Here is a 288358-nt window from a genome sequence, read left to right as displayed (position 1 = left end):
TCATGCCTTTTCTGCCACAACTCAGCGTAGGCTGTTAGAAATAACCATGCAACATCCTTAATGCTTTGCTGCTTGGAAATTTCTTCTGCCAGGTACTCTGGTTCACAACTCTTAAGTCCCACCTTCCACAAAGTCCAAGGGCATGGACACAATGCAGCCAAATTCCTTGCTATGGTGTAGCAAGGGTGATCTTTGCCCCAATTCCCGATAAGTTCCTAATTTCTATCTGAGACCTCTTCATCTGCATGGTCTTTACTGTCCACATTTCTATCAGCATTCTGCTCGCCACCACATAAGTCTCTAAGACATTCCAAACTTTCCCTCGTCTTTTTCTCTTCTTCTCAGTCCTCCAAACTCCTCCAACCTTTGCCCATTACCCAGCTCCAAAGATGCATCCACATTTTCAGGTGTCTGTATGGCAATACCCCACTCCTCGGTACCTACTTTCTGTTTTAGTCCGTTTTGTGTTGCTGTAACAGAAATACCTGAGACTGGGTAATTTATAAAGGAAAGAGGTTTATTTGGCTTACGATTCTGGGAAAACTGCATCTGGCGTGGGTCTCAGGCTACTCACGGCAGAAAACTGGCAGGCAGCTGGCAAGTACAAGCAGATCACATGGCGAGAGAGGAAGCAAGAGAGAGAGAGAGAGAGAGAGGGTGCCAGGGTCTTTTTAAGCAACGAGCTCTCGCAGGAACTAATAGAGCGAGAACTCACTCATTACTCCCCCAGGGAGAGCATTAATCCATTCCTGAGGGATCTGCCCCCATGACTCAATCAGTTTCCAACACTGCCACATTGGAGATCAAATTTCCACGAGTTTTGGAGGGGACAACACATCCAAACTCCATCAAGCCCTGATTCAGAGCATTCAGAAACCAAGACCTGGGTGCTAGGTGTGCTTACTGTGTGACTGGGGTGTTCCTGCTCCCAGGTTCTCTCAGCAGACAGAGCTAGGAAATTGTGTATAATTTTGTAAAGTTTATTCCTAAGTATTTTCTTCCTTTTAAAATCAAGATATAATTCACATACTATAAAATTCACCTTTAGTGTACAAATAATTGGCTTTTAGTACATTTGCAAGGTTGTGGAATCATCACCACTATCTACATATATCTCAATATCTGATTCCAGAATATTTTCTCCACCCTATAAAGAAACCACTAGTGGAAACCACTAATCTACTTTATATCTACATGGATTTTCTTATTCTGGGTATTTCATACAAATCGTTTCCTTTTTTGGTGTATCATAAATGGAATTGTTTTCTTAATTTTATTTTCGTATTGTTTATTGCAAGTCTATGAAAGTACAGTTGATTGTTGTATATTGATCTTGCATCCTGCAACCTTGCCTAACTTGTTTATTAGGTCTAATAGTGGTTTTTGTGAATTCCTTATGATTTTTTTTTTCAGGTTTCAGAGTGATGTTCAATGCTATGTGCATGAAAACACAATGCAGTTTCCAGAAATGAACAAAAAAGTCTTAGGTTGCACTGTGGAATTCCTTGGCGTCCATCTTGAGGGCTTGGGTTGTTTCAGCTGCAGCAGATGCTGAGATGAAAGGAGCCAGCACCACTAGACACCACAGGGATCCACAGACAGTCCAGTTTAATTAACTGTCCTTCTTAAATTTGCCATTGATGTATAACACCCAGTCTAGAATCAGCCACCAGCTCCATGGTGCCCACATCACCCCACATGCCCGCTGTGGGGACCCAGTTGTTGGCCAGCTCTGGGTAGTGCAGGCCCAGGAACCTGCTTAGCATCGTGGCGCCACTGGCACCTTCAGGGTTATCCTGTCCTGCCAGCCTGGACATGTTGCTGATTCCTTACGATTTTATATATAGATGATCATAACATCTGAAAATAGAGATAGTTTACTTCTTCATTCTGATTGGGATGCTTTTTATTATTATTTAGTTAGTTTAATTGACTGGGCTAGAACCTCCAGTATAATGTTGAATAGAAGTGGCAAGAGCAGACATCCTGGTCTTATTCCAGATCTTGGGGGAAAAGCTTTCAGTCTTTCACTATTAAGTATGATGTTAGCTGTAAGTTTTTTGTCGATGCTCTAATCAGGTTGAGGGAGTTTCCTTCTGTTCCTAGTGTGTTGAATGTTGTCAAATGCATTTATGCATCTATTTGAGATGAACATACAGTTTTTGTCCCTTATTCTCTTAATATTGTGTGTTACAGTAATTGATTTTTGTATGTTGAACCAATGTTGCATTCCTGGGATAAATCCTACTTGGTCATGGTGTATAAACTTGTTCATATGTTGCTGCATTTGGTTTGCTAGGATTTTGTTGAGGATATTTGTTTCTATATTTATAAGAGATGTTGGTGTGTTGTTTTCTTTCTTGTGATATTTTTGTCTGGTTTTGGTATCAGGATAACACTGGTCTCATAGAATAAGTTGGGAAGGCATTCCCTCTTTTTCTATATTTTAGAAATGTTTGTAAAGTATTAGAATTAATTTTTCTTTAAACGTTTGAAGGAATTCACCAGTAAAGTCACTTAAGCCTGGGCTTTTTTTGTGGGAAGGTTTTTGATTACTGATTGAATTTCTTTAGCATTCTTTTAGAGCAAGTCTGCTGGCAATGAATTGTCTTAATATTTCTTCATCTGAGAATATCTTTGTTTCACTTTTATTCCTGAAGTATATTTTCACTGGCTGTAAAATTTTGGGATGTCAGTTCTTTTCTTTTAGCACTTGAAAAAATATGCTGGCCTCCATGGTTTCTGATGAGAAATCCACAGTTATTTGAATCATGCTCCCCTATAAGTAATGTGTCATTTTTCTCTGGTTGGTTTCAAGAATTTTTTCTTTATCTTTTTTTCTCAGCAGTTTGATTATGATGGGGATGGGCATGGATTTCTTTGAGTTTATCCTGTTTGGGCTTCACTAAACTTCTTGGTTCTTATAGGTTTGTCTTTTCTCAGATTTGGGAAATATTCATATATTATTTCTTCAAATACTTCTTTTTTCTCTTCTTCTGGAATTCTGATGACATGAATTGATGTTGTCCTTAGGCCCTGTTCATTTTTTAATAAAAATATTTTTCTCTCATTCAGATTAGATAATTTCTATGAATCTATTTTCAAGTTCACTGATGTTTTCTTCTATCATCTCTATTATGCTATTGAGTCCATCAGTGAGGTTTTTATTTGGTTATTATACTTTCAGTACTAACATTTCCATTTGGTTCCTCTTTACATCTTCTGTTTCTCTGTTGATATTTTCTACCTTTCCATTCATTTCAAGAGTGTTCACCTTTACTTCTTGGGGCATTTTATCACACCTAGCTTAATCTTCAACAATTTCAACATTTATGTCCTTTCATTGACGTTTATTATCTTTTCTCATGCTACTTGAGATTTTCCTGGTTCTTTGTATGCTGAATAATTTTGGATTAAATACTAGACATTTTGAATATTATAAGTGTGTAGATCTTATTGAAATCTTACAGAGAATATTAATATTTTTGTTTTAGCATACAATTGACTCATTGGATTCAGGCCACAAATCCTGACTTGCCTTTGTGGCTGTCAGGTTCCAATGTCATTTCAGTTTTCAAAATCTTTGCAGTGCTATTGAGACCTATACTAGTTGTAGACACCCCAGTGGCCAGTCTTGGATCTGGACAGTGGTCTACCTCATACCTCAAAACTCAAATCTATGGTATGCTGTTTAGCATCAGATCCATGCATGCACAGCTCAGAGCTGAGCCCAGGAATCACGGTGTTGCTCTCTTGAGTCCCTCTCTCTCTGTGATCTCTCCCATTTTTGGTCCTCTGGCCAGAAACTTGGGGCTTCAGTTATCCCACTCTGCTATGTACTTTTCATGATTGTGTGCATCTGGGGCCAAGTAGCAGGGGGACAGAATCCTCAAATGTCTGCTCCATGCATTCTGTCCTGGTTTTATAACTGCGTTCAGTGGGCAAGACAGGGTAGAATGTGTCTGTTTCATCGTTTCATTTCCCCAATACCAGAACTTCCCACACTATATTTTATTTTATTTCTGCCTCAGAGAAGAATTTTTGAAGTCACTCTAAGTAATAGTAGGATTCCAAGTTTAACTAAAACCAAACTAAAATTTAACTAAATTATGCTGCAAGTTCAGATAATTATGTGACATTAGAATAAATATTTTCCAAGAACAGCTAAGCTTGAGAGGGCTCAACTTATATTCCTGTTTGTTTTTTTTTTTTTTAAAAACCCTGTATTATTAAACCATCCGTATATCTGAATGTCTAAAAAGTGAAAAATGTATATTAGCTTTGAGTAAATGTTACCATAATTGGGATTTTTAGTGCAAAAATGGAAAGAAAATTGAGGTAGAAATAAAAGGGTTGAGGAAAAGATCAAGATGAAGGCAGGAAAAGAGCTTCTCCAGAAATAACAACTATCCTCAGCTTCCGCCTGTGCCACTCTCCCCTGCCCACCCCACTCCAGCCATGCTGGCCTCTGGCCTTTTCATTTTTCGCTCTTGCCAAGCTCTTTCCTGATTCATGCATAATTTCTGACTGACTAACTCCTACTCATCCTTTGAGTCATTTCCTCAGAGACATTTTATTTGTCTGAAGACAAGGTTTAAGTACCCATATTATTCAAAACACACCCTATATTTTCCCTTGGTGGCATTTGTTACAATTATAATTTCTTATTTGCATAATAATTAATGGCTATTGGTGCCACTAGATGGACAGCTTCATGTAGGCAGCACTGCGCCTAACAGAGTGCCTACCAATGGCAGGTACTTGTTTAAAAGAATAGAAGAAATGAAGTAGAAAGAGCATTTAAAACAATCTCCTCAATCAATCTCTTTATTTTTTTTTAAAGAAAATGTATTTTATTTTTTTACATTCTAGGATGTTGTTGCAGAGCAGTTGGAGGGGGAGAGGGGACAGGGGAAGGAAATGGGATGGAAGAAGGAGGAAGGAGGAGGGGCAGGATGAGGCCTGTGGCACCCCCCTCATTCCTACAGGGGAGACTGGGGGGCTTCCAGCATTGGCTTGGTCATTGCCAGGATGGGTGCAGATGTCAGGGGGTGTGGCAAAAGCCATTGCCCTTCATTGTTGCAGCTCAGGAACCCAGGGACCTTCTTGCTGTGACTCGGTGGTCATTGCTGGGCTGGTTGCATGTGTCAGGGGGGCATGGCCGAGACCTCAGGTCCCCCACCGCCCCAACTTGGGAGGCCCAGGGTACTTCCTGTGGTGGCTCAGTGATTGTTGCTGGGCTGGCTGTGGGTGGCCGGGGCCCTTGGCTCCCCACAGCCTTGGCTTGAGAGAGCCTGGGGCACTTCTTGCAGCAGCTCAGTGTTCACTGCTGGGCTGGCTGTGGGTGTTGGGGCAGTGTAGCCGAGGCCCTCAGTCCCCCACTGGCCCGGGTCAAGAGAGCCTGGGGCGCTTCCTGCAGCAACTCAATAGTCACTGCTGGGCTGGTTGTGCTTATTGGGGGTGTGTGGCTGAGGCCCTTGTCCCCAACCCTTGGGATGGATTGTGGGTATTGGGGGGCATTGCTGTGGACCCCAGCCCTGCCCCCTTTCTGGCTTGGTAGCCCAGGGGACTTCTGGTCCTTCTAGGTGTTGTAGGTGTTCTTTGGTGAAATGAGACCTTTTCTAGTTAATATCAAACTTTGTCTCTGGTTATGGGTACTCTTTTTCTTTCATTTCTGTGTTGGATTATTTGCTGTTCCCACCACTTACACTGTGCTGGAACTAATTTGTTGTCCTTTCCTTACTTCTAAAATGGGGGATCTTCCTGTGGGGACCACAGAGTACTTGAGCTCTGTGGTCGAGATAAATTGCTGCTTTGCTGCTGATTCCCTAGGGAAGGCTTTTTGTGCAGCTCAGGTTTTAATGGTTGATTTTATAGGTACTTCTGGCACCTGGGTTGTGTAGAAACTCTGGTCTGGCCTGAGCCTTTTCATCAAACTTCATCTCATGCAATTCTATATTCCTGACCAGTCTCCTCTGAGGGTCCTTCACTGATTGGGGTGCAGATCAGCTGTCCTTGCTGTGCCCCAGTGTTCCCCCAGTGGGCCTGTCTTCCCCACCGTCTCTGCTCCAAACACTTCCCATGGGATGGGCCATGTGCTGGTCCCTTGCGATGACTCAACAGCCACTGAGTGGCTCCTTTTTTTCAGTTGTTGTGGCTCCTTGCTCCTATATGGGTCCACGTGAACCCTATTAGTGGTCTTGCTGGACTGGGGGCAACCATGGTCCTCTTCTCCCCTGCTGCCTCCAAGCAACTTCACAGGAAGGGCACAGCTGCAGCCTTTGCCATCTCCTGCTCTGTGTGCTCTGCAGCCCCAGTCTGGATGCAGCCAGGGCTCGAAATGGTCAGAGCAGTTTTTTCTTTTTCTCATCGTGGCTTCTCCCACCTTCATGCACTCTGTAGGTCTCTCCTCCTCTTCCCCTGAGCCTTAACGGCCCCAGCTTGGTTGTTGTTGATTTGTGGGAGAGGGTGACGCTGGGGACCATCTATTCTGCCATCTTGACTGGAAGCCTCAATCTTTTTATCAAGGGTCCTCTATGTGCCAGTCCTCTGCTAAATCTTTTATATTTATCTCCTTTTCTCCTCTTGATAAGCCTATGAGGTGAATATTGTCCTTCTGCATTTCACTCTTGAGAAAACTGAGATTAGGTGACTCAGCTGCAAGATGGGAAAGCCCGTGATTGAACCCAGGGTCCCGGGCTCCTTGAGTGCTCTTTCCTTCAGGCTGCTCATTGTCAGCTGGCTCAGCCTCCCTTCTACATCCAAAGAGAGTTTCTGGGGGACTCACTTCTGCTCACGTCTCCTCGGTTTTCTACTCTATCTTATGGAGGGATTAAACCAATGGATCAGTTTCTCAGCGTGGTCCACATCCTACTTGCATCAGAACCATGCGTGGAAAGGTGGATGGTTTTATGAAAAGTTCCAGGGCCCCACCCAGATTCCTTGAATCAGAATGTAAGAAGGCAAAACCCAGGAATTTGCATCTTTAACAGGCTCTTGATGTGATTGAGAACAGTTCATTAGGTGATTTTCAAAGTTTCCTTCCAGCTTTGACAGTCTTTGCTCCTAAGACATTAAATTTGGAGGGTGTGTCTTTGTATCCCAATCATCTTTTACAGAGCTTGGAACTCAATTTTTAATGAACAAATACCTTTGGATTTGGAAGACACAGATTCAAGTCCCTGCTTAGGTATTTACCAGTTGTGATTCCTTGAGAAAATTACTTAACTTCCTTTACCCTTAGAATGATCATTCTTTAAGATGGAAATAATAATAATCCCTATCGTGGCTTCCAAAGGTTGATGTGGAAGATAAATTAAATCTTGCTTATGAAAGCACTCATGATGATTCCAACTTGAAGAACCACTATGTGCATAAAGTGGACACCAACAGAGGTTACTCGGTCCTTCAGACTGATGGGCAGTTCAGATACAGCTGTCTCCAGCGGACTGAATAGGGGGCTTATTAAAACAAAACAAAACCACCACCACCATCTTTGAAAATCACATTTTTATCCAGAGTACGTAGGGTTTTTCCAAGGAAATAAGGGGATAGTTTAGGAGAATGTGAAACAGTCCCATAGTGCCCCCTGGTGGAACTTATTTTTTTTATTTTATTTTTTTTTTTGTCTTTTTCGTGACCGGCACTCAGCCAGTGAGTGCACCGGCCATTCCTATATAGGATCCGAACCCGCGGCGGGAGCGTCGCCGCGCTGCCAGCGCAGCACGCTACCGAGTGCGCCACGGGCTCGGCCCACCTGGTGGAACTTATAAGCCAGCTCAAATCTCCCATCCTTGTCACCCATTTGCTGTTGGCTTAGCAATGAGATTTGTTAATGTACATATCTGTTCTTCACCTAGAGTAGGAACTTTTTATGGAGCTTCTCTTTTTCCCCAGAGCCTAGCATTCATTTATTTATGTATTTATTCAACCATTACTGAGTATCTGTGTGGCAGTGCTGTGTTTGGCACCCAGGGATACAGCAGAGGAGTCAGATGGAGTCCCCGCCCTCAGAGCCCTTACAGGCAAGTAGTGAAGACAGACAAGTAAACAGCCAATAGCAAGAAAGATACATGATATGATGGAAGAAGTGCAGGGAACTATGGGAGCCACTTTCTTTGGCTAAAATGCAATGATCTGTTTTGAGGAAAAGTAAGGCACATGGAGGGATGGATGGCAAAAAAATGAGGCATGAAGTATAAACAGGAGCCGAACAGCAAAGGGCCTACTCTGTTAATAAATTGGCATTTTATCCTAAGGACAATGGGAAAAAACTGGACAGTTTTAAGAGAGGAATTATGTGATTGGATTTTTGTTTTTACAGGTCATGCGGGGTACTGTGGGTAGAGTCAATTGGAGGAGGCAAGACAGAAGGCCAGTCAGGAAGTGGCTGTGTAGTCCAGATAAGAAATGAATATTAGTTTAGGAGGGGCACAGGGGGACTTTAAAATATATTTGGAAAATTCCATTTCTTTCCCTGGGTGGTAGAGACAAAGTGTTTTATTCTTTATACCTTACATCTATCTATACTACACAAATTCCTTGGTACATGTGAAATAGTTCATTTAAAAATATATATATCTCACACAAAAAAATAGTATATATTTTGTATATATGTCACATAAATATAAAAATTTGGAAAGGAAGGATGGCTACCAGGTTCGTGATGAGGGTGGCCTCTGAGGAGATATGGTAGGTTGTAAAAACAGCCATGGTCCTCATTCCTCTCCGTATTCACATCCTTTGCTGTATGACTTTCTCTCTCTCCCAGCTGAGAAGTGGAGTCTATTTCCCTTCCCCTCAAATCTAGGAAGGCCTTAATGCTTTCTTTGTTCAATGAATGGCTACAGAAGGGACAGTGTGCCACTTCTGAGCCCAGGCCTCAAGAGGCCCTGCGTGCTTTGGCTTTCTCTTTTGGAACCCTGCCCAGGAACCCATGTGAATAGGCCTGAGCATGCTGGAATATGAGACCACTGCGGGCGGAGCTCAGCCGGCCCAGCTGAGGCCATCCTAAACTAACCAGCACCAGTCAACTAGGCCGTTGACTGCCAACAGATAAATGAACTCAGCCAAGACCAGAAGAAACACCCAGCTGACTTCAGTCAAAACTCCCAATCTGTACAACTGTGAGATATATAAATAGTTGCTATTTATAAGCCACTAAGTTTTGGGGTGGTTTTTGTAGCAAAAGGTGACTGAGACAGAAACTGGTCTCTGAAAGTGAAATGCTACCTTTACCAAAAACCCTAAAATTTGTGGCATTGGCTTTGAGATCAGGTGGTGGGTGGAAATTGGAAAAATGGCAAGCCAACATAGTGAAGTCTAGGGAAATGGTGAGGAAATTATTAGTTCAGGCTGGAAAAATAGTAATCTTTGTTTTATAGTGGCAAACAAGTGACAAAACTTTCATATGGTAATCTGGGAGGAGGGGAAAACAAACTTCAAAAACTTTTGGTTTGGCTAAGACAATCTCTAGGCAGAATGTAGAAAGTATAAGTTAGGTGTTCTCAGCTGTGTGTGATAACTTTATAACAGAAAGAGAGGTATGAGCTAAAGAAAGAACTGGCCTGTTTGCAAAAAGAATTTAGAGAGAGTGGAGAGGGGCCGGATTTACTAGGTTAAAAAATAAAACTCTTTTTCATCTTGAGCCTCTCTAGCCAGCAAAGGAATCTTACAGTAAAATACAGCCTGGAGATGTAGATCACATCAAAGGTGTGGCTGTAAACACTTTATAAAGACCTCTGAAAGAATTAAAGTGATATCTAGTGGACTCTTAGAGAAAAGGGCTTTTTGCAATTTGAGTGAGATCCCACAAATGCCCAATTCCAAAATAGCAGTCATAAAATTAAGAAAGACATCTCGAAAACAATTGTGGCTGTGTCATTTGGAATATGGACTAAACTAACTATAATCAGACACATAGAAAGCCCACAAAATTGTTTAATGAGTTGTACACGTGAAAGTACCACCAGCCTGGACTGAAAGGGATGGCAATTATTCAAATTGCTACTTGGCTACCAACAAGGGCCACTTCCTCAGAAGTTGCCAAAGAAGGTGACAGGCAGCGAAGGATGTTTCAGAGGATGTAGGCAAGAGCCACAGAGACCAATGGAGGAGGGAGCTACTAAGGGAGCGGAACTTAGGCCCGAGCAAGGAATATCCCCTCTCCCAGGATAGGGGGACTTGTAAACCTTTGCCAGCTGGAGTCCAGAATTGCTATGTGTGAGGATCACTATGTGATTCTCATTCTTCCTGTTTCTGAATGGAAGTGTCTATTAAGGTTATCCTGCTTCTGTCTCATTGAAATCTAGGTGGGAGGCAAATAATTTGTCTTTTTAATTCACAAGTGTCAAGATCAGGAAGAACAAGATCCATGAAGTCACATAAAACCTGATGCAGGTCATAAGCTCCTAGACCTTAAGCCTGATGACATAATTGCACGAGACTTTTGGGGATACTGGAATAGTGGTAACATATTTTTCCTTTGGGAGAGATGTGAATAGTTACAGTCAGAGATTACATTGTGTAATGTCAAATATACTAATTATCCTGATTTGAGCATCACATATTGCACACAGGTATTGATATTCAACACTGTGCCCCACAAATATGTACAATCAATTACATTTTGATACATTGAAAAGAGAAGAAAAGAAAAAAAAATAAGTTTATATCTCCAGTTTAGACCTCTCTTCTTAGCTCCAGACACATTGCCAATTGCCTTCTTGACAGCTGCACTTGGATGTCTCTCAGGTGTCTAAAATACAACATGTTTAAAATTGTTTAAAATTCACCATTTCATTTTTCTCTCTGTGGCTGGTCTCCAAGATGATCCCCAGGGACTCCCACCTCCTGATTTTCACACCCTATGTAGTCCCTTCCACATTGTACCAGGATTGTTCTGTGTGACCACAGAATTTTGCAAAAATGACAGTGCGTTACTTCCAAGGCTAGGTCATAAAAGACACTGTGGCTTGTGACTTGCTCTTTCTTTGGATCATTCTGGAGGAAGCCAGCTGCCCTATCATGAGGACACTCAATCAACCCTATGGAGAGGCCCATGTGGGGAGGAACCGAGGCCTCTTGCCAATAGCCATGTCAGTAAGCCATCTGGGAAGCTGGTCCTCCAGCCCCAGGTGATATCTTGAATGCAATCTCATAAGAGACCCTGAGCCAGAGCCACCAGCTAAGCTGCATTCACACTCATAATTCACAGAATCATCTGGGGCTTCCAAGTTCATACACATGGCTGTTGGCAAGAGACCTCAGTTTCTTAACACATGAGACTCTCCATGGGGCTGCTCATGCCAAGACAGTGTGTGATCCGAGCCAGAGCAATCAAGATGGATACCACAGTGTCTTTTATAACCTAATCTTGGAAGTGGCATGCCATCACTTCCAGCAGGCAGGAATCTTCGGGGGCACTCTTGGAGGCTGGCTATCACACTTCATGAGGTCTCATAGCTAGTAACTGGAGATGTAGGATTTGAAAGTAGGCATGCTGACATCAGAACCGGTTGTGTGCCTGTATGTCTGTGTTTGTGTGTATTTAACAGTGTAAAGGGTTTTAAAAAAATTATTATGCGTAACATAGGCAAAATTATTTAAAGTCAATATATTTTGGTTCAAGGAATTTCACATGTTGGTGATTCCTCCCACTGCCCACCAAGTTCACCTCCAAAGCTTCAGTCAAGATTTATCTTCAAGATAGCCCTTTTTAAAAGAGCTGATGCTTTACCCACAGTTGTCCTTTCAGCCCATGATTCTTTTATTTTGGCTTTTATTTCCACTTGAATATGGGCATACTAATGAAAACTTCAAAAATTCCCCACAGTCTTTGGGATCTCATTTCTTCAAGCAGTTTACTTTAGTGCCATTTTTAGAGTGGATGGATCTACCTGGCTCTCAATCTCTGATACCCTCGCTAATCATGAAGCAGAACCTGTGTTCTTAACTACGACAGAGTATAGAAGGAAAAGGGAATGAGTTTCATACACCATGCAGTGAAACTCCCTGATCACTGGACTCAGTTGACAACTACAGCCGGACTTCAAATCCTGGCTGGGCTAAAGTTATTCGAGGGGCAGCAAGGCATAGGTGGGTAAATCAGAGACAACTCCAACTCTGGAAACAGGAGGATGAGTTCCCAGTGTCCCAGTTTTCTCCTGAGCTGTTTAGTGAACCACCACTAACTGTGTGTCAACTAACCAAGCAAGTCCCAGAATACTTGTTGCCATCCCAAAGTCCCAGCCAGACTCAGAACCAGGAATTGTTTCCAGGTGGTGCCAAGCCACAGTAAGAGCTGTACAGATCTGGATGGCATAACCAATCCCCCCAAAGTCAAGTCTGGCTCTATTACCCTAGTAATCATATGACTCAATTTTTGTTGTTTTAATTAAAAAAAAAAAATCCTCACCTCCATTCTGTTTCTTCAAGGGGTTTTCACATATTTGAGAAGCAAATGTGGCAGCACCAAGGTGCTAAACTCTTGTGGGCAGGAGAGAGAAGAAATAATGAATGATGCCTCACTGTGACAGCCCATACAGCAGAAGGAGCAAGCTTGGTGGCATGCACGGGGAAGAAATGAAGCTTAGGTCTGGACAGCTTAGGTTCGAAGTGCCTGTGGGATACCCAGGTAGGGACAACTCAAAAGCTGTTGGATGTGTGGCTCTGATGCTTGGAAAGAAAGTCTAGCCGAAAAACATAGATCTGGAGGTCATCAGCTTCAGACTGATAGTTGAAACTTTGGGCATTTCACCCAGAAAGGGTGTGTAGAATTAGAAATGCCATTGGCTGAGATCCAAAACCTATTCTCCAGCCTCCCCAAAATGCTGCTTCCCGCTTTCTTCTTGCTGACTCCTGGGTCTGCAATGCTTTTTCTTTTTTCTCTGCCTGACAAGCACCTGCTCATCCTTCATGGCTTAGCTCCGACACCAGCTTTTCTTACCTTCCCTCCCAGACCCGGCACGGTTTCCCTTCCTCTGTACTTCTGCGCCACTTCGTACTTGCCTGTCTTATAGCACTTCTGTTGCACTGGAAGAAGTGTTGTCTTCTTACAGTGTGGATCACAACTCAACTTTTTGTTCACTGTCCTACTTCTAGTAGGTTAGTAAATATTTATGCAGAGGAAGGAGAAAGGGTGTACCAATCAGGAGACCTGAGTATCAGCCCCAGGTTTGCCACTGGCTTCCTCTGTGACCTCTGGGAAATTTCTTCTCCTCCCTGGGCCATAGGTTCTTCTGTATGGAAGTAAGGAGTGCTCTATCTGACTTGAAGACTTAGATTCATCGAATGAATTTTAAATAGCCATCCTCAGGTGGTTGGGGAGAAGGCCGCAGAATGGAAAGATGACTTGGGTTAGTAGAAATCCACTCTGTGGACTCAAGTGGATCCCTGAGTCTTCCCTAATTGTAAAAAGAAATGTTGGGACTGAATTTGGGTTCCTCCCAGGCACAGATTCTTGTCCATCAGGGGAAGCACATACAAGTGGGAATGGTGAGCAACTGGAAAAAGCGCCTGAATCCTCTTGCTCTTTCTACCCCTGCCCCCACTACAGCTTTCTTTGTTTAGCCTCAGGTTATTCACAATCTACCTCGAAGCTTCTGGCAAGTCTCAGGTACTCCTGCTTCCATCTTCACTCAGTTTTCTCCATGCTTGAAGTTGAATTTATTCGGATACCATGTGCCCCTTCTCCCCTTCGTTTATTCACAGCTTAGTTGCCTTTAAAAACTCACCTCAAATTCCACTTCAGGCCTTTTGTTCTTTTCTTTCTTTTTCTTTTTTTTGCTGAGGGCTCACTGCACCAAGTCAGCCAATTCAGCCCTCGAGTCCGACACACAGATCATTTTGATATGATGTGGGAAGTGCTAGAACAGAGGTGGCAAAGGGAGATAGAATTAGAGGCAGGACCCTGCCCAGCTTGGTTGAGACGACAGGCAGGAAAGGCTTTTGGAAGGTATGATGCTTGAGTTGAGGGTAGAAATGAAGAGGAGTCAAGCTTTGTGTCGTAGGCTGAGTCCCCTCCGTTTACGTCTGTTGTGTTGCTGTTACTAAACCAAACCTGGATCCATTTACCTGGACATGCAGCCAAGCCAAAACACTGAAACGGGGTTGCAGTGATGGAAAATAGACTTTTTTTTTTTTTTTTTTTGTCTTATTCGTGACCGGCACTCAGCCAGTGAGTGCACCGGCCATTCCCATATAGGATCCGAACCCGCGGCGGGAGAGTCGCCGCGCTCCCAGCGCTGCACTCTCCCGAGTGCGCCACGGGCTCGGCCTGGAAAATAGACTTTTATTGCAAAGCGCCAGCAATGGAGGACTGGCAGCTAATGCTGAAAAGACCTGAACTCCCCGATAGCTTAAAAGCAAGGATTTTTAAAGGCAAAATGCATGGATTGAGGTTGGGGCTGTATGAGTGGCCCATAGATGTTTCTGATTGGTTGAATCTCAGGAGACAAATCTCAGGAGACAGCTTGTGGTCATTGAACATCAATCTTCTGGCTCCAATTAGCCTGGAGTCCTTCAGTCAGCATTTGCTCAATTATTGACCATCTGGCAAAGTCTCAGTTCCTGTAAAACTCAAGGATACATGTCAAGATGTTGTCTTTGGTTCTTCAATATGGTGACTCAGATTTATTTGCTCCACTGCTTCTTTGTACTCACTTGCTTAATTGCTAGTTGTTAAGCTCAGTTCCTTAATTGCTAGTTGTTGAACTCAGTTACCTAATTCTCAATCACTTCACATATGAGGGATCAAGGCCACAGCTTCCTTTCATTTAAAGTCTGAGGGGCTTTATTGAGGAGGGGTACCTGCTCAGTTTCACTGCCCCCATGTCAGGTAGAAATCCCCCCTTTCTCTACTCTGGGCTGGTACCACCATTTCTAGGGTAATATATTAATTTCTGGACCCAGCTTTTTGAAAACAAACTGTCCAGAGGGTGGAAGTGAAGGAGTCCCCAAACTGGTCATACAAGCAACAGCAGCCGAATTATGTATATTTAGATTGGGGGCGGGGAGACTGAGTGAAAAGGAAATAGATTTTTAGGTAACATTGAGTTTTCAAGTGCAACCAAAGTGTAGAAGGTCCAGGAGGCAGACTTCAGCTGAACACAAGAACTCTCTACTGGCCTTTCTTTGGAGGTGGAGATAGGGAGAGGTTGGTTAATAAATACAAAATTACAGCTAGATAGGAAAAATAAGTTCTAGTGGTCTACAGTACTGCTAGGTATCTATCATTAAAAATAATTTATTGTATGTTTTCAAATGGCTAGAAGAGAGGAGCTCAAATGCTCTAAGAAGTGGTAAATTTTTGTGATGATGGATGTGCTAGTTACCTTGATTTGATCATTACACATTGTATACATTTATTGAAATATCAGTGGGGTTTTTTTTGGCAGCTGGCCAGTATGGGGATCTGAACCCTTAACCTTAGTGTTATCAGCACCACACTCTACCAAATGAGCTAACTGGCCAGCCCTGAAATATCACTTTGTACCACAAATATGTACAATTATGACGTATCAATTAAAAAAATAGTGAAAAATAAACATTAAATCTGTGTGGGGAAAAAAAGAACAAATTTGTCTTGGTAAGCTGTCAGTGGTGAGGTTCAAACATATGAAGGTACTTCAAAAAGTCCATGGAAAACTAAAATTAGAGTTCTGGTCAAGATGGTGGAAGAGGCAGTCCCCAGCATCACTCTCTCCCATAAATCAACCAATTTACAACTATATAAAAAAGCAACAACAGCTAAGCTGGGGCCATTAGAGCTCAGGGAAAGAGGAGGAGAGACCTATGGCGTGCATGAAGGCAGGAGAAGTCATGATGAGAGAAAGAAAAAACTGCTTTGACCATTTCATGCCACAGCCACTTTAAGGATGGAGCTGCTGAGCACACGGAGCAGGAGCCAGCAAAAGCCACAGCTGTGCGCTTTGGATGGAGTTGCTTGGAGGCAGCAGGCGAAAAGAGGGCCATGGTGGCCCCCAGGCCAGCAAGACCACTAATAAGGTTTCCATGGACCCACACAGGAGCAAGGAGCCACAACAACTGAAAAAATGGAGCCACTCAGAGGCCAGTGAGTCATCACAAGGGACTGGTGCATGGTCTGTCCCACAGAAAGTGTTTGCAGCGTGGGCAGTGGGAGAGATGGGCCCACCAGGGGAACACTGGGCACAGCAAGGACAGCTGATCTGCACCCCAATCAGTGCAGGACCATTCAGAGGAGACTGGTCAGGAATATAGAATTGCAGGGGGTGCAGTTTGATGAAAAGACTCAGGCCCAGATCAGAGTTACTACACAAACCAGGGGCACCGAGTCTCTGGAGAGCCAGAAGTACCTATAAAGTCAACCGTTATAACCTGTGCTCCACAAAAAGCCTTTCCTAGGGAATCAATAGCAAAGCAGCATTTAGCTAAACCACAGAGCTCAAGTACCGGTCCCCATAGGAAGTTCCCCCACTTTAGAAGTAAGCAAAGGACAAAAAAATTAGTTCTGGCTCAGACACACTACCAGCGCCTTGGGTCCGCCCAGGGATGTGAGGCTCGGAGCCGGGGACTGGAGCCCCCTCCCACAACCAGTCACGCCACCAGCACCTTGGGGGCTGCCAGGGGACCTGAGGCATGGAGCCTGGAACCAGACCCCCCCCTCACAACCAGGCACACTGCCAGCGCCAAGGAGCATGCCAAAAACATCACCTCCATGTGGGTGGCCCACCACAGCCACCACAATAACCATGGCTGCTGCCAAAGCAGCTAGATGCCACAACCACCGTGCAGATGATCCACCAGCCACTGGAGTGCATTGACACAAGGAAAGTCACCAGCAGAGATAAAAGAAGAGGATGTCTCTCTCCACAAAGCCCATTCCAGAGTGACAGAAGAAGCATCTGCTCTATGATAACATTGGGGGACCTGATCACACCTCTCCGCATTGGACAGATCATCTAGGCAACAAATCAACAGAGTATCCATTACTCTTTCAGAAGGAGAGAAGAAATCTAGGGTATTTAGATGGGGGAGGGTGAGGGTGAGGGGATGGAGTGCGTTTGGACAAGGGGCATAAGGAATAAGTATGATTTGTAACAATATATATGCTAGCAAAATTGATTTGATCAACATATCTCAATGTTAAACCCCCAAAATATGTATAATCAATTTTGATTCAATTAAAAAAACCAAAAACTAAAATTAAAGATGATATGAATCTTTCCATGAACTCTTTGAAGTACCCTCATATATCAATTCTCATCATTTTCTGTGATATGACTACCCAGTTGGTAGTCATATCACAGAAAATGATGAGAATTGCATAAGATGATTTTCCAGTGTGGATTCTCTCACCCTCAACCCCCACCCCCACCCCCCACACCACCACCCCTTAGTGACTTCTCATCACTTGCTGATTGAAGTCCAAGCTCCACGCACAGCACAGAGGTGGCCCTCCCCCACCTCTCCACTCACACCCCTACCCACAATCAGGCTCAAACTCTAGGAGCAATACCCAACCTCTTCTTCTCTGCACACTCATGCTGTGTGATCTGTGCTTACAACGCCCTCCCATCTCCCTTTGCCTAGCACTTTCCCCAACACTCTGCTCTGGCACTGTAGTGGCTCTGTTTGCCACTTTTTGTCTGCACCATACTTTCTGATTTGGTAAATTAACTCCCCCACTGTGTCTGGATGGAAGGGTAACTAGTGACCTGCCTCCCACCACCATTCAGAAGGAGGCTGAGGGGGTCAGATCCTTTCCTTATCAGACTCCAGTTACAGCTAGGAGGCAGGGATGTCAAAAAAACCCAGCCACCTGGGCCTTCTCTAAGTGGCTCTGAGTCCAGAGATGTAAGGAATAAAGGTGATTTTTCTGTCAGTGTGAGGGCAGTGGGAATGGTGTCCTGAACAGGCTGTTCAGGCAATAACATGGTTGCTGTGTCTTTTTTCCTACTTTTTAGTCTTCTGAAGTGTTCTTGGTTTCCACCCATTTCCAGGTTAATAAATATTTATAAAATGAATGAAGCAGAGGGATAAAGGTCAAAGACTTAATTTAAAGCAAATTATGTGCAAGTTTAAAACACACAATGATTAGAACCAGAGGTAAAGAGAGGGAAATGAAGATAAACAGGAGAACAGCTGCATCATGAACAGAACAAGGAAGTTTAGGGAGGACAAGGAGGAAGGATGGTGAATAACAAATTTTTATTATAATCCCCCCTCTAAGACTTTTCCATTTATATGTGTACTATTCTTCTCCTTTGGGGGTGATAATGGTCTTATTATTTTAGGCTGTTAGCTTCTTGATCTCTTTAGGTGGGCCTTAGGTCAATGGCCTTGCCCTTACCTTCGGAGAATGTTAAATTTAATGAACTCATCAAATAGCACATATCCAGTGGCAGGACACATCAAAGATGATTTGGAAGTTTCAAATCAGGAAGATACAGGGCCAGTAAGGAAAAGAAGGAAGAAAATGTCGAGCTTGAGATTTCAGCAGGACACGTGTTGTGGGTAGAGATAACCCGGTGGCAGCAAGAAGTCTCTAAAGCCAGCAGTGTCGCTACTGCATATTTCTCATCATGTGCAACTCTGTGCATGCGCAGAGTCAAGGATTTAGTGTTTTTTTTCCTGTAAGGAGAAACATGAGATGGGTTCATTTATTTGATAAATATTTATTAGACACCTACTATGTGTCATGCACTGTTCTAGACAGTGGTAAAGTAGTGAAAAAGCTACACTTATGAAGACAGATGATACTACTTAAATTTATTCGTTCATTTGTTTATGGGCTATGAAGAAAAATAACATGGGGGAAGGGGTTGACAATACGACCAGCATGGTTTTCAGAATATTCCATTTAGAAGGCAATAAAAGGACCTTGTAGAACACTGCTCTCACTCATCTTCCCTTTGAGCCTGGTCAGGGGAGAGGCAGGAAATGGACACCAGGACTACGGAGTCCTAACAATCCTTGGAAACTCACCCCACCTCCATGACTGCATCACAAATCTATATTTATTAACTCTTCTATCTTAGTATGGTAGCCAGTGCTAACATGGGTGAAAAAGTTAGGTTAACTGAAGGAAAGAAAAAGAAAAATAAGATGGAAAGAACATTAATATTAGCTGGGATTTCTGATAAATCAATTGAGAGATATTTACCAAGTGCTGAGCCAGAATATTCATTTAGATTCAAAGTAGATTCTAGGGTATGTCATGTATTTATTTCAAGAACATTTTTAGTTTGTATAGCAAACTTTATAAAATATACAGAATCTAAGATAATAAAAATTACACGAACTCATGCTTATGAAGAGACCTGTTTATTACTGATAACACTTCATTTGGCTAAAACCGCAAGAAATCCACACACAAATACATAAAGTGCAAATTCTCACAGGCAATACTCATAATACACCCTGATATTTTGTAGGGAAAAATAAGAGGATGTTGACAGAAACTGTTAAAACAAGGGCACAGTTTTGAACTACTGCTACACACTTAGTCAGAAAAATAATTCATCCTTAACTGCATGTATTTTATCTGGCATATTCAATGGTGTATACAAAGAGTTTATTCTAACCCATAACAAGAAGTCCTCACTATCTATAGATGCAGACTCTTGTTTGAGTGGCTCTTGTAAGACACATGATGAATCATTATATTGGACAAAATGTACCAAATAATATCAAATTAGTGGTGAATCATTTGGAAGGTAGTGATAGTAGGCTCAAATGGCACTGAGACTAGTGATATTAAGTGTACATAGACACTGTTTCTTACCATCCTAGCCAACACCTTGCTTTGAGTGTAAAACACTAGGACGTTATATACAATTTCCATGTAGAAACACTGCTCTCTCCAAAGAAACTGAGTATTTAAGGGTGTGTGTGCTTAACAAACATCACATTATAAATTTCAATAACAGGAGTCATTAAAAAAACCGAACTAGAAAATTAGATTAATTTTTGATAGTTCCTTAAACTTCGAAAACCTGCTTTAAAATAAAATCCCTTAATTCCTATGATCACCAATGAAGCACTCTATACAACAGGTACTGAACTAGGTGGTACAGAGGTGAAAAATAATAAACCATGATCCCTGCTCTCAGGGAGCTGACTGGCAGGTGCTGCTCCTTAGTCACAGAATGCCACTGAATTAAGAGAACCAACTGCCAACACCTCCGGCTATATTATGAGGTTCAACGGTAAGAGAACTGTTTCAGTCAGTTTAATTTGGCATTCATACTTTAGAAGGTCAGATGCTAAAGCACAGGGAATAACTTAGATAATGTTTCACGTTTATATTTCTCACACTACAGTCAGTGTGTGACCCCCGCAGGGACATGCAGCAATTGGGGGTGGGGGCACTGGGGAAGAAAACTGTGAGGGCATGTGATAATCATGGTGTTCCTTTCTGGCAGTGTCAGTTTCAGTGAAGACTGAAGATGTCATTTTTATATGAAAACAGTTTTATTTTGGAGAATGCAAAATTCACTTACATTATGAAGACAGAACACAAAGTTTCATGTCAGTAGTGGGCTGCTTCTGATTTTGCTCTCAGACCCCATTTCCCCTTCCTCATGCTCCTCTGCTTTAAGATTATGCTGGTGGAAAAATTTGAGAAGCAAACTCTAGATATGTCACTTTGCCCCTTTCTTGATCACTTGACTCATTCTTGTAGGTTGTCTTTTTAAAGTACATAGCCTTGAATTAACAAAGAGGAAAGATGGCTTGATGAATGTAACAGTATGGTGAATGTTTCAAAGTAAACAATAGTCAACACTACCTCTGTTTCCAACTAGAACTAAAGTCATGCTGTATAGAGTCAGATAACCAGCAACTCTCCTCTCTAGACTTCTTATGGTTTGAGGTAAGATGCTTTGAGGAACAAATGTGAACAAGATTTCCTTAAATCTTATGCTTTGGCTACCCCAAATACAAGGAAACCTGAAATAAAATGCTAGATCTATTGACCATTCATTTTGGTTGGTATGACTCTTTCCTCATCAGTTTCTAGAGCCATCTCAGAAACAAATGAATTGTAAAAGGCCATAATAAATTAACATATAATAGTATCCAGACAGACCAAAACAGATTATGAAATAGATTTAAAATTATTACTTCTTACAGTAAATCTTAAATATTCAGACAATAATAATAAAATAACCAAAAGTCCACAAACAAATGTAGTTTATGAATAAGTCTAAAGCATTCTGAATGAGCACAGTTAAGATTTCTTATCTGTGAGGTAACAGGACAATAGCTTTTCACAGTAACAAAAAGTGGAAGGATGCCTGGGTAAAGAGGGAGGTAGAGAGAAAAAGGCATTAAATTTTTCCAAGCAGAATTTGGATTTTTCAAGCATTACAAACATCTACGGTGGGCCGGCCCGTGGCTCACTCGGGAGAGTGTGGTGCTGGGAACACCAAGGCCCCGGGTTCGGATCCCATATACGGATGGCCGGTTCGCTCACTGGCTGAGCGTGGTGCTCACCACACAAACATCTACGGAAAACATCTGAAAGATACCAATAGCAGCAGTACAAAGAACAATTTATTCATTAAACTCTAGCTAACAACTTTGTTGCATCAATTCCAGAAGCAACCTGCTTACAAAATGGGAAGTCTATTTCCTATATGAAGATATTCTAAGGTATCCAATCTCTCAGAGCCTCTCTGTCTGCTGAAGTTACTACATCCAAATAATAATACTTTATATTTAAAACAAAAACTTCAAATATCTTATAATGCTATATATTCTTTAAGATGAATGAAATTGTGTTAAAGTCTCACTTAATATGCCAGGTTACATTAAAAATAACATCCAAGCAGGTCTTTATTCATTTCACTAATACACCTACTACTCAAAATATATAAAAATAATTTTGTGGGCTAAATTCTTCTAGATATGGAGTGAAACCCTAATGTTACTTTTAGTGCTCTTTATGATATCATTTTTGTTCCAAGCTGAGTTTTAAAAAAAAATGTGTTGCAAGGAAGGAAACTTTAAAAAGCCATTTATATCCCTTAATGTTTAAAATTTTTATAAAAAAGATTTCAAATAGGAGAATTTATGATGATTCCTGCCCAAGAAGTTCTTAAATCTTAACTTAAACTTTTCATGCTGTCTTTTTTTATTTTTAAATCCTTATTCCCTCTGGTTCTGTCCTCACTGGAGATGGAGAACAGTATGGAACAGTACTTCCTACTTTGAGTCCTTCAATAAAAGCCTCGATAACTTGGGCTGGCCTGTGGCTCACTTGGGAGAGTGCGGTGCTGATAACACTAAGGCCATGGGTTCAGATCCTGTATAGGGATGGCTGGTTTGCTCACTGGGTGAGCGTGGTGCTGACAACACCATGTCAGGGGTTAAGATACCCTTACTGGTCATCTTAAAAAAAAAAAAAAAAAAAAAGCCTCAATAACTTAAGACTTAGCAACTATCTCAACAACTTTCTCCACTCCAGAGTTAAATGATCTTAATTCTTTGAACATTTTTTCAGAGGTCTTATTTTCCAATCTGTATTTTATTCCTTTTTTTCTGCTCTGTCTTCTTCAGAGTTCTCACATGATTCTGACATGACATCCTAGCAGGAACTTAATTGTAGGAGGGATACTCTTCCTCTCATCTTAAAAGCTGGCCTCTTTTTAGTGATCGCCAGTGAGGGAAAACAATAGGCTCACTATGGGCTCATCATAATAACAAATAACCACATGTAAACAACTCTCACACAGTTTATTCCCTGCTTTTATGGTGTTAGATTTGCCCTTCACAAGAAGCATTTTCTGTGCTGCCTTATTGACCTTTATATTGTTTGTTTCTGCCATTTACTTTCAATTTATTCTTTGATCTTGTCCCACTAATTCTTTCCTTTTCCCCCAAACTCAAGATAATCCTAGTTTTGATTTACATGCTCAATGAGAATGCATTTGTTTCCATAATTTTGTTCAAGAAAAAAAGATAACGCAGTGCCCAAGGCTGAGACCCACTGGCCATCACTTCCGTCTCTCCTGGCAGGCTTGGGTCGTGGCTGAATTTAGCCTGTTAAGCAAGTGGGCATCCACTATGTCAAGTTCATGCTGAATATCTGCCCAGACAGACTTAGAGTTCAGCTAGAATCAAATCATTTCCTTATCTATACACTTTGGGAATATTTGTAAAATTTTGTTCATTTTAACTTTGGACTTAAAAATTTTTGATTTAATAATAGAAACTTCAATAACTTTTCACCTTGATTAAGATGACTTAAATGTATTATATTAAAGACTCAAATAAAATTGTTCTCTTCATAACAGAACGACAGTCATGACATGGCTTTAATAATTATGAATGGGCTGTTGTATCACTTCAGCTTCCTTTTGTTCTTCAGTCACTGAAATATATACACTAAAACCAAATATACATGTTTTTTATATATATGTAACATTGTTCATACCACTTTGTAGTATATACGTCACTTCCTAAATTACAATCTACATTCCTAAAAGCAAATAAATCAAAAAATGTTTTACACATTTTTAAAATAAAACAAAACATTCTACACATTTTTTCTCTAGTGCAAAGCTTCTAAAAACAACTCACTCAGAAAAATGGTGTTCTACATTTAGCTAGTTATCATCTACAGTCATACAAGACTGAGCTATAAGAAAGTAAGAAAGGAACAAATTAACAATAGTGGCAACACAATAATTTGAAAATTATGTTTGGATTATATGAGCCCAACCAAATGTTAGCTGACAGCTGCAACAAACCAAACCAGGATTTATGAACATTCTGAACAGTTTAAACTTTATATTATTATTATTTATTTTTTAGGAAACAAGTTCTCTAATACCAGTGCTATCTCCTATAGGCAATTTGTTTAGTATGATTACACCCAAGGCCTTGTTATTGTTACCTCCTAACTATATCACATGTGTATTCTGCGATTATATATGAGACAACATACACTTTAAAAAGTTTAAACAGCACTTCTCTATTAAGTCTTTTCAGAAAACTGTAGAATCAACCCAAAGTAACTTTCTGAAAATTTTTTTCCCCACATTAAAAAAGATAAATAGCACTCACGTAATCAGAAAGTTTACAGGATCTAGCAAGATCACAGAATAAACTATCTTTATTTTATAACATATAGTTTTGGTGTTTCATGATCCTTAAAATCTGGATGTTTTGTTTCTTAGCATTACTTCATCAGATAAAGGAATAAATCTACCTACAAAAATGTAATTCAAAAGTTAAACTGCCAAATAAATTCAGAGCTCCTTTCTCAGTTCAGATTTTTTTCTTTAGAGGTTATGATAACCGACACAATTCTAACAAGAAGATCCTTAACATGAAGTAAATTCTTATGTTAAGACTGCTTTTATAAAGATCTTTATTTAAATTCACAAGATTTGAAAATCCACAAACTCATCTGATATAGAGGAAGCACCTATATAGTTTGGAAGATTTTCCTTAACTATCTGACAATTAACTGATTAAAGTATATTCAATTCAGGAACGCTGTTTCAGTTCATACCAGACCCTGAGAAGGCACTGAGAAATTTGACAGGAACAAAGCCACTACTGGAGTGTTGCCACTACTGTTTTATGTTCAGTAAACGTCAGAATTTTAAATACATACAGTAAATTTACACTGCACCAAGGGCACCTGAAGTAGAGGTGCTGAAACCTCACACTGTAACATCTGTTCTACACCACAAATGCTAAATACCCTATTTCAAATATCCTAATTTGTAAATTAATACATATGATGCAACAATGATACTTTTCTATCATCTAGGAGCAGTACCATTTCCTTGCCAATTTTATAGAGTAATTTCATTAACTAACCCTATAATTATATAACATTTATCTGCCTTTTTTTTAAGCCATGCTATACACAATCACAAGATATGGAACTAAGCTCAATCACACTGTAACAAGAAAACTCACTTTTGTATTGTTATGTTTCTGTTAAAGGAAGAATGATGTGTTACTATAATACTTTTAATGTAATGACTTTTGTTCAAGATTATGAAAAAATTCGAATCATTTCCCTCCAGACCATTTCACTTCAAAATTTATATAGTTTGCTTAGTCAGCTGACTAAAAAGAAAGAAAATAAAAGGAAAAAGATACTTGGCCAGATGAGATAGAGAATGCTAACAGGAGGTTCAATGAGTGGAATTCTTGGTTGCTCTGTTCCATATGCCAGTGCAGAGTCATGACGTCCTGGTGTAACCCTAAACAGAACGCCAGATCAGTCCATTCTTACTGGGCTCAAGAAAATTCTCAATCAGAGCTTCAATGAGTTTCTCCAATTCTTCTTCCAGTAAGGCAGTGTCACTGAGGAAGAATTAAGAGTTTTGAAGTCCTTTATTTTCACAGCCTTAAAATTTGTTTAAATTTTTTTTTAAATTTTTTAACAGAGCATATACCTAATAGAATGATTAAACAATTGGTAAACAAAAGATAAATTCACTCAGTTAAAACAAAACAAAAACAAAAAAACCCACACACAAAACAGCTATCACAAACCGAATTTGAACTGCATTAACAGGAGTTCCTTGGCACATAAATGGATGAGTCAGAGTGTATCTACAGAATTCTCCTAGGTCAGGAAATTTAATGCCTTTGAACACCAATACCAGGTACTAAGATAAAATGGCTTCCTGAAATACTTTGAAGGATACTCAGTACTGATGTTATGGGATGATCCAACATATCTTTCAGGTAGCAGAGGGAGGTGTGACTAAAGAATGAGATGTTTAAAAAATAAATATACACTTACAAGTAAGCCCTTCAAAGTCATCACTGAGGAGCTGCTGCTGTTGCCCAAAACATTTCTAGGAAAGACTCTTTTAAACCTTCACAGTCATTTTACGAGTTACAGATATACATAGAAATCAGTTTTTATTACTTTAATAATCATCCTTCATTTTTCACCGAATATAACATTACTAAATTTGGTTTACTTTAAATTCTGCTCTGAATGACTTTAGGAGGTCTTCTTTTTCCCCCCAGAGGACATAAAAACTACCCTTAAATGCAAAAATTTGGGGAAATACAAAATAATGTACCTTGGTTGGGCTCTAAAGGCAATTCCAAAAAGTCTCCTTCCTAAAAATATATTGGTCAACATTATAGTGGGTACCACTTTTAATAAGTTGAAATAGCCTCTGAATATGTTTATTAAAGTCAAATTAATTTGGTCACAATTCATACTCTTCAGAGGAAATGAACTAGCAGATTATGTCAAATCATATTAGATGTAGAAAACAAATATTTGGCAATAAACACAAATTATTTGGTCATTTCTTTATGTTTATCATATAATGGTTAAAACTCAGAGAGTCTTCCCAAGAATAGAAATTCAATATAATTTTAAAATGCAGTTCCCAAATGATACAGCTGCTTTGGAAAGAAGTCTGGCAGTTCCTCAAAAGGTTATGCATAGAGTTACTATATGACCCAGCAATTCCACTCCTAGACATATTCGCAAGAAAAATGAAAACATATGTCTACACAAAAACTTGTACACAAATGTTCGTAACAGTATTATGCATATTAGCCAAAAAGCATAAATAACCTGAATGTCCACTGACTGATGAATTGATTGAAAAATGTAGTATAGCCATACAATGGAATCTTATTAGGCCATAAAAACAAATTTCTAAAAAAAGGAATAAAGTATTGATTCATGCTACAACATGGATGAACCTAGAAAACATTATGCTAAGTGAAAGAAGCCAGTCACAAAGGAACACATTTTGTAGGATTCCATTTATATGAAATGCCCAGAATAAGCAAATCTATAGAGTTTAGTGGTTTGCTTAGTGTTGTGAGGGAGGAAAATGGAAAGTAATTTCTAATGGATATGGGGCTTCTTTCTGGCATGATAAAAATGTTCTAAAGTTAATTGTGACGGTTGCACAACTCTCTGAATACACTAAAAACCAATGAATTGTACATTTAAATGGGTGAACTGTAAGGTATGTGAATTATATCTCAATAAGGCTTTTATACACACACACACACACACACACACACACACACACACACACACACACAATCAGTTCTTACCTCTGGTCAGGTGACGCACACATCTCTGCATAATACTTTATCTTTGGTTCTGTCCCACTTGTCCGAAGAGTGGCAACACAGCCATTTTGAAAAGTAAATGTAATCATTTGGCTGTTTTTACTCACAGGCAGCACCTATGCAAAATTGCAACAACAGCTTAATTACAATCTGGAATCTTTTTTATTTTCAAGAATTATAAGATATATTTCACTATATGAGGTATTTAAAGTAGTCAAATTCATAGAAACAGAAAGTAGAATGATAGTTGCCAGGGTCTCGGGGGATAGGGATGGGAAGCTGTTTAATGAGTATAGAGTTTTAGTTCAGCAAGATGAAAAAGTTCTAGAGTTTTGTTGCATGACGATATGAATATACTTAACATTACTGAACTATACACTTAAAAATGATTAAGACGATGAATTTTATGTTATGTCCTTTTTACCACAATTAAAATATATTTAAAATAGAATTATAAAATACAAAAGAAGATGACCTACATAATAATTCATAAAAATACCATTTACCGAAACCTTACAATAGTCTAGGCATTGGGTTATATATCCTACATACATAATATGCAGGCCTCCTCAACAATAAGTATTACAAAGTATTACTGCCATTTTACAGACAAGGCTCAAAGAGAGTAAATGACCTGCTCAAGACAATCAGCTAAGCGATAAAACAAGAAGTGGAAGTCAAGTCTATGTGTCCCAAAGTCCAAACTGCCTCTATATTTGCAAAGCACTTTCACAAACATTTTATCAGTGGTCTCCAAAAGGGAGTGTGCATATCCTAGACGATATGCAAAATAATGCACTGGGGTGCAAAAAAACCCAAAAAACAAAAAACAAAACTTACTTTTTTAAAATAGAAATTTAAAAAAGAAATGAAACTTTACTGACATTAAATAGATGGACTAACACTGGTATTCTTCCAAGGTCATACATCAGTATGTCAGGATATCTTGAGGGGACTGTAGGGTTGTACTATGACAGAGGGGTTGACAGTGGTACTTTCCTCCCTCAGGTGTCCCGAGCCCTGGTTCTGTCCTTGAAACCCCTCTCTCAGTTAGTGTATTATCATACACCAGTTACTTAAGATACAGACCTTCCTCCCCTCTTTTTTAGTCACAGACCATCGACTAGCAAATCCTGTCTATTCTATCCTTTGTTTAACTGAACTTCTACTATATGAAATTCAGGCTGCCATCATCTCTCACCTAGACTGCTGAAACAGTGCACTAACTGATCATCCTGCCTGGAGGTTCGCCCCTGGTGACCCACTTGTCATACAGGCCATTCTTCCTCTCACCTGCTAGGGGCAGACAGCTTCTCTGAAGGACAGCATGACTTCTCATCTCCAGACTTTGCACTTACTGCTCCCTTTACCTGAAACACCCTCTGTTCCTCCTGCATCTGGGTATCTCCTAATCAGACTTGAGAACTCAGCTCAGAACAGTCCTCTAGAAAGTCTTCTATAAGCCTCCAAAATTGGGTTAAGGAACCCTATGTATTCCCTAGTAGCACTTATTTTGTAAAGTAATTGCTGTTTACTTGTCCATTCCCCCCCTGGACTTTATTGAGTGCAGAAACAGTGCCTCTGTCATTGCTGTATCACTGGTGTACCTGTGCCTGTAGCACAGAAGGGTTTTGATAAATGAACATGCAGATGAACATCAATCGGAAATGTGGAAAAGAGGGAACTCAGACAACCTTTGACACTTACTATGTAACCTCGGGGAAAACAACATCTATGCTACCTGCCTTACAAAATTGTTGTAAGCACCAGAGGAACAGAGATGAACAAGTACACTGAATAATGAATACCATCAACTTTAAAGAGATTTAAGTTAAGAATGAATATCATCAACTTTAAAGAGAGTTAAGAGGAAAAACATCACAAAATTCTACTCTAAGCACAGCAACATTAAAGAAATAAAAAGAAGCAAAAGATTTGATTCTTCTCTTCAAGTAATTTACAAAGACAGAAAAATATACACATGCACGCACAGAGACAGAATCCCAAAAACTGGGAATGGATATTTGTTGATTGGATGCAAAAAATAGAATATGGGGAGTATTCTACACAAGAAGCTGCAGATTTCTCAAAGTACATAATGTCCCGATAATCTTGAGACAACATCAGAACATTAAAAAAGGAAATTTAGGCTAATAATAATCATTATAACAACAACAAAATAACATGATCAGCAATCTATGGCATTTAAATATTTGTTGAGCCCCAACCACATAGGCAAGAGCTTTCAGAGACATACAGGTACATCAGAAACAGATCTGCCATGTACAACACAATGATAAAACAAAATAGAAGGAAACAAATGACAAGAGGAAGGCATACTATGTAATGAAACTTCAGGAGGAAGATAGCTAATAATGGGACCTGGAGGTCATGAGGAGGAGATGACACTTGCCTTAAGTCGTAAGTAATGGCTGAGGTATGGACCTATAGCAGTAGGAAGAAAGGGTACACTGAAGAAATAGCTTGGCTAAAAATACAGAAATTTTAAAAATGTATGAATGTAAGGAACTATAGCTTGTTCTATTTGGTTGGAGGTAAAGGGAATAAGGTTGGAAAGGGAAGTTAAAATTAGAAAGATGTATGGCTTTGAAATGATAGGCTTTTAGACTTTATTTTTAACATTATCTAGCATCACTGCTCTTTTCTCTCTCTTCCCCAACTCCTCGCTCCACCCAGGGGTAGTACAGATGATCATTTAAGGTGGATAAGGATAGGATCAGAGTCCGAGACCAGTTAATGGACTTAAAACTGCTGTGGAGAAAAACAATGGGTCCTAGTCTAAGAAACTCACAGGCCTGAAGTTCTACTGTTTTACCATAGTATGTGTTATTACAAATTGTTAAAAAACTTAAAAAAAAAAAAAAAGACAACAGGTACTTACAGGAGTTTCCAGGTTGGTGAAAACATGAACTTGCCGGCGGGGAGGAACTTCCACGCCCTACCCCCCATGCCCAGGACCTTGCTCTATGCATCTCTTCCATCTGGCTGTTTCTAAATTGTAACCTTTATGATAAACTGACAAGCATGAGGAAACTGGATTGAGCATCATGTGAAACCTGTCCTATCTTTGGACATTTTGGTGACACAAGCCATTAAATTTTCCTCATTGTTTTTAAAAAAAAAATAGGTACTTACTGATTTCATATTAGGCTGGCTGCTGTCATATCCAGTGGTTATGTCCCGTATATGCAATACAGCAAATGTCCCACAAAATTTTGGATATTCTTTTGGACAATCAAAATTACGTAGCCTTTCAAATATACTTTTGATGGTAGGTGGATCATAACACAAGAAATATGAGGTTTTTGAAATATGATAACCATATCTGCATGAAGATTTAAAATGCTAAAATCAGATTTCAGATAACTCTTTAGAAAAGTATATACTAAAGATAGCCTATTATAGTATTTTGTAGAAAGTGGCAGAACTTAATTCAGACACAATTTTAGTACTTTTTTAAAAAGGATTATGGAGGGGATGGGGTTTAAGGAGAAATTGGTTAGTGGACACAAGGAATGATTACGTTTTGTAATGATGAACATGCTAATTATCCTGATTTGATCATCATATATCGTACATAGGTATATATATTCAACTCCATACTCCACAAATATGTATAATAAATTATGTTTCAATTAAAAAAAAAAAGGATTGACTATTCCCTCAAAAACAAATTTAGAAAACTAAGGGTAGGACCAAAAAAAAAAAAAAAAAAAACGAGTGAGAGAGAGAGGGTTAAAGAAAGAAAGAAAGATCTAGCATGTGAAATTCATGATAGTAGAACTTACTTCTCATAAACCTTAATCAACTGCTGTTTCAATGTTATATTCATGGTTTCCAGGTAAGATGCCATCTCAGCAACAACAACGGCTGCACTCACCCCATCTTTATCCAAAACCGAAGTTCCGCACAGAAAACCTAAGGATTATAAAACATCTTTATAGAAATGCAAAATCTTGGGCAAAAAAAAAGGAAAAATAAGTTGACAAAAAAAAGCCCCAAAACATTTCAGAAAAGAGGAAAACTTAGGCCTATAATTTCAATAGTTTTACATTTCTCCAGGAGGACCAGTGAATTTAAAAGCCAAGTAAGAGATGAAACCTACCAATACTGAAATGTACTAAGGGGACCCTTAGGTTCTTCTTTTTGCCTGATAATAAATGCATCTACACATTTCTGAGTTCTCTGTAGTTTATACAACTCAAAATATAAAACCAGAAGACAAAAATTCTTCTCTACAGAATTACCACATTTAAAAAATTCTCTCAAATTTCAAAGATTTTAATATTTACTACATACCAATAGACTCTTCAAATGCAAAAAGGACTTCTTTCCCATTCTCTAGGAGGTCTTTTATCCTACTCCCAATCCATTTAAAACCTGGTAATGTTTCCTGAAATGCAGAGGAGGCCACTCCAGTTAAGTGACTTAGAAACACATATTAGAGAAAAAACCTGTCAATATATGCACATAACAGTTGTATGCTGATCTTCTGTTATGGTCTTTGGTCCACAAAGATTTACATGGTGGTAGACATAAAGTCATAAAGTGCCATAAATACACTGCCATGCCAGTGCTGATGACCACACAGTAACATTATACCAAATATTATACCAAATATAATCCCATATTTATAAGTGATGATGCACATAGTCACAAGGTAACATAAACAAACACACACATGATGATCATCTACTATTTATTAAGTACTGTAATAGGTTCTTTACATTATTATGTTTTTTAATGCTCTCATACACTGTTGCTGAAACACAGGCTCAGAGGTTAAGTAAATCTGCCCAACATTATGCTGCATATAAGAGATGGAGGCAGATTCAATTACACTGCTTCTCAGTAACTGTCTTATAACCACTAATATAAAGTGCCTATGAAGGTTGTGATTTAGTCTCCTTGAGTAGTCAAAGGCCATGAAGTTTTTTAGTGATGCACTTTCAACATTATCACAACATATTCTTGAATCAAGTGTACCTTTCCATAACATGGTGGCCTAAATAAAACCAAGACGGTTACTAAGTTCTTCTTTAGTAATTAGATTTGAGGATTTTCCATCTGATGAGTAACTGTTTGCTTTAAAGATATGACTTGATTTAGTCAACAAAAAAAGCATGTGATACACACTAATTCTAGAGCTCACCATTACTAACTTAAGATTTTTAATTCACCTCTCTACCTCCTCACCCAAAATATAAATAAATAAATAAATAAAGCCAAAAACCTTCCCCTAACAATAAAAACAAGCAAACAAATTTATAATATTGGGTTTTAGAGTCATGTTCTTTTTTCTTTTGTGCTTCTATATTTTTCTTGTCATAGACATAAACAAGGAAAACATTATTGTAATTCAGAATCTGAGGCTTGAATAAACTTTCAATATCTTCTATTTTGCTATGTGTTTTAGAAAGCCTAAGACTGAAAACTCTATTTCATAAAGACAGGTATAATTTTCTTTTACACAGACAATTAATAAGATGTGAAGCTTGACTATGGCTCCAAAAAATGCACAGAGGTGACATTTTAACTGATATTTGCCAAAGATGGCAGAGGAAAAGCAACTTAATTGACATTAGTTTGAGCAGCTAGAAAAATGGTCAGCTTAACTGCCTGAGGTTCACAAAGATTAATGATCTGGGCTGAGAGAGAGCCATCACTTGTTTTTTGGTTGTAGAATCATTGGGTCTTAATTTGCAATTCAGAAAACTATTTCAAGTTTCCTAAGACTGCTTGAAGAGCCAAACCAAGTGCCACAATGACACCTACAATTTTTTGGAGCAGAGTCTGTGTTACTGATGAGGTTACCAGGAGCCAGATATTCTCGGTCTAAAAATCAGATATTGTTATACAGAACAATATGATAGTACTTCCAAAAGTCCGTGGAAAAAGAGAGTTAAAAGATAATATGAATCTTGCCCTGAGCTTTTTGAAGTACCCTTGTAGTAGGTGTTAATGTAATTTTTAAAAAGAATATCTATCTCATTTTAGTCCCAGAGATTCAACTACTTGATAAATTTGGCTCAAGATGTTTAAACTATCAGAAAGATTAAATACGTGTTAATAGAATTAGAAAAAATGGGTCATTATAAACGAAATCAATGAAAGTCAGCTTTGGTGGAGAGATGTCTAAATACATGGAAATAGGTTTAGAAAAGTAGCACACAGATATTATCTATTCTTACTTCAAAATGAAATCCTTCTTTAAGTGCAATTGCCTTCAAAATTTTAGAAGAGACCGTGGTGGCTAACATATAAACATTCTTCACATCAGTATTTCTTGATTTGTTTTTCTTCCAGCAATCAAACATCCACCACCCAAATAAAGCTGCCAACTCATTCCCTGTGAAAACTTTCCAATGACCACTGTAGAGAGAATGAAAATTCAGTCAAGACATACCTAATTTCTCATTAAAACTTCTTGACTCTAAGTCTTACAAATTACCATCCTTCAGATAGGAAAAACCAAAATGTATTATATGAGATTTCTGAGAAAACATTTACTACTACTTTTCTAACTGACCAGAGGTGACCTTAGGGTAGGAGTATTTGCAATGTCTTTTGGAAAATGATTACATTGTTACTTTTATTCTCCTACTTAGTGAGAAAAAAATTATGATAAATGTTTAAGCCTTTTTATGTAAGGACATTTGTCACATTATAATGGCAAAAATACATAGCAACCCAGAGGACCAAGATTAGGAAATTATTATATTGATAAATCAATCTGTCAGGATATTATGCTGTTTTTAAAATTAATATCTTCAAACAATATATAAAGACAGGGAAAAATGCTCACAGTACAATAGAAGTGGGAAATAATCAAGATATAAAACTATAGTATGATATAATATGATCACAATATTATAAAAACAAATATATCTTTAAATATTTGAGAAGAAAAAAGAAATGTCAAAGTATCAACTTAGGTGATTATCTCTACATGGTCATCTTACAAGAATTTTATGTTCTTTTCTTATTTTTTTCATTATTTTCAAAGAGCCTGTAAGACTTAAAATCAAAAATTGCTTTTTAAAGTTCAAACTTGTAATCAAATAACAGATTGTACTTACTTCTCCTGAAGTTCTGCCACTGCCAGTCGGTCTGCATCAGGATCTGTGGCTAGCACTATCCGGGCATTTTCTTTCTCTGCCAGTCTCAGAGAAAGTTCCTGAAACAGTGACCCACAAAGCTGGATTATACTGAAGAACCTAAATTAAATGTTAATACTCCTAAATGTAGGCATTTTGTTAGTGATATGAATTTTAGAAGGCATACATTTAAATTTATATTTGGCTAAATTTAAAATAAGAAGCCTAGAAATAGGGATACTCACATAGAGATTTCAAACAAAATACAACCTATGACTCCAATACAAGTTTGTAAACTACAGTGGTTTCTGATTTTGTAAGTAATCTTCGAATTGTCAATTAGTTCTATCTATTTTGATGCTTTAATAAACTAATAATAATTTAAATATAAAAAAAGAATACCAGCACAGACTCTCCTTCTTCAGGATTTGGGCATTTAACAGTAGAAAATTCTGGATCAGGATCTTTTTGTTCTGGTACTGGAATTGGAGGCTTAAAACCAAATACTTGAAAAGCCAACTGCACATAGTCATGTCCAACCCCATGAAAGGATGTATGCACAAATTTCAAGTTCGTCTTTGAGTTTAATTCCCTGTAAAAGAAAATCACCATTCAATCAATATCATAAAACTTGTTGCCTATAATTAAAAACAGTCAAATTCAGAAGAAAAAGTGATTGAAGCCTCAGCAGAGATCTAAGATATTTAAAAAAAAAAAAAAAAAAAAAAAAAAAACTACGTGGCATTAACTTAAAGATCAAAAGATTTTTATTTCTACTGTATTGTCCCTTTCTGGTTCAACTTTCTGACCTGGATAGCTTCTCTCCATATGCTGTATCATTACCCTAAATCAACTGCCATTGTACCATCTCCTACTAGAACCATCACAAAAACTTCCTAACTGGTCTTTCCCACTTTCCAGCAGACCCCTTCTTTCTTCATTTCCTTTCCCATCTAGCTCAGATTCCAACGTACCTAATTTCAGTCACCTTCTTATATGTCTCTTTGGTTACCTTGACCCTCCAATACCCCAAACCTTGTTGAATCCAACTATACCTTTTCCAGGCTTGCACCAAAATAGTGGATATTGCTGGAGCAAATCTCACAAAAGGATTGAATAGCTTCACTTTCAATGGGCATTCAGCACTATCAGGTAATCCTACTTTGTTATACAAACAGCTTACTTTTTTATTCTCCAAGATGGTGATTTAATTAATATCTTCTCTTCTCTCCTTATTCCTTTCCTCAGCCTTCACCTCATACATCATTGAGACACAGAAGCCATCTGATGAAAACTTCCTAATCTTCCCACACCAAATCTACAACTCCACTAGCATTCATGCATATCTTCTCCTTCTTCCATCTGACGAGGAAGTATTCTTCCTCCTATCAAAGGTCAGTTCCTCCACTTTGCTCTCATCCCTGTCTCCGTCTCCTCTCACTCAAGAATGTCTGTACCCTCTCTCTCCTGCATCACTCCCAGTAGTATCCAGTCCCTGATTGCTTGGTCTCTTCCAGAGCAAAACTTTCTACATCCTTGTCTACTATTTACTAACCACTCCCCCATAATAAATAAAATTTATTATAAAATAAATAATAAAAAGAAAAACACATTATGACAATTTTCAAATATACACATAAGAGAGAATACGTAACATCCATATACACCCATCACCTTGCTCTGACATTTATCAACATTCTGCCAATCTACTTTCATTTATTTAAGACATATCATTTAACATGAAAATGCTTTAGTATTTAAAAACATAACTATAATACCACTATTACAACTAACAAAATTAACAATAATTTCTTAATGTCATCTAACACCCTCTTTGTGTTCAAATTCTCCCCAAGTGTCTCAAAGATACTTTCAACAGTCGTTTACTTGAATCATGACCTGAACAAGGTCCACAACATTTGCTCGCTATGTCTTTTAAGTCTCTTTTAATCTATAAATGTTCCTCCTTTCCTTCCCCAACCCCCACGTCATTTATTGAAGAAATTGAATCATTTGTCCTGTGGAATTTCCCATATCTTAGGTATGCAGACTGCATTCTTTTAGTATTAACATGTTCCTCTATTCTTTTTTTTTTTTTTTGTAAATAGGTAGTTTAATCTAAAGGCAATATTAGATTTAGTTTCAATTCTTTAGGCAAGAATAGATGCTGTGTATTTTCTACTAAATCATAAGGGGAGGCACATAATATCTATCTTACTTTTAATGATGTTAAATTAAGATTCATCAATGTCTTGTCAGCCTGATTCATCCATCACAAAATTTCCCATCAGTCTTTCACCTATAGTTTTTAACAACCCTTGATCATTGCTCAGATGCATTATTTATTAGAGATCACAAAATAGTGATTTTCTAATTCTATTATTCCTTCTGCACTTACTAGTTGGATTTTTCTTTAAAAAGTAATTATCCTTCATCAACTATTTGATTAACCCTGAAATTCAGTTCATACAGGAAAGGCAGGACAAATTAAAAGAAAAATTCAAGCACTTACCAATTTTCAGAATAAAAATTCAGAAAAAAAACTTCAGAATTTATCAAATTTCAGAATGAGCAACTCCCAAAGGTGATCAATGAAATATTTTTTTTAGTATTACTACCATCACAGGCTTTTTATGTTTAATGGTTTAGTTCATTACAGTGATTATTCTTTTTGATGCCCAACTGTCCAATCTTTGTTAGGTGAAAGTCCCTTCAAGTTGGCTCCTATATTCTTTTATTATATTATTATGATTATGATTTTTTGGCAGCTGGCCAGTATGGGAATCCCAACACTTAACGTTGGTGTTATAACATAACACTGTAACCAACTGAGCTAGCCAGGTAGTTCTCCTATATCCTTTTGATATGGCTCCAATATCTTTGATAGTTCCTTGCTTTATGGCAAAAACAAAAGCAACAATAAAAACAAAAGCAACAACTAAAACCAACCAACCAACCAAGAAAAAAACAATCCAGGCTCATTTAGTCTATTTTCTGCCCCAGTATTTGAAGATAATCATCAATTTCTTCAAGGAGCCCTGGTTCCTATTAGTGGGAAATGGTATTTAGAAACCACAGTCTGGGCATTAGAGTTACTCATAGGCCTTTTTAGTAACAGAACTAGTATTTTAGAAAGAGATAAATGAATCATGCATACACACTAATACTTCAAATTCAAATTCAAACTTAAAATTATAATTTTAAAGTTATTTTCTTGGATTTTATGTTTACTTCTCTTATACTAAAATCTTAGTTCTTAGTGACATTAATGTAATTGTTCATTTGTTTTATATGTATATGTGTATGTATATCTAGGTACCTGTATTTGTCTATATAAAACCATCGATATTACTGCTAACAACAGAGCTACAAATATAATTTGAGTTTTCTTTGTGGTTCTTTATTCTTAGAATGTGTCCCACTAGAAAAGAATAGTAAAATTACTATATTTTAAGGTCACATGAAATAATTCTTCTGTGTGTGATTATGCCTTCAGTTTGGTATGTAGTTAGGGTCATTTGTTAATTTGCTTTTGCACATATACTCTTTAAAAAACAAAAATGCAAATGAGTAAAGATAGAAAAGACAACCAAAGCATCCAATTCTTTTTAGAGTAACTACAACTAACAGCATTTAGTTAGTCTTACTGCCCACTTCTCATTTTGGAAGAGAAAGCAAACAATTGATAGCTTGATGGGTGTACTTTTGAAAATAAAATAAAATGGAGAAAAAGCTAAAATCTATTTTGTAGGATAGGGAAAATATATTCAACAAGCCAGGATTCTTTCTAGCAATAGTGTTAGCTATTTATGGAATAGTTACAGAAATAGTTATGGAAATATGAATATAGTTAAGCAAAAATAAAATCTTAAAGGAAATTTCCTGTTCTTACATAGAGGAAATACATATATTTAAGTATAATTTGTTTAACAGCTTTATCGAGATATAATTCACATACCATACAATTTACCCATTTGAAGTATACAATTCAATGGCTTTCACTATATTCATAGAGTTGCTAAACCATTTCCACAATCCAATTTAGAACATTCTCATTACTCCCCAAAGAAACTATACACCCCATAGCTACCACCCCCAACCCTCCCATTCCTCCCAGCCATAGGCAACCACTAATCTATTTTCTGTCTATTTCTGTCTCTATAGATTTTTCCCATTCTGGACATTTCACATAGATGGAGTCATACAATATATGGTTCTTTGTGATGGCTCCTTTCACTTAGCCATAATGTTTTCAAGGTTTATCCATGTTGTAGTACATATAGGTACTTATTTTTTTATTGCTAAATAATATTTCATTTATGGATATAGCAGATTATTTATCCATTTATCAGTTGATGAATATTTGTGTTATTCTCACTTTTTGGCTATTGTGAACAGTACTATTTAGCTATAATTTTAATATAATAAATAGACAATGCATTTTTTATCTCTTTTTCTAAGGTAATACTGTCCTATATTCCAACTTGGATACCTGTAAAAACAGATCTTTTTCAGATCTTCCATGTATCTCCTGCAAACGTCCTGCAGAGGATCTCTCTTCAGAGGGCTGGTATCCACTAAATTATCATTCCAAGAACCATTCCATGGTTCCACACATTCTTCTATACATTTCAGGATTTCTTTATCATGAGGAGATGTGATCTGAGCACCAGTTTCCCAATAAACCTGGATGATAGGTAAATGTACCTATAATTACTTGAAATGCTTGCCAGGTCTTTTCTTAGCTACAATAGAGATCTTTGGATTGATTAAGAAGCATATCAAATTCATCAAGTAAAAAATGTCAAACTGGGACTAATTTCATAAATACCAAAAGATACTGATGGTAATGATTCCACAGGAACTCTTCAATAAAATGATCATGTATTATCTTCTCTTTTAGAAGTGTACTTTAATAACAACACAAGTAAAATACAAACAGGGTATCATTATGTCGACACTATAATATGCATATACTATAGTGTCTAATCATATTCTTAGATCTATAACAATATACTAAAGATAAACTAAGAAACCATGGAATACCCCATAAAAGTTGATACTATTAAACTTATTATAAAGTAGTTCAATTATGTGATATAGAAGAAATCATTTTTCCATTATAAATTAAAGTAGAATTTATGTCACACCAAATAAAGTCTATATCAGGAAAGACAATCAACATGTTAATTACCCACATACTCAGACATTCAATAAAATTTCAATCTGTCAAGTAGCTTGATCAACAAGATATTAAAAAGTTACCAAAAAAGCAAGAAAATGTAATTCTAATAGTTTATAAGATCTCAAAGTTAGAAGAGACTCCATTTAGAGAATATCTGTGCTGACTTCTACCATCTATACGACATGAATCTTCTTTATTGCATCCTGATGAAGGAAAGAAGAATACATTTGAATATATACTATGTACTAAGCTCTGTACCAAGCAAAATGGTAAACTAGATGAAAAAAATTCTTGCTCTATAAACATATCAAAATGCTAGATAAAATATAAAGAACATTGTCTTAAATGCATAGTTAAATTCACAAGAGAAAACTCCAGGCAAGTGTGAAAAATAGAAAGAATTTAAAACCAGAGTGATAAGCCTGTGGGGCTGATATTGTGGTTGCCTAAGATTTGGGAATGGTCTATTTATCTGGTTCATGGGTTGTGATGCCCATGTGCAAAGTAGAAAGTTAAAAATGAGAACCTCTAATAAAAACAGAATTCTTGAAGTGTTTCACTCTCAGTGAAAACACAGAATAGAACAAGTTCTGCCCACTATTACAGAGAGATGATGAGGAAGCATATCTGTTTCTTCTTAGGTTCTGAGTAATAAAAAAACAATTCAAATACCAGGTCTGCACTTCAAGTATTTTAGGATGAGATCTGATAAATTTGAACAGAAATTGCTCCCAGTTAGTGAAACCCTTGAGGTTCCAGCTGAAATTAAACAAACAAACAAAACTACCCTGAAGGGATGTTCTCACATTCCAACCCACAAAAAAGCTTCTCTTCATAAGCCCTGAAAGCTCACAGTGGAAATTTATAAAACATAAGAAAAAAAATCCTGTCCCTTTTCCCCACTCCTTTCTTGCTTTGTATGTGGATGTGATGCCTAGAGGTACAGCAACCATCACATGACGGCCATGCTTGAGGGAAAGACCAAAATAACTGCAGAGATGCCAGGTCCAATATCACTGAGTTATAGTACCATGCCTGCAGCCACCTACATCTGGACTTTTTGTTATGTGAGAAAAATAAACTCCTATCAGCTTCAGCCACTTTTGTTGGTTTTTCTGAACCTGTAACAGAAAGCATCTCCATCTGATACAGTAACTGAAAAATTCATACAAAATGCACCCAGGAATAAACTTTAAAAGAGATGTGGAAAATCTAGTTTAAAAAAAGCCTTTAAAATGCTACTAAAAAGATAGCATTTTAGTTACTAAAATGCTATCTAAAAGAAGTCTTGAAAGAACAGAAAGACACATACTGTTCTTGAATAGGGAGACTCGATAATATTATAAAAATATCAAAGTTCTCTAAATTAATGTACAAATAAAATACAATACCAATAAAAATGCCCAAATAACTTTGCTTCCAAATGGAAAAAAAACACCATAATACCACGTATGGAAAAATATCATTACTAAAGCCAAAATAATTGGGAGAAAATATCCGCAAAACAGATGACCAAGAGCTACTTTTTACATTATCAACAGTTCCCACAAATCAATAAGAAAAAGAGCAATAGAACAATGGGTGACTCTCTTAACAGATGCAAAACTATAAAACTCCTAGAAGATTAGATGGGAGGAAATATAGATGACCTTGGGTTTGGTGATGACTTTTAAGATAAAACACCAAAGGAACAATCCATGAACAATAACTGATAAACTAGCCTTCATTAAAATTAAAAATTTCTGCTCTGCAAAAGACAACATCCAGAGAATAAGATGACAAACCACAGACTTGGAGAAAATATTTGCAAAGACATATCTGATAAAAGATTGTTATCTAAAATATACAAAGAACTTGTAAAACTAAACAATAAGGAAAAATATAACCCTATTAAATGATACAGCCACTTTGGAGACGGCAGTTTCTTACAAAACAACATACTCTTACCATACAGTTCAGCACTCACACTCTGGTATTCACTCAAAGAAGCTGAAAACTTATGTCCGCACAAAAACCTGCACATGGATTTTTATAGCATCTTCATTCATAATTGCCAAAACTTGGAAGCAACCAATATGTCCTTCAGTAGATGAATGGAGAAATGAACTGTGGTACATTCAGACAATGGAATATTATTCTGCATTAAAAGAAAATGATCTATCTAGCCACAAAAAGATATGAAGAAACCCTAAATGCATATTATTAAGTGAAAGAAACCAATGTGAAAAGGCTACATACTGTATGATTCCAACTATATGATGTTCTGGAAAAGGCAAAACTACAGAGACAGTGAAAAAATCAGTGGCTGCCAGGGGTTAACGTGGAGGCAGAGATGAACAAGCTGAGCACAGATGCTTGGGGAGCAGTGAAAATACTCTATATAATACTATAATGGCAGATACACATCATTATACATTTGTCCAAACCTATAGAATGTACTACACCAAGAGTGAACCCTAATGTAAAATATGGACTTTGGGTGATAATGATGTGTATAGCTTCATCAGTGGTAATGAATATACCACTTTGCTGGGCAATGTTGTTAATGCAGGAGGCTGTGCATGTGTGGGGACAGAGGGAATACAGAAAATCACTGTACTTTCTGCTCAATTTTGCTGTGAAACTAAAAGTGCTCTAAAAAGTAAAGTCTGTTTTTAAAAAAAATCCTTGAACAGAGTTCTCAGGAAGGGAAATGTAAATACTTTATAAATACATGAAAAGATGCTCTATCTCACGCATAAGACAGATACAGATTAAACATTATAACATTTCCACCCATCTGACTGGCAAAGATCAAACATTTAATGATACAATAATGGAAGATGTGAGATAAAGGCACTCATATACTGTTGGTGAGAGTATCAATTGGTTCAACCACCTTGAATAGAGAATGCCAAACTTTCTTTGCATATTCCCTTTGATCCAGAAGTTTCACCTCTAAAAACTCATCGTATAGGTCAGGAGTGCCCAACAGAAATATAATATGAGCCACAAATGCAAACCACACATGTAACTTAAAATTGTCTAGTAGCCAAATTCCAAAAGATAAAAAGAAACAGATGAAATTAATTTCAATAAACCATCTATGATATGATCTCTCCAAAATATTATCATTTTAACATGTAATTGATATAAAATTGAGATATTTTACATTATTTTTTCATACTAAGTCTTTGAAATCCAGTGAATATTTTATACTTACAGAACACCTCAATTCAGACTAGCCATACTTTAAGTGCTCAATAGCCATAGGTAGCTAGTAGCTACCATATTGAACAGTGCAATTATAGATAATAAGAATAAAAACAACAGCTTAACATTTATTGTGTACTTATCAGAGCCAGACACTGTGCTTGGCATTCTGCATGCATTATTCCCTATGATGTTGGTTCTATTATTATCCTCAGTTTTTGGACCGTGAAACTGTAGCACAGAGAAATTAAGTAACTTGCCTGAGGTGGCAAAGCTTCTGAGTGGCAGAAGTAGGTTTCAAACCAAACCCATACTCTTAACCACTACTCCATACTGACTCTTTAGATCTACCTTTACATATGAACAAAGACAAGTGTAGAGGAACATTTATTGTAGCACCGTTTATAAGTAGCAGAAGATCAGAAACAAATTAAATGTTCTTCAATAGAGGACTGGTCACATAAATTAGGATTCATCTATATAGATTTTTTAAGATGAATGAAGCAGATATACATATGCACAAATATATAAGTATATGTAAATATTCTCTCTCTCTATACACACACACATATATATAGAAGGGGAGCTGGAGGGAGAGGATAAGAATGATCTGTAAGACATATTGTGTGTGAAATAAGAAAGGCACAGAACACTATACATAGTGCCCTACGCTCCATGGGGGAAAAAGTAGGGGAGTGACAAACATAAATATGATTATATATGCATAGACTGTCTATAAAAATACCTAGGGCCGAGCCGTGGTGCACTCGGGAGAGTGCAGCGCTAGGAGCGCAGCGATGCTCCCGCCGCGGGTTCGGATCCTATATAGGACTGGCCGGTTCACTCACTGGCTGAATGCCGGTCACGAAAAAAGAAAAAAAAAAAAAAAAAAAAAAAATTACCTAAAAGTGGAAACAGTATTTGCCTCTGAGAAGAGGTACTAGGAAAGAAAGATGAGAGAGATACTTTTTATTGTTTACATTTTACACTATTTAGCTTTTTAACCTTGTGCTTATATTTTAAGAAAAAAAAATCTTTGAGGGTCCACTACATGCTTTTCTGTTCAACAGCAATGAATATCAAAACAATCTAAGTCCCTCCATCCCTGAGCTTATATTTGAGGAATGGGGATGAGGGTCAAACAAACAAGTCAATAAACAAACAAGATAATTCATCCTAAAGAAACCAGATAATTACAGATAGGGATAAGCCCTGTGAAGGAAATAAACAAGATGATAAGAAAGAGTCACTGATAGAAGCCACTTTAGATAAGGTGGCCAGGGAAGGTCTCTTCAAGGAAGCAACATTTGAGCAGAAACCTGAAGGATGTAAATAAGCAAGTTGGCAAGATTTAGGGAAGATCAACCCAAACAGAAGACAGAACAATTACAAAGACTGACAAAAAAAAAAAGGTGACAAAGGGCTGGAATATTGAAGGAACTAGAGAAATAGAAAGGAACAGCAGTGTGACTGGAATGTACTGAGCACAGAAAAAAAGAAGAAATGAAGAAGTACGGAGGAGACAGATCATGCAGCCTGCTGTAAGCCCCAAGGTAAGGAGTTTGGGTTTTATTCAAAGAAGGAGAAGCCACTGAAGAACTTTAAGCAGGAATGTGCTATGACCTGTTTATGTTTTAAAAGATCATTTGGCTGATCAGAGGGAGGGGAGAGTGAGGTCAAGAAGAGGTCTGGCTCTCTTCCAGAAAACTCCCATCATTCTTTGAGCTCTTGGAACAATGTAACTTTTTTTCTGAAATGGTAGAGAGGATGGATTTGGGATCAATAGAGAAATCAAGGAAATTAGAAGTAAAAAGACGAAGTGAGAGACTTCTGTAATTGTACATGTTGAGAAGTAATTAGGGTTGTTATGGATACACGTTCTTTGAGGACTGGCCTCCATGTTTTTCTCTTTTTGTTCCCAATGTCTAGCCCTGCTCCCTAGTGTAGAAAATATACTCAGAACATATTATTGGAATTAAAAAAACAACTGTAAAATAAGCAAAGGTCAGGAGTCCAGGGTTTACCTTGTATCCGTTGTCTTCCTTGCGATTGTGAGATGCAGTAATCATTACACCTGCAACTGCTTTGAGCTCCTGGACTGCATATGGCTGAAAAAATAACAACAACATAACTCCATTTTGCTTCCTAGCTACTCATACATTTGACATGAGAATAGCTTTGATTAAATAACAGGAAAAGACATTATGGTATAAATGACCTCACTGACTCCAGGTTCATTGGGTGGGCTCCATTCCCAAAACACAGGATTCAATAACCATCTAACTGTTAGACTGAATGGCTTTCTGCCCCTACTCTCCTTTAATTTAGTCCTGTAAACATTTCTTATTCTTTTGTTCATTTAACAAATATTTAATGAACATGTACTATATGCCAGACACTCCACCTAACCCTGGAGACATGAATGGTGAATACAATCAGAATCCTACAGAAATGGTCTAGATTTCCGAATCCTCCCTGGTTTCTGCTATTCATTAGAACTAACTGTTTAGTAATTCCTTCATTTCTTTGAGCCACTAAATATATTTCCAATAAATCACCAGAACAGTTTATAGAGACCTTATCTATTCCTCAAATATTTGGTAAAACTTGCATATAAAATCATCTGGACCTGGTACTTTTAATGAGAAGATTTTAAAAACATAATAATTCAATTTATTTAATAGTTACAGGTCTATTCAGGTTATCTATTTATTATCAATTTTGATGCATCAATTGTTATTCTTGGAAACTGGCTAATTCATTTAAGCTCTCACATTTATTTGCATTATGTTGTTCAGAATATTGTGATTTTCTTCATCTCTATTGTATTTATTGTGCACTCTTTTTTATTTCTTTATTTGTGCTTTCTTTGTTTCCTTGGCACCCTTTCCAGAGTTTTGTGTTAGTCTCTTCAGAGATCTAGCATTTGCTTTTGTTGATATCTTCTTTCTTTATTTTCTATTTACTTGATTTATCCTCATACCTTTATTTTACTTTACTTTATTTGGATTTATTCTGTTTTGCACAAACATATTAAGTTAAAGGCTTATTTCATAATTTTTAAACATTTTTTTCCTAATATATTCATTAAGGCTATCAATTTCCCTTTAAGTAGTGCCTTAGTTATTGAAAGGACGAGTCGACACCAGTTGACGATCCACTGGAGAGAGCTCGTTTATTAGGCAGCACACACACATATGTATAGGGCTTTAAGGGAAGGCTGATTGGCTTAAAATACAGTCCCTACTTAGCATACCGCATGGGGCTTGGGGTGGGTGTGGCCGAGAAGGATCAGGGTGTGATCCCTTGGGGCATCTGGGTTCTTACATTCCTCGGTGTGATCCCTTGGGGCATTTGGGTTCTTACAGTTATATTCCATAATTTTTGCTAGTTATTGTTTCCATTATTGCTCAGTTTTAAATACAGGCAGTCCTTGCTTTGTACAGTTCCAATATACACAAATTTCTGATACCATGTTTTCATTAAATAGCACCGATCTCCCAACAGCACATTCAACTTTCAGTTACCATCGTGTATTAATTGTGAGTAACTGCATCAAGTTCAAACTTGGCTGTTAGCTCTTCAGTCCACAAATCACAATGTATACAACAGATCCTCCATGAACCATGACCAATCATGTCACTCTTTTAAAGTCTATCAGTGATTGGTCACTGTGCATCTGTTATTCAGCTCTCACGCAGACAGCAAATCATGTAGCTGTGTTGCCTCCCTGTCTCCCAGTGATAAACCAACATGAGAGTTTACAAAAACGGGTAATTGAAAGTGGGACTTGGCCAACAAAGATAAAAGTGCAGCAAAGAAACAAAAAGTGATAATGGTGGAAGGGAATTTGAACTGAACATAAATGGAGATATAGAAAAAATAGCTGGAAATGTTGACACTGCTATTATTCAAGAGACTAGATATGCAACCAGGGGAGTTTAGGGAAGATGAACATAAGGACTAAATGAGAAATGGGCTGTGATGAAAAGGATGAAAATGTCACAGAGGAAGTGACACCAGCAAATAAACTTTACATTAAAGAACTCTTAAAGATATTTCACAACACTGAAAGTAACAAAGGATGAAATGTTGGAATCTGATCCAAACTTAGAAATGTGTGTAACAATTTGCTAAGGCATAGAAAAGATTATTGCTTGTTATATATATGACAAGAAGGAAGCACTACTCATGCTTTTTTAAAATTCAAACTCTTAATAAGTTTTTTTTTTTTACAAAGAAACAAAACACTTTAGATCTCAATGTTTCTAATGTATACAATGTGCTAAAAAATATTCATTTTACAATTTTTTCTCTTTCTCTACATATTTTTAACCAAGAGTAAGGATGTTTTTAATGTTTTGGAGAAAAAAAATTTAATGATCATGGAACAATCATTATTTTTTCCATGATTATTAAGATCACTTTGCATGGTTTTAGCTTGCACAGCTGTCTTTACATCCCTGCACTTCTGTGTCAAGCAAGAACTGCCTGTAGTTTCTAATCTTCATTATGATATCTTCTTTAGTCCTTGAATTATTATGAATGTGTTTTTAAAATTCCAAATGGATTTTATGGGCTTTTTTAAATTTCAAATTTTATTGCATTGGGGTCCAGGTACATGGCTTGATAAGCAATTCCCTGGCATTTTTTGAGAATTCATTTATGACTGCTTAATAATAATGTATATTCTACCATCACCAAATATAGGGTTTTTATACATATACACACACATGCACACACCCACACCCACACCAGATCAAGCCTACCAGTTCAAATCTATCCTTAATAATTTTTGTCTTCTTGATAAATCAGTTTCTGAAAGTGTTGCTTTGCTTCCAGATTTGTCACCCCTTTTCCCCTGGGTGATGGAGCTGCCAAAGATTACTCAAAGCCCATTTCTTCTGATTAACCCCGAAAAGGGGTTAATCTCCCAGAACCCTCAAGATAGAGGCATTCCTTCCATTTGGGAAATTAACAATGAATTGGGGTTCTCTTCCTGCATTTATTCCCCAGACCAGGAAGTTACAGGAAGAGGACATAGGTGGGGTTTTTGCTAAGTATAGTTTAATAAATTTAACAATAGAAGCTGGTAACATTCAGTAAAACAAGCAAGGTGACATTCCATAATGCAATTTTCAAGAAGTTAAGTTGATCTGCCAACAAAAGCTTGATCTTAGTGAACATTCTCTTCTTACAGCAATTTCCAGTATCTCTACATATCAATCAGTAACCTGTCTATCTTTGAGCCAGCAACCTTGCTGAGTTACAGTTCTTTATCTTACAACAGAGACCATAGCCTGGGGAAAATTTCCTGTCTTTTGCAAGGTTAATATTTGAAACTGCAGGGCTTTGGAAAACCAGGCCCTGTGAAATACATTTGCTTTATGTATACTCCAAAGAAAGAAGAGTATTAAAATATCCCACCATGACTGTGGACTAGTCAACTTTTACAGATCAAGTTCTTAGGTGGTTTGACAAATGATTACTGAATGAAAATAAACTGAAAGCAAAATTTGTTTTCCTTCCTTTCGTCTGTCATATCACTCAATACAGAACTATATGCATGACAAAGATTTGAATCCTAGTTGATTTAAGAAATCTTTTCGACAGCAACAAACTGTAGCATCACTAACACAACACACTTACTACAAAAGGTGTAGGAACATATCTTGAAAAAAGGTACACAGGAACATCTTTAGCCAACAAGACTGCAGCAGTGAGTTTAGCAAGCCTAAAAAAAAAGGAGAGAGATTTCACTTAGCTTACCATAATTGTAATTTTTAAAACCAACCTTCCACATAATAAATATTCCATGTTACAATTATTATGAATATAAAGTAGCCTAACACAACCAGTTCTTATAATCGTTGATTATTTAAGCTTCATGCTCCAACATAAAAATGTTAAATAAGATTTTTTGAAAAAAGGAGCTAAACAATAAACAGAATTGACATTTCTTTTTTTTTTTTTTTTTTTTTTTTTTTAAAGATGACCGGTAAGGGGATCTTAACCCTTGACTTGGTGTTGTCAGCACCAAGCTCACCCAGTGAGCAAACCGGCCATCCCTATATGGGATCCGAACCCGTGGCCTTGGTGTTATCAGCACCACACTCTCCCGAGTGAGCCACAGGCCAGCCCCAGAATTGACATTTCAATCTCCTCTTTTTTCCTCATTCATCTTTTGATGGCTCTTTTAATAAGAAATAAAATCTGCAAAAGGCAAAAAGAATGGAGCAAAGTGAAATAAGAGACTGGTTAAACCAATATTTATAATTACTCCCTGAAAAAATGGGTCACTACATCATGATTATCTATTCATGAAAAACTCTAAAATTAATCAAATAGGACTATAAAGAGAGAATACAAGCTATATAATTACTCCTACCCAGTCCCTTTACCAAAATATTAAAATTATAACGTAAGATATGATGTCATTCTAAATATGAACTTTAAATATCTTAAGATTTTACTCCTTTCTATAAAATCTAAAGCTTATCTTTCTTTTATTTCAGCTCTAAAATAAACATTAGTATGTGATCACACTTCTATTTAACAGTCCCTGTTTCAGAAATCCTACTATTGGGCAAAAAAAATTTTTTTAATGTTTTATTCCACTCCAACTTAATCTTTGATACCATTAATGTTATACCTCTGGCTGCTGCAGCTGCTAGTTACTTGACCCCGAGTGTCATACCCAACAACGAAGCCTCTCTCTTTGAAGTCTGAGAAACATCTCTCAAGGTATTTGTACATCCCCTGAAGTAAATAAACACAAAAGATTACTTCCTGATGAATGTTTGCATTTTACATGACTTAGAATCTCTTATTTTTATGTTTGATGAGCAACTTACTGGCCCCTAGGGAATTGACTTCTGTCTTCATGCCCATGTTTACTATTGGATTTTCAGACACATTTAATACCACAGAAACATTGATTTAGTAATCATTAAATCCAATGTGACCTTGAAGATACACAAATGATTTCTAAGATAAATCTTGGGCAAAAGCAAAGGTCAGAATTTAGTCTGTAGTTTTTACTTACATGAAAGTATCTTCCTGTAAATAAAGCTTTTTTAAAAGAAAGACACTTCCTAATTTATAACGCAAAAAATTGAGTGAGGAGGGAGTTTCAAGATGGCGGCGGCTGCGGCGGCTGCGGCGGCTGGCGCGGAGTAGCTGAGGTGGAAAAGGTGGCCACTGGGCCTCAGGCAGCCGGGAAACTTGTGGACCTTCCTCTGGCCATCTCTTAAGGGAGGACTGCTGCTGCTGGCCGGTCGTGGGGGCTCAACGCCACTTTGCCCCCGGCAGGAGAGGCTGCCTCATTTACAGGCAACAGCTTTGAAGTGTGGAGCAGGAAAAGAACTGATTCTTAGCTGCAAAAGTGAGTCTTGAAACAGGGAACACGGCGCCAGGGCTGCTGTGGATGCAGCCAGGATCCCGGAGGCCGGGGCCGCGCTGAAGGCGGCCAGCTGCCCTATCCAGGATTCGAGGTTTCAGGCCGGCATTAAAGAAGACTCCTGGGAGCGCCCGAGCGGCGCCGCGACTGAACAGCCCGAGGCGGCAGCGCCGAGAACATGGAAGGCAACAAACCAGAGACAGAGCGAGCGCCCGACCTGGCACAGCACTGTGAGTGATCCCTGGCACAGCTCTGTTCGGGGGGTGGATGCCCACGAGGCTCCCCGCCTGCACCACCAGGCCACTCACTGCCCCGGTGCTGCCTCCATTTTCCCAGGTGCGGGCAGCTCCGCCCTGCTCGGCCATCACTGAGCCCATTTGCTTGGCCTGGCACGGGGCTTTCCGGACCCTGCGGGCCGACCTCCTCTCCCACTCCCTCCACGGTTCTCTGGCAGGGCTGGGGGTGTGGGGCGTCCCGACCAGTTTTGGGAGGGCTAGGAAGTACGGGCGGGCCGACTGTCACTCCACCACACCCTGGACTCCGGCCCCGGTAAACTTCCTGTTACTGGGAGGCAGATACCATCTCTGCGACCACCAGTTTGGAAAAAAGCCTAACGAATTTCTGGTTGGGAATAGTGTGGTAGGAGAGTTCCCAGGTCCGCTTGAACCTGCCGGAGAGCAGGCTGCAGGCGGGCACTAGACTCGGTTTATACCGGGGGGATACAAAGGTGAACAAGACCCGAGAAAGATCTACACAGTGCTACAAAGGCACCCAGAGAGACCGGTCGTCTGTGCCTAGCAGAAACCTGGTAGACTTCCTGGGCGAGGCGGTGCTGAGCAGGGTCTTGAAGGCCCAGCTGATAGACGAGGGGTGCAGAAGACACGCCCCAACCCAGCACAGTGTGCACAGAGGGGGGAGACGTGCGGCCAGGGAGGCGGAGACTCGACAGAAACCACACACCCGGTGGGGTCGCCACTGCACGATCTAACAGCCTGGGCCAGAGCACACGGAACGGGGAGAAGTCCTGTACAGAAAGTGAAAGCTCAACAGAGATCACACACCCTGTGGTACGTGATCCACCAGCCCAGCAGAGTACAAGCTGACCAGAAAGGTGGATCCCCGGAGAAGCCCAAGACCCGAGGCAACCACACACACAAGACACTAGAGGCCAACTGAGCAGTCACGGCGGGAGCCATACCAAATTGGCAACCACAGCAACATCCTAGTTAGTCATTAGTCTTAAACCGGTGGACTGTGAAACCCCCTGCCACAATGAATAAACACCAAAAAAAAGACACCAGAAATACAAAAAATCAAGAAAGTACACCACCAAAAGTTAATAAATCTCATACTCTAGATCCTATAGAACAAGAAGCCCTTGAAATAACTGACAAGGAATTTCGAGTGATAATTCTAAGGAAACTGAATGAGATACAAGAAAACTCAGCTAGACATCATGATGAAATGAGGAAAAGTATACAGGATCTGAAAGAGGAAATATACAAGGAAATCAATGTCCTGAAAAAAAATGTAGCAGAACTTGCTGAACTGAAGAAGTTATTCAGCGAAATAAAAGACACAACGGAGAGTTTAACCAACAGGCTTGTCGAAGTTGAAGAGAGAACCTCTGAACTTGAAGATGGGCTGTTTGAAATAACACAAGCAGACAAAAAGAAAGAAAAAAGAATCAAGGACATGGAAGAAAATCTGAGAGAGATATCAGACAACCTCAAGCGCTCAAATATCCGAGTCATGGGTATTCCAGAAGGGGAGGAAAATGGAGATTCCATTGAAAACATATTCAACAAAATAGTTGCAGAAAACTTCCCAGGTATAGGAAAAATCACAGATCTTCAGATCCAGGAAGCTCAACGATCTCCAAACGTATTCAACCCAAAAAGGCCTTCTCCAAGACATGTCATAGTCAAATTGGCAAAACTCAGAGACAAAGAGAGAATCTTAAAAGCTGCAAGAGAGAAGCGTCAAATCACCTATAAGGGAGCCCCAATCAGGTTAACATCAGACTTTTCATCACAAACCCTAAAAGCTAGAAAGGAATGGGATGATATTTTCAAAATACTAAAAGACAAAGATTGCCAGCCAAGAATACTCTACCCTGCAAGGCTATCCTTCCGAAATGAGGGGCAAATAGTATATTTCTCAGACAAACAAAAACTGCGGGAGTTCACTACCACAAGACCACCCTTACAAGAAACCCTCAAGGGAGTACTGGGTTTGGTTCCTGAAAAATAACTACCACTGCCATAAAAACCTAAGAAAAATCTAAACCCGCTAGTACAATAAAAATGGCATTCATGAAGAGAAAACAAGCTAACAAAAACACTATCTACAACCTAAGGAACCAACAAACAAAGAAACCAAACAGTAAATCAGAAAGCAAGGAACAAAAGACACCTAAGACAACCAAACAACCAATAAAATGCTAGGAATAAATCAACACCTTTCAATAACAACTCTTAATGTTAAAGGCTTAAATTCCCCAATTAAAAGACACAGACTGGCTGACTGGATCAAAAAGCAGGACCCAACTATATGCTGCCTACAAGAGACCCACCTCACCCATAAAGATTCACACAGACTAAGAGTGAAAGGATGGAAAAAGATTTACCATGCAAACAGAAAAGAAAAACGAGCTGGAGTGGCTATTCTTATATCTGACAAAATAGACTTTAAACTAAAAACCATAAAAAGAGACAATGAGGGACACTACTCAATGATAAAAGGACTGATCCATCAAGAAGACATAACAATCATAAATATGTACGCACCCAATGTTGGAGCAGCCAGATTTATAAAACAAACTCTATTAGACCTAAAGAAGGAAATAGACACTAATACCATAATAGCAGGGGACCTGAACACTCCACTGTCAATATTAGACAGATCATCTAGGCAAAGAATCAGTAGAGAAACACAAGATCTAAACAAGACTCTAGACCAATTGGAATTGGCAGATATCTACAGAACATTCCACCCAACAACCTCAGAATATTCATTCTTCTCATCAGCACATGGATCATTCTCCAAGATAGATCACATATTAGGTCACAAATCAAGTCTCAATAAATTCAAAAAAATTGGAATTATCCCATGTATCTTCTCAGACCACAATGGATTAAAACTAGAAATTAATAACAAACAAAACTCTGGAAACTATACAAACACATGGAAATTAAACAGCATTCTACTTAATGACATATGGGTCCAAGAAGAAATCAAGCAGGAAATCAAAAAGTTTATTGAAACTAATGAAAACAATGATACATCATACCAAAACCTGTGGGATACTGCAAAAGCAGTATTGAGGGGAAAATTTATTGCATTAAACGCTCACTTCAGAAGAATGGAAAGATGGCAAGTGAACAACCTAACACTTCACCTTAAAGAACTAGAAAAACAAGAACAATCCAATCCTAAAGTTAGCAGACGGAAAGAAATCATTAAGATCAGAGCAGAACTGAATGAAATTGAAAACCAAAAAACAATTCAAAAGATCAACGAATCAAAAAGTTGGTTTTTTGAAAAGATAAATAAAATTGACAAACCATTAGCATGGCTAACAAAAAAAAGAAGAGAGAAGACTCAAATAACAAAAATTAGAAATGAAAAAGGCGATATTACAACTGATTCATCTGAAATACAAGGAATCATTCGAGACTACTATAAACAACTATACGCCAACAAATTTGAAAATCTGGAGGAAATGGATAAATTTCTGGACACACACAAGCTCCCAAAACTGAACCGTGAAGACGTAGAAAATTTGAACAGACCAATAACAATAAAGGAGATTGAAGCTGTTATCAGAAGGCTCCCAACAAAGAAAAGCCCAGGACCAGATGGATTCACAGCAGAATTTTACCAAACATTCAAAGAGGAATTGACACCGATTCTTTACAAACTATTCCAAAAGATTGAAACGGACGCAAATCTCCCAAACTCATTCTATGAAGCAAACATCATCCTGATACCAAAACCAGGTAAAGATATAACCAAAAAAGAAAACTACAGGCCGATATCCTTGATGAATATAGATGCAAAAATCCTCACTAAAATACTAGCAAACAGAATACAGCAACACATACGAAAAATTATTCATCACGATCAAGTGGGATTCATCCCAGGGATGCAAGGTTGGTTCAACATACGCAAATCAATAAATGTGATACACCATATTAATAAACTCAAACACAAGGACCATATGATCATCTCTATAGATGTTGAAAAAGCATTTGATAAAGTTCAGCACTCATTCATGACAAAGACCCTCTATAAGTTAGGTATAGAGGGAAAGTATCTCAACATAATTAAAGCCATATATGCCAAACCCACTGCCAATATCATCCTGAATGGGGAAAAGCTGAAAGCTTTTCCTTTAAGAACAGGCACTAGACAAGGATGCCCACTCTCACCACTCCTATTCAACATAGTGTTGGAAGTACTAGCCAGAGCAATCAGAGAAGAGAAGGAAATAAAGGGCATCCAGATTGGAAAAGATGAAGTCAAACTGTCCCTGTTTGCAGATGACATGATCCTATACATCGAACAGCCTAAAACCTCTACAAAAAAACTGTTGGAATTGATAAATGATTTCAGCACAGTAGCAGGATACAAAATCAACACACAAAAATCAGTAGCATTTCTTTTCTCCAATAGTGAACATGCAGAAGGAGAAATCAAGAAAGCCTGCCCATTTACAATAGCCACCAAAAAAATAAAATACTTAGGAATTGAGTTAACCAAGGAGGTGAAAAATCTCTATAATGAGAACTACAAACCACTGCTGAGAGAAATTAGAGAGGATACAAGAAGATGGAAAGATATTCCATGCTCTTGGATTGGAAGAATCAACATAGTGAAAATGTCCATACTACCCAAAGTGATATACAAATTCAATGCAATCCCCATCAAAATTCCAAAGACATTTTTCTCAGAAATGGAAAAAACTATTCAGACATTTATATGGAACAATAAAAGACCACGAATAGCCAAAGCAATGCTCAGCAAAAAAAATAAAGCTGGAGGCATAACACTACCTGACTTTAAGCTATACTACAAAGCTATAATAACCAAAACAGTATGGTACTGGCATAAAAACAGACACACTGACCAATGGAATAGAATAGAGAATCCAGAAATCAACCCTCACACTTACTGCCATCTGATCTTTGACAAAGGCACCAAGCCTATTCACTGGGGAAGGGACTGCCTCTTCAGCAAGTGGTGCTGGGATAACTGGATATCGATATGCAGGAGAATGAAACTAGATCCATACCTCTCACCGTATACTAAAATCAACTCAAAATGGATTAAGGATTTAAATATACATCCTGAGACAATAAAACTTCTTAAAGAAAATATAGGGGAAACACTTCAGGAAATAGGACTGGGCACAGACTTCATGAATACGACCCCAAAAGCACGGGCAACCAAAGGAAAAATAAACAAATGGGATTATATCAAACTAAAAAGCTTCTGCACAGCAAAAGAAACAATTAAAAGAGTTAAAAGACAACCAACAGAGTGGGAGAAAATATTTGCAAAATATACATCTGACAAAGGATTAATATCCAGAATATATAAGGAACTCAAACAACTTTACAAGAAGAAAACAAGCAACCCAATTAAAAAATGGGCAAAAGAGCTAAGTAGGCATTTCTCTAAGGAAGATATCCAAATGGCCAACAGACATATGAAAAAATGCTCAACATCACTCAGCATCCGGGAAATGCAAATCAAAACCACATTGAGATACCATCTAACCCCAGTTAGGATGGCTAAAATCCAAAAGACTATGAACGATAAATGCTGGCGAGGCTGCGGAGAAAAAGGAACTCTCATACATTGTTGGTGGGACTGCAAAATGGTGCAGCCTCTATGGAAAATGGTATGGAGGTTCCTTAAACAATTGCAAATAGATCTACCATACGACCCAGCCATCCCACTGTTGGGAATATACCCAGAGGAATGGAAATCATCAAGTCGAAGGTATACCTGTTCCCCAATGTTCATCGCAGCACTCTTTACAATAGCCAAGAGTTGGAACCAGCCCAAATGCCCATCATCAGATGAGTGGATACGGAAAATGTGGTACATCTACACAATGGAATACTACTCAGCTATAAAAACGAATGAAATACTGCCATTTGCAACAACATGGATGGACCTCGAGAGAATTATATTAAGTGAAACAAGTCAGGCACAGAAAGAGAAATACCACATGTTCTCACTTATTGGTGGGAGCTAAAAATTAATATATAAATTCACACACACACATACACACATACACACACAAACCGGGGGGGGGGGGGAAGAAGATATAACAACCACAATTATTTGAAGTTGATACAACAAACAAACAGAAAGGACATGGTTCGGGGGGAGGGGGGGAGGGAGAAGGGAGGGAGGTTTTGGTGATGGGGAGCATTAATCAGCTACAATGTATATCGACAAAATAAAATTTAAAAAAAAAAAAAAAAAGAAAAAAAAAAAATTGAGTGAGGAAAAAGTACACATATAGTACTTTATAATACTTACTTGTGTTGATTGTATTACTGTAAGGTCATTAATATAGCAAAACCCTGCCCCCATGGCAGAACGAAGTCCTGCAGTCCCGAAAGTCATTCGGCAACAAAGACGATCTCGCAGCTCCTTGTTCATCCCATTCCGTAACAGATTTTCAATCTGCTCTTTTGTTTTGGGATTCTATAAAAAAAAAGTATTAAAATTTAATGAGAATCACAAGTAGAGTCCTAATATTGAATCCTTCTAAAGGGCCAGTATGCATATATTACAAGGTTCTATATTCACTATAAATTCCACAACGTTACTTTTTAATATTATTATGTATAAAAACAATACCTGCCATTTACTGAGTCCTCAAAGGAGCCAAGGTCTATTGAGGGTGATTTACATGTCTCTAATTGTTATAGCATTTTAATAACATATTCAAGAATGTTCTTTTTTTAAACAATTTATTAAATTTAAGAGCTATGGATCCAAAATAAACCTCTTAGTCAAAAATGACATCAATTATTGTAACACAAGGTCAAGGGTTTGGATCCCTGTATTGGCCAGCCACAAAAAGAAAGACATCAATTAAAATTAGAATCTATATTAAGACTTCAAAGAAATATGGAAAATATTGGATTAATGCCTTCAAAACATGTCTACCAGTTACCTACCTAAACCTCTGCAGTTCAAAATGACCAGATAAGCCTCACTACTCTTTAAAATCATAGAAAGCCATTAACTTATCTATAGCACAAGTTGTCTGTAAAAAGGTTGTAGGTGTCAATTGTAGACTTAGTTAAGAACACGAATGAAAATTCAATCCAAACATGATTTGGGAGGTAGGGCATGCCAACACCTATAGTTTAGGATTCTATATTTCATTGGCATGTACTTTAACTTATTTTCATAAATCTCAAGGATACCTATGACTGAAAACAGTGCTTCAAAAAAGAGTAGCAGGTTTCAAATAGAAATATAATTATAATAAAAATAAAACTTAAGTGAAATTTTCCAGCATTTTCCTTTTAGGAGAGTCAAATATTAAGAAAATAAAGTGAAACACAACTTCTCTCTTGAAGGTTAGTATGGATTTAGTCCGTACTAACTATTTACATCTTCTGCATCTATAGACTATGTAATGATAATAAATACTCAGAATGATAAACCAAGGCACCTAAAAGTACTAAATATTAGAGTACATTTGTACTTGTAAAGACATAAATATATACTACGATATAATTTAAACAAAAGGGTTTTCTAGTTATAGTGGAAAAGAGAGTAACCACAGTACATGGCCAAACTAATGAGAAGGTGAATGAGATTAACTGAAATTTTAATCTGCTTAATCCTAGACTCAAGGACTTTTCTGTTTTACAAATTGTAGACACTAACAAATACACAGCCTACATAAACATACGAATAGCTACGAAAAGAAAAATCTACATGATAACAATAGCTGGGGTACTATCATATTATTCCAATGCCTAAGATTTGATAGAGAGGTCAAAGAGACTTGGAGATGGTTAGCATTTAAAGGTAGGCATAAGAATGGCAAAAATTGAATGTACTTTTCATGCGTAGAGGGTACACAGCACTGTCATACACTGTTAGTGGGATTGCAAGTTGGGATAGTCTTTCTAGAGTGTCAAATTTTACAGCAAGTATCAAATTTTAAACTGCACATGTCTTTTAGTCCATAGATTTCTCTGTCCACAGCAATAACTTCATATGAACAAATAGATTTATTGATACAAGAATGTTCAATGCACCATCTTTACTGGTAGTATTACTATTATTACAATTGTATAGATGAAAAAACTAAGCTACAGAGAGGGACCCCAGTATCACTGAACTAGTACCAGAGATTTAGACAGGATTTGAACCCAGGTTGGTCTGGCTCTAAAGCCCATATACCATCTCAACACAAACAAACAAAATAATTGTGTTGGGCAAGCTAATAATGCTCCCAATAACAATTTAACTCCAGTTGTAAAGCAAAACAATATTCCTATTTATTTCAGCTATATAAATATAAAAATGATTCACCAGACATGAATGCTATTATTAGGTTACTGAGTGAGTATACTTTCTAATATTTAACTTCCCAACTACTAGAGTAGGGCCTAAAACTTCCATTCCTTATTACAGACATCATAACCATTACTAACCTAATTCCTCGTTCTTAAAAAGCTTGTAAGTTAGAGAAAAAAAAAATGGATAAAGAATCATGACACATTAGATATAATAAGTAAATCTGTATCGTAAAAAGAGCTAAACGATAATGACAGGCATTTGAAATCTACTTTAAACCCAGATTTCTCCACTATGTAGTAGCTAGACATAACATTAGATGTTGATGTTACAAACTTTAAAAAATATAACTTAAAAAGGTATCTATGTAGCCATAATTATCGTATATATTCCATTCAAATGCAATGTATATTTCCATACATTTGTACTTTGTTGTTAAAATCTTTCAATCGCCTTGATTTTTATAAACTATGATATATGAAGATTCTAAAGAAGTATAAGAAAATTATTTTTAAAATGCATTTTCCATGTAGAACACAGCTATATTAAATGAAAAGGAAAGCAGAATATATAAAGTGTTTTAATTTGTATAAAGAGAGTTATGAGTATATTTATATATCATCCAAAAATATTCCATCCAAATATAAAAGACTAAAGAGAGTGATTACCTCTGAAGTGGGTATCAGGGATGGGGTTGAGATAGAAAAGTGACTTATTATATAACCATGGTACTGTTTAATATTTTATATATATAACTTTTTTTATGGTGAAAACTAGTTAGGTATTCATGATGGCTAAGAAAAATCACTACTTGTGTATCTAGGTGATACTTTTTACCTTATAAACTGCTCACCTTTTCCCACCCACAGAAAGCTGTTAATAAAATCTGAATCTATAAAACATATACTGGAACTTTCTCAAAAACAAATTATTGTTTGCTTTCTAAATGTGCTCTCATTTAAAATTCATTCACTGCTTGAGGGTAGAAGTCCATTCAGCACACACACACAAAAAGTAAAATAAAGAGGAAGAAAACTGTTCAACTAATATTAACTGTAAAAAAAAACCTTTAAAATTACAATGTCAGTACAAAAGTTATTTGATTTACACACTTTTCAGAAATATACTTACTGATCTATTATATAAAATAAAAATTAATTATTTAGAAAGTAAATGCATTCAATTTGAACTAAATTTGCTCTTAACTACATATCTTAGAATTCTAATGAATTCAATATCCCTAAAAAGTAATCCTACAGAAAATCTAAAAAGATTTTAGTGACTACTAGCACTTTCCATACTTCATCAGGAATAAAGCTAATTGTTTAGTATGAAATCAGTAAGCTGAAGAATACAGAATTAAAGCCATGCATTATTTTCAAATTTTACCTGTATACCAAAAATTTTCGTTTAGGTTCTAATCCTATGGATTGCTGCAACTTTACATCGCTGAAATGAAGAAAAGAAAGTGTCTTCTTACATAATACTCAGAGTTTTATTTTTTCCATATTGTAGAATGATAAGGCCCAAATTCAAAGAAAACATGAAATAATTGATTTAAAAAATACTTTAAGTATATGAAAGTGCTTCTTTTAACAAACTTAATTGCTTACAAACTTTCATACATGTGAAGAAAGCTGAACACCAGACCAAAATCACACCAACTCTGCCTGCCATCAAATGAAAGGGTTAGCACTCACCTGCAATGGATTATTTTGGACTCACTCAAGCTTTTCTGAACCTATTCTGTTCCTAGTCACGTGCTTCTGTATTATTTATGTGTAATAAATATGAATATGCATAAAAGTACATTAAAAAAAAGTAATCAAGTTTGCCAGTGAGGAGGTTACCTATAAATCTATAGATATATGCCTCCTATTTATAGGAGGTTACCTATAAATACTAATTTTTTTATAATTGTTATACAACTTGAATCTACTCTATTAATATTCTAGTACTAAACCTAACAGCTTAAAAATAATCTAAAACATGAATCTCATTATTTAGAAGATTAGAACATAATATATACTAACAATCCCAAATCCTAATATTGTTATACATCTAAGAGCTAATAAACAAAATTGACTCTTTAGTAACTCAAATACCTAAAACTGCAAAATTGTAAATAACATTTAAAAATGTTACTGACAGATACTTGTGTCTAAACAATAAATACCAGTTTTAGGTAACTATAGAGAAAAAATTTTCAAAGTTTCTTTCTTTCTTTCTTTTTTTTTTTGTCTTTTTGTGACCGGCCGCACCATGCTCAGCCAGTGAGCGCACCAGCCATCCTTATATAGGATCCGAACCCGTGGTGGGAGCACTGCTGCGCTCCCAGCCCCGCACCCTCCTGAGTGCGCCACGGGGTCAGCCCTCAAAGTTTATTTCTGAACAGAAGTTAAAACAGGAAACTGCAATCTGAAAATCTGAAGGGTGAACACAGCTGACATTTACTTTTGAGGGTCAGCCAGCTTGCAGATCCAAGTCTAGAGGCCTGGAGCAGAACAGGTTTTCCAAATCAGATGCTTCTTTACTAAGTCCAAAATATAGTCATAATAAACCAGTCATTTTTTCCGCACTTAAAGGATCTTCTTGTAATTTAATTTCTCTATCTATCTTTTAAAAACGGATAAAATTAGCATAAATTAAATTGGTTTAGATAAAAAACTTGATAACTATTTGTCATATAAAATGAGATGTACTTGAATAATAATCGCTTAATGAATACAAAACCATATCCAGAAAATGAAGATAACTACCCCAAAAGTAGAAAATAAGCTTCGAAATGTAACATACTGTTATCAGTTAATCATAATATTGGGTATGACAAGTTTAGTGTAAAAGATAGAAATAAAAATGTTAATTATTTCATTTCAAAACTTAACACTACATAGACAGTCTTTTTTTAAAAAAACTAGTTTTTTCTAACAAAGCACATACATTGAGTCAAATTTTACTATTCAATGACATAGTCAAACTCGTTTCTGTTAAGCTTTAAATAAAAAATATTTTTCAAATAAGGTAGTCAACATAAAATATTTCAAGTGTTCATTATTTTTCTCTAGATATTCTGACACATCATACTTTTCTTGACAAGCAAAGGATCCAATTATTGGCCAACTAGCTCAGCAGATCACTGTAGGGTAATAGAAAGATTACTGAACTATGATTCTAGAAGGCTTAGCTCTGATCTTAAGTCTGCTTTTAAGATCCTAACAAGTCACTTAACCTCCTCTTAGACTCTGGATTCCAAGCAGGTGTGGTGACTTTTGAGATTATCTTTTCAAATTCTACAGGTTTTGTCATTAAGTGATCATGTGAGGTACTAAGTATACTAAGTTCAAGGGCTCCAGTCAGTAGCACATATTACTAGCTTTATGACCATGAACAGGTAATTTTGCTCTAGTATCCTCACCTGTAAAAACAGAAATAATGTTTTCTTCTTCCTGGGCACATGGTGGCTAGAATATATTTGCCAGCCTCCCTCGTTGCTAAATGAGGCCATGTGACAGAGTTCTGGTCAATGGATAAGAGAGGAAGAGTTGTGCACCACTTCTGAGCCCAGCCCATAAAACCTTCCCCCCAAATCCTCTTTCCCCATCTACCCTCTAAACAGAAAGGATTCCAAGGATCTAGAGGAGTGTGTAGCAACAAGATGGAGTAAATAATTTCATGAAGCAAAATCCTTCCTCCTTTTCCCTCCTACCTCAAGGTGATACCGGAGGAGAGGGTCTGGGGAGGCCCAATAGCTGGCCTCAACCCACCCTGTCCTCTTACCAGGTTCTTGACTCTACCACAGAAAAGAATTCAAGAGCAGAGTCACAGTAGAAAGTGAGAACAGGTTTAATGTAACAGATAAGAAATACAGATGCCATAGAGAAAGCACAGCCTAGCTCCATAGCCTGAGCAGGGCCCACACCACGTTTAACACAAAGGTAAGAAATACATATTTACACCCAAAGTGCAGGCAGCTCTATAGTGAACTGCAGCCTGCTAAAGGTAAGTTCGATACAAAAAGTAAGAAATACACACTTCAGGTGAAGTGTGGGCTGGCTCTAGGAGAGTAAGCAGCAAGTCCTGGCTTTTACTGGGATTCCACTTTTATAGTTTTGCTATCTAATACATATTCATGCCATTAATAAATATTCAACTTCAGGGGGTGGTTCATATGTAACACAGTCTTGCACATGCTTCAGTTATGTAACATAGTCTTGCACATGTTCAGTTGGCCTCTTTTTAGAGCCTGTTCATTGGTCAAATCCTATCACATGCACCGAACATATTCAAGAATATTCTGTGCTCTTTAGCACCTCTGACCTCACAAAGCTCTAGATCTAATAAGGTATACTCATAAGTGAAAGGGCAACTACCACACAATATGATAATAGAAGAGTAAGTTCTGGGTGCTATAGGAACACATGGTGTAAGTCTCAGAATGGATTGAAGGGTAGAGAGCACAGTCATGGAAAGCTATCTGGAGGAAGTAATATCAGAACTGAAAAGTGAAAAGTAAGGAAGTAGGAATTGGATTGCAGAGGAAGAAGCGTGAGAAACAAGTTGAGAGCAGAGACATAATGAGTTCAACAATAGACTTACTGAGTGTGAAATGATATCTACACCTAGCATGTTAACCATTGCTTCCCTACCTAATACCCTCTTCTTAGTAACCAAGGAAATGAAAATGAAAACAAAAGACCATTTTTGACAGAAAAATTTATTAAGAGTTTTTAAGGGCCGAGCCCGTGGCGCACTCAGGAGAGTGCGGCGCTGGGAGCGCGGTGACGCTCCCGCCGCCGGTTCGGATCCTATATAGGCCGGTGCACTCACTGGCTGAGTGCCAGTCACGAAAAAGACCAAAAAAAAAAAAAAAGAGTTTTTAAAATGAGGAAGCCCAGTGATGGGAAGGGAGGGTGTATTAATTACTATGGGTGGGTAACAAACCTCTCCAAACTTAGTGGCTTAAATCAACAATCGCTTATTATCTTTCACAGGTTCTATAGGTTAGGAATTCAGAAAGGGCACAGCTGGGATGGCTTGTCTCTGTTTCATGATGTTTGGTGCCTCAGCTGAAAGACTCGAAGACTGGGTGCTAGACTCATCTGAAGGCTTATTTACTAATATATCTGGCAGTGATGCTGGCTGCTGTCTGGAGCCTAGCTGGTGCTGTCAAATGGAACACCTATTAAGGTCACTCCTTGTGGCCTGGACTTCCTCACAATGTTGGGTTCTAATGTTCACTGCAGCACTTCAAATTTTGGATTAGGAATGCTCAACCTATAAGTATAATGCAAATATTCCGAAATCCAAAACACTTCTGGTTCCAAGCATTTCAGATACCCCACCTGTAACTCCTTCCAGGGAAGATTTTTAAAATCTTTTCTCAGGCACCTGAGAGCACAGGCAATCCAGGTTCACCTTAATACAATTTTCATGCCAAAATGACTCAGAGCTGGGATGCAGTATGCATGAGGAGTGTTTACTTTGAGTTCACCAGTATTCACAGGGCAGCCCTTTGGAGTTCCAACCTAAAAAGGGAGTGTTTTCAGGGTCCCCACCCATGGTACGCTCTATATTCCAATTTTCGCCCCTCTCTACCGGCAAGAGTAACAAAAAGACTGCTAAACGTCTTAGCTGCCTATCCTGAATCAGCAAATATGCCCACGGCAAAAGTGGCCTTAAATGCTAAACTGAGCTCTCTGAATTTCTTTTTTCTTCCAGATTGTAGCCTGGAATTTCCTTCTTCTTCCAGATTTTGACCTGGAAATTCTTGTAACATGTTGAATATTCAACACCTTCAAACAGATTTTTAAATCTATATTTTGTCTATTTTTCCTAGGTGCTGAAGAAAAGGTGTCCAAATTACCTCATCTATCGTTACTAGAAACAGAAGTGTTTCTACTATAGAATACTGCACCAAATAGTAGTTTTATTATACTTAATTTACACGTACTCAACTACATGTATTTGGTCCTACCTTCCAAGTCAATACTAAAAATTATATTTTGTGCATGTGCTCCATTATATATGGTACATTACTATATACAGTATTTATTCTCATTTATCACTATATGAGGTTAGATAGTTGAAATCATGTACCTCATAGTTCATGAGCAATTTAAGGGTTTTCAAGTGTAATTTTTTATTTTATGTGATTTTTCATTATTTATTTACTTTGGACTCAAACTTCCAAGACTCCAGTATACCAGTGATGTTCTGACACTGAATTACCTATTAGGGATACTATAAAACATGTTTTTATTCTGAGTAGGAGCTTAAACATGATAATATCTAAGTTGCTAATAAGTGGAATTCTATAGTTCTGTGCTTGAGCCAAAGATTCATGGCCTGATGTTTAATACATATTTTGGAATAGTAAAAATACTGCTAGTCGGGTAAACTCTGCCCATAAGCATGAGAACTACCAACAAAGGAAACAATACCATTTTTTTTCTCTTTTAATAAAGCCCAATTTTCATATTCTTCTGAAATCAAGCTATAATTATGGTCTGACTGCATTTATCAGAAATTAAATATGTCTATATCAGGTATATGTCATCATTACATATGTTACAGAAATAATCCAAAAGAAAAAAAGCTACATGCAAAATGAAGCTCTCAGCATTATTCAAAATAGTTTTTAAAAATCAGAAACACTTAAGATGTCCAACAAAAAGGAAATGGTTAAGTATGATATATTTACCAGGTGAAATTATAATTATGTTCTGCATGATAAAAATTACACAAATAAATTCAACAAACTGAGAGAAAACATTTGTAATACGTTGTAAATCAACCAAAGGCTTATTTCTTTAACATTGAAATAAAAAAGAGAAAAGATCAATGATTCAATAGAAAAATTAGCAGAAGATATGAAGGCAGTTAACAGAAAAGGAAACACAGATGTCTTTTAAGTACATGACTCAGTACTTTTAAGTAATATACTCAGCCTCATTTATAAGAGAAATAGAAATTTAAAATAAAATATAGGTTTTGTTTTTCACACTGGCAAAGAAAAATATTTGATACTGCATTGTGGAGTCAAGAATTTGGGAAAGCAGGCACTTTTATATATTGTTGGCAGAAGAATAAATCAGTGCATCCTCCCCTCCAGGCAACTTGGTAATATCTATCAAAATTTTAAATGCACAAAACTTTACTCAATAATTCCATTTCTAGGAATTGATCCCATAGAGATACTTACACATGTCTGAAGATAGTGCACTAGAAACATTACCCTGATTGTAATAGCAAGAAAAAAAAAAAAGAAACATAAATGAGCATCAATAAGACTGGTTAATTAGTCTGGCATATCAATTCAGTGAAATACTATTCAGCTCTTACAAAGAATAGAGTAGCGGCTGGCCAGTTAGCTCAGCTGGTTAGAGCGTGGTGTTGTAACACCAAGGTTAAGTTTTTGGTATCCTATAACAGCCAACCCCCCAAAAACAAAGAATGGAGCAGTTCTATACATACACTGATAAAAATATTTTTATTTTTATAAATGGGGTAAAAAAGTAAAGGGCAGAACACTGATAAAATAGTATACCACTATGAGGGGTCTTCAAAAAGTTCATGGTAAGATTCATATTATCTTTTAATTCTATTTTTCCATGAACTTTTTGATGTACCCTCAATATTAAGGGACATGTTAAGTATCTATGGAAATATATACAAAAACTAATAATAGTGTCTCTGGGTAGGGAAGCCAGATCATTATGGGAAAACAATTGAGAGGGTATCTAGTATAGTATTTTTTGAATTTGTGTATGTATGGCCTATTTTTTAAGTAACTAAAAATTATATGGAATAAAAAATGCTATAATCACAGAAATGTGCTAAATAGGAAAAAAAAAAAAAAAAACCCACCAAAAAACCCCCAAATTTAAGTGCACTGTGCTAATATGCAAAGAAAAACTACATATACTTACAGATTAACAACAAAATAGAAAAAAAAAAAGATTTATAAGGATGTCAAATTATAGTTTATTTTTTTGCTTTAATTTATGTTAATATATTAAGGTTATTTATACAAAGGAAAAAGATCTAGAGGTGTGATCTTTCACATCTGTGAGTGTCTTAGTGACCACACATGTGAATGTACTTACATCTAGAAAAGCTCTACCTAGCACTTGCCTGATCCTTGGTGCCAAATACGAGTATTATCACTCCCTTCTTCTCACTCTTCACAGCTACTCTAAAGGGTACAGGTCAAGATCATAGTTTGTTTCAGCCTTCTAGAGAGGGAACTCTGGGAGCAAATGTAACAGCCCGAACAGAAGTGACTACATTTTGACTTTAAAAACTTGTTCTCTCCTGTAACCGAAACCACATAGCCTACAGCTAATTGCCAGAACATAATGACTCTTGCTCTCACATTGTACACAAATAATTAGAGTAAAATTATTAACACAGATGGCCATTCTTTACTAGCTTACTAACCTGATCTTATTTGAGAATAACAGGAACTGAACCCATGGAGAATGAAGTATGACGATGGTCAACTCCTACCCAGGAAGTTCCTTGATAATTATTTGAAACACTCAAGCATGTCTGTACGTACCTGCTTGGTCACCATTAATCAACTTTCCACCACAGATCCCTATAAGAGCCTTAGGCAAACCTAGGAGAGATGGTCTCTGAGACTAAAGTCCATTTCCCCAGGCTGCTGGCTTCCTGATTAAAGGCTACTCTGTTCCTTACACCAACACTGGTCTCTCAATTATTGGCTACTGAGCAACAAGCAAACGGACCTTTGGGGTCTTGGTAACAAATTTCAGATAATCATCAAGGAACTTCCTGGGTAGAGTTGACCGGCGTCATACTTCATTCTCCATGGGTTCAGTTCCTGTTATTCTCAAATAAGATCAGGTTAGTAAGCTACTAAAGAATGGCCATCTGCTTTAATAATTTTTCTCTAACTATTTGTGTGCAATGTGAGAGCAAGTGTCATTGTGTTCTGGCAGTTAGCTGCAGGCTATGTGGTTTGGGTTACAGGAGACAAGTTTTTAAATTCAAAGGTTTAACAAAATGGAGTCACTTCTGTTCAGGCTGTTACATAAATTCTGGGAGCCACTCCAGAAAATCTGTTTCTAGCTAAGCATATTCTAGACAGATCTATATTTGAAGAGTACTCAATATTGGATATTGTGCCAGGCTTACCACTAAAATAATTTTTCTCTTTTTAGTTTTTGAGAATAATGCTGGCAGCTATAGGTTTAGACTGTATGTAGAAGACAAAAATAAACGCTTATCACATGGTAATTAAGGCTCTTAAGACACCTAAACGAGCACCACTAACATGGACCTTATTGGTACAAAAATTCCTTCTGTAGAAGCAGACTAGCCCTGACACTAAAAAATAAAATATTTCCTAAGCTCTATCACATGTATATGTATCATGAAATGAAACTGTACAGTTTGAAGTGGCCAATTTTGAAGTTTTCTTACTCAGAGGCAAGACCTCTCAAAGAATCTCAATTCTGACCATACTTTGTTTAAAAAAAAGAAAACAAGACACAACTTTAACATTCATTTTAATCTTAAATACAAAGGGCAAAATTTAGATGTAGTCAAATGTTTACTAAGTATTCAAATTTATTAAATATTGGTTTTATGCATGACATGAAGTCATTATAAAAGTTATATACCAAATTGCTCCAATTCCATTACATAACTCATGCAAAAATTAAAAGAAATAAGATTTAATGAGCTCAAGGGCAGAATAAAATCATTCACTTACTTAATATTCATTGATCATTTAATGTGTGCCAGGTACTTTAAGACGTACCTGTGAGGTTCTAAACATATGGTATCTTTTCAGTATCAAACAATTCTCCAATTCTCCAACCACTAACAGAGTGTCTAACATCCAATTTAATTGTGACACTATCTAACTGGAGTTAGCATCAGATTTCATATGTTAAAGGGCTCAGTCCCACAAGGCTGCCCCTACTTCAGATGCCACTTGCAAGTCCCAGGCCACCCATAGTTCTGACCAACTGGCTAATTCTCACAACCACCTCCTCAGGTCTGGTAATTTGCTAGAATGGCTCACAGAACTCAGGAAAACATTTTACTTATGAAAACACTTTACTTATGTTTACCAGTTTATTATAAAGGATACAACTCAGGAACAGCCACATGAAAGAGATGAATAGGGCAAGGCATATGGGGGTGGGGGGTGTGGAGCTTCCATGCTCTCTCTTGGCATGCCCCTCTCCCAGTACTCTGATGTGTTCACCAACCTGAAAGTTCTCTTAATCTCATTGTTCAAGAGATTTTATAGAGCTCAATTTCTAGCCCCCTGGTCTCCCCTCCCCAAGGCTGGTGGGTGGGCTGATGGATCTAACCCACTAATCACTTGGTCTTTCTGGTGACCAGCACCATTCTAAGGCTACCTAGAGGTCCCACCCTAAGTCACCTCATTAACATAAACTCAGGTGTGATCAAAAGGGGGTCATTATGAATAATAAAAGACACTCCTATCACTCAGGAAACTCCAAGGGCTTTTTAGGAGCTCTGTGACAAGAACCAAAGACAAAAACCAAATATATTTCTTATTATAACAAAGTACCAGATCAGTGTAAACCCCCAAACGAATGAAATATAAACTGTATATTTAGTTGTAAAATACATATACATACAATGTGTATATATACACATATGGCCAACTCCTTAATTATTTGTAGGAGGACTATTCATGTAAAAAAATCTATCTGAGGCATTTCCTCTCATGTAGTGCTTGAGAATATAGGCTTTATATTCAGAGTGCTTGGGTTCACACGTTTCCACTCGTTAATGTGTTACCATCGAGAAGTTAATTAAACTCTGTGTTCCTACAAATTGAGGATGATAATTTCAGTACTTACCTCACAGGATGAATTTTTGAATTAAATGAGATAATCCACGTAAAGTGCTTAGAACAGTGTCCGGCAAAGAGTTAGTGCTCAAATGTCAGCTTTTACTTTCATTATCACTTCCACACCTACCTTTCACCTACCATTTTAAAATTAGCTTTAAGCAAAACATGGATAGGATGATAAACAGTATTTCCAAAAATTAAAATGCAAAACCTCAAGTGGGCATTGGGTGAACACAGGAGATGATGGATATGTTAATTTGCTTCACTATAGTAACCTTTTTACTATCTGTATGCATCCCATAACATCATATTATATACGTTAAGTATACACAATAAAATTTATTTTTTAAAAAATGAATTAACTAGATCACGATGCTTTGCTGAAAAATGAAATTTGCTAGAAGTTTCCATCACAAAGAGTGTATGTATGACTTATTACAGGATCATTTCATGAGCATTAAAATCACATTACAACAAATATAAGTTTGAAGCACTGGCACTGAGACTCCTGTTTCAGGTAATGCTGGATTAGATTTTTATGGTCAACCCTCCTGGTGAAAACAATTTAAAGAGCTGGAATGAACATAAAAAGAAAAGAAAAGAAAAGGGATGATAAAATGGCTGAAAATTACTATGCTAAAACTCAAGATAAAGAACTAACCTGGAGAGATAGACAATGAAATTTTTTTGACCTGAGTAATTTGCACATTCCAGAAAATATGAATTTTCAGATTGATAGCCTCAAGACAAAAGGAATTGAAATCAAAGCCCAAGGCCTGCAGAAGCTGGGAAGTTTAACAGGGAGACTGCTGCCACAGTAAACTAGAAGACGAAGAGCTTCATCCTCAGGGTGAAAGTAAATAAAAATTAGATCAATGCTAACTTAGAGTTCAGGCCTAAATAATCTGGGTCAGCCAGAGAACCACAAGCTTTGAACTTGGTTTAAACTGCCTCTTGTGCCTGGAAGAAGCAAATGAAAACTCTCACTGGAAGAAGTCACCTTTACCCTTGGCATCAAAAAGGATCCTATAGATCCTTTAAGTACAATAATAATTATTAGTTATAATAATTAGTTATAATCCAAAATAACTGGATACATATTTAAACTAGGTACTACAAGTGAGAACTAATAGAAACTAGAGACCTGCAAAAACATCAAGATATTCAAATAATCAGATGCAGACCATGAAATAACTATGTTGATTATGTTTAATGAAACAAATAAATAAACAACTTGAATCTGCTGGAAACTAGAAACTATACAGTTTACCTAGGAAAAAAAATTTTAAATTCAAATAGAATTTATATAAATAAGATATGCAGTAATTGAAAGCTCAATGGATAAGTTATATAGCATATTAGACACAACTACACAGAGTATTAGGGAACTGGAAAACACGCCAGAAGAAAACACTCAAGAGTAAAGCATGGAAGACAAAAGGATAGAAAATACAGAAGACTGAATGAAAAACACAGAAGATACAGTGTGAAGGTATAGCATACCTTTAAGAAGATTCCCAGAAGGAGAATGCAGTGGAAAAAATATTCAATGATAACGGCTGACAACTTTTCAAACTTGATGAAAGGCACTAATTCAAAGATTTAAAGAAGTCTGATAATTTCTAGGTAGGATTAAACAAAAACACCTAGAAACACCATAGTTACTCTTTGGGAAGCCAAGACAAAGAAAAATTTGTAAAAGAAGGGAGAAGAGAAAGAAAAAAATTACCTTCAAAGGAATGACAGTTATACTAAGTTGACTTTGCAAACACTTTTGAAAGGCAACAATGTAAATGGAATTATATCTTTATTGCACTGAAAGAAAATAACTGCCAACATAGATTTTTATACTCAGCAAAAATATCTTGTAAGAAATACAGTAATATAAAGACATTTTCAGATAAAACCTAAGAGTCAACACTAGAAGAATCTAAAAGGGAATTCTAAAGGACAAATTTATTTCAGGCAGAAATAAAACAATCCCAGATCAAAGGTCTGAGAAGCAAACACAAGAAGAAATAAAGAACAAAGGATATATAGATTATTCCACATAAATACTGACTATAAAATGAATATATTGTAGTTAGTGTTTTAAAACCCTTTTATTATCTGAGCATCCAAATAACACAAGGGTCAAATAAAAAATAATGGCAATTAGCAAATATTTTGAACCAAAAGATAATAAAAATACTACATATGAAAATATAATCGGTACACCTAGAAGTATTTAAGGAAGAAAAGTGCACATATTAGAAAAGGCTTAACATTAGTGACATAAACTACCATTTTAAGAATAAAATGAACAATAAAAATTGAAAATCAACAATTAAACCCCCCCAATAGTAGAAGCAAACAAAAAGCAGAAATTAATGGACAAGAAAATGAATAACAGAAAGTATCTATAAAGCCAAAAATTTATTTTTAGACTAAGAAAAAAGAAAAGGCACAAATAACATCATGAAAGAAAAATAGTGCTACAGATCCCACAGATATAAAAAGATAAAAGAATATTAGGAACAATTTTGTACCAATAAAATAGACAATTTAGACAAAATGGATAATTTTGCTCAAGAAAAATATAAAGCCTGATTAGAATTATAAACATTAATTAAATTAAATCATAAAACTTTCCTACAAAGAAAGCTTCAGCCCCAATTGGCTTTAATGGCAAGTTCCCAACTATATTTAAGAAAGAAATAATTCAAAGTTTACATGAACTCTTCTAGAGAAGATAAAAGAGGGTATATTAGTCAACTCTTTTTGCATGTCTAGTGTAACCTTGATATAACGACCAATCAAAGACATAGTTACATGAAAATTCATAGTCCAAGCTCACTAATGACCACAGGAGCAAAAATCCTAAATAAAATGTTATTAAGCCAAATCCAGCAATATATAAACAGAGTAATATATCAGGACAAAGTTGAATTTATACCAGAATACAATGTTGGTGTAATATTAAAAAAATCAATCAAGGTTATCCATAACAGTAACAGGTTAAAAAATAAAAATCATATGACAATCTCAAGAGATGCAGACAAAGTACCTGAGAAAGTTAAGCATTTATTACTTATGATAAAATCCCAGCAAACTAAGAATATATGTAAACTCAGTGTGTATATGCTAAGATCCTGCAGAGATCCTTTTTACTGGCTGGCTGTGTCCATCTCTAGCTTCTATAGGTACTACTGCTATGAGTTCACACATGGAACCATCTCTTGAGAACTTACATTGGATGACTGGAGACTTCCTATGCACAGTATCAGAGAGTTATACACGCTCTTCTGCTGTGGCCTATTGACAATGACTGCCTGGTGCAGGAGTATAACTCTGAAGTGCAATTAACATTCCAGAGTGCCACAGAATCAATTAAACTTTCCCTGACACTACATCCTTGTTTAGTTCTTTCCTTTCCCTATCCTAATTCCTTTACTGCCTTACAACTCCCTTACAGTTTCTCCTGACATCACTCCTTTTATAAATCACTTGCACAAGAATCCCCATCTCTGCTTCTAGGGAATTTAACCTAAGATACATATATGTTAAACTACACACACACACACACACACACACACACACACACACACACACACACACACACACACACACACACACACACACACACACACACACACACACACACACACACACAATATATCTCTCTCTATATATAGATATATATAGTGTGTATATAAATCTCTCTCTCTCTTAGAACACAAGGAATAGAAAAGAACTTCCTGATTCTGATAATAGGTGACTGTATAAAAAAAGAAAAGAAAAAGAAAAAGAAGAAAAAAGAAACACAGTCCTAGCCAAAGCTGTAAAACAAGAGAGACAAAAAAGTACAACCATTAAAAAAATAAGTAAAAAAGCTCATGTATTTTTCAGATGAAGTAATTTGACACATTAAAAAAAATCCAAAATAGCAATTTTTAGAGTTAATGTTAGAATATAGTAGGGCTGCTGGATATGAGGTCAATATATGAAAATCAGTTATATTTCTGTACATCAGCAAACAGAAAAAGAAAATTTTAAATGGCATAAAAAATATCATGTACCATTTCTTTTTGTATATCCAAGCATATCTGACCTTCCCACAACAACTATAAACTCTAGATAAAAAACAAAAGCAAACAAAATCAAAACCCACAAAGAACTGAAGGTAATAGTGAGTCAACAAAAGCAAGCTTGATTCTAAAAGGGAATTAACACTTGAGAGATGGGACTGGCACAGGATGAGTTTCCCATTTTTATGGCTGTTTTGAGGGCAGGCAGTAGTCAGGGCCATGAGCAGTGGCTAAAACACCAATAAGAATCTCACAGTCCTTACAGCTTGAAGAACCAGAGCACAGTGTTCAAGGCAACCAGTCACTGGAGGATCTGTCCAGAAAGGAAAGAGTTAGAATAGGAGAATCCCACATTCTGTATGTAAACTCTGCCCAAATCTCTGGCTGATCCCTGTACTAATATGTGTGGGACAGACTCCAGCTGAGGATAAAAGAACAAATTGAGACTTGAGCAGCCGCATAAGTGACAGAGTCTGCAGTTTACACTTAACTTGCTAAAACAAACAAACAAAAAAATCAAATACTCTGCTAAGGAACAGAAGAATCCAGGGCCTCCACAATATATTTACAATGTCCTTGATACAACCCATAATTACCAGACAAATGTGACCCATTCTTAAAAGCAAAGATAATCAGTGATGACCAACTCCTAAATATCCAAATGTGAGCATTAGCAGACAAGAATTTTAATGCAGCTATCATCTATGCTAAGTGACATAAAGGAAAATATGCTTACAATGAAGGGAAAGATGAGATATCTCAGAAAAGAAAAGAAACTATATAAAAAAAACCAAATGGAAATTTTAGAACTGAAAAATACAATGTATAAAATTAAAAATTCACTGGTAGTCTTAATAGCAGAATGAGATAAAAGAGGAAAGGTCCATGAACTAGAAGACAGATAAATAGAAATTACCCAGTGTGAAGCAGAGAGAAACAGATTAAAAATAAATTTAATAGAGCCTCAGAGACTTATAGCCTCAGTACCAAGAGAGCTAACATATGTATAAATAAAACTAAGAAAATTTATTGCCAGCAGATTGCATTACAGTAAATGCTAAAGGACATTCTTCAGATTGGAGGGAGGTAGTACCATTTAGAAATTCAAATTTTTAGGAAGAAAAGAAGAGCATTAGAAAGAATAGATAGCTGGATAAATATAAAAATACTACTTTTCCTCCTTAATTTCTTTAAAATACATATGACCGATTAAAGCAAAAATTATAACATTGTCTTATAGATGTGATACAAATGATAAAAGGTGGAAGTGACAGTGGTGTTAAAACGGACCCACATTGTTGCTAGAATTTACAAGAAGTAGTATTATAATTTACAAGAAATGATACAATATTAACTCTAAATAGACTGTGAAAAGTTAATTTTCCAAAACTGAAATTACTGAAACAAAATCTGTTTCAGATGTTAGATTCAAACATTAGATTTGTTCTCAAAAAGCTTTCCATGAAAAAAACTCCTGGTCTAGACAGTTTTGGTGGCAAATTCTATCAAACATTTAAAGAAGAAATAATACCAATCATATAAAAATTCTTTCAGAAAACAGAGCATGGAACACTTCAACTTATTTTACAAGGCCAGCATAATCCTAATGCAAAAACCCAAAAGATATTTTTAGAAAATACTTAGCAAAATGCATAAAAATAAAACACTATAACCAAGTGGTGTTTAACTGAGGAACATAAGTTGGATGAACATTCAAAAATTAATGTAATTCATCATATCAAAAACTAAAAGTAAAAACAACAACATATGATCATCTCAGTAAATACAGGAAAAGCATTTGTCAAAATTCAACACCCAGTAATTATTTTAAAAAATTCTCATCATGTTATGATTAGTAATTCCACCCAAGAAAAAACGAAACGTTCACATGAATTTTAATGGCAGATTTATTCATAATAGTCAAAACCAGATGTCCATCAACTAGTATAAGAACAAATTGCTGCTGGGCTGGCCCCATGGCGCACTCGGGAGAGTGCGGTACTTGGAGCGCAGCAGTGCTCCCGCCACGGGTTTGGATCCTATATAAGGATGGCCGGTGCGCTCACTGGCTGAGCGTGGTGCAGCTGGTCACAAAAAAGACAAAAAAAAAAAAAAAAAAAGAACAAATTGCTGTACATCCATACAGTGGAATACTACTCAGTAATAAAAAAGGAACTAATTACCGATACAGGCAACAAAATGAACAAGCATAATGTTAAGTGAAGGAAGCTAGACACGTAAAGTCTACATAGGCAAACTACCGGAAAAATAAAGAACAATTACAACTCCAGAATAAAAAGACAACCCAATTAAAAAACAGGCAAAGGATCTGAAGAGACACTTCTTTAAAGGAAATATATAAATAGACAACAATCACATGTTCAACATCATTACTCATTAGGGAAATGCCAACCAAAACCACTTTACACCCTCTAGTACAATATACCACTGGACATGCAATAGGATGGCTATAATTGAAAAGATGGACAATAACAAGTGTTGACAAGAATCTGGAAAAATCAGAATTCTCACACATTGTTGGTGAGAATGTAAAATCTGGAAAACAGTTTGACAGTTCCTCAAAAAGGTAAACATAGAGCTATTATATAATCCAGCAATTCAACCTGTAGGTACATCCCCAAGAGAACTGAAAACATATATCCATACAAAAACTAGTACATGAATGTTCAAAGAAGCATTATACATAATGGCTGAAAAATGGAAACGATCCAGATGTTTATCAACTGATGAAAGGATAAAAAAAAGTGATATACCCATACAATGGAATAATATTAGGCAATAAAAAGGAATTTGAGGAATACTGATTTATGCTACAACATGGGAGAACATTGAAAATATGATAAGTGAAAGAAGCCAAACTCAAAAAGCTACATATTGATTGTATCATTTCATTTACATGAAATGTCCAAAATAGGCACTATATAAATATAGCTAGAAAGCAGATTAGTGGTTGCTGGGTTCTGGGAAGGAGGAATGGGGAATGACTACTAATGAGAATAGGGTTTCTTTTTGGGGTGATTAAAATATTTTGCAACTGGACAGTGATGATGATTGCATAACTTTTTGAATATACTAAACCCAGTGAATCATACACTTTAAAATGATGAATTTTATAATTCTATGTTATGTGAATCATATCTCAATTAAAAACAACAACTACAGGGACTGGAGGGCGGGGATTCACAATAAAAGGAAAGGGAACTTTTTGCAGTGAAAGAAATGTTGTATATCTTGATTGTGGTGTTAGTTATGCAACTGTATACATTTGTCAAAATTCATTAAGTCGAACACTTAAAAGGGTAAAATTTACTGTCAATTATGTAAATGTAAATTATACCTCAATAAGCCTGACTTACCAAAAAAGTATATAGAAAAGCTCTGTGTAAAACTGACATTGGAATAGAGAAGAAACATGGACAAATCCAGATGGAAAGTGTTTTGCCTTATAATGTATGAATTAGTGGCAAATAATACCTGATGGTGTTTTCATTTTCTCTTTATAAAACATTTGGAAAATATAACTTAATGTTAAAATTCAAATACTTGCAAGATGCCTGAATTCTCAGTGCCTTTATGAAGCAGAGTATTTTTTTTAAGACATGCATAATTACAAAAACAGATTCATGTTTGTTTGAATTACAGTATAATATCAACTCTCTTACTTCTAAGTTTTTTCTTATAATTATATAAACGTTCTTTAATATTTGGGGGAGAGAAGGTTAAGCATTTATTTTGTATAAGCATAAATCTAATTTTATAGAAACCACAAATACAACTTACATCTTTGTAATATATGAGATTGCTACTTAGACAACACGTTAGGCTGTATTTGCTGTGTTTATTGTTTTTTTTTTTTTTTTGTCTTTTTAGTGACCGGCCACGGTGCGCTCACTCCATCCCTATAGAGGATCTGAACCCGAAGCGGGAGCGCTGCTGTGCTCCCAGAGCCGCACTCTCCCGAGCGCGCCACGGGGTAGGCCCTGCTGTGTTTATTGTTGACTCACATTTTGTTAAAGAACTACAGCTTCTGAAAATCTTACAGTGTACTATTTGGGGATAAGTTAATAGCATCCACATTTTCAAAAGTTATATATAAGTTTTTTATATAAAAAATGAAATAAATCCTTTTAGAGTGTTTTCCTTTTGAAATAGTTTTAAGTAATTATTTATTTATTTATGAATATTCATGAGATACCATGCTGATCATGACCACTATTTTTTTAAAGGCAATTTTAAATTTATTTTATTATTATTTATTTATTTATTTTTATTTTAACTTCTCAACATGCAGTGTAGTTGATTTTTGTGACCCTTTACCCGTTCCTCTTTCCCCCTTCTCTCCCCTCCCCCTGCACATCATATCTGTTCACTTGCCTTAACAAGTTCAAGGAATTGTGATTGTTGTGTCTTCTTTCTGCCCCCTAACCCATTGTTTGCGTGTTTATTTATTTATTTTTAGCTCCTACAAATAAGTGAGAACATGTAGTATTTCTCTTTCTGTGCCTGACTTGTTCCACTTAATATAATTTTCTCTAAGTCCATCCATGTAGTTGTGAATGGTAGTATTTCATTCTTTTTTATAGCAGAGTAGAATTCCATTATGGAGATATACCGCAGTTTCCTTCCCCACTCATCTGATGATGGACATCTGGGCTGGTTCCAACTCTTGGCTATTGTAAATAGTGCTGCAATAAACATTGGAGTACAGGTATCCCTTTGGCAGATGATTTCCATTCCTCTGGATATATTCCCAGCAGTGGAATAGCTGGGTCATATGGTAGTTTTATCTGTAATTGTTTGAGGAACCTCCATACCATTTTCCATAAAGGATGCACCATTTTGCAGTCCCACCAACAGTGTAGGAGAGTTCCTTTTTCTCTGCAACCTCTCCAGCACTTATCATTCTCAGTCTTTTGGATATTAGCCATACTGACTGGAGTGAGATTGTATCTTAACGTTGTCTTGATTTGCATTTCCCGGATGCTGAGTGATGTTGAGCATTTTTTCATGTGTCTGTTAACCATTTGTATATCTTCCTTTGAGAAATGCTTAATCAGCTCCTTTGCCCATTTTTTAATTGCATTATTTGCTTTTTTGCTGTAAAGTTGTTTGAGTTCCTTGTATATTCTGGATATTAATCCTTTGTCAGATGTATATTTTGCAAATATATTCTCCCATTCTGTTGGTTGTCTTTTCACTCTGTTGACTGTTTCTTTTGCTGTGCAGAAACTTTTTAGTTTGATATAATCCCATTCATTTATTTTTCCTTTAGCTGCATGTGCTTTTTGGGTCATAATCAATCTGTACCCAATCCTACTTCCTGGAGTGTTTCCCCTATGTTTTCCTAAAGGAGTTTTATTATTTCAGGATGTATATTTAATTCTTTAATCCATTTTGAGTTGATTTAGGTATATGATGAGAGGTATGGGTCTAGTTTCATTCTCCTACATATGAATATCCAGTTTTCCCAGCACCATTTGTTGAAGAGGCAGTCTCTTCACTAGTGCGTAGACTTGCTACCTTTGTCAAAGATCAGATGGTTGTAGGTGTATGGGTTGATTTCTGGGTTCTCTATTCTATTCCATTGATCCGTGTGTCTGTTTTTATGCCAGTACCATGCTGTTTTGGGTATTACAGCTTTGTAATATAGTTTAAAGTCTGGTAGTGTTATGCCTCCAGCTTTATTATTTTGCTCAGGATTGCTTTGGCTATGCATAGTCTTTTGTTATTCCATATAAATGTCTGGATAGTTTTTCCAATTCAGAGAAAAATGTCATCAGAATTCTGATGGGGATTGCACTGAATCTGTAGATAACTTTGAGTAATATGGACATTTTCACAACGTTAATTCTTCTGATGCAAGAGCATGGAATATCTTTCTATCTTCCTGTGTCCTCTTTAATTGCTCTCAACAGTGTTTTGGAGTTCTCTTCACAAAGATTATTCACATCCTTGGTTAATTTTATTCCTAGGTATTTCATTTTTTTAGTACCTATTGTAAATGGGCTAGCTTTCTTGATTTCTTTTTCTGCACGGTCGCTGCTGGAGTATACAAATGCTACTGATTTTTGTGTGTTGATTTTGTATCCTGAAACTTTGCTGAAATCATTTATCAACTCTAAGAGCTTTTTCGTAGCGGCTTTAGGCTGTTCAATATATAGGATCATATCATCCGCAAACATGGACAGTTTGACTTCATCTTTTCCAATCCAGATTTCCTTTATTTCCTTCTCTTCTCTGATTGTTCTGGCTATTACTTCCAACACTATGTTGATTAGGAGTGGTAAGAGTGGGCATCCTTGTCTAGTTACTGTTCTTAAGGGTCAAGCTTTCAACCTTCTTTATCTCCTTTTATGGTATTTGCTTTAAAGTCTATTTTATCTGATATAAGAACAGCTACTCCAGCTCGCTTTTCATTTCTATTTGCATGGTATACCTTTTCCTATCCTTTCCCTCTTAGTTTATGTGTGTCTTTACAGGTGACGTGAGTCTCCTGAAGGCAACATATTGTTGGGTCCCTCTTTTTAATTCAGTCAGTCAGTCTGTGTCTTTTGAGTGGGGAATTTAATCCTTTTACATTTAGAGTTATTATTGAAAGGTGTTGATTTACTCCTAGCATTTTACTGATTTTTGTTTAGATGTCTTAAGTACCTTTTATTCCTTTCTTTCTAATTTTCTATTTGTCTTCTGTATTTGTTGGTTTCCTGGGGTGGTAGATAAACTATTTTTTTCTTTATTGTTAGCATTTTTATTTTACTGGTAGGTTTTGTTCTTTCTTGAGTATTCATGGCAATGATGGTTGTTTTTCAGGTATCAAACCCAGTACTTCCTTGAGAATTTCTTGTAAGGCCAGTTGTGTGGTAGTGAACTCCTGCAGTTTTTGTTTGTCTGACAAATACACTATTTGTCCTTCATTTCGGAAGGATAGCCTTGCTGGGTAAAGTGTTCTTGGCTGGCAATCTTTATCTTTTAGTATTTTGAATATATCATTCCATTCTTTTTTGGCTTTTAGGGTTTCAAATGAAAAGTCTGATGTTTTTCTGATTGGGGCTCCCTTGTAGGTGACTTGCTGCTTCTCTCTTCCAACTTTTAAGATTCTCTCTTTGTCTCTGAGTTTTGCCAGTTTGACTATAACATGTCTTGGAGAGGACTTTTTTGGGTTGAATATGTTTGGGGATCTTTGGGCCTCCTGAATCTGATGATCTGTGACTTTCCCTAAACCTGGGAAGCTTTCTGCTTATTATTTCATTGAATATGTTTTCAATGCCATTTCCTTTTTCCTCTCCTTCTGGAATAACCATGATTCAGATATTTGAGTGCTTAAGATTGTGTTATCTCTTTCAGATTTTCTTCAATTTTTAAAATTTTCTTCTTTTTTCTGGTCTGCCTATGTTAATTCAAACAGCCTGTCTTCAAGATCATAAATTCTCTTTTCTGCTTGTGCTAGCCTGCTGGTTAGACTCTCTGTTGTGTTTTTTACTTCATTGAATGAACCCTTCAGGCTCCACAAACTCTGATACATTCTTTTTCAGGGCATTGATATCTTTGTACATTTCTTCTTTCAGGTCCTGTATACTTTTTCTCATTATATTGTGTTATCTAACTGAGTTTTCTTGTATCTCATTTAGTTTCCTTAGAATTGTTGCTCTAAATTCCTTGTCAGTCATTTCACAGACTTCCTGTTCTATAGGATCTAGAGCTTGAAAGTTATTATTACCCTTTGGTGGTGATGTACTTTTTTGATTTTTCATATATCTGGTATCTTTCCTTTGGTGTGTAGTCATTGTGGCAGGGGGTATCACAGTCCACTCATTCCACCTTGATGTCTGGCCTGGATCCTGAAGGGACTGCCAATTCTGGGCAGCGAGAACTAGCCTGGGCTGGAGGTCCTGCGGCACCTACCTGTTCTGGCACAGCTGACTCGGGGCCTGTGGGTCTGGTGGCTCTCAGTCCGCTCTGGGCAGCAGGGACTGACCTGAGCTGGGGGTCCTATAGTGCCTCCCTGTTCTGACACAGTTGACTTGGGGCATGTGTGCCTGGTGGCTCTCAGGCCTCTCTGGCGGGGAGCACGGGCCTGGGCTGGGGGTACCATGGCGCCTGCCTCTTCTGGTGCGATTGACTCAGGGCATGTGGGCCTGGTGGCTCTCAGGCCTCTCTACGTGGTGGGGGCAGACCTGCGATGGAGGTCTCATGGCCTGCCTTTAACGGCGTGACTGACTCGGGGTGTGTAGGCCTGGCAGCTCTCAGGCCTCTCTAAGTGGCAGGGACTGACCTGGGCTGGAGGTCCCACAACGCCTGCCTTTTCTGGCGCAGCTGACTTGGGGCGCGTGGGCCCCGTGGCTTTCAGGCCTCTCTGGATGGCAGGCGCTGGCCTGGACTGGGGTTCCGTGGTATGTGGCTCCTGCCTGTTCTGGCACAGATCTTGGGCCTCCTGTTGTTGCTTTTTAATAGTCACAAATTGGTTGATTTGTGGGAGAGAGTGACAGTAGGAACTGTCTACTCTACCATCTTGACTGGAAGCCTATTTAAGTAATTTTTTTAAAAGGAACTGTTTAACCTCCAGGATTATCTTTACTTGAGTGAAAAACAGAACAATTTGTTAACTTAATGAGAAATTCAGACAAAATCCTAGTATTCCTAAAGATGCCTTGTTTACTTTGGAGAAAGGAAGAGGGAGGAGAATGGGACCAGGAAGTAGACATGGAAATTTAAACTGTATCTGTAATTTGTTTCTTATTTTTAAAAGATCTAGTTCAAATTTAGCAAAATATTATGATTTAACCAAATGGTAACTGTTTACCATTCTGTCTTTTTAAAAAGAAGGGAGAAATCAATTTGTTAATAAGTCTCATTGCTTCTTTCTTAATTTTCTTAAAAGGCTCTATAAGCATCCTAATGTAAAACTTTGATATCCACATTTGTATAAAAATATCCAGGCTGCCCTCCACAACTCTAATCCACCTCTTCCTACTTACATACTGCAGCCAGATTCATCAGCCAAAAATCAACAATAGTGCTAATTTCTGTTACAGCAAATGTAAAGGTTAGAAAGGGTTAGATCTGATTGCAAAGGTCTGAGAGTTCAAAACCTTTTTGGATTCAAATACTTTCTCCACTTCTCTGAGCCTGTGTATATAGGTTTAAAAAAATGGGAATAACTACCTCAAACAGTCCTTGGGATTGTTAAGAGAGAATTTTTACATGAAAACATCTAGTACCATGTCTGGCACATGATCACTCAATAAACGCTAATTTTCTTTACCTGTTCTTACTCACCACAGTATACAATACATATGCTACACTTGAATTAAGAAAGAAGTCTCTTCATTGTTGCTCTGTGGCTCCTCCTCAGTTTCATTTCCCTGATCAGTGTCATTTTCCATTTTATTATTCTCTCTCCCCCACTTAAAATTTTTTGCCCTCATATCTGCTATCTATTCCTATCCTACTTATCCTTCAAGGTCCAACTCAAATTCTACTTCTTACATAAAGTCTTCCTGACTTTTAACTCCTATTGCCCTTAAAAGCCAGTGTCAGAGTTGACTACTTATTTTTTTTATATTTTAAATTTCATTTTAAATGATTAATTATGAACTACACTGATACTGCATGATTCCACTTACATGAGGTATCTAAAATAGTCAATTTCATAGGATCAAAGAGTGGAATGGTGATTGCCAGGGGCTTGGGGAGGAGGGAGAAATAGGTAGTTGCTAATCAATGGGCATAAAGTTGCAATTAAGCAAGATGAGTAAGTTCTAAATATCTGCTATACAACATTGTACCTATAGTTAACAATACTGCATTGCACACTTGAAAATTAAAGGCAGATCTCATGTTAAGTGTTCTTACCACAATAAAATAAAAATTGAAAAATACAGCTTTATATACCTATGCATCTATATATCTATCTATATGTATATATCTTGGAGATCCTTTTAATACATATATATCTATGCTATTCTCTTCACTGCAGAGTGTACCAGTTTTTTTAATCATTCCCCTATCAGTAGGCATTTAGGTTTTTTCTAATTTTCACTTGCATAAATAATAAAATAATTCAGAGGAAAATAACATGAGAAAATTCTGAAGCAGAACCACAAAATACAACCACTACTTACATTAGAGATTTTCTAACAAGGTAGGTTCTGATTAGCTGAAAGCTAAGATGCCTTTGTATCTGAGAGATGTAGTATTTTTCATCTATAATATTATAGTCTTCATAATTTTGGGGGCTTTAAGCATGACCATTTCCATAGTTTTGTTTGGTAAGATACAGTGCTCATTAAATTATTTTGTGTAAAAGAGCCTATGCAGGATTGCCAACACTATCCTACTCAGTGTCTCTGTTCTTCACCAACTTAAATCATTTTCTCCATTAACTCTCAACACCAGAGGGCAGCAGCCTCAGTACTTATCAGCAGTAATGCAGAGAGCAACTGGCTAACAAAAAATAATCCTGGAGTAAAATACGCACTAAATTACTAAACGACCTTTTATTTGGGGGAAAAATACTTCTAAAAACCAGAACATGTATATAAATTAGATAAAAACAATGAAACAAGCCAATCATGTTTTCTCTCCAAAACAATAGATAAAAGAAATCTAATCTAGATTATCCAGGGAGGGACCATGAAAATCTGACTAATGAAATATAAAAATATTTACATTATTTTGTTAATTCAATGTATCTCAAAAGTAAAATCTGGAAGAACCAAATGATGATAAATTCCTTTATATTAGATTCTCTACATTCTGTCTGATTTTCTGAATAAGAGGAGGAACAGATAGGGAAAATAATTCTAGGTCAAAATATATCCAAAGAAGCTTTCTCATGGCCTTCTAGAAAACTTCAAGGAACTAAACAAAAATCCTTTATTATAGAAAAAATAGGGCAAAGGAAGCCCCAAAATAACAAGCAGAAGTAGGCTTTCATATATGAATGCCTTCTCTTTCAATTATATATGTATATATGTTTAAAATAATAGACTTTATTTTTTAGAGTTGTAGGTTTTAGAGTTGTAGGTTTACAGAAAATTGAGTAGATAGCACAGGGAGTTTTTGTACATACACCTTTCACAGTTTCCCTTATTATTAACATTTTGTATTAGTGTGATACATTTGTTACAACTGGTCCAATATTGATAAATTATTATTAAGTAAAGCCCATAGTTTACATTAGGGTTCACTCTTTGTGTTGTAAAGTTCTATGGGTTTTGATGAATGTATAATAACCCATATCCACCATTCTGTATCATACAGAAGAGCTTCACTGACCCCCAGATCCCTTGCGCTCCACATATTCATCCCTTCCCCCTAACTCCTTGGTAACCACTGATATTTTTACTGTCTCTGTAGTTCTGCCTTTTTCAGAACGACTTTTAGTTGGAATCACACATTACGTAGCTTGTTTCCCACCAGCTTCTTTTAGTTAGCAATCTGCATTTAAGGTTTCTCCATGTCTTTCCATGGCTTGATAGCTCATTTCCTTGAATTTTTGAATAATATTCCACTATATGGATATACCACAGTTTATCCATTCACCTACTGAAGGGCATCTTCGCTGGTTCTAGTTTCAAATACATTTCTCATTTGAAAAATTAAAAGAAGAAACAGAGAGTTCTAGTTCAAGATGAAAGACTTAAACACTTATCTCCTCTCCCTCCTGAGAACTTACTACAATGACAGTAAAGGAATAAAAGAAGGACTAAACCCTCAATGAAAAAAGAACTGGGGAAAGGGGTCAGTGGATACTGAGGAGTAGATGTGATTTCAACAAATTTCTGAAAGACAAAAAGCATGGAACAAAGCACAATAAGCCAAAACCTAAAATATGTTGATAAATGTCTACATTTTGTTTGATAATCAAAATTAAATCTTGTCTACCACATGAACGAACCATGAGGGCATTGTGCTAAGTGAAATAAGCCAGACACAAAAAAGAAAATACCGTATGATTCTACTTACACGAAGTACCTAGAGTAGTCAAGTTTATAGAAACAGAAAGTAGAAGGGTGGTTGCCAGAGGCTGGGGGTAGGAGGAAATGGGGAGTGGTTTAATGGGTATAGAATTTCAGTTTAGCAAAATGAAAAAGTTATGGAGATCTTTTGCACAACAACATAAAGTACTTAAAAACATTAATGAACTGTGCACAAAAATGGTCAAGATAGTAACTTTTACGTTATTCTTTTTGCCACAATTTAAAAAAAACTTAAATCTCGTGTTTTGTCTTCTGGTGTCTGCTCAAAGTTGAAAGTAATGTAGACACCAGGTGAAGACCATCTAAACATTGTTCACTATAGAGCCCAGTAGTGGATTCAGATTAAATTTCCTTCTCTTCAGATATACCTTGTGTCACCTGAAGGTGCTGAGATGAAATGGACTTTTTTCCCATTAAATAATTTCCATGAATTTTTTTTTTCAAAATCATGTCCCATTTTAGTTTGCTACATTTTGGGGCCATAGCTTACTTATGCAGGTCTGTCCTTCCTTCCTTCCTTGCTTATTCAGATCTTTCGTTCTTTCTCTCCCTCCCTCCTTCCTTCCCTACTTTCTTCTTACCTTCCTTCACTGGGTAATTGCTTGTGTATTTTTGATGTTGTTGTTGACAGAAATAACATGCAATCTTCACCATATCACTTAACACCTTCCAGCTTTTTACTGCTTATGGCATAGATGCTGAATTCTTTTTCAAGACATAGTTCTTGAAGCCCAATGTGGATCTAGTACACTGTTGTCATCTAGGATTTCTTTACACTGGATTTCTAGGATGTTACTCCATGTTAACTTTCCTCATATTTCCTAGTTCCTTTTGCTATATGTTTCCTCAACTTTAACTTTTATATTTTCTACTGCATTTGACAAGATGGCTGTAATCACTTTTTTTTCTTAATTTCTAAAAGCACATTCTTGTTTCCTGTTCTTTTTTCATAGCATCATTCCTTATTTGATGGAATAATTGTCTTTTATAATTTAATTTAAAAATTTTAATGTTCTCTGATTTAATTCCATTTTTTGCTGGATCCACTGCTTTGTTTATCTTATTTTTCATGCAGCTTGTTTTCTTCACACAGCTTAATCCTTAGTTATTCATATCCTGGATTTTTCTGAGAAGCTGGTATGGGTTTTTTCTGTTTTTCTGTATAGAGTATGTTTTCTGCCAGTCTCCTCTTAAATAGAATAGCCAACCGAAGGGCTGGCTGGTTAGCTCAGTTGGTTACAGCATGGTGCTGCTAACACCAAGGTTCAGGGTTTTGATCCCTGTACCAGCTAGCTGCCAAAAAAAAAAAAAAAAAAAGAATGGCCATTTGGGAACTCTCTGTATTTGTCAGTTGGGCTGATTGTGATTAGCACTTATTACATTATTTAAACTTTCCAAAGAATAACTAAAACTAATAGCATAACTATCAAAATTTATGAGGCACAGAAAAGCTCTCCCATCTTTCATAGCACAGGCATACATTTGACAGATAATAACTAAATCTTTAAAATAAACCAAGAAATAGTGGTACCAGCACATTATTTAGTCTTTTTATGGTAACCATGAAAATAACTAAAAACAATCTATTTGAATTAACACAGTTAACAAAAAACCCCACAAAACCCCCAAACTATTAAGAATGGCTTCTAAGGAGCAAACTGAAGAAAAGAAGAGGCAATTAGGAGCAATGCTTTCCATCATAATCCCTTCTGTACTATCTTTTTAAAAATCATAAGCATGTATTTCTTCCAAATAAATAAAAAGAAACTGAAAATAAAATGATGAAAACTGAGGAGAAAATGTAAGAAAACTGGAAATAAAAAGAATAAATGAATTTTTTATAAAGAAAGAAGTTTTCAAACACTCATTTATATGTACTAAATTTCTTGGACAGAGGGAGAATATTGTTGCCAAGGAGACCAAAGCAACCATTGAGCAGCAAATTCAGCTCTTTAAAGAAAATCCACAACAATTTATTGTACAGAATGTTTCATCCTACAACAGCTTTTCAAAAGCCAATAGAATGGTTTTAATGAGGTCCTTGAAACCTGGTTTACAATGTCACTAACGTTTACTAAATATTTGGTTTATGGTCTTCTGCAGTGATAAGACTAGAGTTAAAGTCAGACAACTTAGGTTCAATTCCCATTTATACCACTTAAAAGCCATATGTCCTTGAGCAAGACATTTTCCTTTTCTGAGCCTAAATTTCTTTACTTGTAGAAATGGGGATTAGCTACTACCTGCCTACCACACAGGACTGATGTGACTATCAAATCAGACTTAGAACATTTTTAAAAGATTGAAACACTACACAAATAAATTCAAAGAATAAGTACTAACATGTCCCCAAAGTAATAAAGCCATATGTACTTTCTACTCTTCATTGATTAAATCTCAAATTAAGTAAAGTATTAGAAAAATGTGAACAAAAAAATGTTATATAAACTAGTATCATAAAAATTAGATTGAACGAGGTGGCAGATCCCAGTTCCAGTCAAAGCTCTACAGATGGAAAATTTGCACAACTTCTTTGGGTCTCTACACTATGAAATTGGACTAGACCACTTTTGTAGTGGTGCTTCATGGGTGTGCCTTCCATCAACAATGACTTAAAAGGGAATCTGTTCACCACCTTTTTTATCTGGGCTATATTTTGCTTGAGAAAACTTTTACTATTAGATGTTTGTAAATCACTGGCTTAAAATTAAGTCTTTTATTTCCATTTTGAGGCTTTTCATAAACGTACAATATCTTTACCTCTACATTCTACTTTTTCTCAACATAGACCTACATTCTGAGACCAGAGTGCTCTACTTATTATTTCTTATAATGCCACAGCCAATTCTTGCCTCTGCATTATTGTCAATATATAGGAAGTTCAACACCTTTGCTGCTGCTGCTACAGCTGGCTGAGCAGCTCTGCCCTGTGCCCCACTTGCACTCCCTACACACCCACCCACCCAAACTTTTCCAGCACTTAATATCTTGGACATAGAACTGCTCTCGAAAAGTTAAAATTCCCAGTGGATCAGAAATAGGACATAGTTTTCATGTTAAAGAGAACCTGGCTTCTAGGCCAGCACAACTTGTCTGTAATTTTACAAAATGTATGAGAACATCAAAAGAAAACAAGGAAGGAGGTAGAAGCCTTGGTCAGCCCTAGAGCATAGAAAGAGAGAGCACTGTTAGTAGAGTCATCTGTGCACTGCCTGGAGGAGGAATGCCTTGATTCACTGACTTGTTGGGTTCTAATAGTAGGACAGTCCATCGTGGAGATGAATGGATTTACTTGTTACAGGCTGATGCTGTTAAATGTTTAAGTCATATGTGTGACTCCCTGTGATCTGATTTCATGACCACCAAATATCTTCTGATTCTCTGACTTCTCTTATAGTGTATCTAGAAAATGCTGACTAGAAACAAGTCCACTTAGCTATTACATCTGTACCATACATTAATAAAATAGCATTCTGAATTCAGATATCGGTTTCTGTGACCTTGAGTAGAGTGAGTCCACCCTGAGACAAGGTAGGCTAGCTAATTCGACTGAAGGCCTAAAAACTAGAAGGCCAGATCCTGGACTGGTAAATTTACCAATAGAAAACCACCCCATGAAAACTATGTGGGGTACTACAGACTGCCCAATAAACTCACTGTCTTGTTACACTATTTTCTTAACACTTACACACACCATTCTTTATTCAAGGTCTCCAAATACATTATATAGCCCTTCTATGACCTGGTCTTTACACACCTTTCCAAAAATTTCTATGTACCCTAAGCTACATACAGCAGAAACAAATGTTCTAAGTACACACATTAAAGTTTCCATCTCTCTGCTTGTCCTACTCCTCCTCTTCATGTTAGCAAGTCTAAATTTTAACTAATTCTGAAAATTCTGTACAAATAACACCACTTTTTTCATGAAGACTTTTCAAAGTACACCAACCCACCAAAGCTAAAATTAGTAATTTTGGTGACCAAGGCAAGTAGCAAATTCCCATCAGATCAATTTATAACTTATTATGATCATATGCCTCATCAGAGTCATGACGAATCAGTGGCATTTTTAATTGAATAGGTATTAATCAAGAGTTAAACTCAATTTCTCTGTTAAAAGACTACATGTGCTGTCAACATGTAATGTAATAAATGCTATAAGTCTGATCTATTATTTTGTATTTCTGCACTGTGCTTGAAATTTCAGTGCCTATCTTGCCTAGTATCAATCTACAGTAGATACACCTTTGTTTCCCAATTTAATGTATTCTCTCCCATTAAAAGAGGGATCAAAGAAGAAATATTGTTTTTCTTAAATTATAAATAAAATTATTTAAATCTATTCCTCTCTTAAGGACACTTATTACTTGCTCCCTGTATTGTATTTGTGTTTTATCTTCCCTTCCATATTCTTTGAAGATATGACCCATATCTATTTCATCTTTCTCAGCCAGGGCCTTGTATGTAGAGGGCACTTTAAATGTAAATTCAGAGGTTCTCTTCCACTTTCACTGAAGGCTCTCCTCATACTTTTTATATGTATTCCACCTTCTCATGGAGTCTTCCTTGACCATCCCAGCCTATAGTTCATTCCCACTTTTTAACATAAGAACTGACTGCCTATAAGCCAATTAATTGCCACCAAAACTACTCTAGTGTTATCTTTTTATGTGCATTTTATACTTTAAAAAAATATTTCAGTATATCCCAACATGGACAATTAATAAATATTAATTCATTCAACCAATCTTTTAAAAATCAATCAGGAGACTCATTAGGAAAAGTATAGTCAAAACCGGCACCTAAAGAAAACAAAAAGAATCTTACTATTCCAAGTGTGGTCCACAGACCAGCAGAATGTCCAAGATGCAAATGACCAAGTACCATCAAATACCTCATTGTAATTGTTTATTTGTTGGCCTTCCTTATCCGCTAACTCAAGGCTTGTTGAGGGCAGGAACCCTTTCTATCTTCCTCACCATTAACATTTCTTCCTGGGCTTAATAGGGCCTAGAACATTACCCAGTGCTCAGTATTGCTTTGCTCAATGCAAGAATGACTGAACGAAGTAAACATAAAACTTTTCAGAAAGCTAATCCTTTAGGAAATCCTTTTGTACAACATGATTTCACATACTATTATACAAATTCCCTAATTCAGCATCACTATTTCCATTTTTAATGTGCTGCCTTCTCTACGTCAACAAATGTATTTTATGCACTTGACAAAGCAAAAGCTTATATTATCTTCCTCTGTCGGAGCCACCAGGAGCCTCTTTTACAAGTGAGATAGCTGTATTTTAATCCTGGCATTCACAAATCCATTTCATATGCCAGCACGAAATTTATTCACCGCAACAATTTGGGGGTGGGGAGCAGAGGAGAAACGGTTAAGGCAAAACGATTCTGTATTAGGAGCATCATATGAAACCTGGAAAACACAATTCTTTGAACAGGATACTTCCAGAAAATAACTGACGGCAAGGGAAAGAAATAAGAGGTAAGAGAACCTTTGCCTTTCTCAAGAGCAAAAGGTGATACAGGGAACACCGCGGAGTGATAAAAGACAAGCGGCTACCTAGCGACAGAAGGTGGAAACACACCAGACCAGAACTAAAGCGGATAGCGGTCAAAAACGACCAAGAAGGGTGCCAGAAACCAGGTTTTTGAGAAGGAAGTCAAGAGAGAAAAGGGAAAAGAAATAGTTCTGTGAAGGGTATAACTTACGATGATTAATTTTTTTTTGAGAAAAGATGACACGCACTTGAAGGGAGGGGGGTGAGGGAGAAGGGAAGATGCAATTTAGCGCACCGCAAAAGGAAGCGACTGCAGACGTCCCTGCCGGGCTCAGACTGCCCGAGGCAGGCAGCCCTAGCACAGGTGGGTGGCAACGCCCGGCTCCGCTGCTCACCCCCGTGGCCCGAGCCATCGCCTCCGAAGCCTGCGGAGCCCAGGATGGGGATAGGGAAGGGCGGACTGTGTGTGAGAGGGCGTGAGGGAGGAGGCGGCGGATGCCGGGTTGACCAGGTACCCACCTTATCCCAACGAAGCCACTGCTCGATGGCCGTGTCTAGCTGAGGGTCCCCGGTGTGGTAGGGGGTGTGCAGCAGGTTGGAGTTCAGGTCCCCCTCTGCGTTTTCAGCCATGGCAGCCAGACTGGTGTGAGCGGGCCTGGGGGACCGGCGAAGACACCAATTTGGGGCGGCTGCGGTGCGCTCACCAGGGTCTGGACGTCCCCTCCTCACTGAAGGGCATCAGAGACCAACCGCAGGATGTTTGCGCAAGCTCTTGCCGCAGCTTTCGGGAACCGGCAGAGAGGGGGGATATGGCCGCCCGCTCCCCAGAGGACCAGGTCCGGGTCTCTGGGAGAACTGACTGAGGGAGTCGCGCCGGGAGAGAACAACAACAGTCCCAGATGTCTGGGTCTCAGCTGCCGCCGCCGCCCTCGCCGCCTCAGGCCCCGCCCCCTGCGCAGTCGGCCCCGCCCCTTCCCTCCTCTGCTGATTTAAGAGCCCGAGGCATGAAGCTCGAGCGCGCTCCTGACGCCCTCCGTGCAGCGCGAGTTTACAGTCCGCCGGGGTGGTGAGGAAATGGTGCAGGGCTCTTTTTATTTTCTAATTTGCCTTTCGCCGGGCGTCTTATCCTTGTCACCATCCCCACACACTCCCATGCGTCTCCTTTCCTCGCCCTTCCCTTATGACCACCACGAGCAACCCGACTCAGCGATCTCCCTCCGGCGGCCAAAGCGGGCGTGCAGACACCCGGCTTCGTCTTGGGGCACGCGCCTGGGGTGGGGGGGATGTGCGCGTGCTCTCCACGCACGGCCTCACGGGAGTAGTAGTTCTTTCCTTTCCCCAAGCTCAGTGGAGACCGCCGCAAAGACTACGATTCCCAGCAGCCCTGCGCCCTCCCTTTCTCGAAGGAGAAAGATCTACCTCGAGGCTGTTCCCTACGGACACGCCCTGTCCCCGTTGGTTATGCTGCATATGGCTCTGGCATTAAATTAAATTAAACAAGGAATGACATAATAAGGGAACAACTGGTGTCCATTTAGTGATTTACAGTTTACGAATCGCGTTCTATGGCTTCAAGCATCCCGTGAAGTAGGTGGACGTGATCCATTCCTATTTTACACACAAAGGGGAAACTGACTCACTGAGAGGTGAACCGACTTTCTACGAGGCAGAGTTCGTGAGTGATAAAACTAGGGTTCCAACCTCGTTTCAGATTTCCGCAGCTAGCAGTTATTTTAGCTCTGCTGCTGCAGTGGACTAGGAGGTAGGGAGAACAAGATGACTAGAAAATAGACAAGGAAGTCGGTAAAGAGGGAAGATGGCATTTAACCTTAACATAAGAATGTATAAACGTCGTAAGATACAAAGAGCAAATGGGAGTACAGAGGAAGAAAAAATGGTTGTTCCAAGTTGAAATAATGTTTAGTTTCTTCTTTTGTTAGCCGCCTCTCTTCTATGGAATGCTCGCCTTTCTTTTCATTTTTTTGGCAGTGGCCGGTAAGGGGATCCGAACCCTTGACCTTAGAAAATGCTCACCTTTCAAGTCCCATAACTTGTAGTCTGGGAGATGCTGAAAAGTGCTTACTTGTAAGCCACCCAGCTGCTCCTGAGCTTGTAGGTTTGGCACCTATCTTACAACTCTTGCCCGAGTCAGCTTTTTTGTAAGGAGGGTATAGTAATATTTACACCATAGCTGTACAGTAACTTAATACATGGCTTTAGAGCGCTTTGAGGTTCACAGATAAAAGACGTAATAAATTCAAAGTATTACTTTCTTTCCTTTAAAGTGTCATTTACCGTAATAAAATCCAAACCACCAAGGTACAAAAGGATTGTGGTGCCAATTCCTGAAAAATAACATGCCATGGTTGAGAGTTGCAGTTTTTGCTAAGCAATTGAGTGTTTCTTTTATGGAGTCAGCAGGTTCTTTTAATTACACAAGGCCTGGGAAACAACCATGTGTCCTGAAAAGAAATTCATCTTCCACTATCATCATGATTATTGTTCATGACAAATATTAATTAAACATTTACTCTATGCTAAACATTATGTTAGGAGCTGAGGCTACAAGAATGCATGGAATCGCTCATTTCAAGAAATAAAAGATGTAATCGCAATTTGTGGTAATGGGTATGCTGCCCGTATTGATATGGCCATCACATCTTGGGAACAAGGGAAGTGGTGTTAGTCAGCATTGTATCCCATGAATATTCATAACCAATAAAAAATAAAATGTAAAAAAAAGTCTTTATGATTGTAATTTATTTTAACTACAAACACTATGTTGATTTTGGTAATAGGGAACTTTTTAAGGTAAAAGTAAATGAATAAAAGATGTCATAGCCTCAAAAAAAAAAAAAAAGGAAATAAAATCTGTCTGGGGAGACAGGATATATGCAAGAAAAGATAGCCCATGACAAATAGCAAATGCTTTCTGCAAACCACTGTTAGTGAATTTAAGTCTGAGGTGGTCAATAAAAGCATCTAGCGGAAGGAGAAACCTGCACTGGGCTCCGAGGAACAGAAAATAAACAAATTGAGAAAAAGGGAGTGGGCACTTCAAACCCATAGACCAGTGGTTCTCAAATCTCCCTAGGAATTTATTTTAATGTATATTTCTGGACACTACCCCAAGAGATTCTGATTCAGTACATTAGGATAGGGCCTAGGTACCTGCATATTTAAAATACATATTGACTGTGATGTAGGTGACCATAATCTTGCAATTCAAAGTGAGATAGGAGTACCAATGTGTTGACATTCTCTGGAAGCTTATTAAGAAATACAAAGCTTCAGACCCCACTCCAGTTCTACCAGATGAGAATCTACATTTTAACAAGATCCAATGATGATTTATATTTAAATTTGATAAGCAGTGGTTTTTGTAAGACAATTCGTATTCAATTCAATTCAGAGAAACACTACAAAATCAACAGAACTTTCGAGAGATAGAATTATATAAGGCAAATGAAGAAAACAAGAAATACAAGCTTTAATTGAATACCAGAGTTAACCAATCTTCACTTTTATCAGCAAGATTATAAAAGACATTAATTGATTACCAGAAATCTAGTCCAGTGGTTTAGGCTTATTGTTTAGGCATTGAAGGGTAACAAAGGAGACCCAGAACTCATCAAATCCAATACCAATGTCTAAATGTGTCCAGAAGAGGGAGTATAGTAGTTTCCCTAGTCAGGGAAAGCTCAGAAGCTTTTATTTTGGTTGGAATTTGCCCGGGGCAACTCTGGCAACCCTAACTGTGGTTATGAAAGAGAATATCCTTCTTGGTCTTTGTATATATACATACAGACACACATAAACACACACACACATATACACATTATAAGTTGTGTATAATATGTAGTATATAATTATAATATATAGTACATTCATATAATATATATAATTGATCTAATATTTTAGGATCATTATATATATAACTTACCCTCAAATGGTTCAGAAAAATACTATGTATATGTATGTACAAATATTTACAAACATATGAGAGTACTTCAAAAAGTTTGTGGAATAATAGAATTAAAAGATAATACAAATCCTTCTATGAATTTTTTGAAATACCCTAATATATACTGTATAGTTAGATAAATAGCAAATGATAAAGCAAATGGGGGAAATGTTAACAGTAGGTGAATCTGGGTAAAGGATATATGGGTATTCTTTGTATTATTTTTACTTTTGAAAATTTGTTTGAAATTATTTCCAAATAAAAAGGTTTAAAAGAAAAACCTCAAGTGTATAAGAAATATCCATCTCTTTATTGTTTCTAGAAATCTAATTAAAAGATTCAAAGCTCTCATTCTGTTAGTGTAGCAAGAAATTAAACTTTCATCAGTATCAGGGGTTTCCCTCCCTACCAAGGTTTCTTGGTGGTACTGGGTGAAACAAGAGGAGTCTATAACTGTAGTTCATCAAGGTTTCTGCTAACATCTGCTTTGTCCAGGTCCATAGTGGTCACTAACACTGGATGTCTGACAGCTTTCTCCTTATATACCATTCATGAGCAATCACCAGGAAACTTGGCTGAGGCTAAGAACCCTGAAGCCTCTGTCTAGGTTTACCACATAGCCATGCCCTCTAAAATTTTGCCCATTCCTTGAAATGCTGCCACTAAGCAGAGCTCAGGGGCTCTCTGTAGTATTACCTTCCTATTTTAAGACCTTAAATTTTGAGGAAATCATTCTGCTCTGTGATTGCTCTGAAAAGAGGAGTATTTCACTTTTTGTTCATGAAGATACTTGTCATAAACTCGAGAGAAAGAGAGATGGAGACAGAGAGAGATAGAGACATAGAGTGAAAGTGAGGGAATCAGGGAAAAACCAGGGAAGGAAGTATCTTGCAAGCAACTTTCTACTTTTAGCCCTTTTACATAAAACCTCCTTTGAGGCAAGGGGATTCAACAACAACAACAAATGGAAAGGTGTTTGTCTTTGTGTAAGGGGGGATGGATGCAGAACACACCCAGGATGACAGTGAAGCGAGGCAAAGAATCCAGGGTGCAAAATATAAGGAAGCACTTGCTCTCAGGTTTGTGGGAGTGCAGGGTTGGTGCCTGAGAGTAAGTGCCTCATTAAATTTTTTTAACAGCTTTTTTGAGATATAACTCACATACCACACAATTAATTCATCCACTTAAAGTGTACAATTCAATGGTTTTTTAAAACTACACTCACAGGCGCTGGCCCGTGGCTCACTTGGGAGAGTGTGGTGCTGATAACACCAAGGCCACGCGTTTGGATCCCTATATAGGGATGGCCAGTTAGCTCACTTGGGAGAGCATGGTGTTGACAACACCAAGTCAAGGGTTAAGATCCCCTTACTGGTCATCTTTACAAACAAAACAAAACAAAACAAAACAAAAACAACAAAAAAACTACACTCACAGGTATGTGCAAACATCATTATAGTCAATTTCAGAACATTTTCACCACCTCAAAAAGAATACCCTGTGCCCTTTAGCTATCAGCCCCCTATCACCCTATCTCCCTACCCTCATGCCTAAGAAACCACTAATCTACGTTGTATCTTTGTAGATCGCCCTGTTCTGAACATTTCATCTAAATTGAATCATATAATATGTGGTCTTTTGTGACTGGTTTATTTCACTTAGTGTAACGTTTTCAAGTGTTGTCCATATTGTATCATGTGTCAGTACTTCATTCCTTTTTATAGCTGAATAATATTTCAATGTATGGATATACCACATTTGTTGATCCATTTTTCTGTCGATGGACATTTGGGTCATTTCTGCCTTTTGGCTATTATGAGTAATACTGCTGTAAACATTCATGTACAAGTTTTTGTGGGGATATGTTTCTCTTCGGGATATGTCTAAGAGTGGATTTGCTGGATCATTTGTTTTATCACTTGAGGAACTGCCAAACTGTTTTCCAAAGTGGCTGTACCATTTTACATTTCCACCAGCAATACATGAAGGTTTTAATTTCTCCATAGATTTGCCAACACTTGTTATTATCTGATTCCAGCCGTTTTAGTGGGTGTGAAGTGGTATCTGATTGTGGTTTTTATTTAAATTTGCCTGATTACTGATGATGTTGAGCGTCTTTTTATGTGCTTACTGGCCATTCATATATCTTTCTTGGAGAAATATCTATTCATATCCTTTGTCCATTTTTAAAATTGGGTTGTCTTTTTATTATTGAGTTGCAAGTGTTCTTTGTGTTTCTGGATATAAGTCCCTGATACAAATCAGGTATATGATTTGCAGACACTTTCTCCCATCCTGTGGGTTGTGGTTTTTTTCACATTTTGATGGTGTCATTTGAAGCACAAAAGGTTTTAGTTTGGATGAAGTCCAATTTATAAGTTTTCTCTTTTGTCGCTTATACTCTGGTATCATATGTAAGAATTATTTGACAAATCCATGGACATGAAGATTTAACCTATGGTTTATTCTAAGAGAAGAACTATGCTGTATGGCCACTCTTGGGAAATCAAGTTTTGGTTGGACATGCTGTTGCACTGAGGAAAATAGGAGTTCTGATAGCAAGGAAAACAGAAGGAGTGGATATTCAGTAGGTAATTAGCAGAGCTGCCATAGCTGGCAGTAGGGGAAAGAAGGTGCAGCTCAAGAACTGAATAATCTACAAACTATATAATACACAGTAAAATGAAGAGTTTATCATGGTAACCACTTAAGAAACTATAACGTGTATTCCATAAAGTTAATGAGCATATCAGCGTCATTTATCCAAAACCTAGTCAAAGCCTAGCCTGGTTCTGTGGCAAACCAGCAGTGGCTTTCAGTCTAGAAGTGGGAGCCCTGGTCAATTACCTTCCCCAATGTTGAAAGTCTGAAGCACATTCACAGGGCTGACACAGCATCCAAAACACCGTATTCTCCTACCTCTGTTCCTACATTTATGGCCATTCTTTTTTGTCATCATTTCTAGTTTTTCTTTCATTAGCTATTATCTAAAGGTTGGTATTCTTTTGTGTTCTTTTTTAAGCCCCTTTGTTAATATTCACTTGTATCCTGGGTAATTTATTGTATTCCTGTGGCTTCAATTATGAATTAATTCATGATATTTGTCAAATCAGTCACACCAGCCTTTGTCTTCTGTCTCCAACCCAATCCAGTATTTCTACTTGGATATCTCATGGGCATGTATTAGATGTGCTGATTCCATTATTTCAATACTACCATTTTAACATCACTATTTTAACCCTGAGGACAGGTTGAGAGTAAAGAATTTCATCAGAAGTATGTCAATATTGATTAATTTTCATGAAGAAAATATTTTAGGGACTAAAATCTGTCAAATTGATTTAATGCCATGATAAATTTTGTGCTTTAAACTATTTATTTTAAATTTCTTCCTCCTGTATTTATTTTTATTTATGTTTAATTTTTATTTTAATATTTATTTGTACATATTTGTTGGTGCGTACAGTGTATTGTTTCAATACATGCATATACTACACAATGATTCACTTAGGGTAGATAGCATAGTTGTGAAACAGTTCATCACTTCTCCCTCCTCTCCCTCTCCCCTCCTGGCCTCTGGTAACCATTATTCTACTTTCTACTTCTATGAGAACCGCTTTTTTTTTTTTAGATTCCACATGTAAGTCAGATCACATGATATTTGTCTCTCTGTGCCTGACTTCCTTCACTTAATATGATGGTTTCCAGTTCCACCCATGTTGCTGCAAATGATAGGATATCATTTCTCTTCATAGCTAAATAATATTCCATTGTGTATATATACCACAGTTTTTTTTATCCATTCATCCATTGTTGGGCATTTAGGTTTATTCCATCTCTTGAGTGTTGTGAATAGCATTGCAATGAACATGGGCGTGCAGGTGTCTTTTTGATATATTGGTTTCATTTCCTTTGAGTATGTACTCAGTAGAGGGATAGCTGGTCATAAGGAACCTCCATACTTTTTTACACAATGGCTGTACCAATTTACATTCCCACCAACAATGTAGGAGAGTTCCCTTTTCTGTTCATCCTCACCAGCATTTGTTATTTTCAGTCTTGTTGATAATAGCCATTCAAACTAGAGTAAGATGATATCTCATTGAGATTTTAATTTTCATTTCCCTGATGATTAGTGATTTTGAGCATTTTTTCATGTGCTCGTTAGCCATTTGTATGTCTTTTTTCAAGAAATGTCTGTTCAGGTCCTTTGCCTATTTTTAATTGGCTTATTTGGTTTTTTGCTGTTGAGTTGTTTGAGTTCCTTATATATTCTGGATATTAACCCCTTGTGTGATATGCAGTTTGCAAACACTCTCTCCCATTCTGTAGGTTGTCTCTTCACTTTGTTGATGGTGCCTCTTGCTGTTTGGAAGCTTTTCAGTTTGATGTAACACATCAATAGAATGAAGGGTAAAAAACCCATATAATCATTTCAATAGATGCAGAAAAACATTTGAAAAATCCAATAACTCTTCATGATAAAAACACTCAACAAGTTAGGTATAGAAGGAATGTACTGCAACACAATAAAGGCCATATATGACAAACCCACAACTAATTTCATACCAAATGGACAAAATTGGAGGCTTTTCCTCTAAGATCTGGAACAAGGCAAGGAGGCCCACTTTCTCTGCTCTTATTCAACATAGTACTAGAAGTTCTAGCCTATGCAATAAGACAAGAGAAAGCAATAAGGGACATCCAAATTGGAAATGAGGAAGTCAGATATCCCTATTTGCAGATGACATGATCATATACATTTGAAAACCCTAAAAACTCCACCATAAAATTACTAGAATAAATGAATTCAATATAATGGCAGGATACACAATCAACATACAACTCAATAGCTATCCTATATGCCAATAATGAAATAGTTGAAGAAGAAATCAAGAAAGTAATCTCATTCATAATAGCTACCAAAAAAATGAATTACTTAGGAGTAAATTTAACCAAGGAGGTCAAAGTCCTCTACAATGAAAACTATAAAACACTGGTGAAAAAAATTGAAGAGGACACAAATAAATAGAAAGGTATCCCTTGTTCTGGGGTTGAAAGAATTAACATAATCAAAATGTCCATATTACCCAAAGCAATCTGCACATTCAATGCAATCCCAGAAAAACACCAAGACGTTTTTCACAGAAACAGAAAAAAACAATCTTAAAATTTGGAACCACGAAAGACTCCATATAGCTAAAGCAACCTTAAACAAAAAGAACAAAGTTGGAGGCATCATACTCCTTGACTTCAAAATATGCTATAAAGCTATGGTAACCACAATAGCATGGTATGGCATAAAAATAGCCAAATAGACCAATGGAACAGAATGGAGAGCCCAGAAATAAACCCACACACTTATAGCCAACTGATTTTTGACAAAAGTGCTAAGAATATACAGTGGAGAAAGGACAGCCTTTTCAATAAGTGGTGCTGGGAAAACTGGATATCCACATGCAGAAGATTGAAACTAGACCTCTATCTCTCACCATACACAAAAACCAACTCAAAATGGATTAAGGACCTAAATTTCAGACCCAAAACTATGAAACCATTAGAAGAAAACATAGGGGAAACACTACATGGAATGGGAACGGGCAGCATTTTTTTGAGTGAGACTACAAAGGCACAGGCAAAAATACACAAATGGGACTATATATTTTATTTATTCTTCAATTATTTTTGAAATAAGTTCCTCTCTCTTTACATTTCAAAACAAAGGGTTGATTCATTATCAGTTTTTGTTTATATCAAATATACAAAAGTTTTTTATAACTTCTGTATTTGCTCATTTTCTTTTGTGGTCATTACACGCAAGAACTCTAATTTTTCTGGGTCGGATTTTTTAATCTAATTTTTTGAGAAACAAATAAATTGCAAGGAAAAATTAGGGAGAGATAAAACTATACATTAAAAGACACTTAAGAAACGTGTGAACCAAATGCAGTCTGTGGATCTTGTTTGATTCTGCTTTGAACAAATCGACCATCAAACAAAATTATGAAACAACAAGAGAAATTTGAACATTGACAGGATATTTAGTGATATTAATAATTATTATTAATTTTTAGGTGTGATAATGGTATTTTTGTTATTTTTTAAAAGAGTCTTTATCTCTTAGAGATACTTGTTGAAGTATTTCCTAATGAAATAATATGAGATCTTAGATTTGCTTCAAAATATTCTGGAAGTAGGCAAAGTGGGTAGAGGTATCATGAGACAAAATTGGCTTGGAGTTGATAATTATTGAAACTAAGTGGCAAATACATGGGACTTCATTATATTAGTTTCTATACTTTTGAATATCTTTAACTCTTCCATATTAAAAAGTGAGATAAATATATCCTGTGAAGGTTTGAGTCTCTAAAAACAGCAAATTTCACCATGTGCTATTTTAGTCCATTTTATTCTGGTGTTAATTATTACCATCAGTAACGTTTATTACAAATTGAGTAGAAAACTGATAATTGTATTAATTTCTTAGCTATCCATGAGAAACTTAGAAAAATTTCGTTAGGATGTTTCTGATGCAAGTAACACCAAACCTCAACTAATAGGGGAGACAACCATAGGGGAATGCACTATTTCCTATAAGGAAAAGTTCTGCAGTGGAATCACTCCAGGACTGATTCATTCAATGGCTCAGAACTCTGCCATCCTCAGTGTGTCACTCTTGTCCTCATACTTGTTAGAGGTTACTTCATTCTCAGGCATCACATCTGGACCCAGTGAAGTCCAACAGCAGAAAAGGACTCTGTGTCTCCTTTTATTAGATGGAGAAACCTTTTCCAGAGATCCTTGGCAGCTCTCTACTTGTATTTAATTGCTTAAATTAGATACATATGTGATTAATCCCTGGTAAGGGGAATGAGACCACATGAGTGCCTTAGCTCAGTCATAATTCCCTCCTGGAGGACTGGAGCTAGACAGCCTTGGGCAGGAAGATGAAATTTACTCAAAAGCGGAGCTGTGCCAGCATGGGAAAAGGAAGAAGTGGCATGTCCAGAAGCTGCAATAATATCTGCTTAAGACAGGGAGAGACGGGAAAAATAACAAGGAGAGAGAGGGGTGGGGACTAACACACCAAAGAGAGATCAACAGAGGGGCCACAGTATCCTAAGCTCTTGAATGCACTATGGCATCAAAATGTCCTGGGGTGGGCATCAAAACATTATACACCACCCACAGGAACCGAGAGAGAGAGAGAGAGACTGGAGTTAATGAAGTGGTTAGCAGGTGCTCAATTCTTATTTTTGAGTGCAAGAACTTTCACATTAAAGGAAATAATAATCTGGCTTCATGAAGTACCTTTTTCAAAAAATTGGTATAGTCCGTCCAAAGAGTAGTTCCCTCCCTCTACGATATGTGCTCATTGAACACTTGGAGAAATTAGTTCTATGTTTGATCTCAATTTGGGTAAAATAAACGAAGACAGAGCTCTGTGGACTACCACTTTTACTTAAAGCATTCTTTATTATCAAAGAAATGTGATATTACTGTCTGAAATGAGTGGAATTTCATTAAATTCCTTTATGAGTCACTTTTGAAGTTTTTTCATGATGTCTTTAAAAACCTGAGGCAATTAAAGCAAGTAGCCTGAAAGGTTGGCAAGGAGCCTCTTTAAAACAGGTTGAGCCAGAATTTTCTCCTTGTTAAACTAAGCATGTTAAACAGTTAAAACGAACCACAAAGATTCTAATTTAGTTATTTCATGCATTGAAGATGAAAAGAAATGAAGCGATCTCAGCAAGTCACTTGGATATAGCTCAAATTTTGCATCTAAACTCACTATGTGGTTTTTTCTTTGTGTCTGTCTTTTGGTTGCCATGACAACTGGAGAGCTCAGGGGGAAAAAAGATTGTTTTGACTGCTGGACTGAGAGCAGGAAGACGATCTGGGACAGGTGTAGAAACATGGAGTGACTGAATTGATTCAGGTCAGGTAATAATGAGAGCTAGGGGCTATGTGGATGTGTCTGTAATGAGCATTTCTCATTATTTATAGAGAAGACAGCCATGATACTAAGTAATATATAACAACACAGAGTACACAGATATGGAGAACCTAAAGGCCAGTGGGGCAAAAAAGTTTTATGTAGCCACAATGTCTCCTGCTGTCCGCTACCACAGATTTTGTGGCCTAGTGCACCCCAGTGTGTGAGAGCTAGATCCACCCAATCCATCAGCCAGGCAAGTAACACGCCACCCTCACTCCACCCCGCTCAGGGTGTCTTGAGTAGAAGAACACAACCAGTTTAGCAGCTGCCCTTGACAGGTCCTCTCTGAAGTGCAGAAGCTAGCAAAGTCTCCAACTCATGGAGCATCCAAGGGATATTGAAGTACATGGTCTCCTATGATGACCTTTGGGATAGGTACTGACAACTGGCAAACAGAATAACTTAGAAGAGGCTTTTTTTGCCCAAGTAGGAACTGGCCTAATTTGGAACACATTGGTAGAGACTGATCCTCACAAAGGATGCCCTTCTTAGCAGTTCACTCTGTTCAGTTCTGCCCTGGGCACAGCCACCTTTTGGGATATAGCTGCCACAGGTACAGTTTCTGTTTCTGGTTTCTACCCATCACAGATGTAGAACCATTCTCTTATTTTTTACTAGTTTTTAATTTAAATTTTTTTTCTGATATTTTAATTTGTTACTTTTTATTTGTTGTAATACTGATTTGAAGTGTACAGCAATATACTTGTCCCACAAAATCAGAACTGGAAAATTTTACTGCTTAAAATTGATGATGACTCATTTGACCTTCAGGAACCATTTATTGTTCATAGACCTGAATTGGGTCACTTATTTATTCTAAGTCTGCTCTTTTGTGTTACTTCACTGACCTCTTTTTGGCAAAAAGGGTTTGATGATGTGTAACCTTTGAAACGTGCATTCATTATACATCTCTCAGCACCATGTAATTTGACCATTATAATGCCGGCTTTTTATTACATTACTTTTTCTCTAGTTCTCGGTTTTTATTCCTGAATGTTCTGCAATCTCTCTTTACTACATGGTTGAATTACAAGTATACACAAAAGAGGTGGCTTTTACGTTGTGTAGGACAAGAATATGTGTTCTGGCTTTATAATAACAACACTGGGGGAAAATATTTTATTTCAGAAAGACTGAATAGGTTCTACTTCAAAAGAGCTTTAGTTAATTAAATTTAGAGTGATGAAAAGCCTGAAGAGTAATTCTTTGACTCTTTAGTATTTTTATTTAGCTATTAATTAGATATATTTTCATTGTGTTTATGGCCTTACCTGTTGTATTAGTCCATTTCTGTTGCTTAGAACAGAAATACCTGAAACTGGGTAATTTGTAAAGAAAGAATATTTATTGCTTTCAGTTTCAGAGGCTGGGAAGCCCAAAGTCCAGGGAACACATTTGTTGAGGGCCTTTTCCTGGTGGTGACTACAGCGACACAGGGTCTCACATGGTGAAATGGCAGGAGCAGAGAGGGAGCTTTTCACATGCTGTCCTTTTAAAGTCAACAGAACCACACTACCACACCCATGCCACCATTTAACCATCAATGGATTAATCCCTTCACCAGGGCACATTCCTCACAATCTAATCATCTCTTCAAGGACCCACTTTTCAATTACCATAATAGGATTTTCCACCCTTTTAACACTGTCAGCGGGGATTAAGCCTCAATGAGCATTGAGGGGGACATCCAATCCATAGCACCTATTAATACTTTGTTTTCAAATAGTCAAACAAAAATGGATGTACATGCCTTTATTATACTTCATTATTTCTTTTAGCTACATTATGGCTTATTTAAAATGATTTTAGATTTGCTGACACAGTATTGATGATTCACATTCCTTGCACAGTTAGTATGTGAATATTTGCATCTTGGAGAAGCAATCTGGTTGTCTGTTCTCATGTCCCCTCCCTACAAACCACCTGCTTTCTCTCATAACAGCTCTACTGCTTATATATTCCACATGCTGTCTTTGATAAACATTCGTTCATTCATTTATTAAACATCTGATATGTGCAAGGCACAGTTGTATATATTGCAGAAAATGTAGGAAATAACACTACATTACATAATGTTTTATAATTAAAAATTTTTTTTACAATGTGGGGTGGGTGGGAAGTAGTCAGGGAGGAAGTAGGGTTTACTTGAGATGAACCTTGAAGTAGATGGGCAGGATATTGCCAAACAATTGAGAGGGAGGAGATTTGTATATTGAGATGTGACATAGGTAAAGTTTATCCTTCTCTCTCCGGTCTTATCCTCCCTTCATCCAAAGCTTGTTCCTACCACATCTCCCTACTCACTACCTGAATGAACGTGAACTTCATAAGGGCAGAAGTTTGTATCTATTTTGTTCACCGCTGCATATTCAGAACCAATAATGTCTGGCACATAATAGATGCTCGCTAAGTACTGCGAGCTGTCAAATGAATAAACGTATGAATGAAATGATACTTAACCCGTAAGGGTTGGGGTCTCTGGCCTTCTAAGATGTCAATTAGCCAATTTTCCCCCCTCGAACTTTGGCTAATACAATTCATTTATCAAACTTAAAAAGTTTTTAAATTTATGTTTTTTAAATCTTGAGTGAGATTGCACATCTTTTCTTTTTTTTTTCCTTTGGCAGCTGGCCAGTACAGGGAGTAAACCCCCGACCTTAGTGTTATCAGCACTATACTCTAAACCTCCAGTCCCTGCACATCGTATTATTTTTTTGCAGCCATCTTTTTAGTTTGTCGTTGTTATTAACTTCCTGTTTGTGTCTTTTCCCATTTTTATATTGGTTTTTTGTCTCTTTCTTATTGATTTGTAAGTGCTCTTTGTATACAGTAATGTGCTACGTAACATTTTGGTCAACAATGAACCACATATACTATGGTGGTACATATACATAAGATTACATACATATACATAAAATTATAATGGAGCTGAAAAATTCCTAGTAACATGGTAGTGCAATGCATTACTCACATAGGAGCATTAGGCTCTATCATATAGCCTAGATATGTAATAGGCTATACTGTCTAGGTTTGTGTAAGTACACTGTATAATTTCACAAAACAAGGAAATTGCCTAATGACACATTTTTCAGAATGTATCCTTGTCGCTAAATGACACATGACTGTATTAAGGAAATCAACTTTTTGTCTGTCTTATATGTTGTAAACATTATTACCAGCTTGTCGTTTAATTTTGACTTTGTTTTATTGTATTACTTACTGTGTGTTATTTTTAATTTTGTGCAGATATCTATATAAATATTTGACTTGTATTTTATGTTTTCTGAATTTTTCCTTGATTATTTAAGAAAAATTATCCCATGCTTTCTCCTAGCTTTAATTAATTTGCTTTCTTAGGGTTTGGATCCCCATACTGACCAGCCACCAGGAAAAAAAAAAATTGCCTTTTTACTTATATGTATTCATTGATTTTATTTAGGACAGACAATATTTATTAAATAATCCATCTTTCTGCCACTAATTTAAAATGTCATCTTATTAGATACTTAATTTTTATACATATTTGGATTCATAACTTGTCCCTCTTTTCTATTCATGTACCTGAACCAGCATGCTTAGAATACTGTAGCTTTATTATATGTCATTTTTTTGAGGGTGAGTGTAGTTCTGTGCAATTTTATCATGCATAGATTTACGTAACCACCTCCATGATCAAGATACAGAACTGTCTCATCACCAGAAAGGATCTCCCTAGCGCTACCACTTTATATTTATACCCTCACCCTGTGATGTTCCTGACAACCATGAATTTGCTCTCCACATCTATAGTTTTGTCATTTTGAGAATGTTATTAAGTGGAGTCATACAGTAAATAGTCTTCTGAAATTGGCTTTTTTCACTAAGCATAATGCTCTTAATACCCATCCAAGTTGTTGTGTGTATTACCAGTTTGTTCCTTTTTATTGCTGAGCAGTATTCCACTGGGGGAACGTGTTGGAGTTTGTTTAACCATTTACCAGTTGAAGGATATTGTGTTATGAAAATAAACTGAATAGTTTTTTATATTACAAATAAAGCTTCTATGAACATTCTTTTTGGTGAAGAATGTTGTTGTTCCTAAGTACAGAGTATTAGCTTAAATATGATCTTTAGTTTATGACATACTGTCATCATTGGTCCAATGTAGAGTGCTCTTATTCTTTTGTTTTCTTGTATTTATCTGTACTAATAAAATGAACACCCATGAACCTGCCACATAAGCCAAGAACAAATAACTTACATCTTCCTATGTTCTCTGTCCCTATCCCATCCCGTTGCCTTCCCCTCAGAGATACCCAGCCTCTTGAACTTTGTTTTTACAATTCTTTGGGGGGAAAGCGTGTTTTATTGAATATGTTATTAGTTTTTCTTACTTTTATTTTTATAAAAAGATTTAAATAATCTGTGGAATTTGCAGTTTTGTTGTTACTAAAACTTCATTGCTTGTGACTTTTTATTTTCATTCCTGTGTAATATTCCATTGTATGAACATAATGAAAATTTAGGTTGTTTTCAATTTTTGCAATTATGATTAGTGCTGTTCTGAATATTCTTTGTGTTTCTGGGTACACATGTGCTAAGGTTTCCTTGGGTGTTAAATGTGTCCCCCAAACGTTCATGTATTAGAAACTTGTCCCCCGTTTTAACAGTGTTAAGAAGGTAGGAAATCCAATTACGGTATTTGAAAGGTGGGGCCTTTAAGAGGTGATTAGATTGTGCAGACTGTGTTTTTGTGAATGGATTGATCCATTCATGGAGTAATGGGCATAGTTCTGATGGCTTTAAAAGGAGAGCAAGTGAGCAGGTTAGATCTCTTGCTCAGCCCATTCTCACCATGTGACATCCTGGTCAGCATGGGGCCCTGTAGAGAGTCCTCACTGCAAGAAAATCTTCACCAGATGTGTTCCCTGGACTGTGGACTTCCGAGCCTCCTTCTTAAATAAATAAGTTTCATTTCTTTATAAATTACCCAGTTTCAGGTATTCCATTATAAGCAACAGAAATGGACAAATACGGGTGTATACTGAGGAATGGAATTGCTAGATCATACAGTATGCAAATATTCAACTTCACAAAATAATACCATGTAGTACATCAAAGTAGTTGTACCAATTTACACTCTACCAGTAATATGTCAGAGCTACCTTTGATACATATCTTCTTTAATACTTGGTTTTGTCAGACATCTTAACTTCTGACATTTGAAAAGGTAAAAAACAGCACATTATTGAGATTTTAATTTGCATTTCCCAATTCCTAATAGGGGTTATTGTCTTTTCATGTTTATGACCTTTATGTGTTTCTTCTTCTGTGAAATGCTTGATTATGTCTTTTGAACCTTTCTCTAGTGTCTTTTTCTTATTTATTTGTAGGAGTTCTTTATATGTTCTTGGTATTTGCAGGATCTCCCAGTTTGTTGCTCATCTTTTCACTTTCTTTAAGGTGTAAACTTGGTTTTTAACGTCAGAATATACGTAATTTATTTAATCACTCCCCTACTGATGGACAAACTGACTCTTTCCAATTTATACTATTTTAACAATAGGCCCTAGATATTACCCTACACTTTTTCCAACATTGTGAAAAATTGTAATCTGATTTTTGCATTTCTGTTATAGTCAGTGAAGATGAATAATTTCTCCTATCTTAAAAGCCATTTGACATAATGCTTGTAATACCATTATGACAAAAAGTTATACATAGGAAAGATGAGTAATGTCTGAACAGGTGTACTGGTTTTCTAGCTGCAGAGTGAATATGCAACCCTTGTGTAGATTCTGGTTTATGAATTGTTTTTAATATTGGGCCTATAAAATTTAAAGATGGAAGATGGTGATTGGACGATTTTCATAAAATCATTTGCTTTGGGGCAAATCCAAACACATTATGCATATAGTTTTAAAGAAGCCTTTGAAATCATGTTTTTTTTCCTTTATCAAGAAGATCACGTTTATTATAATGTTGCAGGGAGAATAATGGCCTTCCAAAGATGTTCATGTCCTAATTCCTGGAGTCTGTGAATTTGTTACCCTACATGCCAAAAGGGACTTTGCAGATGTGATAAAGTTAAGTGTCTTTAGATAGGGGACATTATCCTGGATTATCCAAGTGGGACCAATGTAATCACAAGGGTCCTTAACATCAGAAGAGGGAGGAAGAAGAGGTTAGAATTAGAGAAGGAAATGTGATGATGGAAGCAGCATCAGAAAGATGTGAAGTGAGAACCTTTTACCCCTGCTGTCTTTAAAGATAGAAGGGCCCATGAGCCAAGGAAATCAGGCAGCCTCTAGAAGCTGGAAAAGACAAGGAAAGGGATTCTCTCCTAGAGCCTTCAGAAAGACCTCATCCCTCCTGACACCTTGATTTTGGCCCCATGAAACCCATTTTGGACTTCTGACCTCCAGATGTAAGATAAATTTGTTACAATGGCAATACAAAACGAACACATATAGAAAATAGACAATACAAGCAAAAAGAAGAAAATACAAATTTTATGTGGTTCCTCCACTCAGAGAGACATACTATTAGTACTTTGGTGTGTATCTATGGTTTTGTGTATAACCACAAATGGTTTTATACTTTACTCTCTTTTTGTAACTTGCTTTTCTAAGTCAGTATTACATTTATGAGATATCTTTATGTTGATAATGTAGCTCTAGTTCATTCATTTAAAATTATGAATAAAATTATATATTAAGATTTCATGATAAGAATTAACCAGGGATAGTCACCAGGACCCTGAAGGCACTGGGGAGGCATCGGATGAACAGAGCTGGGTTCCCAGACAGTGAGGAGTAGTGGATCAAAACTACAGACCAAGGATTCAGGCCAGAGGAGGGAAGGTAAGGAATATCAAGACAGCATCATGAGGTGACATCACAGAAAATGGTAGAGTGTTTAAAGAATTGGTCCCTTTACTAAAACAATCATAGCTAGCAAAGACTTAACAGAATCAACTTTTTTTAAATTTAATCCAAAACTTGCAGCAAACAGAGGACTGCTTAATGAAGAAAAGGGCAGCTGCCTTTTGGTAAGAGAGCACTGTGGCATTTTTGCTCACCTGACTGCATCTCCAATTCTCCAGTATGGTGGTGGCAGCCGTAGGGACAGCAGCCTACATACCTGATGTGGCTTGCTGGTGCCAGGGAGCTAATATAAGTCTTGATTTTAAAATCTGCAGATGTTCATTTTGACCTCTGGTGGCTTCCTGAGGAGCTAGCACAGAGGCTGATCTTTGTTTTGCCCTTCGTTTCCTCCAGGCTAGATCAGCTTTCCAGGAGGTGGGTGGCAGTGCCTATTTAAAGATTTAAAGATATGCACTGCCCATGCCTGGAAAGAGGGAGAAAAATGTGCATGCCTAGGACCAGGTGCTTGCTCAGAAAAGACCTGAGAGGACCCTAGGCTTGCACCTCTGGAAGATCTATGGGGTGCATGTAAGCAGGACGTGAAGGTAATTAAAAAGATATAATTTTTAGATCAATATCTCATTCACAATATCATAAATTGACTTACATATTGACCATTCACTGAATGTCTAATTTGTACAATTTGCTAAATTTAACAAAAAATTTGTTCCACTATTTATAAAGCTTACAGCAATTTGTATTCAATACCATGTCTGAGACTGTTATTTGTCCTTCATTATCCACTTTCTCCTGCCTTCTGCTATGACAGAGATTGGTAAACTATGACCCAAATTGAGCCTGCCACCTGTTTTTGTAAACAATGTTTTTTTTTTTTTTTTTTTTTTTTTAAAGATGACCGGTAAGGGGATCTTAACCCTTGACTTGGTGTTGTCAGCACCATGCTCAGCCAGTGAGCTAACCGGCTATCCCTATATGGGATCCGATCCCGCAGCCTTGGTGTTATCAGCACCACACTCTCCTGCGTGAGCCACAGGCTGGCCCTGTAAACAAAGTTTTATTGGAACACAACTACCCCATTGGTTTACATATTTTCTATGGCTTTCACACTACGTTTGTTGTGTATTCATAAAATGAAATACTTAGCAAAGAAAACTAATGAACTATAATTGTACATAAAAACGGATAAATCTCACTTGTCATAGTCACGTTTTCCCCAGGAGATTTGCAGGTCATTTTAGCAACCAGACTGTTCTCTAAATTTGTATTTGACCTAGTGTATGATTATTCAATACTAGTGAGTCAGCATCACCTTGAGACCAAAGCCTCATGGTCTTTGAGGTAATATTAGAAGCCAGTGAAGAGGTCTAGGTCCTAGTGGTGCTCAGTGAGGCCAGGGAAAATTTTGGACTCCAACATCAAGTTCATCGCATAAAGGTTGTGCATCCCGTTGGAGGCAGTAGGCTCTGCTGCTGTGGGTGTTTACCAAGGGTTGGAGGGAAGAACTGCTTAGAAACCTAAGACATCCCATTCTCCCCACCCCGCCCTACAACAGCAAAGTGATTAGCAAAGTTTCCTCGCTGCATGTCTCTGTTCTGGACCCTCACTGGTCACTATTGCTACTGCCACCTCTGCTATTGACAGTATTTGGCCCAGCAGTTCTTGAACTACACCCATACTTTGTGCTTGCTCAAGTTGAGCTTTTATAGAGTGTTTCCCTCTCTTTGTAACTTGAGTACATGTTCTCCTCAAAGAGTTTCCCCAACTCTTAAATGTTCCCTACTGTAGATGGTGCATTCCTGATGCCATCTCTGGTAGCGGGGCATGAGTTCCTAGGGTTCTTGCTTCCTTTACACTTGCTCTGCTCCTCTTGGATGTTAGCTGTCTGATTCCTTTGCTTTGGTCAACACAGCATAAAGCCCACTTTGGTCCTCCACAGGTCTGGTTAGGTAAGTCTGCTCTGTGGAAGTAATGCTCGCCTTGTGCAGGTCCAAACCCAGGCTTTTGGGAGAAATCCAACTCATATTCTCTAATCCAGTTTACCAGGAATAGATACTGTATTTTAATTCCCATCTGACCTCTGTGTCCATTTCTAAGTCATTTCAGCATTCAAAGGAAAAGAGGTAAAGATGATGGGACACCAATCAAATCTCAAGGATTTTTAAAGACTGATCTGAGACTCGAACCTAATTCCCTTGACTCAAAGGCCAGTGTGTGTTGTTCTATCACACATGCAGCCCCCATTCTTCTCTTTCAATATGATATACCATTTATGGAGCTCCTTCTATTGCCAGCAACTGTGCTAATCACTTTATATATATTATCTTATTTAGCCTTCATAACAATTCTATAAGATCCTAATTATTATCCTTATTTCATAGATGAAGCTTAGAGACGTTTGCTTAATTTCATAGAGCTGATAAGTGGAAGAGTTGGAATTTGAACACAAACTGTTCTAATTACAAAGGTCCTACCACTAACTATTAAGCTGTAATTTAATAATAATAATGCTTTAACAGTAATAAAATAATGCTACAATTTAATAATAATAACAATGAAAGTAATAATGTGGTTGCCCATCATAACACTGCTACATTGACCTGAGATGCTTCACGACAGGAGTAGGTTTGTATTTAACTTCATAAGTTAAAAAGGTCAGTGGAAAACTAGGTAAGATCTAAATATTCTGCCCATTTGTGGTGATATTTATGTTTAACAATAAATCTCTCCCCAGTAGACTCTTCTAAGATCAACTCTATAAAGTATTTGTTGGGAGTAAGGAATTATTTATGTGTTTGTATACTGTAATTGGTCCAAGAGGTGAGCCACCATCCCAAACAGGGCCAGAATCCTTTTCTCATGTTAACATTCAAATGCTTTGAAAAAGAAATGCTCTCATTTCTGCAGAGATTGCTAACCTTAGTGCACTGAATGTCTTCCGTTTGCCCCTCGGAATTAAGCCTCCACTCTTCTACAGCCCACTCTGTGCCTCAGGAGGTTGACCTGTGTAGAAACATCCGCAGGCTTCCTTTCCTCTGCTTTGGCCCATGGGGAACACCAGTAGGTTATTAGAGGGAGGAGGAGGAGAATGCGGTTAGAATGCAATCCGACTTAGCTCTCGACACAACTCTTGTCAGGTGACCTTCTCCATGCAGCGCGTTTAGTTTCTGGTTCCAGTAACTGCTAGCTCCCCTCATCCCTTCAGGCTAAGAAGTGGTAACATCTTCTCAGCAGTCTATTTCTAGCCCTGGCACTACAATATCCTTTGTGGTATTTCTACTCGTATCTTTGTAAATAGTCTCTGTCAAGCTCTCCTCAGATTACTCAATCTGAAAGGCCTCTCTGTCCTGATGGGACCCTCATGGGTATACTGGGAGAGCAGGTGGTCACTTTTCTGTTATTTTAGTGGAAAAGGCATGTCTGTAGTAGAAAAGAAGGAGAGAGAAGGAAAGTGCGAGATGAAGAGAGAGAGTCCTGGTGTCATGGAGACTTGAAGTCCAGTCCCTGACACCCTCGTTTCTGCAGCTCTTCCTTTATTATGAGTTACCTTAGTATACTCCATGGCAAGCAGGGAAGGAACAGAAAGCAGGTGAGCGTTCAGACTAATTCTGACTGGGTTTTCTGTTACTTGTCATGAAGTATACCAGAGTAGCTTGTGGCTTATGACACTACAAAGTCCAGAGGTAGGCTGTGCTTTAGAGTTAGTTGATCTAGGAGCTTGGCAGTGTCATCAAAGACCCTGTTTGCCGTCCACAGTGTCAGCTTCATTCTAAGCCTGACTTTCTACATCATTGTAAAAAGGCAGTTTCATCCACTCCTTTTACATCTGGTGGCAGACAGTACTCCCAGATACTGTCTCAGAAAATTCAGGAAACTCTTTCCCATAAACCCTGAGCAAACCTCTCTTTGCTTCTCATTGGCCCAGAGAGTGTCACATGCCCATCCCCATCCTTGAACTAATAACTGTGGCCAGGAGGTGGGATTATGCCGATTAGTGTGAACCTGAGCCATAAACCCTGCCGCTTGAATCAGGGATGGGGTCAGCTTTTGCCAAAAGTGCATGGACTCCTCGGTAGGGATGTAGGGAGGAAAATGAATAATGGACAACAACAAGGGGAGCTACTAAGAGAAAAGGGAATGGATATTGGGGAGATAACTGCAATATCTTCTATACCTTCCTAGCTACATAAGCCAATAATTTATTTCCTGCTTACACTGTTTTATGTTCAGTTTCCTTCTTTCCTAGCTCTGGCATTTACTAGCTATGTGACTTTGGGCATGTCACATAAGCCATCTAAGCCTTAGCTTCTGCTTCTGAAAAATTAAGATTAATAATATCTTCCTACGTGACAAGTTTGCTAGGAGGCTCAAGTGAGATGAGAGACATGAAAACACTTTGGAACCTATAAAGAGCTAAACAAATGTGAGGGCTCTTTTTGACGATGATGGTGACGATGATGATGATGAGATAAGGGCACTTAACATGAGATCTACCCTCTTAACAGATTTTTAAGTGTACAATACTGTATTGCTATCTACAAGCACAGTAGCATTGTTCTTGCCATACCCTGGAGATCATGTCGTTCTCCGTAATGAGCAAATTAAATACTCCCACCTGACTCAGAAATGCTAAATTACTAACAACTTCCCTAAGGTTTATCCTCTTCCCTTTTCTTAAGAGACTCCCTTCTGAGCTACTAAGAGCTAGAGTTGGATTGAATTAGAGGCTTTTCTCCACTGTCCTGGCAAAGAACCACAATGTACGGGTCACTCCAGTCAGTCATACCAAAAGTACTTCTTAAGCACTTTCTGGTATCTCCTACTGTATTAGATACAAATGTAACCATAACAAATAGTGTGAATTATCACAGGGAAAGCACTTTCATGCAACTGGAGATTAGTCAAGCAGCAAATATTTACTGTCCTATCTTCAAGGCATTATGTGAACTCCTATCAATGTAAGGACTTTTCTGAGTTGACTGTGATAAGGATGAAAAACATTGAAGGAAACGATTACTGTATATGGTTAAGAAATTTGGCAAGGTGGGTTTTGTAAGTAGACTGTAGGGAGCTTAGGACACCTGTGAATCTCGGCGTTTTCTTTTCCAGTCTCCTGAAGATGAATACCCTACTTTGAGAAAATAGTAACTCGGTTCAGTTTAATAAAAATAGCTTTCAATAATCAGAATAATATGGCAATATGGAGAATGATGCTTCTTTTCTGCAACTGCACAAAGCTGTTAGAGTTAACTACAATGAATAATCTTAGAGTCTAAGACTGGTGGTTCTCACACCACACAACATTGGGAAATGTTGAAGAATGTTTTCCAAATACATATGTTCTCTCTCTTGCCCTGTACCATCCTAGAGTACATCGATGAGTCAGGAAAGGGAGATATCAACCTGTGTATTTTCATTAAAAACTGACCCCCTTCCCACACACACACACCTTTAAGACTGGCTGGCCTAAAATAATGAGTGTTGAGTACCAGGACTCCCACTCTCCTCATATACTGTCTTCTCCCATTGTACCAGAGAAGCTCAGGGAGAACTAAGTAACTTTTTGATCCACAACCCCAGACTCAGTGCATAGGCTTGGATCCTGTGCTTCTAAATCCAATTTTCTTTCCCACTGTTCCACAGCTGCTTCGTGTTCATTGTCCACATAAGCCTCAATAGGGAGTATTTGGGAAATATGTATTGCCCTTGTATTATGTTTAGGGAACTATGATAGAGCTACAACACAAATTAAACATATGCATGTATTTTTACATATGTATGTATATGTATCAAGGTCCTTGGTTTTACTAGTATTTATTTTATTTTTATTTTATCAATATACAATGTAGTTGATTTTCATATCCCTTTACCGATTCCTCCCCCCCCACCTATCAACATCATATCTGTTCGCTTGTCTTAACAAGTTCAAGGAATTGTGATTGTTGTGTCTTCTTCCCTGCCCACTGCCGTTTGTGTATTTATTTATTTTTAGCTCCCACAAATAAGTGAGAACATGTGATATTTCTCTTTCTATGCCTGACTTATTTCATTTAATATGATTTTTTCTAAGTCCATCCATGTTGCTGCGAATGGTACTATTTCATTCTTTTTCATAGCAGAGTAGTATTCCACTGTGTAGCTATACCATAGTTTCCTTATCCACTCATCTGATGATGGACATTTGGGCTGGTTCCAATGCTTGGCTATTGTAAATAGTGCTGCAATAAACATCGGAGTACAGGTATCCCTTCAACATGATGATTTCCATTCCTCTGGGTATATTCTCAGCAGTGGAATAGCTGGGTCATTTGGTAGATCTATCTGTAATTGTTTGAGGAACCTGCAAAACATTTTCCATAAAGGATGCACCATTTTGCAGTCCCACCAGCAGTGTAGGAGAGTTCCTTTTTCTCCTCAACCTTGTCAGCATTTATCATTCTCAGTCTTTTGGATACTAGCCATCCTGACTGAAGTGAGAGGGTATCTCAAAGTGGTTTTGATTTGCGTTTCCTGAATGCTGAGTGATGTTGAGCATTATTTCATGTGTCTGTTGGCCATTCGTATTTCTTCCTTTGAGAAATGCCTATTTAGCTCCTTTGCCCATTTTTTAATTGAATTACTTGTTTTTTTGCTGTAAAGTTGTTTGAGTTGCTTGTATATTCTGGATATTAATCCTTTGACAGATGCAAATATTTTCTCCCACTCTGTTGGTTGTCTTTTAATTCTGTTAATTGTTTCTTTTGCTGTGCAGAAGGTTTTTAGTTTGATATAATCCCATTTGTTTATTTTTCCTTTAGTTGCCTGTGCTTTGGGGGTCATATTCATGAAGTCTGTGCCCAATCCTACTTCCTGGAGTGTTTCCTCTATGTTTTCTTTGAGGATTTTTATTGTTTTAGGTTGTATATTAAATTCTTTAATCCATTATGAGTTGATTTTGGTATATGGTGAGAAGTAAAGGTCTCATTTCATTCTTCTGCATATGGATATCCAGTTTTTCCAGCACCATTTGCCAAAGAGGCAGTTTCTTCCCCAGTGCGAAGACTTGGTGCCTTTGTCAAAGATCAGATGTCTGTAGATGTATGGGTTGATTTCTGGATTCTCTATTCTATTCCATTGATCCATGTGTCTGTTTTTATGCCAGTACCATGCTGTTTTGGTTATTATAGCTTTGTAGTATAGTTTAAAGCCAGGTAGTGTTATGCCTCCCGCTTTAATTTTTTTGCTCAGAATTGCTTTGGCTACTTGTGGTCTTTTGTTATTCCATATAAATATTAGGATAATTTTTTCCAATTCAGAGAAAAATGTCATCGGAATTTTGATGGGGATTGTATTGAATTTGTAAATCACTTTGGGTAGTGTGGACATTTTCATTATGTTAATACTTTCAATCCAAGAGTATGGGATATCTTTCCATCTTCTTGTGTCCTCTTTAATTTCTCTCAACAGTGGTTTGTAGTTCTAATTGTAGAGATTTTTCACATCCTTGGCTAACTTTATTTCTAAGTATTTTATTCTTTTTGTGGCTATTGTAAATGGGCTAGCCTTCTTGTTCTTTTTCTGCATGTTCACTGTTGGAGTATAGAAATGCTACTGATTTTTGTGTGTTGATTTTGTATCCTGAAACTTTGCTGAAATCATTTATCAACTCTAAGAGTTTTTTTGTAGAGGCTTTAGGCTGTTCAATATATGGGATCATGTCATCTGCAAAAGGGACAGTTTGACTTCATCTTTTCCAGTCTGGATGCCCTTTATTTCCTTCTCTTCTCTGATTGCTCTGGCTAGTACTTCCAACACTATGTTGAATAGGAGTGGTGAGAGTGGGCATCCTTGTCTAGTTCCTGTTCTTAAAGGAAAAGCTGGAAGCTTTTCAGGATGATATTGGCAGTGGGCTTATCATATATGACTTTAATTATGTGGAGATACTTTCTGTCTATACCTAACTTGTAAAGAGTCTTTATCATGAGAGAATGTTGATATTTGTCAAATGCTTTCTCTGCATCTGTAGAGATGATCATATGGTCTTTGTCTTTGATTTTATTGATGTGGTGTATCTCATTTATCGATTTGCCTATGTTGAACCAACCTTGCATCCCTGGGATGAATCCCATTTGATCATGGTGTATAATTTTGTGTATGTGTTGCTGTATTCTGTTAGCTAGTATTTTATTGAGGATTTTTGCATCTATATTCATCAAGGATATCAGCCTGTAGTTTTCTTTTTTGGTTATATCTTTACCTGGTTTTGGTATCAGGATGATGTTTGCTTCATAGAATGAGTTTGGGAGATTTGCGTCTGTTTCAATCTTTTGGAGTAGTTTGTAGAGAATTGGTATCAGTTTGAAGGTTTGGTGGAATTCTGCAGTGATCCCATCTGGTCCTGGGATTTTCTTTGTTGGGAGCCTTCTGATAACAGCTTCAATCCCTTTTATTGTTATTGATCTGTTCAGATTTTCCACATATTCTTGGCTTAGTTTTGGTAGTTTGTGTGTGTCCAGAAATTTATCCATTTCCTTCAGATTTTCAAATTTGTTGGCATATAGTTGTTTATAGTAGTCTCTAATGATTCCTTGTATTTCTGAGGTATCAGTTGTAATATCACCTTTTTCATTTCTAATTTTTGTTATTTGGGTCCTCTCTCTTCTTTTTTTAGTCAGCCTTGCTAATGGTTTGTCAATTTTATTTATCTTTTCAGAAAACCAACTTTTTGATTCATTGATCTTTTGTATTGTTTTTTGGGTTTCTATTTCATTAAGTTCTCCTCTGATCATAATTATTTCTTTCCATCTGCTAACTTTGGGTTTGGATTGTTCTTGTTTTTCTAGTTCTTTAAGGTGAAGTGTGAGGTTGTTTATTTGCCATCTTTATATTCTTCTGAAGTAAACATTTAATGCAATAAATTTCCCCTTAGTACTGCTTTTGCAGTATCCCCCAGGTTTGGGTATGATGTATCATTATTTTCATTAGTTTCAATAAAGTTTTTGATTTCCTATTTAATTTCCTCTTGGACCCATATGCCCTTAAGTAGAATGCTGTTTAATTTCCATGTGTTTGTATAGTTTCCAGAGTTTCATTTGTTATTGATTTCTAATTTTACTCCATTGTGATCTGAAAAAATATGTGGAATAATTCCAATTTTTTTGAATTTGTTGAGACTTGATTTGTGACCTAACATGTGATCTACCCTGGAGAATGTTCCATGTGCTGATGAGAAGAATGAATATTCTGAAGTTGTTGGATGCAATGTTCTGTAGATATCTTCCGAGTCCAATAGGTCTAAAGTTTTGTTCAGATCTTGTGTTTCTCTACTGATTCTTTGCCTAGATGATCTGTCCAATATTGAGAGTGGGGTGTTCAGGTCCCCTGCTATTATGGTATTAGTGTCTATCTCATTCTTTAGGTCTAATAGTGTTTGCTTTATAAATCTGGCTGCTCTGACGTTGGGTGTGTATATATTTATGATTGTTATGTCTTCTTGAGGGATGAATCCTTTTATCATTATATAGTGGCCTTCTTTATCTCTTTTTATGGTTTTTGGTTTAAAGTCTATTTTATCAGACATAAGAATAGCTGCTCTGGCTCGTTTTTCATTTCTATTTGCATGGTGTATGTTTTTCTATCCTTTCACTCTTAGTCTATGCGTGTCTTTATAGGTGAGGTGAGTCTCTTGAAGGCAGCATATAGTTGGGTCCACCTTTTTAATCCAGTCAGTCAGTCTGTGTCTTTTGAGTGGGGAATTTAATCCTTTTACATTAAGAGTTGTTATTGAAAAGTGTTGATTTACTCCTAGCATTTTGTTGATTTCTGTTTGGATGTCTTAAGTATCTTTGTTCCTTTCTTTCTGATTTACTGTTTGTCTTCTGTATTTGTTGGTTTCTTGGGATGGTAGATAAACTTTCTTTTCTCTTTATTGTTAGCATTTTTATTTTACTAGTGGGTTTTGTTTTGTCTCGATTATTTATGGCAGTGGGGTGGTTGTTTTTCAGGTACCAAACCTAGTACTCCCTTGAGAATTTCTTGTAAGGCCGCCATGTGGCAGTGAACTACTGCGGTTTCTGTCTGTCTGAGAAATATACTATTTGTCCTTCATTTTGGAAGAATAGCCTTGATGGGTAAAGTATTCTTGGCTGGAAATCTCTGTCTTTTAGTGTTTTGAATATATCATCCCATTCCTTTCTGACTTTTAGGGTTTGTGATGAAAAGTCTGATGTTAGTCTGATTGGGGCTCCCTTACAGGTGACTTGATGCTTCTGTCTTGCAGATTTTAAGATTCTCTCTTTGTCTTTTAGTTTTGCCAAATTGACTAAAACATGTCCTGGAGAGGACCTTTTTGGGTTGAATATGTTTGGGGATATTTGAGCCTCCTGAATCTGAAGATCTGTGTCTTTCCCTATACCTGGGAAGTTTTCTGCCATTATTTCATTGAATATATTTTCAATGCCATTTCCTTTTTCCTCCCCTTCTGGAATACCCATGACTTGGATATTTGAGCGCTTAATGTTGTCTGTTATCTCTCTTAGATTTTCTTCAATGTTTTTAATTCTTTTTTCTTTTTTTTTGGTCTGCCTGTGTTATTTCAAGCAGCCCATCTTCAAGGTCAGAAATTCTCTCTTCTGTTTGTTCTAGCCTGCTGGTTAAACTCTCTGTTATGTTTTTTATTTAGCTGAATGAACCCTTCAGGCTCCACAAGCTCTGCTACATTCTTTTTCAGGGCATTGATTTCTTTGTACATTTCTTCTTTCAGGTCCTGTATACTTTTTCTCATTATATTGTGTTATCTAACTGAGTTTTCTTGTATCTCATTTAGTTTCCTTAGAATTGTTGCTCAAAATTCCTTGTCAGTCATTTCAAGGACTTCCTGTTCTATAGGATCTAGAGCTTGAGAATTATTATTACCCTTTGGTGGTATTGTACTTTCTTGATTTTTGATGTTTCTGGTATCTTTCCTTTGGTGTTTAGTCATTGTGGCAGGGGATTTCACTGCCCACTCATTCAACCCTAATGTCTGGCTAGGATCCTAACAGGACTGCCAATTTGGCATGGCTGCCTTGGTGCCTATGGGTAGGAGGCTCGGACTTCTCTGGGCCGTGGGGACTGGCCTGGGCTGGGAGTCCTGCAACGGTACCTACTTGTTCTGACATGGGTGGCTCGGGGGCCCTGTGGGCCTGGCAGCTTTAGGTCCTCTCTGGGTGGCACGCACTGGCCTGGGCTGGGGGTCCTGTGGCAGCGCCTGCCTGCTCTGGTGCAGGTGCCTCAGGGGGCGTGGGCCTGGCAGCCCTCTGGGCCTCGCTCTACTAGTATTTTTAATCCAGTTAGGAAGACAGGATATATCCATGAAACATTATTAAAAAAAAAAAAAAAAGGACCAAGGACCACGTGTTTAGTGCTAAGTGAATGATATAGACCAGTGAAGCCTGGCAAATAATTTGTTGCAAGTGAAGAAACACATTTTATAAATGATTTACCTTTGAAGCAGATTATAAGGATAATAAAGACATCCCACTCACTTGCGTTTCAGTATGCTTTCTTAAATTGGGGCAGAAGGGATAGAATGAAAATATCAACTAGCCAGAGATGACAAATTGTGCATAACAATAAACAATTTCACATGTAAAGTTAATCTATTAGGTTTTTTATGTGAGGATGGTGAAAAGGCTATAAACAGTTAATTTATAACAGAACTTTGGAATTTCCTAATACAGACAATTATTGAAAGCTGATGATTTGGGAAATATTTACAGAGGACATGAGAGTAGAGCTGTACCTTGATTGAAGTGTAGGATGTAGGCAGACTGTAGAGAGATTGTGAGGAAATAGGAGGAAGATTTCAATACAGACCCTAGAAATGTTAAGTAGCTATGTGACTTAGAGCCAGGAAAACTAACACTGGACAAATAGTTGCTATATGGCAGGAAGTTTGCTACTTACTTGACATATATTATCTCATTTAATAGTCACAAGAACCTGGGACAATTGAGATTACTTTCCCAATTACACAGGTAAGAAAACTGATCTCAGGAGAGAAAAAGTAACTTGCTTGGGTTGGCCAGTTAGCTCAGTTGGGTAGAGAATAGTGTTATAACACCAATGTCAAGGGTTTGGATCCCCATGAAGGCCAGCTGCCCCTCCCCCCAAACAAACAAACAAACAAACAAACAAAAAAGTAAATTACTCAAGGTCAACCAGCTAGGAAGTGAGGTAGATTAAATATGGCCACAAATTCTTTTCAGCTCCTTTCATCAAGACCACTGTCTAAGGAAGCTGGTCTAGTCTTCTGGAGGATGAGAGGCCACATGCAATGTGCCCCATTCAAGCCAGGCAAGTAAATGAGGCCATGAAGAACCTTCCAGTCCAGCCAAGTCTCCAGCAGAATGCAGCAATATGAGTGAGCTCAAGTGAAACCAACAGAGGAACTGCCCAGCCAATCCACATAATCGTGAAAAATAAGTTGTTATCGTTCTACACTGCTGTGTTATAGAGTGGTTTGTTATGCAGCAATAGATAATTGAAACAGCCAGGCTTTGGCTTTAGGTCTTCACTGTTGCAAAGCAGATGTTCTTTTCATAATACATACTCCCACTTTGTCATCTATAACATAGGAGTATTTAATAAGATAATCTACAAGTCTCCTTTGAATTCTTAATAAAATTATATTCCAGATGCACAGAATTGGAAAAGTGCAACCTCTGTTTGGATAACAGGGGGAGGCCAATCTAAGTAAGATTGTTGCAGAAAAAGTAGTAGAAAGAAGAGTCTTACAGCATAATGATTCAAAGCAAGAGCTGGGTTTGAATTCTAGCTCCACCACTCAGTAGCTGTAAGTCATCTATGTAACCTCCCTGTGCCTTGGTATTCCCATCTGTTAAAAGGTATTAAAAATAGAACCTTCCTGATAGGCTTGTTGTAAATTAGGTAACGCATGTAAAAACTTAGGACAGGGACTGACTCACAGTAAGCACTCAATACATGGCCCAAGTGGACTGAGGAAGAGACTAGAGGCAGGGAGTCTAGCCTGCCATTGTGGTGAGAGTAATGTCACACAGGCAGTGTTTGACTGTGGTAATGATGTTTGCCTATGGCAGCCCTTCTAAACATTTAAGAGTCTGGGAAACTCTTGTGGATGGACTGCTGAACTTTTTTTGCACCTGCCTGTCAAAAGCAGAGAAGGCTTATATTGTAGTTATAACTGGTATAATGAGTCCGTTTAGGATAATAACTCCTTAACAACCATATAATGTGTTTACCTATGAAGTATTTCATTTGATCACTACTGTGCAAATAATTAGGAACCATGGAGTCAGAGTTCTAGTCATTCACTGAGCAAATATTTATGCAGCATTTGCCATGTGTTGGGCTCTTTGCTGGGTTCTGGGAGAAATAATGGTAAGGGGGAACAAATGGTCACTGTTCTCATAGAAGTTACAGTAGAATGGAGAAGACAGACAAAGTAAGCAGGCAATTACTGTCCAACGTCGTAAAAGTTTTGTTGGAGGAAGTATGGGGTAATACGGCATTCTTATAGGAAGTATTCCTGACCCAGACAGGGAGACAGACCAAATAAAATATATTTCACCTCCTGAAATAAAGTGATCTAAATGGATATCTGAGAAATAAGGAGTTATCCAGGATGGTACCTGAAATTTTGCCACAACTCAAGACTACCTTGCTTAAATAGTGAGCTCATGCTCATCAGTTGTGAAGAGAATCCTGCAGAAGTAGGGTGAGGTCTCTGGTATAAGAATTTCATTCCCGACAGCCAAGGATAAGACAAGAGATTTCATTCCCGACAGCCAAGGATAAGACAACGGGTAGTTGACTGGGATCCAGAGGTGACTAAACATGAATATAGTGAAACTGATATAGAGAAAACATCTCAAAAGGTGACCCCAAAAGATAGAAGAACAGGAAGAAGGTCAGATTAAGGGATAGTTCATCTCTCAGGTCATAAATGTGCAAAAAATAACAAAAAGTGGTATAATAGGAAAAACAAGTGTCAGATGACCGAGAATCTGATCTTGGCTTGGCCATGAACTTCCTTTAGTATGTCATGTTGGATAAGAAATTTTCCTTCTCTGAGGCTGTGGTTTCTCTGTCTATAAGCTATGTGGGTTGGACTATTTGAAAGGAGACAAGAAGGTAATGCTACAGCACAGAAAGAGAAAGTGTCAGACCCACACAATAGTATTGCAGTTCAGCAACATTGGCAGTGGAGCCACGACCTGGCCAAAGCACAGAGGGATTTAGGATCTGAGGTTGAGCAGGTGAAGTCACTAGCTACCAGTTCTAGAAAGGGAACTAACCTTTCTAGATTCATCACTCACTTGCCTGATTGTGTGTTGAAGGTTTGCAGAGGAAAGCAGACTGTGATTTTGTCTAGTTGCCTTTCCCTCTCCTGCTCTTGTCACTCTTCTGCTCTCCTCCTTCTGTTGTAGAAAACTAAGAGAAGGTATAGAAAAAAATGATCCTAGAGGAACAGAGCCCAAACCAAAGCTAACTGCTTGCAAACGGTGGCACTTCAGGTCTCAGCGGGGGAATGATCTTTAGAAAACTGTAGTGGATGTCAGTCATTTTGTCTGTATAGCACCCATCCTTGCTTCTTGGAACAGAACCCCACCCCTTTTTGAACACTCCTTGGCACAGGGGTGGATACATCACTTCAAACTAGGGCAAAGAGAAATTTTGCAAACTGAAAGTAAGGGAAGGTGCTCGGTCCCTCTTAGATGGAAAAACTGTGAGATGGGGCCAGAAGCTATTAGTGGCCATGTCCCTTGCTGTGTGGGGGAAGCCAGGCTGTAGTCAGTAGGTTGACACCCAGAGAAGAGAGGAAGGTGGGGAGGCAGGGAAGAAGGATAGGAAAACAAGAATACAATTTACCTTGTGACATTATTGTGCCAATTTCCAGTTGTCCTGAAGACCCAGCTACAACTTTGCCCTTATTTATGTGAAACAATGAATTTGTCTTTTGAAATTTTGGGGTTTCTGCCCCTAGCAACCAAAAATGTATTGCCTGACCCAGAAATCCTTGTTTTCTGCTGGAGGTGAATACTTACTACGTTCAGATACAAGACTATTCCCGGTCCAGGACCCTTTAGCCGTCCAGCTTCCCTGGAACAGCCCCTTACTTCTCATGTGTTTAGTATTTTTACAGTTTACCAAGTGGTACCTCTAAATTGCTCCTTACAATGTCTCTTTGAGGTGGGCAGGGCAGGATTATTCCTATTTTGCATCAGGATTCCGGGGTGAAGTGACTTGCCTAGAGTCACATCGTAAGTTAGAGGCAGAGCAACATCTTGAAGCCAGGACATGGCTAGTACTCTTTCCACTATGCCAAGCTCTCTGTCCACTTGGGCAAGAGCATTGGAGTGGCTCTGAGTATGTCGCTCGTTTGTTCAAGAAATACCATTGAGCCTGTGCTGAGGCCAAGCACCATCCCAGGCCCCAGGGTACAGCATCACATAAGATGCAGTCTCTGCCCTCATGAAGCTGATAATCTAGAATGTGTATCGACCAGTAAACAGGCAATTAGAAAAAAGTATGGTAAATACAGTGATAGGGGGAGTACTGAGTCCTTCTAAAGCAGTTAGAAAGGGCACTGCACCTGTTCTGATAAGAGTTAGGAAAGGATTCTCAGCAGGGCCACTGCCAGCCCATATAGCACCTTTTTGTGAATCAGAAAAATAGGGTGCCCATTCCTCAAAACACTTGACTGCAAACTGCCAGAAAATTGTCATAAAAAATATATATCTGTAATATCTATGCTGTGATCAGCACACTCTCGGTGTGTGCAGCATGCAAACAGCGCGACTGTGTGTGGCACCCTGCATTCCAGAGAAAATAACATTTAAGCTGAGACCCAAAGGCTGAGCATAAGTTAACAGGCTGCCTACCTGTATGCCCCAGGCATGTCCGAGAATTAGGTCTGCTTGCCAAACATGTCATTATTTATTTAGGCAGCGCAGCCCTCCTGTGGCTGCTCCTGTGTCCTCACTGACACCATAATCTCATTTCCCTTCACTTCAGTCCGGTTTCCCGTGGAGCACAGAGCACTTTCTCCCTGCAAGTCATTCAATCTCCCTAGACCTGTTTATCTACCAGGGACTAGGTCAAGTGTTTTTGTTTCTGGAACATAGCCCTCCTTGCTGCTTAATTTGAAAAGGAAGAAACCCAATAGAAAACCTGATCCTCTCTGGGAGGGCCTAGCCTGGAAGATAAAGTATCTGAAAGCTTGGAGACTGTACAGCCTTTTCATGATTGGCTGCTAATTATGTCATTTCCCTTGACTGCAGTTTTTCGTTGTTTTTTTTTTTTTTTTTTTTAATCTGTGGCATTTTCTTAGCTCAATGGGAGAAATAAATAAGAAAGGAGCTTGCAACCTTGTTGTTCTTAAAATCCTAAAATAGTAGGCCTGGGAAAAATCCCACAGTATGCTTTCCCCTCCCAGCGTTCTTATCTAGGTGAAAATAAACAGCAAATGCAAATTTAAAGGGGAGTAGAAATGGTTTGTTTTTACAAGGGAAAACTGGAGGAGGGTTTAATAAAGGACAGGAACAGTTCCGTGTTCTTTGCTTTAGTCATGGGGGTTCAGGTGTTGATGAAATGTATCTGAATCCCAGATCTTTTAGAACCAGCTGACAGGTGGAACTATTTTCCTTCCCTGACCATCTGCACCTCTGTATAAAGATAGAACAGAGTCATATATTGATGCTCTGGATGTCTTGATAATGAAATTAGCTTCATCTTAGAAATGTTACTAGCTTCCATTCCCAGACTCATCTGCCTATCATAATGCTTGTTATGTTACATTAGGTTAGGTTGTTATGTTGTTAGGTTGTGCTATGTATATTACATTATATTACATTATATTATTCTTGGTTCACAGGAAATTCTTTTCATCCTATTCCCCCTCTCTTGCTTGCAGGCTATTCCAAGATTATTTTAAGGAAGCTTGTTAGAATCCTAGACTGTTCAAATGGAAGAACTTTAAAGAGTGTCTGGTTTAGCCCTGTAGATTACAGCCAAGGAGTGCAGGCCCAGAGGGGCATTAAGTGACAAAGCTCAGCCAGGGAGTTAGAGGCAGGGCTTAGGTGTCATTATCTGGTGGTCTTTCTACCACTGACATTATCTTTTTTTGCCAGGCAAATAGATTTGGATGAATTTTGGCATGGTTCTGAAAAGCTTGCTGTCTTACCTCTTCTAGCTACAGATCCCTCTTTTCCAGTTCCTTCCTCTTCCCTTTTCTCCTCAAATTTTGAATCTTATCCAGGAACCACAACAGGTGTTGGGCCTGCCCCTCAGTAAATCCTGAATCTTGGCTGGTGAGGGTGGAGCATGCCCTCAGTTGGCTGCTAGATCAGTTTCAAGGTCTCTCTGGTAACCTCCAGGACAAATTTTACCAAAAGGCTCCTCCCTCCTTGGAGCATCCAGTGATTAACATGGAAAGTCTTCAAAAGACTGCTCTGAGCTCCACAGGGCAGGGGATATTTTATCACTGTATTGCTAGGGCTAGGGCCCACAGACCCTTCAAACCTGTTGTACAGAGTTGGTCACAAACTCCTCACCTGCAGGTCCACGAGGTAGGTAATAGGAAAAAGATCCTGGGAGCCATAGGTAAAAATTAATAGGCTTTATTCAGATGCCAGCTCGGGTAGCTAGCAGCAGCCACACTAGTGTCTTCCCAGGTCGTCCAGAGGGCACTGTGTATCGGAACCATTTGTCCTTTATACTTAAGTCCAATAACCCAGGAACACCTGGGCATGAGTCAAACAACACAGGAACACCAGGGTGTCCATGCGCATCCAGACAACAGCCAAGGAACACCTGGGCACGTGTGCATAGTTATCATTTACATCAAATGCTTGGCAAGATTCTGAACCCCGAGGGATCCTGACCATTTACTTTTCATTTTCCCTACCATCGCAAACTTACCTTGAGTTCCCTAAAGATTGTTCTCTTTTGTACTAAGTTTGACATAGTGTTAATATATAATGAAGGCTATTAAAACATGCGTATTCTTGACAATAATAGTAATAAAAACTTAGCTGATTACCTGAAACCTTCCCAGACTAGCTCTTTTCAGCTTCGGTTACTTCACTGAGGAAGGAAGGGCAGCTGCAGTGTCAAGTGCAGTACCTTTTATATGCTCAATAAATATTTGTAATAAATATTGTAGGGAAAGTAAAGGAAAATGGTCAGGGCCCCTCAGATGTTCAGAATCTTGTCAAGCATTTGATGTAAATATGCACGTGTGCCCAGGTGTTCCTTGGTTATTGTCTAATGTAATTGCCTATGTGTGCCCAGGTGTCCTGGGTTATCAGACTTAACTATAAAGGACGAGTGGCTCTGATCCACAGTGCCCCCTGCCCCTGGGATGCCCCCAAGGGGGCCATGGGGAGACTGCTATTGCTATCAGAGGCTGTTGGTGCAAGCTGTTGCTGCCAGGGCCCCCGGGATGCCCCAAGAAGCCACCACTGCTGCTGCTTCTGCTGCTACTGCTGAGGACTGAGCTCGTGTCATCTGCTGATGGCTCTCAGGATCTTCCCCAATTACCTAGCGTGGACCTGCATGTGAGGAGTCTGGTGACCCAGCGTGGCATGTGAGGGCTCTGGTGACCCAGTCTGTACAATGGGCTTGAAGGGTCTGAGCCCTAGCCCTGACAATACAAATGTAAACTTAGTATAACTAAAATAATGAAACGTATTGGCTTTAGTTATGAATTGCTTTAACAATACAATCGGCATAGTCATTTAGCACTGACCTGACAAATATGCATAATGGGCTTTGGTTTGAGCTTAAATTATGTTCACTTTTGGAATTCACACAGATGTGGGCATGGATAGTGTGGCAGCCATGGGGAGTATGCTGCTCAGATGTCCCATGGAGACACACACACACACACACACACACACACACACACAGCCCCCATCATGTTCTTCCTGGCCTTATCCCTGCAGCTGACTGAGCACTGCAGGCATATAGACATACTAAAGCCAGTCATTCCTCCCCAACATGGGGCTCCTCTAATGGGCAATCTCTGGTCTGTGGCTCCCCATCTGCCTGGCTGAGACTTTCTCATAGCTGTACTAAAGTCTGAATCTCCTCCTGCCTGGTCCTTCTTCCTCCCCTGTCTTTTTTCACTGGCTGTCTGAGGCTCTCTCACCTAATCCTGTTCTGACTCCCCTTTATCCTTCACAGGTGTTTCCCCCAATAAATTTCATGTAGTTCTTATTCTGTGTTGGCATCTACTTCCTGAAGGACCCAAACAGGCACATCTGACCTAGTAGGTCCAACCCACCAAAAGTCTATTTTTCATGAGGGTTTTAGGTCTCTTCTGGGAGGGAACTCATCCTAAGGCAAGGGAGGAGGTAGGCAATGAGGGTCCAGTAACAGAATCTTCAAAATCAGAGAGGAGTGAGTCCAAATTCAACATTAGCAGATTTGTTTCTTGCCCTCACTGTGCTTAATAATTTGTGGAGGGGAAATAGGGGTGAGGGAAAATCAGCAAAATATAGAAGAGCTGCTTTACGAAAAACTGTGAATCAAAAGGGCATAAATGATTAGAAGCCCATGAGACAAAGCACAGCATGATGGGGGTATAGAGGTAGCCTCCTCCCCTCTGCACATTCCATATAATGGATCCCTGTGCTGGGAACTCCAGAAAAATCTGTGTCACCTGTCATCTTATCACTCTCTGGGCCTCTGAGAAATTAGAAGGAGCATTTCTCAAGGAGCTAGTTTCCTTTCTTAAAAGGTGGAGGCAAGAGCTTGCAAAACTATATAAATTTGAATCACAGACTATTGGAGCTGAAAGGAATATAGAGATCATCATCAGTTGGTTTTCAAACTATGTTCCATAGAGATTCTCAAGGGACTGGGGGAAGGAGTGCTGCAAATGAAATCTAAATGTGTGGTAGCTCAAAGAAGGGATAGATAATCTGATGAAAGAGAGCATTTGATAGAAGTAAGGAGATGAGCAGATAAAGTAATCAATATAGTTCAAATGTCTAATATATATAGGAGATAAGATGAGAATTCTGATTTCCTGGCTTCCTGCATGACTAAATGTGGGACGTTAGCTATTCTTACTTTTGTAATGTGGTGACTGTGAGCAAATTGCCCAGAATGGAAAGAATTTGGGGGTCATGGTGTATGTTTTGTCTCTGTATTCCTACCCCTGGGAGAGAAGCATATTGGATCTGCCTTTTGGATACAACTGGGTGACTGTAAACATGTACACTTCTCCTGGAATCTGGTTTTCATTATTTGAATGTCCTCAGGCTCACAAGTCAGCTGGAACAGTGATGCCGATAGGAAGGCCTAATGGAAAGAATATGTTTGCTTCTAATTTAGAATAAGAACAACCACACCCCACAGGTCGAAACACGGAAACTTCTGCCACCCTGAAGCAGTATATAGAGAGCAGGATTTCTGGAAGAGTTTTAAGAGATACTTAATATGCTCCTGAAAAAGTATTCCATATCAAATACTTTTGGGCAATGTTCCATATTCTATCCCTGTCTTGGAGATTCATGTAGCACACAGAAGTCCCTGAAGAGCTCTGCAAAAGATGTCTATTTAACCTTAACCTGGTGTTTTACAGCTTGCTTGTTGGTGGAAACTTTTATTCATAGACTATCTATTACCATCGGACAGACCAGACTTGGGAAATGCTGGGGTAAAGACTACTGGCTGGGAATAAAGATCAAGGTTGTGGTCCTGGCTCTGCCACTAACTTGCATTTTTCTACTCTTCTTTGAACTACAGCTTCTTCATCTGCATCAGGCACTGGATGTTCCATCAGGACCCGGTGCTAAGAAGGGCCCTGTGCTTGGTTTAATACTCTGCTGTCACCATCTTGAAATTCTTAATTTTTGAACAAGGGGCCCCACATTTTCATTTTATACTGGGACATTCAATTTCAGAACTTCTGTGAGGATGCAAAAACCCCAGGGCTTACCCAATCTGGAAGACCATTGTCAGCCCATTGTAATTGTGGTGAAAATCTGCTCATTGCCAAGCAGGTGTGGACCAATCAGAGGCATCTGGCCCAGTTGCTTAAGGTATTTACTCCTTCCATGTAAACCTGGCCACCAAGAATCCCTGTATGGCTTCCAAAGCCATGGTTTGGTGTTCATTCCCCAGGTGTCACTGTCAGAGATGCCAGGAGGACCCTGGGAGAGATCCAAGCACAGGACCCACCACCCCTCCATCCTCCCAGTTTTGTAGACTCCAACTCTACTCCCCTTTAATCTTCAGAGCTTTCTCTCCCCCAAACAATCTAGCTCTGTCCTTCAGGAATTTATACTTTGGAAATAGAGACCTCTAAATGTTTTCTCCCTGAGGTAAGGGAACCCCTCAACCTACGAAAGACTAACTGTCCTTCTAAATAGGGTGGACAGGAAGATTGCTTTTAAATCTTATTTTCTAAGTCTACACTAGAAAGAGATAATTAATTGACTCACTCAATTACACAATGTTCTCAAACTTTTTCATCTTCTGTGAAGGCCTGCATAACCTTTCTCCCCTGGCCACTGCATTTCACATCTAAGCCTATATGTCTTATCTTTACTGCAAACTGTGCAGGCAGAGGGGAGCCGGGAAAGTGTCAGGACTGGACAGATTATGTTACTGATTCTGTCCATTCTTAGGTGAGAGTTGTCACAACCAACTGTTTGGAATTCCACATTTCAGATCTTCAGAACCCCTTAGAACAATGAGAGCTGTGGGTGGAAAAAACAGGCTTCGGAAGCCTTGATTTATGGGAATAAGTTTATGTGTAATATATGTAATGGCACGGAGGGCTTGGTGCCAGTGTATTGGAACAGGCTAGGACACTGGTGTTCCTGGAATAGGTAAAAGAAAAGGAAGCAATGGGCCAACCATTTTTCCTCTTGTGTAGACAATTATGTTGGTCATCTGCTAGGTCAAGGGCAAAATTCTATGCTCTAAAGTAGCAGCAGAGCTGTAGACCTGTAGCACTGGGCCCTCTAGTGGCTAGTTCTATGCTGCAGGTCTCTACTGCCTTGTCTTTTTTTTTGGTTTGCTAGAACTACAGCTGCCTACATCTATATTGTATCATCTCATGCCTCCATCATTACTGACACTAACTTTGGTACAGGCTCAATGTTAGGGCATAGTTATTGAGGGAGAGAGTAATTCCCTTGGAAACAGGCTGAGATGGAGAGTTGTATGCAGAAGGTTTTTTGGGGAATGCTCTTGGGAGATACAGTGGTAAGGAAGTGAGGAAGCAGGAGTGGGCAGAAGCAGCAGCTAACTCACAATGTGGTTGCAACTGAAGCCTCGGCTGATCCTATGGGGAGTTCCGGAGCTGAGATGGCCCCTCAGAGTTGTCCCACATTGAGGTGATGGAACCAGACTTTCGTATCCTTGCGTCAGTTCATTATTGGTTGTGAGCTGCCCCCAGAATGGAGTATAACCTTGGTGAGACAGTTCCCTGTGGCCCAGGGAAATGTGCAGTGAGGCACGCAGTTGTTCATCAAATATTTCTTTTTCTTTCCTGTTCACTAATTTCTGAGCAATTTCTTGCTCCCTTGTTCTCCATCACAGTTTAACCACTTGCCACAAATGGGTTCTCTGATTTCATCCAGGCAGATCATGTACTTGGTTTCTTAGAGGCATTTGAAAGAGGATTCGTTTTCCTGTACAAGACTGGCTGAAAGCCTTGTTTTGTGTATTTCTCCTACACCTAAACCAATATCTTGGATATTACCATTCCAATGAGAGGAGAGAACAGATTCACTGGTACCAGAAAAAAAATGAGCAAAAGTCACGAACCTAGGGCAGGCTTAGTTATACCCACAAGGCTTCTATCCTCACCCTTCTGAAAAAAGATCTAATCAGAGTAGCTCCATTTCTTCCTTCTTGGTGGGGTTGTAAGTATTTTGCTCTTGATCAGTCATGGGGGAGCACGAGGAGGGTAAGGTGAAGACCACTAGCTGTCCACCAGAATCCATTCTCTCCTTCTTCCACAGTGATAGACGTTTGGCTGGGACATGACTATGCAGATAGACATCTCATTTGCCAGCCACCCTTGCAAACAGTTGCCATGTTGACTAAGCCCTTATAAATGAATCTGAGCAGAAGAGATGTATGCATCTTTTGCCTTGCTTGCTTAAGAATAAATCTGTAGCCCTGGGCTTCTATTCTCTCTCCTCACTAACCAGAAATGCTTCAATAAGAGTGACCTTGGAAGGTACATGGTGAAGATGTCAATCATTATCCTACGTCCCTGAATAACTGAGCAGAGCCATCCACCTACTTGGAATGCTGGCCTTGGACCATGCTACATTGGACTTCCTAATCATAATCCTACCAGTTCTTCATAACCTACTGCAAATCCCACTTCCTCCAAGAAACATCCATGACTATTTCTCTCTCCTCTTCTTGACCATTACATTAGTATCTGTCTCCCACACTTTTTGGTACTTAATTATATTGTTTCCTACTTGGTTATATTTGGTGTTATCTTATTTTTCTTGATTTGGCATGTGCTTCTTGTCTTTTAAACTAGGAAGAGCTCCAAAGATGTGACACTCTGCTTCTACTCCTGTTTCACCAACGGCACAGCGGTAGTGGCTGCTTAGGGGCCCCCATGCAGGCCCCCTTCACCAGGCCATGGTGATTGTTGGCTGCCATCAACTCAGAGCTGCCCTCTTCCCCAGAGATTTGGCCTCAGCCAAATGTGAGCACATCTGGGAGGTTAAGTGCCCTTCTAGCAGCCAGCAGCCCTGACACGGGGTAGAACAAGATAGCCACAAAAGGTGGGGCCAATTCTGTGATGAAAATTGAGCTTCAGAACTTTCCTGAGGAATCAGGCTGTTGCTAATCTCCCATCAAGACCACTTCCTTGCTTGGCTTTCTTCTGTTATGCTAGCCTGCAGTAGCTCACAGCTGCCACCTTTCTCCACACAATTGCCCTCAGCTCATGGGAAACTCCTCCCAACCCTGCTCATGTCCACCCTCCCTGCAGGGTGGCCCACAACCACAGACTGATCTGCAGATACAAAACTCCAGACCCCTCCCCTCAAGGGAGTGCAGTTCTGCTGTGTGGTTTATGCCCCACCCATATACAACAGTTCCCAGTGGATCAGGCCAAGGCCAAACATGACCTAAAACACATTTGTTTGGCTCTTTCCCTTCCTACCTGCCTCACTCTTTCCCTTACAGGATTTTTCTGAACAATGCTCTACCTTGGGTTGAATGTCCCCCCAAAACTCAATCCCCACTGTAACTGTTGAGGGAAAGGAATTCTATTATGGTAATTGAAAAGTGGGGCCTTGAAGAGGTGATTAAATTGTAGGACCATGCCATAGTGAATGGATTAATAATGGTGGTCAGGAGTGTGGTTCTGAGGGTTTTAAAAGGAGAGTGAAGGGGGCCAGCCCGTGGCTCACTTGGGAGAGTGTGGCGCTGATAACACCAAGGCCACGGGTTCAGATCCCTATATAGGGATGGCCGGTTAGCTCACTTGAGACCGTGGTGCTGACAACATCAAGTCAAGAGTTAAGATCCCCTTAGCGGTCATCTTTTTAAAAATAAATAAATAAATAGAAGGAGAGTGAATGAGTTTGGTTTCCCTGCTCTCTCTGTTTCCACCATCTTGTAATGTGGGAGTCCTGGGTCATTGTCACCACCATCAGATATGTTCCTTGGACCTTGAACTTCCTAGCCTCCAAAACTGTAAGCAATAAATTTCATTTTCTTTATAAATCATCTAGTTTCAGGTATTTTGTTATAAACAACAGAAATGGACTAATACATGCTCCATCAATAAATGCCTGTCTCACATTTTTTCTAGGGAAGCCAAATTCAGGCCTCTGGTGTCAATGCTCTGCCATCATTTTCCCAAATCACTTTCTCATTCACTTCTGGGAACTATTCAGATCCATGCTCAGCTGTGTGTGCCACAGGACCTAAAGTGGGTTGAGGGTGTGTGAAGGCCCTAGATCTAGAACCAGTGGGCTCTTTTGAAGTAATTATAAGAAATACCTACTACATAGGGTTGTTATGAGGGTTTTAAAAGCTAAATGAGTTAAAGTGTGTAAAATACTTTTACACAGGACCAGTTCCTGACATGTAGATGCTCTTAAGTATTAGGGAAGAAACTTATTTTATCTTTTTTGTTTCCTTATGTACTCCAAGTGTGCCTAGGTGAGTGCTTGGCACATAGTAGGCACTCGATAAATATCTGTTCAGTGAATGATTATTGAAGTTTTGCTTTTAGGGTTCAAGGTAATGTGCTGGGATTTGGCCAGCAGAGGGCAGAACCAGTGCAGTCAAAGATCCTATGGGCTGAGTGAGCTTCCAAACAATCGGGCTGGGGAAAAGCAGGCGGAGGGCTGAGAGGAGTGCTTCCATCACAGAATATTAGAATGTTTAAATTACACCCCCTTAAAATCCTAGAATTTGATTTAGTTTAACTGTGGGTGTGTGTAATGAGATATACTAAGTTCCTACTTTGTGAATTCAAATAAGTAGTTCCAGGCCCAGAGATCCCTGGAGTTGCCCCGGTGTCTGTAACTCCTCTTTTGAATTTGTGAGCTACCCCATAATCCTCTCATAAATCTCCTCATGTACTTATGGAAATATGCGCTGGGTTTCTGAAACTTGCAAGCAAATGCAAGCAAAATAACTTTTTTTTTTTTTTTTTTTTTTTTTTTACTATTTTACTATTTACTTATTTTACTATTAAGCCCTGTGAGTGTGAGAGCTATGTGAAGGGGAGCCTCCTCCACAGATGGGGACACTGAAGTCACACAGCAACCACACTGGGCCTGGTTTCTGTTCCGTCTCCTCAACCAACCTGCTGTCTCCGGCAGGGTGTTCCCACATTTCTGCCTCCAAAGGTCTCTAAAGTCCTATCAGCTGCAGACTTCTGAATCTCTTGTCTTCCCACACGTCACATCTCCTTAAGGAGGTCTCCACCTTCTCCCTCCAGAAGAGATGAGGAAGGGCTTGAGCATCCGTGGAGCTCAGCATAGATCTGCAGGGAGTCAAAATAACTGCTCATGGGATCAAATGTGTTCTGTGATCCTCTATTTAAGAAACACATAGGCATTTACTTTTATTTTTTATAAGTGGAAGTAGATTTTTTTCCCTTTATACAAAGACATACATATGGTCAAGTAAGTCAAATATTACATAAATTTGTAAAGTGGAAAGGGAAAATCACCCATAATCCTATTCCTTGGAGATAACTGCCATCAAAATATTATTTCGGAGTTTTGCTATACACAAATGCATATTTCAATGGGGCCTTCTGTGGACCACATGGATATCCCTTAAATCGAACTTGGAAAAACAGAACAGCCTGAGACTTGGGGCATATAGCTTTGAACCATATGAAACTACTGTACTGATATTCAGCTGTTTGGGGCCTACAAACACAGCAATTTCATAGGGCTCAAACTAACGTATGTGAAGCCTAGAATATCAGAACTGATAGAGCTCTTAGAGACTTCTAAATCTATTTCATTGTGCTGAAGAGGAAAAAGGACCAGAGAGAGAGGTGTCCAGCCTGAGGTCATATACCACTTCAGTGGTAAAATCAGGGCTGGTTTTCTTTCCACTGAACCATGTACCTGCTTTTCACACTCAGCTTCTTTTAATATATAATCTTCTAGGTATGATAATAATCTTCTAGAAGCAGGTTTCAACCTGGTACCAGAAAATTTCTCACAGAACTCAATCAAAATGGAAGAGGCTGCTTTAGAGGTAGTGAAGTCCCCATGACTGGAGATGGGGTTGGGAAGGGCCCTGCAACACAGCTCAAAAGGCACGTGAACGACAACAAAGTTAATGAGGCAGAACATTCAGGACCCTGCACTTGCACAGGCTCCTTCTTAGGGTCCTAGGAGGCACCTAGCAACATATTAACTGAGTGGTATATTTTTGTAATATCTGCAAAAGTCAGATGTTTTTTTAACTCTTTTTCTTAAAGAGAGTGCTCAGAATTGTATAAGCTTCAGGCCTGGATCAACTCCTGTGTGGCACAGGGTTTTGAAAAGCACTAGGCAAGGTGACCAGAGTTTCTGGGTTCCAATCATGTCACTGCTCTGGCCCAGATGGCCAGTGGGGCACATGCTCTGCTTTCCTCATGGGGGGAGGAGGGTGTGAAATCACAATGTTAAATGTGTTGAAAAACATAAAATGTGAACAAAAAATAAGTAATATCACTCAGATTTCCTGTGATATGGGATATCATCACAGCTTCTCATGGTTGTTGAAGCTATTTTAAAAATGTATCCCCAGGGCATCTTCCTGTTTCATTTCCCTGTGATTCAACTTCCTCTTCTCCTTCCTCTAACCCCCAGGGCCCCAATCCTCCAGCCACTTTCCTCTCTTCTTCTTGACCATCACATTCACTGGTCACTATCCTTTGGTCATTGGTCATTATTTTTTGCTTCTTCTATATGTTTGTTCATGGGCTCCCACTGTTTATAAAGTCTATCTTTGCCTGGAAAAAATTCTTATCCACAAGGCCCAGATCTGCCAGCCCCTCTCCTCCGACCACAATGATGACCTCCCTTCGCTCTGTTTCTTGTTGATCTTACAGACAGGGACACTGAAGCCTGATGTGGTCCATAGCTGAGTTTTGGAGGCCCTGGAAGACAATCCTCAGGTGTCTTGATCTTCTGCCTCGCGTTACAGCATAGACACACGGTTCTTGATGTATACGTGATAGGGGTCACTACGCTTGTCCACTTTGCGGGAGCGAGTGTATCCCAGGATGAGGCTGCCCACAGTGACAGCAAATAGGAACATGACAAAGAGAACGTACATGTAGGAGTTGTCATCACGGCCAGGTAGGCTGGCCCGGTGCTCCTCAGTCCAGTTGTCTGGTCCTGGCCCCGGCCTGCAGAGCAATCTGCCGTGAAGAGTGGCATTTAGAGCCTTCAGCACAGCGTGCAGGCTCTCATACCAGGTCTCAGTCCCATTGGTGGCCTCCATAGCAACAGGGATTGAGGTGTGGGAACAATCAGAGAGGACGCTCTGATGCTAAGAGAAAAGAGGGAGGGGATGACTTTTGTTATCTGCAGCTTTAATGACTTCCCCGTTCCTCAGACCCCATCTGAGTCCTCGCATCATAGTTTACTCTGAACTACTTAATTTCTCGTCTATCTTCTCCACTAGACACAAGCTCAATGAAGGCCGGGCCTATGTCTGTTTTACTCACTGCTATATATGAGCACTTATGACTCTATGAATGCAGAAGCTGTGGGGAAGAATCTAAATAATAGAGCAATCATCCAGGACTGGCCCATATTTCAATAGGTGCTCAATAAATACTTGTGGAAGAAAGCCTTCCCTGACCACTGTAACCTGTGTTAATCTTTCCTTTCTTTGGATTCTATAAATCACTGAACTTTAAGTTAGAAGGACCTTAGGAATTATTTAATCTAACTCCTCCCTTTTTGTACACAGGGAAACTGAGGCTCAGTGACAATAAGTAGCTGTCCATGATCACAGAGAATATTTGAGGTAGAGCCAAGATAGAAAGCCCTGCTATTCAGTGGTCAGCTCAGAGCTCCTCTGCTTCTCTGCCAGCTCTCAGCAAGACTGTGCAGCACCATTAGAAGACGTTCATCAGAACTCTCCCTCAGCACAGTTATTTTTTTATACTCCACAGACACTATTTAAAAGATGTTTGGGGATGGCTTAAATTTCACTCTACTGGAGGCCAGAAGCTGGATCATTTGACCTCTCAAGAACTCTAGGTATTCCTTGCTATATGGGGACATTCTCTTGGAAAGGCGGGGAGGTGCTGCAGGGAGAGGTTGATTGGAGAAGAGAAGAGCAGGGTGGGCCTGAGGGTGGGGAGGGGAAAGGAGTGCTCAGTCTGGTTGGGAGTTTACCCTCCCCAGAGAGAGAATACACAAGCACCTCCACTATCCCGCCTTCCCAAAGTAACTGTGTACGTGGCATATAATAGGTGATAATAAATGCTCCTTTTCCTTCTTCTCAGGGATCCTTAGTCTATGAAGGGTCTTCAAAAAGTTCATGAAAAGGGCCGGCCCGTGGCTCACTTGGGAGAGTGTGGTGCTGATAACACCAATGCCCCGGGTTCGGATCCCATATACGGATGGCCGGTTCGCTCACTGGCTGAGTGTGGTGCTCACAACACCAAGTCAAGGGTCAAGATCCCCTTACCGGTCATCTTTTAAAAAAAAAAAAAAAAAAAAAAAAGTTCATGAAAAGATTCCTATTATTTTAAATTCTATTTTTCCATGAACTTTTTGAAGTACCCTCATATAATACAGAAAAACATCCTAAGACAGCCTTGCATCCTTGTCTCTGAAGAACCATATGTCATTCCCTTTAAACAAGGCTCCATACTCACTTCCCTCAGGAAGCCTGCATCCAGTGATCCCCACCCCTCAACTACACTCCACAGGCTTTATCATCGCAGCCTTCCCTTCCCCCCAGCATATAAGGCATATAAGGCAACGTGTGGCTGTCCTCCTGCTTTTGATAAAGGTAGCATCAGACAAACGTCTTGACTCCTTGTCATCAGGGTTATGTCTCTCCCCCGTCTATGGGACTACCTTGAGAATGGTTAGGTGCTCTCTTTTCCTAGGAGACTGCCCTAAGATTGGCTGGAGGGAACAAGAAATGAGGATGCAGGGAGCCCAGTTACAGTGGTCTTGAAATAGTTATGGTGCAAGATGCTGAGTCCTGAGCTGAGACATAGGGGATGACAAAGTGGGGGCAGGGACAGATGTGAGACGTGAGGGGAGTTTGGGGGAGGGAATAGCTACAGCGAGAGCTGAAGGATGAAGTGGTCTCAGACAATGTTACAGATAGACGACAGACAGTGTAAGTGTCAGGAGGAGCCCACTCTGAGGGAAATAGCTACTTTTCCTGTTCGGGCTTCAGTTTCCCTACCTATCGAAAAATATGATAATTGGGAGTTGTATGACAGTATAGAATTTCAGTTTTCCAAGGTAAAAAAGTTCTAGAGGTCTGCTGTACAACAGTGTGAATATGGCTAACTCTACTGAGCTGTGCACTTAAAAATGGTTAAGATGGTAAATTTTGTGTATTTTTTACCATAATTAAAACAAACAAAAAAGATTGTTATTTCTGCCCTGCCTCCCTCAAGGCTGGCTGTGAGCATACACTTTTATTATGTTAAAGAGGATTTTTAAAACATATCTGTTTTTCATTTTTGAGAAGCAAATATGTATACACAGTTAAAAAAAAAAAAAAAAAAAGCAGTATATACAATGAAGATGAAATGTCCCTGTTCCTAGTCATCCAAGGCTCCTTCCCAGGGCAGTCACTGTTACCAATTTTCTTAGATATCCTTAGAAATGGGTTTTAACTAACAGGGTAGAGGAATGGCAATCTCAATCTGGAAAACTCACCAAATAGCAGGCAAATTTGCTGGCTCTGAATTGGCTTCAGGAATCTTCTTGTAGATGCCTTAAAGCTCCTCAGCCCTTCAACCTCCTCAGGATGTCTCTGGACACATCTGGAGTCTCAGTATTGACTTGGGGAGCTGGGAAAGTCCAGAGTCGGAAAGAAAGGGAGACGGCAGAAAGGGAAGGAACCAGACACACAGAAAAACTTCAGAACCAGGGTGGATCGCCCAAGGCTGGGCCCCAAGGCTTGTGCAATAGTCTTACCCCCTCCCTAGTCCCCTCCGCTTTCTGTAGCAGCTGGGTCAGGCCAGCTGAGGGTTGCAGTAACAGGAATTGTGCAGTGGCCAAGGGGCATCTGACTGTTGTCCCCCAACTCCAGGCTTAGGATGTCTTGATTGGGTGACTTCATGAGAAACGTCAGCTTAACATGTGGACCCCTGTTCAGGAGCCAGCTAATAATGGTGTAGCCTGAAACATTCCCTTTCCCAAGGGTGCTGGTACCTTAGCAGGAGCCTTTTAGAATCCCAAGGGAATGATGTGAGTGGTAGCATGGCAGTTGGCAGTTGGGTTGGTATTTCATACAGGAACAAATGATGTGTTACTACTCAATCTTTTTGGATAGACAGAGTATAAACATGTTCACAGAATTACCACTATCCATAGCACAGCTTTGTTGTGAAAATTAAAGAATATCACAAAGTGCTTTGCAGAGCTGATGCTGGAAGGGCCTGCAGAGTCCATCTAGTCTAAACACCTTCACTTTACAGTGAAGGAAATGGACAGTCAGGGAGCTGTCTTGGTTCAGCAGCTACTTGTGTGACTTTGGGCATGTGACTTCCCTTTTCTGGGCCTCAGCTTCTGTCTCTATCTGTAAAATAAAGGGATCTTGGTCAGCCCTAACATACCATGATGGTACAAATCACACAACCAGACTGTGAGATAATGGGAGATCAGATAGGCTGGTGGGAGAATCATTCGAGGGGCTTTCCAGAGCCCCTTGAATCCCAAGATAGAGAGGACTGAAGACTTCTTCCTCACAGGTGAAGATGCTTCTGAGCCCTGGGACTGACCGATACCTAATAATCTTGCCTAGATAAACTGAGTGCTGAACTGGCTGACTTGTTTGTATTTCCTCTTGATGCTCACCAGCCAGGGTGATCTAGCCTGGGGAGGAGATGGACTCTGTGCAGAAGGGGGTGATGTCAGGGACTGAGTGGGCTCTGAGGAGGGGTTCAGTGAGGGGAGTGAAGATTCATGAAATCTTTCATCCCTTAGGCCCTCCTGCCAGGGCCACTCTGGATAGACCAGGATGTTTGTGGTTCTGATAGGAGAAAAGAGGCCATAGTTACACATCTTTGGGTGCTGGGTTTGGGTGGGGGTGAGGGCCTGGGTGCAAGGGCATCCTGTTTGGGTCGGGAGAGAGCTGATGAGGGACAGGTTGGTTCTCTGTGACCTGTATGAGAGTCCCAAGTCGGGGATTGGCAGTCAGGAACCTTAGGCATTTTGCTCCTGTTTCTGAGCTCCTTGGCTTCCTTCTCCAGGAGAGTCACTGATTACAAAGCTCCTCGGATAGGGGAGACAGAGCTCCTGCCCTGGGAGAGGCCTTGGCTTGAAACAGGTGATAGACCAGTTAGGAAGGAAGATGAACAGTTACTGAGCAAGCTGAAAGAGACTTTAAAGATAATCTACAATCTACATTCTAGGTCAACTCCTCCATTTTGTAGATGGGGAAACTGAAGCTCAGAAAGAGGAAGTGACTAGTCCAAAATGACATGACTAGTAAGTACAGAGCTCAGACGAGAACCCAGGCCTTTGGGGTGCTGTTCGGGTGCTCTTTCCACTACAAATGGCAGTGTTCCCTAGCACCTGAGCTGCATATTGCACCAACACAGGCTCCTTGTGTCAGGGGTGCCATCTGCTCTAATTCCATTACTACTGCCTTTTCCTGCATCGCACATTCTCACCAACCTTAGTCAGCATCCAGCCCAGGGATAGTAAGTTTTGGAGTAGGAGCTAGCCCGCGTTAGTAGTCTTGTCTCCCCGGGCCCCTTCTGCCCCAGGTCTGCTCCTGATTCCCCAGACGTGCCAGGCTCATCCTCTTTCTCCACACTCTGTTCCTGCTATTTCCCTCACATTAACAGATTCTCAATAAATGTACTTGATTTGAACTTGCCCAGCCTCTGACTTGAGGGTTGGGGCATAAAGCTGTGATCTGAAGGATGAACTGGATCTCTTAGTAAGATTTACTTTCAGGGAAAAAGTGAAACTCCACCACTGGTTCTTCTTAGTTTCCCCATTGCTCTTTTTCAGCTACTCTTTCAGAATGAAAAGTGCCTGGAAATGAGGTATAGAGAGGCAGGTAGAAAAAGTCACGCAAAGCAGATAGAGGGTCCAAAGACAACTCCTGGGATGCAGAATTTTGCCACTATCCCCCCACCCTCCACCCCCGGTGATCTTATCACTACTGTGGACCGGAGAGCTGGGGGAGTGGGAGAGGGGTTGAAGGAGCGAGCCTTAACATCTAGTTGGAAGGAGACGCAGGAATAGAATCTGAGCTGGAAGGGGTCTCAATGATCATGTTATTGGTGCAAACTCCTCATTCAACCAGTGGGAAAATAGAGTTCTCCCCCAAGGAGATCACTTGCTGAAGGTCTCACAGCCCAGTAGTGGCAGAGGTGGGGCCAGAAACCAGGTATCCTGACTACCCTTCCACAGATCTTTCTACCAAAAGTTCCCTGCTGCCTGTAGGGCAGCGTCTAAACTCTTATGATTGTTATTCAAGCTCCTTTGGATGTCACCCTACCTCTAGCCCCATCTCTCTACAGCTCTCCCCAGCACCCTGTGCCCACTGAGCTGCAGGCCATTCTCCAAACATTCCTTGTACTCGCACATGTCTTGCCTTTGCTCATGCTGTTTTCTTAGGCAGGAATACCCTTCCTCTTTTTAATCTGGTGAACTCCTTCTCATCCTTCAAAACCCAGCTCCAATGTCACCTCTGTAGACCCTCTCCTTTCCCCCTCCCTAGCCAGTCAGTCAATTCCTCTTGTCTGTTCCCAAAGCACTTTGTACAAAGCCCTATTAGAGCACTACACTGTTCTGAAATTGTGTGTGTGTGTGTATTAAACCATGTGCTGTGAGGTATGAGGGCAGGGACTTGTGCCTCATATATTTCTTTATTCCCCAGGCCTGAGTACACAGCAGGTGCTCAAAAATAAATGAATCAGTGCCTCTTCTATAAGACCATCCCCCCTCCAGCACACACATAGGCATTCATGAATATAGCTTATAATACTTAAAAAGCAACTTCAAGGGCAGGCCAAAACAGATCCCATTTAGTATGAGGAAGGGGAGGCTCAAAGAAAAGAAGGCTCAATCAGGTAGGGTGAGTAAGGGGAGGAGGAATTCTAATCCCCTTTTGGAAGCCCAGACACTTCCTGCACCTGAACCCCATTGAATCCAAATGGCAAACATTCTTGGCCCCCAAATACCAGAAATGGCCTTGCAACCCTCTTCCCTGTGTACCTACCCAGGGTGTGGACACACACACCCAGCTACTGCACACACAAAGTCCAACTCCCAGTTACTCGGCCTGTGATCTTGCCTTTCAAGTGTGCTTTTCATAGTTCCAATCTTGGCTGTGTGGCCTTGAGCCCTGTATTGATTTCCTTTGAACCTAATCTTGGGGATAGATGGGGATAATTATCCCTGCCCTGCTTATCTCACATGGGAAGCGGAGGACACAATAGATGAGAAAGTGTTTTAGAAACTGCAAACATAGGGCCAGCCCGTCCCTGGCTCGTGGCTCACTTGGGAGAGTGTGGTGCTGAAAACACCAAGCCAAGGGTTGAGATCCTCTTATCTGTCATGTTTAAAAAAAAAAAAAAGAAAGAAACTACAAACATAAGAGATAATTATTGGGCAGCCTAGTCACACTGTTTCCTTTTCTGTCTTCATATCTTCCCTTCCCACCTCCCACCCCCCACATATGACCAAGAACAGCCATCCTATGTCCCCTCACCGCACCCTGGCTCTCTTACCCTCAGAGGAAGCCAGGAGCTTCTTATTACTCTTCTTCTCAGAAATGCTTAGTTCCCTCAGAAGTCTTCCTTGTTTCCCACCCTCTCTGATCAACCGTGTAACCTCCATCATTTAGGGGTGCCATTCTGTAGTCCTGTGCTTGGTGGAGAAAACATCAGAGTGGGAATCAAGAGACCTAGGTTTCTGTCCTGTTTTGCCAACATGTCAAGCCATGTGTCTTGGTTAAGTCACTTCTCCACTCTGGGCCTCATTTTCCTCATCAGTAAGATGGGTTTTCTCATCTTGCCTCCCTCTTAGAGAGTATTTTGAGCACCCACACATTAAGTGTATGGATAGAAATGTGCTTTGAGAGGTGTGGAGTGATTCAGTGATGGAGAAGGTTGTTGGCTGACATCTCAAGCAGTCAAGAAAAATCTGAAAGCAGTTTCCGAGCCTCCAGGATGGTCTGCTGCATTTGGAACTGACCAAGTGTCTGGATGCCGGGAAATAATAAGGAGCTTCTACATTTAGAATATCCCTGAGCAGGGGAAGTGCAGAGCCCTGGGCTAGGAGTGAAAAGACTTGGGTTCTACTTCTGGTCCCTGGTGTGACCGTGGGTAAGTCATCCTCCTCCATTTCCCCATGTGCAAATTGCTGAGAAGTAGGGAGGGGTGGTTCGGAGGAGATACTCTCCATGGGCCCTCACACAGGGGTTGAACTCATTTACTTTCTAGATAAGAGACTCTCACATCTAGTCCCCTTTCCCCCTCATGTCTCATGGGGTACATGGGCAACAGGAGCAGGAGGTCCATTATACAGGTGATGACTCGGGAAAAGAAAGCACAAGGCACAGAGCAGGTGGAAAACTGGTGCCGGTACACACAACCAGTAAACTAGAACTCACGTGTCCTGACCACCAGGCTAGACCTACATTACTAGCAGCAGAAGATGCCTTTCCGCGTGCCCACGCTTTTCCCGGGACTGGGTCCATAGGTAAGGGGTACAATGGAGTACAGAACTCCGCAGAGCCAGGGGCTCCAGCCAAGCAGCAAGACTGCGCTGGGTCCTTGAGTGTCATTTCCGCGTATGCGCTCGCCGCGGACCCTCAGGTGTTCGCCTGCGTACCTGTGGGTGTGGAGGAACTTGTATGCCGCGGTCCCGGGGCTTGCGAGTGCCGGCGCAAGTCCCCACGTCTCCAGGAGGCGCGCGCAAGGAGCCCAGCTCCGCTCCCACGTGCTGCCCCGGGGTCCCTGTGCTTGGCCCTGGGGAGGATGTGCTCGGTATTTTAGCCTGCCCCACCTCGGGTCTGCTGTCTTATGCACAGCACGTCTGGGCCTTCAGAAGGGAGGCCCGAAGACCCCTCGTGTCTACCCTACCCCGGCTGCAGCTCACCCTTCCCAGCCCTGCGGGCGCGCCTTACCTGCCTCTTGGCAAGGCTCCGTGGGAAGCCGTTTGCTCGCTGGACACGATGCCCTCTACTCTGGGATGGTCTGTGCACTGCGCCCCTTTGTGCGCTCCGCGGGCGCCCAGCACCGCCCCATACCCTCCGGGTCTGCGCTGCCACCCGTGCCGATGCTCCTTTTCCCTCCGCTAGGGCGTCTCCTCCCCCGGTCTCGCCCGCTACTCCCGGGACAGGCTTCAGACTCCTCCTCCCAGCTTCTTGTCCTCACACGCTGTGGGCTCCAACCCTTCCGTCCCTTGCAGAGCCTGCTTCCTGGTCTCGTCCCTTGCAGAGCCTGCTTCCTGGTCCTGAGACCGAATGCTTTTCAGTCGCTTCTCAGCTAGCCCAGCATGAGGCTGATCTGCAACGCGGGGCGCTGGTGCAATAAGGCGTTGCTCCTATGTGGCTGTGTAGTAGTGGGCAAGTCACTGCTCCTCCCTGGGCCTTGGCTTCCCCACTGTAAAATGGGTACAGTTTCTGCTTGCTTTCTTCACAGGCTTATGGTTGAGGTCAGATGAGACCTTAGAATCCAAAACATTAAAAATGGAGGGTCATTGGAGAAATCATCTGATTCTATCAGAGGCCCTCTTTTCCAGGCAGGATGCAGAGACCCAGATGGAGAAGGGACTTGCCCATGCCCCCCAAGCAAGTCAGTGGCGGAGCTCAGACTCGGAATCCACTACACCTTTCTCTCTCCTTAGCCCCAGTAGATGTCTTGTCCACCAAGCCTCAACAGTCCCTCATATGCCTGACCAACTTGTGTCCAGCCGTACCTTACTCATCTCTGTCCCATAACAGTCTTCATTTTTCAGGCCAGCAGACCCTCTCTCAAATTGTTGCTTTCTTGCTGGTGACATTGCAGGCTCCAGAGAAGAGAAGCAGCCAGGGACAGCTGGGAAATGAGAGCCAGGAGGCTAGTGGCAGGGGAATGGACAATAGCAGGGAACAGTTTCTCAGGAACTCTGTGGGGAGCCCTTATCATAGTCTTCTTTACCAGCCTATAGCCTCGGAATAATTACTAACAAACTCAGCCCAACTCTGTCACTCCCTTACAAAGATCTGTTCCCGGATATCTGAGGCACATACCGTCAGTCACAGAACCTCAATATATTTAGAAAGTGCTATCATTTTAAAAAGACCTACTACATGATGGGCGTTATGTCCAAAATTGCTGATCTTCATCAAAACACATTATTTCCATATTATTTCTGTGGTTACATGTTTTGATTTAGCTATTCCTTTATCTCAGTCTAGAGACGGCCTCACAGAGAAGGTATCCTGACAACCAGGCATGCAGTCTCAATTTTCAGGTTACCTAAGAATCACCCAGGAGTTTGCTTTAGTAAAGTAGTGTTTTGGGCTCCACTCCAGAGGTTCTGATTGAGGAGATCTGGAGTAGAACCCAGAAATCAGTATTTTTAAACAAAACTCTCAAACAACTCTGATGCAAATGGTTCTTAAGACTAGCCTTGAGGAAATAGCCCTGGCTCAGTCAGGGTTCTTTTCCAGAACCTGTCCAGGGCCTTGCACTTTCTTTATAGGAACATTTATTACAATGATTGAAAGTAACCATTTGCCCACCTCATCTACTAGATTGTGAGTTCCTTGAAAACAGGGGATTGTCTCTTGTTCTAATAAAATTTTAGAACCATACCATCTTAGAGTCTAGAATCATCTAGTGATAGAATCTAAATTGGAAGGACTGAGAGTTTTCTAGTCAAATCCCTCACCTAATGAATCTTCTATCTTTCATTTGACATGAGGCTCTCTAGCTTCTCCTGCACACCTCTAGTGACAGGGAGCTCACTGCCTCCACGGCAGCCAGATGGCTCTAATTGTTAGGATGTTCTCACATTATGACAAAAACTGCCTCCTGTTTACCTCTATCCTTTGGTCCTTGAACCCATTGGAGACATGAAGTATAAGCCTAATCTTTGTTCCCTTTTTAACTCCTTAGATTTTAAGGTCTATCTTCCACTTTCTCTTCTCTGGAGTGAGGATGGGGCAGGAACCTGTTAGGTACCGCAGCTAGCCAAGGGGTTGGAAAGCAGACTGAGCTGCCTCATTTCCCCAGCTGTGCCTTGCTGGCTTCCTATGAGGCTTAGATGACCTAATGTATGCAACATGCCTAGAGCTGGGCTTAGCATGAGGCATGTGCTTAATAAGGGGCAACTTCTATTGTTATTGGATGAGAAAGGGATGGAGAAAACATAGTTCCTGTCCCTGAGAAGCACATAGTTTGACAGGGACCTTGAAGGAATCCAAATCCAAAGACTCTGGAGACAAGATGGGGAAGACTCTGAACTTGGGATGGGGAGGGCGGGAGAGTGGGATGGAAGTTGAGGGTAGACGAGCTATCTGATGGATGAGGGGAAGACTCACCTAGAGATACATATCCTTCAAGTCTTTGCTTTGATGCCACCTTGGTCAGGTCTTCCCCGAACATCCTATTTACAAATTCTAATCCCTCCCTGCTGCTCTCCCTATCTTCCTTCTCTGCTTTTTCTCTTTTTAAAATTTATTTTTAACTGTACATGTTCGTGACGTACAGTGTGTTGTCCCAATACATGCATATATTGTACAATGATTCACTTAGGGTAAATAGCATATCAGTCACCTAAACATTGATCTATTCTTTGTGGCGATTATGTTCAAGATCCTGTTTTGTAGCTATTTAGAAATTTCAATACAATATTATTAGCTATAGTAATGAAACAAAATAACTTGGTGTGACCATGAAACTTCCATTACTCATGAGCAGCCTGTGTCTGTACCTCCGTGGTCTTATCTCCTCTTGGCCTGCCAGTTTGACCCTTGATCCCTTGCATCTCCCAAATCTTAACTGCGATAGCCTCAAAATCAGTTTGTTCCCCACCCCCAACTCGACCTACCTCTGTACTCCATCCCCTCCTCTCTTCTCTCTTCTAAACTCCTCTCTAAGGGGAATGCTACACCCTTCTCTATGGTGTATTTATGGGATGTCTGAAGATGTGCATTCTGGATTCTCATTCTGTCTCCAACAGCAAATATGCATCCTTGATGGAACTACTAGTCCTCTCTGGGCATATTTCCCCTCTGCACAGGAGGGTGTGAGGCTGTCTGATCTTTGGGGTCCCTCCCAGATCTTACCTTCTTCAAGACTCAGCCTGGCCTCCTGGGCAGGAACAGGTGCCACACCACAGTTCTCAGCTCAACTAGGTGTGTTCACTCTTCACAGCCTCAAAAATGTCTTCACACTTGCTATCTCCTTTTGGAGATGGTCTTTTGGAGTCCAGACTTGGGTTCAAACCATGCGCCTGCCTGTAACTAACTACATGAACTAGGACAATGCCTTCTTTGGAACCTCAGTTTCCTCTTCTGAAAACAGAGTCAGTAATATAACCTTGTGGGTTTTTATTTGCCATAAATATTAAGTGAGGTATAAGGTACTTACAACAGACCTGGGCCCTCATGTGTTAGGCTGGAGGAGGGTGAATATGGTGGGATTGAGCTGATCCAAACAGGCACCTGGCATTTCACAGGGCCCTGCACGCCCCTGTCCACTGTCTGACTGTGGGTTAGGGCCGTGTGTCAGCCAGGATTCTGGCAGGAAACAGATGGCACCCCAAACTGCATAATTTGGAGAGTACGATGAGAGTTTAGGAAATCAACAAAGAATAGTGCAGTATGCTGCCTAGAATGGTGGGGAGAGAAATATCCGCTGGGCTGAGAAGGCAAGGGGAGGAAGAGGTTACTGGAACCTGGAGAGGGCAGCGGTGGCAGGGGGGCAGCCGGGCTGTAGCTGTGGCCTTTGGTAGAGGCTGCAACAAACCCATACTGACCCAGCATGGAGAAAGCCAGGGGAATAAGTACCATCCATGCCCTTTCCTCCCACTCTGTGGTCTTCTACCACTGCCTCCTGTGGGCTCAACCCAGATGGAAGCTTGAGAGCTAGGAGGCCTGTGGTGGGTGGAGAAGGGTGGTGAGCACATGGAGGGGCAAGCAGAAGGATCAGGCAGTGGCAACAGTCAGATGGGTGGGGTCCTTCCCTATTCCTTTTCAGCCTGCTCTGGGCAAGGGGTGGCAGGGAGGAGTGGGAGAATGAAGGAATGTGGGAGGAGGCTGTCAGCCTGGGTTGTTCAACCTAGAAAGGGGTAGGAGGAGGACAGTCTTCAGTTCCTCAAAGACCCACATGCTCTCTGTCACCTCCTGGCCTTTGCCTATGCTGTTCTCTCTGCCTGGAACACCCTTCCTCCTGGGGCTGGCCAATTCATCCTCACAGACTGCTCCTCCCAGAAACCTCCCCTGCACTAACTTAGCGCCCTTGTCTGTGTCCCCTGAACCACCACCCCACCACCTTCCCCTTCTTTGTGGGTATCCCCCTGGTATAAGTCCCTATTTTGGGGGGGAGTACAGTCTGATGAGGGAAGAATGGTCCCATCTTCACAAGCCTCCAAACTGACAGGAACCCGTTGTCCTCACTGGGTACTGTCCCCAGTCCAAAGTGGGCAATGTCACAGCCCCAGGGGGTGTCAGAGCACTGTTTTTTGGTGCTTCTGATCCTCTAACTCCAAAGTCATCAATCATTTGGAAACAAGCAACAGATGTGGAAGTCTTTACTGGAGCTCCATCTGAATCCTCTAATCCTTCCTAATGACAAGAGACTACTTGGATGGTGCTGACACGGGAACATGTGGAGGGAGTGGTCAGCTGTGCATATCATTGGCTCTGGGCCCTGGGCCAACTCACTGCACCACTTTGAGCCTCTGGTTCCTCATCTGCAAAATGGGAATCTTGGTCCTGCAACCTCACAGGGTTCCAAGGAGCAAATGGAATCCTGGCTGGGAAAGTGCTTTGAAAGTGTGAAGTGATTATCATTGGCTTCTTCTTCAGACCAGGAGCTCCTGGAAGGAGGGGTTGTGCCTCAGAAGCTTTGGATATTTGTAAGCCCACATAAGTCAAAAGGATAATGTGGCAGCAAAACAAAACAAAAAATCAAAAATTGTTGACACTGACTTAGGTTTTGCTTTTAGAAGAATGTGTTTGAGACTAATTTGGATTCCCCCAGAAGCAGACCTTGAGACAAATATCTGAGCACAAGTGGTTCATGTGGGAGGCAACCCCAGGAAACCTCATTAGGGACTGGAGAAGTGAAGCAGAGGGAAGGGAGCCTATAATAAGGTGTGCTGTTAGCGAGCTTAGCCCTGCTGGGAAACTCTAGAGGCCTGTGCAGAACACACACCAGCTAGCCCTCACTAGAGGCAGGGGGTCATTGGGCTAGGGCTGCTCCTGGGGGACATTACATCTCCAGTACATCCAGCCTGACACAGGGGTTGACAGCTCCTGCCCCTCCAAAAATCCTGAGACAAAATGTGCAGATGCTGGGAGTCAGAAGTAGGCCTGTCTCACTGAAATGGAAAGGTCAGGGGAACATGCATGGGGCACCCAAAGCTCCCACTGCAGTCTGGAGCAAGACTGGCACTTGAGTTCACAAGCAGCTTCACGCCTTGAAGACTCACGTGCATCTCCCTCTGCCTGGAATACACCTTGCCTTCTTGTTTACCCCCCAATTGCCTTATTTATCTTCTGAGGCCATAGTGGACATCTGACATCTTGGCTTGCCCAGAACCGCTTCTTTTGGGAACAGAACTTCCCTTTTCCTTTCGGGGAGTCACCCCTCCCTTTCTTGCTCTCAGCCCATGAAGTTCAGGTGGAGCTGAGCCCCACCTGCTAGTTCCAAAGGGGACATGCCCAGCCCTCCTTACACAATGATTCATCTGGAATCCTTCCTGGGCCTTAGATGGATGTAGATGAAAGTAAGGGGGGCTAAGCTATAGAATCTAAGCGTGATATTACCAGCAGCCATCTTTGGTAACACACAGGAAAGAGTGAAGCCAATTCTGAGGAGAGCACAGCTAAGGGATAGAGGAAGAAAAACTAAGTCCTGATGCCATTGTTTGAGGCCCTGGATCAATCTGTACCTGATACCCCAGACTGTTAAATTATGAGATCTAGGGCCGACCCCGTGGCTCACTTGGGAGACTGCGGCGCTGGGAGCGCAGCGGTGCTGGGAGTGCTGAGGCCACAGGTTCGGATCCTACATAGGGATGGCCGGTGCACTCACTGGCTGAGCACGGTGCGGGCGACATCAAGCCAAGGGTTACGATCCCCTTACTGGTCACACACACACACACACACACACACACACAATTATGAGATCTAAAATATTCACTTACAGCCTAGAGTCCTAACTAATTTAATGTCACCTTGAATTTTTTTCTGCTCCCCCCCTCCCTTTTAAGATTTATCATTTCTTCTTTTATGTTCTCACAGTTCCCTAGGCAGACTTCTCAATATGCGTAATGCTTTATTGAACCTATTTACATATTAGTTTACAGGTGTGTTTCCTTCACAGGCTGTGCGCTCCTTGAAGACACGGACAAAATCTGATCCACGTCTGCATTCACAGGGTCCAGTACAGGCTGAGATACTTTACACCAGCCAGACCATTGCAGGTATGTTGTTATTTTCAACTCCAAGCTACACAGTTTAAGCCAATTGGAGCCTGTTTGAGATGAGGGCAGTGGTGGGGGGTCTTGAAGCCACGTTATATGCAGAACAGGAGAAGAATCAGGAATGTTTAACTTGAAGAAGAAACCACTTCTGAGTCAAAATCACTCACTAATTCAACAAATTGTTTATAGGTAACTCCTCTGTTGTAAGGCCCTGAGCTAGGGGCTGAGAAGGCCGCAGATGACACAGACATAGTTTCTGCCTGAGGAGCTGTTTTAGTCCATTTGTGTTGCTATAAACTTGAGACTGGGTAATTTATAAGGAAAAGAGGTTTATTTGGCTTACGATTCTGGGACAGTTGCATCTGGCATGGGCTTCAGGCTGCTTCTACTCATGGTGGAAAGTGGCGGGCAGCCAGTGGGTACAAGCAGATCACATGGCGAGAGGAAGCAAGAGAGAGAGAGAAGGTGCCAGGGTCTTTTTTAAGCAACGAGTTCTCGTGGGAACTAATAGAGCGAGAACTCACTCATTAATCCCCCCACCCCCAGGGAGAGCATTAATCCATTCATGAGGGATCCGCCCCCATGACTCAATCAGTTTCCAACACTGCCACATTGGAGATCAAATTTCCACATGAGTTTTGGAGGGTACAACACATCCAAACTCCATCAGGAGCTCACGGTCTGGATGGGGTCAGACATGGAAACAAGGAACTACAATACAGTGTGGTTAGTGCCACCAGAGAGGGATATGAGGTAGGCAGAGAAGGCCTCTCAGAGGAGGCCTTGCAGGAGGGCAGCATTGTGACAGATTTCAGTTTAAGATGAGGAATAACATTCCAACAATCAGAAGTATGCAAGACTGCAAGTCAGCCCTGGGAGGGAGTAAATGCTGTGTATCTGGAAGTGTGTGAGCATGGCCAGTCTGACCACTTGACAGACTGGTTATTGATGTCTGTTAGTGAAAGGACCAATGTGGAGGCTGCAGGGAATTCCTCATGATAATACAAGCCCGTGAACCGCTGCCTCCTTCCATGTGCTAGGTACTAGGATACAAAGACAAAAAAAAAAAAAAAAAAAGAAAGAAGAAACAGTCTCTGGTGTAGAAAAGCTCACAGTTTAGAGAAATTGAAAAAAATGTAACACTATGGCCTTATACCAGTGTCTTTTGAACTTAAATAATGTATGGCCCCCTTTTTAAAGGAACAAATATTGGGGTACTCAGTGTTGATTTAATCTAAATATGTTCAAATTTAAATTCCAATGTAACTCCAAAAGCAAATCTTTTATATGAACAGTTTTTATTCAATACAAACTTTTATTGAATATGAACGAAACTAAAAACAAAACAAAAACAACGAAAAAAATAAGATTAATGCTGCTGGTCATACTGAGTTCTTTTGAGCTCAGCCTGATGATTATATAGAAGTATTCCAGCTAGAAAGTGAAGAGAAGTGATAGAATCAGAGTATCACATTTTGCACAACCCTAATAAAATAATGGATCTAGGGAATCATTATCTCAAAAAAGAGAGAGCAAAAGAACAGGTATTACATGCCTCTTGATGTAAGAACATACTACCACCTACAAAGCAGACTTGCTAAAAAAATTATATCTGAATTAGACTAGGCCTTAGGATTCACCTCTCAAGTTTCAGGAAATACTCATACAGGAGATAAAGAGACATGCTAAATGATACCACAGGGATGCAAACAACAAAATCCATACTGTGGAAAACTTTACAGGACAAATATCTGTTTCCTCAATAAATATCAAGAAGGGAAAGATTAAAAGATGGAGGGGAAATTTACAGATGGAAAGAGACTTAAGAGACATTTATGAGACACATGAACCAAATGCAGTGTATAGACCTTGTTTGGATCCTTAGATGAACAAACCAACTAGGAAAGAAGAAAGAAAGAAGGAAAGGAAGGAAGGCAGAAAGGAAGGAAGAATGAGAAAGAAAGAGAGAAAGAGAGGAGATGAGAGGAGAGGAGAGGAAAGAAAATAAGAGGAAGAAAGAAAGAATTGGAGAAATCTGAATATTAATTGAATATTTGTTAATATTGAAGAAGTATTTTTTATGTGTGATAATGATATTGTGATTAAACAGAGTTAAAAGAGTCCTTATCTTTTGTGAATACATACAGAAATACTTATGGATGAAATAACATGGTATCTGTGATTTGCTTCACAACAATCCAGGAGTGAGGGAGGAAGCAGATACCAGTGTAGACAAACTAAGATTGGTCATGAGTTGACGACTGCTTTAGCTGCATGACGGGTACATGGGGGTTCATTGTTGTGTTTAAAATATTTTATAATAAAAAGCTTTAAAAATGTAAAAACATTTTAAGATGCTAGAATATTTAAAATTCAGGCATTACCCTCATATATTGCTGATGGGAGTATAAATTGGTATAACTTTTATGGAAGGAAATATGATAATGTCTATTAAAATTAAAATGCACATATCCTTTGACTCAGAAAATCACTTCTAGAAATGCAACCTCTGTACTCACCATGTGTGAAATACACACACATACTCACACACACACACACACACACCCCCCCCCCCCAATATATGGATTCTCATTGCAGCCTTGTTTGTAAAAGTGAAAGATTAGTAGGAACCTAAATGTCCTCAGTAGAGACTAGCTAAGTAAGTCATAGTAAATCATTCAATGGAATACTACATAGTCGCTAAGAAGAATGAGGATGCTCTTTATACAGTGATCTGAAACAATTACCCAAGTGCAGGACTGTGCGTACAGAATGCTACTACATGAAATCAAATGTGTATAGTTATATGTGCTTCTGTGTAAAATATCTCTGACATATATAAATAGGACACATCATCATGTAGGCTTCCAGGGAAGGGAACCAGGCTTACAGGAGAGAAGAATAGGAAGACATATTTCAATGCTACCATTCTGTACCTTTTAAATTTTATTCCATGTGTATTGCCTATATAAAAAAACAAGTTTAAAAACAATAAAATCAAGGCATTCAAAAAAATAATTATAAAGACTATGTAGCGATGTGGGAAAATGTAATATTATGTTTGGTTTAAAAGAGTATACAAAATTTTATCCACATAATAATTAAAAGTACATAAAAATATGTCTGCTCATGATCAAGTACTGGAAACACACAAATGAAAAGGATATGTTAGGTGGGAATGCAGTGTTTTTTTTTCTTTTAACTCTAAGGTATTATAATATGGTATGGTATGGTGTGATAATATGTACAGTAAATGATAATTTGATTAAAGAAATCAGATTTAGATTGCAAAATCCAATTTCCATGGGAGCTTCCAGAAAGAGAGTTTTTTGGTTTTTTTTGTTTTTTTTCAAAGATGACCGGTAAGGGGATCTTAACCCTTGACTTGGTGTTGTCAGCACCACGCTCAGCCAGTGAGCGAACCGGCCATCCGTATATGGGATCCGAACCTGGGGCCTTGGTGTTATCAGCACCGCACTCTCCCGAGTGAGCCACGCGCCGGCCCAGAGAGAGAGTTTTTACACAAAGCGAGGTGCGCCTGGTCATGCTGCCAGAGATGTTTAATTTCCTGCCAGCCTCATTGGAAGAACAAGATGTTGGACCAGTAACTACAGTTGGTCACATCCTCACCCTCAGCACTTGTTCACTGGACCCTGGACAATCTGTTTATTTATGGGGAAAAGACGCTGAACAAACAAGAAGAGGCTTTTGGGAGGATGAAAAGCCAGGGTGTTAAATATCCTCCTTCAAGTGCTCAGCTTCCTTCCTTGAGTAAGGGCCCCAGTGGGAAATCGGAGGTGGGATCTGCTCAAGCAGGAAGGAGAGTCAGGAACCCACAGCAGTGACCTGACCCAATCCCACAGGCCAGACCTCAGCCAAACTCTGGCCTTCTGCTCTGCGTCCTCCTGGCTCTGCCCAACCACTGCCCATCTGTTCTTGGAGGTTCCTCTTCTCTAGGATGCTGCCCCACTCACCCTTTGCAGCCTAAATCACGAGCCCGGAACTGACTCTGCCCCTTACCAACTGCATGACCTCATACAAGGCACTTGGATTCTCTGAGCCTTGGTTTTCTCATCCATAAAATAACCCTATCTTGCTGGGTTGCTGGAAGACTATATGAGACAGTCACATTTTTTTGTTCTGTGCCTTTGCACTACTTCTGCGTCTACTCCTTGGTCTTCTCTGCCTGCTCCTCCTCACAGCCTGTGCCTCAAATTTATCAGTCCTCTACCCTCCTCTTTCTCCTAGGGTTCCCAGACCTAATCCATCACTCATGACACCCATGCTCCAGATCCATACACCCAGCTGCTTCTTGGCTCTCTCTGTTTGCATCTCCTATGAGTGTCTCAAACTTGATTTGTGAAAAATTGAACTCATCCTCTTCCTTTTTAAACTTGGCCCTCCACCCAGTGTTTTCCATCCTAGCAATACTTCTACCATCCATCCACTCAGTTGCCCAAGCTGAAACCTGAAGATTTTCCTCAACTCTACCCCAATATTCATGGATAGCAGCAGCAGGAGTAATAGCAGGAGTAGCAGCAGGCTTTTTCCACCATGTGGCCTGGGAAATAAAGAAAGCTGGGCTGAAGCAAGATGGAATGAAGTAAATACACACAATAAAGCATGGTAGAGAATAGGAGAGAAACGACTGCTTGGATTCCTAAAAGGCTTCATGCACTGGTAGACCCCAGTACATTTTCTAATAACCCCCCACCTTGTCTTTTTTTTTTTTGGCTTAAGTTAGATATGGGTTTCTACACTTACAAATACAAGAGTCCTAATTAATATAAACATATTGCATTAATCAGGATAGGCTAGGTTATGCTGTAGTAATGAACAACCTCTACATTTAGGTGGCTTAACTCCAACATGAGTCCATAGTCAGCAGGGAGCTCTCCTCACTGCAGTCCCTTGGGAAGCAGCTGCCATCTTCAGCATTGTCATTCACTGTTCCCGGGGAAAAGAGAAACTCCAAAGGATCTGGCACTAACTATTCAACGCTCCAGCTCAGAAGTGACATGCTACATCCATTCATAACTCATTAATCAGAACAAGTTACCTGGCCCTACCCAACTATGAAGGGGCCGCAAAGTACAATCCTGCCATGTGTCCATAAAGTAGAGAGCCAGAAATCTGTGGTGAACTTTATTAACTACCATACATTTCCTGCTGCCTGTTCTGTGCCAGGCCCTGAGCTAGGGGCCAGGGACACAGGAATGAGTAAGTCATAGCCCCTTCTTAATGGGCTCCCCTTGACTATGGTACAGAACCAGTGCTATGATAGAGGGGTTCACACTCTGCTGCATCTCAGAATAAGGGAATTTCTAGAGTAGCAGTCACCAACTCAAATGCCTATAGGGAATGTGAAGCTAATGCCAACAAGTGTGCTAGCAGGAAAAGGAGGGTGGTGCTGCAGCTGACTGGAGAATCTAATTAAAAAAACACACCTACTTCTCACCTCCAGCCAACTGTTGCCAGACAGAGGGCTCAATATTTCCTGATCTCACAAATATCACCAGAAGCCAGAAGACAAAATTTTTATGTGAAAATTTCCCATTTTTAAACGTTGGCAACTATTAAACTTAAATAGATACATAATACATACATGTATACATAAATCTTGTAGGCCAAAAAGAACACACCTGCAGGCCTGCTCCAGCCTATGAGTGGCAGTTTGTGTCCTGCAAGTCCAGCGCAGGGAACAAAGGTTTGCCATGCTCTGCGCTGGTCCGTCCACACCAACAGTGCTGTGCTTGGCTGTGGTCGCAGTACCTTGTGGGACACACATGAGGGGGGCGGGTGCACAGACAGGTAGGCAGGATGGCAAGGAACTTTGTGTTCATTTCCACTTAGTATTTACAAATATCCTTCTATATGTCAGGCCCAATACTATGTGTTAGAAATACAGAAGGAAACACCACAGACACAGCTCTGCTCTTGTGGAGCCTACTGCCTTGAGGGGAAGTTAAAGTACCTGGGGATAATTTCTGTGTAGAGGGCTCATGGAAGACAGATTGTAATAATGATAATATTCATTGAGCATTTACTCTGTGCCAATACTAAACTCAATGCTTTACCTGTAATTATGTCACTTAATTCTGACTACGCTCTGAAGTAGATGCTATAAACTATCCTTGTTTCATGTAATGAAACTGAGGTTCGGGAAGGTCAAGTCAATCAGCCACTACACCATGCAGAATGATCTCTATGGTCCACAAGGATGGTGCAGACTGTCACATTAGAGAATATACTTAAGAGGGCTAACACAGTACCTGGCACTATAAATACATGCTAAGTAAATTCTTGTTTCTTTCCCAGCCTCTGGAGGCATTCAATAACAAGCTATATGGTCACTTACTTGAGTTGCTAGAGAGGGAGGCTGAGCATCAGATGGGTTTGATGCTCAGCCACTGTGCATGACTTTCCAGTCATGAGAATCTAACACTCCATTTTTCCTGCAATAGTTACTTCTCTTCTTGGCAGTAATACTCCAAGGTAATTATCAACCACTCTCCACTTCCCATACCCCTACAACAGCATCAACCCCATGGATAAGAAACTAAGTCCTAGAAAGGATACGGGCCAAATTATGTGTGGACAAACCATTGATCAACTAATATTAACTGTCTATGACACATAAAATATATTGTCCTGAGCTCTAAGTCAGTGTGCACAGTAGGAAAAGAGCATGGGAAAGGGACTCAGTCCTGGCTTTGTCATGAATTTACTGTGTGACCTTGAGAAGGTTGTTCCTAAGCATTGGTTTCTCTGTACAATAAGGAGTAGGAATATACCTCTAAAGTCCTTTTCAGATTGAACAAATGATATAAATTACACATATTTGCACTCAAAAATCAGATCTCAGATGTGGAAGGGGTCAGTTATCTTCCTAGAAGCCAATGATGCCACAGAACCCTGGGAACCTAAAAGGACTTTAGATGTGATAATGGCAGTCTAAGGCACTACCCCCATGTGACTAATGAACACTTTTAAAATGTGGCTAGTTCAAAGAGAAGGTGTGCTATAAGTGTTAAATACACACCAAATTTTGAAGGCTTAGTATGGAAAAAAGAATGTAAAATATCTAATTAATAATATATTTATATTACTTTATATTTATAATATATTGGGTTAATTAAAACATATTAAAATTAACATCACCCGTTTCTTTTACCTTTTTAATGTGGTTCCTAGAAAATGTCAAGTTACAATGTGGCTTGCATTATATTTCTATTGAACAGCACTGGTCGAAGTGGAAACTGAAGTGGAAACTTGCATTCAAGATGTTGTTTACTCACTCTGGCTTCTAACTTCTAAGTCTGGGTCATAAAAGACCAGATGACAAAGAGAGACAAGATGGGAGCCACAAGAAGAAGAGCTATAGAAGTCTAAAGCCAGAGAGAGTAAACGACTTTTCACAGAGACAGGACTGGAACCAGGGTCCCCTGACTGAACAGTCAAGACTCTATGCACTCTTAACAGGCAGTGATAGCCAGTTTCCAAGATAGCCCCTAATGATCCTCACCTCATCACCCTTCTGAAGTCCCTTCCACACTGATAGGGCTCATCTGTTAGGAGACTGCAGAAGTGCCCATGTGACTTCTAAGGCTGAGTCATAAAAGACATTGTGGCTTCCATCTTGTCTCCTTTTGGCATCACCTGCTCTGGGAGAAGACAGTTACCCAGTCATGAGAACATTCAATCAGCCCTATGGAAAGGTCCACATGGTGAGGAACTGAGGCCTCCTATCAACACCACAACCAACCAGGCAAGTGGGTGAACCATCTTTGAAGATGATCCCAGCCCCAGTCAAGCCTTCAGATGACAGCAGCCCCAGCCAACACCCTAAATGCAAGTTCATAGGAGATCCCAACCTAGAAACACCTAGCTAAGCTTCTCCTAAATTCCTGACTCACAAAAAAATATGTAACATAATAAATGTTCATTGTTGTTTTAAGTCACTAAGTTTCGGTGATTTGTTCTGAAGCAATAGATAACACACGGCCTTTCAAACTTGGAGATCTCATATAAGAAAAACTCACTTCTATCTTTGGCGTTTGTACAGTGTAAGAAATTATTCTTGTCTTTCCCACAGCCTCTGGCCTAGCTCAGGTTACTCCAACTAAAAATAGCTAAATTATCAGACCTGGAGACTCCAACCCAGGAAGACAAGATCACATTTTATTCTTTGAAGAGGTCTTTCCCTTTTCACTTTATTGCAGAAAGCATCCAGGTATCTTGAGAATGAAAAAGCACCACATCACATCACCTTGGCCATCCAGAGATTGGATTCCCACAAAATCCAAGGAACTAGAGCCCAGGATTGCCCAACTAGATACAGTATTCAGGAAGTAACAACTAATTTAGAAATGACAATCTATGACAGCTGAATTTCTCTAAGTTGAGAAACTGGTGTCAATATCAGTATTAATGTTTTATATAGACTGTGTTGCTTTTTATAATGTTTTCATATCTAGTATCTCTGAGATAGGTGAGGAATAGATATAAATAAACCAGGATATATATGGAAACAATGGCTCAGAACTCACGATTTGCCCTTAGTCTCATAGTGAGTGAATAACAGGCCTCATCTAGAATCTGAGTTCCGTGATTCAAGTCTGATCTGGTGCTTTCCAAGGCAGGGCCATCCTGGCTTTGGTAACATGAACGCCCTTCAGCTGGGGATGTCCTCTGAGATTAACGTGCATTTGTAGGTCTCCTTAAAGGCCACAAGGAAAGGTAGCATTACTTCGTCCACAGCAACGGGCCTCCGGAGCTCCTTACTCAGGGAAGTAACGCCTGTCCCAGCCAGCCCGCAGGGCACAATGTGCTCAAACCACGTGAGGTCCGTAGAACAGTTCAGAGCTAGACCATGGGAGGTGATGTACTTTCCACAGCGGACTCCTGCAAGGCAAACCAAAGGGTCTTACGATATACATCCTCCCGGGCTAGCCAATTAGCTCACCTGGGAGAGCATGGTGCAATGTCAAGGGTTCAGCTTGCCATACCGGCCAGCCGCCAAACAAAGAAAAAAGAAAAAAAAAAAAAAAGGAAGGAATAGGTACCTCCCTTTCCCGGGCTTCCAGACACCTCTCAGTGCTGTGAGAGAAATGGATTTCAATTGTTTCTGGATCATCAAGGGCTTGTTCACAGACTAGGAGAAAGAGACAAATGGGAGGAGGGGTGTGTGGCTCCACAGCAGCTGCACTTACCACGTGGATTCCGAAAAATGACCTTTAACACAGAGATTCTGTTGCTTTTCCTTTTCTTTTTAAAGTTTGAAAATTAGTGCCCTTATTGTCTTGACATTGCCATTCATAGGAAGCAACCCGGTAATTCACTCCTCGTGTCGCTCCAACCGTAGAAACGTGTTGGGCTAGATGATCTATGAGGAACCTCCTGGCACTGAATCTAACATATCTGTAAAGAGGCTTAAAAACTCTTAAACGCAGCGGGACCTTCAAAGCCCACGCTAGATACACCTCCTCCTGTCCGGAGCTCTACCCTCACCTTCAATGGTCCAGACCCGGAAGGCCCCGCCCCGCCCGCGGCGCTCACCGATGGCGCATATCTTGCGCTCGTCCAGCCAGACGCCGGTGTAGGGTGGGGGCCGCGAGCGGGCGCCCTGCAGGCCCTGCAGCTCGCACAGGCGCACAGCGCACGCCTCCAGTGCCGCCACGTGCGTGCGCAGGCGCAGGCCGAGGCGCCGCAGGTCAAGCACCGGGTGGCAGAGTAGCTGGCCCGGGCCGTGGAAGGTGGCCAGGCCGCCGCGGCCTGTGGCGCGCACCTCAGCGCCCAAGGCCCGCAGCCGCACAGTTTCCTCGGGCGTGAGGCCGCCGCGCAGCCCGGCCGTGTACACCGGCCCTGCGGGCTCGCAGAGCAGGAGCGCGCCCGCCTCAGTCCCCGACAAAGCCTGGGGTCCTGGCTCGGCCTGCAGTCGCCGCAGCCAGCGGTCCTGCAGCGCCAACAGCTCGGCGTATGGCACGCGACCCAGCCGCACCAACCGTACAGCGGGTTGTTTCATCGCGCCAGCTGCGCGGTCTACGGGGCCCCGCCCCCTGCCTGGGCGGGCCTGGGGGCGGGGCGGAGAGTCGGGGGCACCCCCGAGCCGCCGCTCTCTGGCGATTGTTACAACGTGGTGGGAGGCAGTGTGATCCCCGAAGAACCCGCGCATGGTCGGCCTCCTCCATTAATTCATTACGACGAACAGTAGTGTTCACTGTCTGCTATGCTCTGCAGGCGCTCCCCTAGAGGCACTTGATACAGCGGTGCAGTGTATGTTCTGGTAAGCTTACATTCTTACAGCAGACGATAAACAAGTATTAAAGTGTTAAAGTTATTCCTCATACTCATAAGTGCTACGAAGAGAAAAACAAAACAGAGAAACGCGGTGTGTCCTGGGTAGAGTTCCCCGAGGACTCAGAGGGAGATAAGCGTGGACCCAGGAGGTTTATTGGTGGGGGCATGCGGTACTTCAAGACCAGCACTTGTGTGAGAGCTGGAAGCAGGATAGGCAGAGGGAGAAGTTAACTGCAAAACATTGTAAAGGCCTTAGCCAATCTCAAGGAATGCTCTGAGCCTGGGATGACCCTTCAGAGTTGTTCCAAATTAAAGCAAGGGGCCAGAAATTTATATATTTGCATTGACCAGTCATGGATGCAGACTACACCTGGGGAGGCACTGACTTTTGGCAAGGCTGCTCCCTTCGCTGGAGGGCAGCCCCCCAGGAGGGACTCAGTTGTGAGTCAGCAGCAACCAGCCCCCCCCCCCCACCAAGCTGGGGGAATGACTGGCTAGGTCCTGGGGGCGGGGAGAGGTTCTGTGTTGCAGTTGGAGTGTCTTTTGAAGAAATTTTAATTCATCCAATCAGCTTCTACTGAGTATCTACTATGTGTTAGGCCATTGCTAGGTGAAGAGGATACACAGGCTACCCCATCCCTGTATTCCTGAACAACATACAGAACCTAGATTTTATGTCCTCAATTTGTCCTCTGAATCAATCTTCCATCCTTCAGCCAGGGATCAGTTGAAAAGAAAGAAGAATGAAAGGAAGAGGCAGAAAAGTATAGAGAGTAATGAGATAAATTACTGTTTAGCCACCATCTAGTTTTGTCAAATTTTAATATTTTGCTAAGGTCTTTGTTAATCCTTTAAAAATAGAATGCCGTAGAAAAAAGTAAGGTGAAAAGTAGCATAGATAGAATACTAACAGTTTTGCAAAATTTGAAAAATATGTATGTGTAGATCCTGACTGATCAAATTTTTGCTTGTACATGCACTCCTGTGTAGAAGGCTACACAGGAAACTAATAACATTCCTAGTTTGTAGGTGTCTGAAAGACATTTCACAAACACAGACATAAAAATCCTAAGCAAATATTAGCAAATTTAATCCAGCAATGTATAAAAAAGGATTAATACATCACGGTGAAGTAGTATTTATCCTAGGAATGCAAAGTTGGTTTAACATTTTAAAAATAAGACAGTATAATTCACCATAAAGGAGAAAAAAACATATGATTATTTTTAATGATGCAGAAAAAGCCATTGGTAAAAATCAACACCGACTACAACTAGGAATAGAAGAGAAATTCTCTGGTCTGATGAATGGTTCAAATTATCAGTCAGGATTCTGACAAGAGAGAGAAACCACATGTCATATTTTAATTAAACTTTTTATTTTGAGAAAATTGTAGACTCACATGTAGTTGCAAGGAATGATACAAAGAGATGCTGTGTTCCCTTTTCCAGTTTTCCCCAATGGTAACACCTTGCAAAACTATAATACAATATTACAACTGGAATATTGACATTGATACAGTGAAGATACAGGTCATTGCCACACAGGGATCCCTCGTGTTGCTCTTTTATAGATACACTGCTTCCAACTCTTGGGAAACACTAATCTGTGTTACATAAATGGAATCATGCAGAATGTAACCTTTTGGAATTTGCTTTTTTTCACTCAGCATAATTTATCTGGAGACTCATCCAGGTTGTTGCATGTATCAATAGTTCCTTTCTTTTTATTGATGAGTAGTATTCCATGGTATGGATATACCACAATTTGTTTAGTCATTCGTCCCCTGAAGAATACCTGGGTTGTTTCCAGTTTTCAGATATTCTGAATAAAGCTGCTGCAAACATTTATGTACAGATTTTTGTGTGAACATAAGTTTTCATTTCTTTGGAATAAATGCCCAGGAATGCAAATGCTGGGTCATACACTAGTTGCATGTTTAGTTTTTTAAGAAACTGCAAAACTGCTTTCCAGAGCGGCTGTACCATTTTACATATCCACCAACAGTATATGAGTGATCCAGTTTCTCTGCATCCTTGTCAGCATTTGGTATTGTCAATGTTTTTATTTTAGCCATTCCAATAGGTGTAAAGTGGTATCACATTTGAGATTTTATTTTGTATTTCTATAATGGCTAATGATGTTGAACATCTTTTCATATGTTTATTTTCTATCTGTGTATCCTCTTCAGTGAAATGTCTTTTCATGTCTTTTGCCCATTTTCTAATTGATTTTTTTTAACTGTCCAGATTTAAGACTTCTTTATATGTTGTAAATACTAGTCCTTTGTCAGATATGTGGTTTGTAAATAGTTTCTCCCAGTCTATGGCTTCTATTTTCATTCCTTAACAGACTCTTTTGCAGAGCAAAAGTTTGTTATAGTCCAATTTATCCACTTTTCCTTTTATGGATCATGCTTTTGGTCTAAGAGCTCTTTGCCTAGTCCTAGATCCTGAAGACTTTCTTCTGTTTTTTTTTTTCTTTTTTCTAAAAGATTTTTAGTTTTACGTTTGAAATTTAAATTCATGATACATTTTGAGTCAATTTTTAAATTAGGTGTGAAACTTTGGTCTTGGTTCTCTTTATCCTATTTCTCCTCCTTTTTCTCTTTCCCCTCTGCTCTTTCTCCTTTTTTGTCTATAGATGTCTTGTGGAATATACTATAAAGCATATGTACTTCACAGGGCCTGGTTTTCCAAAGCTTTGCAGTTTCAAATATTGACCTTGTGGAGGACTAGAAATTTTCCTCAGGCTATAAGTCTCTGGTGTAAGATAAAGATTTGTGGCACAGCAGGTTGCTGGCTCAAAGACAGACTAGTTACTGATTGTTATGTAAAGATACTGAGAAATCGCTATGAGAAGGAATGTTTGCTAAGATCAAGCTTGAGTTGATAAGATCACTTAATTGTCTACTGGAGTGTCATCTGGCTTGTTTCACTGAAAGTTACCAGCCTATACTGTTAAACTATAACCCCACCTTTGTTCTCTTCCTGTAACTTCCTGGCCCGGAAAATAAATGCAGGAAGAGAACCCCAATTTGGCATTAATTTTCCCAAGGAAGGGATCCCTCTTGCTGGAGGGTCCCAGGAAAGTTAACCACTTTGGGGCTTCTCACTGCTCAGTAGAGATGGGCTTTGAGTAATCCTTTGCATCTCTGTCACCCAGGGGAAGTGGGGTGACAAATCCTTGGGGGGTGAAGCAATACAAAGCAACAATGTCCCATTGCTCCAGCACCATTTGTTCACATTTCCTCCACTGAATTGCATTTACACCTTTGTCAAAAACCAGTTGGGCATATTTGTGTGTTTCTATTTCAGGGTTCTGTATTCTGTTCCATTGGTTTATCCCTCTACCTTACAATCTTGATTGCTGTAACTACATAATAAGTTTAGAAATCAGGTAGACTGATTCCTCTCATTTTATTCTTTCTTTTTCCAAAATTGTTTTAGCTATTCTATTTCCTTTGCTTTTCCATATCAATTTTAGAAAAATCTTTATATCTAAAAAAAAAAAATCTTGTAGGGATTTTTATAGAAATTGCATTAAACCTGTATATCAATTTGGGGAGGATTGACATATTTGCTATATTGAATCTTCCAGTCCATGAACATGGTTTGTCTCACCATTTATCTAGGTCTTTTTAAACTTCTTTCAGCAGTGTTTAAAAGTTTTCAGCACACAAATCCTATGCATGTTTTGTTAAATTTACACCTAAGTATTTATCTCTTTTTTGAGTGTTTATAAATGATACTATATTTTTAATTTCTGTGTCCATGTGGTCATTGCAAGAATATAAAAGTACAATTGATTTTTGTATGTTTATTGTGCAACCCTGCTGAACTCACTTATTAGTCCTGGGAGTTTTGGTAGATCCTTTAGGGTTTTCTACATAGACAATCGTGTCTACATAGACATGACAGAATAGGGACGGTTATTTTTTCTTTCTGATGTGTATGCCTTTAATGCCACCTTCTTTTTCTTTTTTTGCTTTATTGTACTAACTAGAACTTCCATTACTTTGTTGAATAACAGTGGTAAAAGCAGACATCCTTACCTTGTTTCCAATATTAGAGAGAAAGTGTTTAGTCTTTCATCATTAAGTATAATGTCAGCTGTAGGTTTTTTGCAGATGTTCTTTATCAAGTTCAGGAAGTTCCCCTCTATTCCTGTTTTTCTGAGAATTTTTTTTTTATCATGAAGGTTGTTGAATCTTGTCAAAAGCTTTTTCTGCATTGATTGATGTGATCATGTGTATTGTGTTCTTTAGCCTGTTAATGTGATAGATTATATTAACTTATTTTTCAATGTTGACTAGCCTTACACAGCTGGAATAATCTCACTTGGTCATGGTGTATAATTCTTTTGATACATTATTGTATTTGGTTTGCTAATGTTTTCTTGAGGATTTTTGCATCTAAGTTCATGAGAGATATTGGTCTATAGTTTTCTTTTCTTGTACTTTTTGTCTAGTTTTGATATAAGGGTAGTACTAACTTCATAAAATGAATTTGGAAGTGTCTGTCTTCTATTTTCTGGAAGAAATTGTGTAGATTATGTTTATTCTTCTTTAAACATTTGATAGAATTCTCCTGTGAAATCACTTGGGCTTGGAGATTTCTTTCTTGGGAGTTTTAAAATTATAAGTTCAACTTTCTTAATAGTTATAAGGATATTCAAAGTATTTGTTTCATTTTGGGTGCGTTGTGGTAGTTTGTGTTTTTCATGGAATTTGTTCATTTCGTCTGTGTTGTCAAATTCACGTGTGTAGTGAAATTTTCTTTGAGATTTCCTCTTTGACCCATGGATTATTTTAAAGTGTGTTGTATTTCTGTTATTTTCCTGTTATTGATTTCTAGTTGATTTCATTGTGGACAGAGAATTTATTCTGTATGATTCCAATTCTTTTATTTTTTTTCCTTTATTTTTTTGTTTTTCTAATTCCTTTAAAAAAATTTTTTAAAAATGGTCCAGCCTGTGACCTATCTTTGTATATGTTCTGTGAGCACTTTAAAAGAATACATATTCTGCTGTTGCTATGTTCTGTAAATGTTAGTTAGTGTCTTAGTTTGTTTTTTGTTGCTTAAAACAGAATAACTGAAACTGGGTAATTTACAAAGAAACAAAATTCATTTCTTACAGATCTGCAGGCTGTGAAATCCGAGGTCAAGGGGGTGCATTTGGTGATGGCCTTCTCATTGGTGGGGACTCTCTGCAGATTCCCAAGATGGTGCATGGCATCACATGGCAAGGGGACTGAGTGTGCTAGCTCAGTTCTTTCTTCCTCTACTTATAAAGCCAACAGTTCCACTCCCGTGATAAGGCATTAATCCATCAATCCATGAACGGATTAATCCATTCATGAGGGCACAACCCTTATAATCCAATCACCTCTTAAAGGCCCACTTTTCAGTACTGCTACATTGGGGATTAAGTTCCAATATGAATTTTAGAGGGGGAAAACATTCAAACCATTAGCAATTAGAATCACCAACTAGGAAGCTCTACTGAGCTTTGGTGTCCAGAGTTTTCATTGGGGTTTTACTACATAGGTATGACTGATTGAATCATCAGCCACATGATTGAACTCAATTTTCAATCTTCCTTGTCTCCCTGTACATTGGGCTGGCTCAAGCTTTCAACCTTCTTATCACCAGGCTGGCCTTTCTGGTGACAAACCCCCATCCAGAGTCGTGTCATCTTTTAGCATAAACTCAGGTGAGATCCAAGGAGATCATGAATAACAAAGACACTCCTATTGCTCAGGAAATTCCAAAGGTTTTAAGTCTTCCTCGTGTCAATTAGGGACAAAAGCCAGTCAAATTCTTTGTTAAACAATAGGCCAGCACTATTATTGTCCCCTTTTTACAGCTAAGTAGAGACTTACATTGGTTGCTCAAAGTTGCACAGCTAATAACTAACAGAACTAGGACTCAAACCTAGATATGTCTATACACAATGTATTTTTTTTTAGTGGCTGGCTGGTACAGGAATAGAACCCTGGACCTTGATGTTATCAGCACCACACTCTAACCAACTGAGCTAACTGGCCAGCCCTGAACACAATCTTGGTACTCTTTTCCACTAAATATATATTGTCTGAAAGTAACTGCTCACTACTTAATGAATAAATTAATAGGAAAGGATCAAAGGTGAAATTTCTAGTTTGGGATGACTGAGAATGGTCAAGGCCTTTCTAAGAACTTCATTGGTCCTAGGTACATTTGTATTTGTCAGTCCTAGCCCATATTAAAAATCTATTTCAAGGAGCTGAGGGCAGTCTCCTCTGCCCAGAAGCAGGCAAAAGAGCACAACTGGGATCCTAGGCAGGAGCTGAAGGCAGCCTCTTCCACCTGGAAGCAGGCAAGAGAGCACATCCGGGGTCCTAGGCAGGAACTGAGGGTAGCACCTCACATCTGGAAGCAGGCAAGAGAGCACACTGAAAACACCACTTCCACGCAGGTGGCCCACCACAGCCACTGCTGCACAAAAGTAGCTTGACACCACAGGAGTAGCCACAGCCACCATGCAGGTAGCCTGCCAGACACTCAACTGCACTGACACAAGGTGAGTCACCAATGCAGGCCAGAAAAAGAAGAGGATGTCTCTCTCCTCAAAGGCTACTCCAGAGTAGTAAAAGAAGCAACTGCTCCACCACATGACCAGACACCAATGTAGAGATACTAGAAATACGAAAACCCAAGAAAACATGACACCACCAAAAGAATACAGTAATTCTCAAATACCAGACCCTATAGAGCAGGAAACCTTTGATATGACTGAAAAGGAATTCTGAGAAACAATCTCAAGCAATCTCACTGAGATAGGAGAAGACTCAGTTAGACAACATAATGAAACTAGAAAAAAAAAATTCAGGATATGGAGGAGGAAATTTACAGAGAGATTAATACCTTAAAAAAGAATGTAGCGGGGGCCGGCCCGTGGCTCACTCGGGAGAGTGCGGTGCTGATAACACCAAGGCCCCGGGTTCGGATCCCATATACTATGGCCGGTTCGCTCACTGGCTGAGCGTGGTGCTGACAACACCAAGTTAAGGGTTAAGATCCCCTTACCGGTTTAAAAAAAAAAAAAAAAAAAAAAAAAAAAGAATGTAGCAGAACTGATGGAACTGAAAGATTCACTCAATGAAATAAAAAATACAACGAATAGCTTAAGCAGCAGACTGGAACAAACAAAACAAAGAATTTCTGATCTTGAAGATAGTCTTTTTGAAATAACCCAGGCAGACAAAAGGAAGAAAAGAATTTTTAAAAATGAAGAAAATTTAAGAGAGCTAGCAGACAACCTTAGGCTCACAAACGTTCAAATCATGAGTGTTCCGGAAGCAGAGGAGAAAGAAAAAGGCATGGAAAACCTATTCAACAAAATAATAATGGAAAACTTCCCAGGTATAGGAAGAGACATGAACCTTCAGATCCAGGAGACTCAAAGATCCCCAAACAGATTCAGCCCAAAAAATCCTCTCCAAGACACATTATAGTCAAAGTGGCAAAGTTCAAAGACAAAGACAGTATCTTTTTTTTTTTAAAGATGACCGGTAAGGGGATCCAACCGGCCATCCCTATATAGGATCCGAACCCGTGGCCTTGGTGTTATCAGCACTGCACTCTCCCGAGTGAGCCATGGGCTGGCCCCAAAGACAGAATCTTAAAAGAAGCAAGAGAAAAGTGTCAAGTCACTTATAAGGGAGCCCCTATTAGACTAACAGCAGACTTCTCAACAGAAACTTTACAGGCCAGAAGAAAATGGGATGATATATTCAAAATACTAAAAGAAAAAAAACTGCCAGCTGAGAATATTATATCCAGCAAAGCCATTCTTCAGAAATGAGGGGAAAATAGCATATTTTCCAGACAAACAAAAACTGTGGGAGTTCACCGCCACATGACAAGCCCCACAAGAAATCCTCAAGGAAGTCCAACATCTGGATCTGAAAAATGATAATCACCACTACAAATACACAAGAAAGAACAAAACCCACTGGGAGAACAAAAATGCAAATAAGAGAAAGAAATTCAATCTTACCACCACAAAAAACCATAATGACAATCTAATAATTGCCCTGCTTTATTTCTGATTTTAGTAATTTCGATCTCTCTTTTTTTCTTGGTAGGTCTAGATAAAGGTTTGCAAATTTTGTTGATCTTTTTAAAGAATCAACTCTCGGTTTTGTGATGTTCTCTATTGTTTTTTAATTCCTTATTTCATATAATTCTGTTGCAGTCATTGTTATTTCCTACTTATATTTGCTTTTGGTTTAGTTTGCTCTTCTTTTTCTGTTTTCTTCAGGAGAAGTTTATATTACAGATTTGAGATATTTCTTATTTTTAATGTAGGGGTTTACAAGTATAAGATTTCCTTTAAGCACTGCATGAGCCCTGCATCCTATCAATTTTGATGTTGAGCTTTAATTTTTATCTCAAAGTACTCTCTAATTTCCCTGTGATTTTTCTTTTTACCCATTGTTTATTTAGAAGAGTGTTGTTTAATTTCTACACATCTGTGAATTTTCTGAATTTCTTTCTGTTACTTGGTCAGAGAACATATTTTCTATGACCTTTGTCTTTTTAAACATATTAAGACTTGTTTTGTGGCCAAAAATTTAAAAATAAAATAAAAATAAAATTACAGAAAAAAGTGTCTATTTTCCACATAAAATATTATTTCTTTGCTGAAAAACAAATTGAAAGCATTTGTAAAATTTTACTTAACTACGTGCACTCGGGTTATGATAGGTTTTTATTTATTGGCAACCACAGTCCATAAGTTTTCGAAATGTTTGCAAAGGGAGAAACTCAAACTTATAAATTATTTTCAAATGTTATCAAACATTGGTGAATGCCAATGTATTAGTTCAGTACAGCCTAAGCTGCTATAACAAAGAGACCTCTAAATACAGTGGGAGTACAGATCCTGGTCATCCAGGGCTTGCAGGTCACCTCTATCCTCCTCAACCCAAGGCTTCCACCTCAGCATCCAACTCCAGCTCTTGCCTTACAATCTGCATCATAGCCAGGGACAGCGCAGCCACATTGCACAATGGCAGGGAGCACCATTCACATAGACTAAAATGCAAATGTGCCCTCTGGAGTTGTTCTGTGCAATAGCCCTGGCCACTGTGTCAGGAGAAGGATGAAGAGCCTGTACCCACTGCTCAACCAGAAATGGCAGGTATTGTTCTTACTTTCCATGTCCAGACCTTAGTCATATGGCCACATCTAGATTCAAGAGAGGTTGAGAAGTCATTTTTTGCTAAGTGACCTTACACCAAGTTAAAACCCAGGAGTTCTATTAACAAAGGAAGAGGGGATGTGTAGCAGTCACTGTCACAATTTAATTTAACTAACGAAATTGATATAAATTTACATTGGTAGACATTTATTTAAATATTTATTGATTTTGATTTTATAGTTGTGTTTTGAATTCTGTTTAAAAAAATGGAGGAGGGGCTGTTGTTAAACATTTTTCTAGGCTCTTAAAAATCTTGTCATCTGCTGGAGCTGTGCCTAATAGATAAAGATCTCTGTGGATGATGAGGCCACTAACTGAGAGAGGGAACCCAGGGTGCTGTGATCTCTCTCTGCCTGGCCCCCTTCTAGACAAGAAGGCAGCTCCCACAAGGGCGTGTGGCTAGGCAGTATGCAATTTGTGGGGTTAAGGGAGTGTAGACACTCAAATATAAATATTAACTAAACCATATGTAGTTGGGGAATAGTCCATGGGGGTGGGAGGTGTGGGAGACAGGGAGAGAGGGGAGGAAGTAGAATAACAATCAGAATGAGGCTCAGGGCCAAGGAATTGGGAAGGGAGACAAAATAACATGGATAAACATATACAATGGTAGGTTTCAGAGCAGATTACAAAAGTCATTGTGAGTCAGCAATGGCAGTGCTGTTGTTTAAAAATAAACAGCGTTTAATAGTCCTGGGCTCTGAGGGAAGAAGAAAGGTTGGATTACGCAAGGCCCTGTCCCAGGGCACCTACTGTATAAAAATAAATATGTCTGAGGTGGGGAAAGTAACTCAAGTGACTTGATTCCTGTGGAAGAGGAACTCAGTGCTGCAGCCTGAGAATGATCCTGACATGAAGTAGAAGGGGCCCTAGTCAGGGAGGCTGGGGATCTAGGTTCACTTTCTGTCTCTATCACTATTTATTTAAGAATGTGAGTTCCTTTGGGGTAGGTAATACAAAGTTTTATCCCTGGATCCCCACCTAGCCTACTGAGGACACCCAGTAAGTTCTTTGTAAATATTTGCAGAATGAGTAAATGATTTGTTAAATAACTTGCTGTGTGTCCTTGAATTGAGACCTTTTACCAGGGGTCTTTACCATAAAAGGAAATAGTGGATCAAGGTGGCCTCCAGGTCCATAGTGACCCCAAATTTTCAGAATGACTGATGTTTGGCTACCATCTCCCTAAAAATTATGCAACACATAGCATGCTGAATCAAATCTAAACTCAACTCACAAGTCTCAGCTCAGAGACTGCCTCCTCCACAATGCCTCTTCTACCCTTTCCCTCAACAAATTGTCTGTACCTCTGCTGACACTATTCTGCCTTCGTTATTCTGAGTTGGGTTTGCCACTTCCCCCAACCCCCCACCCTGCCACCAGAATATAGCTAACATTTAGGTAGTACTTAAATGTACCGGGCACTCTACAAGCCTTAAAATCATCAATGCACTTAATATTTTAATTACCCATAAAGTAGGTACTATTATTATCCTCATTTCACAGATGAAGAAACTGAGTCACGGAGTAACTTGCTTACTATTAGGCTGCTAGTAAGTGACAGGTCAGGGACGGGGTCTGGTGGCTCTCTGTGCCTAGCAGAAGCCATGGCATGGAGCAGTTTTCCAGTGAGTATTGAAAGGACAAGTAAGACAGAGTCTTGACTGTATTTACTGCAGCCCCACCCTCACTCCATTGCCTCTGCATGTTGAGCTTTGGCTCATTTGGACAAACTAAACTTGGTCATCTAGAAAAAATAGACTCTTTTAAAGTAAAGACCATTCCTTCCACATCACTTCATGCTCTCTCATAGCCTGAGAAAGAGCACACAAATGAAAAGAATGGAGGAGACTGGTCAGGTAGAATTGAATCTCAGTGTAGACTTTTGTGAGGTGGATGACTTTGGGGAAGTTACTTAACCTCCCTGAGCCTCAGATTTCTCAGGTATGAGAATGGGGATAACAGTACCTCTTAAGGTAGATGTGAGGACTGAGAGAAATAATGTGTATAAAAGTGTTCAATGATTACCTGCCCCTGTCCCACCCTCCCAAATGGGTTCAGTATGGTCCCAGGTACACAGTGGATGATCCATGTGTCTGAGTTTTCTTCTCCCTTTGTTCTGGATTTCTCTCCAACTGGGTTCCAGGGCCATGGCCAAGAGGCAGGATGAGGGAGAGCAGGACGGGTGTCAGGAGTGGAAGTGATTAAACGTTGAATGAGGGTCTGGTACTTGTGGGGTCAAAGCCAGGATGGCCCCACTGGGAAGGGCAGGCATGGGGAGACGGGCTGCCTCCCTGCCTGGAAGGAAGAAGGATGTCCGGCGGTAGGGGTGACACTAGTGTTTTTGGCCACAGGAAAGAAGTGAGACATCTAAATTAAGGAGGAAAGGTGGGCGAGAGTTGCAGGATGTCCATATTGGCCTATGTTGCAAAAATAAATGCTTCTGGAAATAAATACATATGTAAATAAATAAGTATAGATTTTTTTTTTAAAACCCCCAACTCCACCTTCTTGCTCCGCTTTACCAAGGAAAAGGGCAGCACAGTAAGCTGGGAAGGGAAACAAAGAGGCTTTAGATCCCAGCTGCTATTGGAAAATTACAAATGAGGTCTGACGCTATCTTTGTTTCTTTTTCATTGAAAAATACCTTGCCTGACATGGGCACCCTGCCACCATTGGGAGAACCGTGAGAATCCAGTTTGTTCCCAAAACACTGCCATGGGTAGGTGAGGTCACAAGGGAACATTGCTTTCCCCCAAGGCAGCCCTGACAAAAAATAAATAAATGAATAAATGATAAATGATGTCCTGGAAGAAACACTGAAGTGGGTATCAGGGCACAGTGTTTCTCATCTGGCATGTTCATGTCCTAGCTGGGTGCGCTGGGGCAAGTCACTTTCCCTCTCTTCAGCTATTTCCTCTACAAAAAGAGAGGCACCATCTGAGGGTGCTTCTATCTCTAATATGAGATGAGTTTAGGATATACTCTTTTCAAACCCTTGCAGGGGATACCAATGGGAATTGGAGAGAGGGAAGAAAATGCTGAGCTAGATGGTGGAGCTGAATATCCTAGAGCTATAAGAGAATCTGAGCAAACACCCAGCTCACTCGTTCCTTCCTTCATTAATTCACTCATTCAATATTTCTACCTGAGCCTGGCCCTGTTCAGGGAAGTGAGGACCAGAAATGGATTGGGCTCAGCCCCTACCTTCACAGAGCTCATAGTCTAGGGTACAGAAGGGATGACTTGGGGGCAAGGCAGGGAGGTAAATGGGTGATTATGCTACCAAGACCTATGAGTTGGGGACTGAGCACAGACGGTACCGTAGGGGTGCAGAGTGGGAGAGACCCGCTTAGCTTGAGAAGGACAGAAAAAGCTTCCAGACGAGGAATTTACTAAAAGAATAAGTAGAAGTTCGCCAGGCAGATAAAGTGGGGACCACAGAACAGAATATGTACAAGTGCTTCTGTATGACTCAGTCATTCCAATCCCTAGGCACCAAGGTCCTGCCTTACAACTCTTGAGGAAAAGACACCCCAGGGTTTTGGAAATGATTGGGTCAGAGTTTGTCAAACCTGAGTCTGTAGACCCCTCAGGATTAATAGATATGTTTTTAGGATTCTGAAACTTGTCTATGAAAACTTTGAAATGTAATATTTCATTTTAGTGGTAATCCAAACAAATTAAAATAAACATATTCTGAAGTGTCTGGAAGATGACCACAGGCCATGGCACTTTAGTACTGACTTTGTGTTTGTGATCACTTTGGTGCCAGATAGTGCTGCATTAATTGTTATAGCCTAACCAAAGAAAATAGGGAAGTGGATTTAATGTTAAACGATGCTTGTTTTGGCAAGTGAAGGTCAGGCGGGGTCTTGGTGCACTGTCAAAAATGAAGATTTTCCAGGAGTTTAACCACAGAAGTATGGTGGTGCTGCCTGCAGTACACAGTGCCCTGGGTGTGCCAGGCTTAAAAGAACTTCTGCCAGGAGTCTGTACCAATACTCATGTTTCAAATCACAATTTAATTTCAGCAAAACAGTGTCTGCTGGCAGATAAAATTGAAATGTTTATTTGAATTTTATAGGGTTAGTAGTTTTGTTTATTTTACATTTGTCTTGGTTTAGAGTTGAAGTACAGCTATAAGTACAAGGAATTTATATTGAATTTTGTGCTTATAAACATATCAGTAGTATTAAAATAAAAATAATTTAAGTCAGCTTTGGGGTGTGTCTGTAAGAATTTTAAACAGGGGCCCATCCATTACTTGACTTTTAGAAACATTCTGTTAATTGCTTGGTGAGCAGTCCTCATTGTTCAGGATTTCTTCCTTGAGGTTACTGGGAGTCTTTCCTGCTGCCACCTTAGGTCAAAATGACTTCCAAAAAGATGAATCATAACTTATTATCATGTTGTTCAAAACAAATGTGCACAGAGCCTCTAGGAGGTAACCGCATCTTCCAGGGTTAGGCCCAGCTGACGTGGACCACTTTCCACTGCCTCCCAACAGGTACCCTCCTTTGCAGCCGCAGCCATGTATTGATATCTTAGTAGTGTTTACTCAACAACTTGGGTAAAGTCCTTAATCTCTCCAAGCTTCAATTTCCTAATCTGTAAAACAGACATGCTAATAATATTTCCCTCTCAAGGTGGTTATGAGGATTTATTGGGCAAGTACCTGGAATAGTAGTTCTAATAGCCACCAATAATACTAGACACATTTCCTACTTTATCTCACTTAATCTTCCTAACAAGTCTGCATGGAGATAGGTTAGTTTTACAGCTTAAAAAATAGGCTTAGAGAGGTGAAGGGAATTTGCTCAATTGCTGAACTGGGATACAAACCTAACTCTCACACATGCAAATCACCTTTGCTGTGACCATTGCACACTTATTACTCATGTCCTGCCAGCTCCACCTGTGAAAATCCTGCCTGCCTTTTAAGACCCTAACCAGAATTAAGCTCCTCCTGTGGGCTCATTCATACCGTTTGTTTGGTACCACAGATTGTAGGAATTTAATCTAGCTTTATATCATACAGGGTCAGTTTACCCAGGACACACCTGCTGGCAGTGGGATGAAGGCAGATTATCCGGGATTTGGGAACAATCAAATGTTCCCTGGCTCTGAGTCACCACCCAGTGAAGTCACCCACATCCAGATACCCTTCCCAGAAAACTTGCACCACTCCTTTTCCTTGGCCAAGTCCCCAGGGGCTCACTTAGATATTTGTTGTATTGAATGGAATTGAATGGAGCCAGGGGACTTCGGCTGTAGCTCCTGCTCTGTGACTACAGTGTCTGATTTAGACAAGTCATTTTAGCTCTCTGGGCCTTACACTCTCTATAAAATAAGGTAAGAGTGAGTGTGGAATGGGTGCTTGGTGAAGTCCTACCAATCTTTGACACCAGCGTGAAACCCATGGCCAGATAAAGCTTCTTGGAGCAGGCTACTTCCTGAAATTACATTTATTGTAGTATATGTTCATGAATTGTAGCAAGAAAGGGGAAAAATAGATATTGAAAACAAAATTTACCATAGTCATGTTTGCCTTCCAGAGAATACCATATTATATTCATCAACAGGGACAAGATTTTGTTTGTCTGAAAAATACCATGATAAGCTTTTTTTTTTTTTAAAGATGACCAGTAAGGGGATCTTAACCCTTGACTTGGTGTTGTAAGCACCACACTCACCCAGTGAGCTAACTGGCCATCCCTATATGGGATCCGAACCCATGGCCTTGGTGTTATCAGTACCATACTCTCCCGAGTGAGCCATTGGCTGGCCCCGTGATAAGCTTTTTCGGATGTGAAAGGTGAGTCTTTCTCCCTCAACTTTCTTTTGTTATAATTAAATTTTTTTATGATTCCATTTTATCCCTTTTGTTAGCTTATTAGCTATAACTCTTTGTTTTGTTATTTTAGTGATTGCTTTAGGGTTTAGAGTATACATCTTTAACTTTCACAGTCTATCTTTAAGTGATATTATGCCATTTCACATATAGTATAAGAATCATAAAATAGTATGATTTTTCCATTTCTCCTTTTTCATTTCTGGTTTTTGATATTTGGGTCTTCTCTCTTATTTTCTTGGTTAGTCTAGCTAATAGTTTGTCAATTTTGTTTATCTTCTCAAAAAAACCCAACTTTTTGTTTCATAGATCTTTTGTATCATCTCTTTGTACTCTTTCACTTAGTAATGCTCTAATCTTTATTATTTCTGTCTACTAATTTTGGGGTTGGATTACTCTTGCTTTTCTAGTTCCTTGAGGTGTAACATTAGGTTGTTTATTTAGGATCTTTCAACTTTTTTGGTGTAATCATTTTTGGTGATAATTTTCCCTTTTAGTACTGCTTTTGCAGTATGCCATAGGTTTTGATATGTTGTGCTTGTATTTTCATTTGTTTCAAGGAATTTTTTTATTTCCTGCTTTATTTCTTTTTTAACTCATTGGTTGTTCAGGAGCATGTTGTTTGATTTCCATGTATTTGTATAATTTCCAAAGTTTTGCTTGTTATTGATTTCTAGTTTTGCTCCATTGTGGTCTGAAAAAATACCTGATATGATTTTAATCTTTTAAAATTTGTTGGGGTGTGAATCGTGGCCTAACATGTGGTCTATCCCAGAGATCCATGTGCTGATGAGTTGAATGTATGTTGTGAAGTTGTTGGATGAAATGTTCTGTAAATGTCTGTTAAGTCCATTTGGTCCAAAGTGCAGTTTAAATCTAATAATTCTCTGCTAATTTTTTGTGTAGATGATCTATTCAATGCTGAGAGAGGGATGTTGAAGTCCCAAAGTATTATTTTATTGGGGTCTATCTTTCCCTTTAGATTGAGTAACATTTGCTTTATATATGTTGGTACTCTGATGTTGGGTGCATATATATTTATGATTGTTATATCTTCTTGCTACATTGATCCCTTTATTATTATGTAATGTCCTTATTTGTCTCTTTTTATAGTCTTTGTTTTAAAGTCTATTTTGTTTATTATAAGTATAGCAAATCCTGTTCATTTTTGGTTTCCATTTGTGTGGAAAATCTTCTTCCATCCTTTCACTGTTAGTCTATGTGTGTCTTTACTAGTGAAGTGAGTTTCATGCAGGCAGTGTATAGCTGGGTCCAGTTTTCTAATCCATTCAGCCAGTCTACATCTTTTAGGTGGGGAATCTAATCCATTTACATTTAAGGTTATTATTGAAAGGTATGTCTTACTCTTATCCTTTTTTAATGGTTGTTTTATATATATATTTTTTCCTTTGCTTCCATTTTATTGTTTGTCTTTGCTGTTTGGTTTTTGTTTTTGTTTTTGTTTTTTTGGTAGTGATAAGATACCATTTTTCTTTCTCTTTCTCATTCGCATATCTGCTCAACTACTTCGTTTTATTCCTTCTGGTTTATTCATGATGGTAGTCGTCTCTCTTTTGATTCCAGATATAGTACTCCCTTGAGGATTTCTTGTAGGGCTGGTCTTGTGGTGGTGAATTCCTGCATTTTTGTTTGTCTGGGAAAGACATTATGTCTCCTTCATTTTTGAAGGATAGCTTTGCTGGGTATACTATTCTTGGCTGGCAGTTTTTTTTTCCATTAGCACATTGAATATATCATCCCATGTTCTCCTGGCCTGCAAGGTTTCTGTTGAGAAATCTGCTGTTAATCTAATGGGGATTCCATTATAGGTGACTTGACTCTTCTCTCACTGCTTTCAGAATTCTTTCTTTGTCTTTGACTTTTGGCAATTTGACTATAATGTGTCTTAGGGAGCATTTTATTGTGTGTTGAATGTGTTTGGGGATCTTTGAGCCTCTTGGATTTGGGAGACCATATCTCTCCCAATACTTGGGAAGTTCTCAACTGTTACTTCATTAAGTATGCTTTTAATGCCTTTTCCTTTCTCTTGCCCTCCCAGTACACCCATAATACAAATGTGCAAGGGCCAGCCTGTGGCTCACTTGGGAGAGTGTGGTGCTGATAACACCAAGGCCACAGGTTCAGATCCCTATATAGGGATGGCTGGTTAGCTCACTTGGGAGAGTGTGGTGCTGACAACACCAGGTCTAGGGTTAAGATCCCTTTACTCGTCATCTTTAAAAAAAAAAAATACAAATGTGAATATGCTTAAGGATGTTTGATAGATCTTGTAGGTTTTCTTCATTTTTAAAAAATTCTTTTCTCTTGGTCCAACTAGGTTAATTCAAAAAGCCTGTCTTCATGTTCAGAAATTCTTTCTTCTGCTTGTTCTAGCCTCTTGGTTAAGCCCTCAGTTGTATATTTTTATTTTGTTGAATGAATTCTTCATTTCCAGGATTTCTGCTTGGTTCTCTTTTATGATATCTATCTCTTCATTGAGTTTCTCATTCAGGCCCTGGATGAGAAACAAAAACGTTGTTTTTCTGACAACATTGTGATTTCTGTTTTGGAGGGTTTTTTTGTTTTATTGTTTTGCATCATGTTGAGTTTCCTTAAGATTACCTTTTGAAATTCTTCTTCAGGCATTTCATCAGTTTCCTGGGGTCTGGTACTGGAAAATTTTTGTCTTCTTTGGGGGGTGTCATGTTTCCCTGTTTTACATGCTTTTTGTATCTCTGCATTGATGTCTGGGCATCTGGTGGTATCATCACCTCTCTAATTTTTGGAGTTGTCTTTGAAGGGAGAAACTTTTACATATAGAAATGTTCTATATTGACAGTCAGTTTGGGTGTTTTATGTTTGGTTTCGGGTGAGTGCAGTAGTGCAGTCATGTGACTCTGACTGTCTTTGATTTTGGAGTTGTCTGTAGGTGCCTTCATGGCCTAGGTTGTGGGGTCCTTGTCAGTGTCTTGTTGGGGTGTTTGACACTGGGTAGGGTTGTTGTGGCTGTGATCAGGGCCACAAGTACCTTGAGGGTGTGCCGGTGCACTCAGTGCTCCCTAAGCTAAGGTGAGTGACCTTGTACAGAGTCATTGGAGTCACTGTTGGAGTCAATTTCTTTTTTTCTTTTGAGTATAAAAAATAAATTTTATTATTTTTATTAGCTTTTCCCCTATCTTTGACTACATGGATGTTTTTGTAAGCTTGAGTTCCTAAGAAAATTTCATAGCTATACCAGTTCATACAATGTGATGGAGTAAGGTTAAGGTCGCACTTCCATAGGGAAATAAATTTCTATCTTTGGAAATTCTGAACAACTAGACCTCCAGGTAATCTCATTAGGATCCTTCTGACATGGGAGAATATAGTCATTGTCCATTAAAACACAATCCATTTTGGGTACTGGTACTCTTCAGGTTTTCTAAGTTCTCTACATGACCACCAAAGACTAAGCCACCATATTTTCTGGCGGCCCAGCCTGCAGCCACTGCCATCTTCCTAACTAGAAGCCTCCCAAGTTACACCAAAACTGGGATTAACAAAACCAAAGATAAAGCATTTTTGATGTTTCCTCCTGGAAATTAGAGGGTTCTTTGGGTAGGAAAGGTAAGGAGGTTTTGTATAAAGCTTGTCTTCACACTCAGTATTGGTGGAAGGGCTGCTAAATGTACCCAACACACACCTGCACTGAATAAGTTTATTTACACCACAGAGGGAAGTTAGAGTAAACTAACAAGTCATTCTGGACCAAACCCTTCAAAACAGAGGCAAATTTCGTGAACCAAGGCCACTGTCTGTGGTAATAACCTCAGTCACCTAGGTCCTAGGAGTTGCAGTTTAGTCCACAGCACCAGATAGCCGCATAACTAATCAGGCTCTCTTCTAAGAAGTTAGTGAAGGGAAGGAGAGAAATTGAACAGCTAGTGGTGGGTGTGGTAGAGAGAGAGGATATTGAGTACCTTTTTTTTTTTTAATGTTAAAGAATGGAAAGCTTTACTTATAAGCTGAGATGGAAAGAACATCCCAGATGGGATTAAGTCTCGATTATACTTGCCAACATGGCACTATTAACCATCCAAATAAAGCAGAAAGAGAAAAAACGAAAGGGGGTGGGGGAAGAGTATCAGTGCCCAGAAAAAGAGTATTTTGTTTCTACTTTATTTTTAAAAAAAGACCCATAATCATCACTAAAACACTAAGGCATAGAAGATACATTTCACTGTAAGTGATATATTACAAAGAAGAGACCAGGTTATTCACTGCAGGTTTTCACACCGCTGGTGCATTTGCAGATCTTTGGGTTTTTGTTTTGTGTGTTGTGGAGAAGAAAAGAGTAACTGATGCAGAGAGTAAGATATTGTAAAAGGGGATCATGAAGTTATTCACTAACCCTGTTTAAAAGAAAATTAGTAGGGGCCAAGCCCGTGGCGCACTCAGGAGAGTGTGGTGTTGGGAGCACGGCGACGCTCCCACCTTGGATCCTATATGGGAATGGCCGGTTGCGCTCACTGGCTGAGTGCCGGTCATGAAAAAGACAATAAAATAAAATAAAATAAATAAAGAAAGAAAAGAAAATTAGTAAAATGTTTAGAGCTGGAAACAGCATTGGCTGGACATCTTTACTAATGCAGCTTAATAGCAGTAGCCCAGATGTCATTGCTGGGGAGCAGGTGAAGGACCCATCCTTGAGGAACAGAGTTGCCTTTGGGATGATTGGATGGCACCAGGTACTGATCCCAATCATGCCTTATTTTGATGAGTGTTGGCAGCAAGTGCTCAGCTTGGAGGCAAAACTGCTGGAAAGGCTGCAAGAAGTGAGAAAGTGGAAACTTGTCTGGATCCCCAAATAATTTGGACTCAATTTCATGTTTCTGAAGTAACATTTTCTTTTTCTTTTCTCTGTTTCTTTTCCTCTCTTTCTCTTGTTCTCCTTCCAACATAACTCTGAGGGTTCTCTCTTCAGTTTCATAGAGTTCAGAGTGTTTTAAAATAAAGTTTTCTCAGTTGCCAAAGATGATGCTTAAAAGTCTCATCTGTTGATGCTAGAGGACAAGATACCTTTCCTCACTGCCGCCTCTTTCCTCAGTTTCCTCACCTTCTTCAAAGCCTGAAGAATGTCCATCATTCTTTTGGTGCCTGCTTGTTTTTTTCCTCACTTCAGATAATAAACCATCAGCAGCAGTTTGAGTTCTTGCTCCCACTTCTTCTCCTCCACCTCCTGCATGCACTTGACCCTCCAGCAGTGAATCTCCTGCTTGCATTCCACTACCCAAGTGGCCTCTGCCTTTTGCTCAGCCTTGGGTTCCTGGGCCCTCTTACAAAGCCACAGTCAGCAGCACCAGACTCTCTCCAGCCTCTGTTGCACCTCACCCACATAGGCAGCCTGAGTCAGTGGCTATAGCTGCTCATCCAGGTTGGTGCACAGTGGCACAGCCTGAGCATGCAGCAGGGCCCAGGCCATGCCATTGGCTTTGGTCTCACACAGGGCCTCTGGGGCTTTGATTTCTGGGGTAGGTATTGTGGCAATGGACTGTTCCTCTGCTAGTGTTGGTGGAGTTGCAAGGGTACTGAGAGGGTTGCACACCCCTGGGAGAAGTGCTAGGGCACTTCACTGAGTACCTAGGCAAGGTGGGCAGGCTCTCTGGAGCTTTCCCACTACAGTATGTGGATCTAGGCAAGTTTACTAGAGATGCAGGCCTGTATGCACCTGGGACGTGCCAGTTCATTCCCTGCACTCTCTTCACTGGGTGGGCTTGCTGAATTGGGCGGGTCTCTGAATTCCTGTGGGAAGGTGGGTGGGCATGGATCAGAGACACATGGAGCTGCATCCACCCAGGAGTGGCTGGCCCACTCCCCAAACCCTCTACACCCGGGTGGGCAGGATCGCTGTGTCGGATGATTCTCTGAGTTCCCAGGGAGGAGGGTTGGTGGTGGAGTGGGTGTGGATCCAGGCAAGTTTACCACAGTGGCCAGCACACTCCCCAAACCATCTCCACTGGGATAGGATGCTCCAATGGGCTTAATGAATTGGAAGGGTCTCTGAGTTCCCAAGGGGAGTTGGGCATGGATCTAGGCAAGTTCACCAGAGACTATCAGGGGCCTGCTCATTCCCTGCACCCTCTCCACCAAAGTGGGAGGCTCTGACAGGCTTGTCAGAACTGGGCGGGTCTCTGTGTCCTGGCTCCTATCCCCAAATAGCGACATCCAGCAGCAGCCTGGGACCGAGGGGGGTGGGAGGATTCAGTGTGCACTTCCCCTATGGAAAAATGCAGAGGCTCCCCACATTGGGCTCACTGCCCATGAGAGTTGCATGGTTACCTCACAGCTTGAATTGTGGGCATCTGCAGGGGGAGCACCGACCACAGACGCTCCCCCCCACACACCTTGTCCCGGCAGTGCAGGGTCTCTCCAGTCTCTGCACCAGTCTTGGCTAGGTGTTTCCCTTATCTTTTTATGTTGCTGTCTCAAATTTCCAGATCTTGGGGGAGTCTTCCTCACTATTTTGCCACATTCCGTCATTTTCTCCTATACACCCTATTCCACAGGTGACTACTTGTTGCTTTGGACTTTCTTTGCATTAGAGGCAAGGACTGGCTGCCTCTAGCCATCCATCTGCCCACAGAGCCAGTGAGGGGCTGCCTTATGCCATCTTATCTTCTCCTATGTGCATCTGCTGTGTGCAAGGAGCTACATTAGTGCTATTTCTTATAATGAGGTCCCATTAGGTGCTAGGCTCCTGCACAGCTGGTGGGCTGACCTCCAACAGGCATGAACACTTTTCACCAGCAGTCACTGAGTTTGGAATTCCACACCTGGAGAAATTTTTTAGCTGGCAGAGCAGCCATAAAGAGCTCTTTCAGCACTTTGAATATACCATCCCACTGCCTTCTGACCTGTATTATTTCTTATACAGAGTCAACTGTTAGTCTTTTCAGCATTCTCTTGTGTGTGACAAATAATTTGCTCTTGCTGCTTTCAAAAGTCTGTCTTTTAGCACTTTTGCTATGATATATCTGTGTGCATCTCTTTGTATTTATCTTACTTGGAGTTCACTGAGCTACTTGAAGGTAAAGATTCTATTTTTTTCATTGACCTTGGGAAGTTTTTAGGTATTATTTCTGCAAATATTTTTTCTGCTCCTTGCTCTCTCTTCTCCTTCTGGAACTGCCATTACAGATATGTTGGTGCATTTAATGATGTCATACATTTCTCTGACTCTTTGTTCATTTTTTCTTATTCTTTTCCTCTGTTCTTCAGACTGCATAATCTCTATTGATCTATCTTCAAGTTTGCCGATTCTTTCTTCTGCCAGTTCAGACCTACTGTCAAGCTACTCTAGTGAATTTTTCATTTCAGTTACTAGACTTTTCAACTCCAGAATTTCCATTTGGTTATTTTTTTTATAGTTTCTCTACCTTTATTGACATTTTCCATTTGATGAAACATTGTCATTATGTCTTCCTTTAATTCTTTAAGCATGCTTCTTTGAGTCATTTGGGCACTAAATGCATGAACATACGGGTTGCTTTGAAATCTTTGTCTGCTAAATCTGACATCTGGGCCCTCTCATGGGCAGTTTTTGTTGTCTGCTTTTTTTCCTGTGTGTGGATCACACTTTTCTGTTTCTTTGCATGTCTCAATTTTTTGTCAAAAACTGGACACTTTAGGTAACACACTGTAGGCACTTTGGATATCGATTCCCTTCTCCCCTCTTTGGGACTTATTTTTATTGTTGTTCGCTTGTTTATTTGTTTAGTAATTTGCCTGGACTATTTCAAAGAAGTCTATTTCCCCTACAATGTGAAGACTCTGATGCCACTCTTCAGTGGACACACCTTGGGCATGTTCACAGTCATCCTTGAGTAACAGTTGTTTTAACAGGACTCTGTCTCTTTTCCTGACCTGTCTGTTAAGCTGTCTGCCTCATTTGTTATCACACCCAGCTGTCAGGTTCCACTAATTGCTGGCTGATTGCTCTCTTCTTTTCAATATGTCCTAAGGCATAAATTTTACTACACCCTGATTTAATTAAATACAGATATGTTTGCAGAAGTAAATTTTGAAGCCAGGCCTTGAGGTTTATTCTGACCCCAGGAGGGCTCTTTTTACTGTCTCTTTCCCTGGTTCTCTCTGGTAAAATAGCAGACCTATGGTTTAGCCTTTTGCTGTCAAGAACTACCAGCCTCCTCTTAATTGTCCCCCCCCCCCCCGTGCTTAAATCTCTGTTGTTTTCAAGAGCACCCTGGTCTTGAACTTCCCACACTTTTATTCAAGTAAAATCAGTTCATTTGGGAAGCACTTCAGAGATTTCTGTTTTAATAGGCTGATTTTCCTCCTAGGCAAAATCTCTGAGCTTTAGGTTATGGGTGGAGGTGATAGCCTCTGGTCTTCTAGGCTTTCTTCTTTCTGAATGGAACCTCCTCTCTCTGAGTAAGGTGGAGTGAGGGACCAGGACCTCAGTATTCTCAGCCTTAGCCTGCTGTATCTGGGGTACATGAGTACCCCATGAGTGGGGACTGGGTGAAAGAAGAGAGCCCCCAACCTCTTGGTTGCACTTGCCAGGAATTTACCTTCTGCAATTCAGAGCTGGAGAGGATTAAAAATGCTAATTATTTGGGGGAAATTCTTCAGTCTCTCTGAGCTTCAGTTTCCTTATCTGTACTATTTGTGTTTGATGGTTATTATGAGGATTAAGTGAGATGATGTATATAAAATGACTATCATATCATCTGTGATAGACCTACATATGTTCTCCAGATCTCCCTTCAAGAAGGACTTGTTGCCCCAAATACTGGGAGTGCTGCCAGCAGAAAACTTCTAGCTGTCAGCTTCTTCAGGATTTGCCTTGGCTATATAGAGAGCTGCCTCACCCAAGGCCCTGCCCTTCCTGGGGCAGCCCATGTTAGGCAACTAAGCAAGGCATGGGTATAAAGGCTTGGCCATTTTGTCCCACCATGGGACAACTCTGATGGGTTACGAATGTTCCAGAGGTCCCCATGGGTAGGCTGAAGCTTTGTCAGACCTGAATAGCATTTGAGCTTTTCCCTTTGCTGTGTTTTTCTTCCTTCTATTCCCTTCCACAGGTATGGATCCCACAAAAGTATTCTGCAGACCATACTCCATATCAGCATCTGCATCTGGGAACCCAACCTGTAGAAACTGGTGCTAGTAATAAAAATTTTTTTTAAAAAACAGGTTGTGAGACGAGATTCTAAAGCTGGACTTCTCACCACCTAGTTAGCAATGAGGACCTCATTACTGGCGATAGGTGGAGCAGAGGCAACACCTGGCACAAGGTAGCAGTCCAATTGTAAAAGCTCTCACCAGTGGTGAATTAGGGTGGTATAGCTATGCAGGGAATGCACTAGCTTGTGTCATGTATTTGGCATTTGGGAAGTATAGAAGAGACAGTAATGATTCCTATTATGGAAATTGAGTGACTTTAACAGAATTGAATGACTATTGCTATGTCCCTGGACATCCTAGAAAAATATAATGAAAAGCTGCAGGCAATTAATAGGCAACAAAAGCCAAGTGTGAAATCTTACAAAAAGGCTCTCATCTCCTACAGCAGGAGGGTGGAGAAAGCTAAATACCTGGGCTGGGAATGAGTACAATAGTAGAGCTCCAGAGATGATTAAATGACCAACCAAGGCAGGTTGGATACAACAAGGTTAATATAACTGACACTTAGGTTGGGGACATCTGGGTGTATTTTGAATTCCCAGACTCCTCTAAATCCTCTGAATATGCAGAAGTAGCCCCCCTCTTCTCTTAAGAGCTAGCACTCTCTCCTTCCCACACTTGTTTGAAGGCAATGCAGAGAATTCAGACCCTCAAGACAAAATGTGCCTCCCTCAAGATCTGCCCTGACCTCTTCTCCTGGTCACTAGGCCTATAATTAGGGTTAAGTCATGGCATAACCCAGCTGGGGATGTGCTGGGCCTGATAAAGGAAGAAGAGGCCATTTGGCAAAGGAGCTGCAAGACCTAGCCATCACTTGTTAGCATGAGCCAGGGTTTACACATAGGATTGGATTCTGAGGAGGCTTTATCAAGGAGATCAGAACATGAGACTAGATAGGACAGCTTATTCATTTAGTAGATAGGCAAACTTGTATTAGGATGGCACCTAGAAGCATGGGAAAAAATGACAGCTCACAGTAAGTTAAAATGCAAGAAATGCCAATGCAAATTGTGTAGGAAAGGATTAAAAGACTCAGGGAAGTGGGTGTACTGGAGTTGATATACTATGTAAGGCCAGAAGACTCACCAGATAGCTTTGCTTCAAAGAAATTTACACCATTTACTAAAGTCACAAGGAATGTGCTGGTGAGAGAGGCACCAGCGGTACTAAAACGTTCAGTGGTGGCTGTTGGGCTGGGTCACAGACCCTTTAAATCCGTTGTGCAGACTGGGTCACAGACCCCTCATATGCAGGTCACGAGCTAGGTAATTGGAAAGATCCTGGGAGCCGTTGGCAAGGTTGACATGCTTTATTCGGATGTGAGCTCAGTCCCCAGCCGCAGCTGCTGCCGCCCGGTAGCCTCCTGGGGGCATCCCGGGGGGCACCCCGGGAGGCATCCCAGGGGCACTGTGGATCAGAACCATTTGTGCTTTATACTTAAGTCAGATAACGAGGGAACACCTGGGTGTGAGAGATAACCAAGGAACACCTGGGCGCACATGTACAGTTAACATATCTGCATCAGACAACAGCCAAGAAACACTTGGCTGCTCATGCACAATTAATGTATTTACAACAATCATACTAGGTCATGCTCTGTAAGATTCTGAACAGCTGAGGGAGTCTGACCATTTTTCATTTTCCTTACAGTGGCTCTCCTCTGTACACCAGGGCTTAATGGAAGGAGAAACTTACAGAACTAGGCACACTAATAGCAAGGGGGATGACAGAATCATGAAATGATAGAGGCCAGGAGGCAATACTTAGTAAAAGGCGAAAGATTTATACGCTCTGAAGAGAAACCAGAGTATAGGAGGAGGCAATACTTAGAATGAGCAAAAGGGTCTGGAGTGTTAGCCAAAGGGACTTGACCCATTGAGAGTTAGGAAGATGGTTATTATAATATGGCAAGATAGATGGACAACCAACAAGAGTACTAGCTCGTATCATCAGCAGAAATCAAGGACGGATAACCAGAAGTTGATGGCAGTCACCCTATTTAAATGTTAATGTTCTTGAGCGACTTTTCAGACAAGAACCCATTGATTAAAGAATGACTAGTTTCCCAGGAGGAAGAACCCTACAAACCCTACAATATTCTGACTAATAAACATGGTAGTGATTTCCCCCAGTTCTTCCCCCACCTCTGTAGAAAGAGAACACCCACATATTTGAAGAACTGTTAGATACAGGGTCCAAGTTGACAATTATGCCCAGAGATCCAACACATCATCATGGCTTCTCTCTTAGAGTGGGGGCCTATGGGAGCCAGATAATAGATAACCCAACTTAAAGTGAGTTCACCAGGTTTGCAGCAATACTTAGTGATCATTTCCCACATCTTCAAATGTATAATTGAGATTGATATACTTGGTAGTTGATACAACTCTACATTGAGTCCTTGGCCTGTGGGGTAAGAGCTATCATAACAGGAAAGGCCAAATGGAAGTCTCTGAAACTACCTTACCCAGCCAAGATAGTAAATTAGAAACAATGTTATACCTACAGAGATGGTGCCAAAATATTGCTGGAAATTTAACAAGGTGGGCAAAATTGTGTATATCAGAACTCCTCTGGAGCAGAGTACTCTAGTAGTTGCAAGTAATTTAAGATGGGGATGAATAGCAATGAACTCTCAACAGCTTCCTAAGGAGGCTGCATTGGATAAACAAAGGGCTGTTGAGGCTGGCCCATGGCTCACTCGGTAGAGTGCGGTGCTGATAACACCAAGGCCACGGGTTCGGATCCTGTATAGGGATGGCCGGTTTGCTCACTGGCTGAGCGTGGTGCTGACAACATCAAGCCAAGGGTTGAGATCCCCTTACCGGTCATCTTTTAAAAACAACAACAACAACAACAACAACAACAACAAAAAACAAAGGGCTGTTGTTTTGTGGAAGGGAGCATGAAAGTTTGGGTCCAGGCTGAATTGCCCTGAAAAATAAATGTGAGGATTAGTACTTCCACTGCTGGTCCTCCGTGCTGACCTTCCCCTTTACAGCACTCATTTGTTCTCTAACTTGCTGAACAGTAGGTTAAGCCGATTTGAGGAAAGGGTGCTAGTGTCTCTTAGCTACAAATCTGTCCTTCCAAACTCAGAGTAGCTGGGGCTGGCACTCTACAAATCACACTTCTCCTTTACCAGCCTGGCCCCCTGTTAGGCTGCCTCTATAGAGGGCTCTAGAGGAAGAGTGGAACACTGGAGGAGGGAGAAGAGATTTGTTCCTCCTGTTTGCTTCCTGTTACTGTCAGCCTCACCCCAGCAAAGGCCCTTCACCTTGACAGCAGCAGTTGGTGACAGTTTGCAGATTTGGGGAGGCTCTCTCAGAGCAAGCCCAAATGTCAGATAGGTTTTGATAACCCTATCTTCTTCCCTTTATTCTCCCATCCCTGGAGAAGGTATCTGCTTTATTTGGTTATTATCTCCTTGTTACTTCTTTTTAGTCATCTGCTACCCATTTTACTAAATTCCTACATTAAATTCTCTCTGTTGAAGTAACTAGTGTGAATTCTATTTTCCTGAAGAGACCCAACTGCTTCAAGGTGCCAAATGATTAACCTGCTCAGGGTTCTTCCAAGTCAATCCAGTCCTGAGTAGAGCTAATAATAGCTAACATTTATCTGAGTACCTACTATGTGCTTAGCACTTAAATGCATTATCTCATTTGATCCTCACAATAACTCCAGGGGCTAGGTAATACCCCCATTTTAACAGACAAGAAACTGAGGCTCAGAGAGAAGTTCAAATAAGATGTTCATGGTTACCCAGCTAGTAAGTGATAGAACAGGGATTCAAACTTAAGTTTTTCTGACTGCCAAACCTATGCTTTTTCTTTCCTTTTCCTTTTTAAAGCATACTTAAAAAAAAAAATAGAGTAATAGTACTCTTTATAGGTCAAACAATGAAAAATTAACATATAAAACACATGTTAATAATTTCCCTCTTCTTCCCTCTAATACCTTCTCCACTCCTTCACCCCAAATTAACCAATATTAACACCAAGTTGTGTAACTCACCACACTTTTCTTTTTGCTAACACAAAAATATAGGCACACAAAGGGTTTCTTTTTTCCTTTTTTTTTTAAGATGACCGGTAAGGGGATCTTAACCCTTGACTTGGTGTTGTCAGCACCATGCTCACCCATTAAGCTAACCGGCCATCCCTATATAGGGATCCGAACCCGTGGCCTTGGTGTTATCAGCACCACACTCTCCCGAGTGAGCCACGGCCTTTTTTCCTTTTCTTAAAAAACAAAAACAAGGGCTGGCCTGTGGCTCACTTGGGAGAGTGTGGTGCTGATAAAATCAAGGCCACGGGTTCAGAACCTATATAGGGATGGTCGGTTCGCTCACTGGCTGAGTGTGGTGCTGATGACACCAAGACAAGGGTTAAGATCCCCTTACCGGTCATCTTTAAAAAAAAACAAAACAGGGATGTGCAATATACATTATTGTGCAACTTGCTTTTTCATTTAATATTTCATAGTCATTCCTCCAGGTTGGTATATATATAACTAGTTTTTTAAGTAGCTAGGTCATATTCCATAATACAATATATGTACAAAAATATATTCGATAATTTCTCTGCTGTTGGACATTCAGAATATTTCCAGTTTTTGCTACTGTAAGCAATGTTCCCGTTAAACATCCTGTACATAAATTTTTATGTACTGATAGTTTTGGTCCAAAAAGCATAGTCTTCAAAGACGGATTCCTGGGCCAAAGGGTATATATATTTTAAATTTTAGTAGGTTCTTCCAGAATATTTTCCATACAGATCACGGTGTAATGTTACACCTTCATCAGCAATGTGTAATAATGTTCATTCCTTACTGATGGGGTTCACAATACACTACCCCCAAATATGGCACCTTGGCATTTAAGAAAATAACAGAAGCAGGAAGGTCACTTTCACCTTCCCCTTCCCCTTCTCCCCTGAAGTAGGTCATAAAACCTAGGAAGGATTTTCTGACCTTCCCCTGATGCATGTCATAAGACCCTTATTTGAGAGATACTCTCCCTTTTCCCAGAGGAAAGGAACATCCTTATCTCTGAAGACATAAGGTTACAGAGAAGAATCTGAACAATCGGGCCTTGCTAAGTTCCCCCTAGTTTATTACCATTAGATCATATTTTTTTATTCAGTCATATTTCCCTGTGACTATCCACTTCTTCATCAAGCCTAGCATAAAAAATACACAAGTTTACCTGTTTCTTGAGTCTCTGTTTCCTTATGAAGGCTCCTGTAACACAGAAAAATTTATATTAAATAAATTTGCATGTTTTTCTCTTGTTAATTTGTCTTTTGTTTTAGGGGTCTTATCCATGAACCTAACATGGGAAGGAAAGATATTTCTTTTCCCTTACTGTAACAAGGACTGGATGTTCTCAATCTTTTAATTTTTGTCAGACATGTTGTTGAAAAACAGTATCCTACATTTTAAAATTTGCATTTCTTTTTATATGTTTATTGTCCATTTGCATTTCTTCTTTTGTGAATTGCCTGTTCATATCATTTATCCATTTTTCTCTGTGGGTTGTTTGTCTTGTATATATTCCACACTGCAACTTAAATGATCAATGAAAGAATCAGAGCTACAACCCAACCTCTCAACTCCCAGTCCAGGAATTTCTCCACTCTGGCCACCTCCTGAATTATTATGTGTTTTAGTCACTGAGTTGTATATTTGTTTTATTGTATTTATACCTCTTCTGCAATAATGCAAATGTAACTATTTTTTTGAACAAGTTGGACTCATACTGTTGCACATAGAAAACCTTATATTTTTTTCCCCACCAGTTTCTCTAAAATTCAATTCACTGAGGAGGTCTTTCTTTACTACCAGATGAAATCTTGGGCAGATCCCACAGGGTTATTTGTTTTCTGTTTTGATCCTCAGATAATGAGAGTTCTCTGATCCCTTTTAAGTGTTGAAAAGTCCAGTCTATGTTATCACCAAGCAACAGTCTAGTCCTGTGTGATATCAAATCTCCAAGCTCATGAAAGTTGATTTGTCCCCTTTCCCAACTCAAAGGAACCTTGCAGTAGTAGAGCAGGTAGGTGTACAAGGCCTCTTTTGTCCTTCCTAACTGCCCCCCACCCCCTTCTGTATAGCAGCTATTTCTGATCCCCTCCAGGCACAGTGGATCCAGGATTTGTGGGGGCTGAAGTTTATACAATATGGGCAGCCCCCTTTATAGTATGCAGAATTCTCAAGTGCCCCCCCATGACCTTTGCTCTTGTATAATCTCCTCTTTGAGTGTAGGTGGAACCTGTGAATATGATGAGACATCACTCCCATGATTCTGTTAAATGGCAAAAAGGAGATTTTCCTGGGTGGGCCTGACCTAATCAGGTGAGCCTTTTAAAAGCAGAGAGTTTTCTCCAGCTGGTTGCAGAAGACAAAGTCAGACAGACCACTCTGGCTGGCCTGGAAGCAAGCAAACATCAGTGTTGTAAACTGCATAAGGGAGTGGAAATGGAACTTTATTTTCTTACAGATCTGGAGCCTGGAAATACAAGATCAGGGTGCCAGCATGGTCAGTTTCTGGTGAGGGCTCTTTTTCCAGCCTGCAGATGGCCACACTCTGGCTGTGTCCTCACATGACCTTTCCTTGGTGCATGCATGTAAAAACAGAAAGAGAAAAAAGAGAGTGAGCTCTAGTATTTCTTCTAATAAGGACACTAATCCTATTGGACCAGGGCTCTACCCTTAGAACCTTGTTTAACCTTAATTACCTCCCAAAGGCCCCATCTCCAAATACCATCACATTGGAGGTTAGGGTTTTGACATGTATGGTTTGGGGAAACAGAAACATTCAGTCCATAACAGAGCCATATGGCAAAGTACTGCAAGTGGCCTATGTGAGCTGAGAGTGGTCTCCAACTAGTTACCAGCAAGAAAACAGGACTTCAGTCCTACAACCACAAAGAACAGGATTCTGTAAGTAACCAGTGAGCTTGTAAGAGGACCCTGAGCCCCAGGCATGACCAACACCTTGAATTCAGCCAGGTGAGACCCTGAGCAGAGAATTAAGTCATGCCCTGCCTAGACTTCTGGTATTCAGAAACTGAGATAATAAATTTGTATTAAGTTGCTAAGTTTGTGGTAATTAGTTATGCATCAATAGAAAACTAATACACTCCTTAGGGAAAAGAATACAAAATTAAAAATACCTAATTTATGGGCCTAAAGAGGCGCATGCAAGTGAGGTGCCCTGAAACTTAAGCTTCATTAGTTTCAAACAAAATTCCCCTCTGCCTCCAAGAAGGGAAGATGAAGAACAAAGGGTACCAACTGCAATATGACGTTGCCGTTTGGGGTGAGTTAGATGGCCAGTATCAATTCTTTCTCTTTGGAAGGCCTTAGTGGGTCCTTTGGGGATCCTCCCCTGGAGCCTCCAACTGCACTTCCCTTGACAAAGCCAAGCTTCTCCTCCAGGTTAACTCCTAAACTTCTAGCAGTTCACCCTCTTTGTTGGGGTCACAGTGTCTCCACGTGACGCTTTTGAGGGCAGGTCACTTTTAAGAAGATCCTAAGTCAGCCTTCTCCTTCCAGGTCCACATCAGTCCTTCAAAAACACCCATCTTTGGAGGGAGGTTTCGGTAATGGGCCACAATAATCAACCACATTGTATATCGACAAAATAAAATAAAAAAAAAATAAAAAAAACAAACAAAAAAAACACCCATCTTGACCCACGGCCATTGAGAGAACAGTCTGATCTCAGTACAACCACCTCTCTCCTTGCCCTACAAATTCCATTCAGTCTCACTGCTTTAAATACCTCAAGCGTGTGTCGAACTCCGTATCTTACAATCCCCAAACTTTAGGGTCACATGTCAAGCTTTCTGAGAGGTTTTCTTGACACCTCCCATTTCCCTTGGCTTAAGAAAGGAGGAAAATACTACTCCCCTCCCCTATGCCCTCATTGTAACCCAGTAGAAAGAACACTGGTGTGGGTTTCAGGAACCCTGAGCCCTAGTCTGGGTTCTGATTTTGACTCACTGAGCATCCTTGGAAAACTTTTTTTCCATTCTGTGCCTTGCTTCCCTGGCTCAATTAAATGAAGATGCTGAACTAGATGTATTCAGTAAATGTCCATTGAGCCCTTATTATGTGCCAGGAACTGTCTGGGCAATGGGAATCAACAGAGAATAAACTAGATGACCTCCAAGGTGCCCTTCCAGCCCTCACGCTCTCTGATGCTTCTTTCCCACCCAGTTCTCACTCATCCTCAACTGTGGGCAGTCAGTCCTGGCCACTAACATGCCCACTTCTCTACCTCAGCAGTGCCTTTGATGGAATTGGGGGTAAACTTCCTCTGAAGGTAGCATTGCTGTCTCTTACTGCCCATCAACCTGCCTGGCCTGGAAGTACTGCCCGGTCAACGACAACGGAAAGGTTTATTTGTAGAGGCCAGGAAGTCCCCATGACCCCTCTCCATCCACCTCTGGGACAGGAAGCCCCAGGAGGAAAAAACAAAAGATGAAAGGCTGGCTGACTTCCCAGCTTCCAAGCATTCAGCCATGCTCTGGTCTGGAGGATCCCTTCTGCCCAATGAACAGTGACCTCCCTCAGCAGCTCCTTCCTTGTCATTGGGCCCCAGGCCCTCAGTTCTTTTCCTGGAGATCCAGAAGGACTTAGGTGACGTAAAAGAGGTAAAAGAAAAGAAGATTGACTCTCTGGGAAAGGATGCATGATGTCTAATCCTCCGTTAAGCCTGTGTGTCTGGGAGGGAGGGAGGCTGAATTTACAGAGTGGGAAAAATATTCTCAGTGGTTAAGGAAGCAAGTGATTCATCTGCTCTGACCTTCATCTACCCATTCCCATGGCCAGAGCGGTTTTGTGGAACAGTGGGGGTAAGGATAGAAGAGATTTCCAAGCCTTGGTTTTTGTTTCTTGGTTATTTAGGCACCCTTACCTATGACATCCTCTTCCATTCATCACTCTTCTCCCAACAGCTTAGCTAACCTGCCTGGAAGAAAAAATCACCAAAACACATACAGCATGCTGAGTAGAAAATTTTAAAAAGAAGAGGTTATTCCACCTATTCCAGCAGCCTACCCACTGGGCTCTCTGTCTAAGGGATTGCTCCCTCCAAGCCACAAAGTAGGTGGAATGCATTTTCAAAATTAAATGTTTGTATTGAAGCATAACATTCATAGAAAAGTACACAAACTGTAAATGTACAGCTCAATGAATTTTCATAAAGTGTACATGCATGTAACCAACACCCAGGTGGAGAAACAGAACATTACCAGTGCCTCAGAAGCTCCCCTGTGCCTCTTTCACCCTTCAAAGGTAACCCCTGACTCCAAACATCATAAATCAGGTTTGCCTGTTTTTGAATTTTGTATAAGTGGAAGGATACAGTATGTGTTCTTTTGTGTCTGACTTCTTTCATTCACATTAGATTTGTTAGATTCACCCTAGCTGCGAGTAGCATTCTCACTGCCATATGATATTCCAATGACTGGATATATCATAATGTCTTTATCCTGTCAACTACTAGTGGATGTTTGGGTGTTTTGAATGTTTAGCTATTACAAATGGTTCTGCTATAGACATTCTTGTACGTGCTTTTTGGTGAAAATAGGAGAGTGTGTGCGTTCAGCTTCAGTAAATACTGCCAAACTGTCTTCTAAAACAATTATACCAATTTACACTCCCACCAGCAATATGTGGGAGTTCCTATCGTTCCATATCCTGGTTAACCTTCATATCATTTGTGTTTTTCATTTGGCTGTTCTAGTGTATAAATGGTGATATTGTTGTTTCAGACCAACATTTTAAAAATTCAGATATAACTAGATCATTTCTCTGGATCCCCATAGTCTGCAGAGTTAGCCAGACTCCTTAGCCTGGCATTCAAGACCCTGATGATCCAGCCACTACTGAGTTCTTTGGCTCTGCCTCTTGCCTCATCCTGCTTTCCTGAAAGGTCTGTTTGTGTGGGGAGGCCTGCTGTTCCCCAAGCCACTCTGCACTCTTCCATGCTTCTGAGCCTTTGGTTGTGATGCCCTCCTCAAGGCAGATTTATACCTCTTCTTTGCCTTGGAAATTCTTGTTTTTCCTTTCTGTCACCCTTTCCCTTGGGGACCCACAGACCCTGTGCTTCCTTCAAATCACAGTCCTGACCCCAAGTATGGTGAAAATTTATCTTCACGTTTATCTCTCCTACCAGACTGTGAGCCCTTGAGGGCAGAGATTCGGGTCTGCTTCATTGTTGGATCCGCAGTCCCCAGTGCAGGACTTGGCACAGATTTGGCATCAGTAAATATTTGTTGATCGACTATTTGATTATCCCAGATCCTGCCCAGAAGGAGAGCCTGTGGAACAAACAGAAACTGCAACAGGTGTCCTGAATCTTCACTCCCGTCTCCCTGAACATCATCTGTTCTGGAATTCTATTATCTTAGAGTGAAAGGGCCTTAGAAATCACCCTCCCACCCAGGGGAAATCTATGACAGGTGGCCCTTGTAGACCCCTGGGGATGGGGAACTTTCCAGAAAAGCCCTTCCTGGAGACTCCCCCAACCAATGACAGCTTTGCCTCAGGGACTACAGGACAGTCCTTCTAGTCCTTCTCTAGGCTGAATGGCCCCATGTCCCTACCTCCTCTGTTAGCCCAGGAAGGATAGGTGTCCTCTAGGCCTCCTAGGAATTTGATTTGAGGGCACCCTGGAAGGCTCCTTCCTAGCCCGTCAGAGCCAACACAGCCTCTCACCACCGAAGAGTCATTTCTTTGGATCTTGAAGCTTCTCTGTTCTCTAAGAATTCCCTGTTAAAATGGAACCAAACCAACAAACCAGTTCTTGGAAGAGAAGGAAATGAACTTCGAGAGCAGGTGACCCGTGTAGATGCCCAGGGCCCTACGCTCAGAAGGGCCTTGTGCTTAGTTTAATGTTTTTCTGTTGCCGTCTTGAAATGCTTGGTAATTTCTGAACAAGAGGCCCCACATTTTCCTTCTGCACTGGACCCCACATGTTACTTGGCTGGTCTGGATTGACAGTGCATTGTGTGTTAGGTTCTATGCCAGGAACCTGACATACCCATCTCATTCCCGCCTCACAATTATGCTGAGCAAGGAACTGTTAACTACATGAGGAAATTTAGGCTCAGGCAAATAACTTGCTGAAGGTCACATACCAAAAGTAAAGGGCAGAGCCAGGATTCAAACCCAAGTCTTACTCTGAAGTTAGTGCTCATTCCTGTCTTCAGTGCTGTCTCACCAAGAACAATGTCTTTACTTTCTACCTTCTGGGAGATCTGAGTCTGGACAAGCAGTTCAGGAGGGTCAGGCAGGGGTGGGATGAGTGGGCTTCCACCAGAGCTGGAATTTCAAGCAAGCCCCAGGGATATCTTTTTTGAGGATGACCTACATACACATTCATACCCGATCACACACACACTGTCTCACACTCAAACACTCACGCCTACACAATCGCACACTTTCACATCCACTCACACACACCACCTAGCCCAGAGCCTGCCTTCAGAAGCACTTCAATTATGTGTGTTGTTATGATGTCCTAGAGTGTCAACTCCACAAGGACCCCCAGGGAAGCATCCAATTTGGTCATCTGATTCTTTAATTTGACAGATGAGAAAACTGAAGCTCAGAGAGGGAAGAGACTTGTCTAGGTGACACACTTTACATGTGGCAGAGCCAGGGGCCACAGGCAGTGCAGCATGAGGGTGAACAGATGGGAGATAAGGCTGAGAAACTACAGGCATACCTGAGCAGAAAAGAAGCTTGATCCTGGGTTAACCAGGGTTTCTTTCATTCCTGGCCACCCTTCCTCTGCTCCCCCAGGGAAACTTACCCATGGGCATCTGAGAAATGCTTTGCTCTGATGCTGGCTGGGCACAGAATCCCCTACTTCCATCTAAGTATTTATAGTAGTAATGCTATTGCTCAAGACCCCAAAACACCTGCTTTAGGGAGTCAGCAGTTTGGATTAGGACGGCTAAATTGTTCTTTCATTCATAAGCAAAACAAAACACGAAGGCGAAATATAAATAGGATGAGGCATGAGAGACTTAATTACCCCCTATAAACAGGGGAGTTTCTGTAAAGTAAAAAAAACAAAACAAAGCACCATGATTTGCCAGGGACTGCCCTGGAGGAGCAGGTGACCAGGCGCTGGGCCCAGGTTTTGGCTTTCTCTGGGCAGTCTGCCAACATCAGCCCCTGAGACTGAGCTGGGCTTGAGATGGAGTCATGTGTAAAGAGCAGGGTTTTGAGACTCTCCTTTATTCTAAAGCTTCTCCCCTCATATTTCCTCCTTGACAGATCTGGGTTCAAATTCTGACTCTGTCACTTAACTAAATGTGATCTGTGGCATATTGCGTAATCTCTCTAAGCTTCAGTTTCCTCATTTGTAAAACGGGCATGATATTCAAACCTATACCTGTGTCTGAGGGGGTTCCCAGGATGTGCGACTTTTAGTGATAAAACCAGGAAAGTCCCAGGCAATCCAGGAAGATTGGTGACCTCGGGCTATTAGGAGGTTAATGCTGGTAGAGCATTTATCACAGTAACTGGCACATAGTAACTACTTCAAAAATAATTATTACCCTTTCTTCTTACCTCGAATGCTTAAAGAGCACCTTTTATCTGCCATACTTTGAGTTAGGCACTGCTAAGATTAAAAACCAAAACAAAACAAAACAAAGTTGTAGCACTCACTTTATAGTTTACAAAGCATTTTCATATCCATGTTCTCATTTGGTCTTCACAGTAGCCCTCCAAGTAGGTAAAACTCTTAATATCCCCATTTTATAGATTAGATAACTGGAGCTCAGAAAGATAAATAACTTGTTCAAGACCACTCAGCTAATAGGTTGCTATGGATGGAATTCACATGTTGAGGTCCTAACCTCCAATGTGATGGTATTTGGAGTTAGGGCTTTTTTGAGGTCATTGGGTTTAGATGATATCCTAAGGGCAAAGTCCCCGTGATTGGATTAATGCCTTTAGAAGAAAAAGAGACCAGCACTCTCTCCTTCTACCATGTGAGGATACTGTAACAAAGTGTCCATCTGCAAACCAGGAAGTGGGCCCTCACCGGAATCTGCCAGCACCTTGATCTTGGACCTGTCAGCCCCCAGAATTGTGATAAACAAACATTTGTTGTTTAAGCCACCCAGTCTATGGTATTTTGTTATAACAGCCTGAACTAAGACATAGGTGAAGGGCCAAGATATGAGTGTTAAGACCCTTAGCTCCAGAGCTTAAGGACTTTCACATGATACCGCATTTTCTCTCTTACTACCGTTCTCCATTCTAGCCCACCTAGGCTGCTGGTAGCTCCTGCTCCTTCTCACCATTATCAGGCAGGATTCCTTACTGCAAGCAACAGAAACATATTCTGGCTGATTTAAGCAGAAAAGGAATTGTTGAAAGGATATTAGTAGCTTACAGAATCTCCTGGAGGGCCAAAGAACCAGGCTTGGACCTTTTACTGCAGGATAAACTCCCAAATTCATCACTTAAAGCTGGCCCAGTGAGCACATGACAGCCACTGCTCTGGGGAGGGGTACCCATGCATCATCTAATAGACCAATACCAGACCCTGGGCTCTGCCACTACGGCTGCTGCCTCTGCTGCCAGCCGTGGCTCACGCTGATTCTGCATACCCACTTCCTCACCTTGGTGGCTTTCAATTCAAAGTCTATCTAAGGGAGGGGTGTCTGATTTGCAGCACTTATGTCATGCCTTAGTTGCAGGGGAAACTGGATAAGTGAGTCTGGCATTTTCAGTTCCTGTAATGGAAAGCCAGCTCTGTCTGCCTCATAAGATGGGGAACCCTCCAAACATGAAAAAGAGGTCCTAAAGCTCATCAGCCCAAAACAATTACAACAGTTTGCTATCCCATTCCTTCTCCACTCTCTCAGTACCTTCAAATTTCAAATTTTCTTTTGTTTCAATATACCTTACTAAAATTATCCCAAGTCCATTATCCCAAGTCTTGTGAGTTAGTCCAAGGTGAAGTCCAAAGTCCTTAAAGGGTTTATACTTTCACACAGGTGTCTTAGGCAGAGTCCTCCAAGAGGCAGAGCCAAGAGGGGATTAAATGTGCAAGGATTTACTAGTGGAACCACATGTGGAAAAAAAAATAGGAGGGGAGAATTTAGTTGAATCATAAGTCTTCCATGAGTGTGTGACCCTAAGTAAAGCAGAAAGGGAAGGGAGGTTAGGTGGAAGTGTTCAAGACTGCCGTGCGGTCTAAGGAAGGTTGGGTTGTCATGAAGCCAAAGTTGGCTGTCCAAGGAGTCCTGTGTCTCTCAGAAATGAACCTACTTTCATATCCCTGCTGTGCTCAGTCCTCAGCTAGGAGGAGCCCATGGGAGGTGTGGGTTTAGGGCAAACGAGGTGATGGACTTTACTGAGAAGGATCTGGGGCCCTTGGCATATTAGGGTCCTCCAGTTGGAGGTCTGCAAGCACATTTTCATGGCCCCCATAACATGCTTTCCTCTCTGCCTGCTATGTCCTCCTTCTCAGTGCTTTCTTTTGGCCAACTCCTCTTGATCTCAGGTCTCAAGTATCATCTATGTGAAGCCTTCCTGGAACTCCCACAATGCTCCCACAGCCTATTCCCTCCAGCAGGCTCCTTGCAGCCAACACTCTCTCTATAACTGTGTGTGTAGGTGCCTGTCTCCACCTCTAGGCAGAGCCCCTCGCAAGTGGGAAACATTTCTGCATCCCTAGCACGTAGCCCATCAGTAAACGGTGAGGGCATAAGTGAGTGAGTGGATAGGTTGATACCAAGTTACCAGCCTCCTGCTCTCATTTAAGCAATTCTGACTGGGTAAGGTGCACTACCACATTCTTTACTCCTCATTCTCTCTCACGTCCATCTCTGTCCCTCTCCATCACCTCTGCTACCACCCTAGTTCAAGCCCTCTTCTGCCATTTAATGTCTGGACAATGACAACAGCCCAGTCTCTCCTCCAGTTCATCATCTGTACAACATCAAAATGATGTTTTAGATACAAAACATCCTTCAATAGCTCTCTGTTGAAAAGAGAAAAGTCCAAACTGCCAGGTTTGAGCTCTAAGGCTCTTCGTGATCTGGCCCTTGTGACCTTTCCAGCCCCTCCATTGCTGTGCCCCTCTCACACCCAAACTTTCACAAAGGAGTGTTGCCCAGTTTCCACCAATACACTTGATTGACCCATGCCCCTATTTCCTCCCTTTTGCCTAGGAAGGCACCAACCCACCTTTTAAGACTCTCCTCAAGGTCATCTCCTCTGTGAAGACTTTCTAACCCCATCCCCAAGGAGAATTGATCAGTCCCTCCTTTGTACCCCTGTTGTACTCCTTATACTTTTAGCATGGGACCCATAACACTCCATTTTCCCCTGCTCAACTGTGAGCTTCTTGCAAGCAGAGTCAGTGTTTTGTTTCTTTCTGATTCCATGGGGTTTATTAGAGGGCCTGTCAAAGAGTTTTTAGGTACTTAATAAATGCTTACAGTGATTGTAGGCATACCTGAATGGATGAGTGTTTAAGGGACAGGTTAATCTGAAATACTTGCATTTTAACTGGGGTTTTGTATGTATAGATGCCAGGTTTAAACATTTTTGTTTGTGGCTTGGTTGGTTGGCTTGCTTGTTTTGGTTTCCCAACATCTAAACTCCTTTTATGTATTTGGAGAATTTCTACCATGAGTCTTGGACAGAAGCAGATCTTTCCCATTTTAGACTGAAAAAGGCCAGATATTTGCTTTCTCAACATCCCATTATCGCTAGAGTATGCACGTATGATCTAGGTTCAATCAAACTTGTGTTGCAAAGAAACAGGGTGAGTGGAGGGTTCATTTTGGCAGTGGTGGGGACAGAAGTAGTAACAGCTAGATGTTGGGGCAGCAGTGCCAGCAGAGTGAGTGGTGGCCTCTGTGTCCAGTGCTCAAGACAGGGATATTGGTGGCAGTGGGGTCTTTACTAAATAGGTTCTGTAGCATGATTTGGGCTAAGGTTGTACTTGCCTTGGCTCCTTTTGTTTCTGCCGTTTTTAAAAACAGCTTTATTGAAATGTAATTCACATTACCAAACAAATTGCCCATTAAAAGTGTACAATTCAACGACTTTTAGTATGTTCACAGATATGTGAAATCATCACCATAGTTTTAGAACATTTTTATCACCTCAAAAAATAAAATAAAATAAATAAATCCCATACCTTTAACTGTTACTCCCGACTTCCCATCCCTCCCCAGCCCTGAGCAACCACTAAACTACTTTCTGTCTATAGATTTCCCTATTCTGAACTTTCATATGAATGGAATCATATAGTATGTGGTCATTTGTGGCTTATTTCATTTAGCATAATGTTTTCAAGGTCCATCTATGTTGTAGTGTGTATCAGTACTTCATTCCTTTTTATGGCTGAATAATATTCCATTGTATACCATATTTCGTTTATCCATTTTTCTATTGATGAACATTTGGGTTGTTTCCATATTTTGGGTATTATAAATAATGCTGCTAAAACATTCATGTACAAGTTTCCATGTCAACATATGTTTTTGTTTTCTGCCCCTTTTTTGAGCCTAATTTTCCAGGCTTTCTGGTGACTCCATGAGCTGCAGAAAGTCATCTTAACACATTTATTTCTTATTCAAATCAGACAGAGTTCATTTTTTTTTCTTTATAACCACAAGGCCTTTACTTCTTACCCATGGGCTCAAGTTCTTAGCCCCAGGACAAAAGGGCTATCATTGGCTCATGTGGCATACTTCCCAGTTAACCTCCACACTCTGACATAGAGAATGAGGTCCAGAGAGGGAAGGTGACTTGTGTAAGGTCACACAACCAGATAGTGGTACAGCTAGGACTAGAATCTAGGACTTCCCATGCCAACTTAATGTTCTTCCTCTACCCTATGCTTCCTTTCATCAATTCAGCAAATGTTTGTTAAGCTCTGTGGCCATACACTGTATGAAAGAAGCAGAGGATATAAAGTCCAAAGACATGATTTCTACTCCTGGCTTTGTCACCTCCACGCTTCGTGATCTGGGGCAATTTACTCTATGTCTCTGGACTTCAGCTATCTCATCCAAAAAAGTGGAGGTTGGGGTTGGCGGGAGGGGATGGGAGGAGGGTGAAGGTTCGTTTAGAGGGTGCAATTTCAAATGCCTACAGCCTCCAGAGGGTGTTACTGTTTCACTTACTCAATTCTATTTTATTCACTCATAATTTATTTCCACTTAATTACAATTTATAGCAGAAACATTTATTTGCATTCCAAAGGACAAATTCTGTTGAAATTTTAGGCCTTTTTTCATTTTGTTGCTTTTTCATCTCACATCTTTTCCATTTTCTTCTCATAGTTCTTATTGTGCTTTGTTTTCATAATGGCATCTTAGATTTTATTCTTGCCACGCGGACAGCCTGTGCTTGCTTCGTTTTCACAAATAAATGTGTTCTCCCCACCTGCCCCTGCTTTTTTGAAACTTGTGGTCCTCTTAATCTAGGTCTTATTTTCTTACTTTTGTTGAGAACGTGGTGATGAAATATTTCACTTATAAGAAAAATAATAGTACAAGCACTTTGATCAATAGCAAAAGATCTTGGCCTCTGTGTTTGGGAGAACATAGGGAGTTATAAGGGCTAAGGCTCACAGGAGAGCGCATGACTTGACAAAAATAGCAGTTGGATATTTGAGTTTTAAAAAATACTGAAATATGGGCTGGCCTGTGGCTCACTCGGGAGAGTGTGGTGCTGATAATACCAAGGCCACGGGTTCGGATCCCATATAGGGATGGTCGGTTTGCTCACTGGGTGAGCGTGGTGCAGACAACACCAAGTCAAGGGTTAAGATCCCCTTACCGGTCATCTTTTAAAAAAATAAAAATAAAAATAAAAAATCCTGAAATATGAGTTCTGGTCAAGATGGTGGAATAGATGATTGCCAGCAGCACTCTCTCTCACAAATCAATCAATTTACAACTATAAAAATATAACATCATCCAAGCTGGGGCTGCTGGAACTCAGGGGAAGAGGAGGAGAGACCTATGGAGTTCATGAAGGCAGGAGAAACCACGATGAGAGAAAGAAAAAACTGCTCTGAGCGTTTCGTGCTGCAGCCGCTCTGAGGCTGGAACTGCTGAGCACATGGAGCAGGAGCCGGCAGAAGCCTCAGCTGTGCCCTTCAAATGGAGTTGCCTGGAGACAGCAGGGGAAAAGAGGGCCTTGGTGGCCCCTGGGACAGCAAGACCACTAATAGTGTTCCCGTGGACCCATGCAGGAGTGATGAGCCAGAACAACTGAAAAAAGGGAGCCATTCAGAGGCTGGCGAGTCATCGCAAGGGACCGGCACAGGGCCCGTCTCAAGGGGAGGTGTTTGGAACGCAGGCAGTGGGGGGAACGGCCTACTGGCAGAACACTGGGGCACAGCAAGGATATCCAACCCACTCCCCAATCAGCACAGGACTATTCAGAGGAGACTGGTCAGGACTGCAGAATTGCATGGGGTGTGGTTTGATGAAAAAACTCAAACCCAGATCAGAGTTTCTATACAACACAGATCCACTGGGTGTCTGGAGGGCCGGAAGTACCTAGAAGGTCAACCATTAACCCCAGGGCTGCACAAAAAGCTTTCCCTAGGGAAACGGCAGCAAAGCAGCAATTTACCTCAACAACACAGCTCAAGTACTGGTTCCCACAGGAAGTTCCCCCATTTCAGAAGTAAGCAAAGGACAAAAAACTAGTTCTGGCCCAGGCACACCACCAGCACCTTGGGGCCTGCCTGGGAACCAGAGGCTTGGAGCCGGGGACTGGGCCCCACTCCCACATCCAGGCACACTGTACCAGTGCCTCAGGGTCCACCTGGGGACCCCAGGTATGGAGCCAAGGACCGGACCCCCTCCCACAACCAGGCACACCATGCCAACACCTTGGGGCCCATCTGGGAGCCTCAGGGCCTGACCAATGACCCAGGGCATGGAGAAGGGGACTGGACCCCCCTCCCACAACCAGGCACACTGTGCCAGCTCCTCGGGGCCCATCCTGGGACCGAGGCATGGAGAAGGAGACTGGACCCCCCTCCTACAACCAGAAACACCATGCCAGTGCCTCAAGGCCTGCCCAGTGACCCAGGGCATGGAGAAGGGGACTGAACCCCCCCTCCCATAATCAGGCATACCATGCCAGCACCTCGGGGCCCACCTGGGAATGCAAGGCATGGAGAAAGGGGCCGGACCCCCCTCCCACAACCAGGCACCCCACGCCAGTGCCTCAGGGCCTGCTCAAGGACCAGAGGCATGGAGAAGGGGACCAGACACATCCCACAACCAGGCACATCCCACCCAGCACCAAGGATCATGCCAAAAAATCACCTCCATGTGGGTGGCCCACCACAGTCACCACAACAACCATGGCTGCCACAAAAGCTGCTAGATGCCACAGCCACCATGCAGACGGTCTGCCTGCCACTGGAGTGCATTGACACAAAGAGAGTCACCAACAGAGATGAAAAGAAGAGGACATCTCTCTCCACAAAGCCCATTTCAGAGTGACAGAAGAAGCATCTGCTCTATGATAATATTGGGGGACCCGATCACACCTGTCAGCATTGGAGATCACCTAGGCAACAAATCAACAGAGTAACCATTATTCTTTCAGAAGGACAGAAGAAATCTAGGGTAATTAGAGGGGGAAGGGGAGATGGAGTGGGGGATGGGGAGAGATTGGACAAGGGGCATAAAGAATAATTATGATTTGTAACAATATATATATTAGTAATATTGATTTGATCAACACATCTCAATGTTGAACCCCCAAAATAAGTATAATCAATTTTGATTCAATAAATAAAACAAATAAATAAAAATCCTGAAATATGATTTAATATCAAATCCCCTATTCTTTAAATTCAAGCAATTAATTTAAGTAAAGTTTGTCCCACAGAGCATTTTCTAATTGGTTGTTGAGGTCCTTTCTTCATTGTTATTCTTCATGTGAGGAAGGAATACCTGTAGCTCCTAATGAGAGATGGTGAAAGGAGAGGTGACTGCCATCTGCTGGTCATTGATGGTATGCACCTGCCAGTCCTTTATTAGGGTTCAGGTGCCACCCATTTGTAAGGCCTTTATTAGGGTGCAGGTGCCACCCATCTGTAAGGCCTTGTCATGGGGTATCTGCTCCAATACCCTCATTTTGTGTCTGGAGTGTCTGAGGCACAAGGAGGTCTTACATCCCAATACCCAGAAAGCATCTAGCCAGTTTCTAGCTAAAACCCATGAGCAGTATACGTCCTCACATAAGTATCAGGCATGTGCTGGCACAAAGCCCAAAGTTTGGCTGGAGAAGGATGAGAGGAGAGGAGAAAGTATCGAAGCAAGAGACACCAAAGGAAGTTGGAAGCCACTGCAGACCTCCAGGAAAGGGGTCACAGGCTAAGGTAAGAAAATAGAGAGAACAGAGTGGATTTGAGAAATAGTGCAGAAAGAAAATCAGACTTGGTAAGACATTGGATCCAGAGAATGAAGGGGTGGGACTGCCAATGCCTGCCAATGAGTTGCACTTTGTGCTATCAATTAATCTTCATAAAACTTCATTTTGATCATTCATTAACTCCAGTCTCTTTTGGCTTTATACTGAAATCAGGACATATGGCAATGTGTCACTAGGTGGATGCTGAATGTCCCTCCCCACTCCGAGCCAGTTACCCCCACTAGTCTATCAGGAATCCTACACTGGGTGGGAGTCAAGAAGTCTGAGTGTGAGTCCCAAGTTCCATGATTTTTTGGCTGTGTGACCTTGGGAAAAGTCACTAAACATCTGGGAGTTTAATTTTTTCATCTTTCATTTGTGCATCTGAACAATGGGGCAATGACACCAATGGCTCCCTTTATGCTAAGTCAAGCTGCATATGAGCTAATGTCTGACATTTATCATCTTACTGAATCCTTGCAACCCTGTAAAATGGGCATCACCATTACCCTTGCTGTTCAGATAAGGACACTGAAGCTCTGAGAGATGGAGTGGCTTGCTCAAGGCCACACAGCTAGAAAGTGGCAGAGCTATAATTCAAACCCAGATTGCTTAGCTCCAAAGCTTTATTGCTCTAAATATTTGTCTCAGTTAGCTTTTGCTATAAAATGACTTACCCTTAAACAATGTTGACTTAAAACAACAATCATTTTATTCAGTTCACAATTCTTCTTCTTTTTTTTTTTTTTTAAAGATGACCAGTAAGGGGATCTTAACTCTTGCCTTGGTGTTGTCAGCACCACGTTCACCCAGTGAGCAAACCAGCCATCCCTATATGGGATCCGAACCCGTGGCCTTGGTGTTATCAGCACTGCACTTTCCCGAGTGAGCCACAGGCCGGCTCCTCAGTTCATAATTCTTTAGTACAGTATATTTATATAGCTCACAATTCTGATGTTAGCCAGCTAATCTGATGGATCTGTGCTCAGCTGGTGAGTTGGTGGTGGCTGAATGATCTAACATGGCCTCACTCAAATATTTGGTGATTGGCAGTTGGCTGGGAAATTTTTGTTCACCTCCATGTGGCCTCTCATCCTCCAGCAGGCTAGCTTGGACTCATTCATATAATGGTCTTAGGATTCCAAGTGTAACAAAAGAAGGCAAGCCTCCATGCTTAAGCATGTTTTTAGTCACAGCAAATCACAAAGCCAAATGAGAGTCAGTGTGGAAGGGCACTTTCAAAAGGTGTTGGTAGGCTCACTCCAGAGAGTGTGGTGCTGATAACACCAAGGCCACAGGTTCGGATCCCATATAGGGATGGCCGGTTAGCTCACTGGGTCAGCGTGGTGCTGACAACTCCAAGTCAAGAGTTAAGATCCCCTTACCAGTCATCTTTAAAAAAAAAAAGGTGTTGGTAGAGGGAAGGGAATAATTTGTGGCCATTTTTACAATCTGCTGTAGTTGCTATGCTATAACCTCTGACTATTTATTTCACAGAGCTGATCAAATGAGGTAAAGAATGTGAATCAGCTTTGTAAACGTCTATAAAACGCTGTCCAGAGGAGAGGTCTTGTTTAATTATTAACACTATATTCCATTAGCACCTCAAACTTGATTTGTCTGATTATTATCTCCATTTTAAAGATGAGGAAACTGAAGTCCAGAGAGGTTAGGTGGCTTTCCGACAGACATGCAGCCAGAATCTGAACAGAGGTCTGTGTGTTGCAGTGCTCTTCAGCAATTTAATTCTTCATTGCCTTGTTCTCTAATCAGTTCTCCTGAGTAGGTCTTGTTCCCCCAATTTAACTAAAATGCCATGAGGACTTAGAATATATTTTTTATTTGTTTTGTGGACCCTATAGTGGCCAGCTTTGCCATAAACACATGGTAGGCATTCAGTAGAGATTTATCAACTTAACTGAATCATTCATTCATTCTTCATTCATTCCCTTTTTAAGTAAACATTTATTGAGCACCAATTATTTCATAGGTCCTGGACACTGGGAATGCAGAAATTAATAACACACCATCCCTTTTCTTAAGGAACTTGCCTAGTTAAAGAAACAGTCAAACCAACACTGTAATCCAGAACTCATTTGGTAGAGAGAAGCTCAATGGGTTATTATGAGAGCAGAGTGAAGGGGATCTAAACTAGCCTGGAAGGCAGAGAAGGCACTTGCCTTCTTCAAGGCAAATAGGGAGTGTACTTCTGAAGAGAGCACAGCATATGCAAAGACTTGCAATGGAGAAATAACATAGTATGTGTAAGGACATAGCAGCGATCTATGATGCTGGAGCATAGGTAAGAAGCAACAAAGGATGAGAGGTGAGGTAAGCAGTTTAAACTTGATCTTAAAAGCGCTGGGATCCATGTTCACACAAAGAAGTGAAAACATGTTCAGATAAACACTTGTATGCAAATTTTTTCATTGCAGTTTTAGCACTCAAACTGGAAACAATCGAAATGTTCATATTCTGGTGAATAAATAAACAAAATATGGTACATTTATACAAAGGAATACTACTCAGCAATAAAAAGTAATGAACTACTGACATTTGCACTAACATGAAAAAAAATCTCAAAAACATGCTACCTGAAAGTAGCTGTGTTAGTTGGCTAGGGCTGCCATAACAGTTCCATGGACTGGGTGACTTAAACAAGACATTTATTTTCTCACAGTTCTAAAGACTAGAAGTCTGAGATCAGGTGTTGGCAAGTTAATTTCTTTTGAAGCCTCTCTCCTTGGCTTGTAGATGGCTGTTTTCTCTCTTTCATTTTCATGTGTTTTTTCCTCTATGTGTGAGTCTGTGTCCTTATCTCCTTTTTATAAGGACCCCAGTCATACTGGTTTAGGGCCCACCCTTATGACCTCATTTTAACTTAATTACCTCTTTAAAGACCCTCTCTCCAAATACAGTCACATTCTGAGATACTAAAGGTTGGGACTCCAAACATATGAATGAGGGGGAGTGGGGGAAAGACTCAGCCCATAACAGAAGCCATACACAAAAGACTACATATTGTATGGTTCCATTGGTACGACATTTCTAGAGAAGGAAAAATTATAGAGACAGAAAGCAGATCAGTGGTTGGCGGGGGCTGGGAATGGGAGCAGGGATTGACTGCATAAATGGGGAAAGAGGGCACAAGGGAACTTTTTTTTTTTTTTTTTTTAAAGATGACCGGTAAGGGGATCTCAACCCTTGGCTTGGTGTTGTCAGCACCACGCTCAGCCAGTGAGCAAACCGGCCATCCCTATATAGGATCCGAACCCGTGGCCTTGGTGTTATCAGCACCGCACTCTACCGAGTGAGCCACGGGCCGGCCCTCACAAGGGAACTTTTTGGGGTGATGGAATTGTTCTAAAATTGAATTTTGGTGATGGTTGCACAACTGTGTAAATTTACTGAAACTCATCCAACTGTACATTTAAAATAGGTGAATTTTATGGTATATAAATTGTTCCACAATAAAGCTATTAAAACAAAGCTGTGTGAGCCCTGAAAGAATCTTCATCTGGGGGTCAAGGTCAGTTTAGCATTTAGAACCATCTTTCTGGTGGTGAGTATGGAGAACAGGCTGGAGGAGGTGACTGTGGAGAAAAGGAGACCAATGAGGAGGCTGAGAGATGACCAGGCCTGTGCTCAGGGAGCAAACCTGGCACCTGCTCTTAAGGGAGGTGGTCTATGGGAAGTGTGGCTCCCGGGGACTGCCACAGAGGAAGGAAAACTTCCTGGAGGAGGAAATACCTCATGAAAGTGCCCAGCAGATGGTGGTCCCTTTGTCTGGCTTAATGGGTTTCTGAGAGGCAGAGAGGTACTGACAGAGGCTGATGATATATTTCTGTGTATGAATCAGCTCTGAGAACAATAGGTGGGGCAGGTAGTCAGAAACCCAGCCCTTTAGGATGGGAAATGAAAGGAATTCCTCACTGACCTGCTATCCTGCACTTCCCAGCCCCTTCTGGCCATACCGCAGTCTAGTGGCTCACTTGTGGCTGGGCCATGACAATGCTGCTCAACATGCATTTACTGGGGTTTTCCATGCCAGGCCCAGGCTGGAACAGGGGCCAGAGATAAATCAGACAGATATAGGCCTGGCTTTGAGGAGCTCACAGCAAACTCAGGGAGAGAGATGAGTAAGGTGGCTCTTAATTTTTTTTAGCAAGTGGTGCAAAAATACCCTTAGAAGAGATTAGGAGAATCTATGATAAACTACTCTGTGGGTACATACCAAACCTTTTGGCCACCTGGTATTTGGGTGAGATGGGGTGGCATGAGACTAGGGAGGTTTATACACAGACACATGTTTCTAAAAAGGGGAAAGGGACAGATGAAAATATGCAGGGCTGGATGCTGGCTGTAGGAAGGGAATTTCAGAAAGGAGAGACCTGGGGTGGGAAATTTTAGGTATGAAATATCATGAACTGTGCAGTGTACCCCCCCCATACTCCTCACATCCTTAGTATACTGCCCAAATGCCCAAATCCCTGATATGATTTGGTTTCTTGTGGAAATCAAAGGCTGAAACAAGGCTGGCTGGTTATCTCCTTGGTTAGAGCAAAGTATTATAACACCAAGGCCAAGGGTTTAGATCCCCTTACTGGCCAGCACCAAAAAAAAAAAAAAAAAAAAAGCTGAAACAGAATCAGGCCAAGCCAGACAAGGAGCATCAGCACCATCTGTGCTATGAGTCTAATTAGCAGGAGGCTGTGAGAGAGATGCCATGAAGGAAGCCTGGGGGTTCCTAGACATAAAGGAATGGAGCAGAATGGAGCAGAGTAGCGGGCAGTAGTTCAGGCTGCAGGAAGAGCAGGAACCAAAGGCAAGAGGCTGTGAAAGCCATGCTGCTTGATGGTGCTGGCACTACTGCAGTTGGATATCCCTGAAGACAGAGGTGGAGACAGGACCAGAACCTGAAGGGCTTTGAATGCTTCCTTCTCTGCTAAGAAATTGGGACTTTATCCTAAAATTCACAGGGAACCACTGAAGAGTTTTAAGCAGGGAGGAACATCATCAGATCTGTGTTTTAGAAACATTATCCTGGCTTCTTCCCCGAGAGAACACCAAATGGTAGGTGACACCGGTGCAGTGGGAGGGCCTGGGGCACTGGAATGGGAGGTCATGGCGGCTTTTGTGGAAGCTTTGGCAGCAGCCTCTGGGGCCAGGGTCGCAGCCGCGGTAGCTGCCAGGGCTCTGCGGCTCGCAGAGGTAAGGCCAAGGACATGGAGTGGATCCCATCACCAAGCTGAGCCACTTGGTCAAGGACATGAAAATCAAGTCCCTGGAGAAGATCTATCTCTTCTCCCTTCTCATCAAAGTCTGAGATCATTGACTTTTTCCTGGGGGCACTCCTCAAGGATGAGATTTTAAAGATTATACTGGTGCAAAAGCAGACCTGTGCTTGCCAGAGGACCAGGTTCAAGGTATCTGTAGCTACTGGGGACTACAATGGCCATGTCGGTCTGGGTGTTAAGTGCTCCAAGGAGGTAGCCACCATCATGTGAGGGGTCATCATTCTGGCCAAGCTCCCCATTGTCCTCGTGTGGAAAGGCTACTGGGGGAACAAGAATGGCAAGCCCCACACTGTCTCTTGCAAGGTGACAGGCCGCTGTGGCTCTGTGCTAGTGTGCTTCATCCCTACCCCCAGAGGCACTGGCATCATCTCAGACCCTGTGCCCAAGAAGTTGCTGCTGATGGCTGGTATTGATTACTGCTATACCTCAGCCAGGGGCTGCATGGCCACCTTTGATGCCATCTCTAAGACCTACAGCTATCTGACCTCTGGAAGGAGACTGTGTTTACCAAGTCTCCCTATCAGGAATTCACTGACCATCTTGTAAAGAGCCATACCAGAGTCTCCGTGCAGAGGACCCAGGCTCCAACCATGCTACAACATAGGGTTTTTACACAAGGAAACATAAAATTAATTAATTAAGCCTGTTTAAAAAAAGAAAAAGAAAAAGAAACATTATCCTGGAACTGGTGTTAAAAATGAAACAGAAGCGGGGAGAGGGGGAAGACTGGAACAGAGACGAGGCTAGAGAAAATAAGGATAAACATGTATTTACTTCATAAGCAGAAAACAACATTAAAAAAAGACTGATGATAAGAGTCTGAAACAGGGCAGGTACAGGGCAATCAGAGGTGTTATGTAGGCATCTCTCCATGGGACAGAGAAGGGGAAATGAGGAGAGTTAGTCTGGGGAAATTTACCATCTGGGTTTGTCATTTACTACAGAGTCTTGGAAGAAAATACTGAAAGGTAAGAGACTTCAATTAGTTAGCCCAAAATGTCTGGAGTGTTTACTTCTGTACTGTGTGTAAAGGTTGTATGTACAGGAATATATGAAGCCTTGCTTTGGGGTCTCCAACGGTAGTGCTCTTTGCAGCTCTCAAGCCTGTTTAGGACCTGGGCTTGGTCCCAACTTTTGTTCATAAAAGGTCAGCCCTCTCCCCCCATTTCTGATCACTAGGCCTTTGAAGGAAGCTGGATTTCCCTGGTTGGCTTCTTAATAATGCTCACCCTGATAACGGACTGTATAACAATTTCAGTGGTGGAAGGAAAAGCAGACACCACCTTCCACAAATAATATTCTCTAGCTCAACAAAGGGGATTATAGAACAGAACATTTAATTCAGTTTCATCCACTCATCCATCTATTCATTCAGCCATACAGTTATCAGTCAACAAATATTTGCTAAGGGCTTGCCCCATGCCAGCTTTGGCCAAGCTGGGTGCTGGGAATCCACGGATGAAAAGGTGAAGAATTCCCATTCCTTGGGAACTGAGGATCTACTGCATGCTCTTCTGCAGAATCAAGCCTTCAGTTCCTGCACCAGGCATCCCTGCCTGAGGACACTCTAGACAGAGGAGACCCCAGAATGCCTGTCATGCCTTTTTCTAAGACAACGCCCACCACCATCTCTTACCCCTGTTGCTTAGGCGGACATGTTATGAACCTCATGCCCATCCTCATCCCCACCCACCTCTGCATTTCCACATAGTTAATTACCCAGAGTTGTCCCCACCCTCTATCTTCAGTTCTTCTCATTCTTCCTTTTTCTTTAACTCACTGAACTGGCTTTTGTGCCTCTCACGCCTCTGGCCAATGTCTCCAGATGTCTCCCAATAACCGAATCCAATGTACTCCTCTCAATCCCTACCGAGTACTATTTGGGGAGGGATTTGACACCGTTGGTAATTCCCTTCTTCAAACTCATTTCTCCTTTTGTTTCCACACTGAGCCTTCTGAGTGCTCCTTCTCCCTCAGTTCCCTCTTTAGGCCTTTCCTCCATTGCATGTCCCTTAACTGTTGGTGTTCCCTGGGGTTCTGCCATCAGCTCTGTCCCTGGATCATCTAATCCCTCCCCCCACCCCCTGCCATAGCTTCAGTTACCGTCTATAACTTGTGGATCCCCAAGGTAGCCTGCATCTAATCTGACACAGACATATCCCACAGCCTTTTGAACATCTCCAGCTGGGAGCAACCTGTTCATTTCCTCTCTTATAACATGGTCTTTTAACAGTCTGTTAACTTATCTCTCTCCAGCCAAGGTCATATGTCTCTTGTATTCTATCATTATCTCCTAGTGAGCTCATAGCAAGAACTGAATGAACAACTGAAGAATGAATAAACGAGCACCTATCCAAGAGGAACCTATCCACTGGCTGCTCAGTATCTTGAAAAAGATTTTTATAATCTGGGATTAAAAAAACAAACAAAAACTGAGATAAGCTGAGCAAATCAGGTTCAGCCATTTGGGAACAGCAAAATTGAGAAAATCTGTAGTTAGTGGTGGGGCAAAAGCTAGAGGCCGTGGTAGAGATAAGCCATGGCAACCTATGACTGTGTTTCAGCTAAAATTATGAGAAGTAGAAACTCTGATTAAGCTAAGGAAGAAAACAGAATAGTCATACAGAAAGAAGAAGTGACGTCAAGAGAGTGACAAGGAGGCAAAGCGAGTAACCCACTCCAGCAAGACTGTGTCTGGAACAGCCCTGACCCTTCTTTACTCAATAAAAGCTGAGACCACATGACATTTCCCAGCAAGTTTTCCTGGCCAGCAAAGTTTGGGGGCCAGAGAACAATGGCGTCTGAGAGAAGAACTGTATGTTTCTTACTAGCCCTAATCAGCATGTCCCCCCTACCCCCCATTTTAAGAAACCAGAAATGATATGCTTAAGACAAAACTCATAACCAGATGGGGGTCGGGGGACCTCCTGCTGTCTTTCTGAATATTTGAGGCAGCAAGGGCAGAAATGTGATCCTCTGGTTATTGAGCCGAGGAATGAATAGGCTGGGGTGTGCGTGTGGGCACAGTGGGGCGGGGTAGGTGTGAAAGGGAACCAGTATCTGAGTATCCTCTTGGCTCACCCACCTAGTTTTGGTAATTGAGGGATTTTTACATTGATTTTTATAGAGCTGATAAGGTGTTTTAGAACAATCACCTGGAGACTTATCTCATTGTCCCCTGGGCTCTTGCCTGCCCAGCTGCCAGGAAGGTTGATGTGTCCTGGCCTTGGTGGCTGTACATTCCACAAGGCAGTCGATACAAGGTACGAATGTTCTCATAAAACAACTCTTTTAAAAAGTGGAAAGGCAGGCTTATTGTGTGTTGTTAAAAGCTACAACAAAGGGCCGGCCCGTGGCTCACTCGGGAGAGTGCGGTGCTGATAACACCAAGGCCCCGGGTTCGGATCCCATATACGGATGGCCGGTTCGCTCACTGGCTGAGCGTGGTGCTCACAACACCAAGTCAAGGGTTAAGATCCCCTTACCGGTCATCTTTAAAAAAAAAAAAAAAAAAAAAAAAAAAAAAAAAAAAGCTACAACAAAGACAACACCTATTTCACTTCTTATGTATTTTGCCTAAAGTGAAAGGAGGGATTACACGATGTCTAGCCCTGGAAATCCACATTCAAAGTTTCTCCCATATTTTCTCTGATCTTCAGGCTGGGTTAGTTGCCTCCTCTGGGTTCCCATGGCACCCTGTGATTCTCACACTGTGTTGCTGTTTTCTTCCCACACACTGTAAACTCCCAGAGATGAAAATCATGCTGTGTCCCCATTAGTCATATAGGGCCTGGTATACAGGAGGCCTTTAGCAATGTTTGTTGAATGAATGAATGAATGATCTAATTATCAAATACCTTGGTGTCAATAATTCCTGGGCCCCTGGGACTCTGGAATGAGCTTTGGACAGTTAGGTTCTGACCTGTTATCCTGCCTGGAATGCTATCCCCTAGTGACCTGTGGCAGCCCTGAAGCCCAGTTAGCTAGTGGGGTTCCTGAGTTCCTCCTACAGGTTCCTCTCTGCTACTCTGAATCTGGGGATCCTGCCTGCATAATGCTTGATTGCTCTTCATTCTGACCAATATTTGGCCCTGTCTAGATTTCCCACTCAAAGCCCTGTCAGAATCATTAGACTCTGATGCTAATCATTTCTGAGATGAAGTGGGACGAAGAGGGAGAAAGAAAAAGGTCAGCTTTCTATTTCTGACACCACCTTAGGTTCTTTTTTGAGACCTGGAGGCTGAGCAGTCTTGATCCTATGGCTCCCACTGCTGGTATCATTTGACATTGACCTCCCCAACAGTTCTGTCGGGCTTCCTTTGGTTAGCATATACTGTGGTTGATTGATTGATCTGATTTCTGGAAAACTGCTCTTGTTCTCAACATGAAGCACTTAGGTTAAGCCTCATCCTTAAGGAATAGGGAGTGAGATTTTTGTTTGTTTGCTTTTAAAGAAGTGGCATTTAAGGTGAGGTAGAAATGGTGGTTCTATTCCTTTTTGGAGATTTGCCTTTTACAATTCAAATAGGGAAAACATGACTGGAATGAGATGAGTTAATTTTACATTGCTAAATGGCCCACTTTTTTTCAAAATGAAAATGTGTTTATTTTTTTTCTGATTATAAAAATGATACAGGACTAACTGGTTAGCTCAGTTGGTTAGAGTGTGGTGTTGGTAACACCAAGGTCAAGGGTTCAGATCCCTGTACCAGCCAGCTGCCAAAAAAAAAAAAAAAAAAAAAAAAAGAAAGATGCAGACTCTTGTAAAAATTCAAACATGTATGAGAAAGAGAACAAAAATTAGCCAAATGCTATCACCTAAAGACAACCACAGAATTGAGAGCATGGGCTTTGGGCATACCTGAGCTAGAAACATAACACTACTTCTAACTATATGGTTTCGGGCAAATTACTTAACTTTTCTGAGCTCCAGTTTCTTTATCTGGAAAATACAGATAATTTAAGCTATGTGACATCTATAAAGTAGGGATAATAATAGGTAAGTAAAAATATTTACTTACTCTATAGATTGTTTCAAAGGTTAAATGAGAATATTTAAGTAAAAGGCCTGGCATGGTGACTGCACACTCTATGAATAAGTAATAGTGGTCACTATTTCAGATCTCCTTGTTTTTTATGACTTTTTTTTTTTGGTGTCTGGCCAGTCTAGGGATCAAACCCTGCACCTTGTTGTTGTCAGCACCACGCTCTAACCAACTGGGCTAACCAGCGAGTCCTCTTTGTTTCTTAATCCAGTGTTTCCCCCCTTAAATCTCACTGGAATTGAACTTTTTTTTTTTTTTTTTTTTTTTTTAAAAGATGACCGGTAAGGGGATCTTAACCCTTGGCTTGGTGTTGTCAGCACCACGCTCAGCCAGTGAGCTAACCGGCCATCCCTATATGGGATCCGAACCCGGGGCCTTGGTGTTATCAGCACCGCACTCTCCCGAGTGAGCCACGGGCCGTCCCTGGAATTGAACTTGTCAATAAACATTTATTGAGAAACTATTAGATTCTGCTGTTATTGTCTTTATTATTATTATATTAGGATGAAGCTAGTTCTAAAATCCTACTTAGCTATTTGTTTAAATAAATCTTTTCTTAGACCCTATATGAAATTGTTTTCTATTCATTCTTCCTTTTAACAACATAAAATTGATCTCGAACTTAGGCCCCTTTTTGGTGAAGGGATAATAGAATACAAAAGGGTTGCTTGAGGATTAAATGAGTCAGTCTTTGCGATGTACTCACAACATCCTAGGTGCTCAATAAATTATAGTTATTGTCATCCAAGCAATGCACATGAACTAAAAGACTTTCTTTATCTGTGATTTAAGGGAGTGAAAGTACAGAGGGGTCCTCTTTTCTAGTTTACCTTTGATCTTAAATCTTAGCATTCAGGCATTATCTAAATAAAACACCAATCCCTTGGACATAGTCCTACGCATATTTACTGGCATTTGCCAGCTGTGGTTCCCTCCTAAAACTAATCAAAGATCCACCCCCTCCAAAACCCCTACTCCCCAACCTTCCTTCAACCACAACACCTGACCCGAAAACTTCCAAGATTAACTTCTGTTTGCCTGGACTCTAGGTTCCCACATCATGTAGATACTCAGTACATTCCATTTGTTATTTGGCTTCTACCAAAAGGAATTCTCACTTGACTGATATGCATAGAGATTCCAAAGTTCTGCAGTAAAATGCGTTAGAGTTTACAGTACCTATTACTGGTTTTCTAAATGCAGTTTTAAACTAATAATGAAACAGCAAAATACAGTGTTTAAGATCATAGATACCACAGCCAAATTGCCTGGGTTATAATCCTTGTTCTGTCACTTTTTTTTTTCTTCTAAAAGATGACCGGTAAGGGGATCTTAACCCTTGACTTGGTGTTGTCAGCACCACACTCACCCAGTGAGCCTACCGGCCATCCCTATATGGGATCCAAACCCATGGCTTTAGTGTTATCAGCACCGCACTCTCCCAAGTGAGCCATGGGCCGGGCCGATTGTTCTCACTTTGTGATGTTGGACAAGTTATTTAACCTCTCTGTGCGAAAGTTTACTTATCTGAAAAAAGGGGATGATAACGTGTCTTACTTTCTAGGGTTGTTATGGAGATTTGATGTGTTAATATTTGTAAAGAACTTGGAACAGAGACTGCCATATAGGAATATAGTTAGTGGTATATAAGAGTTTGTTATATAATAATAGTTACCATTTATGGAGTACATGGCTATCTGCCAGGCACAGAACATGTTACTTTCAAGCCCTTCAATCATGCAAGGTAGATAATTTATAGTGGTGTGCTAGAGCTGGCCTGTATTTGCTTATGAGAGCCAAATGTTAAGTTTTCAGAAGTTTGCAAGTCAATTGTTAAACAGAGCCAATACTAAAAATTAAATTATATAAATTTACAATCAAATAAATTATGTTCAAGACAAATAAATATTCAAATTTCATCATTTCCTACAGTAGATTTTACTACATTTACTACTATGTATGCTCTTGAGGTTATTTATGTTTATTGTATCTATATGGTGAAAATAATGGTGTGATACCATGTACCTCTTCCTAACTCTGCATTCCGTGACATCAATATTTATAGTTTGAAGTCTGCTATGTGGAGGATTTATACCACAGAAGTTGGCAACCACTACAAGTCAGGACTTTCTTATTCTGCAAGTCGGTTGTTAAACATTTATCTGCACACCACTGGATATTGTTATCCCTTCTTTAAGATGATGAAATTGAGAACCAGAGAGGTTAAGTGATTTGCCTAAGGCCACACAGCTAGAAAGTGGTAAAGCTGGGATTCAAACCCAGGTTTTTGTTTATTTGCTTGGTTGCTTTTTAAAAGAAAAATTATGTTTCCAAAGCCCACATGCTTGCCATTTAGCCACCCTCCCCTGAGCATAGGAATATCCAAACTGGGTAAGGCTCAGACACAGAAACAGAAGAGCTATCCCTTTCCTCCCCCTCCAGCTACCCTCCCCTTAATATACATGCCTAACCCCCAGCCTGCCCTCTCCTGTGCATAGCTGTGGTCATTCCTTTCTAGTCCCATTATCCCAACCCAGACTTGGAGATGCCTTTGATTACTTATCTGAACTTGATAATCCCATTATTGTCTTACCTGTGGTCCATCTTGCCCATTATCTCTTCCCCAAATATCCTTTCTTTTGTCCAAGGTTAAGATTAAATTCATCCTTTCCAATACCTGTCCTGTTTTCTATTTTCCTGGTTTGAGAAGGATTGGCACAGTAGTTAAGATTCCTCAAATAATCAATTTCCTTACACCGTTTTTCTTTTTCTTTTTTTTGTTTTGGCACCTGGCCGGTAAGGGGATCTGAACTTTTGACCCTGGGTTTAATTTTCTTAAACTTTCTATTAATGTAAACATACACACAGAAAACTATACATGCCAGAAGTGCACATTTTAAGTTATTTTCAACACACCCATGTGACCAGCACCCAGATCAAGAACCAGAACATTACCTTCTTCTCAGAAGCCTCTTCCTACTCCCTTTCAGTTTCTGTTCTCCCAAGGGTTACCACTAATCTGGCTTCCAAAAGACATGCAACTCTTAATATTGGCATATCTAGGACTGTGTTGAACTGGGTACTCTATAGATTATTATCATCTGCTCCTTTGAGAGTAGTATTAAGACTCTTCTCTGGTCAATTATCTTGACTTATTTCCCACTCCTATGCAGCAATATCAAGAGACCTGAGTTCCGATCCCAGTGCAACCACTTAATAAACCTGTGACCCTGGAAAATCCACCTTCTCTCTGAGCCTCAGTAATCTAGTCTATAAAATACAAAATCCATTTGCAGGGTTGCTATTAGGACTAAGTTAAACATCACTCTCAAAGTACCTGGTACAATGTGCCTGCTGTATAATAATGTAACAGCCAACTGTTATGGATTTTATTATTTGCAGGCATGGTATGAGAGCTTTATGTATATTATCTCATTTATAACTCTGGCCAAATAGGATTATTTGATTTTCTCATCTGCTTCTTCTCCCAGTCTTTCACATCTCAGTCAAGGGCATCCCCATTTACCTAAAGATTTAGGTTCCATATCTACGCATTTTCCTTGATTCCTATCTTTTCGACAGTCCACTTATCTAATTTGTCAGCAGTTTGGCTGACTCTAAAAGAAAATCCAAGTCACTCAGCTCTCTCGGTTTCCACTACCACTACCCTATTTTAAGCCACCACTATCCCTCACTTAAATATCTTCACAAGAATGTAAGCTACATGTGAATAGGCTCTGTATCACCAGCACCTGAGCACCCAGAACAGTGCCTGGCCCTTAGTAGGCTTTTGATAACTATGTCTTAAATGAATGCATGTTCCAACAAACCCTTGGAGTGGGTACTATTATTATTCCCATCTTACAGATGAGAAAAAAGGCTTCTAGTGGTTAAATAACCAAGGTCACACAACAAATAGCAAAACTAGGATTCAAATCCAGCAGTCTAACTCTAGAACCTGCCTGTCCACTATGCTGCGGTATTGAACTACACTAGCTTATTTTGAAGTCAATTATTAAGGGTTGTTGTCGTTGTTGTTGTTGTTTGGTGATGTTAGGATAAATTTTAATTTCCCCAACCTGAAAAGTTTTCTTCAAGTTTTCCTGAGAGTTCATGCGTGCCTACACACAGCCTCGTAGACACTGGCCTCTTCTCCCGACATCCAGCTATAGTGACCTCTTTGCTCTTCCCAGCTAATGCGCCTGCCTCTATCCGAAACACGCCCCCTCTGGAAACTTCTTCTAATTTCTCAGTTCGGAGGGATTATAACAGGCAGTACTTTATCCCAGCTGGCACCATCCTACTAAAATTAGTTGTTTATTTCCGTCTTTATTTACTGCTGTGCCCCCAGTGCCTAAGAAGCGCCTGGAGTAGAATAGTTACTTAATACGTATTTGTTGAATAAAGGAATCAAAGAGCAAGGATTATTATATCAATTTTCAAGTGGAAAGCCTGTAGCTCCTAGAGGTCAGGTATTTTGCGAGTCAGTCATTAAGCGGCAAAGATGAGCGATTTGAAACCTTGCCTCCCGGACCACGCCCCACTTCCCAGTCGCTCACTTCCGTCGGCTCTTAATGGCCCCGCCTACTTCGGACTGCGCAGCCTCCGTGACTAGTTTGATCCTCGGTCGGCCGCCGTAGCGCGTCGCCTCCGTTGCCTTGGGAAACGACCCGGGACCTAGCAGGGAGCGCAGACATTTCCCGCCGGCGGGAGCTGCTGCTGTGGCTGACAGAGGGTCTCAGAAGCGGAGGCGCCCAGCGCTGCAGCACCATGGCGGACCAGATTTATCTGGAAAATATAGACGAGTTCGTCATGGACCAAAACAAAATCGTGAGGAGCTAGGACTAGGGAATGCGGGCGTGCGACTGAGGTCCTGGGCCTGACCAGAGCTGCGGGGGCCTTGACCCCCCCGCTTGTGGCCTCTTGGGGACTGGCCGAGGGGACACATGTCCCCAAGCATTGTGCCCCCAGGTCTAGTGAGGACTCCTCGGGGAGGTCCAACGACGTGCGCGCAAGTCAGCGTCCCTTGGGTGGGCGTGCTGGGAACTGTGCACCGGCAGGGGTCGCGGAGAGAGGGGCGTTGGTTGAGAATATTTCTAAGACGTGCCTACAACTGTCTTAAAAGGTAGTTGGCGTTTAAAATCTCAGGTTTACAGTTGAGGAAATTGTCTTAACTGGGTAAAATGACAAGTCGTTTAACCTCCAGACGCTCAGTAAGTTTCCTCTTCCTGGAAGTTTAAGTGCTGTATTGAGAGAGGAATGACGCGCCTTACAGGGTTGGTCAAAAGATCAAGTGAGGCTGTAGATGTGAATACACTTTGCAGACCGTGAAAATTAAGTGCCTACTATGAGCTAAGTAACTTTGGATACACATTATTGCATTTAATCTTTACAGTGACCCCCACCCCCCACGCTAAGTCGGTGATAGTATCGCTGCAAGAGGAAATTGAAGTAAAGGGGCCAAATAACTTATTTTCAGTCAGTAAGGTATAAGGCAATTTTCCACCCTAGGTCTGTTCTTCCATTGAAGCTTTCGTTTACTTTATACTGCCTTTACCTAATCTATGTAAGTCTTCTAATTATTGGACTTAGCATTTAGAATTAGAAGAGACTTTGAGAGAAGAGAGTGATAGGCATACTGGGTCAGGGAAAGATGAAGGCTTGATGCCAGTAGTATACCCAGTCTAACTTCTGATACAATATTCATCCGCTTTATTCAGTCATTTCCAGATCACCGCACCTTCTGTGCCCTTTAATGTTTGTATGGCTGCAACTTTCCATAGAAGTTTCTGAGTCATACACTTCAAAGTAATCCAGCTTCTGGGGGAGTTTTAGGATAGTTTTGGGTAGTGTCCCCCCAAAAAGACAGAATGTGGAGAAAGGAGTGTGAGGAAAATGAGGGCTTTTTCTGAAGGTATATTCAGCCTGCCTGTTAAGATTCTTTTGCATTAGTCTGTGAAACAAACTTCTCAGCGTTTGTAAGATAAATATTTTGTTCCTACTTACCCACATAGATGGTTCTTGGCAAAACTGCAGTAGCATCTATTGTAATTTATAAAGTATAATCAAATAAGAGTGGAATCTTTAGGAGCTGGTCTTTGGGACTGATCAGCACTCTGGAGTCATTTAATAAAACACTAAAAAAGTTTCTTCTTGCAGGTGACATACAAATGGCTCAGCTATACACTAGGGGTTCATGTTAACCAAGCCAAACAGTAAGTACAATTTACTGCCAATTTTAATCATATTGGAGGTTTTTGTTTTCTTTGTTTTTAACTTCACAGATAGCCTGTATGTTAGAACTAATCCTCCCCACCCCCCCGGGAAAATGGAAAAGATTACTATTTTTACTACCTTTTACTACTTTAGCTCTTTTAGGAGATTGGTGGACTTGTGTACAAATGTGTGGTGATAAATTTACTTGATTTATTTGTACCCTTCACCTTTGGTTAACATCACTTTGTTATTTCAGTTTTATTGAACAGGCTAGCAAGTTCTGTTTACATCTCAGATTTATATGTCTGTTATCTTATGTCATTACTAAATTTTCACATGTGCTCCTTTTAGGCCCGTCTCTGGGTGTTATTGAAATGCTTCCATAATGAGGTCAACAGGTGTTTGACACAAACTGTATGACAGTATAAGATAGGGGAGGCCTATTTCTGTGAAACTAAAAAGAGAGTGTTTAGGATGGCGCAGAGCATTGCTCTTCTTGAATTTTGCCGTATCACCTTTCCTTGCCGAAACCTGTTGTCCAGCTTGAGGCCAAAAGGGAAAAGGCAAGCTTTTGAATTAGCTTCAGCATTTTTTGACCTCCAGAGTTATAGACGTTATCTGTGTCCCAAGGGGAGGAATTGGTGAACAAACTGAGTTAAATGCTCATTTAGTTTGTTTTTTCCTAAGGGTGGTCCGTTTTTTCTCTATTTCTTGAGTTATAGGAACTTCCTTTGAGTCGTAAGAATGTTCCATGAGTCTTAGAAAGTCCCTGATCTCTAGAATGGGTTGACTCAGCTTTATTTGGATTACTGTTAGGTCTAGGATTTTGGCTGTGATGTTTAAGATTTCAAGACCTGAAACTCTTAGGCCAGGGATGGTTTTGGACTGGTTTTGACTGCCTAAAGATTGCCCCAAAGGCCTAAACCCATGAGATTCAGGTAACTGGGAATGGATACCTATAAGAGTTATTGTACCTTATGGTTATGGATGTTTAAATATGAAATGAAGTAGCTGTTACTTATAAGCCTACCGGGGTTTTAAAGATGCACAATGAGCACTGGAGTTCCCTAAAGATGATGTAATGCTCTGTAATTTTACTGTAGCCATCCTGATTACCTATAATTTTTATAGCATTAACATACTATCTAGCTCCTGTCTGTCTACTCAGGTTCATCCCATACCGCTCTCTACTTCACTTATATTTATCCCATATTTGCCTTTCTGTTCTTCCAATATACCAAGCTTATTCTCACCCTAGGACCTTTGTACCATTCCCTCTGCCTGGCATGCTCTTCTCCCAGCTGTCCTCATCCTTCAGGTTTCAGCTCAAATTTTATGTTACTTCTAACAAGTCTTCCCTAATGGTCTATTTTAAATATCCCCTCTTTAACTCTTTGTCATGTCATTCTGTTAATTTCTCTTATAATTCTTTAAAAAAAATAGATTTATTAAGATATAATTCACATACCATATAATTCACCCACTTAAAGTATACAATTCAGTGTTTTTTAAATATAATTACAAAGTTGTGCAACCATCACAATTTTAGAACATTTTCCTCACCCCAAAAAGAAATCATGTATCTATTAACAGTCACTCATTATTTCCCCCCCACCTGCACCCTCCCAGCCCTAGACAACCACAAATTTTTCTGTCTATGGATTTACCTATTCTGGACATTTCATGTAATAAGTGGAATCATATAATATATAATCTTATGTGTCTGATTTCTTTCACTTAGTGTAATGTTTTTGAGATTTGTCCATGTTGTAGCATGCATCAGTACTTAATTCCTTTTTATGGCTAAATAATATTCTATTATATGGTGTATTAGATTCCTAGGGTTGCCATAACAAAGTACTACAAATGGGTTCATTTAAAACAGAATAAAATTATTGTCTTACAGTTCTGTAGGCTAAAAGTCCGAAATCAAGGTGTTGGCAGGGCGATGCTCCCTCTGAAAACTGTAGGAAAGAATCCTTCCTTACCACTTCCCACCTTCTGGTTGTTTGCTGGCAATATTTGGCATTTCTGAGAATGTAGCTGCATAACTCTAATCTCTGCCTCTGTTATCACGTCTTGTTCCCTGTGTGTCTATATCTTCACATAGCCATTTTATAAGAACACCAGTCATATTGGATTAGGAGCCCACTCTACTTCAATATAACCTTTTCTTAACTAATTATGACTGCAATAATCCTGTCTCCAAATAAGGTTACATTTTAAGTTATTGGGAGTTAGGACTTCAACATACTTTTCTTGGGAGACTATGTTCATTCAGCCCGCAGTACGGACATACCACAGTTTGTTTATGTATTCACTGGCTGATGGGCATTTGGTTTGTTTCCACATTTTGACTATTATGAGGATGCTGCGATGAACATTTGTGTATAAGTTTTTGTATGAACATGTATTTTCAGTTCTCTTGGGTATATATATTGAGGACTGGAATTGCTGAGTCATGTGGTAACTTTGTATTTAACATTTTGAGAAACTGACAAACTACTTTTCAAAATGGCCACACTATTTTACAATCCCACCAGCAATGTATGAGTATCCAGTATCTCCACATTCTTGTCAACACTTATTATGTCTTTTCTATTTTAGCCATCCTAGTAGATGTAAAGTGGTATCTCATGGTTTTTGGGGGGTTTTTTTGGCAGGAGGTCAGGTGGCTGGTATGGGTATCTGAAGCGATGACCTTGCTGTTATACAGTGCACTCTAACCAATGAGCTAACCAGCCAGCCAATCTCATGGATTTGATTTGCATGTCCCTAATGACTAATGATGTTGAGCATCTTTTCATGTGCTTATTGGCCATTTGTATATCTTCTTTGGAGAAATACCTATTCAAAACTTTTGCCCATTTTTTTACTGAGTTGTCTTTTTACTGTTGAGTTTTAAGAGTTCTTTATATATTCTGGGTATAAGACCCTGATTAGATATGTGATTTGCAAACATTTTCTCCCATTCTGTGGGTTGTCTTTGCACTTTCTTGATGGTATCCTTTGACATATGAAACTTTTTATTGTTGGTGAAGTCCAATTTATTTATTCTTTTGTTGCTGTGCTTTTAATGTATCTAAGAAGCCTTTACCCAACTCAAGGTCATCAAGACCTGTGTTTTCTTTTTTTTCTTTTTTTTTTTTTTTTTTTTAAAGATGACCGGTAAGGGGATCTTAACCCTTGACTTGGTGTTGTGAGCACCACGCTCAGCCAGTGAGCGAACCGGCCATCCGTATATGGGATCCGAACCCGGGGCCTTGGTGTTCTCAGCACCACACTCTCCCGAGTGAGCCACGGGCCGGCCCGAGACCTGTGTTTTCTTATAAGAGTTTTGTAGTTTTGCTCTTACATTTAATTCTTTTTTTGTCTTTATTGATCTCTTTAAATTTTTTTAAATTTTATTTTATTTTATTTTATTTTATTTTATTTTTTTAAATTTTATTTTGTCGATATACATTGTAGCTGATTAATGCTCCCCATCACCAAAACCTCCCTCCCTTCTCCCTCCCCCTCTCCCCCCCAACCATGTCCTTTCTGTTTGTTTGTTGTATCAACTTCAAATAATTGTGGTTGTTATATCTTCTTCCCCCCCCCCCCCCGGTTTGTGTGTGTATGTGTGTATGTGTGTGTGAATTTATATATTAATTTTTAGCTCCCTCCAATAAGTGAGAACATGTGGTATTTCTCTTTCTGTGCCTGACTTGTTTCACTTAATATAATTCTCTCGAGGTCCATCCATGTTGTTGCAAATGGCAGTATTTCATTCGTTTTTATAGCTGAGTAGTATTCCATTGTGTAGATGTACCACATTTTCCGTATCCACTCATCTGATGATGGGCATTTGGGCTGGTTCCAACTCTTGGTTATTGTAAAGAGTGCTGCGATGAACATTGGGGAACAGGTATACCTTCGACTTGATGATTTCCATTCCTCTGGGTATATTCCCAACAGTGGGATGGCTGGGTCGTATGGTAGATCTATGTGCAATTGTTTAAGGAATCTCCATACCATTTTCCATAGAGGCTGCACCATTTTGCAGTCCCACCAACAATGTATGAGAGTTCCTTTTTCTCCGCAGCCTCGCCAGCATTTATCGTTCATAGTCTTTTGGATTTTAGCCATCCTAACTGGGGTTAGATGGTATCTCAATGTGGTTTTGATTTGCATTTCCCGGATGCTGAGTGATGTTGAGCATTTTTTCATATGTCTGTTGGCCATTTGGATATCTTCCTTAGAGAAATGCCTACTTAGCTCTTTTGCCCATTTTTTAATTGGGTTGCTTGTTTTGTTCTTGTAAAGTTGTTTGAGTTCCTTATATATTCTGGATATTAATCCTTTGTCAGATGTATATTTTGCAAATATTTTCTCCCACTCTGTTGGTTGTCTTTTAACTCTTTTAATTGTTTCTTTTGCTGTGCAGAAGCTTTTTAGTTTGATATAATCCCATTTGTTTATTTTTCCTTTGGTTGCCCGTGCTTTTGGGGTCGTATTCATGAAGTCTGTGCCAGTCCTATTTCCTGAAGTGTTTCTCCTATGTTTTCTTTAAGAAGTTTTATTGTCTCAGGGTGTATATTTAAATCCTTAATCCATTTTGAGTTGATTTTAGTATATGGTGAGAGGTATGGATCTAGTTTCATTCTCCTGCATATCGATATCCAGTTATCCCAGCACCACTTGCTGAAGAGGCAGTCCCTTCCCCAGTGAATAGGTTTGGTGCCTTTGTCAAAGATCAGATGGCAGTAAGTGTGTGGGTTGATTTCTGGATTCTCTATTCTATTCCATTGGTCAGTGTGTCTGTTTTTATGCCAGTACCATACTGTTTTGGTTATTATAGCTTTGTAGTATAGCTTAAAGTCAGGTAGTGTTATGCCTCCAGCTTTATTTTTTTTGCTGAGCATTGCTTTGGCTATTCGTGGTCTTTTATTGTTCCATATAAATGTCTGAATAGTTTTTTCCATTTCTGAGAAAAATGTCTTTGGAATTTTGATGGGGATTGCATTGAATTTGTATATCACTTTGGGTAGTATGGACATTTTCACTATGTTGATTCTTCCAATCCAAGAGCATGGAATATCTTTCCATCTTCTTGTATCCTCTCTAATTTCTCTCAGCAGTGGTTTGTAGTTCTCATTATAGAGATTTTTCACCTCCTTGGTTAACTCTATTCCTAAGTATTTTATTTTTTTGGTGGCTATTGTAAATGGGCAGGCTTTCTTGATTTCTCTTTCTGCATGTTCACTATTGGAGAAAAGAAATGCTACTGATTTTTGTGTGTTGATTTTGTATCCTGCTACTGTGCTGAAATCATTTATCAATTCCAACAGTTTTTTTGTAGAGGTTTTAGGCTGTTCGATATATAGGATCATGTCATCTGCGAACAGGGACAGTTTGACTTCATCTTTTCCAATCTGGATGCCCTTTATTTCCTTCTCTTCTCTGATTGCTCTGGCTAGTACTTCCAACACTATGTTGAATAGGAGTGGTGAGAGTGGGCATCCTTGTCTAGTGCCTGTTCTTAAAGGAAAAGCTTTCAGCTTTTCCCCATTCAGGATGATATTGGCAGTGGGTTTGGCATATATGGCTTTAATTATGTTGAGATACTTTCCCTCTATACCTAACTTATAGAGGGTCTTTGTCATGAATGAGTGCTGAACTTTATCAAATGCTTTTTCAGCATCTATAGAGATGATCATATGGTCCTTGTGTTTGAGTTTATTAATATGGTGTATCACATTTATTGATTTGCGTATGTTGAACCAACCTTGCATCCCTGGGATGAATCCCACTTGATCGTGATGAATAATTTTTCGTATGTGTTGCTGTATTCTGTTTGCTAGTATTTTAGTGAGGATTTTTGCATCTATATTCATCAAGGATATCGGCCTGTAGTTTTCTTTTTTAGTTATATCTTTACCTGGTTTTGGTATCAGGATGATGTTTGCTTCATAGAATGAGTTTGGGAGATTTGCGTCCGTTTCAATCTTTTGGAATAGTTTGTAAAGAATCGGTGTCAATTCCTCTTTGAATGTTTGGTAAAATTCTGCTGTGAATCCATCTGGTCCTGGGCTTTTCTTTGTTGGGAGCCTTCTGATAACAGCTTCAATCTCCTTTATTGTTATTGGTCTGTTCAAATTTTCTACGTCTTCACGGTTCAGTTTTGGGAGCTTGTGTGTGTCCAGAAATTTATCCATTTCCTCCAGATTTTCAAATTTGTTGGCGTATAGTTGTTTATAGTAGTCTCGAATGATTCCTTGTATTTCAGATGAATCAGTTGTAATATCGCCTTTTTCATTTCTAATTTTTGTTATTTGAGTCTTCTCTCTTCTTTTTTTTGTTAGCCATGCTAATGGTTTGTCAATTTTATTTATCTTTTCAAAAAACCAACTTTTTGATTCGTTGATCTTTTGAATTGTTTTTTGGTTTTCAATTTCATTCAGTTCTGCTCTGATCTTAATGATTTCTTTCCGTCTGCTAACTTTAGGATTGGATTGTTCTTGTTTTTCTAGTTCTTTAAGGTGAAGTGTTAGGTTGTTCACTTGCCATCTTTCCATTCTTCTGAAGTGAGCATTTAATGCAATAAATTTTCCCCTCAATACTGCTTTTGCAGTATCCCACAGGTTTTGGTATGATGTATCATTGTTTTCATTAGTTTCAATAAACTTTTTGATTTCCTGCTTGATTTCTTCTTGGACCCATATGTCATTAAGTAGAATGCTGTTTAATTTCCATGTGTTTGTATAGTTTCCAGAGTTTTGTTTGTTATTAATTTCTAGTTTTAATCCATTGTGGTCTGAGAAGATACATGGGATAATTCCAATTTTTTTGAATTTATTGAGACTTGATTTGTGACCTAATATGTGATCTATCCTGGAGAATGATCCATGTGCTGATGAGAAGAATGAATATTCTGAGGTTGTTGGGTGGAATGTTCTGTAGATATCTGCCAATTCCAATTGGTCTAGAGTCTTGTTTAGATCTTGTGTTTCTCTACTGATTCTTTGCCTAGATGATCTGTCTAATATTGACAGTGGAGTGTTCAGGTCCCCTGCTATTATGGTATTAGTGTCTATTTCCTTCTTTAGGTCTAATAGAGTTTGTTTTATAAATCTGGCTGCTCCAACATTGGGTGCGTACATATTTATGATTGTTATGTCTTCTTGATGGATCAGTCCTTTTATCATTAAGTAGTGTCCCTCATTGTCTCTTTTTATGGTTTTTAGTTTAAAGTCTATTTTGTCAGATATAAGAATAGCCACTCCAGCTCGTTTTTCTTTTCTGTTTGCATGGTAAATCTTTTTCCATCCTTTCACTCTTAGTCTGTGTGAATCTTTATGGGTGAGGTGGGTCTCTTGTAGGCAGCATATAGTTGGGTCCTGCTTTTTGATCCAGTCAGCCAGTCTGTGTCTTTTAATTGGGGAACTTAAGCCTTTAACATTAAGAGTTGTTATTGAAAGGTATTGATTTATTCCTAGCATTTTATTGGTTGTTTGGTTGTCTTAGGTGTCTTTTGTTCCTTGCTTTCTGATTTACTGTTTGGTTTCTTTGTTTGTTGGTTCCTTAGGTTGTAGATAGTGTTTTTGTTAGCTTGTTTTCTCTTCACGAATGCCATTTTTATTGTACTAGCGGGTTTAGATTTTTCTTAGGTTTTTATGGCAGTGGTAGTTATTTTTCAGGAACCAAACCCAGTACTCCCTTGAGGATTTCTTGTAAGGGTGGTCTTGTGGTAGTGAACTCCCGCAGTTTTTGTTTGTCTGAGAAATATACTATTTGCCCCTCATTTCGGAAGGATAGCCTTGCAGGGTAGAGTATTCTTGGCTGGCAATCTTTGTCTTTTAGTATTTTGAAAATATCATCCCATTCCTTTCTAGCTTTTAGGGTTTGTGATGAAAAGTCTGATGTTAACCTGATTGGGGCTCCCTTATAGGTGATTTGACGCTTCTCTCTTGCAGCTTTTAAGATTCTCTCTTTGTCTCTGAGTTTTGCCAATTTGACTATGACATGTCTTGGAGAAGGCCTTTTTGGCTTGAATACGTTTGGAGATCGTTGAGCTTCCTGCATCTGAAGATCTGTGATTTTTCCTATACCTGGGAAGTTTTCTGCCACTATTTTGTTGAATATGTTTTCAATGGAATCTCCATTTTCCTCCCCTTCTGGAATACCCATGACTCGGATATTTGAACGCTTGAGGTTGTCTGATATCTCTCTCAGATTTTCTTCTATGTCCTTGATTCTTTTTTCTTTCTTTTTGTCTGCTTGTGTTATTTCAAACAGCCCATCTTCAAGTTCAGAGGTTCTCTCTTCAACTTCGACAAGCCTGCTGGTTAAACTCTCCGTTGTGTTTTTTATTTCGCTGAATAACTTCTTCAGTTCAGCAAGTTCTGCTACATTTTTTTTCAGGACATTGATTTCCTTGTATATTTCCTCTTTCAGATCCTGTATACTTTTCCTCATTTCATCATGATGTCTAGCTGAGTTTTCTTGTATCTCATTCAGTTTCCTTAGAATTATCACTCGAAATTCCTTGTCAGTTATTTCAAGGGCTTCTTGTTCTATAGGATCTAGAGTATGAGATTTATTAACTTTTGGTGGTGTACTTTCTTGATTTTTTGTATTTCTGGTGTCTTTTTTTTGGTGTTTATTCATTGTGGCAGGGGGTTTCACAGTCCACCGGTTTGAGAGTAATGACTAACTAGGATGTTGCTGTGGTTGCCAATTTGGTATGGCTCCCGCCGTGACTGCTCAGTTGGCCTCTAGTGTCTTGTGTGTGTGGTTGCCTCGGGTCTTGGGCTTCTCCGGGGATCCACCTTTCTGGTCAGCTTGTACTCTGCTGGGCTGGTGGATCACGTACCACAGGGTGTGTGATCTCTGTTGAGCTTTCACTTTCTGTACAGGACTTCTCCCCGTTCCGTGTGCTCTGGCCCAGGCTGTTAGATCGTGCAGTGGCGACCCCACCGGGTGTGTGGTTTCTGTCGAGTCTCCGCCTCCCTGGCCGCACGTCTCCCCCCTGTGTGCACACTGTGCTGGGCTGGGGTGTGTCTTCTGCACCCCTCGTCTATCAGCTGGGCCTTCAAGACCCTGCTCAGCACCGCCTCGCCCAGGAAGTCTACCAGGTTTCTGCTAGGCACAGACGACCGGTCTCTCTGGGTGCCTTTGTAGCACTGTGTAGATCTTTCTCAGGTCTTGTTCACCTTTGTATCCCCCCGGTATAAACCGAGTCTAGTGCCCGCCTGCAGCCTGCTCTCCGGCAGGTTCAAGCGGACCTGGGAACTCTCCTACCACACTATTCCCAACCAGAAATTCGTTAGGCTTTTTTCCAAACTGGTGGTCGCAGAGATGGTATCTGCCTCCCAGTAACAGGAAGTTTACCGGGGCGGAGTCCAGGGTGTGGTGGAGTGACAGTCGGCCGCCCGTACTTCCTAGCCCTCCCAACACTGGTCGGGACGCCCCACACCCCCAGCCCCGCCAGAGAACCGCGGAGGGAGTGGGAGAGGAGGCCGGCCCGTAGGGTCTGGAAAGCCCCGCGCCAGGCCAAGCAAATGGGCTCAGTGATGGCCGAGCAGGGTGGAGCTGCCCGCACCTGGGAAAATGGAGGCAGCACCGGGGCAGTGAGTGGCCTGGTGGTGCAGGCGGGAGCCGCGTGGGCATCCACCCCCCGAACAGAGCTGTGCCAGGGATCACTCACAGTGCTGTGCCAGGTCGGGCGCTCGCTCTGTCTCTGGTTTGTTGCCTTCCATGTTCTCGGCGCTGCCGCCTCGGGCTGTTCAGTCGCGGCGCCGCTCGGGCGCTCCCAGGAATCTTCTTTAATGCCGGCCTGAAACCTCGAATCCTGAATAGGGCAGCTGGCCGCCTTCAGTGCGGCCCCGGCCTCCGGGATCCTGGCTGCATCCACAGCAGCCCTGGCGCCGTGTTCCCTGTTTCAAGACTCGCTTTTGCAGCTAAGAATCAGTTCTTTTCCTGCTCCACACTTCAAAGCTGTTGCCTGTAAATGAGGCAGCCTCTCCTGCCGGGGTCAAAGTGGCGTTGAGCCCCCACGACCGGCCAGCAGCAGCAGTCCTCCCTTAAGAGATGGCCAGAGGAAGGTCCACAAGTTTCCCGACTGCCTGAGGCCCAGTGGCCACCTTTTCCACCTCAGCTACTCCGCGCCAGCCGCCGCAGCCGCCGCCATCTTGAAAAACCCTCCAGGTTACGTTTAATTCCGTGCTCCATTTGGAGTTATTTTTTTAAATCATTGCTAATTATCACTATATTTAAGTTTTCTACAGATTATGTGCTTTTTAACATATTAAAAATGCTTCAGTCCTCAGAATAAGAATGCAATTAAGCTTTCAGATTAGGTGTCAGTTCAAGCTAAATGAAGCACTACAATGCATACATATTGACTGTTTCTTCTAGGAATCATTTGGACTTAGTTTTTTGTTTTGTTTTTTTAAAAAAGATGACCGGTAAGGGGATCTTAACCCTTTGCTTGGTGTTGTCAGCACCACGCACAGCCAGTGAGCAAACCGGCCATCCCTATATAGGATCCGAACCCATGGTCTTGGTCTTATCAGCACCACACTCTCCCGAGTGAGCCGGCCCTTGCAGTTAGTTTTTGTGTGTGGTGCAAGGAAAGGGTCTAACTTCATTCTTCTGCATGTGGATATCCAGTTGTCCCAGCATTTCATTATTCTTATTGTCTGACATTTTCTTGCTTACTGTATGTCTCCCTGACCAGAATGTAAGCTCCATGAAGGCAGGAAACTTGTTTGTCAAGTTTATCACTGTTCTGATTACTATTGCTGTGTAAGAAATCACTCCAAAATTTAGTAGGTTGAAACAACAATTTTATTATGCTCATAGATTCTTTTGGTTCAGAATTTGGACAGAGCACAGATGAAATAGCTTATGTCTGTTCTGTGATGTCTGGTTTTTCAGGTAGGAAATCTCAGTGACTGGAGCCTGATCACGTGTAGGCATCATTATGCACATGTCTGGCAGTTGATGCTATTCATCAGCCAGGGCCTCAGCTGGGGCTATTGACCAGAGCATTTGCATATTGTCTCTCTCCATGCCTGGGCTTCTACCCAGCATATAGTTAGACACATGGCAGCTCAGGGCTCTAAAAACTAGTGCTCTAGCACAAAATAGAAACCAATTGCCTTTTCTGACTAGATTCAGAAGTCAAGCAGTGAATCACTAGCTCTTTCAGATTCAAGGGGTGGGGATGGACTCTACCTCTCAATGGGAGGATGTAGAAGAGCATGTGGAATGGGAGATGCTGTCTCAGCCATCTTTGGAAAATACAGTATGCCACAGCCATTATATCTTTAGTGCATGGCACATAATAGGTGCTGGTAAATATTTGTTGAGTAAGTACTAAAGCACTACGGTAGGTATTTTCATAAAAATTTCTCTCACATAATCTTCATAACAATCCAGTGGTATGGGTATTATCAATGTCTTTTAACAGATTAGGAAACTGAGACTTAAAGATTTTCTTGCACCTTTTTTTTCTTTACAAAAGTTGTGGAAGCATTTATCACTCTTGGCCCTGAGGTCAGCAAGGTGAAGGAATGTAAGGTAAATGTGGGACATAGACCTTTCTCCCCTCCCTGTGCATACCAGTGACCTCTCCCTGCTGGGAAACTACCCCTGGCCAAGGTAATTTACCCAAGGAAAGGCATGTCTTCTTTCAGACAAATGGAAGACAGTAGGAAGCAGGAGCCCTAAGTAAAGGAATTAGTATGTGAATATAGTTAGAACACTAATGTTAAACTACTGTGGTGCTAGGAGTGTAGCATGTAAGTTAACTTATCTACTCAGCCAGATCTTCTGCGAGCTCTGAGTTGGGTGAAAGTCTACACATAAGCATGCGTATAGTTTACACCTCTCCTTTGATATGTTCACTATATAACTTGTATGTACCCCATGGCAGAGTGGATTTCTAGCTGATCAGCTGCCATCAGCACCTCCTGTAAGTCTAATAAACCGGTATCTCTGCCTATTGTAACAGCAGGTGAGTTCTTTGGAACAGGCAAAAACAACGCGAGTGCTGTTTCAGATGTGGGGCTCCCATGATACAAGAAGTGAACAGAAAATGCTGAATAGGGCATATTTTTGTTCTCAAGGACCTGATAGTCTCATGGGGATGGCAGATATATATAAGCAAAATAGTGAGAATACAATGTGGCAAGTGTTACGATTATAGACATGGAATAGGTTTTGTTAGAGCTTAGAAGGCAGGGGTGCCCTGCTGGCCTGGTGATGTTAGGGAAGGCTTCTTATAAGGAGGTGACAACTGAGCTGTTGTCTTGAGGAATTAGGTGGATGAGGCCTGAGAAGAGCATTGCAGGCAAGGAGGAGCATATACAAAGGAACAAGGGGAACTGCAGAATGTTTCATAAGGCTGTAAATAGTGTGGATGTGGGGGAATGGTCAGAGATACAGTGCCAAGAACAAGAAGGGTCTTACATGTCATTGTGAGTGCTTTTAATTTGGTCCTTAGTGGATAGGGAGCTACTGAAAACTTTGGAACAAGGAATAATACTCCAGACAGGAATAGCCAACCACCTTTTCAACGTCAATAATGACTAACAGGTATCTCAAATTTAACATGCCCCCAAACCTAACTCCTGATTCTCCTCTGCAACACCTGTTTCTCTTGTTTTTCCCCCATCTCAATGAATGAGTTTTATTCTTTGATTTGCTTAGTTCAGTCATCCTTGACTCTTCCTTCTCTCATATCTCACAATCAATCCTTCAGCAAATCCTGTTGTATCTCTGTTTAAAATATACCCAGAATTCATCCACCAGTTACTACCTCCACTGCTATAGCCCTGGTCTGAGCCACCATCACCTCTAACCTGGATTATTGTAATAGCCTCCTAACTGGTCTCCTTGCTTCCTTTCTTGCCCTTCTACAGTATATTCTCCACATAGTCCGATTTTCTAAAAGGTGACATCATGTTACTTCTGCTCTAAACTAGTTTCTAATGGCTTGCTTTCTTAAAGTCCTTACAGTGTCACAAAGCCCTACATGTCTGGCACTCTGCTTGCTCTCTCCTACCACTCTACTTCCTTATTCCACCTCAGGACACTGGCCTCCTTTCTGTTCCTCGGACCTTGCTGACATTCTTGCCTCAGAACCTTTACGTTTGCTGTCCTCTCTGCTTGGAACATTCTTCCCCAAAATGTCCACACTGGTGGCTCCCTCACTTCCTGCAGGGATGTGCTCATGAGACCCTCCTTAATCACCTTATATAAAATAGCAAAACTTAGGCACTTTCTGTGTTCCTTACCTTATTTAATTTTTTTCCGTAGACTTACTACCATTTGAGATTGTACATTTGTTTGTTTATTGTTTGCTCTCTTTTCTAGAATGTAAGCCCTAAATGGGTAGGAACTTTGACTGCTTTGTTCACTGCTCTGTCCCCAAGACTTAGAATATAAAGTAGCCACTCAGTAAAGTTTTGTTGACTGACTTGATTTGCATTTTTAAAACTTCACTGTGGCAGCATCATGGATAATGAAGGTCAAGGGGAGAGGGGGAATTGACACTTGGAATTGAAATAGCCCAGTCAAGAGATTTGGAAGGCATAAAGTCAAGACTTGCTTGGGAGGGAGAGCCAATGAGACTTGGCAACTCACTGGATAGGGAGAGGTGAAGGGTAATGACTCCCAGATATCTGGCTTGGGTGATTTGAGCAGATGATAATGTTGTCAGGATAGATGAAGCCATGGGGATGAATCAGATAGACCAAGGAGAATATGTAGTAAGGTGACCAGCCATTCTGGTTTACCCAGGACTGTCAGTGTTGGCACTGCAAGTCCCACATCCCAGGAAAACCCTCAGACTGATGCAAACCAGGATCATTGGTCAATCTAACACATAAAGTGAAAAGATAGCTGAAGACAGAACACCAACAGTTAAGGAAAAGGAGAAGGTAAAGAAGTCTGTGCAGGAAATGGAGCAGAGGCAGTGAGAGGGGTAGCGAGAGACTCAGTAGGGTGTGGTTTCGTGGAAGCTGAGAGGGGACGCTTCAAGAAGAGAGTGATAACAGTGTAGGTTGTGTTTCTCTTGGGATTTTTGAGTTTCTAGCTGTTCTTGGCAGAAGTATGACATATTATAGAGGTTCAGTAAATGTTTCTTGAAATACAAAAATATGTCTTTGTTGTTTTTGTTAATTTGTAAATTATTGAGGGGAGCCAACTTTTGATACTTGCTGGATCACTGGGATAAAAATGAATTTAGGGATTTTACTAAAAAAGCAACATTACTTCTGCATTTAGTGTTTGACTGTCTGAGATTAATGAATATTCTAAATATTGGGCAGTGTGAGTAAGCTGTTATATTCCACAGTTCTGAAACACTGTTGAATCTGGGTAATCAAAAAATTGGAATTTCAAAGCTGGACATGTGTCATCATGTATATAATAATGTTTTGGAGTAATGACCTCTTTTGAGAATCTATTGAAAACTCGGAACTGTCTCCCCACAAAAAATCATGTGTACACTTGCTGACACCTTGGGGTGGAGGATTGTAAATATTGTATGAATTCCAAGTTAACAGCCCTCCTGCTTTATACCTCAGGATATTAAGAGGCCTAGAAAAATTAATTAACTTATCCAGGATCACATAGTTGGGTAGTGACTGAATTTATTCTTGATTCATTTTTCTATCTGTTATATATCATTGCCACTGTTTTAATGCAGGTTCAGTCTCTTGGCCTATTATTAGATTTATTTTATTTCAGTTACTTACTGGGTCACTATGCCAACTCAATGCAAGTTGACTCCAATCCCCATGTCTCATCTAAATTTCATCCTTTTTAAAACTCTCTGTCCATAGACTAAGCAAAAATTCTGCTGTTTAGAAAGTTTGACTATCAGATTTCATATATCCAACTTCAAGTCATGAACTAAGAGTTGATAAGGTAAAAACTCTTACTAATGACTTGTACCTTCTTTTCTTTGGAACAGGATGCTGTATGATTACGTTGAAAGGAAGCGAAAGGAAAATTCAGGAGCCCAACTGCACGTCACCTATTTGGTGTCTGGTAGTCTCATTCAAAATGGTCATTCTGTAAGTTCTCAAAATCTTAAAATGAGCTGACATGTGTTTGAGCTATAAACAATGTTATAACACAGGGAAGAGAAAAAACCAATATTCAATATTATGGAGGTTTTAGAAATCTACTTGAAGGTAATGATTATTTTGCATTTTTAGACTAAATCTAAAATTCTGAGAAGTTTGGGTAATATCCTGGCTATGATGCAGAGACTGTCATTAATACACACTTTTTGCAGGCAACAAGAAGACATTAGGAGCTGCTTCTGTTATTCCCTATACCTCTTTCTTCCTCTTGAAGGTATATTGGGGACAATGACGTTTAATTTTCAGCCACAAACCAAGGTGTTCAAAAAACGTAACTTTTTTTTTTTTTAACTGAACTTTATTTTAATATTGAGCTTTCATTGTGGTAGGCTTATGTCTAAGTGGCTGAAGGGTAGGTGGGTTAGCAAGGAGCTGAGCTAATGCACTGCAGAGGCATGGGCTGGGAACATCTTTATTCTCCTGCATCTTCTTTTTATAGTCCCATCTGGTATCTGGTCATCCATCAACACTGGTCACTGCTGTGTTTTCATCATCCTGACCACAAAGGTCTGCTGACTTTCTCTTAGCTCCTTCCATTTCCCTCTTGGGGGAACAGGGATCATTCTGCTACTCCCATGCCTTGATGGACACCAGATGCTCTCTGAGATATTTCATTCCTTCTCCTGCACCAGACTGAGCCCTGCAAACTTTAATAATTCCTCATTTCTGGCTTCCTCCCAAAAGTAAGACATACCTCCTCTGTCCTCACTTCCTCACACTGCCTATCTGAAGGTTCTTTGGTTTCAACCACCACCAGCCCTATGGGATTTGGCCCAAGGATCAGGGCCTCTCCTCAGAGTTCTACTAATATGTAACTTTTCCTCTTCCCTTTTTACTTTCCCACAGAATCATAAGTCCAGAACCCTGATTTGTCAAAATACTGACTGGGTTTGTTTTTTAGCAATAGAATCCCAAGCATGTTAGACTTAAAACTGGAATATCAACTTAGTAACATACAAGAAGAAACAAAACTGCTAGGGGGATTAGATCCTTATATTCTCTAGCCAGCGTATCCTTTCCTTGTTGACAAGCTATTTGGCAAGCCAAATGGTGATCAAGATATTTGCAAGCATAGAATCAGATGTCATTATATATCTGAAACACAATTAAGCAAACCTGATTCATTTATTCTCAGAGATAAACCTGCCACCAGAATTCTCTCCCTGTGTGGCTCTTGATTGGATACCGTCAAAGTTTGCAGCTGAATGTCATTTTTCTTCTGTTTCCAGGGTTAACTAACCTACTGCCTCTTTCTTTAGTTATGTCAATACCTTCAGTATAATCATTGTCAAGTTTTTACTTGGGAATCATTGTGTTCCCTTAAAGCAGTGATTTTCTGGCCAGCTGCCAGAAAGGTTAAAAAAAAAAAAAAAGCAGTGCTTTTTATTCCTTTTGGGGGGGGTGGATTACTGATCCCTTGGAGAACCTGAAAGAAAAATGCATATATTCATATTCATAAAATTTTGAGAGTTCACAGATCTTATGGAATAGAATCCAAATTTGAGAATTTATATTTTAAGATGGTGTAGATTTTTACTTTAACCAACCCATTATGACAGAGTCTCTTAATTTTGGATCCTTAGATGATCTTCATGGTTAGTCTTCAAGGTTCAGGGGATTTTTGGATGAAACTGAAAGTACCTTCAAATTGTGTTCCTCAACGAGACCATTTTTAAAAATGATGTGTAACCTATAATCAGTTGAAAACATCTATGCTGTGTGGCTTGCTTATAGAGGGCCTTCTATTGCTAAATTTAAGAGGGCATTTAAATTCTGCCCATCTTTTTTTTAAGCAACAGAATGCTTTTTCAAATAAAATCATAGCCAGAATCCTAGTATATATATTATATTAAGAGTTGGGTTGTGTGGATTAAGTGGCTAGGATTTTGGAGCCCTGGATTTGCCTCCTGGTATCTTCGGAGAGAATCTCTGTGGAACCCAATAGAATTACCAAGTGTGGATACTTACCTATGCTTTTTTCCTTAAAGGAATTCCTCTTTAGTATAATGTCAGATTTTCTTCTAATTCTTCTAATTTCTTTCTAAAGTTTTAAGTTTTTACAAAGGAAAAAGACATTATGGACTTTGTATGGCTTTTTAAAAAATATAAATAATTTTTATTTTTCCAGTGATCATGATTATTGTAAATAAAAAATGTTTAACAATACACAGAAAGTGAAAACCCTCTTCTAATCTCATCCCAGAGATTCTTTCAGAGAGTTTTTAGAAAATTTCAATGTAATGTTTGGTTGATTATCTTTTTGTGATGTTAGAGGTTATAAACAAGATCTGTCTTTTACAAGTTAGTTCTCCATTAACTTTTCATCTAATGATTTTAGTTGAGATTGATTTTTATCATTGTCTAAATCGTTAATTCACTAGAGGTTACAAGATGGTGATGTTTTAATCCTTCTGTATTATTAGATAGAATTTTTCTGTAAAGAACTTTCTCTCATTGACTAGCCATATTTTCCCTTAACTGCTAAAAATCTCAGGGGTCTTACCCCCTGCCTGGATCTGGGTTCATGGATGCTGAACTTACTCCTTGGTCTACCATAACAGGAACCTACTGAATTAGAGCTTCACTTTGGTCTGCATAGCACCAGCAAGCTGGCATTTCTACTCTGTTGTTTTTTATACATTTTTGATATCCCCTGAAGCAGCATTTAGCCACACTGAAGTGTCTGGGCTGTCCACATTTTCCCCTTCTATACAGATTATTGTTTTTAGGGCTCTTATTACTACAAAGCTGCATAGGTTTTGAGTGGTTAGTTCCCAATGCTTTTTCTCATTAGCTTTGTAATTTTTAGTGTGCAGTTTTGCAAAACATGACATTTTTAGGAATGCCTGTTTTGTTTTTTTTTTGAGAAAACACATTATGAAGGCATACTAATATTCCCAGTTCAAATTTATGATTACACTTTTTAAAAACTTATTTGATTTTTATATTGCTCTTTTATGTTGTGAATTTGGGTGGTTCCTAACATTAACATAAACATGTATTTGCTTTAGCCAAATATATGATGTTTAGAAAAGCAAAACCAATGTTATTACTAATGACATGATTACTGAAAACAGTTTAAGATTTCTTTGCAGTTCTTTGTCTCTAGGATATGTCTTGCTAAGGATGCACAGTCATCTTGTATTTTAGAATCCCTCGAAATAAATCCTTACTGTGGTTAAGCCACCAATTCAATATCTAGTTAAATTCAGGTTTCTTTTCCATTTTGCTTTCGATTCATAGATTCCCTTCTTTCCCTTACTGTAACTATTTTATTGGTTTTGCCTTCTCCTTCCATTGTTTTTGTTGTTGTTGCATATATTTTTAATATAAGCAAATATAAATTCATATTACCCCCTTTTCTCAGATAAAAATTTTCAGTGTACAACCTATTTTTCACTCTGCTTTTTTTGCTTAGCAATAGATCTTGAGCATCACTTTATAGCGGTTATAGAAAAATTCCTCATTCCTTACTATAGCCACATAGTGCTACATTGATAGATATACCTTAATTTATTCAGCAGTCCCTTATTGATAGTTATTTTAGTTATTTACAATCTTTGGCTATTACAAATAGTGCTTCAGTGAAGAGCTTAGTGTATATATATATATATATAGTGTGTATTTTTTATTTATTTATTTATTTTTTCTTCTTTATATTGTGTGTATTTTTGCTTGTATGTTTTAGAGTTACATTCCCAGAAGTAGGATTGCTGGGTCAAAGGGTAAATGTATATGTGCTTTTGTTGGATATTATCAAATACCTCTTCATTTTTCATTCCTGCCAACAATGTGTGAAAGTGACTCCACACAGCAGATGTTGTCGTACGTTAGAGGGCCTTTTGCATTGCTTGTTCTGTGAACTCTCTGTTCATCACTCTTGCTTATTTTTCTAAAGCGTCATTAGTCTTTGTTTATTTTTTTATTTTATTTTTTTATTTTATTATTTTTTTTTTTTGTCTTTTTGTGACCGGCCGTAATGCGCTCAGCCAGTGAGCGCACCGGCCGTCCTTATATAGGATCCGAACCCGCGGCGGGAGCACTGCTGCGCTCCCAGCGCCGCACTCTCCCAAGTGCGCCACAGGGTAGGCCCAGTCTTTGTTTATTTTTAAAGCTGTATATTCACCCTTTGAGATACAAGTTGCAGATATTCTTCCCACTTTATCATTTGTGTTTGTACTTTGCTTAAAGTTTTTTTTTCATAAAAAGTTATTTGTTTTTATGAGTTATTTCAATTATTTCCGGATTTTGAATTATATTTAGGAAACTTTTCCTTATACTAGATGAATTTACCTGTGTCTTCTTCTAATGCATTTATGTTTTCATTTTTTTACATTTAAATCTCTAATCCATTTAGAATTTATTTTGGTATATGGTTTGAGGGACAGATCCAATTTTTGTCTGATTCCATATGACTATACAGTAATTCTTACTAAATCGCTTACTAAAAAATTCTCTTTTCCTCACACTGATTTGAGATGCTGAAATTTTTTTCACTGTAGTATTGATATCTATACTCTATCACTTTCCTTACCCTTATTGAGAAGTTTTAAATTAAGCAAATTAAAAATGAGTCTGACTTTATTAACTATAACATATTTCAAGGGGTAACTAGTGTTTTCCTAATTTCACATCCAAGCACAATTGAAATATTGGCAAGGAAACTTTAAAATTGCAAGTCTACTACTTCAAACTCTAACGAAGTGTTATTTCCTTACAGTGCCACAAGGTTGCAGTAGTGAGAGAAGATAAATTAGAAGGTAAGTGTTTTAGCAGTTTAGCGAGTTTTTGCTCTTCTAGCATCAGTATAGATAACGATAAAATATCTGCCTCTAAAATCTGCTTATAGTATATTTAGCTATTTAACTGTAGAGATTTATATTCCTTTTATTAGCAGTTTCTGAACATGTTTAAATATGATACTACATCTGTCTAACTTCCCATTTTTAAGGCTAGTAGCTGTTGACTTTTGTAAATGCTTTCTTTTATCACAGGATTTCAAAACTTATGACAGACACGCAAAAAACTATCATGAATATCATATGGGACACCTCTTCCACTGTAAAGAGACAGTAGTCTCTAAATTTTGTGTTCCGTAACAGTTTTTTTAGGAAGAAAATTAATGCTTTTCTAGAAGTCAGAAAGACTTCTAAATTAAATAACTTCTCAATTAAATTTGTCCAACTGTTTTAAGACTATTAATACTACTGTTCTATTGTTTAAAATCCCAATTCAAAAGAATTTTATAAAAGTCACAGTCTTCATGATCTTGGACTCAAGACAAAACCTTCACTGTTGTACTTTGCATGTAAAGCCTCTTGCAGTGGTGGAGGTGGGGGGGGGTGTCGCATTTTCTTACCAAATTAACTCTGAAGTATTCAGGATAGTGGTGATGTCCACTTTTTTCTTTCTGAATTCCCGCAGTGGTAGGCAAAGCAAGATTTCTTCATTCTGTAGATTTGTAGTGATTGTTTACTATGTGCCAAGCTCTGTGCTAGGCACTGGGGATGCAGAACAAATTAGGCACAATCCTTTCCTTTGTGGAACCTAAAATTTATTCTTTGATGTTCTTTTGTGTTTTTCCTCTGCAGACTTATCTAGTTAGTAATATTTTTGTTATAGAGTTGCTTTCTTTAAACTGAAATTAAAATACGTAAATGGGTCTTCTCAGATGGAGATTAGTTATTCCTCTTTAATTGTATGCTGTAGAGCGTGGTGCTGATAATACCAAGGGCAAGGGTTCAGATCCCTGTACTAGCCAGCCTCAAAAACAAACAAAAAAAAAAAAAAAAGAAGAAAGAAAGAAATTATATGCTAAAGTATAAGCTTTTTCCCTGAATGAAAAAAAAAAAAATAATCATCATCATCAATCATTAATTAATATTTACTGAATGTCCACTGGATGAGTGATACTCTCACAGGTGCTGTACTTAGAAATGACTCACCACCACCTACCTTGTCATAATGTCCCCATTGCAGACAGAAGAGTTGATGTTATACTGTGTATGTGGCTATTTGGCCTTTTAGAGTTTTTTGGACCACCACAGATTGCAAATGGTTTTAATGCAGAAGGGTTTCTTGTAAAAGTCCCCACATGCTATGAAGTTTGTGTATTAACAGACTGTTTTTCCTGTTGACTTGTAGCAGTGAAGTCCAAGCTAGCTGTGACTGCCAGCATCCATGTGTACAGCATCCAGAAAGCCATGCTAAAGGACAGTGGACCTCTGTTCAATACTGACTATGACATCCTTAAAAGCAACTTGCAGAACTGCAGCAAGTAAGCTCCTTAATGTTCCTTGTGGGCTTCTTTACAAATTGATTTTGTAAGATGTTTACCCAGTGGCTGCCTCTTAAGAGGGAATGCCAAGTCTAGTAAAACCCCATTTATCTTGCAGTAAGACATATGCCTGGTTTTATTAGTACATCATAAGGTGAAAAATAGCAGCTACAACCCATATTGAAAACCCCAGTGGACTCCCCATAAATCTGTTTCTCATATATTTATCCTGTCACCGCCACCAGAAATGTTTGTTGTGCCCTCTCATTACTCCCTTAACCCTAGTCTCTGCTTGTCTAAATTATATCCATCCTTCAAGAACCAGCTCAAGTATTGTCCTTCAAAAACTATTCCTAATTTGATATCACTCTACCTTCCATCCAAAAGTAGCTTTTTCTTGAGCTTCCATAGCCAGAATGAGACCTTGTAAATCTTTTGTATCCTTCACAGCATAGGGAGGTAATAATGCATGTGTGTTTTGGAAATTGATAGTCATAGGCACAAGTTGTGGCTTTGCTGATTAACAGCCAAGTGGCTTTGGACAAATTACTTAAACTCTTTGAGTTTTGGTTTCTTCATCTTTAAATTACATGTAATAATGCCTACTTTGTGGTGTAGTATTAAGGTTTCCAGTCAGTAATCCAAACTTATATTGAGCATCTACTACTTTGACAGGTACTAAGCAAGATCATTTGAATTCATGCAACAAATATCTGATGAATACCAATGACATGCCCCATACTATAGGGAGAATATGGCCCAATTCCTGCTCATGAAACTGATGGTCTGGTGGGAGATAGGCAGTAACAGTACAGTATGACAGTGCTATAATAGGAGTAACGGTGTAGGAGTATGTTGGGGGGGCACTATCCCCCACTTTTGGATGGGTTGAATGAGGGAGCGAGACAGAAGATGACACCTAAATTGAGGCCTTGAAGCCCCAGTAGAAATCACCAGCTAAAGGAGAAGTGGGAGAGTAAGGACAGAGCTGAGAGAGAAAACATAATGCTTGTGTGGAACCATCACAGTATTCTGTGTCTGGAACTTAGTGAGAGGTAGGAAATAATTAGATAGAAGACTTAAGAGGCCATATAGGAGTCAGATTATGCTTTGAGTAGTAGGAGAAGGCGTTTAGACTTTGTTCTGAGAGCACTGGGAAATCACTGAAGAGTTTTAAGCAGACGGAATGAAATGACCAGAATCAGATTTTAGAAAGGTCACTCAGGTTGTGATGTTGAAGAATGTAGATCAGAAGGGAATAATCTGGAGGCAAAGCCATCAGGGAGGAGAAATGTTACAGTGATCCAGGGTGGAGGTGACAGTTTTCTGAAGTAAAGTAGTGGTGTTGGAGATAGAGAGGCACAGAGGTTAAAAAGTCAAAATCATCAAAAACTTGATGTGTGGTAATGATTGGGGACAAGGTGTGTGGTGGGGGAGGGCAGCTGTTCATGGTATTAAGGATGATACCCATGTTTCTGGTTTGGGCAGCTGGGCACTAAGAAAGGGGATATAAGAGGAGGAGCAGGTCAAGGGTTTGGATCCCTGTACCGGCCAGCTGCCAAAAAATAAAAAATAAGGAGCAGTCTTTAGGAGAGAGGGAAAAATGATGAATTGAGTTTGAGAAGTCTGTGAGAAATCCAAGTGAGGATATCCATTGCAATAGATAGCTGAGTCTAGAGCTAAGGAGGGAAATCTGGATTGAAGACAGATATTTTGGAATCAGAGAAAACAGGTAAGTAACTAGGTCATAGCAGTAAATATAGTCATGTAGAGAGAATTTATAGAATGAAAGAAAGGCAGAAAGTTAAAGTTTAGGCCACAGTTACTAGCTGTGTGACCTTGGGCAAATTATCTAACCTCTTTGTGTTTCAGTTTACTTATCAGTAAAATGAAGCTAACAATAGTTATCAAACTCACAGGGTTATACAGGATTAAATGAATAAATATATGTAAAGTGCTTAAAACAGCAGTTGGAACATAGTAAGCACTATTTAATGATAGCTGTTTTTTAAAGGATTGGCAGAAAAAGAGGGGCCCAAGAGGGAGTTGCCAGAGGTAAGAGGAAAATCACAATAGTATATATATGGGGTTTTAGCAGGTAAGGGAAGAGTTTCAAGAAGGAAGAACTGATTGACAATGTCAAACATTGCTGAGAAGCCACGTAAGATGGGAACTGAGAAGTGTTTATTGTATTTAGTGATGGCCTTGGTAAGAGCATTTTCAGTGGAGTGACCAGATTCTGGTCAGCTGAGAAATGAGGACATGAGGAGGTGAGATAGCAAATATGGATAGCTCTTTCCAGGAAATTGGAAATGGAGGAAAAAGAGGCATTGAGATTAAGGAAGGATATATAATTACTTATTTATTTATTTTTTGGCAGCTGGCCAGTACAGGTATCCAAACGCTTTAACCTTGGTGTTATAACACCACACTCTAACCAACTGAGCTAACTGGCCAGCCTGATATATACATTTTTAAAGTTGAGAATGACTTGAACTTGTGTTGTTAGGAAAGAGCCATAGAAAGGAAAAGGTTGAAGGTACTGGGGGAGATGGGATAACTGATAGAGACAGGTCCTTGTGGAGAAATAGATGTAGACTTGCTAAACATAGTTTCTGTAAGTTCCGTGAGAATAGGGATCATGTCTAATGTGTTAACTATATACCCAAAATGGTGCCTGGCACATGGTAAGCATTCAGTAAATAATTGTTGAGTGAATTAATGATAGACTTTATTTCTTTTTTTCTTTATCTCAAAATCTTGAGTATAGTAGGCATACAAATATTTATTAAATAAATAAATACAAGGCGTCTTCAAAAAGTTCTTGGAAAGATTCGTATTATTTTTTAATCCCTTTTTTTCACAAACTTTTTGAAGTACCCTCATATAATTATGTATCCAGAGGGTAATAATTTACAAGTCTGGTGTCTTTTAGGGAAGGATTTCAAGAAAACATTAACACCCTGATAAGTTTGTGTAAATGTATTATTAGATTTGAAAAATGATCTGTATTAAAATCTAGTCATGTCATGTCAATATCTAAAAATCAGTTTCTCTGTTGTATCTAGCAAGTAAAAGCAAGCAAGAATAAAAGTGACTCAAAAGTTCAAAATGAAATTTGCACAGGGCACACTAAAATAAACATGGCAAGTAGAAATGTGGTAATAGGAAGCACTTTACGTAAATACTTAAAGTATCCTCAGTAGAAATGTGAAGAATTTATCTCCAATAAAGAAGTTTGTATTTGGTCCTGAGGATTACAGGCCAACTGAGATCTGACTCATGATTTTATGTTTTAAGAAAGTGCTGTGACAGGAAGAAAGTTGAAATTTTAGGATTGAGCAGAGATTCTTCTCTCTTCAGACATGCGCCCAGACTAACCTCATTGCCAATTCCTGGTCCTGACCCTAAGGTGTGGAATGCAGACCAAATGGAGAAAGAGTTTTCTCAGGGCCAACTTTAGATGTTGACAATGAAATGAAACATTGCCCTTTTCCTTGTACGTGGAAGCACTGCAAGGCCAGAGAAGAAGAGTTGTGGGTGAAAGTAAATGATTTCCGTCTGTTCTTAATTCTGATGCACAAAAGATGTGTGTTAATGCAGGGTTTTCTGATGCGGACCATAATAAGCGATTTTTGGAGCTATAGACTCTAGCTTTGGGGCTGCTCATTCTAAAATTACTTCTGAAATGAAATGATATATCAGGGATTTTTTTCTTAGGCAGAAAAAAATTATTCTAGCAGTTAATCTTAAAGTTGTGCCTGGTTGATCTTTAAGATAATTGCTGTCATCGCATGGTTTCTAAATCTCCCCCATCTTCACTCCAAGTTGAGGTGATACACTAAAGAAAGAGAGAAACCAGAAGCCTCACTTTGTCATTTAAATAGTCATTCGTGGGCCAGCCTGTGGCTCACTCGGGAGAGTTAGGTGCTGATAATAATACCAAGGTCACGGGTTCGGATCCCATATAAGGATGGCCGGTTGGCTCACTGGGTGAGCGTGGTGCTGACAACACCAAGTCAAGGGTTAAGATCCCCTTACCGGTCTTCTTTTTTTTTAAAAAAAGAAAGAAAGAAAGAAAGAAAATGTTGTGTGGAAGAAACAAGAGTTTGAAGATAAGATTTGATACTAACATTAATTTAATATAACATTTCTGCCCTCAGGTTTAGTGCCATACAATGTGCAGCTGCAGTCCCTAGAACTCCTGCTGAATCCTCATTTTCCAAAAAGGTTGAGCAGTCAAATCTTCAGGTATCAAGTGAGGCACAAGCCAATAATGAGGTGACCACCAATGGTCATGGCCCATCAGCCTCCAAGCAGGTTTCCCAGCAGCCAAAAGGTATTATGGGAATGTTTGCCTCCAAAGCTGCTTCTAGAACTGAAGATACCAACAAGGAAACCAAAATAGAGGCTAAAGAAGTAACAAATGTAAGTTTTCTGTGAAGATATACCTTCATTACAATTCAGAATAGGTAACTAGAAAAGCATTCATTGTTCCAGTGGTAGTAGTTTAATTATATAAGGTTCTGATACTCAGTTCTGATTTTGTACTTTAGTTTGAACCCTTTAATACTTGATACTCTCATCTGAAGTAGTCCTTTTTCTTTTGATAATGCTTCTCATTAAGCCTTGAATTCTCCTTCTGTAAAATGGTAATAATGCCTGCCCTGTGCACATCACAAGATTGTTGTGAGACCCAGTTGAAATAATGCATGTGACACACCTTGAAATTATAAAGTTTAAAGAATTGTCTATTAGCAATATGTTATTTGGGGAACATCTTCTGTTTGGGGCTTTGTCATATTTGCCTTCCTTCCTAATGTATTTAACATTCTTGATCTAATTTATACATTTTTCTTGATTTTTTTCTTCATTTGCTTCCCTTAATTTTTTATTATTAAATCATCTGAACTAACTTAAGGACATTGACTTAAGAAGAGTATCACTAAGATGTTTTAAAAATCCAAAACATGTAATTATTATCACTATTATTATTACTATTATTATTATTGTCATTTTTAAGCTTCTGCTTTGGGAAAGAAAAGGGATGGAAGGAATCACTGCATTTATTGAATTTTTACTGTATGCCAATAGATTGATCTTTGTTTAAATCCTCTTATCAATTCTATGAGGGAGATATTATCATTTCCATTTTGTATGTGGTAAACTGAAGCTTATATTTATTAAATAATTTGCCTGGAGGTCATATTGCTATTAAGTGGTGGAACCAGGATTCAAATTCATTTCTGATGATTAAAAATGTAAAGTTTGGGGTTCTCCTTCTGCATCGTGTACCATGCTGCCTCTGATCTGTTTTAATTCTGTCAAAACTAAGTACGAGGGTACTTCAAAAAGCTTCATGGAAAAATGGAGTTAAAAGATAATGTGAATCTTTCCGTGAACTTTTTGAGGACCCTTATAGTTTTTAAATATGCTCAAGAAAAGTTGACATATCCATGGATAATAATTTTATAAGAACTATAAGAAACTAAGCTTTGGAGATTAACACTAGATACTGTTTGGTCTGGATTATTCTAGATTTGTTCTTATAGCTAATGTCTACACATTTTGGCATGATTATTATAGAGACTGTAGCACCATGATGGTGTGCTCTGCTATTGAAGAGATTCTTCAAGACTGTGCTGCTTCAAGGGTAGCCTAAATGCTAGAAAAAAATCATGCGTGTTTTCTTTTCTATACTTTTAGGCATCTTCAGCAGGCAGCAAGGCACCAGGGAAAGGGAATGTGATGAGCAATTTTTTTGGAAAAGCTGCTATGAGTAAGCATGTTCTTACTTTCCTTTGACTAATAAATGAAAGTTAATGTAATAAAACATATCATACCTCAGGTGGAAAGCCACCTTGTCTAGTTTTTGCCCATCTAGGAGACTACCATGTAGCATTCCTGTATCCTAACATAAAATTTGCAGTGTACTGATCAAAATATTGATGGAACAGTGGACTTTATGGGTGATCTGGGCTCAGTGAGATCTCTTGGAGGGTAGTTTAGTATTCCTACTTTACTTCCTGCCTTGAAAAGAGAATGAAATATTTGCTTCATAGTGGTCTTGAAAATGGGTGGTAAAAATAAAAGGGAGGCTGCTTGGTTAAGCAGTATAGTATTGAAGTTACTGTCATGTATGCTGGAGTCAGTTTGACTGGTGAGATCTTTATTACACCTGTCTCCCAAGGGGTCACAAAAATCAATTTTGTCTTTCTTTAGTTATTTTTGCAGATTATTCACAGTAATGAATTAGACCTCAGTGTGAATTAGAAGGGCCCAGGTAGTAATGGCCATTTAAAAACAGTTTTGAGAAAGTAAAAATATCCATTATTTAAAAAAAATTAAATAAGAATTCCTTATTTGGAAAGAATCCATAATTACATATTTTCATTCTTCTCCTATCAAATACACATTCCCTGAGAGTATGTGAAAAAATACCAGGAAGAATGTAGGAGCTGCAGGATAATTGTGGCACACTTTCTTGGAGCATCAATTTTAAAAAGATTTTACAGGGAAGCATTTTGTTACATGCCTATGTACGCAAAATTAGTCAGAAAATTGCTTTTCCATCATGGTTAAATCAGTGGTAAGAGGAAGGATTGGGGTGACAGGTTTTTATTTGCCATAAAAGCTATCAGAGAAGAACATTTTTGTGTTCTGAAGACATATGGAAAATATGATATGTTCAGGTCATTGGGAAGCATGATGGTGTTATTGTAAGCACAGTGCACAGGGAGAGCTCCCTATTTCTGTGAAAACACATCATGCTAAGGTCACTGGCCTGTGTGGCTGGTACTGGGCCACTGTATATCAGATTATGGTTTCTTGGCAATTTTGATGAGGCCCACTTGTTTGTTGTTTTTTAATACATTTGTAACCTTAAAAACCAGTGAATTTTAAAATTATTATTTTTTAAATACATAAGATATATGAGTATTTGGTAACTGTTAAAAAAAATCAAACTGCAGATTTATACATTTACTCATGTATTTACTTAGCACACATTGATTGAGCACCTGCTGTGTGCTTGGCCCTGTTAGGCATTGGTGATACAATGGAGAAAAAGACAAACAAGGTTCTTTCCCTCATACTCCTTATGTTCTACTGGGAGAGACAAAACAATAAATACGGAAAAAATAAAAGTTAATGATTATAATTGGTAGGCAGACAGTAACAAAGTTTTATGCTAACATGTAATAAAGGGAGAGGGAAAACCTAGATAAAATAAAAGAATTAAATACGTATTTACCTAATACCTAATATAGAGAATTGCTTACAAAGTTGACTTATTTAACAGATATTTTTTCTTTTTTTTTTTTTTTTTTTTTGTCTTTTTCGTGACCGGCACTCAGCCAGTGAGTGCACGGGCCACTCCTATATAGGATCCGAACCCGCGGCGGGAGCGTCGCCGCGCTCCCAGCGCCGCACTCTCCCGAGTGCACCACGGGCTCGGCCCTTTAACAGATATTTTTTCAAGGCTGAATGTTCAAAGTAAAATTATAAACTTTTATTTTATTTGATACATGTCAAGATTATTGCAATGAAAATGAAGCTTGAGAACTGGATGAAGATAGTTATTGTGGGGGCTTGAACCATTTAAAACTTAATGCTGGACAGAAACAAACGTTGACAAGGATGTGGAGAAATTGAGCCCTCAATCTTTGCTATGGGGAATGTAAAATGGTGTACTCATTTAGGAAAATGATGTAATAATACTTCAAAAAGTTAAATGTAGGGTTACCCAGCAATTCCACTCCTTGGTATCTGCTCAAGTCCACACAAAAACTGTACACAAATGTTCATAGCAGCATTTTTCATAATAGCCAGAAAGTGGAAACAGCCCAAAGATCCATCATCTGATGAATGGATGAACAAAATCTAGTATATCAAGACAATAGAAAATTAGTTAGCCATAAAAAGAAAAGCAGTAGAGATACGTGCCTTCAGCATGGATGAACCTTGAAACATTATGCGAAGTGAAAGAAGCCAGACACAAAAGACCACATATTGTGTGATTCTATTTATGTGAAATGTCCAGAATAGGCAAGTCTGTAGAGACAAAGTAGGTTAGTTGTTGTGAAAGCCTGGGTTGGAGTTAAGGAGTGACTGCTAATGGTACTAGGTTTCCTTTTGGGGTGATAGAAATGTTCTAAAATTGAGTGGTAATGATGATTGCACAACTAAACCCCCCTGAATTGTACATTTTAAAAGAATGAATATTATGGTATATGAATTATATCAATAAAAAACTTAATGCTTTATATGTAATAAAAATTCAGCATTGTTGACAAAATTAAAAATTCATCATCAGTTATCTTTCTTTGCTTGAAAAGATTTCATATTTTCTTGAGTATAAAAAGGAGATGCTTTTAATCAGTCAGATGATATGTGACCTGATCATTCAGGTAACAAGAAAATGTTATTAAATTTTCCTCAACAATTGCCTGAAAATGAAATTGAACTACCTTGTTTCCAGACAGTTGTATCTGCATATATGTATAAGTTGGAGTTCCCAAAATATTGTGAAACCAATGCAGAGAGAAAAAACTCTGAATACTAAATCTAACATTTGATCAATGGTATTTTAATCCAGATCAGTTTTCTGAAAGTGTAAGACTTAATGCGATAGCTTCTCTTTTCTTAACCCATGAGGTAGGTAGGAAATATTTGGAGGTTTTTCCTTCTAATCACGTAATTTTAAAACAATTGCTATTAACATGATATAATTTATGTAATAGAATACAAAATTTACCTAAATTTTAAATATACACATGTAACTTCAGAGAATTGTTTTTATTTTAGTTGGCTGCTGACCCATAAACCATCTGGAGATACATGTTTACTCTCCTATACAATTTGGGATATTTTGGTGGGAAAGTTTGAGAAGCACCGATACTGACAACAGCAGTATTGAAAATGCAAGAGAATATACCACCGTTGGGCTGGTGGTTTCCACCATTGAGACTTCCCATTCTAGTCTTCAAAAAAATGAAATGTAAATAAGATTGCATTTTATGCTTTGATCCATCATCTACACTTTCAAATAATGTACATTATTTAAAGTATTATACTAAGCTGAGAGTAACAGCCAAGACTAAGATGTCATTTTTTTTCCTACACTGTAGATGGTTTAAGCTATTATACAGCGTGTAAGCAGAATTACTTGTTGAGCCTCCTGTTTTTTACAGCTTTCTAATGTATTTTGTGACTTTACTTGCAAAAAGCTATCACTGATTATAGCATAAAGATTAGATTATATACTTCTATAGTTTCTCAGATGGCTTGGCCCTTCCTGCTTGCATTTCTTAGTCCTCTCCATTGCACAGTAGTTGTTTTTGCTTTTCAGCTTGGTGTAGGGAAAAGGGGTAAGGACTTGAGGAGTCAAACTGACTTAGGTTCAAATCCTGGCTCTTACCTTTTCTATCAGAGTTATATTGGATAAATCACTTAATCTCACATACTGATCTCTTTTATTCCTTATAATATTGTAAATATGTTTGTTCAATTTACGTAGAGAAGGCTGACTTTCAGGTAAAATAATTTGCCCAGAGTGAAGCAGAGGTTGAACCAAACATTTCTGATTTCAAAATAGTCTTCCAATTTTATCATTAAAGTAGTAGTGAGATAGTAGGGGTATCCAGGTATTAAAAGAAAGAAAAGGTCTTGCTGCAAGACCTTGTCATCATTTGTAAGCTGCGTACTCTTGGGAAGCATCTTTTAATACCTTTCATTCTTAGTTTTCCTTGTCTGAAAAATTAGAAAGATGATACCTCATTAAGTTGTATTTGTTTTTTGTAAGCCTTGCTTTTACTATCATTTGGCATGGGAGCTGTGTATAATGAGAAATTACTGGGAAACAGAAATGAAAGCATTTATAGCTAGAGAGTAGATTAGAAAGGAGAGCCATTTTCTGAATAGACTATGAGCTCCATTAGGACAGTGACTATTTTTTATCCTTTTAGCCCCTTCTCCAAACATTACCTGGCACATAGTAGACTATCAAAAGAACAATGGATTAATATTGCATGGTGGGGTTCTGTATCGTCTACTATACTTTATTTATAGATAAACTTAAAGTCAATTTGGATTCAGAACAAGCAGTAAAAGAAGAAAAAATAGTGGAGCAACCTCCAGTGTCTGTCACTGAACCAAAGCTGGCAGCTCCTGCAGGCCCGAAGAAATGTGGCAAAAAAGCAGAGCCTGTTAAGATGCAGCAGATGGGAAAAAAAAGGTAGGAAAATTTTGTTGCTTGTGGGGGAAAAGTGTCTCTACTGAGGGTAAGAAGGTCTGTTTGGGCTTATTGACAGCAAGCAGTTTTCAGTTGAGTACTAAATCCTACTTAATGCCTGAGGGATATAACTGTACAACCAAAATGGAGAGAGAAGCTATTTAGCTTATCTAGTGAAGTAAGACTGTAGAATCAGCCAGTTTGGATGATTTAGGGTCCAAAGTTTGGATGACTTTTTTTTTTTTTTTTGGGCTCCATTGATCTAAATTGATTGTCTTTTCTTCCTTAGTCCATTTTAAATTTGTGGATATGGCATTAGGGTGCTTAATTTTGTGTGTGTGTGTGGGGGGGTATATCTGTTTTTTACTTAAAATTGCCAAATTGAGGGGTTAATATTTCCAGTCAAATTTAAGAGAAAAAGTTCTTTGTTTTCTTTTTATATCAATGAGTTTATTTTTCAAGTGGTGAAATGTAATTAGAAAAGAAAATAAAAAGCACACAAGCTGTTAAAAATGGATCCAGGAATTTGAGACACTACCTCATAGCTGGTAGAAATTAGTCTGTTGAAAGAAATTCTAAAGGACACTGTCAGCACTGATAGGCCAGGAAAGAAAAACTTGACTTTTGTGGTAAGGTTGGGGCTACTCTCGTAGAAAACATCAACAAAATGGTGAAGTTTCACAGGGTTAAGGCTCTGTCCAGTGGGCCTTGCCTCCTAGGAACATGTGGTATGGATGGATTAAAATGTCCCCAACCATAGGTACAACAGTCACTGATGATGGTTATTGCCAGGAATACATTCAGTATTTCACTGCTAAGCAGGATGTTAAGCATAGGTTTTTAGTAGATGCTCTTTACCAGGTTGAGAAAGTTCTATTACAGTCCAGGTTTGCTGAGAGGTTTTATCATGAATGGTTTGAATTTTGATACGTGCTTTTTCTGCGTTTATTGATATGATCCTATGGTGTTTCTGTTGATGTGGTGAATTACACTGATTGATTTAAAAATGTTAAACCAACCTTGCATTCTTGGGACAAACCCCATTTGATCATGATGTATTACCCTTTTTATATGTAAGGGTACTTAGAAAAGTTTATGGAAAAACAGAGTTAAGAGATAATACTAATCTTTCCATGAACTTTTTGAAGTACCCTCATATTGCTGGATTACATTTGTTAATATTACATTAAGAATTTTTTGCCTCTAGGTTTATGAGGGCTACTATGTCAGTTATTTTCTTTACTGGCAAAGTCTTTGTCAAGTTTCAGTATCAAAATTGTGCTCACTTCACAAAATTAGTTGGGAGGAGTTTCCTCTGTTTTCTGAAGGAGTTTGTATAATATATATTCTTTCTTTCTTGAATGTTTGATAAAATTCACAGTGGATATTCTTTGTAGGAAGATTTTTTATTGTGAATTTGATTGCTTTAAATAGAGCAATTCAAGTTTTCTAGTTCTTGGATCAGTTTTGACTAAATTGTGTTTTTAAAGGAATTTATATGTTTCATCTAAGTTGTTGAGCTTATTGGCATAAAGTTCATAATATGGCATACTCTTTGAGTATCTATAGAATCTAGTTATCACTAGAGATTCTTTCATTATTTCATTTCTGATTGGTAGTGTGTATTTTTCTCTTTATCAGTTTTGTAAAAGGCTTATTAATTTTATTAATCTTTTCCCACAAAACAACTTTTAACTTTGTTAATATTCTCTATTTTCTATGTCATTGATTTCTGCTCTTTATTATTTCCTTTTACTTACTTTGAGTTTAATTTGTTCTTTTTATAGCTCAAGGTAGAAAGAAAAGTTGATATTTAAAGTTACGTAAGACATAGGGACTTTACGACAGGCTGTGTTGTACATATTTGTGTCTTTAACACATAATAGGCCCTTGATAAATTGTTTGTTGATCGACTGAGTAGTGTGATGGAGTATCCAGACAGAGGAGCTAAATGATTTCAAGGTGGAGTCTAGGTTTTTCATGTCATTAGAATCACCTTAAAGTCTTATGTCTGTGCCTTTGCTCATATTTGTCTCCCCTCCCTACCTGATGAGCATCTACTTAGCTTTTAAGGTTTTCAAGTAAGAGTCATGTTCCATAACATTTTATTTGTCTGATAAAATTTATTGCACTGTATTATAGCTAATGGTGTTTGCCAGAGCGTCTTGATTTTCTCATCCTTGGTGTTAAACAGAAGGCCTTGTATACAGGTAGTAGCTGCTTATTTAATGTTTGTTGAATGAGTAAAAGGTGAATAGAATGATTAAAAGGTGAGTAGGGGATATAAGGAATTTGGAAAGATTCTTGATAACCTGGTTGTAGCTTCCAGTGGTCTATAGAGAGCTAGAGAAATTTTTTATTCTGGTTACCCCATGAAGTAACCTAGTTGTGGTCAGTTAGCAGAGTATTCTTTAAAAAAAAACTTTTTGGTCTACTTTGACTGTTTTTTTTCTGCCCTCTGGAATTAAGACCTTGAGTTATAAAGCAAGACCCATAGTAGTGTATGAATACTTACATTTTGTTCTGTGTTACATGCTTAATTTATTCCTGGATGGCAACAGGGGGAAGCGAGTAGAGATATCTGATGATGAGACAAAGGAAACTGAAAACATGAAGAAAAAGAGGAGAAGAATCAAACTTCCTGAGTCTGACAGCAGTGAAGATGAAGGTGGGCTTTGTTATTAATTTTTGGCAATGGGGATCAATTCTTATGATGCTCAAGGAGCTAAAAAAAATAATTCAGTATGGTTCACAATGAGAGCAGTAATCCTAGCGTTGAGAGACATATAGCACCTATTTCTGTTTGAAATGTACTTTAGCCTTTTGACCAGAACCATCGTCTTCTGGTAATTTACCAAAATAACTAACACAAAGGAAAAGAAGGTATGGATTATTATTATACATAATATCTACAACATTTCTTTTCTTTATTTTTACAAGGGGAATATTACTTTGGCTACCTTCATGTGAATCTTTTAAGAATTGTGATATTCTAGGCATCGAGGGTGTTTGGTGGTATTCCACACCATATAGTAAAAAGGTGGTAAAACTGGAAGAATCTACAGCGTCATTGTTGAAAGGGAATGACAGTATGGACTCTTCCAGTTTTAGGCTGCAAACAGTGTTGTAAGATAAGCAAACAATAAGAGTCATGCCGGGATAATTGATATGCTTTTTAAAAGAATATCAAGTACCCTTAAGAGCTAAGATCTCTTTCCAAATCATGTAAAGAAAAGTATATAGGAAGAGAAAGAGGCTAATGAGAAAGACACCTGGGCTGAACTGATATGCCCAACAACTCTACCCTGAAAAGCTTGCTTTGATAACCAATGGTGAAAAGCTTCAGCTGCTATAATCAATTCTCCACAAATTCGTGGCATAATGGGCCTAACACATTTTAGGTAATAGGGGAAAATCTAGTCTAAAGGTATTCAGCATCACATAAAGGTACATAGACTAATGTAAGCAAACTGATACTGAAAGGGATTAAAGGAAATAATGAATGCAAAAAGGGAACCTGCTATGCTGTTAAAGGACAAAACTAAATTTATAAGACTCTACTATTACCAGAAACTGCTGTAGGAAGAGCTGAAAATGGTAACAGAGGCTCCCCCAAAAAGGTTATTAGCTCAACTATACAAGTGAGTGAAAAAACAAATTGTATATGTAGGTGAAAGTAATGCAAAGAAATGGACAAACCTAAGAAATGCTACCAAGAATTTGAATCTCTCTGTGATAGAGGTACCATCTTTGACTCTTCTGCGGATTCAGATCCTACCATTCATGCTTACATGTTAAGGATTATGGCCCCTGATATCCTGTGAGAGGTACAGTGTCCTTCAGAGGTACAGTTTTCAATGGCTGTTTAGAATGAGTAGGGGTAGGACATTGTGAGCATCCCAGAGGGACAGTTACTATGTTTTCATTCCATGTCATTTATCAGAATGCTTTGACCAAGTCTACTAAAAGGAAGATTCCCAAGTGTGTGGATGAAATAAGAACCATCAAGGGCCATTCTGACATGTTAATAATTGAGGAAATGTAGGCAACTTCATGTAGACACATGGAAAAATAATTAGGAATTAAACTTGGCTACCTTCAAGGGCTGGCCCATGGCTCACTTAGGAGAGTGCCGTGCGGATAACACCATGGCCACGGGTTTGGATCCTATATAAGGATGGCCGGTTAGCTCACTGGCTGAGCGTGGTGTTGATGACACCAAGCCAAGGGTTAAGATCCCCTTACCGGTCATCTTTAAAAAAAAAAAAAAAGAACAACTTGGCTACCTTCATGTGAATCTTTTAAGAACTGTGATATTCTATGTATTGGTCATGTTCCATACCACGTGAATGTGCTAATTGGAACAGTCTTCCCAATTTCTAATCAGGAAAAGAACTTTGGGAAGATTCTGGAAGTCTTTGAAGCTATCAGCCTAATGTACCTTAAAAAGGTAAACTAGATACTTTATTAGTGAAGGAGTCAGCTCTAGGTCGAGGAATTGCTGTGGTTGATTGAGCACTCATCACATACTTCTGAAATATTTTCTAGTTGTGATCTATAGCCCACAAAATACCTGTGGGTGATTAGAAATATGAGTGGGGTTATTTAGTTTGGAAAGGAGTGTGAAGAAATGTAATAGAGGTGAACAACCTATAATAACAAATGATATAGAACAGAGGCTCTGAGGTTTTTTCCTCTGGCAAAGATAATTTTTGGCATTTGACTAAATTTATAAACCTCAGCCATTTTATTCTTAAATTTCTTCTTTGTCTCAATGCCAGTAGGATTTTATTTTAAACCTTTACACAGTCTCTAACTTACTGTTTTATTTCTGTTACACTGAATATGTGATAGTAGTATGATATGCCGTTTTAAGCTAGAAGTTAGCAAAGGAGCAGCAGGAGTGGAAGAAATGGCAGGGACTTTGGAGTCAGACAGACCTAGGATTTAATATTACCTCCGCCACTTACTGTGTGACTTTAGGGCAGATTACCTAATTTCTTTAATTCCTTATTTCCTCATCTCTAAAATAGGGATGTTATCATAGGCTGTAGGCTTTTTATGAACATCAGATAAGATGATGTATCGAAAGTGCCAAGACAGTGCTTGACACATAGTAGATTTTCTTATTACTCACCCCACTTTTCCTGTTGAGGTGTTCAGTAAGTGTTCAGCAGTAGTAAAGATACTTGCAGGTACTTTCTCCAGGAAATTCTATTCAACTTCATATTTGTAACTCTCGACCTAAGGGTCTATTCCTTTCTTTTTCACTTTGATGAGGCCATAAGCACCTTCAGTAGTTCTACATACTTTCTTTGTAAAGCAGAAAAAAGCCAGACCCAGAAAGAAATAACATTAGGAATAATATCTACATTGCTAGGAAGAAATAAAGTTTTAGCGGACAAATTTGTCTCTTCTGACATTTTCAGTCCTTGGAAGTTGCTTATGGAGAATGTTATGCAAATCAATATCACTCTTTAGGTAAGGATAGGTATTTAAAAAAATATTAAGTCTTAGGAAGTTGTGAATGCTTTCCAGGAATTCTAATTGCCCATCTCTGCCGGAGAACTATTTGACAAACAAGTGGTTACATTGCTGGATCCCTATAATTAGTTTTACTACATTTCTTATTCTGCCCCAACAAAGGTTGTTTTTCTGAGATAAGTGATGTTTTACTGCTTGAAACATCACTGTCTTTCATTTGAAGACCTGCAGATTTGCTACAAATATATTTAGATCAACGCATCAAGCATTTTTTATGCTTATGTCACTAAAACTGTAGTGAGTTAGAATGTTTGGCTTGATGATAAAGACTAAAGCAGACTGACACAGATTCTGATTTGGAATGTGGACAAGTTTTTAATTTCTTTGACCCTCAGTTGCATAAAATAGATAAAATAGTGATTTTGTGGGGGATATTATGAGAGTATGATTGATACAGTATTTGTATCAAAGTCCAGAAAATTCCAGTTGTTTTCCCTATCCTTTCTTTCCTAAAATATTTTATTTTTTGAAAGTTTAAACAAAGTAATAGATACAATTTAAAAAGTCATATAAAGTAGAAGTTTTATAATAGATAGTAATCTCTAGTGTCTGATTCATGTAATTGACTAATGCTTCTCTTGTCAACTTTCTCCCATCTTCCTTGTATCTTCTAGGGATTTTTTGAAATTTTTTATTCATTAAGGGCTTTTGACTCTTTTTCTGTTCTCTTCCCTGTTGTGGGGGGGTTATAACATTGTATTCCTTTATTGTCATAGTGTTTCTCTTGGGGGATGTATGGAAGGAAGAGGGAGATACGATACATGCTGTCTTCCTTGACCTGGATGCTCCTCATCTTAAATTTAACTGAGAAAATGATTGTTTTATTTTAAAAAAAATGTTACTCTGTGTTTAACGTCAGGGAAAATGTGGTGTGTCTGCCTCTTTGGAGCTTAGAGTCTGGAGGGGGGACCTAGATAAACAAACAGCAGTGAGAGGGGTCTTAGAGGGAGCCACTAGGATTAAGTGTTTTCCTTGGTTGAGTTGAGTGGTTACAGAACTGGAAATAGAATAAGAATGCCTGAATTTATTACTGTGAGTATTAAAAATTTCTTTTCTTTGGCTTCCTTACTGCCCAAACTTTCCTCCCACCACTTTAACACATCTACCATTGTGGCCAAGCTCTCTTAACAGTTATTTCCTTCAGAACAATGGATGCTTGGTTCTGGGGTTTGACTTTTTTCTACCTTGAGCTCCCATCCTGTTCTAGCCTCCCAGAGCTGGGTTAATAGCTGGATCACTTTTCTTTTATGTTTCTGACTCTTGTTTCCCAGAGCTTATAAAGTTTTGGGGCCCATTTCATACTTGAAGTGTATAATTTATTGTTTTGTTCTGGCTCTTGTTCTCCTTCACCTCTTTAGGTCATTTGGCCTTGAACCCTCCACTGTCATAATTTTTAACACTGACCTAATCAGTTGGGAGAATTTCAGATCCAAGACTTGTGCTAAGAATTTGAATACAGCCAGAAGATTCAGGGAGCAGGTGAGGCTATGCAGCTACCCAGTCCCCTGACCAGCAGTTTCTTTGTGGTGATTAAGCAATAGGTCAGCTGAGGATTTTCATTTCCCCTCTCATGGGCCTTATACTACGACCACTTTTTCTGGATTTATTAAAAATGATGGGATCCCTCTGGTGGCTCTCTCTTCTTGGGTGATACCACTTCCACAGCAATATTTCTTTCCTAAAAGTGTTCTTCCCTGCTCATTTCAGTGTAGCAGAACAAGCCTCATCAGTGGGGCAATCACTAGAAATAGTTTCCATACAAAATACTGAGCAGGTCTCAGTTATTACAATTTTAATTGTGCTTATCATTTAATGATAAGCATCCACCCCACCCCCAAGTTTGTGCTCTTAACATCAGCTGGAAATTTTCAATCTAACAAACATCTCAGGTAACTGCAAGTAATCCTCTGGTCACAGTCACAAAATCTCTGGCATGGAACATTTGGTATAATCTGAGGATTATTTCCACTTACATGTTCTTGAGGGATGTCTGGTTCTGAACGGTAAGGCAGCATGGGATAGTTGGAATAAGAAGGCTGTGGAATCAGACTGACAGGCTATCTGTCTCTTAGGGTTGTTGTGAGGATAAAGTGAAATACATTCTATCTTACTGGTGTGTAAAAATAAATAAATAAGTAAATTAAAGTACATGACACATGTTGGGTGATCAATATTTATAAACCAACTTCATACTCTGACTTAGCTATAAAATACAGCATTTAGCTAAGATGATCTCTAAGGTACTTCCGGCTCTAATAATTCTTGATTCTCTGATTTTATTTGTACAAAGTATGTTTTTAAAATAACTATATAACTGCACAGCCCTTGGTTGTCATGAACTACTGCTTTAAAATGCCCTTCGCCAGACGCAGAAGTTTAGAGAGCCCATGGAGAAGGCATTGTACCAGAAAGTGCTTGTAGTTCTCTTATCTAAGCTTGTTTCCTTATTTTAGTCTTCCCAGACTCTCCTGAGGCTTATGAAGCTGAGTCACCGTCCCCACCTCCTCCTGCATCTCCACTTCCTGAACCAGTGCCGAAGACTGAGCCTGAGCCTCTCCCGGTAAAGGTAAAGCTTTACTGAGGTGCTTGTATTTCCCATGTCCTTTATCTCCCAAAAACCTGCAGCTACTATGCTAAATTATCCCACTTGCTGTATACTTCACAGATGCCAGAAGATGGCTCTTATCGCATTCTGCTCTCCTACAGGTTGTATAGAATTGGTCTCTTTTCTCTCCTGAAAGGAAGTTTCATTGTCAGAGGTAGTCTCAGGAAGTTTGCAGAGGTGGATCCTGGGAACTGTTTTTGTTTTGTTTTGTTTTTTCACGACCTTTAGCATCAGGGCTGTGCTGCACAACTCCTGGTGGAATTGTGCAGAAAGAGATCCTGCCTGCATCAGAGCAAAGTGTGAAAGATAGAGGAGAACAAACAACTCACGCACATTTGTTGCTCTTCACAAGCTCATCTGAAAAATGGCTGGATGAGAAAAGCTGGCAACAAATGGGGAAATATAGTTTTGAATGATCTCATCTGCATTATTAGTGTAGATAGTGAAGAGTTGAGAAAATAGCTGCCAATGCATTTTTTTGTGTGTGTGCCTAATAGTGTTCCTTAATTCGTTGTGTTAAGACTGTCATTTAAATATTGCACCGATTTCCTCTATCCGGAGAGAAAAATGAGATGAAAGAGACCAGTGGAGATAAAAAGAAATAGATATTAGTGTTTGACACTAAATAAGATGGTTGTAATGTTGAAATGTCAAGGCTGACATAGCAAGTATCTACAGCAAAGGCATATGCCGTAGAAACCCCTTGTCTGGTTTAGAGGCCGTTCCTGTGTGCTCCCATGATGTCTGCCTTAGTCCTCCATTAAAATCCTTACTACAGTATATTGCAGTGGTCTGCTTTCCTTGTCTCTCTTCTCCACTAAAGTCCTTATCCTATTTGTCTTTTTAACCATGGTGCCTTCACTACCCAACAAAAGTTTGTTGACTGAATGAGCACAGTTCTTTCCTCAGCATGCTGCATTCCTTCTCATAAACAATGAAATATCAAGCCTGTACATACAGTGAGCTTAACTTGTCTGTGTGTTAAGGTTGGTCCCCTAAAAGTAATGTGTAGAGTTCTTCTTTCAACTTTTTATCACAATGGAAGGTGATTATTATAGATTAAAAAGAATTCATTATTTTCTCTGTAGCTTCATTGGTCAATTTAACATTGTATCCTCTGATCTTCCTCCTATCTTTTAGAACTCAAGTGGAGAAACCAAAAGAAAACGAAAGCGCGTACTGAAATCTAAAACCTTTGTAGATGAGGAAGGCTGTATAGGTAAGACAAAGTTTTGGCTCCAATTCTGGAGATAGAGTTATTACCATAGAGAGGCATCATAATCCCTTATAGAGCAGTATTTCTCAAACTTTAATTTGCATATAAATGACCCCCCAGTGATATTGATGCTGCTTGTCTGTGGCCCACACTTTAAAGTAGCAGAGTATATAGAATGCTACATCTATAGTCAGAATACCTGGGTTTTTGTTTGGTATGTACACTATAAAAATAAGCACTAAGATCTTAGCTGAAAGCCATGTCATCTCTGGGTAGATAGTTTCTTGATCCATGGAATGGAGGTAAAATACCCATTTTACCTAAATGTGGGGTTGTTATGACAATTCAGGTATGGTAATATATCTAAAAACACTGTCAAGGTGGAAACCACAAAACAAAATTAAGATGTTGTTATTATAGATATTGAGAAACATTTGTTTTTTTAGAATGGTTGTTTTATAAATTGGAACAGTGGGGGGAAAAGCCTCTGCAGATGATTAGACTCTGAAGAGAATATCAAGAATCGTCTTTGGTATTTGGTCCCATTTGTTCTTTAGGGGAGTGTGACTCACCCAAATTGCTTCCTTTATGTTTCCTAATTGTAAGCCACGTTAGGTGAAAGCATGTGCTTGTTATGAAGGCCTAGAGGGGAATTAGAATTCAGGCTTTGAGTCACTGGCTAATTCTTCAGCCATGTTTTAGCTTTTTCTACCCTTTCTACACTCAAACCAGATTTCTGTGAGGCTTTTAGGATTTAGCACTTGAAGCCTGATGGGATGCTCAGATCCCAGACTGAGTTTGGAAAGAGTTGTGTGTTTGGGCTCTTAAACCCCTTGTTAGTTGGATAGCCCGTGATTGTCATTTCTCCCTTCTTGTGGCACCTTCCACAGCATAGACCTCCTAGAGGTTTCCCCCACCCTTTCTTGGTTTTTCCTTTTCCAGTTCAAATTTCTGTCTTAAAAAGATTGATTGGCTCCGAAGAATCAACCTTTCCTGGGTAAAATGGCTATTAACTCAAATGAAGACATCCTGCTGGTCGTGTGCCCTGTCCCATTACTCCCCAACTCCCACTCCTCTGAAAAAACCTCTGCCATTTTAATTATAGCATGTGATTGGGGAATAAAATTTCTTACATGTCATGTGGAAATTCTCTTTTCAGTGCCAAATTTCTTGTTAGCCTATGAATTCTGGACTTTGAGTGGTTTTTTTTTGTTTGTTTCTTTTTGGCTTTTAGTCTTCTAATAGTTTGTTTTCAGCCTCTTAGTTTGGCCGTTGGTGGCAATATATGTATTTACTGTTGAATTTCTTTTTTTTTTTTCTTTTAAATTTAAGAGGGCAAAAACATCAGTGCCACCTTTTTTCTCCTCCTTCTACCCCAAAAGAAAAAAATCAAATACATCTTTGTGAGAGTTCATTGGGAATTTGTGGCTACTTAGTGCTTTGTTCAAAACATAGTACTCAAATTTTGGCCAGGTGTGAGATGTGGACATTTTGTACTCCTGTCTTCACACAGGATTGCTAAGAGCCTTGGATGCAACAATGAAAACTGTGCTCACATAGCACTTTTTTTTTTTTTTAAAGATTTTTAGTCCAAGCTCAACCTAATGAATCTTGGCAATGGTTACCAACAAAGGAGTTCTGCTTTCCTCTCTGCTCAGACTGTTCCAAATGTACTTTGCCCTGTCCTGTGCTGGATCAGATTTGTTCTATGAGTTTAAAAAGCTGAACTTTCCCTTTCTGTGAGTTTATAGCAGGGACTGGGGAGTTGGGTCCCTGAGACAAGTTTGGGATGGACTCCTGAACAAGGGGTGGATTTCTAAGAGCAAAGTGGTTGAGTATAATGCTTCCGAAATTTTGGTTGGTGCTGCCCTGACAGGATTTTAACTTCCCAAGCAGTGTGTTACACAAAATTGGCAATGAGACAACCATTGGTTTCATTAATAAGTAATGAAATAACAAGCTAATTGGTGCTGAAGTGCATTATACACATGCTGCCATTTGGATACAGAATATAGCTTATGAAAGAACAAAGTCTTATACCACGAATTAGTAGTAAGTCATTTTTTTTTCGGTATCTGTAGATGGCCCTTCAGACTTTCCTAATTTAAGATATCAAATAAATAACAGCTTATAATTTTGTCCCATTAATTTAGTTTCATAATGCTTTTGAAAATGCACGTGAGATGAAGGGAAGGTGTTCTGGGGTCATAACTGCTGAACTAATAAGTATGCCATGGAAATTCCCTAAGTATCTTAGAGCAGCATTTATCAAACTCTGGGAACTATGTGTGCGTTACTTGAAGATCTTGTTGTAATTTAAATTCTGGTTCTGTAAGCCAGGGGTGGGACCTGATATTCTTCATTTCTAATAAGCTCATGGGAGATTCTAATGCTTCTGGTCTGTGGATCACAGTTTGAGTAGTAAGGCCTATGCCTCTAGAACAATTTGACAAATATATTTATTAGAAAGAATTATCAATAATTAAGAGCTTGAAACTATCACTGTTGGGCCGAGCCCGTGGCGCACTCGGGAGAGTGCGGTGCTGGGAGCGCAGCGACGCTCCCGCTGCGGGTTCGGATCCTATATAGGAATGGCCAGTGCACTCACTGGCTGAGTACCAGTCACGAAAAAGACAAAAAAAAAAAAAAAAAGAAACTATCACTGTTATTAAATGAGGAAAAAATACCTTTCACTTTAATCATTTTTGAGCATTTATTGTGCATATTAAGTTACTCTTTTCAGCTAAGAAAAGATGTTTTACTTCACTATTGGTTATACAGCTGCTGCACCTCTCTAAAGTCACAGGAAGGTGGCATTGTACTGTTTCTTGTGGTTGGTGTATGTATTGTAATAGTTACTGAAGAGACCCATATCAGTTCTGTGACATCATGGTTGGAAGCTACTGTCTGTGCTTGTGCCCTTTGGTGCATGCTTATGATGACTGCTCACTGGGATGGCTCTTTTCCAAGTTTCCCTTGGGGAGGGTTCAGTGAGTTTTAATGGCAGGAGAAAAGGCAGAATGTGCCCTTGGCTGATAGGGAGTAAGAGAACTGCAAACTTTGTTTCTCCTTTTATCATTGTCCTTCCTTAAGATTTTCAAGGGTGTCATCTGATAGAGTTTGCTTAGGACAGTTATCTTCATGATGTAGACTACTACTAAATCTTGGGTTAATTAGCAGTCATTCAGAACTAAGAACCAAACAGTTGAGTAACTGATCTCCATTCTCTGTACTTTGGATATGCAGAGAGTGGGTGACATCAGGATAGAGCTAGCCAGGAGAGTCCATGGTGGTGAGCCTGGCTAGACATAATGGTGGCTGGCAAGTAGACCAGAGATTTAAGACTAGCAATGAAAATAGGCGGGCACTATGTGTCAGGGAGATAAGACTCAAGGAACCAGTCAAAGCATGGAATTAAAAGAAGGTGTTTGAGTTATAGACAGTTCAGATGTAGAGCTCAGGAAGTTAACTAGCATAGACCAGGACCCAAATAAAAGATCTGGGCAATTAAATGATAAAGGCCGATTTAAAGGCATGGGACATAGCACTGAGGGAGGAAGGATGAATGTTAATAATGAGCCCCAACTAGAGGCTGTGCGAGCTCAGGATGCCACATGCTTCCTACCGGAGGCTAGATCTGATCTCCCGGTGGAGAAAGGTTTGGTACTAGGTGAGCATACCTGCCTTGATCAGACAGTATGATGTGATTAGGGTGAGCAAGACATTTCTTTCTCTTGACAGAGTAAATGACTCAACCCACCTGTGTCCCATTTTTTTCTTATTCTACCAGTGACTGAAAAAGTCTATGAGAGTGAATCCTGCACAGATAGCGAAGAGGAGCTTAAGATGAAGACATCCTCTGTACACAGACCCCTTGCCATGACTGTGAAAAGAGAACCCAAAGAAGAACGAAAGGGCCCCAAGAAAGGGACTTCTGCTATGGGCAAAGCCAACAGACAAGTGTCCATTACTGGCTTCTTAAGGAAATAAACTGCCATCTCTGGTCGGTCAGAGACTTGGAGTGGTCAAGGGAGAAGACCAAGAGGTATAGACTCTCTCACTTACTGTGTAAGTTTATCTTGCTTCTCACCTCACCTGTATCAAAAGACTGTTCTTCCATCCTGTGAGGTTTATAATATTTCTAGTTTTTAACCAAAAGGAAATCACCTGGAATCAGGAGGCAAAAGAATATTTTAAAATCTGTTACATCCTAATGACATAGTTTAAGCACAATCTTTCACCTGTCCAGGAGAAGAATTCACTCCAGAATTTAAATCGGAACAGATTTCATAATTATCACCGAAGCCATTTAGTGGCTAATCCACTGTGCCCCACTCACCCTATGCCCTGATCCACTTATGGCTTGGGAAGTATTCCTTCTTGTTCCTCTGTATTCTGTGAACTCGTGTGGGTGTTTTCTATCCCTGGATTTTATTGGATATGTTTACCACTCCCCCTCTCCTCCTCTCCCCACTACCTCACTTCTAACCCCATGAAACTGTTTTCTGTAAGTCTTTTAAATCTTGGTTGGACTAAAGGCTGAAACAGAAATCTCCCTACACTCTTCCTCCATTACATAGTACACTGACACCTGGCTACAGACCAGGACATTGCTTGTGTCTGCCCCCTTTACAAAAGCTCTCTAGACCTTCACTCACAATTAGTGGTTAGGAAACAGCCTCAGGCAGAGCACAAATAGAAATTTAATGATGTATTCAACTCCACCAGAAATTACTTAGAGTCCGCATTAATGATATTGAAGGAGTTGTGTTGCTGACACAGGGTGTGCTTTATACTGCTCTTTGTGGTTTGTTCCCCCCTTCTCCCTTTCTGTACCCTGCAGTGAAACCCATACGATGAGATGAAGACTACAAAGAGAAATCCCTTTGTACATACAGTGTGTGACAGTTACATACAATTTCTCCTTCTCAAGGAAATGGAATGTTCAGAAACAGCAATTTTTCAGGAAGTTAGTGAGGAAGATAAGGCACACATTTATACGCAGATGTTGCTTCTCTGTGTTTTTAACCGCCCCTCATTTGCCTAAAAGTACACGCCTGCCCCCCTCTCCCCACCCCCCGCGCCCCAAAAACAGATGGAGAGACTGAGTTGTTAGGAGGTATAAATGGCTAATAAAACATTTTCATTTTTAACTTAAGGAAAATTATCTATTCCAATGGTTATTTTCAAGGAACTTCTATTATGACTGGACAGGCAGTGAGCTCAGTGGACTGAGGTGGTATGGCAGTGATCTTGCACAGTGAGCTCTTGGGAAGGGAACACAGGCTCGACTGCTGATGTGACTCATCCGTAACAGACGAGGGGTGTCTGACCTGCTCCTTCCTTCTCAGCCTGGTGTATGTTGTAAGTGATGCAATCAGCCGTCTACTGTTTAAGGTTAGGATTGTGACTGACCTTGGGATTAACACAAGCTTCTTTAGCAACCAAGCATAGACTTTATTAAGACCAGAGGTTTGGGAGATGGTCCTGGCATTGTGTCTAGGACTTGAGAAAGCAGAAGCTTTATATAGCAAGCCGAATAAAGGTTGACATATTCTAAAACACTTTCTTTTTAAAATTAACAAGGATAGAGAGCGGATGGAAAGTCTGGACTTAAACCTTTACAAAAAACTTCTGGAGAGGAATCCCTTTTAAATGCTTATTTTTGTCAGTGCCTCTAGTCATTTTTCTAAATAGGAATGGAAAATTAAAAAGAAAGCAACAATCCAGTCTTTTTTTTTTTTTTTTTTTAAATCATTATGATGGGACCTCTAATAAAACTGAATTTGAATTGGAAAAATCTGGTTCTGGTTGGAGTTCCATCTTTCAAGGGATAACGCAAGTCCTGTGATTTTCATGCCCAATATGTTTCCTAAACTCTGAGCTGTGTGCAAGGCTTAGTAAGTATTGAGTGGTGACTTTTGTTTTCTTAATTACAGTACTCTACCATGTTATCCACATGAGTTAAATAAATTTGAGAAGTTGTTTTAAAACAGTGCTTCAAACTGATTGTCTGATGAGTCTATTATTTAACAGGACAGCAGCAGTGTGTGCAATTATTTAAACTCTGAAAGGGAACAAGACTGGTTTTCAGTTTATGTTGTTAAAACTGCATACCCATAGTCTGAAATGGACAAGTTATTTGCTTCCTTCATCATTTTTTCAGCCCTGTGGGAAATCTTAGTTTCAGCTGACCTCATTTTTCAGTTCATTTTGAAGAAAATCTAATCAATCCTGATCTTGCACATTGTATTAGTTTGGTTTTATCACTTGCTAGCTGTGTGACCTTGGGCAAATTTCTCAGCCTCAGGTTCCTTATCAAAATAGATCTAAAATGAGTTACCACAGGTTATCAAGACTGAAGTAATGTGTATGTTTCATAAATTCGGTACATAATGGCAGACACGTAAGTGCTCTAGAAATAGTGGCTTCCTTTCTGATGTCATAAATGATGCAGTCAGCCACCAACTTCCAGAAATGTTATCAAGGATATGACCCAGATGGTATATTCTTTCGAAGTCATTCTGGCTGTACAACTTGTCAAAATGGGAAGATAGTTTTATTTTATGAAAGGTTTTAAAGAGAGTGAATATTTTTCTATTGAAAAGAAAATGAGATTTATAGATGGCTATATTTACTATTCATTGAAAGATTATTGTGTGTCATGTCTCTTACCTGGGCACTAGAGGATATAATAGAAACCATAGAATTCGGTACTTATCCTAAGAATCTCGTGGAAGAGATAAGTGAGTAAAATGAAATTACAGTGCCATATGAGAGTGCAGTGGCAGATAAGCACAGGGTCCTCCGAGAGTTCATAGGAGGATGGGTATCAAGACAGTCTTCTCGGAGAAGAGGAAAGAAAGCAGCTCTTTGGATTTTACCAAGCAGAGGAATGGAAAGGATTTCCAGGCATAGGAGCATGGCTTTTGGAGGGAAATGGACTATAGAATTTGAGGATAGGGAGGAAAATGTATTGAGAAATGAAGTTGGGGTCTCGCTAAGGAGTTTGGATTGTATTTTTAGATAATGGGGACCAACTGAAGAATTTTAAGAAAAGAAGTAATATTAGAAGTTGATTCTCAGGAGTGACAGCTGGCATTTACTTTGATTTTTGTATGCCATCATAGTAAGTATTTCTACCCATGCATGCACATCACATCTTAGTTCTAATAGTATTAAATTTCTGATGGGATTAAAGAAAACTGTCATGGTTAAAACAAGGCTGCTTAATTCTGGCAGCCAGCATAGACAATTGCAGTGTTTCCCTTATCTTCCCCTATCAACATAGATTTATTTAGCAGAATCAGTTTTTAAAAAGTAATTTCAAAAGCTGGTAGTTCTTCTGTGCCACACTCAATGATATGAGCCTCCACTCACCTCCCTGAAAAAAACTGAGGGAGTGGTGGAGGCGGTGAGTGGAACAGTTCTATTCCTTTTCTATCTTTGTTTCTTTAAGAAGACATTAGTTATTATACAGGGGAGAACTGAAGAGAAGGGCCATATAAGGAAACTAAATAGTTTCTCCAGGACCTGAGTAGAATGAGTGCCTAATAATGTATTTGCCAGAAACGTACTCTGTCAAGACTCGTTTTGGTAAACTTGTCTCCTTTCATTGGTTCCGGGATCTCAGTATGCTGTAATGCAGCTTTTACCACCCTGAAACATTCTGGGGGTGCCTCGTTTTGTTGTGAGAAGGCAGTATTGCTTTCTGAGTTATTGCCCTGGCAGCTCTGTAAATTAGTCCATGCTGTCACCGTGCCCTCTCTGAAGGGCACATTGTACCCAAATGACTGCATTTAGGACTGACTCTCACCACTCCCTGCTCATGACACTTCTCTTTACTTGTATCTGTGTCCAGATTTTTGTGTTCTTAAGTGTGGGCCACCCACAGGTTGCCACACAGGCTCCTTAGCCAGAGAAACTTGGTAAGTCTTCTTTCTGATCCAATACTTTTCCATTGGATCAGAACCCACCTTAACTCTAGAATTCCCCTTCTATTTCAGACCCTGAATATTGTCTGATTCCCTCATACCTCCCTCCATCCCTTTTATTTTTCTCATTTGCTCTTGCCAGACTCCTTGTTTCTTGAGGCTTCACCTTGGCTCCCCCCATCTTCTTTTTTAATACTCAGAGTTCTTCATGGTTAGTCCTTCTTTAGCTTCTTTCTTTTGGTCTTTTAGGCTTTCTTTCTCAAAATTCTTCTTCCATATGGCATGTCTTTTAACTGAACTCTTAAAGAATGGAAAAACCACTTAATGTTTGCCTTGGATCTTTCAAATCCAAAGCATCAAGCAGTGTTGAATGCTAGTTATGTTTGGTCCTGGACAAGATACTTTGGGGATTTCAAAAGCCCAGAAGTTACTATTTTGGAGTGACAGGACATATACACTAAATAGCATATAGTAGTTGAAACAATGCTTAGATCAATGATAAAGAAGGAACTTAATAATTCAGAAAATAACTGAGATAATCATAATGGCCAAAATCTTATAGTCCTGTGCAAAGAACGACAAAGAACTTAAGAATCAAGCTGAGGAAGGTTCACCATTTTAGTAGGTTTTATTTAGCTGTTTCAACTTCACTCACCATTTATACAGTCGTGGTATAAGTAACCCAGGATTAAGAGAATCTGTAATTAATGGAGTTACTTCTGTTCTACTTTAAGAATGAGAGTTTTGACAAGAAAGCAATCAGGTACCAGGGATAATTTCAAAAGACAGTTCATAAGATATATACTGAGTCAACATAAGTTCAACTCAGTTTTGTACATACGCAGCAGTTTTGGCATACTGGGGAAACAACATCCTGTGATGGAAACAACACAGGCTTAGGAGGCAGAGGGCCCTGGATTCAAACCCTGTCTGAGGCACTGAGGTTAGGCAAGGTACTCATCCTCTGTGGACTTCAGTTTCCTCATCTTTAAAATTAGTTACCACCTACCTTAAAGGGTTTAAGGCTTTAATGAAATAATGCATGGGCAGTCCCTAGTATTTTGACTCATATTAAATAATTACAATTCAGAATAACTCACATTTTTTGAGCACCTATTATGTGCCAGGCACTGTTTCAAGCACATTAGTTGCATTAACTCTTTTAATGCTCATAGAAACCCTATGAGATAGGTACTTTTATTCCTTCTATGCACTTGGGAAAACTGAGGCAGGGAGGTTAAGTAACTTGCTCAAGGTCACAGAGTTGGCAAGTGGCAGAGCCAGGATATAAATCTTCACAATTTGTCTCCATTGCTTGCAGTGTTAACCACTGTGCTATATCACCTCTTGGCCATATATTAGTTTATACTTTCATACCGTGCAATGATGATTGATGTTCATTTTTATAACGGGAAGTACAACTAGTTGTTCAGACCCCAGATTGTCAGATTTGAAGGCAATTTCAATGTTTATCTAAGTCAACCACTCATCTGATGCTTGAGTCCTCTCTACAGCATCCCTGCCAAGTGGTCTTGAATCTATAAGCCAAGATTCAAATATGTTCAGTATACCTTAGTTACTAAATTACAAAATTAAATAAGTAGACTAATAAAGTTAAGAATTTAAAGAGAGGCTAGAATACACTAAAGTTTCTGATTAATTTTAGATCACTGGGCAACTCTTCTAAATAGAGCATAGTTCCCTAAGCAATCCATTTAGTCAGTTTCAATTTAAGTCAAGAACACTGTTTTCCTTGAAAAAGTTGTTCAATTCTTGGCCTTGCCTTTGACTTAATCTTTGTAAGAAAATCAAGAGGAAATTTGTCATCTTTTTTGTCCTGTTTAAGCTATGCTTCACAGGTAGAAAAGTGGCCCCAGGGCACTTTATGTCCAGTGATTGCAACTGGGTTAGGCCACGGCATTGTTTTCTGTTTCAAATATCAAAACCTTATTTTCCTAGGATTCTTCCTTCAAGCTTATAAAGTATGTGAAGATTACATAAATGTGGCAAATGATGGGATTGTGCTTTTTTATTATATCCTGGAGTAGGATATACAGAAGGCAGAACCATTTTCCCGCAAACCACAAGGACTGATAGGAGTATTTCCCTTGTCCCTTTTAGTTATATTCTACATTTATTTATAAATAATAAATTGTGGTTTACTTTATCTATTTCATCCTTATGATAATCTGCAAGGACTTTCTCCCACATTTTGCAGAAAGCAAGCCTAGGGAGCTTAGCTAGGATGGCTAACACCTCACAGTGAGGGAGTGAACCAAGGCTAGAACCTAGATCTTCAGACTGCATTGTGTGACTTTTCCATGGTATAGCAACCCCTAAGAAGAAGAATGTATTGTTCTACTCATAAGTGTGCCTTGAATCCTTGAATGCTTACTTGATTTGCTCAACAACCATGATGGCTGCTGTGGGAAATTTAAGTTAAGGTACGTGACAAGTTCTCTGCCTTTCTGGGACTGACAGTCTATTGGAAAAGCAAAATGTGCATGTATGTGCACTTCTCAGATTTTTATTAAAAGTTTACTATGTGCCCAACACTGGTGTACTAATGCTGGGGATAAAAAGAACTTGAGGAATTTACTATCTAGTGGGGGGAGAGAGGCAAATCATTATGATGTGCTATAATAATATTATAATATTTATGAGTGCTTACCATGGGCCAAATTTCTGTTAGATATTTAAATATATTTTCTCTGATCCTCCCATTTACAAATAAAGTGTTGAAGATAGGAAGGCTCAGAGAGTTTGAATGATTTGCCCAATAAGACAGGAAGGCTCAGAGAGCGTAAATGATTTGCCCAATAAGTGGCAAAGTGAGACATGTATATTTTTAATAGTAAATTTATGACAAGTTAGAGGAACTAGAATGCTTATGATTAGCAAACCTGCATGGATGCCAACTCTCCATTAGATGGAACAAAACAAGCAAAATGAATTACACTTTTAAAATTGTTAATCTTGCCAGTGGTTCAGGACACTGAGTCTTTTGGCTACAGTCCCCTGCATCTACCTCCATATAAGGAAAACCACACCAGTGGACTATACATTAGGCTAGAGACTAAGGCTTTTTCTCCTCTGTTGGTGTTCTGGCTGGCCTGGAGGTAGGGTCAAAATTTGAACTCTAGGTTTGTTAACTTTAAGCCTGTATTCTTTCTACTGTACCATGTCCTTCCTCCTTCTGTATAAAGGAGGTTTGTGCCCACATGTTGGTGTGGACACAGGGAAGGGTTGCCTGTGACTGCCAGAGGGATTAAGGAAAGAGTTCCCAGAGGAGGAAGTGCTTAAACTGAGGTCTAGAGAAGAATAAGAGTTTTCTAGATGGAAAAGTGAGATGGGCTTTCCAGGCAGAAGGAACAGAACATACAAAGGCATAGATACATTAGAAAGCATGGAGTATTTAGAGAGCTATAAGTGGTTTAGTGGGAGATAGAAAGGAGGCCAAATAAGTAGACAAGGGCCAGATCACAGAAGTCTTTGCTAGTTTAGGCTTTGCCTACAGGCAATAGGAAGCCACTGAAAAATTTTAACATGTCAGCTATGTACATTAGAAAAATCACCCTTAGTAGCCTGAAGACAGAATTATTGGTATGAAATAGGTCATAAGTAGGAGCCACATTGCACCAGCATCTTGAGATAGAACAAGCAGAGGAAAGTAATTTGAAGTTGGATTTTGTTCCATTTGAGGCAGATGCCTTCTTTGTTCCCCATGGAAACCCAGGACAGGAGAGTATTAGTAGTGACTTCAAATGTGGAATGATTAACCTTTTGCTGGGTCATCTCATGCTTGGAAATCCTCTGGCTCTCGCCTGAGCCATGGTCCTAGTTAAACCATGGAGATGGGATTGGTTCCACAGTTCCACTAAGGATGCATGTAGGCCATTCTCTGACGCACATACACACACTCTGATTTAGACCTGGAACTGACTGCATCTCCCTGGAATTCTTGGGGCCAAAATGACCCATAGTCCCAGACTAGTCAACTAAATTCAGCCCCAGTCATATGTATCATACACCTCTTCTATGCCAGGTGCTTCCATATACTTTATATCATTTAATCCTTAACAGTTTTCTGAGGTGTAGGTATCTGCCCAATTTCATGAATTAGGAAATTCAATGGCAGAGAGGCTGCCCAGCCAGTACATGGTAGAGCTGGGATTTGAGAGACAGACTGATGTGAGTTTTTTCGAGTGGTGGGGAGAACAACAGTCTTGCATATCATAATTAGTGTTCATAGTAGGCACTCACTGAATGAATTATACTTGGGACTGTACCATGATATAACTCTTCTTTAGCAGTAAATGTTTTTGCTGTGAACCCCAAAGTTCACACCTAAAATATGGGAACAACTACCCTGAAGCTCTTGCATAAAACCCTCCTACCCCTAACTTAGAATTATGCATAGTTCACAATATTAGTTATGTGGCTTCCCAGCCTACACACTTTAGAAGCAGCAGAGCAGCTAGAGATAAGTCACTTTTTGCTTTCAGGCAAGTGGTGTTCACTTTTTGGTTTTGTAGAAAGTACTTGGACCTCAGAGTCAGACCGGAGCTCAGTGCCCATTTATGATCAGTGTGACTTCCAGAAAGTCACTTAATTTCTTGGAGTCTATTTCCTCATCTGTAAGACGAAGCTAGTATCTACCTCAGAGTTATTGTGAGGGTTTGAGATGATAAATGTAAAGTGCCCAGTTTATAGTGGTTGCTTAGGAAGTGCCAACTTATTATTTTCAAAGCAAAGATTAAAGATCCTTTGGGCTTTAATCTTACCCATGTGAGAAAAATGAGTTGTCGTACTTCATTTATTTTTTTCAACAAACCTTATTAGAATGCTCACTTTGTGTAATAGATGACACATCAGAATGTCAAAACTGATATTATAACAAAGTGAGGAGGGAGTGCTAATGGGCTCAGTGTTTCAGTGGGATAGCCTTGTGATTCTGCTCACCTGTCAATTCTGTGACTACTCTTTGATCCACCAGCACCCCTACTTTGTAGGTGGGCTGCCTGTCATTCTACGTGCATACAGAAAATATGCTCTTGTTTCAATCATATTTCCACTTCAAACAGGTTAAAGGAAAGGCAGTGGTCCGTGTGTGCATTCTACTTCCCAAGTACAGACATCAGAGGGTACCTTCATTAATGAAAAAATAAACAGATCTCCAGCAGTGAAGAGGCCCCCCCGCTTCCCCCAATGATGTACAGGGTACTCAGGCAGGATTTGCGCCTGCAGTTTGAGCCCATCTCTTTTCTCTGTTCACCTCCTGAGTACTGTCCCCTAGTGATTTGCATCATTCCCCAAGACCAGCCAACTCCAGCCCTCAATCCACTCATTTCAATAGCTGTCTAATTTAAACACGCACTCTCTCTCTTTGGGCACCAGATGTGAAGTTTCAAGGCAGCAGAGGGCAGGCTGGCTAGTGCCGTGACACCTGCTTTAGTAGGCAAGCCAGTCAGCTGCTGCTTCTGATGATGTTGGCCCTTTTTCATGGACAGCATGAAGGTTTCACCCCACTTGCCAAGTGCACACACAGCTGAGGGAGCCTCATAAATTATGGTTTTGTTTGTTTACTTCAGGCAGACAGCGTGGTGTAGTGGAAAGAGCCCTGCACTTAGAAGCAGAAAGCATGGGTTTGAGTGCTTGCTGGTTATGTGATTTTTGTCTACAGAGCACCTCTTTCTTTATAACAGTTATCACTATCTCAGCTATTATGTATCTGTTTGTTTATCTGCTTATTGGCCATCTCCTCCACCACGATATAAGTTCTAGGAAGTCAGGGACTGTCTTGTTCATCATTCTAACTCCAGCACCTAGGACAGTGCCTAGAACATAGTAGGCTCTTAGAAAATATTTATTGGATGAATGAATGAATTCCCAAACTGCCTCTTCCACTCTCACTTGCCGTGTGATCCTGAGAAAGTCATTTATTGTCTATGGACTTCACTTTTGTCAACTCTAAAATGAAGGCATTAGGTCTCCATCTCTGATCCTCTAAGATTTTAAGAATCCATTCATTTAACAGATTACTTACCTTGTGTCTCTGTGCTGGACACTCTGCCAAGCCCTTAAAAATACATAGTCATGAACAGGTCAGAAACAGAATCTGTCCTCATGGAGTTTTGAAAGGGAGAAGCAACCAAATAAATAATTGCATGAACAAGTATTTAATGATCATTGTGATAAGCCTTACAAAGGATCCTTAGAGGGCAGGCATATTAGATCCTATGAGATCTAATAGAGGGATCCAAACATGCTGGAGTCATCAGGGAAGATGTCCTGGTAAAAGTGACATCTAAGCTCAGACTTTACAGATAAGTAGGAGGTGGCCAGGTGAAAGCATTCCAGTATTTCAGGCAGAAGGAAGAGCGTATTTGAAGGTCTGGGGTGGGCATGTGGCTGGAGAACGGTGACCAACAGGGAAGCTGTGTCCAAGATGAGTCTAGAGAGGTAGGCTGGGCCAGATTGTTTGATAAGGATTTTGTCATTCTAAAGGCAAAAGGAAGTCATTGAAGACAATTCCTGTTATTACAGAGACCTCACAAGTACAGACAAAAGGGAAAGCTGGACCTCTGCTTACATCCTGTCAAAGGTAGATAGGGCAGATATTAGCCCCATTTTGTAGATATGGAAACAGGCCCAGGGAGGTTCGGTAACTTACACAGACAACCAAGGAAGTCAGTGAGGAACTTCATCTCTAAAATTGTAGTCCACTCTATCACATTACAGAGTTGAGAGCTTTTTTCCCTTCGAGTCCTCCAGATGGCTAAATTTTGGACCTAAATGCCTTCTTATAATAATAATTATGTGAAAATTGAATGTCTTGTAAGCAACTTTTAAGCAAGTCTGATAGAGACAAGTTTTCTTAGCATTATGCTTACATTTTGGGTATCTACAACCAAATATTTGATGCATTTTAGGTTATTCTTAGGATAGTCTTTGGAATAGAATTACTGTGTCAAAGGATATAAATTTTTAAGGAGCTCTTGATACATATTGCCAAATTGCCCTCCCAAAGGTTGTACGAATTTTTATGCTCATCATCAGTACATGAAAATGACTTTCTCACGGCTTCAAGTAATAGAGATCAAATCTAACTTATGCAAACCTGAATAGAACCAAGTTTCTAGGCATACTTAAATTTTATTCATTTAGAGAAAGGAAATACAACCAGGCTTTGACAATTTTAATTGAGGAAAGAAGATGAGGCTATAAAGATAGTGCCTGAGGGAGACAGGAAACTCACCAAGGGATAAGAGGAAGCTAAAAGGTACGTGCCTTGCATGGGGGTCTAGTTGTTCGCTGGCAGAGAGGCATCATTTGTGTGCAGCTGCTGCCACTCAGAACTTGATGTGCTTCCTAGAGACTTAAGCAGGGTCTGTAAACCTGATAAGAACTCAGTGGATTGGGGGCTTTAAAAGTACAAAGAAAGAAAATACTTCTGCAGCAGAAACTGAGCTAGGGAGAACAGTGGCGAATTACTACTGCTAACAGAGAGTCAAGAGAGTATCAACATGGGCTTGTAAGCACAAGTGGGGAACATGGGACCCAAGAGTCAGAAATCTTGGTGATTGTTACCCTCACCTTTGGCTTGTCCCCGAGGCTGATGTCATGGGCCTGAATCTTTATCTCCCACAGTGCCTTGGACAACAGAGTGGGTGCTCTTGGTATGTTTCAGAGCTAAGCTGCGTTTTCAGTAATTTGTTAATTCAACAAATATTTAATGTGTTAAAGAGTAGAAGTAAAGTGAGGATTAGGACATGGTTTATGCCCCCACAGAGCTTATGATTTAGAGAGGGTTACTTATAGGTAAATAAACAATTATAATAAGAGAAGGGCTATGAGAGGAGAAATACAGGGTGCTATGAAAGCATATAGCAGGGGCCCCAAATCCAGGCATGGCAGGTACGGTAAGGCTAGAGCATAAATTCCAATGAGGACAGGGACTGTACATATCTTGTTCACTGTTATATCCAAGTACCTGGTATGTCATGGTTCCTCGATAAACATTTGGTGAATAAATGAACAAAAGAATAAATGAATAAGGTGATGTGTAAATTGGTAAGCCAAGTCAAGGATAGGAAGAATGTTCCAGACAGAGATATAAAGACAGGGTAAAGGCCTTGATAGGTCAAGAAAGTAGTTCCGTGTGGCTGAAGCAAAACCAAAGAAGCTCAGAAAGGTAAGATTCAAGGCTGAAGAGGTAGAAGGATGTCAGGTCATGGAGGGTTTTATAAGCCATATTAAGAAGTTTGGATTTTGGGCTGACCCCGTGGCGCACTCGGGAGAGTGCGGTGCTGGGAGCGCAATGGCACTCCCACTGCTGGTTCGGATCCTATGTAGGGATGGCCGGTGTGCTCACTGGCTGAGCGCAGTGCGGCCGGTCACAAAAAAGACAAAAAAAAAAAAAAAAGGAAGAAGTTTGGATTTTATCTTAGGGGAAATAAGAAACCAGGGAAAGTTATTAAGCAAGTGATATAATTAGATGTTAGAAATAATAGTGGTAGGTATGGAGTGTCAGCTATATACCAAAGACTTTATATATTATCTCTTAGTTTCAGAACAATCTGCAAGGAATATACTAATCCCTGTTTTACAGACAAGATTGTGGGGTTTACTTAAGATCAAGTAATACATCTGGTGTTGAAACCCAGGCCTTTTGAGATTCCAAAATTTATGTGTTCTTTCCACTATATCGCACTGCCTCCATTGTGCTTGATTCTCTCACTTTCATTTCTTGTTATGGACAATGGCCTTCACCTGGTCCTTGGCTACAAAAAGGTCATCCATTAGTGAGGCATGTCAGTAGCTACTTAGGACAACCCAAAGCCTACAGACTGTGCCATTATGGGATGGTGAGAGCTTGTGACTTCAGGAATGATTCCTAACCTGTCTGTTGATCTCCTGCTAGCCTTTTCAGTCACCTCTGTTCAACACAGATTTTAACACATTGTAACATAATCACAGTAATAAACAGTCCTTTGTGGAGCTTCTGCAATGCTCCAGGCACTAAGTTTGGGGATTTGTATACATTATTTCTTTTCATCTTAACAATATTTTGAAGTAGCTATTACCAGCCTGATTTGATGTGAAAACTATTGAGGCTCAGAGAGGTTAAGTGACTTGACTAAGATTACATAGTTAAAAAATGATAGAGATTTCTGCTGCTGGTCATGCAGAGTAACTGGTACTGAATTAGCCCTTGCACCACAAACAACTATAAAACTGGACACAACATATGAAATAGCTGTTTTCAGATATTGGACATCAGGCAGAATAGGAGTATGATCCCAACAGAAGACATTAGGTGTGCCTCGTCATCACCCAATTTGGAGGCATTTTCTAGATTCTGATGCAGGAAAAAGAGACCAAACAACAGAGTTTTGCTGAGATGCAAGTTCATGGCTACTGGGGCAGCTGAAATTTGCAAGGCAGGATTTTAGAGAGAATGGAGCTGCACGAAAAAAAAAAAAAAAAAAGAGCTCTAGAAATGTGCATAAGCTCCCCTACACATGCATAGGGAGACACTCCAAAAGGCCAGGCAAAGAACAACTACTGGAGTATGGGAAACTAAACAACTACCACTGCACGCAGAGAACTGAGATATGTTTGAGTTAAAGCTAACCAGAATATAGAGATCTCATTGAGTACCCTAAGAATTCAGTAGACCTCTCAGAAAGGCCAAGCCTTAACAGTAGGACTAACCTAGCCCTAGAGTAAAGGCTACTCTAGATCCACCCTAGCAAAACTTAAAAACCAACCTCAAAAGGATCAAGCTCATCTACAAGTCAATTATGTGCCTGCCAGAGCAAAATTCAACACTTCATTAAGGAAGACAAAATTCAGACACCCAAAATGTAGCAGTATCCATAATGTCCAGTGTAAAATAAAATATTAGTAGACCTGCAAAGAAGCAGAAAAATATGACCAATAACCAGAAGAAAAATCGTTCAATGGAAACAGACCCATAAATGACATTAATGTTGGAGTTAGCAGACAAGAAGTTTAAAATAGTTATTATAAATTAATTCAAGGCTTTAGAGAAAAGCATAAACATAATGAGGGAAAATAAGGAATTTCAATAGAGAAAATTATAAAAAAGAATCAAATAGAAGTCAAAGAACTGAAAAATACGATTTTTTTAAAAAAACATTTACTGCTTGATCTATAAATTTGATTCAATACCAATCAGAATCCCACCAAATGATTTTGTGGACATTAATGAACTGATTCTAAAGTTTATACGAAGAGGCAAAAGACTTAGAATAGCCAACATAACATCAAAAGAGAAGAACAAAGTCAGAAGACTGACACTACTGAACTTCGAGACTTACTGTAAAGCTAGAGTAATCAAGACAGTATGATATTAGTAATAGGCAAATAGATCAATGTAACACAATAGACAGCCAAGAAATAGAGCCACATTAATAAAGTCAACTGATCGTTGACAAAGGAGCAAAGGCAATATAAATGGAGGAATGGCCAAAATCCAAAACACTAGCACCAAATGCTAGCAAGGATGGTGGAACTCTCATTCATTGCTGGTGGCAAAATGGTATAGTCACTTTGGATATAATCGGCAGTGTCTTATGTAACTAAACATACTGTTGCCATAACATTCAACCATCACACTCCTAGGTATTTACTCAAAGGAGTTGAAAACATATTCACACGAAAACCTACACACAGATGTACCATTATGGATGCTACATTTTGGATGTCTGAATTTTGCCTTCCTTAATGGAGTGTTGAGTTTTTGCTCTGAAAGGCAGATAATTGACTTGTAGTTGAGCTTGATCCTTTTGAGATTAGTTTTTAGCAGCTTTATTCATAATTGCCCAAACTTAGAAGCAACCAAGATGTCCTTCAGTAGGTGAATGGAGAAATAAACTGTGGTACATCCAGACAATGGAATATTATGGGCTAAAAATAAATGAGCTACCAGGCCATGAGAAGACATACAAGATACTTAAATGCATATTACTGAGATAGGAGGTGCTCAGTTCCCTGGATTTGGGTTTCAGGACAAACCTCTGGATTTCAAGCCACTCCCCAGGGTCTCAAGCCTCTCCCTTAGGTCCTCCCCTAGAGGAAAGTTACTGTTGCTTATTAGACCTACTTTTGGCACCAACACGTGGAAATTGAGACCACCAGGGGCTGGTTTAAGCACATCCAGTGGCTGGGCATGCTGAGTAGAGAAGGGTTATATAACCCTAGTAGCTGAGCATGCTCAGTACAGTGGAATTTATCCTTTGAATGACCTTCCACTAGGGGTGCTAAAGAGCACAGAATATTCTTGAATATGTCTGGTGCATGTGATAGGATTTGACCAATGAACATGCTCCAAAAAGAGACCATCCGAGCATGTGCAAGACTATGTTATATAACAGGGAACCACCTCCTTAACTGAATATTCATTAGGTAGCATGAATATGTGTTAGACAGCAAAACTATAAAAGCTGAATCCTGATAGGAGGCAGGGTGGTTGCTCACTCTCTCAGGGCCATCCTGTACTCTGTGGAGTGTTTTTTTTTTTTTTTTTTGTATCAAGCTTACTTTCAGTAACTGGCTGCTCACTCTCTTGAACCAGCCTACACTCTATACTTAACTTTAAATATTTATTTCTTACCTTTATATCAAACTTGGTGTGGGCCCTGTCCAGTGTCTGGAGCTAGGCCACATTCTCTCATAGGAGACTTTGCTAAACTTTTTTTTTTTTTTTCTTTTTTTGGCAGCTGGCTGGTAAGGGGGTCCAAATCCATGACCTTGGTGTTATCAGCACCATAGTCTAACCAAGTGAGCTAACCAGCCAGCCCTTTGCTATTTTTTAAGACTTTTTTTTCTCTCTGTGAGTTAGTTTTGAGTTTCTACTTCTATGTCTTCAGATTTACCATTATTTTTCTTCTGCACTATCAAATCTGCTGTTAATCCTATCCACTGAAATTTTTTAAAAGACTATTTTTTAGAGCAGTTTGAGGTTCACAGCAAAATTGAGCAGAAGATAGGGATTTCCCCATATACCACTTACACCCTCATACACATAGCCTCCTCCACTATCAAACTCCCACACCAGCATGGTACATTTGTTACAATCAGTGAGCCTACAATGACACATCACTGTCACTCAAAGTCCGTAGTTTACATTAGGGCTCACTCTTGTACATTGTATGGATTTCGACAACTGTATAATGGCACAAATCCACCATCGTAGTAGCACACAGAGTAGTTTCACTGCCCTAAAAATCCTCCGCGCTCCACCTATTCATGCCTCTTACCCTCCTAACCTCTGACAACCCCTGGTCCTGTTTCCATAGTTTTGCCTTTCCTAAAATGTCATAAAGTTGGAATCATATAGGATGTAGTCTTTTCAAACAGGCTTATTTCACTTAGTAATGATGCTGGAGGTAGGGTCCGAGGACCCTGATAGTTGGCCTCAACCCACCCTGTCCTCTTACCAGGTCCTGGACTCTGCCACAGGAAAGAATTCAAGAGCAGCATCACTGTAGAAAGTGAGAATAGGTTTAATATAATAGATAAGAAAGAAATACAGGTTCCACAGAGGGAGTGCAGCATAGCTCCAGAGACTGAGCAGGGCCCACATGAAGTTTAACACAAAAGCAAGAAATACACACTTAGAGTTCAGTACAGAGTGCAGGTTGGCTCAAGAGAGTGAGTAGCCACTTGCTGAAAGTAAGTTTGCTACACAGGAAATTATATACACCTCAGCCAGCGAAGTGTGGATTGTGTCCAGGAAAGTGAGCAACAACCCCACCTTCTGCTGAGATTCAGCTTTTATAGTTTTGCCATCTAATGAGTAATCAATTAAGTAGGTGGTTCCCAGCTATGTGACATTAGTCTTGCACATGCTCAGTTGGTCTCTTCCTGGAGCATGTTCATTGGTAAAATCGTGTCACATGCACCAGGCATATTCAAGAATATTCTGTGCTCTCTAGCACCTCTAGTGGAAGGTCATTCAACCACCAGGATTATATAACTCTTCTCTACTGAGCATGCCCAGCCACTGGATTTGCATAAGCCAATGCCTTGTGGTCTCATTTTCCCCATGTTAGTGCTGAAAATAGGTCTAACTGGCAACAGTAGATTTCCTCTAGAGGAGGGCCAACAGGAGGGACCTAAAACTTTGGGGAATGGCTTGTAACCCAGAGGTGTGTTTGTGTCCTGTAACCCAAGCCCAGGGAAACTGAGCACCTCCTATATCAGTATTCAGTGTTGAAATCTTGTTTGTTACTGTCATTCCTCTTCCTTTTTGTTTAGAATCACAATAAAGTTATATTTCAGGTATTTTTTTTAAAGATAACTGTTTAAAGCAAAAATGATGTATTGTGGGATACATAACTTAAGTAGAAATAAAATATATGACAGAACTAGCACAAAGGACAAGAGGAGGGAATATAGAAGTATACTTTTGAATGGTTCTTATGTTATACTTGAGGTGGTATAATATTATTTAAAGATAAACTGTTATAGGGCCGGCCCATGGCTCACTTGGGAGAGAGTGGTGCTGATAACACCAAGGCCGTGGGTTCGGATCCCTATATAGGGATGGCCGGTTAGCTCACTTGGGAGAGCGTGGTGCTGACAACACCAGGTCAAGGGTTAAGATCCCCTTACTGGTCATCTTTTTAAAAAAAATAAACTGTTATAAGTTGAATATGTGTACTGTAAACCTGAGAGCAGCCACTAAAAACAACAAAGCCCAAAAGCATAGCTACTAAGTCGATAATGGAAATAAAATGGAATACTAAAAATAATTTAAACCAAAGAAGGTTAGAAGAGAAAAGAACAAAGAAGAGATGGGACAAATAGCAATAGAAAGATGGCAGACTTCAATGTAATCATATGAACATTAAATGTAAATGGACTGAACACTCCAATTAAAAGGCAGAAATTGTCAGACTGGATTAAAAAAAGAAAGCTAGACCCAAATATATGCTGTTTATAGGAGAGCACATTAAACATAAAGATGCAGATAGGTTAAAAGTACTAAGATAGAAAAAGACCATGCAAACACAAATCATAAGAAACCTGGAATGGCTATATTAACATCATATGAAGTAGACTTCAGGACAAGGAGTATTACCAGATGTAAAGAGACATCTTTTCTTAATAAGAGAATCAATTCACCAAGAAGACATAACACTCCTAAATATGCACACATTTAATAATATGAAGTAAAAATGGACAGAACTGAAAAAAGTAGAAAAATCTACAATTTAGAAAGATGTAGAATGATGGGAGCAGGACTTCTGGAATGGCAGGGTAAGGAGCTCAGAAAATCCGCTTTAAAAAAACCAAAATGTTAAAATGATGAAATTGTCAAATACAAGATTGATCAGAGGTTTACAACAAATTGAGAAGCATTTATTCATGAAAAATTACCGAACCTCAAGTAAGAACAGTGGGAGTCTGGTGTTTTAACCTGGGGCTGCTTGCAACCCTCCTCATACCCTCCATTCCCGCTGTACCAGCTCAGTCAGCATGGTAATTACACTGGGAGAGACAAGTCATGAAAACCTGCAGTCTTGCTATGCGAGGGCACTCACTTGATATGGAGCAGAGCTTGAGAAACTACAGGCCCAAAGACATTAAAAAAAACAATAGCAATCTCAGTGACAAAAACAAAAAACAGAAAAAGCAACAAGGAAAACCAACAGCTCAGCTAGCCTAAGGTTGAGGTCCTGGTTGGAGCAAGGAAGAGACCAGGGAGATACAAGGAATGAGATAGCTGCAGGGAGGGGAGCCTTGGTAAACTCCCACATATCTCTGGCAAAGCACATGTGCAGGAGAAACCAAAGAGTGCCTTATCTATTTACATATTCCTTGTAGAACTTGAGGCCATGCAGACAGGTAGAGGAAACATGAGAGTGCCTAACAGAAAGTAAAAGCTGGGGCAGACTTGTAAACTGCCTGAATTTTGATGCATTGCCCAGCCCACACACAAATTTATGATAGAACCATTGCAGAAGGTGGAAGTTACAGGCTCTTGGTGTTTGAGCACAACCTCTGACCAATCATTGGCTCAATGCTATACAGTGCTGACATGTGTGCAATCCCTAGGAAATAAGGTTTAAAAATAAAGGTTTTTAAAACAAAACAAACAAACAAATAAAACCAAAAAAGATATCAATGATCCCACACTGCAGACTCCACAGATTTAGTCTGAGCAAATTACTAACAAACGAAAGCAACAACAACCTCTAGGGGGAAAGTATCAGATTTCATAATTGCTAGAATGTATTATCTAAAATATCCAGTTTTCAACAAAACACTATGAGATACACAAAGAAATGAGAAAGTGTGACCCATATTGGAGGAAAATTAAATAATATACAATACTAGAAAGACCTTATCAACCAACTTGACCTGATTGACATTTGCAGAACACTCTACTCGGTAACTGTAGAATACCTGTTTATTACAAGTGCACATGGAAGATAAACTATGTGTATTTTCACAAAGCTCAACACTTATTTTTGATAAAAAGGAAAAAAAGTTCCAAAACTAGGAATAAGAAAACATCCTCAACCTCTTAAGTGGAATCTATGAAAAACTAAATATCATATATTACACTTAATGATGAAATATTGAATGAACACTTCCCACTAAGTTTGGGAACAAGGCTATGATGTCTCCCACCATCAATTCATTCAGTATTGTAT

The 288358-nt window shown here is 39.7% G+C and overlaps 4 protein-coding genes, 1 long non-coding RNA gene and 3 pseudogenes across 10 annotated transcripts; 2 read left to right on the top strand and 6 right to left on the bottom strand.

Moving 5' to 3' along the window:
• Positions 1-1612: 1612 nt before the first annotated feature.
• On the bottom strand, positions 1613-1766 carry LOC134374701 (cytochrome b-c1 complex subunit 10-like; annotated as a pseudogene).
• A 21806-nt stretch (positions 1767-23572) lies between these two features.
• PGM2L1 (phosphoglucomutase 2 like 1) lies at positions 23573-91873 on the bottom strand. 2 transcript variants are annotated; one of them, XM_063093158.1, is made up of 14 exons: positions 91493-91873; positions 56519-56686; positions 49214-49320; positions 48211-48295; positions 44586-44669; positions 38677-38870; positions 34587-34776; positions 34167-34264; positions 33279-33459; positions 31387-31480; positions 30876-31005; positions 30223-30412; positions 27049-27182; positions 23573-25311 (listed from the first exon to the last, which is right to left on the bottom strand). In XM_063093158.1, the coding sequence occupies exons 1-14, from the start codon at positions 91601-91603 to the stop codon at positions 25209-25211; spliced, it is 1869 nt and encodes a 622-aa protein (XP_062949228.1). In that variant the 5' UTR covers positions 91604-91873; the 3' UTR covers positions 23573-25208. The 2 variants fall into 2 exon arrangements, with proteins under 2 accessions (XP_062949228.1, XP_062949229.1); XM_063093159.1 differs by lacking the exon at positions 91493-91873 and adding an exon at positions 59915-59960.
• A 45350-nt stretch (positions 91874-137223) lies between these two features.
• Positions 137224-145727, bottom strand: KCNE3 (potassium voltage-gated channel subfamily E regulatory subunit 3). The gene is made up of 3 exons (XM_063095843.1): positions 145614-145727; positions 140180-140313; positions 137224-137810 (listed from the first exon to the last, which is right to left on the bottom strand). The coding sequence occupies exon 3, from the start codon at positions 137760-137762 to the stop codon at positions 137457-137459; it is 306 nt and encodes a 101-aa protein (XP_062951913.1). The 5' UTR covers positions 137763-137810; positions 140180-140313; positions 145614-145727; the 3' UTR covers positions 137224-137456.
• Positions 145728-160287: 14560 nt separating this feature from the next.
• On the bottom strand, positions 160288-162152 carry LIPT2 (lipoyl(octanoyl) transferase 2). Of its 3 annotated transcripts, XM_063094411.1 has the most exons (3): positions 161687-162152; positions 161194-161282; positions 160899-161032 (listed from the first exon to the last, which is right to left on the bottom strand). In XM_063094411.1, the coding sequence occupies exons 1-3, from the start codon at positions 162150-162152 to the stop codon at positions 160994-160996; spliced, it is 594 nt and encodes a 197-aa protein (XP_062950481.1). In that variant the 3' UTR covers positions 160899-160993. The 3 variants fall into 3 exon arrangements, 2 of the variants coding, with proteins under 2 accessions (XP_062950480.1, XP_062950481.1); XM_063094410.1 differs by lacking the exon at positions 161194-161282 and having other exon boundaries at positions 160288-161032; XR_010023412.1 differs by lacking the exons at positions 161194-161282; positions 161687-162152 and adding an exon at positions 161341-161676 and having other exon boundaries at positions 160942-161032.
• Positions 162153-162216: 64 nt separating this feature from the next.
• POLD3 (DNA polymerase delta 3, accessory subunit) lies at positions 162217-270678 on the top strand. 3 transcript variants are annotated; one of them, XM_063093609.1, is made up of 12 exons: positions 162217-162413; positions 223663-223718; positions 238685-238787; positions 243580-243619; positions 245004-245136; positions 249300-249564; positions 250843-250915; positions 255205-255370; positions 257929-258035; positions 263365-263477; positions 264657-264735; positions 268523-270678. In XM_063093609.1, exons 3-12 carry the CDS (start codon positions 238686-238688, stop codon positions 268720-268722), a joined length of 1278 nt encoding a protein of 425 aa, XP_062949679.1. In that variant the 5' UTR covers positions 162217-162413; positions 223663-223718; position 238685; the 3' UTR covers positions 268723-270678. The 3 variants fall into 3 exon arrangements, with proteins under 3 accessions (XP_062949679.1, XP_062949678.1, XP_062949680.1); XM_063093608.1 differs by lacking the exon at positions 162217-162413 and adding an exon at positions 222192-222333; XM_063093610.1 differs by lacking the exon at positions 162217-162413 and adding an exon at positions 222560-222628.
• LOC134376277 (programmed cell death protein 7-like) lies at positions 182153-186431 on the bottom strand (annotated as a pseudogene).
• On the bottom strand, positions 195612-197485 carry LOC134374640 (uncharacterized). Its single transcript, XR_010023334.1, has 3 exons — positions 197336-197485; positions 196903-197050; positions 195612-195696 (listed from the first exon to the last, which is right to left on the bottom strand). It is a non-coding gene; the product is annotated as an uncharacterized LOC134374640 (long non-coding RNA).
• On the top strand, positions 212276-213099 carry LOC134376276 (small ribosomal subunit protein uS5-like; annotated as a pseudogene).
• Positions 270679-288358: the final 17680 nt, after the last annotated feature.

The sequence above is a fragment of the Cynocephalus volans genome, chromosome 4 (assembly GCF_027409185.1).
Source record: "Cynocephalus volans isolate mCynVol1 chromosome 4, mCynVol1.pri, whole genome shotgun sequence".
In the NCBI taxonomy this organism is placed as follows: Eukaryota; Metazoa; Chordata; class Mammalia; order Dermoptera; family Cynocephalidae; genus Cynocephalus; species Cynocephalus volans.
This window is presented reverse-complemented; position numbering and strand designations above follow the sequence as displayed.

Coding starts and splice junctions, on each gene's coding strand:
- PGM2L1 (XM_063093158.1), bottom strand. CDS start 91,603: ATGGCTGAAAACGCAGAGGGGGACCTGAACTCCAACCTGCTGCACACC. Junction 56,687..91,492: donor AGTGGCTTCGTTGGGATAAG/GTGGGTACCTGG, acceptor TTTTTTTTATAG/AATCCCAAAACAAAAGAGCA. Junction 48,296..49,213: donor AGCAGCTGCAGCAGCCAGAG/GTATAACATTAA, acceptor CTTTTTTTTTAG/GCTTGCTAAACTCACTGCTG.
- KCNE3 (XM_063095843.1), bottom strand. CDS start 137,762: ATGGAGGCCACCAATGGGACTGAGACCTGGTATGAGAGCCTGCACGCT.
- LIPT2 (XM_063094410.1), bottom strand. CDS start 162,152: ATGAAACAACCCGCTGTACGGTTGGTGCGGCTGGGTCGCGTGCCATAC. Junction 161,033..161,686: donor GCGCAAGATATGCGCCATCG/GTGAGCGCCGCG, acceptor TTTGCCTTGCAG/GAGTCCGCTGTGGAAAGTAC.
- POLD3 (XM_063093608.1), top strand. CDS start 222,274: ATGGCGGACCAGATTTATCTGGAAAATATAGACGAGTTCGTCATGGAC. Junction 223,719..238,684: donor CATGTTAACCAAGCCAAACA/GTAAGTACAATT, acceptor TCTTTGGAACAG/GATGCTGTATGATTACGTTG. Junction 249,565..250,842: donor AGGCTAAAGAAGTAACAAAT/GTAAGTTTTCTG, acceptor CTATACTTTTAG/GCATCTTCAGCAGGCAGCAA.